A 284,986-nucleotide genomic window follows, 5' to 3' on the forward strand; every position below is an offset into this window, starting at 1 on the left:
GATAGTGATGTGAGGGGGATCTGGGTGCTGGGAGAGGAGAAGGACGGTAAGGAAGGAGCCCAGAGGAAGGGGCAGATGGATGGAAGGGCTGGACTGACCAAGACCAAGAGGAAGAAATATATATCAGAAAAAAAGGAAAAAAAAATAAAAGAGGATTGTCGTCACTGCCTTGCCGCCTCGCCCGTCCTCTGGGCCACCAAAACATTTCCTTCAGCCCCAAAATGAACCCCGGTTGCCTACAGCCATCGCTGGCCCCGGGCAGGGCAGCGGAGGGGCGCGGGGAGAGCACAGCTAATTAAAAATGCAAATGAACGAAGGGGCCGCACGGCTGCTGTCGCCTTCCGAAGGTGCAAATTACAGGAGAGGTTTATTGGCAGCTTCTTATTCGGAGGCTACTCCGAGTCCGAGTCCCCCCGCGCCCCCCTCGCAGGGCGGGCAGCCCCTGCCTGCACCGCTGCGGCAGGCTTGGTCTTTCCTCTGCTCGAAGGAACTCAGAGCAAAGAAGAGGTGACAGGACAAAAGATGAGAGAAAGTAAAGATTATTTATTAAAAAAAAAAAATAAAAGAAAGGAAAAAAAGACGGTCATCTAATTTTTGTTAGGTTTTTTTTTTTCCCCTCTTTGTTTTCTTTGTGGGAAAATGATTCTTCAGAATGAAAAAAGAGGCATAATCAGAAGCAAATACTCACTAAAACAAATTCCACAGGGACTGCCCCCTGCCAGTGGCACCACGAGATCACATCGCAAACACCTCGGTCCTGCTCTGTCCATCTCCACCCGGGCTGGTGGCACTGCCCCCAAATATTCTATATATACTTGGAAACACTGCAAACCCCCAGCTGCCATGCAGCCAGCATGAAGAACAAAGTCAGGAAGGTGGCTTTGGGGTGACCCACATGGGCTGTGTCCAGGCAAGACCCCAAGCAAAGCTGATCTCCCCCTGACCCTTCCAAAACTACACGGATTTTACCCAATTCTCCTGTTTTTTGGGGTGGTTTGGCAGTGGCGGGCAGCGATGGCAGGGACTGCACCAGCGATTCTCACACTCGCTGACTCAGCTCCAGCACAGCTCCCTTGTCCTGCTGCTAATTAGGCTCCAGCCTCTCATCTCGTTAATAAGCTTCCACTTCATTTGCATACAAAAAAAAAAAAAAAGGAAAAAGAAAAAAAAAAGAAAAAGAGTGAAAACAAGCAGCTCATTTTATCTTCAACATGTGGCTAATGCTTATTAAAATATTTAACCTTTTATTATGGCACAGAAACATCTGTTCCAGCAGATCCCAGAGCTTCTCCTGCCTGCCAGCCTCTCCCAGCCAGACCACTACGCTGTAAGGGCCACCCTGTGGAGGGTCCCCATCGGTGCCCACTGGCACACAGCTATTGCAAGCCCCTGGGGTGATGCAAAGTACGGGGAATTTCAGCTCCTGCGATCAGTGTCCATGGTTTCCAGCATTTCCAGAGCCTGGTTGGGGCATTAAGTGGGTAAATCCCGTCGAGCAGCCTCAAAACTCGTCTTTTGGGCCATGTGCAGTCTTTGCACAAAACGCCCTCCCCAGCTAAACAAAAAGGGCCATGCTAGTGAGACCCTGCTGCTGCCCAGACCCCTCTCCTATCGACACCCCTCTCTTATCAATAGACTCCCCTGTTGAGACCCTCCTCCTATTGAGATTCTCCTTCTATCAAGATCCTGTTTCCTCCTGAGACCCCCTCTCTTATCCAGAACTCCTCTCCTATTGAGTCCTCTCCTCTCCTATTGAGACTCCTCCTTTCCTTTTGAGACCCCCTCTCTTACAGAGACCTCCTCTCCTATCAAGACCCTTCTCTTATTGAGAGACCCCTCCTCTCCTATCTCCTATCATACTGAGAACCCCCCCTCCTATTGAGTCTCCTCCTTTCCTATCAAGAATCCCCTCTCCTATCAAGACCCCACACACTTACCAAGATCCCTTCCTTTCCTATCAAAACCCCCTCTCCTATTGAGACACCCCCTCTCCCAGTGAGATCCCCTCCTCTCCTAGCAAGACCCCCACTCTGGGGCTGCCTTTCGGAGTCCAGAACCGCAGGGACAAGCCAGGGTGAAGGTGAAGCTGCTGTCCCAGCTGTGGCCATGCAGGTTATTTGATGGCAATTAATTAACTCGGGACTAAGAGGTTTGTGAGGGAAGCAGGGAGTGCTGCCTGGGGCTGGCACAGGCACGGAGGGCTCCCAGCTGCCCTCTGCCAAGCGGGGGGCTCGGATAAATCGGCCCCGCTTCCAGCATGGCTGGGCTCATGGAAAAGTCTGCTGTGCTGAAGGGCTGGCAGCTGCACAGCTGTGACCTCTGTATGAAACAGAAGGCACAAATATAATCGCCTATATGGTGTATTTACATACACACATGTGTGTGGATTTGGGTAGAAGGGACCTGGACCTATGAACCCATAGGGTCTGTAACCCTGGTGAGGCCAAGCAGTGCGTTTCATGCTTGGAAAATCAGAAGGAAAAAAATTAGAGAAACTGCCACTATTAAGTTCCTCAGGGTGCTGAGCCCTCCTGCAGAAGAGGCTGAGTGTGGCCAGTGCTGTCAGTGCTGGAGTGCCAGCCCTCAAAGGCCAGGCTCCCTCCTGCACAGTGCATGTCACGACAGCGTCAGTGCTCTGCAGTGCTGCTGGCAATGCAGAATTGTGTGGAGGAGCACAGGGACAAGCCCTGCTGCAGCCTCCAGACAAGGGATTTGGTGGAGGGGACACAACAGACTTGGGAAGGCTGTGGCTGATCATTTTTGGTCATGCACTGGGAGGAGTTCAGAGGGACAGATACAATCTGCAGCCACTTCCACCTCAGTCTGGTTCCTCCATCCCCTTGATTACAGGCACTGAGAGGCAGTGGCCCTGTGTGTTCAGGGTATCACTCTGGATAGTCACAGTGCTTCTCTGACACTTCTGACAGAGCTTGGGCACCAAACCTGCTTTAACAGCCTCTCCCCACCAGCTAAGAGGTGTCAGACATTGTGGCTGGATGGATCACTCTGGGGCCACCCTCAGCTTGGTGGCACTTTCCTGCATGGGACAATCCAGCCATGCTATCCCTGCCCACCCTCCCACATTTGGATCCATGTCTCAAGACACATTTTCCTCCAGACTGGAGGAAAAGGCATTGAAGGGGCCACCCTGGCTCACTGAAAAATAAAGTTAATTAAGCTCTTTTTTTTTTGCTTATTAGTGGAGACAGCCTTATTAGAGATATTCGGTGCTAATGATATGCAAGTACTCTGCTCCCATGGAAAACTGGATTGAAATAAATGGATATACAGCTCAGTTGCTGCCATGTCTTTAACCAGCACTTCCTTCACATTATACAAATTTAATTGGCCCTAAAGTCCTGCTTGTTTTTTGCTTTTTGACATTTACTGACACCCCTCCCTCCCTCTTCATTTATCCCTGGCCACTTGCTTCTCTCCAGCTGTCCATGGGAAGATGAATGAGGGGATGCTGGGCCTTTCCCTGCTCTTGCTTACACCCCCTAACAGCCCCTCAAGGTGAATTTGGGCCAGTTTAAAGGCAGAGAGCAGAAGTCAAGCTAAGCAGTAATTTTTGCTTGTCTACAAGTGGTTTCTCACTATGGCATGAGAATTCCCTCAAGTACCTTTGCTCCTGGAGCAAGAGGCAGCACAAGAACAACACCCTTGAGTCTGGGTGTCCCAGAGCCACTGCTAAGGGTTAAGGGATAACTCTTATTCTTATTGATAGAATGTTTTAAACTGATACAGGGCAGGTTCAGTTTAGATACTAGGAAGAAACTCTTTACTGTGTGGGCTGTGAGGCCCTGGCACAGGCTGCCCAGAGAAGCTGCGGCTGCCCCATCCCTGGAAGTGCTCAAGGCCAGGTTGGATGGGGCTCTGAGCAACCTGGTGTAGTGGAAGGTGTCTCTGCCCATGGCAGGGGGTTGGAATCAGATCATCTTTAGGGTGATACAGGATACAGCACAAACCATTCCATGTTTCTGTGATACAGCCAGCAGATCCTGACCCATGGCTCTCAAGGTGAGAGTCCCAGCTCAACAACTCCCCACCCCAGGTCTTTGGTTCTGTCACCTTAGCCTTCACCCCTTGTTATTATAAGCATGTTCCTTGTCGAGCTCTGGCTGCCAGGCAGGGCCTGGAAAATGATGCAGGGAAGTGTCCAAACTCCAACCCTAGACTGGGTACTGGCACCTCGCAGCAGCTGAGCGCCGACAACAACATCGCCTTTGCCTCCTTTCAGAAACCTGAAAGCTTGACGTGTGCTGGAAGGATAAAAAAACCCGCCCAGGCCAGGGGCTGGTGAGAAGACTTTGAAGCTGATAGCGGTTGAAGGCTTGTGGGGAGCATCCCGGGAGGCTCCCGCTGCGCTGGGCCAGGTGGAGGGGCGCCTGCAGGCGTACCTGTCTGGGGCGATCAGGGCTCCGGCCTGTCTGCTGCGCGTCCGCTGAAGGTCACCCGGGCTGTCCCTGTCCTCGGGCTCTCTCCTGGCTGTGCAGACGCTGCCTTTTGTTGGGAGGTAATAGCTGGTGTGTGACTGCAGCAATAACTCTTCCTCCCTCGCCGCGTTTCTCAGTGGGATGGCTGCGGCCAGGGCTGCTTCTCCAGCAGGCTGATCTGTGTGCTCCGGCAGCCTGGCCGTTCTCACTTGGATTTCTCCATCACTCCTGCTGATGGAGGGCAGGGAGATGCTGCCCCATCCCACTGGAGCGGCAGCAGGGGGAGAGATGTTGCACCCAGCAGCAGAGCAGTGGGAAGCAGCTGGAAACTGAAGCACCAAGCCAAATGCAAACTAGGATCACAGTGGCACTGCTGCAAAGTAGAGGACCATTAGCTTGTGTCCTGCTGTGGCCCCTGGCATTTAAGAACATCAGGAAAAGGCACCTATATCGTGCCAGTCTCGGTGCAGCACAGTCAGCAAACGGGTGTGCCCCACCATGCCACTTGGTGACATGGGGTTCTCATCCAGGTCTTCCCTTCAGCTCTCAATAGGTGCCAATCAGCCCAGGCACAGCAGCATCCTGGCCAGGGCACAGGAGGGCACAGGCACCCAAAGGGACAGGTTGATGCCCCCATGACTGTGTATCCAAGATCCACCTTCACGTCCTGGTTTATTACAGCTGGGCTGCCTCCCTTTGTCGCGGGGTACAGCAGAGACCAGCTAACACTGGTCTGACGACACGGTCAACATGAGCCCTCCCAGTCTGTGCCAACATAAAGATTCAAAGCCAAAAGAAATCTTTTCCAGGGGTCCTGAGAGCACTCTCAGCTCAGGCACTGCCTGCACTGCCCCTGATGTGGCAGGATGATGTTCTGGCCACAAATCCCCAGGGATGCCTCCACCACCCCTACGCTGGGCACCTGCATCTGCAGCAGTGGCCCCAACCCTTGGCAGCAGAACGGCCGCTCTCCCTGCCCTTTGATCCTCCCCGCCACTGACAGCTTCCCCGAGGATGTTTTGTTGGTGGTGTCACCCTTGACCATTAGCTCTTCACGCATGACTATAACGTGACATCTCTGATGCGGTGCCGCCAGCAGCCCGCCACTTCAGGGAGCAATTAAAGCCGAATGAGTCACTGCGGGGAGAGCATCTTTGACCACACGTCTCTGTTCCCCCCCCCAGCCCCAGCCCCACACAGCCCCCTCTCCCCAAACTGCCCCAAAATACCTTTTCCCTACCTCTTGATTTGAGGTAGCCAGGGGGAAGGGCTGTAGGACTGGCAAGATGGATTCAGGAGCCAGGTCCAACACCAGTAGAAGGTGACCCATCCTTATGTATGGTTTTTCGGGGGCATCCCAGCTCCATCTTGTGGAGCATCCCATCCTGGTGGGCTTGATCAAGATATTCCCTGCTCCTGTGGCATTATTATTTTAAGACCAGGGAGGCCAAGACGCTGGGCTTTTTATGCGATTAGCTGCTGAGATGAAAGTTAATTAGTTTTCAATTTCCATAAAGTACCCCACTGACAGAAAGATTAGTTAAACCTGCTCACGACTGTGGAGGATCACTCAGAAATTGGGAAGGGGTGAAGGAGGGGAGAAGAGGGCAGATAGCAAGAGGGGGATTGAAAAGGGGTTTTAAACTGTGTCGCTGAGCTTTGCAGGGGTCAAAAAGACAGCTGGACTCTGCTGGTGGCCCATGAGAAAGAGGAGGGATAGAGGTATCTGATGAGAGAAGTGGAAAAATAAAATCCAGGGATATTTCTGGGAACAGACCCCACCAAAAAGGTGTGTTGCTCTGCCAGGTCTCTGCTGACCCCTTCCTTGTCCCCTGAGCTGAGAGGGGAGGCTGAATCACCTCACCTGGCAATAGCACCCATGGCAAACACAGCCCCCAAGCTCTGGAGACGGGGCAGTTGTATTCTGATGCCTCTGTGCATGTCCCCCACTCCTTCCCAAAACCCCCTCCAAAGTAACACCCCCTCTGTGTGAGCCGGTGCAAGCCGGGGGTGCTGCAGATCTGCCACGTGACAGCGATGGAAGTGAATTGCAAATGACACTTCATTAACGGCTTGAATAAAGCTGTTTTCCCTCTTTTCCACTATGCCCAAAAGCGACTGTAATCTTTAGCACAAAGTGCTCTTCAAACCCCAACTCAACCCAGTCGAGCTGGGAGGCTCTTCTGGGAGGGGGTTTACCCTCTGTGTCCTCTCCCCGTCGGTTCCCTGCTTCTGGGACAGAGCGATGCTCCTTGCAACAGGGCAGGAAAATAGTGGGTGAAAAGGTGTAGATGTCAAAGAAGGATTGTCTGTGCTCTGGAGCTGGGCAGAAGGATGCCCAAATGCTTTTGGGGCAGGTTTGGGCTTACAAAAGGGAGGGAGAGCATCCCGACGTGGGAAAAGGTGTTTAATATGTGGGTCAAGCCCAGCAAAGCACGGCCGAGGAGCAGCCACGTGCTACCAGGTCGCTCACCCGGGATGTTCAGCACGTGTTTGATGCCGAAGCCTGAGCACAGTGGAGTGGGGACAACGAGGCATCGGCAAACCCACCAGGAGGGCAGCATCCCTCTCCCTCCCTGCTGGAGAGGAGAGAGAGCTCGATGGGAAGCAGCAAGCGCCAGCCGTCCCCGGGCTGCGGGTCCCAGAGCTGCGTGGCCCTTCTGAGGGCCGTGCCCAGCTGCCGGGGGGTGGTGGGTGGTGGCAGGGAGGGCCGGGGCCGCGGTGCCCTTGGAGAGCGCGGCGCGCAGCTGGGCACGGCGCGGCATCCCCGCCACGGCCCCTTCCAAAGCCAGCTGAGACCCCGGGCGCCTGCTCGCACACCGCGGCGGGGGGAGAGCTCCCCCGGCCGGCATCCCACCGTGCCCACCCACAGCACCCCCCATACACCCGCAGCGGGGGTCCCTAAAGCCACCAGCGTGATTTTCCCCCCATGCGGCTGCGGGACCCCACTCCGTGACCCACGAGGCCAGGCGGGGCCGGGCCCCTGTCAGGGTGAGCGGCTCCCGTCCCCGCTCCCACCTTTGATGTTATTCGGCTGGACAGAGGGATGTCTCGGCGAATCATTTTCAACGCTCTTCCATATTCATAATGGGCTAAATATAGGGGAGCAAAGTGGGACCTGGCGGGCAAAGCCCTCCCCGTGGTCAGAGCCGATGACTTCTCCGCCGAGATGAAATGCTGGCGTCAGCCCCGCCGCGGCCCCAGGGGCACAGGGAACCGTACCCCGCCAGCCCCCCGACCACGGCGCAGTTGTTCGGGGTTTTTTTTTCTTTTAGCTCCCGGTGGCCAAATTCAAAATCACGTTTTCAGCCGGTCGAGGGAGTCAGCGGAGCAGCCCGGGAGGGGTCGGCCGGCCCCGGCACCCCCCGCCCTCCCCCCGGTCCTCTTCTTCATTAAGCGAGAAGGTTAATGATTTCAATTAGAGAGAAGGCAAGCAGCTAAATGAGTATAAATAAAGCTTTTTCTGAGCCGCGGCAGGGAATGGGCAGGAAGGGTGTGGGGGGAATGAGGCTCGTGGGACCAGTGTGGGGATCCCACAGGAAAATACCCACAGCAGGAGAAAGTGTCACCCATCCTGCTGTGCTGGGCCCTTTGCCAACCCCGGGCTGATGTGTTTACAGCAATACTAGCAAAGTTGTGACTTTTGCACCCACACCTCCCCTCCTGCCATTCCTCAAGGACTAAAGTCTCTGTCAGTGGGACACTGGCTTTCCTCCAGCCCTTGCAGAGCCCCACTTGCTCACTGTCCTCAGCAGTCCTGAGCTATGCCCGTAGCCAAAGCCATCCTCAGCCTGACTCACACCAAGAAAAAATACTGCATAAAGTTAAAACTAGCCCTCTGTTGTGGAAAGTTAAAACTTACCCCGTGTTCTGGAAAAAAGATACTGGCTCACTGCAGTTTCCCAAAGCAGCTGTAGCAAAACTGGTACTTACTGTAAGCAGGAAAGACCAGGAATAACATCAAGTTTGGCAAACAGTATTTGCAATATTATGGATATCTTCTGATAAGGTTTATTCCACAGTAAATCTGCTGGTCTCCCTCACCAAAGGGTGTTTGTGGTGAGGGGTGGAAAGGCAAGACCTGGCAGAGCACCTCTTGGAGCTCCTGGCAGGAACATGGGAGGCTGCCCCTCCTTGTCCCCCCTGTGTTGAGCACTGCCATCGATTTCCTGGTTCAGCAGCAACTCCCATGCTGGATTTTTACAGCAGGTGCCTACAGGCCTTTGAGATCCATTGGGTGTGGTGGCTCCTGGGGACAGAGGGAAGTCTAAGTCCTAGGTAAAGTCACGTTCAGGGGTATGACCACGGGAAGCAGGTTGAATTTCCTCCCCTGCTGTGAGTTTGCAATTCAGTGTGAGACAAGGCGAGAAAAGAAATGGAGGGGGGTTCTGTTCTGGGGGCTGAATTAACATATTTTGGGGCACCTGGTGTTCAAATAGCAAAACATGTCCCTTCCAGCACAAACAGGTCAGCTCCTGAACCGGGCTGGCTTAGCAGAAACTTGGAGCTTATGCTTAATATGAGCAGTTTCACTGAATGCAAAGCAGGAAAGGCACAGGAGACTGTATGTATGTGTGTGTGTGTATGTGTGTAGTGTGTGTGTGTCTCCTTCACGCCACAGCACAGAAACACAAGCACAAATGTCCAAATCTGCTAGAAACAGTCCATCAGCCCCTTGAGAGGTTTGCTGCAGGTGGGTCTGGTGGTGTCTCAGGGATCCCGGAGCATCTCCAACCCAACCAGCACTCACAGCAGTGGATGGCTGAAGGTTTAGAGAAGAAAACCAGGAGAAGAAACTACCTGCATTAGGGGTGGGAATGGTCTATCAGGCTGGCATTGTCCAGGACTGCAGGATGGCAGCAGCAGGAGGATGATGGTGCAGCTCAGCTGCTGTGATGACAAGTCACGCCCTTGGCATCCTCCAGGACATTTTCTCCTTGCAAGAAACTCAGCAATATCTTCTCCCTGGAAAAAAAAAGAAGTGTATTCTGTGACTCATTGAAAAGCCAAGATAAAGTACAGCCCCCACACTTGAATAGATATGTGGCTATTTTAATAGATGAGGCAATAAATAAAACCTGGTAGAGATTTTTCAAGTTTTCATTCATTTTTGATAGAGAGAAATTACTCCATTTCCTCCATAAATATGAAAAAAGTTCTCACTAGGGAGCTAGGAGCTCCCAGCACAATTTCCAAGTCCCCCCTAAGGCACCCAAAGTGCCTTTGAGGGCTTAGGTGTTAGAAATCAACCACGACAAAGATTCCAGCTATCTTGTGCAAGAGGAAAGAGGAAAGCCTCTAAACCCCAACCCTAGGGGGATGTTTTTAATTAAGTTGATTCATTTACAGCATGCAGTCTTTAAAAATAAGCATTTTAAGCCAATACCCTGGTTTCAGAGAGGCTGAGGTTGGGAGCAGGGGGTGGTCGTGTCTGTCTCCTCTTTTAGCTATCAGACACAGGGACATTTTGGGGGGCTCAGGGAAAGCAGCTCTTCTCTGCTGTGCTGCCAGCAAGAACCTTCTCTGCACAGGCTTGCAGCATGGCAGAGCCCCAAATCTCAGCCCTGGACCTCCAAAACGCCTTTGAGTTCACCTTTGAGACACATTTAGTAACTCGCCTTAATATTGATGCCCTCCCCACACATCGCTGCAGAAGGACTCTCGGCCTTGGCCGGCGTAATTATATGTTCAATATTAACAGTCCCCATCTGTCAAAGCTGGCTGGCACACACCCGTCCTCATCCCGCGGGGCTGGGTGAGCACTCCACCATCCCCAAACCCTCTGGAGAAGGCAGGGATGGTTTTGAGATCCCCTTCAAACGATGGTTTAGGGATTAGACTGAAACACTGAAAAGTGCCAGATTTCCAGCTCATTTTACTTGGCTCATTAGCCTCCTCCTGCCTGATGGATCAAGGAACCACCAAGCTGGCTGCTGGCTTTGGTCAGACCAAACGAGATTGACACTTGGTGGCCAGAATACACGACCAAAGAGGATGATGCAGCCAAAGACCTGCAGCTGTATCTGCCACAGTATCAGGAAAAGATCAGGAGACATTCTTGGTGTGGTGTGCTGCAGGCTTGGGGCACCTTGGACGAGCTGCAGATGGCCCCAGCCATGGAAGTGAAATTTATTCTTCTCCAAACCTTCAGCTCCATGAGATCTCACTTGTTAGGGCACACACTTGCCAAGTCCATGCAAGGACTGGGCAATGTGTGGGGCACAGAAAGGAGCCCAAGGGCTCTCCCTCCACCCCAGGTATGAACCCCCAGAGCTGTGCCAGTGACCTTGTCCAGGGAAGTCTCACCATCAGCAAATCATGGCCAGACTGGTGGCATGAGCTTTCCCTACTGCAGAGGGTCCAGGCAGGCTCAGGGAGGGAGCTGCAGGCCCTGGCACAGCAATTTCCATGGGGATGGCAAAGCAAGAAAAAGGGGCTTTTTCTAGTTGAGCCTTAACACTGTTAGAGCCTTTTCCTCTGGGTAAGCATGAAGTCTGGCTCTTTCCTGGCTGTTATTAAAAGTCAGGGCTAAAATCCCTTTGGGAGTGGGGAAGGAAGATAATCCTCACTCCTTCTGACCTTCTTTCCCTCCTCACTTTGCAAGCTTATTGCAACTCCTCAGGAGTAGCTGCTCTGTATGATACATCCTTTTTCTTAAAAAAAAAAAAAAAAAACCAAACAAAAAAACCCCAAAACAAAAACTCCAAACAAACAAAACAACAAAACCAAAACATAACCACAAAAAAAAACAACAACAACAACAAAAACCAAACCAAAAAAAGATACTTTCACCATGGATCAGCCAGAAGGGGCCCTTCAGCAGAAGCCAGCTGCCCCCCAAGCACCCTATGACCCACATGGGCTGGATGGCAATGCCTCACCCTCCATAAACAGAGTCAGCTGGCAATATATGTCTTAAACCTACTAGAAAGGCAAAAGAGGGGTGAAATATAAAGGAAAAAAAGAGCCTTCAGCCACTGATCTTTTCTCCTGTTCTTCCTCTGCAGAATAAACAGCTCAGAGCACTTTACTCTTCCCTTCTCCAGAGTCACAGACATCTGTCCTCTAGGCTGAGGAATCGCGTGATGAATTGCAGCAGCAGAGGGAGGGGGGTTGCCTCTGTTTTTTTTTTTTAAAAGCCCCCAAACTACGGGGTTTACACCAAGAAAGTGCTGACGCAGCTCTCGCGGTGCAGGGGATGAGGGATGCAGGTTGCAGGCATGGGAGAGGAGCCACGCCGGGAAGTGAGAGCTGCAGACCAAGAACCTCCTGCGCTGGGATATACGCCTTTAATGTCAGGCTAATCACTGCTATCGATGCTGATTTAGCGTTGGGAATGTGGAAATCCCAGGGCTGCTGGGAGGGTTGTGCGTGGCTCCAGCTACCTCTAGTGGAAAGCAGGAAGAAGCGGCACCACGGCCACGTCAGGGGCTTGATCCACCCCAAGGGGCTCCACATCCTCCTGCTTGGAAAACTGACCGCAATATTTAGCGGCGAGAAACGCTTCACCCCATCACTCTCAACCCAAACACGGGTGTATGTGACTAAGTCTAGCAATTGTCATGGGTTTGGGTGGCCTTTCTCTTCCAGAAAGGCCAGGACCTGCTTTTTCCATATGGCTGGGCTGGGTGCAGAAGCTCCACATTGTTTAAGACCTCAGTGAGCTTCTCCCAACAGCCCCTGCATCTTGGTCATCCTCTCACCAGAGTGGCCAGTGATTTTGCAAGACCACAAGCAGGATCAGAGACCCATTTTTTCCCAGAGTGACTTGTTTGTCAGGGCTCTGTGACCTCCCTGTAAGGACATGCAGCAAGGCTGGGGGCAGAAGGATGGGCACCTTTCTCCTGGACTGTTCTTTGCTGAGCCACTGAGACACGATCTTAATCAGCATTGCAACCTGGATATAAATTAGGAAAACCAGTGTTCAGTGGAGGAACCTTCACTATCATCATTGTAATAAGGTAACACTTGCTGCAAAGGTGAATGGTTGCAAGGAGCTGACAAAAACATTAGGGATGACCATGATGAGCTTTCCTCTGCTGGCAAAGTGCTTCCATGGCATATCTGTGCCCAGGAAAAGGCCCTTTCACTGGATTTTCTAGATGTAACCCCATGGAGATCCTTCAAGCCTCAAAACCTATTGTATTTTCCACAAGCACTAAAGTGATTTTACTTCAAAAAAGAAAGAAAAGTTACTTACTTATTCACATGAATCCAGGAGCTGATGGTTTCCAAAAGGTCCCCACACTGATTGCCCTTGACACCAGCAAAGCAGCAAGAGGAGGCAGCAGTTACAGTCCAAGCAGAGGCCCCCACTCCTTGGCTCCCCAACCCCACACAGTCCAGCACCCAGAAACAACTTCTGTACACATGGCCTTTAAAATTATATAAAAAAAATAAAATTATAAAGAAACAGAAATATTTTTCGGTACCTCCAGCCAACTCTGGCTTTGCAAACTTGGGTTTGCCTGGGAGAGACCTCTTCAAATCAACCTGGAGCAGGCAGATGGAAAGAGAGGCAGCTAGTGGCACCCAGAGCAGAAACCACTTTTTCATGCTCTTCTTTGCACTGTCACCTGAAGGTAAGGCAAGGAGGCCATGCCATCTCCCCCTAGTTCCAGAAGTCGCTGAAAACTGTTGCAAAAAATGGTTAACAAGCTTGAAGTGTCAGGGACAAGTGGGGCTGATGGGAAGGATTAGACATTAATGAGAGCCATCTTCCAAAGCATCCATCACTCTGCTTTCATGGGTTTCTTAATGTGGTGGGAACTCTGCCATGGCTGGATTCCTTTTATTTAAAGCAGAGATAAAAAGCTAGAGTGGTATTAATATTAATTAAGAGACAGACATTCGCAGAAACTTTCTTTACCCCACATCACACCCAGCTCTCAGTCCTGCTTCAAGGAACAACCAGATTTTTTCCAGAAAGAACTAAATCGTTCTGCAGAATTTATGAGTCTTTGTCACTTCTGCTGTGACTTTCATCCCACAAGGCAGGAAGAGAAGGCTGCACCAGATGAAAGCTGCTCACAACCCAATTCTCTGTCCTGGGGCATCTTGCAAATGTTTCCATTTTTCTTGACATTCCCTGTGGAATTTCTGAAATGGGGAATAAAATAAAAAAAATCCTGTGCTGATGCCAAAATAAGATCTTAATTTTTGAAAAGCAAGAAAATAAAGAAGTTGGAGAGAAATGCTGTCGGTTTGCATGATTGCCTGGGTAGATGAGGCAAGGGGGAGCTCCAGGCATGGGGTGGTGCTGCTGGATGGAGACCTGAGCCCTGCAGCAGTGGTGGGACCTCCACCCTGGGGTAGGGTATGGACTATGAGGACACACGCAAGAGGTTTCTCATCATAATGAGGTGCTTGGCCCATTGCAAGTCACCCCATGCTCCTCACTGGCCATGAGAAGGTTAATTCCCAATCCCCTCGGAACACCAGGTTTTAACTGATGGGTGTCAGAGTCTCTCAGCCCTGGTCAAAGGCTTCACTTTTAGCTGCTGTTTGTCTCTTGGGGTTTTTGTCAAACTTTGTCCTTGATCTGTGTAAAATGGCCCTCCCAGCCAGATGCTCTTTGGGGTAGCTATCTCTGGATGAGAGCAGGTAAATTGAGGAGCTGCAGCTGGGAAAAGTTTAAATGAAATGATGACCTGGAAACACCTGGGCAGACATGCCATACCTGCACCATTGATAACAGATGGGGGACAGCATGGACAGGAGATGCTCTTCTCCATGAAAGCACCACAAAGCCTCAACAACCCCTCCTGATTTTCCATATTGAACTTGAAAGCAGACGGAAAGCTGAAGGCAGTGGCTGAGGTTGGCACAGGCTCCACTCTCTCCAGGTGACCAGAGGCTGTGGGGTGTCCTCTACTTAACCAGGTTTGCCAAATCTGCAGGCAACCCATAAAAAATCCATCATAGGTGAGAATTAGGCTAGAAAGTGGGTAGCATCGTGGTCTCCTCACTCCTGCTTAGTGTGACTCCTCCTGAGAGCCACTGAGGCTGCAGGACCCCAAGGCCAGCATGAATCAGCACTGAGAGAGCCCTGCAGCATAGGTGGACAAGTAGAAATTAGTTGTCCTATAAAAGCTGCCCCATTGCACTAAAAAAGATAAAGAAAGGCCAGAGAGCTCATTAGTTATGTGAGCTGAGGATTTTAAATGACAAACCTGCTGGATGCTGTAAGGCAGAGCTGGTCTGTGTATTGATTAAAGGGGTTGGAATAAGGGCCAGGCTGGGAAAGAAGGAAAGGCAGAACAAGCTCATGTGAAATAGGAAACTGAGGCACACAGACAGGAATGCCTCAGCCCAGGCTCACCAGGGTTAGCATTCCACACCCTCCACGTTTAAGGGATGAGAGAGCAAGAATGCACATGTTACAAGAGACCAGGCTGGCAAACATGATGGGAAAATCCTGCCCAGGAACAGCCCCATTCCTAATGCCCCCAGCCAAGGGCCAGCAGAGTCTGAGATGCTGGGAACCCAGGGCTGGTGGAGGTCCCCTCTCTCCTCTTGTCCTCAGAGCCAGGGCCCAGCATCCTTAGAGCAGGATGTGAGGATGCATCACTGCCTAATTTTACCACCCTGCCTCTTCAGTTGCCTTGGATCTAGCTTCAGAAATAAAAATTAGGAGGAAAAAAATAATAAATAAGACTTGTAACCTTCTGGAAAGCGTTTGGCTGCTGAAATAATGCATGCACAGAAGAGATATAAATAAAAATAACCAGCTCGACTGGGGGGTATTCGAGGAATTTGCAGTGGGCGAAAGGTACTTCCATGCTCAATGAGGAAGAAGAGGGCTCTGGGTTGGTGGGCTCCCCCGCAGCCCTTCAGGCAAGGACACAGATTCAGGTCGTGGCCCTCCTGTCCCCCGTCTGTCGTTCTGGGCTCGGCCACGAGGTGGAGGCTTCTGCCCGCAGAGAGGAGCAGGGCAGACCTTCAAAGGCCCCAGAGAGGTCCCCAACCAGTTGTGGTGTCCTCAGCCACTGTCCCCATCTCCTGGGGACACACCGGGGCTGCCCAGGCACTGCGGTGCTTCGGGGATGGATTGGAAGCTGGCCCCCGGAGGGGGCAGGTGATCGCTGCATCCTCATCCTCCGTCCCTGGAGCCTGGTTACCACTGAGGTGTGCTGCAAAATATAGTAGTTCAAGTCAATGGAAAGCTGGAGCAAACAGATAGAAAGGGGCTTCTTCCCCCCTCTCCAGCACTGCTGTCCCCCTCGGGACAGACTATGTAGGCAAAGGGGGCTGAGGTGGCTCCTGGCTGGGGGAAAATTGTCAGCAATTTGAGGCAGATATTCCCAGCAAAAAAAAAAAAGTCACAAACAAACAAAAAAGAAAAACAAAACAGGTTTCAGCAATATTGTGACACTCTCCAGTTGGGATTTTTTTCCATCTGGCTAATGAAAAGACCACCAGTCTGGGTGAGTGCTTGAGGTCCTGTGCCTCTGGGGAGCTGAATTGGAGCAGCAATGCCTGGCTGTGCCAGAGCAAACAGGGCAACACCCCCAAAGTTCCATTTTTATCAACATTTTCCTGCAAAAGAGGTCATGCTCTCCGTATTATTTAGAATTTGCAGGTCTTACCAGTGGGAAGGGAATCCCCTTTCCTGCCTGCCCGAACCCCTTGCAGCTGCAAGCACAGACACTGTGTCTCCCTGTCCCCCAGGGTGCAGGTGAGGTGCCGGGGTCTCGTGGTGCCTGATTTCCCACGGGGGCTCAAGCCGGGGTGGTGCCAGGAGGGATCCCGCTGATTTAGAGGATACTTGTGTCCGTGTGAGGGGCGAGAACAAAGCGCCCGGCTTTTCCAACCTCTTCCTTGCAGTAGCCAAAACCCGACTGCATTAACCCTTGCTAGTGGAGTGACCCATCATCCCACAGACGGGACGATGCGGCTCAAAGGGGACAGACACCCAGCGCCACCCCGGCAGCGCCACCGCACCCTCCGCGCGGGGCAGGGGCTGTGGCGGAGGTGATTAATTAGCGGCGTGGCGGCGGTGAACATGTGTCGGCCTCCACATCTGCCCCTCGACAGCAGGGCGCCGTAAGCGAGGTGTCACCGCTTTCCCGCTCACCTCCCTCCCGACCGTAATCGGCTGCGACATCCGCGCCAGCTGCTCCGAGCGCCGAACACCCCGGCCGGTCCCTGCCCGGCATCCCGACCGCGGGCAGCTCCTGCCAAGGCGCTACGTGGGTGCCTGGAAGTAGGTCCCCGTGGTCAGCTGTGGGGTCAGGGGCAGCGAGCGGTGGCACCTGCGTGTCCCTCCCAGCGAGTCCCTTATGCTGAGGCGGGAGGGGAGCAGAGCCAGGTGAGCAGCAGCCATTCCCTACCCTGCCGTACAAACCTTTGGATATCGGAGGAGTCTAGTAACACACTGGCTTCTCATGCTGCATTAGTAATTAATATAATCGTTAATAGCGTGCTGGGGGTGATTGGCTCAGCAAAACCACTTGCAGCTGCTGTTAGATGGGGTGGGATGATGACAAGTGTTTGGAGCCTTTGAACCAGTGCTCTGCAGGCAGAGAGGGATGGCTGGCACACACCACACTGTCCTGGTAGCTGGCATACACACAGGCAGGGCTTTTTATCCTTAAGAAATTTTTAAGGAGTTGATGAGACAAGTCCTGTCTTTGTTATCCACATGTGAGTTCCTTTGTGGGATGCACCAGGATCTTACTGCTCCTGGGTATACTGTGTGAAATCCTATCCTTTCCCCAGCTGACCCAAAGTGGGAAACCCCGGGTTAAGCATCATTCCCTGATTTCCCAAGTCATGTCCCAGGAAGGGCTTCCCACAAACAAGGCAGCCACCGTTTCCTGGCTCAGCCTTTCCACCGCAGAAGCCTCATCACATCCTTCTCCTTTGCCTGTCTATTTTCACAAAACTTGCAGGAACTTAATTATCTTTGAGACTTCTCCCCCTGTCAAACCAGGCTGCAAAGGGCCAGCAACTTTCAAGAGATAATAACGGGGATGGACAGGCAGTGAGCACGGGAGCGCTGTCTCCTCTGCAAGCAAGGTCAAAACCATCCCTCCCTCCCATCGAAGCCCTGGGCCAAACGCAAGCACGAGGGCAGGGCAATCCCTTCCTCCCTGGCAGGGCGATCCCTTCCTCCCTGACTCACCGCTCCTGTAGCCACAAGTGGGAATTGGGAGGACGAGGAGGCGAGAGATGCTGGTGCCGGCCGCCAAGCAGCGGGCCAGTAATAACCTCATTATGAGGCTGGAGATGCCGGGGAGGTGGGGCAGATGCCGTCCTTCTGCCGCCCGCGCACCACCGGCAGCTTGCGGAGCCAGTAAGTTGTCAGCCCGTCTCCTGCCTCTCACCTTGCTTCTCATTAGCTCCCCGCCGCGCTGCTGCACGGGCAGATGGGGCAGGTCCCGCATCCGCCTGCCACCGCCAGGCCGGGGGGGTGCTGCGGGGCACCGGCTAATGCACAGCTCCCTGACACATCCTCGGTCTCCACCGCAGGGGAGAGATGCTCTCCCCAGGACTGGGTGTGGGTACGGCTGGTCGGCATCGGGCTTCCCAGGCTGTGGATGGGTGGCTGTGCTCACCAGCTGCCTGGCCGAGGTGGTTCCTGTGCATCCGGGTGTGTGATCTCTGTCAGGAGGGTGAGCTGGAAGCAGGAAAGCTGTTGTGGCTCGGTGCAGTGCAACAGCCTTGATCATCCTCGCAGGGCCAGGATGCTCCAAGCACCCAGGCAGCTTCACCCAGGGAGCCAGGCCCATGCCCTAGGACAAGGGGGCATCCCACAGCCTGGTGCTGTGCCTTGGGTGTCCGGGGTGTTGAGCTCAACAAGTCACCATAGCGTGCTCTTGAGCAGTCCAACCCCTATGAGAATGCATTCCCTGCCAAAGCAAGGAAGGCATCCTCCAGCAACAGCAGCCAGAGCTCTGGGATACTGCCTGGGGAGCTCCAAAAGCAAGAGAAGGACCAAGGGAAACATAAGCCCAAGCCAGGACTAACCAGCAAGTACCAAGCCAGAAAGGACAAGCACAAACAGAGGGAAAGGGATGTGAGGCTGGTTGGTCATTTCCTCATAGATCCATCTCCAGGAAAGGTGCTCTTACACACTACCCCGAAGTCCCACACATCTCCTATCTGTCCAGGGCAAGAGACACATCTCCTGGGAACATAAGTCTGTGCTTTCCACAAGAACAAAGCAAAGCATGAGTCCCTGCATTTGACCAGAATCAGCAATGCTTCCAGGCTGGATGGATATTCCCAGCCAGAGATATGTTACCCAAGAGTATTGCAAGACCTGACCCCACTACTGAGAGCAAGGGCTCCCCCACATTTATTACCTAAGCATCAAACTGCTTAAGCATCTCCAGCAGGCCAGATCCGGCAGGAGCATCACTGGTTGTGGTGGTGTCTGCTCCCCCTTCCTGCAGGGTCATTGTTCAAGGCCCCCAACACCATGACATGACTCATCACAGCTGTTCTGCCACACTGACTGTGTAAGATTTCCAGACCCACATGCCAAGGAAATGAGAACCTGGAGAAAGTATGGAGTTCTTCCCAAGCCTAAGCACCCCATGGTGCTTTTTCACCACCACTGAGGGCTTTCTCTGGTGATCTGAGCACTGCTCAGCCCCTGGGCAGCAGGGAGCTGCAGGGGGTGATGGTAGTGCCATGTCACCATGTGAAGATATGATCCCATGTATTGCTCTCATCCAAGTGTCCAAAGCCTGAGCAATTTTATCATGATCAGGATATTCAGCCACTTGGATACCATCTTCAGTCTTGGCTACCTGGCAACACCTGGTTCAGAGGCACCAAAGCATTGAATTAAGGGAGGATAGGGAGGGGACCATCCACAGCAGCCAGCCTTCCCACCTTCTCCTGTGCCCAGATTTTTCTGCCAGTCCTTACCAGAAAGATCCAGCTCTTTTTCTAACCACAATGATTTCTCCCTCTACTAGAGAGAATTCATGTGCTGCTCTCACTGCAGCCACCCACACGGCCCAGACCAGCTCCTCTGGGCTCCTGCAGCCCTCCTGGCCATGCTGGGGGGTGGCCTTGCTCTTGCTGCAACTGTGGTGGTGACCTGAGCACCAAGAGTCATGGCCCAAAACAGGCACCCTCAAGCTAATATTTGCCTAAAGCAGCATTCAAGATCACCATAGATGAGCCCTCTCAGTTGTTCTAAAACAAACTAGGACACCTCTGCACCAAAACCACAGCAGCCCTAACAGAAGTCATCTGCCAAGCTGTGCCTGTTCAAGTTAGGGGAGAACCTGGCCATGGAAATGGGATTTTTAATTTTTTTTTTTTTTTTTATGATATCATGCACTTGGACAAAGCTGCAGAGCCTTTTTAGGAGAAGCAGCACAAATGCCCCCTCAGTGCCCTCCAATTCCCCCACATCCAGGCCAAGAAGTTGGCTCAGCCCTGCTGGCCCCTCACCTCCCACAGGCCACCACAGGGATGCCTCAAGTACCTGCAGAGCTGAGAAAACACCTCTGCCCTGTAGCCACCACATTTATTGAGGTCCTAAACCCCACAGAGGGGACAGGGAATGGGGGGCAGCGAGTCCTGGTTCAGCCCAAGGGTCAGAGCCCCAAACGAGCAACATTTCTGCACTAACTGGGGCAGAACGAGGCTTTTTTCCTCCTTTTGTCCACGCCGGCTGCGACGTGAGGGAAGCAGCTTTAAAGGCATGCGGTACCTGTGCGAGGCGGAGGGGGTAGGGGTGTGTGTGCAAGCGTACAGAGCTATTAATTAAAATTGCTCAGTCAGATGCTATAGAGAGATTAGTTGTCACATTGTGTTAATGGCAAGCTTGGCAACGCCGCGAGAAGGGGCAGGACTGCCCGCCGTCCCCTCAGCTGTTCAAGTGCCACGTTTATACCCAGCCAGAATGACTAATTGGCAGGTTTTGTCGAACAGAAGCCCCCTTGTTATTGGGAAGAGATCAGTGCCTTAATGAAGGAGAGGGAGGAAGGGGACATGCGGGTGCTGGGAAGCTGCAGCCACCTCTGAGGCGGAGGTCCCACGGGGAGGGAGAGCTGGTGTCCTGTCCTCGTGGCACAGGGAGGCTGGAAAAGCCCAGGGCCATGGAATGGCACAGCACTAGGTTCTTCACCAGTGCACTAAACCCATCGTCAACCCCAGAGCTGGGTTCTTACAAAGAGGCGAAAATATCTCCCTGGAACACCCCCAGCTCAGAGGATGAGCACAGTGCAGGACCCCCCAGCTCTGCATTTCATCCTCCTTCACAGGTATCAGATTCTCTCTCCTTGTTTTTGTTCCTTGCCTCCTTTTTCTTGTTACAAAGAAGAAGAGAGCACAGAAAAAGGCTTGGGGAAGCTCCCAAATGGCAGCTCCAGGAGGGTATCGTAAGCCTTGGCTGCTGGAGGGTGCTCAGTGTAAGTTGGGCAAGCACAGAGCCCACCCTTCCTTGCATCAGGACATGGGGTAGGAGGCCCCCAGTGCCTGCTTCAGCTGTCATTTCTCCCTTTCTTCCCCACTGAGGTCCCATTCCAAATTTCTACATGCAAATTAACTCCTTTTTCACATGGAAAGAGCTCCTGATCTGGGCCCTCTGTCCCCTTCCCACCAGCTGGGACATAGATGTGCTGAGCTCTGTGCCTGGGCACAGTCCCTGGAGAACCTCTTGGTGAACACAGATGCTGGTGCAACAGAAAAGCACAGAGATGTTTGTTATTAGCCCTGCAGCCTTCAAAAGGCTCAGTGGCAGGGGGCAATGTTTCTGCCCTCTGATGGACGACTGTACCCCAAAGGAGGAGGAACCAGAGGAAAACACTGTTCTCCCCATTTTGCAGAGAACAGAAATTCAGATATGGAGCTACAAAGCTCTACGAGTGTCCAGCACTCTCAGAGCCTACATGATTTACGCACCTTGAGATCTTGTCCTGGTTGATTTGACAAGATGTCATTGGAAAAGTGTTGGGTGTAAACCTGAGGTGCAGCATGACCGTGCCACCCACTCCAGGGACTCACACAGACACTCCCATCTGGGTGTTTTCATGAGGTTTTCAAACTGGTGATCAGCCCGTTCAGCCTGACCAACACAGATCCCACAGGTCTGCTTCTGCCTTGAATAGTTGGTTCTCCTCCATTCCAAATTCAGCTTTATTTTATTTTTTAGCCCAAACTCAAACTGTGCTGCCATACCTGCTTATTGCTATCCAGCTAGGCTCTCCTGAAGTCAGCTCATCCACCCTGCAGCCATCAGCTGTGTTTCACAGCCACGACTTCAACCTGACCACCTCACCCAGCCTTTAACCTGCCTGTGGATGGAGATGAGGCAGAGGGGTCACCATCAACACCATTTGATCCCCGAGGCCAGATTTGGACAGTGATGTGATGGCTGCAGATGCAGAAATGCCCACAGCACTGGTGTCATTCACACCTTCAAACAGCCTGGCCCTAAACAGTTTTTTAGGAGGTCATTGCATAATACCTATAGGCAGTCCTGCAAGTCTCTCACTCGGCCCCAGGGTCTACTTGCAGATGATCAATCAACTTGGTGTGTCATTGCTTAACATTGCTCCAAGACAGTTCAGAACAGAATGCTCACCTTCTCCATGTATTTCCCCCTACTGCTAGTCTCCTGTTATTTCACTTTTTTCCTAACTTTACCATTTCACCAGTCCTTACTAAGCAAATTTCTGCAAGTTACTCATTGCCCATCAGCAGAGACAGTGAGGGATGTGTCCTGAAGACTTTGCTTCTTTTGCAACTCAGATTTCTGCAAACTTTATCTTTTTGTACTTGATCTCTTGTTCCCAAGAGGTCACACTGACCGGACTAGGCCCAAGCAAGGAAAGCATTGCATTGCACTAAAAAACCCAAATCCAACACAAACAGTGCTGGACCCAAGCTCTTCTTTTGCTCTCTGCCTTTGACCACTCCAAGTCATGCGCTGCCATCTCCCATGCAGCAGTTACCTGTCACAGAAGACACTTTGTTCATGTATTTGAGGCCAAGTTCTAATCACTGGATGTAATAGGGCAAGATGAGTGATAGATTGACACAATTAATTTCCATGTTCCCACTAGTAACATTGATTTTAGGGCATTCAGTCTTTACAAGTCACTGAATGCAAGGGAAAACTTGGCTCTGATCTTTTCAGTAAAGGTCAAAAGGGTGCTCAGATCTCTGTATGGAAGCTCACCTGCTCAAATGCCCTTCAGGGTTTTGACGTCTGCCCCAATCATGAATCTAGGAATTGCCTCTGACTGCATTTGCTGAGGAAGGACTCTCTGAGAAGGTTGTGTAGACACATCTGTAGTACTGCTTGAACAGTCAAAGCTTCCCTGAGCCTCTCCATCTACAGAGCACAAGTAGGGGTTGAGTTCCATTGGCAGGTGATCTTCTAAAGACTGGCTATAACACCCAATCCTTTTCCAACTTTCCTAACCAAGAGCTGATGTTGGCCAGCCCCATGATTTATTCCTGCTACAACTCTCACTAGCAGGATGTCTACCTACCCTTCCTATCCCAGCTCAACTGGAAGGCCACAGGTCCCATGAGAGCAGTCATGAACAAGCAGTCGGTGGATGCATGGGAGACAGGTCCCACTGGGCCTTTGCACTGCTGCAAGGTGCTCAGAAATGAACCAGCCAGGAGTCTATTCTAGCCCCACTTACGGCAACACTAGTTGTGTCCTGGCTTATGGTTTGGGGACTCCAGTCTGGGACCTGGCCTGATTTTTCTCAATGCAGAGTTGTCCACAGTCCCGTGATGTTCAGTGGGAGAGTGTTAAAGCAGCCTATGAAGACTGGTTTCATGGCTCATGCCAGGGGAAACCAGAATGCTTTAGACCCACAAGCAGGTTGAACCCAGTAACAAAAGAAGAAGGAGATTATTTTCACATCCAACCTGGACCCTTCCTTGGACCATCCAACTCTGGGCTCACCAATCCTCTGGCCAAGGATACTCCCTGACTCTGTATTCCCCACAGACCTTCCCCTGTCCCCAGGCTGCCCAGGGCTGCCCCATCCTCTCCTCTCTACCCACCCCCCCTACCCTCCCATGGAACAATGCCTGTCCTAAGAAAACCACCCCACGAGCAGGTGAGCGACCGCACAAAGCAGCCCTGCTATGCGCGGCATCCCCGCTCGCGAGCCAAGCCGGGAGATTCACCTGTGCGGCCCAGACAGTGAAGAATTGTTTGGAGCAAAACACTGTGCAATCAAGTGGAGATAGCAGAGGCAATGGGGTCAGGCAGGCTGCCTGGGGCATCTTTCATCTCCGACTTCGGGAGGTGGGGTGTAAAGTGCGTGCTGGCCGGGTCCAAGGCGGGCTCAAAGGCAGCCTTGTTCTGCCAGCTATCTGCCATCTCTCTGATGTCACACGTTTCATTTGGGCAGCTCACTTCAAAGGCCCCCTTCTCACGCTCACTCCCTCCCTTTCTCTCTTCTGGGTTGGATTTTGCTATTGGAGGGATAATAGCCCAGCTTTCCAAAAAAGCATTTTGCTGTACAATTTAAAAAAAAAAAAAATAAAAAAAAATCAAAGATACTTAAAGAGCAGCTGCCCAAGTTAACCCAGTTCAAGCCGGGCAGGGTTGGGACAGTCACCAGGAAACCAAGGCCTCTCACTATCCTTCAGGATGCTTATCCTCCAGGATAAGCAAATCTGGGCTTATCCTGTCTCCAAGGTACCCCAAATCTTCCTCAATTGACAAGAGGCTCCCCCTTGTATCTGCATCCCCCATAATTTGGTACAGGGACCTCTGTGTCCTGGCTCCTGCCGGCCACACATGCCCCAGTCAGAGGTCCAGTTTTGGACAGAGTTTCTAGCAATCCCCTCCTCGAGCCATAGCAAACACCACCTCAGCACACCCATGGCATCAGGACACACAGCATCCACCTCCACAGCACTTGCTGGGTGCCTTGAGGCACGTCCTGCAGGCAGGAGGCCAAAATACCAGCCGGAATACCAGCCATGATGTGTTGGCCATGCCAAGACAAGACATCTTGCTCAGCTGCAGCCTCTTGTTGAACAACTGTATCTCTGCCAAGCTACACAAACTTGTCCAACACAGCACAAGAGAAAGATGGCATTTCAAAGGGCTAATAAGACTCTGGATGCAAATTGCCTACTGGGAGAATGTGTATCCCAGTAAGCGAAACCTAAAGAGCAGAACACATTCAGATACAGTCAGCAAGACCCAAAATAAGTACTAGGGGACTTGTGGTTTTTGAGTTTAGGTAGTTTGGCAAAGGCAGTTTCAAGTTTTTTTCCACAACTGGAAGCTATCCAGTATAGCCAGTATCTTCCTGCACAGCCCTTGCTTCCAGAAGCCAGGGAATTAGAAGGTGGGGAAAAAATGCTGTGGTAGGAAAGGAGTGGGGGGTGTGCTGGTACCCGGCAGAGGCCCAAAGATCCTGGACAGAAGTTATTTAAGTTGCACCACCACCCACTGCCACGCACCACCCCTTCACGTGGCAGCCACTTCACCACATGGACATCTGGCAGCTGTTCCTTGGCTCACCTCTACTCTAAGGTTGTTTCAGTTTTGGCGACAGTAGTAGGAAAAGGTGCATCAAAATTCAAGTAAAAAGATTAAAAATTCAGCAGAAGGAAGAAAAATCACACTGACTCCAGATCCAACAGTCTGCTGACCTGTACTAGGGTGCCTGGGCCACAGGCCATGACTTCTCTAGATAAAGCCAAGCCTGACTGAAGGGCAGCTAGCAGCTTGTCTCAGCGATGCTCTGATCCTCAGCCACCAGACTGCAGCCCTTGAGGGTCCCCCCAAATCACCCTAACTTCTGCTCACACCCCAACACCCTCCCCTGGACAGGCAGGACCTGAGATGTGCTGCTGCCCCTCCTCTGCCCGGAGCCTGATGGGGGACCTCCGGCCCCCTCTGAGCATCCCATGAAGAGAGGGGATGCAGTTTGCAATGAAGAAGCTGTTTTGAGGCCTTGTGGAACGTAATGTCAGAAATCCCTAGAGGTCACTCCTTAATGCTGACAGCTGGGAGAGGGTCAGAGGTACCCTGAATACCAGCAGTGTAAGCAGCAGCCTTTGCTCCTCAACCCGAGCATCCACAGGAGGATTTAAGGGACTCACAGAACTTACTGGCAGGTATTAAAAGTTCACTGGGGCTGTAATAGCAATCTTTCAGCCTGCTGCTAATCCGTCTTGACAGAAACTTTATAAGAAGCTGAAGCGTGTTAAGTAGTCTGGGAGTTTAAGCAGAGCAAACGCAAGGAGGGTGATTTAAAGCAAAGGCTGTTTTCTGCGGACCTCTGACCAAAAGCCGGAGGGCCAGCTCAGGGTCTGACTCCCTAAATGGCTCCTCTCGAGGAGAAAAAGGAGAGACACCTTTAGAAAGCACCCACAGAGCACTGAGCAACACGCTGAGCACCTGACGGGCTGTCCCACGGGCAGCTGGCGCACAAGCAGCGGTGCACAATAGCGGCTCTGTGCGCTGGGGAGGCGGGGGACAGCACTCTGGAGGGGTGCTCACTGCGACCATCTGATGCACCTGCACTCACCTTCGAGTCAAGAATGCAAATAATTCACATCTGCAAATCCTGGGAAACCCATTAGAGCTGAAACTGGATCCGCTCGCCCCACGAGGGAAGTTCGCCCGAGCCAGCGCATCGCTGCGGTTTCGGGGATGGTTTTATCGGCTGGTTATGACAGAGCCCTCAGTCTGGGCTGAGTCATACAGGTGGTGAGTTGAGAGCAGTGTTTTATGTCCTCCAATCCATGCATGTTAACAGACAGGACAACCAGGTGCACCCTCCTGGAAAAAGCAGCTCGGAGGGCCTCTCCTAGGACAGCCAGCCCCGCTGCATGAGTGGCACACCAGCTACCAGCCAGTACGCACCACACCAAAAGCACAGCTCAGAATAACAGAATTGCAACCTGCCTGGAACTGAAGATCACTTCTCATTGCTCTCCAACATGAAGGTGAGGCTTCCAGGTGCATTGTAGATTTTATTAGGGACCAGCAGCTGAGATGCCACCTCCAGTGGGTTCCCGCACCAGCGGGACTGCGAACACATTGCTGGAGCAAGTTTGTGTGTGTTGGCACCGCTCTGAATATTCCCCACAGTAGGTTTGCTCTGGAGCAGATGGCAAAGTTTCATCACCATCTCTGTACTTCACTGCTCTATTTCCCATGGACCTCCTAAGATTTTTGCCTGTTAGCTAAAAGACCTGCTCTTTCATGAAGCATCCCGTGCCCCACCAGGAACTGTTATCATTAGGGTGACTCAAGACTTGCACAAAGGAAGAATCTTGCACACTGTTAAACTCCCAGTGAGAGCCTCCAGAGGTTTTTCAGCCTCATGTTCACTAGAACTTGCTGCTGAAAGAGGGGTGGAGAGCCAGACCTTTAGCTAGAAAAAAGAGTAAAGGATTTTATCACCCTGCCAAGACACTAGACACCTGGATCAGACACCAATAAATCCAATAAATAACAGCATGTTCAGAGCCAATAGAGAAGAATGAGCCAGTAGCAGCAATACATCTCCTCCACACTCCAGCACACCACATATAATCATGGGTCTCAGGTCAGCTGAGCAAAACTCATGGGGTTCCTCAGGCAGAGAAACAAGAAGGACTCAGTAGTAGCCCAACCACTGGGAAGCCTGGCCTCCCATGGCTTTGTGCATCCCTTTGGAGGGCAGCCATAACCCCTCCTCACACCTCAGCTGCAGGTGTGACACGATAACAGGGCTCGCCGATGGAATTCCTGAAGTTCAGCAAGGGATGTGCTCCCACCGAAGTCTCCCCATGGAGGGGGAGAGAACAAGAGGACAGATTTATAAATCTCTTCAGCATTTCTTTATGCGAGATCCACATAAACCTACTTTTTAAGACCCATCAAAATTGGCCGAAATGAAGGTAACATTCCCCAAAATTATTCTGGCAAGGAGGTGACAGGCCAGGCAATTGCATAAGTCTTGTCTGAGCAGAAAAGCAAGGGAAAAACATTTGCCAAGGAAAAGAAGAGCCACCACCAGTCCTGTTGGGAATGCAGAGTGGGACCCATAAGAGCAGCTAAAAAGGGAGTACATGTCCTGGGGACCACACCTGTGGTAAAGCACAAACTCAACACAGCATTACAGATGCCAGCAGGAGCAGGTAGATGCAGACCAGGTAATCCACTAAAAAGCCCTCGCACGCTCACTGACTTCTTCCTTAGGAAGCACCTTGAAACAATCCTGGAGGATTTCACAAACTGGCATTGTCATTTTTTTTTCCAAGCCCCGCTTCCCCTCAGCACGTTGTCATCGTCTTCCCCAGGAGCAGAGTTGCTCCCAAGTAACCAGATCCCCCCCAGCCACAAAGCTCCTACTGTACTCCCACGATGCTATCAGGAGGGGCTGGCCGGGTGCACGCGGTCAGGCAGCACCTAAGCTCGGGTGGCCCAGGGCTGTGGGATGAAACAAGACTCTTCCTCCTCCCCCAGCACACCACAGCTTTGAGGCCATCACGGGGAGGACTGAAAACGCAGCATCTCCTCTGCTTATTCATATTTCACGGGGAAGCTCCAGCCCTGGCTAACACACCCTCCACCAGGAGCTTCTGTCAATCCCTTCACAAAAGCCAGCACTGCTGCAAACATTTGTTAGCTCCTCACGAGCTCCTGGCTGGAGGTGAGCTGGTCATATCAACAGCTGATTTTTATTTCGAGGAAAGGAAAAAGTAAACGAGTCAGGGAAACAGCTGTTAGACTGCAGGAATAATCAATTAGGAGGCAATTTCATCATCTTGAATAAGCTTGCTTGCACTTAAGAGCTTTCTGAAGGAGGTGATTAGCCTCTAATTTATGGGAACTGTAAAGCCCGGGAAAGAGGCAGAGCAGCTCATTTTGTACAACCATTTCTGGGGCATGGCACAGGTCCCACCACTGCCGCCCCACTCATTGCAAAGCCTTTGAGGATGGCACCTGCCTTTGGGCTTCTTTATGGGTCTAACTCCTTGCCAAAGACTCACTGGTGTTTTTCTCTGGATTCAGTGTCCCTTCCCCATCTCACACTCCCAGGTAACCCATCCTGACATGGGAAAGCCACTGGACAAACACCAGCCATGCCGTTCCCCTTCCCTGCCACCATTTGCAGGTGCCTGGCCATGATCGGCCAGCCGGTGCTGATAATTGGCCCCATTTCTCATAGCTGAAATTTGAGGATCAAAACAGGCTTTCAGATGGTTCACAGTGCCTGTGTTCAGGCCTCCTGGTCACCCACAGTGAGGTTGCTCCGTTTGTTCTACGAGGAAGTGGCTGCCTCATCTTCCCCAACCACCCTGGTCCCAGCTAAATTACCCTTTTTAAGATAAGCTGCTCTGCCACATTTGCTACTGTCCTGTAACCACTGTGTCTTCCCTCAGCTTCCCATCATGTCTCCGGCTCTGACACCCCAGCCTTTGCTGAAGAGCTCCCTGAAAAAGCAGCCCTTGCCTCATGGGATGAGGCTTCATGTGCCCTGGCCCCCAGGTCTTCTGCTGGGATGTCACCACTCCTTCCTCACCCCTCCGCCTACTCCAGGAGGAGACAGAGCAGCCAACAGTCAGTTATAGCTTCTGGCAAGTTCCAGCTAATCCTTTTGGAAGAGTTTCACCAGTCTCCTCTTCCCAAACTCCTCAGAGGCTCTCTAGTTACTTCTCAAATACCTACACACACTCAGCTGCAGAGCCAAACCCTCCAACCCTGGGACACCAGTGTGAGGTTGTCAGGACAACATAACCAGCCACCCAAGGCACAGGTGTTACGCTGCATCTCTAGTTCCATGATCTCATGCTGTATTTTCCATACAGCCCCTGCCTCGTTGAGCAAATGGGTGGTTGCTCACTGTTTCCCATCTCCTCCTCGCTCTCTCATGCACAGCCTCAGGGCTCTCTGTGCTTGCATATTATTTTGATTTTGTGTTGAGCACAGACTTGTTTCCTCGCAGATGCTCTTGGGAATGGGTAGAAAAGCCTAAGGCTTCATGGATACCTCCCTCCACAGCCCCTCCTCTCAAAAGCAGATATTATTGCATCTGTACTGCAAGAAACAGAGAGGAGAGCCAGAGCTGCTGGGGGCCAGCCAGTTTGAGAGCACGGACCTGAGATGCCAAAGCTCAGCTCTCCAGAGCACTAATCCTGCCTGGGTTCTCTATGAGTCCTAAATAAGATTGGTCAGGAGCAGGTCATCAGCTCTTCACTCCACTTGAAGCCATCAAACTGATAGTACCCTTGGGCAGTGCCTGCTGGCGTTCACCACCAGCTCCCCATCTCTGTGCCACAGTGCTGGCCTGCCTCCTGCCATGGGATTTACTCTGCCCCAACACCGTGATTCAACCCACCAAGCATCCCTCTGAATGAGCCCCCTGTTCTCGGGGTCATCACAGGAGAAATCTGATCTCCCCTCTGAAGCAGAAGCTCAGAGGGCCCGAGGCGGTGGGAATCTGCTGTTCTTCACCGAAAGTGCTGTCGGTATTTGATCACTTGGAGTGTTTTGACATGGTTTGCAGTTGGATACGCTCGTCCTCAGCCTGTGAACTTATGCACGTCAATCAGGCAAGCACATGTCAGCCTCCACATCAGTGTCTAGGAGGTCTACAGCTGACAAGATAACCTTTTCATGACCAACACATTGCTACTTCAAGGAATGGAGACAAGAATTCGGTCTGATCTCCAACAAGATAGGAGGCTGTTACGCACCTTTTTACACCTGAAGAGCTTCTAACCCTTTTCTTGCCTTTCTATTGCAGATCTTCACCACTTTATAAAGAGGTTTTGGTTTGTTCGGGGTTTTTTTTGTTTGTTTTGTTTTGTTTTTTAAATGAACTTTCCACACAGATGACCAGCAGTGGAAGAAAAGACTTAGCAAACTCAAGTCACAGATTTGGACAGCTGGTGTGACCTGGGATCTTGCTCACAGACCTACCATAAAGCCAAGACACTCACCCTCAGTGGTTTGAGCTCTATCATGTGTCACAAGACAAGGGTTTTCTAATGATGGGTGATTTTTAGTGCCCAGAAAAGCATCAGTGTAGGTATCAAACATCTGGCAAATTATTTCACTCTGGAAAAGTGATAGGAGAAACCAAAGCTTTGGCATTTTCCCACCAACAAAACTACCCAGGATTTGTCACCTCCTGTGTCCGGTTCCAAGGAAAGAGCCTGCCTGTGGCTTCCTTGGGATGCCCTCTCCACCTTCTATGTGCAGAAAGATGACCCACTGATGTGGGCACACGAGAAACTCTGCTGCAGGTTCTCCTCACATAGGAGGGCCAGCCCACATTCCACCAGAAAGCAGCCCCCAAACACCCCATGCAGCAGAGACTGGGGAGATGGCCATGACCTGGGGGTCACACATGGGTCTCCTCACTGCCCCAGGACCTTTGCTAGGTTTGGAGATTCCTCATGCCCACACTGCAGCTGGCAGGAGCCAGCACAGCTCCACTGATTTCAGCTACATGCTGAGCCAGGCCATTCGGAGCAAGACAAGGATCCAACCCTTCATCTGGAGGTGGTTTTCTTGGACAGCAAGGTCACATCCTTCTAGGAAGGTCACTTGCTCCGGCTCCTATGTCTGTGCACTACAAGTCTCCAACAAATACCTGAAAATACCATTAAGATTCAAATACCCAGATGCAAACCCAGCCAGCGTTGCCCAGCACCATTTTGATTTTCACTCCAGACTGCATCTGCCACAAGCTCCTGTACAGACCATTCACAAAGAGCAAGTTAATTAACATAATATCACTCAGAGCTGGCTGCCTATCAGTATCATCTAATCAGTGTCCTCAACTGACAACTAATCTCTGACTTGATCTTTCCTTGGCCACTGAGCAATGCCTGAACAGAAGGAGCTTTGTTTTGAGTCACCAGAGACACAAAGGTCAGCTCCCAACCCGTTCCTGGCATTGCCCTTGCCTTGGAGAGCAAGGTAGAACCTGTTTTCATGTCAGACCTTGTTCTTTTCTTCCTGGCTTTGACAAGAAGGTATCATTTGTTCTAGGGAGTCACTCCTCGGGCTGAGAGTGGGCTCAGACATGGAGCACAGTAAGGCAAAGCAGCACCGTGAAAGGACAGCCCAGGGGGGCAAACCAAGGGACACCTGACAACCCACCCAGCCTAACAAAAGTCATCTGCCATGCAGTGACTCCACCACCTGCAGAAGATAAGGCCCGGCCAGGTTTGCTTTGGCAGGATCCATCCACACCGTGAAATAAGGCACAAGAGAATATGAAATCCAGATGACAGGAGGACCCACATCTGCTACTGCATGGCACAATTGTAAACTGGGCTCATGTTTGGGGTGTGTCAAGCACACAAGCCAACTTCCAAAAAGCGAACAGGTTTAAAAACATGAGTTCTGCTGCTTTTACTAGTCAAAGATCTGCCCTCATCCACAATACCGATCCTTTCCCAGAATTATATACTATATATAATAATTTTATACATATACACACACATTTACCTTGAGAAACTGCTATTACAGCGTGTCATTACATTTTCACGAGATTTTAAAAGCAGGCAGGCAGTCTGTAAGACATGGGTTTTGTGGGGGTTTTAATTTGGGGGAAGCAATTTGGTAAGTGTAAACTGGTAGTTAGGCTGATGGAAAGCCAGACTGACGTACTTAAGCATTTTTCAAACAGGAGATAGCTGTGGGTGGGGAAGACACACCTTTTATCTTTAAAAGATTTAAAAAAACCCCTCCAAAACCACACTGATTTAAACATCATGTTTTAAGAAGTATTCAAGTGAGGAGAATTTTTAAGGCAATTTTAACATCTACTTTTATATTGCAGGCCTGGGTGGTGTTTACCCAGCCATTGCCTACAGCTGGATCCCTATACTACACCTCTCCCAGATCTGCCCCTTTTCTTACACATCTGATGTGTGTAAGCACATCTCCACCTCCAGTCCCCAGTGACTATGAGCCTCATCAGATCCTCTCTGCTCCAATAGCACCAGCCAAGTATTTCTCTAATACCACCAAGTCCAGTGATAGAGAAGCCTCAAGCCTTAATTTCCCCAACCTGTCCACCACAAGTCCAACCCTTTTCCCTGCTGCTGTCCTGAAATAGAGCAAAACCCCAGATCAACCCGGGAAATCCAGGCTGCTCCTAGGCTGCTCTTTATTTTACAGCTTGTAAAATAAAAATCACAAGATGTCTTCATACAGTCACACCATTTTAGAATGTTTTTTTTCCCTGCATGTTGGACTTAGGAAACATAGCACAAGAGCAGCAAAGCAGTGACTGATGAAGGGCAGTAAGGAAAACACCTTGTTTTGAACATCTCAGAAAATGAGCTATGAATTCCCATCCCCATTTGGTGGCATCAGCACATATTTATGTAACCTATCCACGTCAGGGAGCTGTGATGAGAGCAACTTGCATTGGGAAACACCCACCCGTACCTTTTAGGCAGTCCTACCATGGAGCATGGAGTTGCTCACGGTACTGCCATGAAGGGCTGGGGTTCATAGTGATTCTCCCCCCATCAGGTGAAGGGGACACAGCACACAAGAAAACACAAGAAAAGACCAGGCTTTTTTTTTTTTTTTTACCAGAGATTTTTTTTATCTTTTTAATTTCAACTTGGTATGTGATTTCTGACAGTGTGTCAGCATCTCCCGCCGGGTCAGCCATCTCCAGACCCCGCTACATTCAGTGTCAGATCGTACAGGGGCGATGAGCCAGTGTTTTGAGCCTCACAGTCACTTGCATGTCTGTACGGGTCGTCACTTACATCGTTTGTGAACAGCAGCACAAAAGGACACAACGCATGAAAACGAGAGTGGGGATGAGGTGAGGGCCAGATGAAGGCTCGACCCCTAAGGAGAACTTTCCCCAGGTTCCCACAGCTCCAGCAGGGATGAACCTGAGCACGGGGTGGGAAAGGCAGGGCTCTCTCTCTTTTCTCCTTTGCTCAGGGGGGTGGTGATATGGGCTGCAGTGTTTTCCAGCGCCAGGACAGCAGCTCACACTGGTCTAGCACCCATATCTGGGAGCACAGGATGGGGTCGCTGGTGGAGGCAGGCTGGGCCCCGCTGTGGGTAGGAGGAGGTGATGTAGAGAAGCACGGCTGAGCCCCGATGGGCTGTGATGTCCACCAGCTCCAGCAGCGTTGTCCACCCCTCACTGACCTCCCAGGCACGTCCAGCAGTGGAGACAGGACCTGGCCACCACGTTGTCCCCATCAATCTGCTGGCGAAAGAGCAGGTTTCTGGAGCCAGCTCTGCTTTGTGTTTCAACTGCACCTCAAAAGCAGTGGGGCAACCTGAGAACACCAAAAATAACCAACCCCGAAACCCAAACCTATCTCCTGAAATGAACCGATGTTCCTTCCCTGCCACTGGGCGTTTGCAACCTAAACATAACGTTTATAAAAAGTAAATTATTTCCTCTTATAACTTAAGTGCATTGAGTCTTTCCTTAAATATGGTTCACGCTGAAAATAAAGTTACTTTTGCTGTACAGTAAATTTCTGATAGACTTAGAAATAAACTTTGTTGATACAATCTGGCAGGTGTGGCCGTGTAGCACAACACTCACAGCCACACGGCTCTGCACGCACGCATGTGCGTGCCCACACACACACACACACATACACACACACAGCCCCTTCCTCAGGGACGATGTTAGGGGTTTCTAGCTTTCTATATTCACATGGGAACATCTATCTTAAAAGTCCCTATGTTTAAGCAGCGAGCGCTCAAACCGGTTGAGGAAACACAGGGGAAAAAAAAAAAACCCTGCAGCAACATTTGCCCTCGTGTTTCCCCAAAGCACTGTCAGCTTTTCAAATTTCAAAGCCCAGCTGATCCTGCAGGCTCTCTCCATGAAGATCAGCAGCTTGCTCTTTCCGAAGGTGGTATGGAGGGGATACGGCACTGGGATGCTCCTGTGGGACACTCCCCCTCCCCCTGCCGAAACGAGAAATTTGTTTCCCCGTTTGAAATTTGAAAATCCACCAGCCAGCTGCAAAAACCACTCCTGTCCCTAATCCTAGGCTCCTAAGAGAAACATGAAACTATGCAACCCATAACTTAACTCGCTCCTTGGGAATCCCAAGCTACAACATAATTTGACAGCATCCCAGCAGTGTTGCTTCTCCCTCCCTCCCAACCCCGAGGGCTCTGTAGCCCCTTTTGGGGCAGCACAGCAGCGGCAACTGCCCCGTGCCAGGGACCACGCTGCACTCAGGAAGTGAAGTAGGAGTTCTGCATGGAGTAGAGGTGGTCGATGGGGTTTCCCACTCGTGCCTGGAGTGGCCCCGCGTCCGCCGTGGCGAGGAAGCAGTCACCCAGGTTGCTCAGTGAGGTATCATCGCTATCCAAGTCGTGGAAGAGGGGCTCGGCACCTTGGGAAGCAGGGAAGGAGCAGAAGGGCTTCAGAGCCTGCCTTCTCCTCCGGCACCTTGGCAGTGCCTGGTACCCCCAGCTTTTGTAGAGTAAGGTATTTTTAGGGGTGAGGGGACCACCAGAAATCGCTGCATCCCCCCATGCATGCCCCCATCACAGCTCAGCATCTCTCTGAGGCAGAGAAGGCAAAAGGCAAATCCTGGAGCCCTACCGTAGGGATGCATGTGGTCTCCAGGCATTTGAGGTGGGGTGAGCCCTTGCCGGAAAGGGTCGGAGCCGTAGACGCTTTGCTCCATGCCCAGCAGCTGCTGGGGCGGGGGCAGAGTGGTGTAAGGGTTCAGCATCCCCTCCAGTCCTGTGCTGCCGCCGCCGTTTGTCTGGCCTGGAAGACAAGATCGAGTCATCAGCACAGTCAGGCTACTGCTTTTTGGGTGGCCCAACAACACTGGGAAGCTTGGAGATGGCTGGGAAACAGGGAGACCCCAAGCGTGGGGAGAGCTTGGGGGGTACCTGAGCTCAGGCGCTGTGTGTTTTGCTGATCCTGCTGCTGCTGCTGCTGCCTCCTGGCGAGCTTCTTCATCTGGCCAGGAAGAAGGGGGAAAAAAGGGAATGAAGCCATCCCCTGGCCAAAGCCAGGAGGGAGGGAGCCCCATCAACAGCCACTGCTGGGGGTTTACTCCTTGTACCCACCTTTGCTCGCTGGTTCTGGAACCAGACCTGCACCACCCGGACGCTCAGCCCTGTCTCTGCTGCCAGCGTCTCCCGCACCTGGGAGAGGAGAACCACAGCAGTGCCTCAGCCCACTCAGCTTTTCAGAGGGACTTTAGGAGGTGGTAGAGCACTCAGGACAAGTCCTTGCCCAGCATCAAGGACATCCACGAGGGCTGGAGGCAGCTGGGCACGGGCCCTTCTCCCCATACCTTCCTGCAGGGCTTGGAGGAGACCTCAAAGGACGCCTTGAACGCCCTCCGCTGCTGCGTGGTCAGGATTGTCCGGGGCCGCTTGGGCCGTTTGTGATCCTTCCCATCCTCAGCGCCCTTCCCCGAGGCTTGGCCCAGTTTGCAGATGCTGTCCTCATCGTCACTTTTGCCTAAAGGGGGGGGGGAAAAGCAGGTCCTTAACAGACAATGGGCCACACACACCATTTCCAGTGTGTCCAAAATAATCTGGAAGATTTAAAACAAGCTGGTGGTGGTGGGGATCTTCTTGTGGATGTGTACAAGAAGCTGAGGTTTGAGGCTGGCTGCCCTATGGCAGCTCACAGAGGGGAGAGCTGCTGTCAGTTGTAGTTTGTGGTTGCTCAGCCAGCAGATGGGCTTGTGGGTTCTTCTTTTCCCCAACAGTCTGAGCATCTGCCATGTGAAACCCTGGGACAGCTGATTTTCCCTCCATCAGACCCAAACCCCTGACTGCTCCTCAGGAATTTCCAGCCAGGCCACAGCTGGGGACATATCTGGACAGAGACACAGAGGTCACATCCACGTGAGGGGACAGCAGACATCGAGGACCACTGTGCCCCTGGGGCTGTCCCCCAGCCCAGCTGGTGACAAACATCAGGTCCCACAGCCTGGGCAGCCCAGGCTGGGGAAGGTCAGGCTGCTGGGTGAGCAGGCATGCTCAGGGGGGGCAACATGTTAGACAAGATACCCTCACAGACTCCTCCTGCTTTGCTCTACCCTGGAGGACAACTACATTTAGAGCACAGACCTTTAATCACACTTCTAAAGGACACCTTCTGGCCTACATTTCCCCCTTTTTGTGGAGTTTTAAATCCTCCTAGACAGAAGCCCAGGGTCCTTCAGGCTTCACCCCTCAGGTACTTGCTGTGATGTGCTGCTCCACTGCATTCCCAGGCACTGAGGTGCTCTCCACCACTCAGGCACAAGGAGCCTTCAGGAAAGATCTGCTCCAGGAAAGTGGACAGTGCTGCCCTGCCTCTTCCCAGCCCTCCTCATTTACTGCATTGCCACTGTGCTGATGACCTCGCTTGTTCAGCCGCTGTGGGAGGGCTGTAACACAAGTTTGATAGCACAAGTCCTTTCCTCTCACTAGCTATAAATCACTTAGAGCCTTTTCCAGAAGGTTCCTGCACTATTCTTTTGGGAATCGATAATGGAGCTGAGGTGCTGGTTTGATACAGATACAGTCTGCAAGGTTGTTGCTTGGCCCAAGTCCATCCCGGGGCTGCCATGGCTCTGGGAATGCACCAGGGAATGTGAGCCTGGCTCAGAGTAATTCATGGTGAAAACAGGCCAGGTCAAACCCTATGGCAAGAGCTAACCACGGATCATACATCAGAAAACTGTAAATCCAACGGCAGCTCAGTTGGGAATGGGGAAAAATGGGAGAACATTTCCAGTGTGAGGGGTTGCAGTGACCCCAGTGGAGCAGCAAGGATGCTCTCAGGTACCAGTTCTTCTTCCCTCTTCACTAGTGGGTTCTCTCCTGGGCTCACCAGCCAATACAGAGACTTTCCCCATGGCGAGGGCTGGGAGGGCCGGGACAGGGAGTGCTCTTCATGCTGGCAGTCCCCAGACAGGACCTGGGTGCTGGCCCCTGCAAACCAGGGCCTTGCTGCTGCTCAAGTTCCCTGCTCACTCGTGACACACCCATGGCATGCCCACAGCAGTAGGAAAGACAAACTTCTGTTTTCTTGCATGTCCCAACACCAGGGATGTAGAACTGCAGCAGGTCTGAGAGCTCCAGCACTGGGGAGGCCCAGGGTGTGGAGTCTCTGATGGCTAATGGGGCTGAGCAGTGGCTGATCTCTGCTCCACTGGGCTGCCTGCCTTCCTGAAACCTGAAGGGGTTTAATTTTGACGGAAAGGTAGAGATTTTTACACATAATGTGAGGAGGAATGTCAACTGGTGCCTGAACCCATTGGCACCCTAGCACGAGGTGAGCACCCCACTCCCCTCCAGTCTGGGAGGGGCAGAACCCAGCATGGTAAAGCCACAGGCTCATGGACTCTATCAAGTCCATGATGCTCAAAACCCACTCCAAGGGGGAAAACATGCTCAGAGCAGCCCCTCTGAGCCCTCCCCCCGCCAACACCTGCTCCCCAAATCCCTCCAAGTGTCAAAGGGAAAGAAGGAAAAGTGAAGCCGGATTTGGCGGGGTATTACTTTTAATTAACTCTCCCTTTCAAGCCTTTCCCCACTGAGGAGGGGGGAGAAATTAATGAGTGTCTGGGGCTGCCCCTGACGTCACCTGGGAAGGGGCCGGGGCGACGGATATTGTGCGGCGTGCCCTCGGTCCGACCCGCCGAGCCCACATCCCGCCGCCGGGGCCAGGACATTCCTCGCTCAGGAGGATTTAGGGAGAGGAGAAACGTTAGGACGCTTTTAATTGGAAAGCAGGGTCCTCTTTCAGAGGGGCTTGTTTACTCAGGCTGGGCGGCGGAGGCTCGGGGGAGGCAGTAATTGAAGCGAGGGTTTGGGAGATTACAGACAACATATGGCTCGCTTTTTATCTGTGCTTTCTCATAAAGTGGCCCTTGGTGCGCGGCAGCCGCGGGGAGGGAGGGTGGGGGGCTTCAAAGCAGCGAGGGGGGGGGACAGGGAAGAGGCTGGACAAGCACATCACTGCTGGTGAAGGGCATCTGGGACTGGGGCCGGAGTGGGGACACCCCTCTGCATCCCCCCTTGGCATGGTAATGGGTTCTCCAGGGGAGGATGCAGCAGGAAAGGGAGAAGCCACACCACACTGACCATACACGTGGGATGTGTACCTGGGCTGTCCCCCCACTGTGCCACTGTCCCCAGAGCCACGTGGGACAAACTGCTGGTGCCCACCAAAAGCAGGCAGGGATGGTGGGGGGGCTAAGCTATGGGGTCTGCAGGGAGATGGGAAGGGCTGAGACCCCCCAGTCAGAGGCTGCCAGGGGACGTCAGGGGCTTCGGGTTGGGTTTCCAACCAGCCAAGGGGTTGCCATGCCCTTTTGACTCCCACACTGGCCCTTCGCATCCCTTAGGCCTCAGCTGGAGTTTCTACTGAAATAAGTATTTCCCCTGGAGGATTTTCCTAAGTCAAAGCTCTTGGTTTGGCCGGAGCCCCTGGCAGCAGGGCTGGACCACAGGCCAATGAGTCGCTGGGGAGGAACAGCTCCCAACCTTTCTCAAACTGCCCTTTTCCCCCACTAGGAACAAACCCAAACCATTGTGGCCAATTTACTTACTCTCGTGCATGACATCTCCTCATTGGTTCCTATTTTAACTGAAAGAGTTTGCGCATCCCACAGGAAAAAAAAAATAATTCTTCAATCAGTTAAGGACTTTCCCAGGGATAAGCATGCTGGATCCTCCTGCACTCCTGCCTCTCCAGCTCCTCCAGCACCGGACCATCACTCACCAGCTTTCCCCAGCCACCTCCTCCCATGGCCTCACTCTATTTTTTAAATATCATCATTGTTATTTGGGGGGAGGATTTTTTTTCTCCTGAGCCAGCGGGTTGCAGAGCTCGGACAGAACCCACACAGGCAGTGCTGCAAGGCAGCCAGGCTCTCACTGCAGAGGAGCACGATATTAAAGAGAAATATGGGCTTTGGGAAATTTTTTGCTCCAGATCTACCAAAACCATCCCTGTCCCTTCACACACCTTCTCCCAGCTACAGCACTCCAGTGCCTGGCAGAGAGCACCAGGCTCTATCGTGTCTATGCTTCACACCTTAACACCGCACTCCTAATCTTGATTTCTACTTTTTAAATTCCAGTGGTTTGCTTTAGCAGGGAAAAGACAGCCCCCTGCCAGTTGCTGGCAGCCCTTTCCAGAGCATGGCATTTTAAAGGTAAATCCTTTCCTCTGCAAAGCAGATTTTTCCCCAGTGAGGGTTTTTAAGAGGAGCTGAGAGAACCAGGCACGGGGCTTGCCACCCTGGCGAGGAGCAGTGCTCTGTGGGGACAGCATTAACACGAGCATTTCTGCTAGCAGATCATTTCCACCCCCCCTGGTCCCCAGTGCTGGGCTCTCTTACTAAATTTGTCTTCCTGGGAAACATTTGGATTTGATTTGCACTGACTGTGGATACATATTTTAATGTTGATCTGATGCTCTGGGCAACCTAAGCCGGCTGTGTCACCTTGGCTGGAGCAGGATGTCAGCCCCCTGCCCACCTCCAGCTGTGGTGCCACCTCTCCTGTAGTCCCCCTTGGCTCTGCAGTGTTCCCACAGTGTCACCATGCTGGCTCAGCAGGCTGGTTCTGGCCATCAGCTGCCTGGGAAGCTGCTGGGAACACAAGATTTGCAGTTTCCCTGCTGCCAGCTCACATTTTAGCTCTGCGCCTCAGTTTCCCCTTGTTATTAAAAAGGGCGAGTGCAGCAGAAGCAGCTCACTTCTTTCACTCAGCCTTTCCAGGGTCCCAGGCAAGGGCAGTGAGGCACAGGGGAGGTTTAGCCCAAGGTAGTCAGTGGAATGCTTGGAACTGTGATTTTTTTTAGGAAGAAATCTCTCAGTTAGAGTGTATTTTACCAGGGGCAGTTCTTCCATTTCCCCAGGTGAGAAGGTGTGACATGTCATTTCAACCAGTATGACTCTCCCTCCCACAACCAGGGAGGCTGTACACCCCTCAGGATGGGATACTGGTGCCCTGCACAGGCCAGGATCACAAACCCTCATAGAAATGGGCCTAATGAGATGAGATGGTCCACAGAGCATCCTTTATCCATGCAGTCCCTCTCCACTGCCACGGTCCCTGCTCAAGCTCTTGCCACTGATACGGGAGACTCTGGCTGGAGGACCCAACAGTGCTTATAGAGCTTTTCCCCTCAGACAAAAAGGCAGAAGTTCAGGGCAGTGAGCCCAAACCTCACCTCCAGACCCCACCGTGCTCGCAGGGGCCTCGGAGTGGGACCAGCCAGGGAGACGCCGGGCGCGGGCGGCCCCTTACCAGAATCCGACAGAGCCGGGCTCACCAAGCTCAGCAGCTCCCGCTCCTTCTCGTAGTCGCCCTTACAGAGCAGCTGCCCCTCCTTCAGCACAAACTCGTCGCCCTTCTGCAGGCGCCGCTCGCAGACGCAGCAGCAGAAGCAGCGCAGGTGGTAGACGCTCTTCTGGGCGCGCATCACCAGCTCGCTGGGCGCGATGGCCTCCAGGCACCCGGCACACTTCACTGCAAACAGCCTGCGGGAGCAAGAGGAGACCCCACTGTCACACCCAGCTGCACGTGGGGATGCTGGGGACAAGGGAGGGGCACCCATGGTAGGGAGATGGGCATCGGCGCAGGACCCCTGTGACACCCCTTCGGTGTTTGGATTGCACTGAGGGGCTGGGCACAACAGTGCTGGCACCCCTCAGTGACATGGCAACATGCTGCAAGTGCTGCACACTTGCCCTGCGCCGGTGGGGGATGCTGCCTTTGGGTCAACTTCAGCAGTTTTGGTTGACCTATTACCAGATGCTTACCATGAATGCAGTCAAATGATGACAACCCCAACATCCAGATGCTCAACATAAAAACCAAACAGGTGCCAAACCCAACAGCTACCTCCACGAGAAGACAGAACACAACACATCCACATGAGTTTTATCAAGCCAGCTCTACATGTCCACCTGCCTCCAGCTCATGCCTAGACCTAGGGAGATGCTGGAGGTGGCAATGGGGACAGTGAGCTCATTCGTGCCTCTCCACAAGCACCTGCAGGAAGCATCTGCACTGTCAGTCACCCACAAACTACCCCATCCCTCTGGCCTGGGTCACTGGAACAGCCCCCTTCCCGCTTGCAAACGCATCAGGAATGTCTAATATATCATAAAAATCTCCATGGCAGCAAGTTTGGGGTTAAGGCCAGTGACAGACTGAAGACTTGATGTGTCAAAAGGAAAAGAAAAAGCTCAGCTTGTTCTTTGACATTGATGTGACAGCGTTTGAGGCATCCCTAATTAAACTGTTCCCAGGTTTCAACACACTGACTTTAGACTTAAAAGCCAATAATAATAACAGCAGTAACACTTTAGATTGAAACAGAGCTTTTCTTTCTTCAGCTTTAAATGTCCTTACTGAGAAGGATCAACAATTTACAGTTGGGGAAACTGAGGCAAGAAACGGGAGGTGGCAGCACCAGTGTTGGACAGAGAAGACCTGGAGGCACCTGGAATTAACCCTGGGCTGGATATTTTAAGTGAATGGGATGTTTTACTCCATAGAGATGTTTGAAGGTATCAAACCAGAACCCCTTTGCCACCCCCAGATGCCTGAGTTCTTGGCTTGGACCCCATAAAATAAAAAAACACTGTTTACCCAGTCTTGTTCAAAATATCTGTGGGAACTGGACATTATTAGTCCCCTGTCTTGACCAACTTTGGCCCAGAAAGAGAAGTCAAAAGTCAGCACACATCCTGCAGAGGTTATCTCCGAGCATTGCCCGAGTCCCAGCCTGGGGATGCCCCAGGGACCCACACAGGGAGTGCTGCATCCAGGCTTCCACTGGCCCCAGATAGCTCCCGCTTCCATGTGTCCCCATCCCATGTGTCACCCCTGAGGGAGATGTGGAGGGGCTGGGGCTGGCTAGGGAGGGGATGGGCAGTCCTGCAGCCACCAGTGAGCTTTCAATCCTTTCTCTTTCTTTGGCTGATACAAAAAGCACACAGGAAACATGCTGGATCAGCCCCATTCCTACAAGAAGACGACCAAACGTAAGCAAAACCCTTGCAGGAAAACCATCAGAAAATGGGGATCATTTAGAGAAGTTTTGGTGATGAACAAAACAGGGAGATGAAAGCCGAGCAAGGCACATGCAAGTCTTTGTGTCCCAGAGGTGAAGGCACCCGTAACACCAGAGATGCTGAAGGCACCAGGGCACACTGACACCCACCAGCAGTGCCCAAAAGCTTTTAGGGCTGGGTGTCAAGGGTTAGGAATGGGGCCTGCAAATGTACCCCGTTTTATCATCATTTTCTCCTTCCCACATTCAGGTTCTCTCATGGACACTTCATGCCAGCACATGGGCTATGCCTGTTCCCTCCCAGGTCTCCCCCAAACAGTGTTGGCAAGCACAGGGATACGTGATGCATCATTCTCCCCGTGCCAACCAAATGCTGGGCATACTCAACAAATTGCAGCATGCCCAAAGAAGTGGGAAAGGGGTATTATAAAGCTTTTATAAAACACTACTGTCACCACAGAAAGTGGAAATCATCAAAGAAAATGTGGAGGTTAGGGAGTTTATAATTCTGGCTATTGCCATTAGTAGCTTTTATTTTTCTACATTCAGCTTTAATTTCCAAGGTTCACATACAGCTGCCTGTCTCTTAGATGTATGTATTTCCAACATCCTTATGACTGCCCTGGGAGGAGAGGGATGTATATTCCCTTGAAAGCATCCCTTACAAAGGGTCATTTTTTTTCTTGTTCCAGCTCCAAGAAACACTGGCTTGTGTTAATATTTCTGTAGTCACTTCATCTTTAATTATGTCTCTTTTATGTCAAAGTGGAGGCAATTTGTATTCGTCTGGTAACACATTCTCATCTTATTTAAATGATGTTTAAACCCTACCTGTTGGGATTACTAACTGTTCCCAGTAATAAAATATTGATAAGCTACTACATTACTGCTATCTAATCTTCATAAATGAATGTGCCCAAAATTTGTTTCCAAGGCACTTATTAGAGAGCCACAAACCTTTGCCAGTCAGGCACAGCAGCACCAGCGCAGTGATGGATGTTTCCAAGTCCAAAGCATGTTGCAAAGCAGGAAGGTGCGAGTTTTAGCTAAATGGCTGCCTAATATTAAATGCATAAAGGCATTTATTTCCCAACTGCTGAGTCCCCAACAGCTCTCTCTGAGGGGTGCCAGTCAGACCAGGCGTCTTTCACTGCAGGACTTCCCCATCCCTGGGCAATGTGAGATGCAGAGAAATCCCCATAAAACCTCTTCCACAGTAGGAAACCATAAAGAGCTCCTTATAAACACACAATAAACTGAGAGCTTAGGTGAAACACACAATAAATGGAGACCTTAGGTGCTAAAATGTCACAGGCAGAAAAAGCACAGCTTACCATGGGCAGTAATGGAGAGGGAGCACAGGGCCTCACTGCTGTCCCAGGTCTCCCGAGCCCTGGACAGTACCAGCTACTCTACAGGGACTGGGAAACAACAGCACACATGGTTAACTCCCTGCACAGATAACCCCACAAATGGAAAACCCTACAAATGGATAACCCCATGTGTAGATACTTCCATTGAGTAACAACCCCATACAGGATAACTCCAGCATGGATAACCTCTGCATGCATAACCCAGCTGAAACACTCTTGCTCAATCTGAGATGGGGCCGAAGGAAAATTTTCTTCCAGCACCATATCTAGCAATTAATTTAACGTTTTAGCCTGAGCAAGACACACCAGCCTGGATCCAGAGGTTTTCCTTCATCTCTGGGATCTTCAGCTCTGTGCCCAGCTCCCTCCTGCTGCAAGCAGGTCACAGAGCAAATGCCATCTCTTCTCCCCTCTCTTTGTGCCTCACTACATCTGTGGAAGGGACTTTGAGATTACATTTCCCTACAAGAGGCTGCGCAGAAGAGAAAGAGGACAGGCTGTGCCCAGGGACTTCAACTTTAAACCAAGGGCAAATTGCTACCCTCTGAATTGCAACGGGAGCACCTTCACTTCTGCCATCCTTGGGGTGCTGCCAGCTTTAGTTCTCAGTAGAGGGTTTTTTTCCCTCCCTAGGCTGGGGTTCCAAAGCTAAATCAGGCCTGGCTGGCAGCGGTGGGTTTGTTTAGCCAGGTGGGAAGCTGGCAGGCACAGGCCAGGGCAACAGGCAGGGAGATCTGCTCAGCACTGGGATGCTCAGTGGAGTCCCAGCCTGTTGCCGGCAGCTCAGTAAACGCCTCATCAAAGTGATGAAAAAAAACCCACTCAGCTTAGGACAAATTGGAATGAAAAAATGGTGATGTGAGCAATTTTTATCACAACACGCAGCCTTTTGTGTCTGATCTTAAAAATGTTCCTGTTCCTGTATTGATTAATCTGCCTTTCCCTCCCCCCCCCCCCCCCCCCCCCCCGTCGATGTTTAGGTCCCTTTTGAAATGACAATCTGCTGGTTTGAAACAGCAAGGTGCTGGTGGTGGCTTTCAAGAAAACCTTGAAGCAAAATATTTGGGCATTTCCAAAAGTGCAACATTTCTGATGGTGTTACGGATATCCCCCCTTCCCCAAGATGCAGTCCCGCTTCTCCACACCATTCCTCTTCCTCAAGACAGCACCTCAGTCCTCTCCTTTGGGGTCTCCCATCCACACAGCATCACTGAAAGCTAGAAATGTCGAGGTGTGGCCGAAGGCACCCCTGGGGTGGTGCATCCCTTCCCAACACGCCGGTGGAACGGGTGCGGTGCAGGCAGCCCCAGTTTCCCATCGGAGCCACCACCCCCTCTTTCTCCCTTTATTTTGAGGTGACAGGCTGAAAGGGGCTGTGATTGACGGGCGCTTCCCGGCTGCTGTCTGTCTGCGTGCGCCGCATACAAACAGCCCTGCGGAGCCTCCCCGGGGAGGGGCCGGCGGGTCAGGGACGCCGATATTAAATACTGATGGACAAACCTCAATCGCTGCGCCGAGGGTTGGCTCTGCCTGAGCGGGTAAGGTGAGGCAGCTCTGCTGAGGGGAGGGATGCTTTCCTCGCTGCCTGCAGCAGCCTGCCCAGGGATGTGATTAGAGGCATAGGGGCGGCCCCCGTGTGACCCCACAGGCTCCCGCTGGAACGGGCACTGTTGGCACCGGTCCCTACAAAGCAGCTGCCCTGCTCACCTCCCTGCCGGGACTGCCCACAGCAGATCCACAGGGATGCTGGGGTTTCCAATACTTCTGTGCAGAGACCTGACCAACTCATCTCCTGCTCTCACCGTGGCCCAGGAGAAGCCTGAGCAAACCCCGAACTTCAGGGCTCCGTGGGGAGTGAAAACACCGGATTGAGTTGTCTTGGCACTTGGTCGTCATCTCACTCACTGTCACTTGTTGGAAGGGGGGACAGCAGCACCGGGTCCTTGACAGGCTGGCAGTGGAAAAATGCCAGTCACTGTCAACCCCGCACCCATGGCCTGGGAAAGGGCTGCTGTCCTGCTGCTGCTGGGCTCACGTCACCCTGTCCCCGCTCTGGCCCCTGTGGGGCAAAAGTATGAGGCACAGGGAATGGACCGTGGCCAAGCAGGAAGGGGGATGGATGCACCCCATGTGTGGTGCCAGTGAGGGCATCCCCCAGCTGAAGCCACGGGGTGGACACTTGGCCCTGGCAGGAGGGGTGCTGAGGCCATGGGAGCAACCTGGAAAGGGCTGAGTCCATCTCAGTGCTGTGGAGAGCAGGCTGGCACGTCCTGGGGATTCAGAAGGCAACTCAGCACCAGTGATCCTGGGGACCTCCAGGGATCTGGGCTCCCAAGCCGAGAAAGGAAATCACCCACAGCCGCCCCTGCTTCCCTCACTGTGTACCCGAAGCCCTCGGAGAACTCTCCAGTGGGACGGAGGAGGGATGTTTTCCCCGGGGCTCTTCTCCTGACCCTTTCCCGTCTCCTGGCTCCCTCCCCCCCACCCCGAGGCGGACAAGTGTTCGCTTTACTGCCTGGCAACGGGGCCGGGGCTAAGCTCGCTAAAATATGAGTGTTTTTTGGCTGGAGTACCAGAAGGCTGCAGTCCTACAGAGAGAAAAAAATTGAGCACTCCATGCCATGGCTCCAGAAAGGGGGAGAATTAGGTTTCACACCGAGCAGGCTGGACCATGGCATTCTTTAGTTAATGCTTAACAAACGCCCAAACAAAAGCGGCCAACTTTGCTGCATGTTTGTAAAATGTATTCTCAGCAGATTCGGGTTTATTGGAGAATTCACTCACTTTGCAGCAAGTGGCGTTTTCCTTTTTTTTTTCTCCCCCTTTAATTTCCCTTCTCCTCCCTCCCCCCCCCCCCCCCCGGCTCAAGCCCTTCTCATTCCTGCTGCCTGAATGCGTCTTCCGACACTTTGAGGGGACATGGCAACCGGGCTGAAACGGGCTTATTTCATCCTGGGGCTGATGTGAGCTTGCCTCCCTGGCCCCAGGGTGCAAGTTCTCCCTAGGGTCCAGGGAGCCACTGCTGACAACTGGGAACAGGGAGTCCAAAAAGCCAAGCCTTGGCCTCTTGCAAATTCACCCCTGAGCAGCTCGCTGGTGGTTGCCTACTCTGAGAGGCCAGGAAAGTGAGGCAGGGAGGTGAAGCCTGAGAGTCCTGCTTTTCACCTTTCTTCACCTAACCCAGCTCTCTTGCAGTTCTACCCCATCCAGCATCCTATTCTGCCATGTATCCCAGCCCTGCACACCTCCTTGGAGAGCCCATCATGGCAGAGGATGCCAACAAGCACAGCTTACTTTCGAAGGCAGAGGCCATGTCAGGGATGGATGAGGTGTGGAGGAGGCAGACAGCCCCATACAGGGACCCCTGAGGCTTTAAAGGGGTTAAACTGGGGAGGTCCATGCATGGATATTCTGCAGGAGCATCCCTAAACAAGCTCCAGCCCTGATGGAAGTACCTAAGCAGCCCCCTCTGGAGCCTGGTGCCATGGCAGAGGACACTGGTGATGAGGGACACACTGGGGAGGTGGTAGCAGAGAGGAAAGGAGGGTATCAGAGAAGAGGGGGATTTTAACTCTCCTTCTGCTACACATGAACCATGCAAGTTTTCCCAGGAAAGGGCACCTTCATCCCTGCCTCCTGAACGAGGTCCAAAAGTGGTCACTTAACACCTCCCGGGCCCTCCAGAGACCATGCTGTGACACACAGGGGCACTGCTAGAATGGCAGGGTTAAGTAAACAGACAAACAAAGCCTTCCCAGCAAACTGCCGCTGCCAAAATACACCAGCAACCCTCAAGCCTTCTCCACATCGAAGTAAAAGGTTAAGCAAGCACACAGCTTCTAAGGTTGCTTTGAATTGCTCTATTTCTGATCAAGGACATACTAGTAAGACTTGCACCAACAAAGTCCTATAGCAGCTCACGGCTCTGTGTCCCCTCCAGAAACCCGATAAAAATCCTCTGCTGGTTGCAGGAGTGGCCAGAAAGTGATCTCCTGGGCAAGACCAGAAGAACAAGACCAAAGTGCTGATTTTCCTCCCTGTTTCCCTGATGGCTGCTTCTTTCTGTGCCCCCCCCCCCCCCCTCAATAACAGTGTGTAGCATCAGGCAGGGAGCTGGCCCCATCCCAACAACAATCGAGCACCTGGTTTTGGAGGCAAGAGGCGCACGGGTAGGAGGGGAAGAGGCACACACATCACCACACCCAAGCCCAAATGCCCTCCCAGTGAAGGCAACCCAAGGATCGATCCCATTCAGCCCCCAGCACAGCAGTTCTGCATCCAAGTGATGCATCTCCCACCAAGCTGAATTTTGAGCAGCGACCCCCCTCAGCCCCCCCGTGCCCCCAAGAAAACAAGGATAATTGAAAAACCACAATATCACTAGTCAAATTTAATATTGAGAGTGAGTGAGCGGGAGCCAGAGGTCAGAATTAATTACACCCCACCATATTTCAGCACGCTGCCGCAGCTCCGTGTCCTTTCCTTGGGGAGCAGTGCTTCCACAGAGAGGTCGACAGACATTATTAGAAAGGACTGATTTAAACGTACCCCCAGGAGCTTTTCAGCTTGTCTCTTCAGAGCCTTTGTTTGTACTGAGATTAATGGAGAGGCAAATGATGGAAAAGCAAAATCACCAGGAGCAAGAGGATGTGCCATTGCTGCCGCCACCACCCCGATTTGGCCAGCTTTGTAAGCGGGGCAGGAAAAACTAGGAGAGAAGGAAATGCTGTTCATGTCATTCATTTTGCAGATAAAAATGTGATGATCCTGAAAACTATTTTTTTTTTTGGTTTTCTAAGAAATTTATATCCTGGCTAAAACCTCCTGAGGGCTGATTTTCCTACCCTCTTGGGGATTTTACACACAAACTGTTTTTTTGATGTTTCCCACCGCCATGGGGGGAGCAGCTATTTTCACTCTGCTGCAGCTTAAGGTACTTTCTCTTGCAAGTCATTATATTTGTTTCTGATATCTTTTTAAACCTCCTGTAATGGAAAATTAGTATGGACACAAAACAAAATGAAACCTTTCTATTTTCCGTTCTTATTTTCAAAAGGAGGGTTACAAAAAAAAAGGGAAAGAGGAAGGGAAAGGGAAAGGAAAAGGTGTTTAGATCAAACAGAAAAATCTCCTTCCTCAGGTACAGCCAGCACTTGACTGGTGCCAGCCCTGAGCAACCTGATCCAGTATCCAAGTTAGCCCTACTACATGCAGAGGAAGGACTGGGGACTTCCAGTCCCTTCCAGCCCCGACTCCCCCACGATGCCATAAATTCACCTCCACCTTGTAGCAACAGGTTCAAAAAGGGAGCAGGCAAATCCAGGGGACTGAGTTCAACACCAGCTGGTCCCGCAAGTCCAACCTCACCCTTAGGACCCCCCATATCCCTACTGCTTGGGGCAGCACGGGCTCCTCTGCCCTTTGGGGGGATTTCCCGGAGCATCACCATCAAGAGCAGTGCGGGTGGACGTGCACTGCGTCCAGCAGTGCCACCGGCACTGGGGCTCCCGGCTGCTCTCAAGTCTCCTAGGCTACAATCAAGGCTTGTGTTTTCCTTTATTAAACAGAAAACCCATGTTCTCCCCCAAGGACTCTCCGAGCTCTCGGGGATGGGCCTGCAGGAGCTGCCGTTTCCCAGGCGTTTAAAATTCACGGGGTGTTCGTGCCGATGTGCCAACGCGGCGAATTCTCATTAGGAGGTGGCCAATATCCTGTCGAGCTTCCCGGCGCTCCAGCGGCTATAAAAATCACTCGGCTGTATAAAAGCTAAACAGAGTAAACTAAGTTGGACACAGAGACCAGCTGCTTCAGACCAGCTCGGCAAACAGAGATCCGCGGGAGCACACCGGGCGCTGCCGGCAGGGAGATAGCGTTCTCCCGGCTGGGTTATTTCTTGCCTTATCTTTTATTTCCCTGCGCTCCAGCTCACCCTCAAGCGGGGTTTTGCATAAATATCATCTGCGTGTGTTGTCAGGTTGTTGGGATGGGGTTGAGGTTTTTGGTTTGTTTTTTTTTTCAATAGCATTTCCACAATGGGAAGCAGCTGTTGTGGTTAACAGGCTCCTCCGGAGCAAAAGCTGCGCTGCACATCGAGATATCTCAGAAGAGGCATCCTTCATACATAGCTCTGTGCACTAGAGAGCACTATAACATGTGTTTCCATGAAGTTTGTTAACTACTCGGCTGAACAAGCGCACTGGAAATGCCAGAGGAATATGCTCTGGAATGAATGGAAATATTCATCTAAAAAGACATTAAATTTAAGCCATCTTTTTTTTCCCCCCTGCTCCACTGAGCTCACGTTGCTGCGCTCTTCTAGCGTGTGCTCTCGGGATGGGGTTTTGGGAGAAACAAATGCCTGGGGTGTATTTTCCAACCTTGTGGCACCTGAGACAGGGATGAGGTAACAGATGACGGCACACAGGGAGGTTTCTCATGCCATCAGTGGTCTGGGGACACGGCAGCAGAGACAGCCTGGCCGTGGGTAGCAGGTCATCAACCGTGATCCCTGCAAGTGACCTGCTCCCAAATGACATCTCGTGTGTGGGGAACCAGAGCTGCTCTGCCTTTTGTGGGCCTGAGCATCAGCATCCCAGAGGTACCGAGCATCTGTGGGGTTCAATAAGCCCCGATGGGCTCAGTCTTACAATAAACAGGAATAGAGCCTCAGGAAATTTTGATTATTAAGTGTTCGAAATTTGCTTGCTTCTCTAGAGCTTTTTCCTCTTCAGTCGGAGGACGTTTGGGAGGGAAGTTTACATTTTTAGCCAACACGCTTTTGAAAAATTCAGTAATACACCAGTGCAAATTCAAACCTCACTTTGATTTCTGTGTAGCAATTGTGTTTTAATGTGACTTCAGTAGCCATGAATGCCCCCCAAAAAAGGCTCTGTTGCAGTAAATGAGCAGCAGTCTCAGATCCTGACATAATCTGAGGGGTCAATATCTTCCATGGGGACAAGATGCTCAGAAGGCTCCAAAGTAGCCTAAAGGTGCTCAGCACTCGAGCTGGTTAAGAGTTTTCCCATAAAATCATTTCCCTTCATTCTGCTTGCTCTATTTTACACAAATACATATATATATATATACACACTCACACATATATATACATGTATTTAAGATTTTTTTTCTGAAAAATCTTAGCTTTCCACAGAGTTTTTTTAAATTCAGCCATGAGCCCAAAGGAACCTCTCTGGTTCAAGTCACTTGGGTACTGAAGGGCTATGCCCAGGGATGCTGAGCCACGTGGAAAAGAGAGACTTGTGTGCTTTGCTCCCGCTTGGTCAAAGCCTGGGCTGGATGCCATCTCACCACTTCCTACCCAAAACTTTTTTCTGGAGCTTTTTGATCTGAAAACATATATTTTCTTTTTTTTTTTTCCTTAACTATTTTGATTTTCACACCAAGGCATGCTGAGGCTGAGCACTGACATGCTGGAATGTCCTTCCAGGCAGGAACTATTGATGCTCTGCCCCACACACCTCTCACACCACACAGCACCCACAGCATTCCCCAGCGTGTTCCATTGCCAGGGCACCAGAGAAGGCTGAGCAGGGACATTGGAGCAAAGAGCAGAGACCCCTACAAGGGGAGACAAGGGTGCAGGGACAGCCCTGTCCCCTGTGCCACCACTGGGTTTATCCCACTGGGTGTGGGGATGGTGCCAGCTTGCCAGGCTACCTGAGACAGATCCCAGTGCTGCCAAGGCACCAGGATGAGCTTTTGATGGATTAGAGGGCAAAAGCAAACACACTTTCTCTAGGAGACAGGTTCCTGCCACTTGCCTGCTCAGGGTTATCACAGCGCCAGGGGCAGCAGCCCTTCCCAGCAGCCTCCGGTGGCCGTAGAGGCAGGATATTACTTTGTTGCTTATTCATTTTATTGCTTCTGCTTTCTAAATATTTGCTTGGCAGGGAAAGGATTCCCTTTACACCGTATCTGTTTTTACAGGTCAATTGAATTTCTGGCGCTCTCAATCCCTCTTTCCCTCCAATTGCATTTGCAAAACAAATATTGATTGTACCAATTAGCTGCGAACCCCTCGTGAAAGATATCTCAATGCCTTCAGCTGGGAGAAGGCTCTCCCAGCTACTGGATGTGCCAGTGGGATGGGAGTCCACAGAGCAGCAATGTCAGGATAGGGCTCTGCAAACCCCCAGCGGGACCCTCTGGAAGACAACGGCAAGAATGACATTGCTAATCCTTTTAGCTAGAAGGCAACACCTCTGAAGGGTATTAAATTGAAACTGGGGTGTCCCCTCACACCTGAGACAAGTGTAAACTACCCTGTGCCCACTGTTCACTCTGGAACCTAATGATTGAAACCAAGGGAGACCACTAACAGCACCAACAGCAACCACAAATATATCCAGGTAGGAAGTTAGATCTGCTGAACCACAAAGCCCCCCATTCCCAGCAGAAGCCTCATGTCTTTCACTGCAACACTAAACACACCAGCTCATTCATTAATGGCATGAAGCTCTGGCAAGGGAGGTTTAGGTTGGATATTAGGAAAGGATTTTTCACTCAGAGGGTGGTCGGGCTCGAACAGGTTCCCCAGGGAAGTGTCACAAGTCTGCCAGAGTTCAGCAAGCATTAGACAACACTCTCAGGCACATGGTGTGATTCTTGGGGGCATTCTGTGCAGGGTCAGGAGTCGGGCTTTGATGATCCTTGTGGGTCCCTTCCAACTCACGATTCCATGATTTGGGCAGAGATGGGATAAGAAAGACACCTCCCTCCCACTACTCAGGTGTTGGGAAGTCCCTTCTTTTTCTTCCCCCTTTTGTCTGGTCTGAGATAAGCAAGTGGCTTTGGGCAGCAGAATGAGCACAGTTCTCCTGCCTGCCCCAACATCATTTGCTCTGTGGAAAAGCTAGCAGATGCCTTTTTTTAAGAGATGGACTAGATCATAATGATAAAGGAGTGTATTCTGGGGTGCTTGGCTGCAGAGCAAAAGACCATGCTGACACCTTCTTGCCAAATCACATCCTTTAAATAAAAACATAAAAAGAGTTTTTCCCCAAGCACATCTTTAGGGCTTCCCTGTGCAGCGCTGGTCTTTTCTGAGCTGTCTCACAAAAAGCAACAGGCACGTTCAATCAAGCACCATGTCACACCTCATCACACTGATTTCATTAATCTGGGTTTTATCTATGGCTTCCTTCAAAGGTTTCATCAAAATCCCCAACTGCCAGGGGGAGAAGGGAAAGACACCTTGGCGGATAAACAGCCAGTGTTAAAAACTTGCTGTGTTTTGCTCTGACACAGTCTAAACAACTTAAAAAGGAATGAGATGACCGAATCGCAGGATGGTGCGAGGCACGGTGGGGATCCTTCATCCTCACATGCACCAGTCTTTGGTGACTCTCGTCTTCTGCTGGCTGTCTCTGGGACAAGGGTCTGGGATGGCAATGCCAGCCCTGGTGTCACTCCAGCAGGAGCTGTGACACAGCCCCACAGCTCACAACCCACTGATGGCCACTGGCAAAGCATTCAGAGCACACTGTTAAATGTGTCCTGCCTGTGTCAAAAGTCACAGCCCAAGGCAAAGGCACGGGCCAGGGGGTGGCAAGGGGGGGCTGATGGATTAGCCATCGAGGCAGGACATGGATTAGCCAGTCAGTCTGCAGCCTGCCAGGGTCAGCACATGGATTACCCTGCTGCAACAGTGCAGGAGAGATGCTGGGCACGGCCAGCCAGTGGTCCATCCCGGTGAGGACTCCCGGGCTGCCCAGCCTCAAAAAAGCCTCTTTTTCCAACTCTCACCCTCAAAACAATGCTGCAAATCCCAGAAAGCAGAGACAGTCTTCAGCCTCCTTGATAGCCCCTGCAGCCTAGGAAAGGCAGATTTCCCAGCCCAGGAGTGCAGGATAGGCCCTGGGAGAAATGCTTTTTCCCCCGAAACATGGGATGTTTTTTTCCCCCACATTTCTCTGAATCACAGTTGGTAGAATTCAGCGCTGGGGTGAATGAGACAAGAACATCCTCCCATAGCCACACCAAGGGCACAGAGTCTGGTACCCACAGGGTGGTCAGGTCCCCCCTTCAAGCTGAGTTACTGCCAGGACAGAGATGTGGATATATAAGATGCTGACATAAGTATATGAGCCAGTCCCTTCTGATGAGAGCATGCACACGTCCAGCGTCCCGGGGCGGAGGGTGGGAAGCAGATGCCTGGTTAGAGAAAGGAGGGACCAGCCATGAACCACTCACACTACTCTGCAGCTTGGACAAGTACAAGGCTGTTTGGCTCCACATTTTGGGCTCGGGCCCATCTCTCCAGTTTAAAGCAGCTGAACAGAGCCCAAAGGCTCATTAAGTCGGTCTGCCTAGAGCTGGTTCTGCCGCCAGGATATTTCATCCCAACATGACTCTGATGTTCCCCTTTGTGGCTACAAGGAATTTGGGGCAAGTAAGAGGAGGCAGCCCCCATGGCCAGGGCAGTGCTGCCAGCTCCCAGTGTTTCACCTAAAGTGCATGATAGTGGGTGCTGGAGGCCTTGTGCCCACAGCCTGGAATTGGGCGAGAAGCCCACCTTTTTACTTTTTCCCTATTACCTCCTCCCATTTTAAATCTCCCTGGGCTGCAGCGGGAACAGGAGCTCTCAGGACAGCAAGTCCCACGATCTTGGAAACAACCAAGCAAAGGCAAAGAGCCTGGTATTTATCCTCAATCCATGTCAAATGACATGATGGGAAAACTAAGGTCAGGAGCAGTTATTTGTTTTGCCAGCCTGTCTCCGGGACGCGCAGAGCAGAGGCAGCCTGAATCCCCCTCCCTCGCACCAAGCAACACATGCACCCATTCCCCCCCAGTGACATCCCTAAGAAGATGTCACTGTGCCACCTCCCGGTCTTGATGGACCCTCTAAAGGTCAGCACCGAAGGCATGTCCACCACATATGGTTATTAGTTCTCCGTGGGTCCATCCATCCCTCCACCACAGCTGGGTGAACAATTCACAGTGCATAAATTTATCTAGCAGATCTCAGCCCACGTGCTGTTTGCTAACAGTCTGTGGAGAGGCTATATTTTATCCCTTTGGGTTTCTTGGCCAGCATTCAAGCTCCTGACCCTGATTTATTCGCAATCGGTCAAGAGCCACATTTCATCTCCGTAGGCCACGTCTGCACGCAGCTATTCAGAGCACGTGGCTCGATGTCCCGCAGCAGCGCTGGGACATCTCGCCATAAGGCAGCCCTGGCTCTCTGCAGCACCTCCAAGAGGTAACTGGGGGGGGTGTGTGTTCAAAAATAGGCTCTGCGGGGGCAAACCTTGCCTGATGAGAGTAGCGTGGCCGGAACAAACCGCACCTCTTCTGCGCACGAAGGCGATGAGAGCTCCAGATGCCGGCCCAGGCTGGCTCACCGCCTGTCCTCACCCCATCTCACCATCTCTTTGCCTACCTCTCTGCCTATTTATAGTCATGGAAGACCTTTGCACAGTGCCCAAGCAGCCAGAGGGTTGAGTGTATAGGCGGGATGGCAAATGCCGCTCTTTAACTTTCCAAAGCCCTCTTCTTTTTGCCTCCCAAGGGGGCTGCCATGGAAAGCCAGGCATGACTTCGTCTTTGAGACAAAACCTTGGGACCAGCTAGAAAATGTCTCTCAGAGCTACACCCTGGCCCTAGGGGTTTATAAAGCACCCCATGCTGCATCTCAGCAAGTTTTTCCTAAGGGAGCAATCCCACCCCCCCACACGTGAGCATCCATCTGTGGAACACAATCAAGATGATGATGAGAGAGGTACAGAGTAATCTGCAGAATTCAGAGGAAAAGAACAATGTGAAGGATCAGGGTTAGTATTGTGAAGGAGCAGGTTTAGTATCAGCCCTGTCTGACATCTTCATTGGCAATTGCAATTAGGGACTAATTAGCATGTTAATAACATTAGTAGGAGATAATAAACTGGAGAGGATGGAATGGAGTAAAACAATTTGAAGAGGACCCTGGAGAGACTGAAAAAAAAAAAAAAAAAACAAAGGAAATTCAGCTTGGAAAAATGCAGCTTCTGCTGTTCAGGGGAAAAACATCCGGAGCAGATGCTGCGGCGGGAGGAGGAAGGAGGGAGCAGGGAAGCGGAAAGCAGCTCGGTGTGGGAGCCCAGGAAGGAGGCAGCCCACCAGCTCCCCTGCAAGCCAGGTCCCAGGACTTGCCCACAAGTGGCTCAGTGAGCAGGGCAGTCTGTGAGGCTTCACCACAAGAGAAGGACCAGCACCACATGCTGGTGGTCAACAGGGCATCCTGCTGGGGTGGACTGGCACTGTGTAGGGAAAAAAGTATCCCAAGCAGAACAACTACATGCAACTTGACTTCACCTGAAGCTGTTTCCCCCTGCCCGAGCTTGGAAAGCCCCACTGCATGAACATTTCCCCTCTGAACTGCAGCTCTGTGCCTGGCTCCCAGGGGGATCTACCCCGTCTGGGAAGGCAAAAGCTGGCAGAGAGCTGCCCCTCTGGCCATGCTGAAGCCCCCTGTGTCTCCTCCATCACATGAGCCCCCAGACCACTTGGTGAAAACTGCCTCATCACTGTTTTATGGGCCATGGGATGAGGGGTGGACCCTGAGGGTGGAACACCTCGGTGGTCCCAGTATCACTGGTATCACTGCTAGTCTACACTTAATAGTAAAATGGATAGAATTGTTTTCTTGTGTGAAAATACTAGAACTAAATGACCAAAATGGAGTAAGCCAAATGCCTTTCTTACAGAGATCCTCGTGGACCTGTGCCTCTTGGTGCAAGCCAGGTGGCTGCAAAACCAGGCAGGACACAAGTGTTCATGGAGGGGAGGATGGTGGGGCTGCAGCCACTCTCCCATTGCTCTGGGAGCCCGAAATGAGACAGACAAAATGGCACGAAGCACCCCTTCAGCAGTGATCCTAACCTCTCCATTCCAATGGCAGGAAGGACTTTGCCCATCCCTGAGATGTGCAGGGTGAAGAGGAGAGCTCAGACAGGCTCGCCTGATCTCTGCAGCTCTGCTGCACCAACAGCTCCTTCTGCCAAATAAAAAACAGCAGCTGACAGGATTGCACGGAAAGGGCTGGGCTCATTAAAACACCCTTCACCCTGACACACAGCTGCTCCTTCGCCTCTCAGCTAGAGTCCTACACCCCCAAACCCTGGTGCTCCCCAGCTGGCCATCCCTGGGATTCCCTGTCTTTTCTCCCAGTGCCTGATAATCCAAGCAGACCAAACAGGACCTGAGTCACTGTCACTTGCCCCCACCACCTGGGGACAAGGAAAGTCACACCAGCCATGTCACAGTGTCTCCTCCAAATGGCTGCGGTCACCTCTGATGTCTCAGAGCTCAAGCCCTTGCCTGGACCATTTGAAGGGTTTAAAAACAGAACCACTTCAAGGGAAACCCAGAATTCTAACCCACCAGAACCAGTCCTATAGCAAGCACAAGCTCTGGGCTGTGCAGCTGACCCACAGTGGGAAGGGGCAGGAGTTTTATTGTCCAAAGGGGGATTGAAGTGGTTCCTGATGCTCAAGGATCTGGAGGCAGGCAGGGAGGAGGGGAGATGCTTTCCCATGATTTGTGGGCTGTTCTTGGGCTGTCCTTACTGCCAGGTCTTGGGCAATTTGATGACTTTTGTTGCAAACTGGAAGAACAGGAGACATATGTGAAGGAGGAAACTTGCATTCCTCTCGCCTAAGAAATCCCTTCTCACTTTCCCCCAAATCACACATACACCCAATCTCAGCCTCTCCGGGCCGGCTTGGACACCAGCTCCCCTCCCACACCCAGATGACCTACTCGTCCAGAAATGGCCAGGGCCCGTGGCTGGGGCGTTATCCTCTCCTCCTTCCCTTCCTGTGTCCTGCCTGCACAGCCCTGCTGACAGCCAGGGCAGGCAGGGGAACCCTTCACCTTCTGCTGCTGAGCCAAGGGGTGAAAAACACCAGATAAAAACAGCCTCTCCCAGCAGCATCGGTGCAAAGGGGACCCCACGCCTCCAAGCTCACCCCAGCCCCTCTGCAAGCTGCATCCCAAGCACCTCCACACCATCTCTTCCAGAGACGTCCCCAGGGGCTTGCAAACATGGAAGTTGTATTTCTCTGTCCCTGTTTCCCAGAAAACAATCTACACCAGCCATTCTCTGCCTCTGGGAGTGGTGGCCCCCGAAGCCAGACATGGATGTGACCCAGTGGGTGGCTGGACACAGTAGGGAACGTGGCATACCAGGCCACCACACCTTAATTTCTGCAGCATCTCCCTTCCTCAGGTGGCTCCTCTGTCCCTGAAAATCCTCTGTGGGATGCAGAGGTGGGAAAGGATTCACACAAAGCTGAAACACAGCGGTAACATCGCCTCGGCCATGAGGCCGTGTATGCACGGGCAGAAAGCCAAAGCCAGCCCAAGTCCGCCGTGAAAGCCTGTGGGGAAGGTATGTACCAGGGGGAGAACCATCTGAGCAGAGTCCAAATGAAAGCAACACAGAGCCCTTGGCTAGGGAACCAACTGCCAAGGGATTCTCCCTGCTTATTTCCACAGCGTGTTACAACTGAAGCCTAAGGATGTCATCTGCTGAACACCTCCTGAGGTGGGGAGTGCAAAGAGTGACCTGCATGTCACCAGCATGGAAAGGTTCCTCCAAGCCACCTCCTGAGAGGGAGAAAGCAGGGGACTCATTCCAAAACAGCCTTGTGGTCACCACAAGATACTCCCACATCTAACTACATCTCACAGAAGGCATCCATAAGGCTGATTAAAACTCATCTCCAAAAGAAAACCCCATCCCCCAGGGCCAGCCATGCCACTCTGGGGAGCTTCTCACTGGTGAAGAGGTGAAGCTGAGACCTCACATGAAAACTGGGGGGAGAAGCCCAGCAAAGCTGGGTTAAGCAAGACCCTGCAATCTGGCCCTGGGTGCTCGCCTCTGCAATCTTGGCTTTGCAACAGGTTTGCAGGTCCATTTAACAAAGTGAGACAGAAAATTGGACACCAGTGCCTGCTCAGTGGAGGGAGAGCCACCCTGCTCCAGGCCCATCTCACTGAGGCCTCCTGAATTTCTTTTCCCCCCTTTCTAATGGAGAATAAAGACAAACCCCAAGCTCAGATCCAGACCAAACACCACCTCACATGTGTTCAAGAGGAAAGACCAGCACCAGAGGGGTAGGAGCGAAGCACAGTCCTCACACAGACCTTTCCACCCACATTTCCACACCCAGCTAGATACAGGGCTTCCCAGCTGGGGTGGGACCCTTCTGGGTAAGAGGAGAAAAGGCTTTGGGGTGGATCCTGCCATTTCCTATTCCAGGAAAGCCAGAGCCTCTTTGAACTCTGTCCTTCTGCTGGAGAGAGCGAAATCTGGAGACACAAAAACACACACCCCGGTGCTAATTTAGACTTACACCTTCCCCAGTGTCAAGCACTGGCATCCTGAAAACATCACCGACCTATGCTTGTGCCAGACAATTCCACAACAGACGGACAAGCAGGATGTGATCTGCTACGCCAACATTAACAGGCAGACGAATATCAGCCACTAGATTTGATCTTTCAAGCCCCAGTGCCTTGCCCCAGGCAGCCAGCAAGACTATTATTATGACTCAAGGCAGCCTGGCCTCTGACTGCTTTCCCTGCAAGCACTGCCCCATGGAAGGATGTGTAATTCCCACCACGGTGCCCCTCATTGCATAGATATTGGATTTGGGAAATACTTTTTTTGCTGCAGGCGAAACAGCTTCTTTCCCACACCTGCCCTTTCAAATGAGAGTGGTTTAACACTGTTTGCTGAGTGAAAAAAAGCCATCGGCATCCCCGAAGCTGGCCCAGCCCCACCTCTCTGGTGTGGGGGAGCTGAGGAAGAGCAAACCGGTGGAGGTAGCAAGCAAATGAAAGATGTTGCTGGAGGGGGGAGGCAGCAAACAGCCCCACGTGCCAGCATCTCCCTGTGAAATAGTTCAGCAGCCCCATCCGTGGGCTGGGGAGTTGGCAAGGAGGGGCTGGGGCCCCCCAGAAACCTGCAAACAGGTTTCTAACAGCTCACAGCAGGAGCAGAGAGACAGATTATACACCAGGGCAGACTGAAAGCGAGGTAGACACCATCTCCCTTGCTCTAGCAGCTAAATGTCCTCCTGAAATGTCTCCCTGAGCTGGGGTGAGCTCACAGAGGCACAGGACCCACACGAAAGACTGCAAGGTGCTGCAGTGCTGCTGCAATAGGTACTGGATGCAACAGGCATCCTCGACCCAGCACAAAACAGCGCCCTCCCGGGCTGCTCTTCCAGGAACCCCTGTGGCTTTACAATGCACATTTGGATGTAAGAGGACCCTGTTTGCTCCCTAGTGTCACGTGTAAAACAAACCCTCCGATAATCTCATTTTCCAGGTTGTAAACTCCCTCGTCGGTCGCTGAGGCGAGGACGCGCGGGGGCCTCCCCCCATCACCCTGTTCTGATGATCTCAAGATCCTCGAGGGGGAATCGTGCCCGGTTTCTGCAAACTATGACCTAACCTAATTCCCTCCATCCCATTACTTCAGGATTTACAACGCACAACCTCCCCTGAAATGGTTTCTGGTAAATTCTTTGAAAGCTCTTCTGGTCCTCACATCATCGTCAGGGTCAGCCACGCATTAATGGCAAAGCATTTACGTGCCAGGTAACTCGTTCCCCAGCAAATGAGTTTGCTTATGCTTTTTAAATTCAGGAAGCAATTAATAGTTGCCACAAAAGCAACGTGCTTGTCTTGGGTGAGGGCCATAAAGCCCTTGCTTGCCTTGGGGAATTCCGATGCCTCCGTCTCCACAGGCCCCTTCCACAAGTGTGGTGGTTGCAAGGTAAATTGTAATGCTGAACACCTGATGCTAGGAAATCTTCATGCACCCACTAACCTCAAAAGCTGTGACTCCAACTTCCTCAGCCAGCTTCAGGTGACTATTTCAGGAAACAGCATAGCCAGCATCAAAAAGTCAAACAAACACAAGACCTGAGCATCTTCCAGCTTTCCTTAGAGCCAGAAAGGCTGTCTGGCAGTGAAGATAGGGGAGGACTTCACTGAATCCCCTGACTCTTGGACTTACAGCTTTAAAAACCTAAAAGCCACAGATAATGAGGACGAAGCCAGGCTCCCAGCAGAATCTGTGGATCTGATGAGGCATCCTGTAGAAAGGTGGAAAACCCTGGTCCCTGGCGTTTAGCATCCTCTGCTCACACTGAAAACCCAGTCCCTGGAGTCCAACAACCTCCATTCACACTAAAAAAAAACCTGTTCTCCATAGCCCAGCATTCTTTGCTCAGACTGAAAACCCAGTCCCTGGAGCTATGCGTTCCCCACTCACCAAAAAACCCAATCCCTAGAGCACAGCATCCTCCACTCATGCTGAACAACTGGAGCATGCAGCACCTGGAAAGTGAAGGCAGAAGCATCCACCCCATGGTGCTTCCTCCTTCCTGACCAGCATAGATGACTCTCAGGGAAAGAGGATCCACTCTCTGCCTCCCACTAAAAACATCAGCCGGCTGCAGAGCTCCCCAGGTTTTAGGAGACAAGCTCCCTTTCCACGCTGGCCTCCTCTCAACCATCAGAAAGCAATGATTTCCAGGCTCGCCCCTCTGCACTAGACTTCAACCAGCTGCAGACAGGCCCAGGCATATCCTCTTCCTAATCCTTCATGCACAATCCCTAGACAGTCCCTGGCTTTTATTATTTTCTGGCAGGAGACAGCACCACGTTAACCCCCGTGTGCAGGCTGCAGCCTGAGCATCTCTCAGCACATCCCAACTTGGGTCCAAATTATAAATGAAACGTTCATGTAACAAGAGAACTGGTGAGGGCCAATTGCCCATTAATATTTTAAACATTTAATTCTTATTTAACGATCTGTCCAAACAGTCCCTTCTAATTGCTTGATAAAGTGATGGGTCTAAAACATTTATTTATTGATAGAGACCATGGGAGCCTCTTCCCTTGGGGATGGCCATGCTTTCCTGTGGGATGTTGAAAGCCAAGGGACAGAACAGGCAGCATCATCACTGGTTATCCATTGAGACAAGGACCCTGAGCAACTCACCTCTGCCAGTAGACCCTTCCCTACTCAGCAGTTCCCTTGGCTTAAGGGATACAAGATAAATTCCTTGCTGCAATACATTTTAAAGCATGGCGAGTGAAAAAATATTGTCTACGTGTTTGCTGAAAGGCCCTGTCCTTGGCATGATGTTGTAAAACTCTCAGGGGATAGAGCTGCACCTCCACCGGTTCTGGCTAAAGGCAGTGGTTTCCAGATGTGGAGACAGCGTGTCAGTGGCACACGAGACACGGGCAGGGTTTGCATCCCAGGAGCACACTCTGCAAGGGGAGGTCCTGAGATGGGGTCTGCAGCCTCACCAGATGGGAGCAAAACAGCCTCCATCTCCAAGCCTGAGTTCCTGAGGCACCGGAGGCTTTATCCTAGGAGGGAGGAGAGTCCAGTGAGAGGCCCAGCAGCCAGGAGAGGCTGCAGCCAGGAGCTGCCCCTCTGGCCCCAAGCTCAGCACTGACCTTGAAACGCAGGGCGGGCGGCTGCCATCATATGATCTGTTACAAAACACGACGGGCTCTACTTAGAGGTTACACGCCACAGGACAAATTTAACACCCGAGAGCGTTCCCGATCCCACTGCAAGAATTCCTGGCAGGGGCTCAGTAATCGCCCACTACTGTAAGTGGCCAAGTGCCATCACATTGGTTTGACTCCAGGACCTTGTTCCTTACTTCTGGTGGGAGAGACAGTTCAGCTGATGGATGACACCACACAAGATGATGAATGCCTCAGGGGCAGGTGGGCCCAGAGAGCCAAGGGAATCTGGAAAAGATGCTGTTCCCAAAAGCCTTCACTTGTCTGAGAAGGTACTTAAGGGCTGAAATTAAAAACTGGCATTGAAGGCAGCCCGACTGTGCCGCTCTCTCCATGAAGAAATCCTTGGTGACAATGATGGGAGCATCATCATTCAGAAAAACAAGCAAATGGAATTAAGGCATCCTTAAAGGATGCCCAGTCCATAGAGGCCAATGGCTGGGGACTTTCTGGCCCAGACATGAGAAATAAAATCTCAACACTAGGAGAAACTGTTCCTGCTGCCATCTTACCAGCTGTATACGAGCTCTTCCAGAGCCACGCTGGCTGTTTCCGGAGGTGGAGCAGGCGGATGCTACTCTGAAGCAGAGCTGTGGAACAGCACAGGGCAGGCAGGGTGGGAGAGCCTCTCCCAGCATCAGATCTGGTCACAGCTCAGCAGCGAGCCAGACCCTGCCGCTCCCTCCTCCTCCTCCTCTCCTTCCCTTTCCTTTCGACTGGCCCCATCCCTGCATTTCTGGAGCGGCAAGAGTCAGCTCTGCCGATGCTGCTGAAGGGCCCTGAGCCAAGTCCAGCTATAACCTCAGGATAAAAACATCAGCTCTGAAACACAGCAACGGGAAAAACAGACAGGCGGCCACGGGTGTGCACATGAGGACTCCTGTAATCAGGAGAGCTCCCACTTCAGCAGTGAGGTTTGCAGTAATGAGCAATTTGGATTCTGATTCTGGAGTAGAGGGGTCCTGGGTTTGGTGAGGGTGGGCTCACAGTGAGTGAGATGGATGGTGTTTCCTTCCAGCCCCCGTGAATACAAACCCAGGACCTGCTGCTCCTATTCCAATTTGCCCTCGAGCCCACACCACCATCCAGTGTGAGTGCTGTTGTGACAGGCAGGTGAGGATGCTCAGAGCAGGACCATGTTGGGTCAGGCCGTGGGTGCCCCCCAGCACCTCATGAGAAAAAAAGATCGGGTTGGGAGCAGCAGCATGGAGGTGATGGAGCCAGGTCAGACCAGTGACAAGACGACAGAAAACGTCGTCGGGTCAGCAGCTATTTTTATCTGCAAGGACCAACACTTAATACTCTCCTATCTCCCACAAAATGTCACTTGAGCTCTGGCAGAAAGTTTACACCGCTCGCAGACAAGGGCTGAAACCCGAGTACGTAATCCCTGCTCCAGTCAGAAGTTTTAGTGGGATTCGCAGCGTCTGGACAGGGGAAGCTGAGAAAAAAAAACCCTTTCCCCTGAGAAATGATGGCTGTGGCAGAGGAGAAACGGGATAGGCAGGTCCCCTCCTGGCACCATGTCCCTCTGCAGAGTCACCCACCACATCTGCAAGGCACAAGGGACTTTGTGAGCCTTGGAGCTACACTGTGGCCTCCTCACTAACTCAACCAGACTTTAGCTACCCTTAGAGGGTCTTCAGCAGAAGTGGGAATGGGGAAAGCAAGGCATTCAACACCCTGCTCGCTAAATGCTACAGCCCCCAGGGAGATGAAGGGCCAGAAGGAGAAGGGTGGGTTGGGCAAAACCCACAGGGGGATTTTGCAGAAGGTCGGGGGCAGGACACCTCATCAAGATATCACTGCCACCCCTCTTGGCAAGTCCCCTCTCTCCACCAAGCAGCTCTAATTACTTCAAACACTTCCCCCACTCCTCTCCCACCTCCATCCCCTCTCATACCGAAGCCCAGACCCAGATACGCCTGGGGTGCGAGGAAAGGAGGCTTTCCTCACTTAATAAAGCCAAGGTAGAGAAACGCCGTTATTAACAGCAGCCTGGCTCCCCTCCCTGCCGACGGCAGGAATATTGCACCGGCAATCCCGTGGGAGCACCTTGGCGCTGCCCTGACAGCAGATGCAATAACACAGCCCTGGAGCTGCCCTTTCATATTGGAGCGAGTGGAAACGCCAGGGGGGTCCTCTCCCAGGTCCCCCCTTACATCACAAACAGTGTTTAGTAGTAGGGATGGATGGATGCCCCCTCCCTGGTCAGGCTGGGAATAGTTGGGATTTGGGACAGCATCCTCCAGAGGGCTCCTCCCAGGAGGGCAAAAGAACAGGGAGCAAAGAGGTCCGGGCAGGGACTGCGGCAGGATAAAACATGTTGTGGCACAGATGTGTCCAGCATGCTCAGAAAATTAGGGTACCGTGCTAAGGGCTTCCACAGAAATTCACAGGAGGTGAATTTTAGAAGGGATAAAAGGCACGAGCTCACGTGTGCCTTGGAGCTGCCCCTCAGCTGCCCCCAGGAGGCTTTTTTCACATCACACTGTCTTTTTCTTTAGATTAAAAAGACTGTACAAAGCAGACAGGATGGAGATACAGGCAAGAGAGGAGCCAGCAGAGGACAGGGCTGGGTAAGCCCCCGTGGGCTCCGCAGCCCCCGGGAATGCTGTGGGATGCCGAGAAAAGGGATGGCCATGGCTTCCCAGCAGGACACAGAGCAACTCGGCACAAGCAAATAATAGATAGTGACAAGGAAAACCAGCTCCACTAGCCCCAGAAATCTTCTCTTACAGCAAGGAGTGGAGTAAAAACCTCAGGGAATATCCTGGAGAGGCAAAACTTGCATTCTTGAGATGGCCAAGAAGTGATCACATCTATCCCCCTCCATCTCCCATTTCTAAGAGCCATTTCTGAAGCACCACCGGCCAAGAAACTTTGGTTCATTGGACGTGGTTAAAGAGAAAAACGCACACAAAAAACCTTATAGCTGAAACTTAAATAGTCTCCACAAGCATCTTGCATATTTTTAAGGACACTAAGGAAATTCACTTTTTTTTCCCCCCTATTTTTTGGACTTAAAAAAATGCCTCAAGGGAAAAAGTTATTTAGAACTACTTAGGAAACACAAAGGATAAAAAGCCTGTAATTATTTCTCTGCCAAGGGCTTGTCAGTTTGAAAATCCCCGCTCTTGAACCACTAATCCTTATGGAAAAAAAAATGCAGCGCCGGCAAGATGCATCCATGGTCGACTTTTGCTGCACTTTTCCAGCACAAAGACGCTAAAGGGAAAGGCATACATTTTGGGTGTCATTTCATTAGCACCCTTCACCCACAATGTGCCTGAGACATGTCCTTGGCTGACTAGGGAGACCTGCAAAGCACCACCCCAAGGCTGCTCTGGCTGGGAATGGTGCTCTGCAGGCATCAGGGAGGGAAGGACCAAGGCTGACACTTGGAGGCAGAAGTGCCAAAACAGGCAAAAATAAATCAGTTCAAGGTGGGGGTATACTTACTTTAAAAGCCAAGGATCCAGGGAGTTCCTAGGATTTTTTTGTTATGTGGTTGGAAATAGCATAAAGACATTATTGGCAGAGAAACAGCACTTCCTCTGGAGAATGGGGATGGGCCATCCCAGCAGAGCTGGGTGGATTTGGGCCTCTAGTTTAGCAGCCAGATTCATCACTTCACATCCTCCTGCCTGGATAAGGATGGGTGGTATCAGTGCCTCTGAACCTGGTTGGCCACGGAGAAACAACACCACGGAGCTGATTGTGTCCCACCCCAGCAACCCTCTCCAGCCTGGAGCATCCCTGACAGGCACTGAGAGAAGCGAGTTACACCAGGCAGAGCGGGTGAGCCACTGGGATCCTGCTGTACCCCAGCACCCATCCATCAGCACTGCCTGGGCTTGGAGCTGCAGAGCAGAGGGCGTCTGGCACACAGGCATCTGGTATAGGAGGGGACAGAAAAGTTTGTCCCTGTCATGGGCAGCCTTCCCCCTGCCAAGCATAAATATCTCTCCTGGAACTACATTCCCCATGCAGGGCCCTTCATTCGTCTCTGATGTCTTCTTTCATTACTTTCTCCTAATCCATCTCCGTAACAGCACCTCCCATCAACGTGGGTTTTAATGTCCTTGAGGTAATGCATGCAGGAAGCCTCTCCTCCTTTCTGGTTAACCCTCCTTCCTGGGGCCAGAGCTGAAACAAGCTCGGACTCAAGAGCCCAACCTACAAGACTTCAAGCTTCATTAAACTTTTAAGTCGGTCCGCTGAGACTGCTCTCTCAGCCTTCCGTAAATATGGATGCAGAAGGAAGGGGCAGCATTCACCTGAGCAGGCATCAAGGAGATTCAAACACTTAATGGCTTTCCTAACCAAGCTCCCACATCCACATCACTGTTTAAAAGGATCTGCTCGATATCACTCTTGTGAGCTGCCGGGCAGCAGAGACGGTGAGATACATATAATTCAGAATTTCGGTTGTCCATCACCAACCCAGCCGGTCACACACTTGGCACAGGTAAGACTCAAGACACACGAGCCTGGGCTGCCCCACCACTCCAGACTCCACAGGCACCCAAGCCAAGAGGATGGCTGGGTTCATGGACACTGTTCAGGTGAGAAACATCTTGCTCTCCCTGCAGCCAAGACCTGGAGTTCAGCATCTCCACTGGGAAATTCAGACCTTCGCTTGGCTGAATCCTGTGCTACAGAGGAGTCTCTTCCTCCCCTTCAGCCTTTGCAGGAGCCTACAAAAAGTGGTCTGTAAGCAGAGAGGAGACAGTCATTCCCTTCTCAACACCCAGTGCAGGGCTGGGGTCCTGCACACCCAACATACACACAGCACAGCTGCCACTCCTTCCTCTCTTGTTGACTGGATGGTCTTCTCCAAGATCAGAAATGGAAAAGATGCCCTGGAAGTATGTTGCAGGGCAGTTCCAAATCAGAAGTCACTGGGCAAGGGTTTTGGGCTTGTGCCTTGACAAATACCACCTCCACTATCAGCACCCATGAAATTATTCATCAAAATCACTCCCGTGGAGGCAACTGCAAGCACGTGCCATTTCCCTCCTCCCGTTCAGATAAATCACTGCAGAGGTTAGCAACTTTTTGCCTAGCTAAGAAGTAGTTTTCCAGGAAGAAGGACTTAGCAGGGCCAGCAAATGTCAAGCAAAAATTTTGACAACAAAAGCATCCCTATGATTTTACAATGGCAGGGGTTGGAGAAAAGAAATGACAACACTGACTCTTCCAAATAAAAAAAGCTGCTGCGGCTGAGAACTGCCTTCAGGTCCCTTAACCTATTTCTCTCTCCTTTCCAAGTTTTTCGTGTCAAAAGCTTCCCTGAGCTTTCAACAGCAAAGAGAAAATCCCCACCTTGGGCGATGCTATACAGTGAAAAATCAACTTAAAACATGGCCCCGCTGGCCTCAGGCAGGGAAGAAGTCATCCTCAGTACACACAGTCTCCAGGTTCACCCAAGGAGCTCTGAAGCACAAAATCAGAGGAGAGGATGCACCTCCCAAAGAGATCAATCACATCCAAATTGTGATTCTCGGGGAATGGCTCTTGGCTCTTGCTGTGTTTTTAAGGCCCCCACTTTGCTCCCTTGCAGGGCAGAGAACCTTGCCCAGAGGGATTTCGGGGGCTCTCCACCCCACTGAGATGGTTGGTTGTCATTCCAGAGGAACAGACGTACCGGGGAGAGAGATTTTGCACGGTGCCGGCGGGGGCGGAGGACAATGGGCTGAGCAGCGATGGTCGTGTGAAAAGGGATTTGTTCCGCTGTCAAGGACAGCATTAGGAAATGAAGCCCACGAGGGAAGAAGAGGGGTAGGGAGCAGCAAGAGACAATGTATGGACAACGGTGACAGGGAGACAGCTGGGAAGGATCAATGCCGAGCCCTGATGGGATTGCAAGGCATGAGCACCAACCAAGAAAGCCTCGTCCAGCATCCTCTGCCCTTCCAGACATTTGCCCCAAGGAAGACAGGATGCCTCCATGCAGGGCGAACTTAAATCTGCAGCCATAGAGCCACAGTAACCCTCGGACAAGGATAAGCATCCCTGCCTCCTGGGATGTGCTGCGATACAGAGGAGAGAGGTTCTCCTACTGATTTGTGCCTTCTCCTATCGATCCGCACCTTAACCACGCAGATTCGTGCCTGGGAGAAGCTGGCATCTCGGCAACACAAGCTCTCAATCACCTTCGGTCAAAGGTAGCCCAAGGTGGAAAACACAAAGACAAGCATGACATAAAAATTAGGCATATCTGGAGAGAGAGCGAGAATTCATATCCAGCATTCAAACTTGCCCAGCAAGATGCTCAGAGCACTTATGATGATGAAAAAAGCCTTTTTAAGCTAGATTCATATTTCCAGCACCATTTCACGGGTAACGGAGCCAAGTCTCAGCATTTTCTCCCACATGCAACTATGGTCCATGGTACCCGGAGCAGGTACCAGCACAGGAGACCTGAACCCAAAACAGGATCATATTCATGGGTAGGGGAAATGCTCTACTGAAAACAGGTAGGGGCATGCAAGTACACAGTGCAATGGGAGAAAATAAATTGTTTGCATTGAACAAGACGTGATTTCACCCCTGTATTAAGAAACACACATCATCCTCCTGAAAGCTCCAAGCTTTGTGGGAGAAACCCCTATTTTCAGGTAGCCAGTCTACAAAACGTGACACTGAAGGATCCCTGACAAGCTGAAGAAATCGGTCTTTTGTTAATAAGACCCTGACAAGACACATAAGCAAGAAGACAGAGCCACCTGATAGAAAACACCCCAAATAAATGGAGCAGGGTGCCACCAGCCCAACACTGTGTCCCTGCTGCTCACACAGCCCCGGCAAAGCACCACTCAGTCTGCCCAACGCCTTTAGCAAAAGCTTCGACCTCTGGCTGTCCGTAAATATTTGGGGTGGGAAGCCAGGGATTACAGAACCCCTCTCCTGGGCAACCAAGGTTTCATGATCTTAAAAAAAACACCCACAAAAACAAACACCAAACCTCAAACAGAGCTGCAATGAGATGCCTGCCGGTTTCGCAGAGACACGCGAGACAACCCGGGTGCATCGTTTGTCCCTGAGGAGCAAGGAGAAGATAACCAGAGACCAGCTCCCTTCTTTCTGCCTAGGCAGTATTACTTCCAGGTTAAAAAGTGTTGAGGAACAAAACTGAAGTCCCAGGCCAGCGTCATGGTGGCCATAGGCTGTCACACGTCTGCTCAGGGTTTGCTACGTCAGGGAGCACCGCTAGAACCCCTCGCCTCTCCCCTTCTGAAATCTCAAACAAATATACAGAAATTCGAATTTCTCACAACACATTTATGAGAAAAAAACCAAAAAATTTTTGTCAACACCAGGATTTCACCCTAGCAAAATCCAAATATTTTCTCCCTGCTTTAAATACATTCTTTATTCCTGTTATAGAGGAGGTGCTTGATTAAATTGCAGGCAGAGGCACAGTTCTCCAGCCCAGGCCCCCTCTCCCTGCTTTCCATTTGCATCTGTAGAGGGCACGAGCCAGAGACAAAACAGAGCACAAAGGGACGAAGAGCATCTTGAGAAGAAAAATACCCAGGACACTCCTCTCATTCCCACCTCCCTCCATTTCAGCAGAAGCCTCTTTCTGCAGACATCCTCCAGCACTGAGGGGTGCAGAGAATCCCCCTGGCTGCACGTCATAGGATTCATTAGAAGTGGGGTACTGTGAATCCAGACCCAGATCTGATCCAAACCACTGGGTTTTCCCCCTCCTCAGCCAGAAGTAGGACTTGCACCCTTGTGAGTAGCAGAGACAAACTCTCACCCCATGAAGTCCCATTTTTCCCGCTCCAAGGCAGAGGGTGCTTTGGGGTCCCCCCAGCCACAGCTGGGGTGAGCGCGCAGGATCAGAATCAGAAACCGTAGGTTTGGGTATGTTGAGGCCACCCCACTGCTGCCAGTGGGGATGGGGGCAGCTGGTAGAGATCAGCACACGCAGCCACTGGCAAATCCCACCCGCACACTGAGCGGCCTTCAGCACAGCTCACACCCAAGACTACCATCCCCTCTGAAATCAGCTGGGAGTGACCACACCACCAGACTCAGAGCCTGCTGGAAAGCTCCCCGAGGAAGCACCGAGCAAGAAACCAAACTGTAGGCTCTCTGAAATCCCCGGCTCAGCAAATCCCTGCCTGCGCCTGGTGGCTGCGAGCAGGTGAAGAACCGGCGAGGCGAGGGCTGGCGAGCTGGGGCAGGAGAGGACCCCAGCTGTCTCTCCAGCTGGTGGAGACAAAATTCTCATCAAGATGAAACAAAACCCTCTTTCTTCCCCAGCCGATTTCTTTTTGGTGCCTTCCTCAGGACTGCAAAAATCTGAAGTTCCCCCAGCTCTAAGTGCCCTGTCAGCGCTTTTTCTTTCCCTGTGGGGTGGCGAAAGAAAGAAAAAAGGAAAAAGGGGGAAAAAAACCCCATAGTAGGTCCAAAATAAGATGACAGAAACCATGAAGAGTCCAAAGGATTCTCAGGTTGTGGCTCTGATGACACTGACCTGGCAGTGTCCAGGGTCACATTGCCAACAAGCAGGAGAAAGGGTGAGCCCAAAGCCACCCCTTGGTCCCCACCACGGAGGGACAGATGATGAGTATATTCAACTGCCTCACTACCAGTCTGCCAAACGTCACTCCCTTCCAGGCCTTTCTATGAAACATTAATTGTAAAATATTAATCTAGTTAAGGGCAAAGAGAAGGGACAAGACGCCAAATCACTTCTCCGCTCCCTTTGGAAAGGGGGAGCCCCATGAGCAGGAGGACAGGGGTTGGTGGAGACAGAGGCAAGGCGTATTTTGCTTGCCTGGCATTTCCAGCGTGGATCCCACAGCGGCCTCCGTAATGCCGCTCTCATCGCTGCATCCCGCTGCTTCCCTGCTTTTCCACCCCCCACTGGCACAACAGGGCAACTTAAAAAACAAAGGACCGGCGCCTGTCCCAGCCCAGCCGTACCAAACACGGTGGGGGCGAGGCCAGATTCAGCTGCCCCACAGCCACACTCATCCCAGCCCACAAAGAGTTGGTACACTTCCCCCAGGAGATGTGGGCGAGGACAGAGAGGTGCTTGCTACAGGAGATGAGGTGCTAGGTGGGGATGGAGAGCAGGCAAGAAGCAAGGAAAGCACTAGAAGAAAAGACAGGGATGGGAAAAGAAAGATCAGCAAGAGGAACCTTGTGCTACAGAGCTGGCATGTGCTCTGTTACCCCATCAAGACCAGCCTGACTGTTCCCAGTGCCTGGCCAGCTGGAGAAACCCAAGTTAGCATCATCTTCTCCACAGGCTGCCCTACAAGAAGGGAAAAGGACCTACTGTTGCACTCTAGCTGGGCTGACCAGTGGCTCCCTGGAGGGACAACTCTCTCCCATCAGTCACAAAAAGCACAAAAAGTCCCACTTCTCCAGGCGAGCGAAGGCAGAGGACTGCAAATCATCAGGACAAACCCATCAGACCACAGCAACTCTCCAGCTGGTGGGACTAGGTTGTGCTAAAGTGTTCAGCATCACCTTCTTCGTTCAATCCGTTTGGGATTATCCCCTCACAGCCCTTCCGGGCTGGGGAAGCAGCGCCAAGGTTTGCAGCTAATTGCGCAATTACATTCATTACCCACGTTAAGCAAGATAAACAGCCACCATGCTCCAAACCTCTTCCCCCTCTCTCCTCTACAGCAGCAGCTGCCAGAGGAGCCTCCAGCGGGTGAGAGGAGACTGCACTGCCCCAAGCCAGAGGATCCATCCACAGTCTGGCAGGACCACACTGCCAGGGATTCAGGCTCATTCCTTCATATGAAGATCTTGGATGTGATTTTAAAACCCAACACCGATGGGTTTCTCTGCATGTATGTTCTTTTGTGTTCACATTCAGAGGGTGGAAGGATTTATTATTTTTTTTTTTTCCTTTGCAACCGGATGAGACTTCTCATTTTATTTCACAAAAGAGGAGTGGAGGCACCCACGCAACCCCACGACTCTGGGAGCAGGGGATTTCGGAGCCAAGCAAGGGGAGCTTTGTGACGACGGCGCAGAATCTGGCAACAGCACAGAGCCATCAAGCCGTGCGAAGACAGGGCGAGCATCACACAACTGCCTCCCTCGGCCGGGGAGCCCGGCATGGCGGTGGCGGCTCAGGGGCTGCAGCCGCCCCTCCACTGCCGGCGCCCACATGCCAGGCCTGCTCCGAGATGTGCTGGCCATCTGCTCCTGCCAGCCGGGGCTGGGGCCGGGGCTCTGCGCCGTGGCTGGGGACGTGCCAAGCCGTCCCGCCGTCGCCACGCTCCCCAGCTGCGCCCCCCGTCACGACCGCACCGCTGTCAGCGCTCCCAGCCCCCAGGACCGGCCGGCGGGGTTCCCGCACACCACTGGCATCACCTGCAGTGGGGTTGCCCCTGTGGCTCCAGGTCGTCCCTATGGCTCTGGCTCTGTTTGGCCCATGCAAACCCACTGTGAAACACCTCTAGGCAGGCAGGGCTCAGCCATTCCTGTCCCCATGCAGATTTTAAGCTTCTGGAGCAGTCCAGCTCTTCCCGTTGCTTCCAGCACTCCTCCCCATTTATGGCCAGGTTTAATACTGCCCCCCAAACCTGCCACAACAAAAGCCCATTCCCCTGACCACCACCACAGGGGCCCCACGGCCGAGGCACGTCCCCAGGGCCACTTTGCAGTCAGGGAGCCGGCCAGGGCGAAGCCTGAACCTTGTCATAGTTGAGAGTTATCAGGTTTGGACAAGCGCCGGGGGCTGCCGCGGGATTCGGGATGTTCTGTAACGAACGTCCTCTGCCCCAAATAGACGCTGTCCCAGGGGCACAGGCTTGAGCCGTCCCTCTCCAGGAGTCCTCCCAACCAGCGCTGGGGAAACTGCTCCAAGAGTGACCCCCCAATTCCCCACATTCCTGGCCGGCATCGCTATCCGAACTGCCCATGGGTCCTGCGCTGCAGCACCCCAAAGCAATGCTAGCCTGGCATCCTCAGTCTTTAGTCCATCGCTCTCCAAGTCCTCTCCCAAGGTCTTCCTCTTTGTGTCAGACAAAGAAATGTAAAACATGTGTTTTAACAAATTATTCCTCAATTTCTAGAGTCCAGCAAGTCAGATGCTTGCTTAAACCCATCTGTAACACTTTCCATGGGTGTATTTGTAACTGAAGGCATAACTCTGCCGTCTTACACTCTGTCATTAATCCTCTGCAACCTTGTTACAAACTGAGCTCAAACAGGGAGTAAAGAAACATATTGGAAAATACCAAGCCGACTCATCTCGGGCAAAACACCCAGTCACCATCTGGAAGAGAAATCCCTTCTTTCAAATTAAAAAAAAAAAAAAAAAAAAAAAAGAAAAGAAAAAACACAACCCCAAAACACCAACACCACAACGCTGGCAGGCTGGATCCTGACCGCTGCCCCAACACCCTCAGTATTTCACACACAGACAACCCAGCCCTGCCACCCGGCGAGCTCCGCTGTGTCCATGGAGAGGCCTCGGGAGCCCGGCTCCGCCGCTGCCGCAGGGACCATCGGCCGCTTTTACACCACTGCGCTGCACAAGGAGTGTCAGTCACTTGCGGTAATTAACCAGCTATCGGCTCGAGATAATGAGCTCAGTCTGAGAGCAGCAGCTCTTGCTCTGTGTGTTTCACACTGAAACCCCATTATCGGCGTCGGCACCGCAGGCGGAGCAGGCACAGAGCTCCTGCACCCGGGAAAATGCTGAGGCCTAAGACAGGACAGGCAGTTTGGGCAAAGAAAGAATGTTTTTTGTTAAATACAGAGTAGTATGTAAAGCTTGGCAAAGCCCAAACAGTTCTTTGGGACTCTGCTCCACATCCTTGCCATCACCAGGTAAGGAGCTGGAGCACCGGCACAGCAGAGAACACTGACAGGGTGATGGAAGAAAAAGGGACACAGACCCGCAGCCCCATGCCAAAATAATGAAATAAAATTAAATTCAGGGGGGCAATAACATGATAGCAAGGGGCAGGCGGGTGCAGGAGGGGACAGGTCAGCGGCAGTTCAGGGCTAAAACCATCACACCTCAGGGAAACCGCCCGTCAGAGAGCCTGCTCCCCAGCTCGAGGAAAAGTCACCAACCCAAACACAACTGGGAAATAACCAGGATAAACGGTGCTACCACTGGAGCCCGGGATTAATTTGTGACATTTATTTTTCCTGCAATCATCCTTGTCCATCCCAACAGTGAGATGGGCACAGCAAGACACCAACTGCGGCACTGATTTCTTTCATGGCCAAGAGACATCAGCGGAGGGTTTCAGGTTGGAGCCGCTTCCAGAGCTCGGAAGCTGCAGTCAGGATTAAAATCTATACATGCTCCAAGCTGGAAAGGCATTTCTAGGTAATATTCACCCCAATTCCCCCTCGACGCTCCAAGCAGAAAATGAGAATTCGATTGCTTTGGAAACGTATGGGAGCCAGTAGCCAAATTTCTACGGACAAACAAGCAGCATGCCCAATTCCAACAAATTTTTGCTTACAAAAAACCCACCCCGTAACACAGCTCTGTCCTTCCCACTCTGGCGGCAGCTAATTCTTCCGCTCTTTCGTAAACATTTGAAAACAAGGTCACGCGCACAAATTCTGCTTTCAATTTGCCTTGTATCCATAGTGATTAAACTCAGACCCACAATACAGGACTTAAAGGAGGGAAAAAAACCAAAAAAAAAAACAAATTTAAAAAGGCCTGGAGTCAGGCTAGCCCCCGGCACACTCGCCAACTTGCTGAAGGCCAGGGACGAGAGCACTGCCGACGACTGTTTTCTCGTGTAACAGTGACATGGGAATTAAATCCTCCGGGTTCCAGCAGCCCTGCTATCACCATAGTGAGGGATCCAGCCCCCCACCTACAACCTCCTCAAGAAACAACCAGCCCCGAGGCAACAAAAATTTAACGGCTTCGAAACCCAGCCGGGGAGCGGGGTCCAGAAAGGACGGCAAGAGCGGGATGAGCAGGAAAAAACGAAAGCAGCTGCAGGAGAGGAAAGACTCCGCGGCCTTCTCCCCATTCCCACTGGAACGGGTTTTCTTTAAAAAAAGGACAAATAAATTTTCTCACTGTCTTTCCCCCCAGCCCCACACTTGCCAAAGGGGGAGAGTCGGGGCTGGAAGCTTTAACCACTTCCATCCAAATTTCCTCTCCATCGTAGACCCGGGCACAGGCAAGGGCCCTGTGTGACAGTCAACATTCTGAATTCAGCAGGGCCTTCCTTAGTTCCTGCCGAGTGCCTCAGTTTCCCCATCTGACCCAGGAGGGAACAACAGCATTTCCCTGCCTGTAAGGATATTAGGAAAATACCCTTGTCCAGGACTAGGTCAGGGAGGATATAACGTTCCTCCTCTAGACACTCAGCAGGAAAATAAAGCCAGAGGAGATAGGAAAACACTTGGCTCCATCCCTGGGTAGACCTGGGGTTTCCATGGCTCTCACAGGCTCCTGACAAAACATTCCTCAGCTCCCAAGGCACAACCCAAGCACAACAAAACACCTCCAAAGAGGGGAGAACCAGGGTGCACCAAAACTGCAGGGGAGAACCACAACTCGCTGTGCAGCACAGTAAGGGCTGACACCTCTTGGGACACACAGGGCAGGGGAAGTGGGGAGCAGCGATGGGACACCAGTCTCCCCACCCCGTCAGCAGGACACTGGGAGCAGAGAAAGGGGGGGCTCTCCAGGGGCGGAGGGACCCTTACTTCTCGTAGTCCAGCTTGCAGTAGAGCTTCTTGTCGCGGTAGAAGCAGGTGGTCTGCAGGGGCTCCTTGCAGGACGCGCACTGGACGCACTGCTCGTGCCACAGGCTGTCGTTCAGGCGCAGCAAGAACCGGTCCGAAATCACTCGCTGACACCCTTCACACACCGACTTGGGGGTCGCGGCTCTGCCTGTGGGGAAAGACCCGGGGGTTGGTATGGGTGGAAGGAAAGGCAGCCGGAGAAACGGGCTGGGCGAGGGACGGATGGGGGGGGTCCCGCGGCTTTCGCTTCCCCCGCCCAGGCTGGTGGGTCGCGGGGGGACAGGGGAGTGCGAGGAGCCGCTGCGGGATCCACGGGGGACCTGTGCCTTAGGGCAGCTCCGAGGGGGGCACGCCGCCCCCAATTTCGTTCCTCTCGGAAAAGCGGCAGCGGCGCCGCGGCTCAGAGAGACGGCGATTGTTTCAAACCGATATTAAAACGAAGATAAAAAGAAAAAGTAAATTATTTATTGTTAGATACGAAGGAAAGGCCTTCGCTACGTGGGGGTTAGGAGGGCACACAATTTAATGCCATCGCGGAACGAACCGGGCGCGGGGAAGGCGGGCGCCGGGCGCACTCCCCGGGAGAAGGTAGCGGCGCCGGGCAGGGCTGCGGGCAGGAACGAGCTGGTGAAAGCTGTCCCCGGGCCTCCCGGACCCCGGCGCCCATCGTTCGGGCCCGCTCGGCCGTGCCCCGCCCTAGGGGGGGTCCCCGGGAGCGCAAGTGTGGTACCCCGACTTACCCAGCAGAGAGGAGAAAGGGGCCGCGGGATCCAGGGCGCTCTGCAAACTCTCCTCCATCTTCAGCCCGTCCAGCATGGTGGGGAGACGGGCCGGGCGAGGGGCCGCGCCGCCCGCCTGCCAACACAGCCCGGACACACCGCGCTCAGCCCGGCCACCGGCCCCGCCGCCCCCGGTCGGGGCTTCGCGGCCGCCCGCCCGCTCCCCAGCGCCCCGCTCCCTCCTCCCTCCGAACGGGAGAACCCCCCGGGCCCCCGCTCCGGCTGCGCAGCCGCTGTCCCGGGCGGGGTCGCAGCGGCCCCCCAGCCCCGCGGCCCCGACGTGCGGGGCGACCGGAGCCGTGTCCCCCGCGGCCGCGGGACGGGAGGATACGGGGCTGCCGTCGGCGGGACTCGGCCGCTTACCTGGGGCGGCCCGGGCGGTGCCTTCCTACGGGGAGCTGGCGGGAGAGGAGTCCGCTCCTGGGGGGTCTTGTGGAGGGCCCTCCCTCCCTGGGCTGTCCCGTCCCCCCCCGCCTCCCCGCCGCCGGGGCTGCTCGGGCTGCGGAGCAAGGCGCGACGCCCTGGACGGCTCCGGAGCGGAGCTCACCAACCTGCGGGGAAGCGCCCGTCCGACTGCTGCCAAGGCACATTTCCTGGAGCTGATACCTCCCTGCTCGACCCCCACCCCCTGCCCTGCCCTGCCCTCCCCTCCCCACTCCACCCCACCCCACTCGGAATAAGTTTCCTCCCCGCTTTCCTACCTGGCTGCAGGCACTGGCCCTGCCACGCCTCGAGGGGCCGGCGGCGCTTCCCGGCTTCGGGGTGTACGGCCCAGCCGCCCCGGCCCCGCTTTACTCCCTGGCTTTTTTTCCTTCTTTTCCTTGAAAGCCAAAAAGACGAAAAGAAAAAAAATAAAAGGTAGAGGGTGGTGCCCCACCACAGCGTCTCTCCCGGTAATGAAAGCAGCTGGACTTAACTCCCCTTTCCAGGAGAAGCCCAGGCCGGGAGTTTTTGGGGAAAGCTGGTGCTCTGCCCGGGGCGGTCTCCGGTGAGGATGCGCTCCCCCGCGCCGCGCATCGCCCCGGGCGCCCCGCTCCCGCTGCTCCGGAGTGTTTAAGGAAAAGGAGTGTTGCGAGGAGGAAAAAAATAACAAAAAAACCCAAAGCCGGAGAGCTGCCCCGCAGGGCTCGTCGCCGGTGATCGCTGGCGCCGAGCAGGGCTCGGTCCGCTCCGGGCGCCGGTACCGCGGGGGGAGGCGGCCCCTGGGAAGCGGCGCTCCGGCTCCGCCAAACCGCATCGGTTTCGGGGAGGGGAAACCCGCGGAGGAAAGATCCCGCCCGGACGGGGAAGCTGGAACTTGCAGCCTTCCCGTAGTCCCGGCGCTTTCCCATCCTGCTCAGCTCTCCCCTTCTCTCCTGCCTGAGGGAATTCGCTGTTTTTCGGGGAGTTTCACGGCTCCGCAGCCCGGGGCCGCCCGCTGCGGGGCTGGGGCCGCGTACCTGCCGCTGCCAGAGCAGCCTGGGCAAGGGACAGCGGCTTCCCCGGCACGGAGGACGGCTGGGTCTCCCGTCTCCGGCTGGCGAGCGGGGACACGGCTGCAGAGCTGTGAGGGACCCGCTATAGGATAGTGGAGGATGGGAGGTTTTTAGGGGCCTCACCTCCTGTGTTTCCCGGTGACCTTGGTACCAGGGGCAGGAGCACTCCCAGCCCCTCCGTGGGGCATCCTCGTCACCAAGTGTTCCCCTCACACAGGTGACGTGGGTGATGTTGGGACCCAAGGTCATGTCATTTGGGAATTTGTTAGAAGGAGAGAGGCCACAAGTTAACACAGGTACCTCACCACCCTGCCAAAATCCCGTGGGAGTTGGAAACAGTCCTGAGGCTGTGTATCCCAGTATAACTACACTTGGGCAGGAGAGCATTGGTACCATCAGAGCTCATCCTGAAACAGCTCTGATCCCTCACACCCAGGAAGGCTGAGCTGCAGCTGGGAGGCACTGGGCTCTGACGCCTCCATCTTTGGCTCTCTGGAAGGTCTCTGAGCAGCTCCAGCCAAGTTTTTGGGTAGCCAGATCCATTGGACCCACCTTGCCAAGACACCAGCCCAGCAAGGACTGCAGCAGGAGCTCCAAGCACTGCATGCTGCTCATCCTGCCTGTGCAAACCAGCTGTGCAGGGCAGTAGATTTTCCTTACACAGCCAGAGGAGGTCAGCCCTGTGGGGTGGGAATACCATCCATCAGCACTGCTAAAAACTGTCTCTGTGCAGGACACCTTGCTTATAGCCTCATACCACCCACCCAATTTCCTCTGATCAGAGATGCAGGAGCAGCTGGGAGGGAAGTGGTTCCTTCCTAGATGTTACCACCCCATGGTGTTGTTCCTCTTCCTCCTTCTCCTCCATGTGAGGAGGGGTCTGGAGACTGCCTTACCTTGGAGCTCTCGTGCACAATTCCCAGCTCGGTCTGTGAAGGATCAGGTTTGACGACTGAGCCAACAGTGCAACACTGAGGAGGCTGCAGCAGAGTGTTGCTGCTCGTGATTTACACATCCACCAGTTTCCACACGTCACAGGTACTGGAGCCCTCCTGGCCTAGTGCAAAGGATGGTCACCAGGTGAGCCAGTAAAACACGCAAGAAGTACGATCCAAGTCCCCTCGCTCCCAAAGCACACCTTCACCACGGGCAACTGGCCTTACAAAAGATGGGAGGGTGTTTCAGGCAGCTCACTGCAGCCTCTGAGGACCAGGGTTTCTATGATTAGTTCACCAGGGGCTGAATTAGGTGCAGCAGCCCACAATAGCAGCTGAAGGGAATTAAGCCAGAGGAGAAGCAGGACTAGGCTTTCTCCTTCTAGCTGTAGGGTCTGCAGGCAGCCAGGTGTTGCAAAATCTGGGTGGTCTGGGAAAACTGCATTAGGCAGAAGCTGTCAACCAAATTAACAAGGCCACAGCACTGGTAGAGGGGCTGCACATCTTCCCCAGCCATCACCCCGCTGGGGCTGCCCAGCTGTCACGTTTTGTGCTGGTCCCCACTGTTCACTGCTGGAAGGAGATCAGCAGCACTCAGCTCCCAGGGCAGGTATCCACAGTCACAGCACCTGACACGGCTCCAGACAGCAGCAGCCAGATCCCTCCTCCAACATCACCTTAACTCTGCCCAGTGAAGCAGATGCAGAACCACACTGGGGCAGGGAGGGCTGAACCCAGAAGCAGGCACAAAGGAGACCAGGGAAGAAGGTGGCTCGGAGCCACCTCCCCTAGGACAGGAGTCAGTGGGCCAGCTAGCCAGCATCATGCAGGTGCCTTTAATGCCTGAAGCCAGCTTGACCCAGAAGACAAACACCTGTCCAGCACCAGAGATATCCCTCTACACCACTCATCCCTGAAAGGACCACACCTCCCTCTCCTTCTGCCGCCCTCACAGCCCTTTATAGGCATCAGCTGCTGCACACCCAGCTGGGCTGGCCAGCCTGGCAGAGAGGCAAGCCAGAAACCAGCCCACATCCACAATGCTGTCAAATAGGTGATAAAATCCTCTCCTTTCCCCACTGAAATCCCCCAAACTAAGCATGTCTCAGGTAGAGTTAATTGCACAGAGGGCATAAGGAGAGAGGTATGGAATAGCAGCTGTTGGCCTTGCTTAGTTATAGGTTGGTCCTTGTCCACTAATGCTGATAAATACCTGGGGGGTTATCAGGGCTTCCCTGTCATGCTTTCCACCCCGATGTACCTTGCCATGGAATAAAAGCCATCATCCCCCGAAAGAGGATACACACACTGCTTCCCATTGCCATCAGCAGCTCTGGGGAGCCCCATTCTCATCAGTTTAATTCGTCCTCTTCCTCTAACTCCTCGTGCCCTCTAGTGCTCCAGGAGGTACCAGGTCAGCACAGTCTCCCCAGCCTCCCAGCTGAGTCTTTGATGGAACAGCAGAGACAAAGGAGGGACAGAGAAGGCACGAGCAGAGAAACCAGGCAGCAAAGAGAGCATCTCAGGGGAGCTCAGGTGTGGTGGTGAAGGCAGGCCAGGGTCCAGTTCAGGCAAGAGGTCATGGAGGAAAGTCCAGTGGTGGTGCCCCTTGGTTCAGAGTCACAACATCAGTGTCTGAAAGTCGTGTCAGGTCTGTAGGATTGCCCTTGAATCACTAAAGTCAACAGGGAGCACAGAGCTGAACTGAACACAAACCAGCTCAAACTTTTATAGCTTGGGATTTATTTTTTTATTCCCAGTCCAGAAGTGCTGTTGTTGGACTTAAGCAGAAACTGAAGCAGCCACTACAGAACCCAAAACAGGGCAGGAAAACACACCAACTTGATTTCTGGGTGAGAAACAAATCCAGCTTAGCACAAACAATAGAGTTGAAGGGTTTTCCATTTCCCAAGGGCCTCATCATAAGTGGCTAAACCTACTATTTTTTGAAGCCCCCTCCACAGAGCACTGCAGAGCGAGCAGCTCAGAATTAATAAATGCTTTGGCATATTTGGCCTGTGTACCAAAACAAAGCTTGTCCATGGTGGGGGGGACCCGCTGCTAACTCAGGAAGCCCATGAGATGTAGAAAATGGTAGGAAAGAGAAGACAGCCTTGCACCAGTCATTCCCAGAGCCTGGTTTATTTATTAATCCCAGAGCAAGGAAAAAAATGTCCGAGCTGAATCTGACACTATGAGAGGTTTCATGGGGTAACCAATGACTGGCTATTCAGACAAAGTTGTGGCAAGACCCAGCAAGAAGAATCTGACAAGAAAAAAAATCGGGGGAGATAGGAGGAGCCAGGTTTCAGTAGGAAGGGCAGGTAACTGGACCCTGTTACACTTTGCTCATTACAGCTGAACAGTGGCTGATGCCTGGATTTTGAAGGCACCCTCATGGCATAGGTCTGCAAGGAAAAACAATCACATTAGAAGGGACCTAAACTTTGCTCTTTCTTGATTTTTCGAGTTCTTCAGTGCTATTTTTTTAATAATTTGTGCAGCTGTAACTCCAGACAAGCTAGGACTGAACATACATGCAAGGAGGGAAGTTTTTCTTGGCTTATTCCATTATGGTGATTTCTACTATTTTATGAAAATTAGGTTTTTGCAGGGCTGCAGATTGAGGAAGCTCCAGCCATGCTAAGCTACTGTTCTTCTGCAGCAACTCATCCTGAAGAAAAAACACAACAGTGAGTTTCTACTAACTGCTCAGGGATTAGTTGCTCAGGGTTTCCACAGGGACTCACCCCTATGCTTTGCAAGGCTTGGGGAAGCACAGCTCTTGGACAGCACTTTGACACCACCGTGCAGAGGCCCACACATGAATGAGGAATCGATGGTTAGGACCAAATCCAGGACATGACATCAAACCTCAGGTTCCCAATGACTGCAGATGGAGCTCAGCTGTTGGATGACTCGTTTCCTCTGCACAGGACGCTTGTCTGCTAGTGACACTTCCAGTGGTCTCTTATTCACAGAAGCCACACTCTGTGTCACGGTCTCTGCCTTGCCAGACACAGGGTGGGGGAGCATGTGGCGGGGTGTGTTAAGCAGATGATCAAGCCTACAATTTTTAAAAAAAAACCCCACACTAGTCATCTTTAGAAACAGCACGAAGCCATGCTCAAACTGCAACATGGAAACCTTGTGGCCCAGAGCCCATTTTTCCAGAGTCTCGAGCCAGACTGCTAAGAGTGAAGGTGTCTAGGAGCCACAAATGGTCACTTAGAGACTTCCTTCCCCAGCCTTGGTTATCATATCCCATCACTTCCAAATTCAAAAAAGTGACTGTTGATATTGTAGGCAGTGGGCTGAGATCAGCATCAAGATATGTGAGGGAATGGCTCATGAGGCTTAGCAAGCTCTCCTTGCACTCACTGCAGTGACATGTGCAGTGCCATCTGGGATATGTGCTGATCTCACTACTCTGTCCAGTTTATTTTTCGCTGTTTCTCATGCACTGAGCTGTTCTGCCAACGTGGAATATCAGGAACTCTAAATCCCTCATCACAGACTCAAATTAAGCCACCAGGAGGCATCACACTGTGTTAAACCTCCATCAGAGAGGGTTGAGCTTGGCCCAAAGCACTTACGGATGTTTTGGCCAAACTAAACTCCACCCTTGCAGCTCCATGTCAACACTTGTGATCACAGCCACAGTAACTGAGTGCTGAGAACAGCCTGTGAGCTCCTGAAAGAGGCAGCACTACTGGGGTGGAAGCATCCTGTCCTCTCCAGGGCCAAAGCACACCCTGAATTACCACTGAGAGCTGCAGGGCTCCAAAATAGCACTTGGACACCACCTTAGCAAGAGATCTGCTGCAGGCACGAAGACCCTCAGGTTTTCCTCCACATATTTCAAAAAAAACCCATGAATGCCACAGGGTTTGTCTCCAGACAGTGGCATCAGCTCCTGCAGCCCTTCTATCACTAAAGCCTGCTGATGTCAATCAACTTCCTTGATTTAAACCATCAAACCAGAGAGCAGGGAGGTCAGGAAAACCTCAGGGCTTTATAATCAGAAAAGAAACCCAACCCAGCCAGCTGGAGACCAGCTTTTAGAAGCTCACAGCTCTTAAAGGGGGAAGCCTGAGCAGCCCAGGCTGGAGGTGACCACTTGCTTTGTCTCACCAGCAGTGTGGTGTGGTACCGTCCCAGCACAGCCTCTGTGCAGCATCTCAAACTCTAGCAATAGTTTTACAAGGAGCAAGCTGAGTATTTGCTGTCTTTTAAATACCTCCCTGTTAATGGAAAATTATAATTTCAATTAAAAATAGCCCTTTGGCCAATGCTTTTCACTTCTTTCTAAATTCTCTCTGGATTTTTTTCAGTGTCACCAGGAAAAGAAAAAAATTAAAGAGTTTTCATAATTTTGGGGTTTTCCTCCTTTTTTTTTTTTTTTTCCCCCCCCTCCTGCTCTTTTAATCCTCTTTTCCCTCCTCGCAGTGAAATACCGGAGAATGAATCATATCCCCGCGGGGGGAGTTTTAACAAAATGTTTCATTTTTATCCTTCTTCCTTTCCTGTTGTCCCTCCTGCTCTCCCTGGAAGTTGCCCGAGTCGCCAGGCGGCAGCGCTGCAATCTGTCAGGCGGACAGACGAAGCGCGGCTGCATCTCACCGCTCTGTCTGCTGAGAGGGTCAGGAGGGGCAGATCACTTAACACTACACCTGTTTTATGAATAATAATACAGACAGTTTCGCTGGGTTCCTGGGAGGACATTTTCCCACCAGGATAAGCTCCGCATATTGAACAAATTAATGTCTTTAACTCGTTTGACTCGGGTTAGCTCGGCTGCAACGGGAAGCTCCAGTGGTGCCATTGGAGCAGGGGAAAGACCAGGGAGACCTGTGAGGATCGTTTGTTAGAGTGTGTTGTGCTTTCTTTCCCCACAGGTTTCAATTATGAAACTGTGAAATTATAAATTTGGGGTCGAGGAACCTGTTTCCAGTGCAAAAATATGGGGAAAAAAAAAAAAAAAGCCTGAGAATGGGGATCCACGAAGCTTCAGGAAAATGTAAGTTATCCATGAGCAAAAGGTTTGGTTCAACCCAAAATACTCCACCAGGACCAAAATGAAACACATCAGTTCTTTTGTCAGTGGCTGGATGAGCTCAGAAAACAAACAAACAACAACAAAAAACCACATTAAAAAACTACTTTTAAAATTACTTTAAAAATTCAAATAATTCAAAGAGTTTCTTCTTAAGATGGTGGAATGAAACATTTTCATTAAAAGCAGCAAGTTTCTCCAGGTCTTTCCTTAGTAGGAGTAAGAAGAATCAATACCTGTCCTCTCTTGGCCAGAGAGGACTGTGCCTATCAGCACAAGGAGTTATATCCCCAGTGACATTCCTGCCCTGATTTGGTCCCTCAGCCCCATCCCAACTGGACCTCTGACTGCAGCAAAAGAGGGCACTGCTCTGCCAGCTCACATTGTTTTATTTGTTTTGTTGACTTTTATTGAGAATGAAAAAATAATTTAAAGCAATTATCTGTACAGGGGGACAAGGGAATGGTTAGCTGGGCAGAAGACCTGTGACCCACCCCTGGACAGGCCAGAGAGGGTTAGAGGGGGTGATTTACAGCTGTACAAAACCACAACAATCCCACTGAGGAGGACAGGAGGGTGAAGGACATCTCTGGAGCTCTCGCAGGCTCAGAGAAGAAGGGCAGGAGGTTGTGCAGGGACAGGGGGGCCAAGGGCTGGCCAGAGAGGGGCCAGACCCTCAAGTGACTTGGAGGGGTGTCTCCAGCATCTCCATGAGAAAGGTGTCGATGGGGGTGTCCCCAATCAGCTTGAAGAAGAAGAGGTGCTCCAGGCACTTCAGTCCGATGGACCGCAGCGCCGGCAGACGCAGAAGGAGTTTGGCAAACCTGTAAGTGAACAGAGTCAGAGGCACGATGGAGGCACTGGCCACCCTCTCCCACCTATTTCCAGGCCTGAGCCAGCCCAAATTCTCCTCAAAAATGCTTTGGGGCGTTCCCAGTCTTAGACTCCCCTATGCTTTCAAGGTAAGCATTTGTTTCCATATGTGTGGAGGGAATATGCATCTTTCCAAAACAGAATAGCATTTTTAGAACTTAAAAAAAAAGGAAAAAAAAAGAAAAAGAAGATACATCCAGATTCTCCCTCCAAGACTTGAACATCTTAACATCTTGCAAGACTTACATCTCCATGGTGCCATTTAAATCTGTCTTCAAATACCCCCAGACTCCGAGAGGGAGCACAGCCCCTCAGCAGTGCCGCTGCCAGTCATTGCCTCCCATTTGGAAGCGCAGCTGGAAGGGGGTGCAGCTGGCAGCCCGTTCCCTCTCCCCACGGCTCACAGCGCTCTGTGGTGACAGCGAGAGCCAAAAATCGCAGAGGACGCTGCGGCTGCATCGTTGACTGGCAGCGGTGGGGACAGACCCAGCTGCCGGCGCTTCGAGAGCTCGGCCAGCAGAGGGTAGGATTGGATTGGAAAGCAAGAAAATTCCATCTCGCCAGCACCCTGAAGGCTCGAGATTAGGGCACTGTGGCTCAGGCAGAGCTAGCACAGACACGCTGCCTCAGCCTCCTCTTTCCAGGGTGGGTATGGTGCTGCCCTGCGCTGCCTGCCTTGCCCGGGGGCACTCACCGCCCTGGCTGCTCGGGGTACTTCTGCTTCGTGTAGGCTTCCAGCGTGGCATACACCTTCTCCCTCAGTGACTCCACTTCTGAGGGGCTGGATAAACCCTTGGCATCTGGGAGAAAGGGAGAAAATACAGGTGGGGAAGAAATCCCTGCAGAGAGGACCTTTCCACTGCCAGCAGAGTGATTGGGTGGATGGGTGGGAGAGGACTTGGCCTCTCTTTAATCATGTACCCAGGGACTGGGACAAATCCTGGTCTAGTGGAAGGTGTCCCTGCCTATGGAGGGGGTTGCAATGAGATGATCTTTAAGGTCCCTTCCAACCCACACCATTCTAGGATTCTATGAAATCCATCTGCAGTTCTGATGCTCACTGTCACAGCCCTCCTGCTTGTGACCTGCCATGGCCCAGAGGGAGTGCACATTACCTGGCACTGGCCTGGGCCTCAGACTTACCTGGGTTAAACAGGACAATGGCTCGCAGGCACCCCAGCTCCGACTTATCCATCTGCATGTCCTTCATTTTGGACACCAGCTCTGTCAAAACCCTGCATGTGGGGGACATGGGCGGGCACACGATCAGAGACGGGTACAGACAGCAAGGCTGGAGACTGAACAGCATCTGGGACAGGCACTGAGAATACTCCCCAATTCCTCTCTGCAGGAAGAGGCAGCTCTGAGGGACAGCCATGTCCCACTCTGCTGTTCTACATGTGCAGCAACAGCATCCAGGGACCTGAGTGTCAAATTCGCTCCTGTTCTCACTTTGCTCAGCATGTGGCCTCTGTGCTCTGTTTGGACTATGGAGAACAATTTGCACTCACTTGAGGAAAACCACATGGGTTTTCTCCACTTTTTACTGTGCAAAACGTGGGCACTATCCCTACATATGCTAGTTGTGTAAGAGTGGTAAGTTAGAGTCCTGCCAGACAGAGAGCAGGCATGGCACGGACAGTACACGTGCAGTTGTTACATGACCAAGTTGAGGTTTAAGGCTTTGCCACCAAAAGCTCTTGGTGATCAATTTTAGATCTAGATACAGCTACAGCAAAATCTTGAAAGAGGAGCATTCCTCCCCCTGCACACCCAACCAGAGATCTGCTTCTGCAGCTGCAAATCCCTTTCCAACGTGCCTTCACCTCGTTCTTGTTTTTTTCAGTCCGTGAAGCATCCCCTCCTCATTCTAAGCTACTTCTGCCCCAAATCACCCCAGTTTGCTCTAGTTCTCTTCACGGATGTTTCCCTTTCAGAGGGGAGGACAGAGCCAGCCTGGCCACCACTGCTAGGGGATGACAATACCTGTCGAAGATGGAGCCCACCCCAGCGCTGTGGGCACTGCTGCGGTGCACGTGCAAGCCTGTGGCCAGGAGGATGCCATCCTGCACCGACACGGAGCGATGGGAGAAAGAGGCAATGAGCAGCTCATTCCAGCCTAGAAGAGGAGGTGTGCAGGACACATGAGGCAGTTCAGCCAAAAATCATGATCCACGTGGAACAGGAGAGCTGGTTTCTCCCTGCTGGCTTCAGATTCACCTCACAGAGAGATGGAACCCCAGGTACCAACTGCACCCTTGCCAACACTGCAAGGGGTGGCAAACCCCTTGGAAGCATTTGGACAATGCTCTCGGGCACATGGTGGGATGTGGTCCTGTGTAGGGCAAGGAATAGGACTTTGATGATCCTTGTGGATCTCTTCCTACTCAGGATTTTCTAGGATTCTATGATCTGTACCAGCAGCAAGAAGATTCAGAAATAGGCTCAAAGGGAGGAAAAAATAAAACCAGAGAAGATCTTGGGTTTTCCTCCTAAAAATCTATTCCTAGCATCAGCAACCCCATTACATCATTTGGCACATTACACACTAACGTGCCTCACTCATAGTAAGTTCTGCAGTTACAAGAACTGCATCAACCAGACACATTTTTTTGCTCTCCCCCAGTGCTCCATGTCTGCATGAAGAGGGGAACAAGCAACAGCTTCCACTGCCCCATCCACAACCTCTGCCAACCACTCACTGTGGCTCGGGATGGGTTGCTTGCCCTGTGACGGCAGCAATGGATCAGCTCAGGATTTCACATTAGCCACCCAGCCTGGCTGGATGGCACAGAGCCCAGAGAAGGGACAGGGGTACTGGGAACAGCTCCATAGGCCACAGGTGGAGACACTACCTGCCCGGAGGAGAATGACTTGGTCTTCCAGCGTCAGGTCAGAGAAGTGGGGGATTCGCTTGGCCCACTCGACGAGTGTGAAGAGCTGCTTGTCAGCTGCGTGGCATATGTTTGTGACAGGGTCATTTGTCTAATTAAGAGCAACATCAAAAGGAAAAGAACAGAGGAAAAGAGGAGAATTTGTCAGTGAAAAATCTCTGCTAACCACTATCTGCACTGCACAGTGTATCAGATTGAGTTAACGATACTCAAAGCCACAAGTAGAAGGATCAAACTGCCAATAATCTCAGCTGTGTGCTGTTGGGAGGAGGAGATATTTGTTACTACTATCCCCTCTACAGCCAGCCAAATCAGCTGGTTGCCAGACTTTTCTGTTTGCTTGCTGCTCTTTGCAAAGCAAGTCCTGCATGGCGGGCTGCAGTCCTGCTCCCCAGGGCATATCTAAAAGCAATCAAGCAGCCTCTGAACAGGCATGAGCAGCAGCTTTATTGAAACCAGTAAAACCACAGCAGTAAACCTGCTGTGTCCAGCTCCATTCCACTCTTGGGCAAACAGTGTCCAGGGGCATGCAACTGTGGAAGCCAGCACAGGGCTCAGACTCTCCAACATCCAGCCATTGCCCTATCTACTCATTGAAATTAAAGGGAACTGGGAAAAAATGCTTGGAAAATAATGTATAGGCTGTTTTCTAGTTGTCATTCAGAGTAGATTCAAAAGAAAAATTGTTGGTGATTTTTAAGCGGCGTGAAGCAAAAACCCCTTGCAAAATGCTGGCTGTTCACATGGAGTTTGTCTGTTCAAATCACACCTCAGAGTCTCTCAACTCAAGCTGCAAGTGATGTTAGTGCCCCTTACCGAGCTCTCTGTGGTCATGTCATTGTATGCCTCTGTCTTGGGTTCCACTGCCAGCTCAGCTTCCAGGATCCTCTCCACAGGCATGTCCTCGCTGCCATTGCTCGTGGACTCGGCCTCATTCTCGCTCCGCTCCCTGCTCCTCTGCCTCTCCTCCTGCACAGCTGTGGGACAGAAACATGGCTCCACATCCACAGCAACACTTACCTGCCCACAGTGGGTCCACTTTCCTCTGGGAGAAGGGATGAGAAAAGCCCACAGGAGGGGGAGAACAGAAAATAAATGGATATTGCAGATGTACAACCAATAAAATGGCTGTTCCCGCACCAATAACTTTGAGGCTGCCTCCAGATTTGACAAAGGTCAAATCACAAAGGTTGTGATTTCCAAGGTATGAAGCTCCAGAAGAGAGAGGAGTTGATACCTCCAGGTGGCAGCCTGGACTCAGCTGTCAGTAGGTGCTGGAGGAAGCAGGAGGAACCCAGCACTTAAGCACAGGTTTGCTGTGCTCCCAGTGTGCTTCAAACAGTCCCACAGCAGTCAGAGCATCCAGCAGCAGGGCTAGACAGTCCCTCACCCCCAGCTAGATCCACACACACTGCTTGTTTTGTTCCTCAGTGAAATCCTACACAGCCTGGCCCAGCCCTGGTGTCACCTTTCCATCTACCACCTCTCCTACTAATGCTCCCCACTAGAAAGTTCCTAAGCACCTCAGTGCCCTAACACCTTCTCTCTCTCCTCCCACCTCCATACATTTTCCAAAATATCTGCTGACTGACGGCACAGAATCATGAAATTGTCTCCAGATCTCAGCTATTAACTCCCAGGGCTGTTGTGTGTGTGTAAGACAGGTCACTACAGGACATGTGTATGTTTTATGCTAAGTCTTGTGTGCAATAGAAGTCTTGGATGTACATTTTCATTGGAGGAATCTCAAAGGGAAATAAGAAAATCCTGCTTAAAAAAAAGAAGTGACCAGCAGGAATCATATTGGTTTAGCTCATTGCTGGGGGGAAACATCCCAAAACTGGTCCTGCTATCATCACTTGCCTGTGTGAGTAGGAGCCCAGAGTGCCTTGCATCAGCCTTGCCTTATCCTGGCTTATCATAGGGTGCTTTAAGGGAAGGGCCAAACCATGGGAGGTTCCTCAGCACTCATGACAGCTTTTCAATGCTCAGCACTTTCCTGTGTGTGTTCCAGCTGGGAGAATGCTTCCCAGCACTGCCCAGCTGCTGCGGTACTGGCAGCACCCAAGGAGATGGATCAGTGGGACATCCAGTTTGGTGCTTGTGAGGGAGGGCAACACAGGACACATGTATGTGCCAGCCAGCTGGGGGAAGCGTTTGTCCTCTTTAGGGTAATGGATATGAAGAAGCTATGGAAGTGCTTCTAAAGTCGCCAAATCTTAGTGGAAGAAAGAACATGGCAAGGAAATACCAGCCCCATCACTCAGCCTCTGAACTCAAACTGCAGTCTGTCCCCAGTTTCTGCAGCTCCCGAAAAGCCCCTGTGATTGCTACAGCCAAACTCCCATGGGATCCATCAAGATCCTGGGATTGAAATTTTCACTCTCTGCAAAGGGAAGTTGCATTGACACCCTGGTTCTCTGAACCATTTTGTACTCAGCTGGAAGGGAGAGCTATGCCTGGGATTAGGTTTTTGATTCCAGCTTGGCATTTCACAGTCCCCCACTTCCCTGAGTGCTTGAGGCAGCACAGCTTTGATGATACTACAGGGAACAGGATGAGGCTCAGTTCATGTCCAGTGTTACAGATACTTCCCCAGGCTCTGCCCTGCATAGTCGAAGCTCCTGCACAGGGAGCAGCTTGCATGTTCCACAGGGGGACACGTGGCCTCCAAAATGGACAGCCACACTGCCTGCTAACACTCAATCCTGGAGGCAGCACAGGAAAAAATGAGCTTAAGCACTGTGCTAGTTTTCACTACCTAACTTGGCATCTGTTGGTATAATTTGGGAGACAACCCAGACTAGCAGTCCCTGCTCCACCCAGAAGGGAGAGCTAGCTGCAGGGGACAGAGGTGGACAGCCATGCAGTTGGGATTGCCTTTCCCTGCAGCAGAGACTCACTTGGTGGCTTTTACAAAGATCTTCATACTCTCCAGAGCTGGGTGGGAGAGAGGCAGGGCTTACAGGACCCACCACAGACACATCACCCTCAGCAGCTCTTGGAGGCTTCCTTCAAGTCAGTACAAAGTCCAATTGCCTCTGGTCAGATCCTTGCTCCAAACTAAACCCTTTCGGTGATTTGGGCCAGAAACAGTTCTTTGGGAGTTGCAGTGAGTGTGTGGAATATGGAAGAGGCTCCATGAATTGCTTTCTATACAGCTCTCTCCTGCAGCACAAAAACACTGCACGATGTGAGCTGTTCCAGAGCTCATCTCCAAAGGTGAGGTTGAGTGGAAATGACAGAGAACTATAAAATAAGAGATAGAAATAAATCATTCACCCTTATCTTCTAGTACAAGAATTAGGCGGTGACATATGAAGTCAGCAAATCAAAAACAAAATAGAGGTCTGCTCTTCACACAGCAGGCTGTGTGAAGACAAGTAGGCTGCAGGACCCCCCACTGCCAGGTGCTGTCCACAGCAAAGGCTTAGAGGGGCCAAGGCAGCCAGCCCATTAAAGTCACTAACTAAAAGAAAACTTGGGTCAACATCAGTTAATAGGTTCAATAGTCACCAGTACGTGTGTTTAGGTAGAAAGAAAAATACAGTGTAATAGCTTTCCCATCAGTCTCTTCCCTTATTAGCCCCTCTTTCCTTATGAGGAAAAATTTCTTCACGGAAACAGATTGTCAAACACTGGAATAGGCTGCTGAGGGAAGTGGCTGAGCCACCATCTCTGGAGGTACTTAAAAGATGTTTAAATGTGCCACTTAGGGACATGGTTTAGTGGTGGACACTGCAGTGTTGGGTTAATGGTTGGACATGATCTTAAAAATCTTTTCCAACCTGATCAATTCTATGATTCTTATTTCCTTTATGTGACAAGGTCAATAACACCCTAAAGCTGTCAGTGTGGGTTTTTGGAATGCACTGGCCTTGGAGGGCCACCAAGAGCCAGATTTACCCTAATGAATGTAAGGAAAATTTCTCCAAGCCCATTCCTTGCACCAGCCCCCTCATACCTTCCCTCTTCATCCCCATGGCGAGGCACTTCTGATAGCGGCAGTACTGGCAGCGGTTGCGTTGGCGCTTGTCTATGAGACAGTCCTTGTTGTCCCGGCAAGTGTAGATCAGGTCCTTACGGATTGTCCTCTTGAAGAAGCCTTTGCAGCCCTCACAGCTGTACACCCCATAGTGCTTCCCTGGGGAAGGAAGGAGAGGCCATCAATAGGCAAGCAGGTATTTGCCTTTCCTTCCACGGTGGAGGAGCTCGAACCAACCCCAAAAGTGAAAAACACTGACTGCAGGGGATCACCTTAACAGGCCTGAATTGCCTTCAGTGGCTCCCAGGAGGAATAATGACCAGCAGCAGTCAAACTATAGGACCACTGCTTTCCTGTTGTAAGGAGGGACTGCATCCCAGTGTAATGACTTGCTGCAGTGCAAGTGCAGCATAGATGCAGCATAGTGCAGCAGAACAGCCATAGATAGCAAATGGGGTGCACTGGTATGGAGGGGCCTGCAATGCACACCAGGCTGCAGGTCACTGGGTAGGAGAGAAAGCCCAGACACAGCCAAAACCCAGCTAACACACAGCACAGGTAAATGAGAACACAGAGATTTGATACATTTACCTTTGATAAACAGGGGCAAAATGTAAAATGAGATTATACAGATAAGGGAGAAGAGCATGGCTTTTAGGTTTGCTCTCTTTTGGGCACAGTGGAACTATTCTGCAATACAGACAGCCTGGCCTTGGGTAAGCCAGACCCAGCTACAAATCCTGCAATGCCAGTTTGGCCCCAGAGAGCCTCCTCACTGTTCACTCCTGCACAAGCCTTGCTTCAGAGCATCAGGGGAGTTCTCACTGCACAAAGCCTTCTCCAAGAAAGAACACCTCCTACCTGAGGACCTGTCCCCACAGATGGCACAGATGTGTTTGGCTAAGGATCCTGGACTTGTAGATGGATAATTCATGTTCCCAATCCCTGGGAGACCCGGCAAGGGCTTGACATCCTCTGAGTTGCTGACATTGTTCAGGACATTGAGCTGCAGAAGCAGAAGGCACAAGACAGGTTAGAGGGTCGAGACACATATCTCAATGAAGCCATCCCCAAATGGAGCTGACCCCTCCCTTGCTGCTCCTACTGAGCTTGTCCCACAAGCTTATCCCCAGCAACTCCATGGGGCTGCCATGAGTAGACAGACATCCTCTGGTGAATCCAGATGGAGGGGTTTGAGCAGTTGCCTGGTAGCCGATATTGCCTCTCACCATGGCCTGATGCTGTAACCAAAGCCAGGACTAAGCAGAGCTGGAAAAGGGCAGGCAGCAGCCTCAGCTGCTCAGTTACAGCCTCCAAGCAACAAAGCTGGTGGGATCCTCCTGCCTGTTGCCTTAGAGGATGCTGATCACCGGCTGCTTGCAGATTCAAGCAGTAACAGCTTAGTAAGGAAGAGCTTTGCAGCCAGGCAGTTTGTTGCAATTAAACTTGCACTGATGCACAGCTAGGGAAAATGTAATGGTGTTTTAAAAAAAAGTAAAAAATTTAAGTTGGCTAGCTTCCCTGCCTCGTGATACACAAATCTGCATATATACATGAAAACATGGCTTTTTGGTCACTCCTTGGGACTTGGGTTCCCAAATGCTACCACAGGTTGCCAAACGGAGCAGATTTGGGGTTGCCAGATTAAAAAAGAAAAAAAAAAAAGAAAAAAGGAAAAAAAAAAAGGGGATTGGGCTGAGCATCTAAAAATCAGCTGCAGTGAGATGCAGGCAAAGGACCCAGAGCCCCCAGGCGAGATCCCCAGGAGCTGCTCGTGGCTGCTGAAGTTAAAGGTTACCAACCGACCTCGATTAGAGACCAAAGCCTGATGTTGCCCAGGGCTTTGTTTTATTGCTGTTTGCTTTGGAGCCACTGTCGGCAGGGCAGGGAGGATTAAGGGCCATTGAACACGTCTTGTCAAAAGCTGTCTGGGCAGAGCAATGTCTCTCCGAACCCATTATCAAATCATCTTTCCCATTGTCAAGCGTTGAGGGCTGGGGGTGGTTGTTTCATCACTGACTTTGTTTCTAACACTCATCCCAATTTATCAGCTAAAATTCTTCTTCCCAGCAAGAAGGCAGAAGCAGGGAGAGAAACGAGGCTTTGGATGAAGACCCAGCTACTGCCTTCATTACAGTCTCCATAATATCTAAACCACTAGATTTCATGCATATTGCTGCAAGTTCTCCATTTCCTCCAAGAAATTGTCCATTTCCCATGAAAAAGATAATAAATTCCACAGGAAATTTCAGTAAAGAACAAGAAGGGTTCGTACCACTGGGATTTTTTTTATCATTAGAAAAATAAAAAGGTGAAGCCTGCTTTCATTTTCCCTCACCACTGTCCCTTCATTCTCAAAGCTTCAAAGATCTGATAACATGGAAAATACAAATTAATCAGGAAAAATTAGGATCCAGGTTGTTTTGTTTCACTGGAAAATAAAAGTGCATTGGGAAAAATTGCCAAGAGGAACAGAGGTTCACTCTCCCCAGCAGAGACTCCAACCAGACACTGACAGCTGTAAATCCTTACACTTCAAAATCTGGTCCAATGAAAAGAGAAATAAACCCCTTTCCTCCCCACAGGTGTCCAGCCACCTTTTTTTACCCTGTAAACATCATTTTGGCAAGATGCTGAGCCAGGAGGAACTTTTTATGGTTTAAAATGTTGCTCAGAGCTCGGGTACCATCTTTTCTTTCTCTGTGTGTGCACTTTGAGATAATAAAAGAGAGAGAGGGTGTAGGAGGGGGACACACAGGGCAGTTTTAGCCATCAGTGTCCTCAGAGCTTGACTCCTGCAGGTTAAGTGCAATCATGTATGATATCTGGGACAACTGCTTGAACCCAAATCCATTAGCTGCCTCCCTGCTGAATCCCCAAGGCCCAGCTGTCTCCTTGCATTAGAGGCAACACAAATGAAACCCTCTCCTCGGATCTGGGAACCTGGCGTAGTGCCCAGACTGGGGAAACCACTTCCCAGAGCATCTCCAACCCCAAAGGAAAGGCTTCCAAACAGGCAATACTGCCACCATTTCCACAAGCACAAAGTGCCTGCCCTGGATGCTGTGGGCACGAATATTGTCAGGTCAATGGGTGGTGCCAGGGGAAGAAGGATGCCCAGCATGCCCACTGCAGATATCTCAGACCCACACAGGAGTTGAGGATGCTGGGGAAAGGTAAGTCAAACATGCCAAACTGTGCTTATACGCCCTCAGAGCTCTTCAGATCCTCCCCACACCATCCTCTCCCAGCCTTCCAGGTACTAGGAAGAGCTTCAGACAGACTGAGGAACAGCAGCAAATACGGGGCAGAGAGGGCTCAGGGACATCACCTTGCTGCTTCTTCAGCAGGAGCCATGAGGCTCTTGAGCACTTCCTACCTTCAGGTCCCACCAACAAAACACAAAGTCTTGTTGATAAGAGGCAGAATTTTCACTCAGATCTGGACTCCTAGAAAATTTCAGCACTCCATTAAAATTCCACACTGCCACCCTGATCCCAGCCATGCTGGAAGTAGTGCCAGGCTCTTGGAGAAGCACTTCTCTGCCCCATAGAGCCACCCTGTGAGGCTCCCAGCCCATCCATGGCTCTGGGGAAGCACCAGCCCTAACATCTGGTTCCCCTCCCCTCTGGAGGGGAAACCTCAGCACCCACGTGAGCACAGGCAGTAAGGGTGGGAGTGCTTCATTTTCCTTCAGGCCGAGTTTATATGCAACACAGAGTAGGTGGCTGGCATTTAGCATTAACATTTGTCTCTTTCTAAAAAATTTGTCTCCTTTCCAAATAATGAAATGAAGCAGATATCCTTTTGCAGGAAGAAGGGGAATGCTTCACATGCTGCAGCCCTTGGCTATCCTATTTCCACGTACAGTAATGACACATCCTGCAATAGATGCAGTGGAGGGGAGCTGGACTGCACCCACGGTGAGGACAGACCTGAAAATTAGCTTTCTCTCCTTATCATGTAATGTATTTTGACATATATACAGGTGTCTTCTCTGTCTCTGTGCCGGGGGATTTATGCAGAAAGATTCACATGCTGGAAATTGTTCTTTAGAGCTGATCTTCCTGAGTGGGCAAAACACACCAGACTCCCCACCAGCCAACCCACTCTCTCAGGTTTTGGAACTTTACCCGGTCTGAACACTGAACTGCAGGGAGTGTGCACATCCGCCTACCTGCGGACTGGCGTGTGTCACAAAGTTCATGCCCGGGGCCGAGGACAGAGCGACGGGGTGGGAGCCGATGGAGGACGCGATGACTCTGTAGGGGGAGCCCAGCGCGTTCACCGGGGACCCGATGGCGCTCATGGGCGACGGCAGCGCCCGGGCGGCGTTCGCGGGGGCCTCGAGGTAGTTGTGGTGCCCGTCCACTGAATTTCCCGTGGAAAGGCTCGATGACAGGCTCACAGACGTGGAGCTGGCATGCACAGGGGAATCTACAGGGAGAAGCAGAAAGATTAAATACACTACGAGTGTGGCTGACCAAACAGCGATCAGCTGCCCAGCTGTGGCTGTCTCAGCTTAGATGCTGGCCAAGGCTCAAAGCCATGCAAACATGCCTTATGCTATAAAGGGAAAAGAACAAAATGTTGGTTACAGCACGGGAAATAGAGTTACATACAGCAACAAAACATAATTTGTAGGCAGTGCTTAACAGCCAAATATTCCTTCACTGCTTCGGTGCCTCAGCAGACTTGGAAGAAGGCACCGCCTGCCTGCCTCAGGCTGGGTTTCTCTGAACTATTCTCTGAGGTCCCATTTCTTTTGTCCAAGCCAGCTCTAGAGACAGCACACATCTGAAACCATGAAATCCCCACCAACCAGGCTGGAAACTTCAAATGCTCCCCATGTCTTGAGGAGCACCTTTGCTCCCTGCAATGGCTCTGGCATTGCACTCAGCAGGCCCTTCCCATGGCTCAGCTCTTCCCCTTCCCACACACTTACATCACCACTGTGCTATTCCAAACGTTCCTCCCGCTCCCAAAGCTGGTTGTCAGCATCTCCAATCGGAGCTGGAGCAACACAGGACAGAAATTGCCCATGACACAGTAGAAATGCAGATTACAGGACAAGGCACCCACAAAATATTTTGTCCATTATCTTTCCTCGCTTATACAAGACAGAGCAGAGGCTGTGGCCACACAGACATGGGTGGGCAAACAGTCTCACAGCCACAAGGAGAGAGAGTTTCCTCCTTCCACACTAAAGAGCTGCAGTTCACATCACCAAGCTGAGCCTCATATGAGGTTCATGAGATCAATGTGCCCCTGAGCCCCTCTGAGGAAGAGGTGGCATAGAAAAGCAATATAACCTTGGTCATTGCCACTTCTCTCTGAGGCCAAACACCTCACCCAAGGCCTAAATACTGTCTTCTATAAGGTCAGTCTCAGATATTCAGAGGATATCTGGGCATCAAATGCCCACTAGTCCTGATGGGTTATGTATGTAGCTGCATTTTAAGGATTTACATGACCTTTTCTCCCTTCTCTAGAATTTACCAACCCCACTTAGCATTAGCTGTCATTAACATTTCCATGAACCATTATTTCTCTGATGGTTTTTCAACACAGGAGATAATTCCCTGGAGTAGCAAGGCAAAGATGTTGTGTGGGAAGGTCACACAGTTGGTTTTCCATGGCTGGCACAGAGGATGTTTGCTCCCATTGCATTTGCAAGTAAGGCAGCACTTTGGTGTTTTGTTTGTTTGTGTTTTTTCCTCCTTTTAACATTATTGCAAAGTTATTTACGTGACAGTGTTTGTTATTCTACCTGAAGTAACAATCAAATCTGATTCAAAGGGAAGATGCACAATAAAGACGGGAAAAGGTCAGCTTGCTGAATAACATTAAAGACATTTGTCAGAGTCAAAGAGGACTCGATCCACCGTTATCAACCCACTTCAGACTTAATTCTGCAGAGGGAGGGGGAGAAAAGGTCTTTGTCAATTCTTGCTTTGGCTTTTTGGATCAATTCTCCCAGTGGGAAAGCGATGTGCAGCAAGAGGAAGTCGGCTTAATGACAAAAGCAGAAGCCTTGGAGGCAGCAAGGCGATCTGGAGGCAGGGCCAGGGCTCCTGCCTGCTGCCACAGAGTCACCCCACATCCCCCTGCCACCATCATGGAGACACATGGCCTGTTTTCTGTTGGTAGACAGCAAAATCCCTACCTTGGAATGGCTTCCAAGCGCAAAAGCTTTTCACTCCAGAGACAGCTGCCAGGGTGCCTTTAGGAGTGGGCAGAAGATGTGCTGTTTGCCTGCCCCTCCCTTACCTAAACAAGCACTCAGCTCACAGAGGCACCTCGGATGTTTCCTGGGGCTTAAAAGGACCATCCTGAGTTGTGCCATTATCAGCTTCAGAGAAAAGTGAATGCATTTTTCATCACCTGTGAGTAGTCTGGTACCATAACACACAGTCCTCCCCAGCATCTGTAGCACAGGCTTAGAAAGAATTTGGTTTTATGCCTCTTTAAACAACTAGATAAACAACATTGCCTTTGAGGATTCTCCAGCTTGGAAAATAAGTCATTGAAGGGGAGATTGGGCAGAAATCTATCACCCCAGGACAGCTAAGGAGAAGAATGATTCTTCATCCTTTGCCATTAACACAGAAAAGGGCATATTTTGAAAGTATTATGCAGAAGATTTAAACCAATAAGAAAAGACTCCCAGGAGAATTATTCAACTGTTTGCATTTATGCCAGACTTTACAGAAATGCTGTCACTCCTAAGTTTCTCCATTAGAACAGCTTCAAGTCTCATAAGGACCAAGAGCAAGGCTTTCATCCAAGAACACTGCTGGCCAGGGCAAGCCCCATTTTGTGCTTGTGCCAGTGCCAAGGGGCAACTGTTCAAGGGCTATGTCCAGGGGAATCCCCTAGTCCCCAAGATGGGATCAAAGGTCAAAGTTAGGAAGCCTGGAGGGCTTGTCTACCTCCCTCACCCCAGCAATGACACCAAAGAGAAAGCATGAATGCATGAAGGAGTGTTTGCTGGTGAAGATGGACAGATAAATGAAAATATGAAAATATCTACTGGAGAGCAGAGAGGTGTAAAGCCAGGTTCTGCCAGGGCCTGATGACACAAACCAGAGTTAACATGTTTGGTTCCAGAGTGCCTCACCTCACTGTCCTGACAAGGCTCTGACAAACCCATTGGTCAAAGCCATCAGTGTTAACTTTCTGCTTACCAATGAACAACTTCATCCTTCTGTTATAAATTGTAATACAAACCCCAGTTAGAAAAGCAGAACGACAACAACAAAAAAACCCCACAAACAACAAAAAACGTTCACTTGTGGCCCCTTCCTGGGATAAGTTTGCCGAGTCAGTCCCCAGGGAAGCAAAAAATGCATTCTCCTGCACCTGGGGAAAACTGTCCTCTCAGCTTCTCATTTTCAGGCTGGAATGCTCCAAGAGGGATATAAGAAGTGACTGTTATGAGGCTATCAGCTTGTGAGAGGAACAATTTGCATGGCTGAAAGGAGGTGTGCAGGAAGAGCCTTGCCAAAGCATCCTGGGATTACTTATTCCTTGAGCTGAGTACCATCAAACTTGTTTCAGTTCAAAGAAGCCAGGGAGGCTTTGGACAATGCAGACAGCTGAGACTGCAAGTCTGATTCATTTTGAAAGAAAATAGTTCAACGAAACAATCTGCAGGAAAATATGATGGTCTGTGTTCCACATCTCCCAACAGAAAGCACCCAGAAAGGTCTTGGGTTCACCGAGATGGAATGGCTTTTCTCAAGGTATTTTCTCCCATCACTTGAGAGACAGACAGACAGCAGTAGAGCCAGGCCAGAGAGGAGCTGCCAGAGGGAAGCAGAGGGACAGAGCAGGGTGGACTGGGGAGACAGGACTCAGTCCTGCACACCAGCTACGGCCGGCTCTGCCTCTCCAGCAGCGTTCAGCACAGGTGACATTTACACAGGCCGGAGCGGCCGCAGCCCGTCCGTCAGGTAATGCGAGGTGACAAGCGGTGCCGGGCAGTCACGAGCTGCGGTGGGGACCCGCAGAGCACAGGGCAGCCAGCCCTGTGTCGGGGGGCCAGGGCTCCGTGGCTGTACAGCCCCTGCCCACGGGCACCAAATGCGGCTCCCAGACCAGCCAGGGCCCCCACGCCAGCTGGGCAAGGCCAGCTGAGACCCTGCACCAAGCATCGGGGATTGCTGCTGCTTTTTACCGCCTACTCCACATTCAAGATCAGCTTTTTTCTGGTCCACAAGTGGGGCTGTTTGTGTCTTTCTCCCCTGTTTTCCTCCTCCATATTAATGCTTGGACAGGTAGTTGAAGAGAGGTTCAGGGAAACCTGATACTGTGTTTACTTCTCTCCTGGAGGAGCAGGGGAAGAGAGGACAGGAGGATTGTGTGGATTCTCCGATGTGTCCGCTGCAAACATGCAGAGAGTCCAGAGAACCTGGTGCCTCAATCAACTGTCTGCAAGCTCTCTTGTACAGAGACACACACACACACTCCAGCCTTCTCCTTGGAGGAAGTAAAGCCTAAAAAGAAGGAACTTGCTTCTGGATGCTTCACTGTTTCAAACTGCCTCTGCAAACTACCGCATCATTTGTAGCAGAGAGCAGCTGGAAGTGTGCACACACACACACAACATCCATCCTGTTGCTTCAGTATCCAGAATAAGGATCATATCCAATGTCAGCATAGACAACTCCGCTGACATTAGAAAATATAATGAAGAAAGACCCCCAAGAATCAGTCAGTTCTCTGCATTTGAAAACAGTGCCCTTAAGGACATAAGCAGCAGCGTTACACTCACCCACCAGCCGCTGAAGAGGAGCAAGGACACAAAGATTTGACACTGCACTTCCAGCTGTGTTTCACCTAGACCTTAGCGAACTCTTAGTCCAGAGACTGTAATATGAATAGCCTCATAAACACCATCTACATCACAGCCAATGTGTAGGTGTCTGACAGATGCACCTGCAGAGCACAAAACTCCAGGTCCACCACATCAGTGCTAAATAGCCAGATCTGGGCTAACACAGCTAAACTGAACCGATGCTCAACAGCCTGATAAAGCCACCTCGGATACCTCTGTGCAGCAAGCTGGGGCAGGCATGGAAGCAGAGATTCCTCTTCTGCAAGAGTGCACAAGTCACCCCAAATACCTTGGCGAAGGAACTAGGAAGAGAAGCACCCAGGGTTCAATCAATAAAGCTGTCTTTACTTTCAAACAAATAATAGCAGGAACCCCCAGTCTCAGCAATGACATAGAATGTGGAATGACAATGCACTACACGGACTGTCTATTTAACCAACACAGGTAGTAAGTTTGTTCTGGTTAATGCCCCTTCAGCTCTTCAGCAAAGCCTTGACAGAAGAAATACCCATGTTAAACACTGGGGTCTCTCTTCAACTAAGGCCCAAAGCAATCCTTGGAGCTCCCTGGTAAGCCTAGAGATGTTGATGATATTTCAACATTCAGAGCTTTGTTTTTCATATCAGAGAGAATCAAAAGCTGGCAGTCTTCAAATAATGAAAAACACAGTTATGCTCCTGAGGCCTCAGATACACACAGAAAAGGTTCATTTCACCACCAGAAACATTTAAAGGTGTGAGTCGTCCTGCCTGACACATGACTTTGCAGATGCTTCTTCCTCCGCAGATCAGAAAGCACCAAGAAGTGGGAAGAGACATGCAGAGAAGGGCTGATTTCAGTAGAGGAACACGGGGGTGTGTGGGAGGTACAGCCTGGCAGGCATCTCGTCCTTGGGCATGACCTTCAAGGGGAAATACCTGTGAGAAGCACTCCTGAAATGATGTAGTTACGTAGCAGGGTACCCACGTTAACTGGAATCAAGTGAAGTGTTGCTGCTATGACTGCAGAAGTAGGTTTTGTTTAATACACAGAAGATAAACTGAAAAACTATTCCCTTTTGGTAACATTTTTAACTGTCCAAGCAGATTCCCACAGAGAGCACAGAGTGCCATGCTAATATCCTACAGAAAGGTTAGTGGTATTACCTTGCTTTTAAGGTCCAGTAACCTCTGCACTTCCATCTTCCTGCTCCACTCTAAATCAATAAATAATGCAGCCTATTCCAACATCAAGGACCAAAACTTTCTGGAGCTGTGCTGGCACGTATGTGAGCAAGGGCTTCTCCAACAGGGACCTGCACAGGGCAGCAGAAAGTTTCCTTGAGCTCTCTGGGTAGTGGGGAGAGATGCTCCCGCTCCTCTTTGGTAATGCTCCTGTGCTTCCCTTGCAAACAGGGACCATCCAAAACCCGGCCACAAGCAGCCCTGTGCCTAGTCCAAATGTCCTTGGACATATTAAGCTATTGACCCACTGTCCAATTTCAGTCAAATCAGGCCAAGACCTCAAAATAGCATCTGCTGCTGAGCCTGCACCAGGGCAAAGACTCCTTTAGCAACTGCACATCAGGTAATTAAAAAAGAACTGCAAGCCAGATTTACTCACCCTAAACAAGGTATCACATCCCCCTGGTGACCACAGTAACACATAAGAGTTAGATAAAGTTTCTCATCTCAAAAAAAAAAAAAAGAAAAGGTTGTTGAATTTAAGGCCTAGAGGGTTTTTCATTATTGTTTGGTAAGATTTCCCACTTGGCCAGCAGCCACAAGGAAAGAAAAATGCACAAATCCCTACAGTTGTCTTTAAACTCCTGGAGAGGCTATAGGTCCCCATTAGAAAGGACCCCACTGGCTGCAAGCTCTGTGGCTGCCCCAGGCAACTAAGACAAGTGTCTCCTGCTTTAAAAAAATAAAAAATTTAAAACAAATCTGCATTTTCCTAGCTGCAGGAGTTGCCCAGTCACTGGATTTTCTCACACCCTTTGCTGAGTCAAAGAGCCTTCTTCCATCTTGGCATCCAGAGTTATAGGAATAGACACAGCAAGCTATGACGTGCAGGAAAAAAGCATCCTGCAGGTCACAAAACCTGGGACCATCACAGGTGAAAAAGGTGCCAGCCAGCCAGGCAGCAGCCCCACTCCAGGCACAATCTGGGTTTTCCTCTCCCTATCCCCCAAACGACCTGGCCTAACCCCGCTTTGCTTGGGAGAGCTGACAAGATTGCAGCCGGAGGTGGTGTGGCCACAGGCCAAGTTACATGAGTACTAATAAAAGAGACTTTGTGGAGGAGCCAAGTTAGTTCTTGTCCCCAACCAACTGTGCCAGAGAGTGCTCCGAGAGAGAGGACAGCCAGCACAGCATCTTTCCTTGCCCTGGGAGCTGGGCTTTGGGTGAAATGCATCCTTCAGGAGAATAAAAACACATTTTGAAGCCCTTTTTTTGCTCCTATAGCTCAGCCCTAGAGCGCATCTCCTGCTTTAGATGTTTAAGGGTGACTCATCTGAACACTTTCCCTGGTATTCTACAAACTCAACTGTAACATCTTAGAGTCTGTTTGTCCTTTTCACATCACAAATCATGTGCTTATGACCAATTTGTATATGTGTTTCCTCAGACAAATTTGGTGGCATTACTCAGATAGCTACAATCAAAGTGTTATACACACGCCATTGAAAACATATACTTTATTTCTGACTTAAATGCAGATAAAATTAAGGTAAAGCATATGTAACAGCCACTTGAATGCAAAAAAAGGCAGCAAGTACATGTTGGGTTTTTTTACTTTTTTCTCCCATTATGCTCAAAATGAAGCCCAGAATTTCAGGTAGTCTGAAATGCAATAAGATCTAGACATGCCAAACAGCAGCAGTCACTTCACCTTAACTTTGCCCTCCAGCAACACAGTGCAAGAACAATGAATGTTACAAGCTGACAGCCCAGCATGGACACTATCCTCTTCTACCACCCTGATGTCCCACTTTACACAGGACCAGGAACAGTTTCATAGCTATTTTAAAGGAGGGAGTAGCAAGGATCACAAACATATTGCAGGCCTGATGCAGATGCAGGTTGCCTGCATGGGCTTTGTGGTGAGGATCCCAAGGCAGTGGGAAGTTGCCACACATTCCCTCCCTCCGTGGTCACCATGCTCTCTCCTGCTTCATCCCTCTCAAAGCCTGACTGCCCTCTCGCACAGCCCATGGGCCCTAAAAAATTATCTGGCCAGAGCAGCTATTGCTTTCTCAACCAGCCAAAAAATCCCTCTCTGCAGACCCAACAATCCAAGGAAAGGTGGCTCCCACACCATCAAGATGTCTCAGGGTCGTGGAAGCCCTCTGGCTTTGAGGGGAGCGCAGGTGTGAGTGGTAACCTGTATCCAGGGACCACAGGACAGCCTGGAGTGACTGCTTTAAAGCAGCCCTAACAAAACTTGGCCAATGCTTTTGCACCTCTGTCAGGTCACCTGCAGAAATCACCTCTGTTTCTAACGCCAAGTTACAAGTAGGGTAAAACACCAGTTAAACATACTTTTAGTGAAAGCTGAAGTCCCAATATGTTGAACTGCTGGTGGGCTGGAGAATAGCCCCTTCACCTTTATTGGTGGGACAGAAACCCCTCTGTTCCTACTATCATTTTCCTCTCCTAAAAATCTCCCAAAGGCTCTTCTGAGCACTGTGACCCCTGTCCCTACAGGGATCTGTGCCTGGTTTCTGTGCAGATCAGTTTGAATGTCACTTTTCTTTCAGTTCCTTGCAAATCTGTAATACTCAATAAATTAAACACAAATAACACTTTCATTGTTTCAGTCTTATTGCAGCAATAGGAGAGAGTTCAGCTTGTCTTTGCTTGTTCCTTAAAAACACCAGTGAGCAATAGATTCTTCCAACGAGTCATCTCTTTTCTGCAGAAACAGCCTAAAAAGGTATTTTGGAAAGTCAAGCGCTTGTGAAACTTGCAGATGACTTGATGCAATACCAGTGACTTTTCTGGAGTTGGAGAATTACCAGAGGTGAGTATCTGGTGCAAGAGGGAGGGGGAAAAAACATACACATAGTGGGAACATCCCATGTGCAATTCCATGTCTGCACGAACCTTTTCTGTAGCAGAGAAATAACAGGCTGATGTGCACAGCCTGGGGGCCTCCAGAGCAAGACTTGGAGGCATTTACCCACCTTCAAGGGCTGGGAACAACTTTTCCATAGTAAGACTTCCCACATCCATAAACAACAATGCATCTAAATTTCCTGGAGCAGCACCAGTACTTCTGTCAGCAGTCAATATATGGGTGCTCCCAACCCCTAAAAGCCAAGCACTCCAACCTGTCCACTCCCTGCCTTGGTTGGGGAGCACCCAGCAGATCTTCAACCTCTCTCCCACGTTAGGACAAGAGAAATAACTTCAGATAAAAATAATGAGCGAGCTCCAGTAATTCCAAAGTCCATTTCCCAAGAGCAGCTGTGGTTTCTGCAACCAGAACTCGCTCACACCAGTGTGCACGGGGATACCACAGCCTTGCAGCCCCAGCCCTTTGCTGTCTCCCTGGGCAGCCTCACTTGGCTAATCTGACACAGCTTCACACGATTATGGTGGTATCTGTGTCACAAGAGCAGGACACAGCCACCAGGCAAGGAAAGAGCCCACTTAAGATTTTCTTGGGGGGTGCTTTATGTTCTAAAAGTAATTTTTTCCTCTGACAACTTAATAAAAATGAAATCCAAAAGATGCTTACTGGGTTAAATCCTGCTCTTCAATGAATAGATTCAGTCCCTCACACGTGGACACATACATGCATCACCCAAATTATATACTAAACTTCAAAGCAGAGTGCAATGGTTTGACTCAAGCCTGCATAATTTCAGGCAGCCTGGTTTGGCTGTGCAGAAGTTCACAGCACCACAGGACAGCTTCGACCACAAGCACACAGGCACCGCAGGTTACAGCCACATACGAGCTAGGTTAAACACGTTTTTAAATTCCCTTTACCCCCCCTCACAGTCCTACTGTGGGATCAGTTCCTCCACCTAACCCAGAAGGCACAGATTGCAAACGCAAGTAAAATACTTACTGCCAAAGCCTGCAGGAAACTTAATGAAGTGAGGATAATTCCCATACATGTTTAATCTTCAGTTCATCGCTTGCCTTTCTAAACACAACTGCCTGCTCTAACTTCAAAGCTGCCCGGAGCGCAGCGCAGCCCGCCGGGGTCGGGACATGGCTCTGCAGGAGCAGGGGCTCTCGGAGGGTGCCAGGGCAGCTGCCTCCTCCCGTGGCCTCATCCTTGCTTCACGCCGGCAGCAGCTGCTCGCCGGGATGAGACATGCTCTTGTTCGCCGCCGCTCAGGGCTGGCTCCCGTGCTCAGCTGTCTCGGCTCCCTGCAAATTCACGGCGGACCGTCCAGGGAGCATAATCGCCCGGATAAGATGCCAATCAATGCATGACGGCTCCGGTATAGATCAGAAATTGGGAGGAGGGGGAGAGGTTAAGTCGTTTAGGGGAGGAGCATCGTGGGGAAGGAGGCGGCGGGGGGGCTTTGCTTTTCCACCAGTGGAGACTCCCTGCAGTTACACCAGCCCCAGCCATGTGGAGGGTTCTCTGGCCAGGCGAAGGACCAACCCTCACCCAGATGATGACGACGATGATGATGATGGGCTGGCCAACAGCTCATGTGCAACCAACCCAGTGCTTTGGGGCTAGGGCTGTGCAGGAACAGAGCTCCACACTCCCATCCCACACCAAACCATGCCTCAGCTTGCTCCCAACATCATGTCGTGGCCCTGTGGTGCTGGACTGCAGTCACCCCCAGGAAATGCAGCCCTGATGGGCTGAGGAGGACCAGGACCTTCTTGGGGCTAGTGGAGCTAGAAGTTCAATTCCCATTCCCTACTCCACCCAAAGGAGTCCAAAAAATACCCAAATCACACAAAAAAAGCATCATTAACCAGTTGCTAAAGCTGCATGGGATGAGAAGAGGTGGGACACAGGACAGAACCCTGGGGGCTCAATCTGTGCCACACAGTAAAGTGTTCACAGCCATGGCAGCAGAGTGCAGTACGCTTCACAGACAGTCCCATACTTACATCCATAACTTCAATTTAATGCCCACCCATCCTGACAATGAAGTTCTGCAGAAAAAGGGTAGAAATAAGCAAAAATAAGTAGCCAGTTGCCAGACTGGGGCAAAGCTACATGCAGTCTCCAGCATTGCCTCCTCCTGGTACTCTGAAGCAGGAGCAGTTCCCTGCCTCACAAGCCCCCTACCAAACCCATGCAATTCTGGGAAAAGGCAGGGATGCAGGCAACAGCACAGCCCTCTGTTTCTGGTTTCTGATCTGGGAGACTTCAAATGAAGTCGCCTCAAAGGAATGGAAGAGAGAAGAATTTTACTAAAGGTTATAAAGCAAACAGAGACCAAGACCACATGTGTGTTGGAAGAAAGGGTGGGTTGCAGCCCTATTGTTGGCACAAGCCACGTGGCAGAGAAAGGGGGCATAGGGCTAGCAAGGGACTTTGCCTTCCCAGGGAGAGCACAAACCATCCCCACACACAGGATGGAGAGCATGCCATGCAAAGAGCAAGACAAAATGAGGGAAAAGCAGATTAGGATGTTTGGCATCCTTCAAGGGCCTTCTGGCACTTGGCTCCCTTCCGGACACCCAAGGACCCATGCTGCCCTTTGGCACTAAACATGCTGGAAGAAAGGCATGGAATATGCCAGCCCAGCAGCAGCTCAGGCAGATGCTGACTGAGGTGCTGTCAACCCTGAGATACCACGTGTACAGAAGAAGGAAAGGTTACCCTTGTTAGCTCTGTTTCTTCCTTTGCTCTCAGACATTGCCATATCCATTTATCTCTAGCTAGAGTTTAAGCAAGGGAAAGGGCTTTTCCCTCCCTCATATTAACAACTTTTAAATTATTTTTAAAAGGTTATTTAGTTTCCTCCCATTTCTGCTCTGCACCTGTGTTTGATGACTTGGTTATGTGCAGTATCAGGAGGATACTGTGACATGGATGTACAGCTCTTTATGGGCACCAGTTACATCATATCAACTCCAGGATTTTTGAGTTTACCTGGGAATGGGAAGGTAACATTTGGGAGTGCATCTCCACGTAGCAGAACAAATGGATAACCTGCCTGCTGTCAAGAGTGAGGAGGTTTGCAGGCAGTAGTATCAGCATTCTGTATAGCCCATTAGCTCTAGCACAGGTTTACACACGCTGGCTTTTCTCACAGATTAAAAAAAAAAAAAAAGGAAATCAGTATTCAGAGTAGGTTCTACTGAGGCAAAAAACCCAAGCAACTGCAGTCTCACAGGGGGAATACAAACAGCAGAGATCACTCTTGTATCTCCTATCTGGCCACCTTTCACATCTCATTTGTTTTATTGCACAAACATTAATGGCACTGCAGAACTGTTTCAGGGGAGAACAGGCAGCCGAGCACCACGGTTACACATCTCAAGGTTTGAGTTCCAGGGAAGGGAGACCAGAGGGTTTGATAACCACCACAAGAGCATAACACAGCAGTGTCTAATTGTGGTGCTATGTCCTGTCCCACTCCCTGTTCAGCTGAGCTCGTGTCCTCCCCTGCCACAACTGCAATATACAACAAGGACATCCTCAGCAAACACCCTCAGCAAAGGCCAGTCATCCGGCCAGTGTTCACAACTTCATCCAGGTGCAGAAGACTTAGGCACAGCTCCTGTTTCAGTGGATGCTGCCCCACATTCCCCCCTGTCTAATCCCAGCAACATCAAACCCAGAAACCTCAGGATTTCTAACCTGTAGGAAAAGTTTGCTATTTCAGGATAACACTGGCTTTGCTTCTGGTGCTGTCCTTTAACAGACACACTGGGGATCCTTGTTGGGGCCAGGAGACAAGAGCCAGGCACAAGCCAGGGATGCCTCAGTGCCTCACAGGCAGAGACCCAGGGCACTGCTGAGGAACAGGCTGCAAGGTGGCTTGTTTCAATCTCCGGATAGAAAATTGGATTTCTCAGCAGAGCAAGTTTTTTTCCTCTGTGACAAGACTGAAAGAAACATTTTTCAATCAAAAACCCCAGCAAACAATCTGCTTCCAAAAGAAGTGATTTTCACACCCACACCCTCGATAAGATCCAAGATTTCCACATAAGAGAGGGACTTTGTGCAGCCCCACACAACAACCTGCCAGGGGGATGTTTCTCTGATCTGGTGTTACAGGAAAGCTCTGGCATGATGGGAAGCCTGCCTGTCCAGCACCCCCTCGGAAACCTTTCCTATCATCTGTCCATCACCCTGCAGAGATGCACCAGGGCCATCTATCCCCAGACCCCAAGTGCCCACCAGCACTCAGAACCGAGACACTGTTTTGAGACAAATCCGCTCTTGCACAACAGTTCTGCTTCCACCTGCTTGAGTCACACCTCCCTATCTTCCCAGGCTGGCTCATCCACTGCCCTCAGGCCAGGCAAGAGGGTTGTGCCCTCGCCAAGCAGCCGTGGGACGGAGCAGGGCAGAGCCAAGCTGCATGTTCAGTTCAGCCCCAGCAGCTCCGGGCACAGGGAGGTGTGAGCAGTGAAGCAGCTTTGCGTTCTAAGCACCAACCGTGCTGAGATTTACTAGTACCATTAATTCTTACCCACCACACGGGATCTCAGCAGCTTTAACTCCATGCTAATGAAGTTTTAGTAGGGAATTATTTTTATTGATCTGCCCAGAGCAAAGAGCCTGATTTTAGTCCAGCTCCGTCAGCACACCCTTCCCCATAGCTCTTTTCTTTCAGCTTAAAAGAAAGGGGAGAGGAAAGAAGACAAAATATCTCTGAGCTCCTTAAAAAGGTTGGCAGTCCCAAGCAGTAAGTGGATTACATTATTGATTTTTAGCAGATCTGGGTTAGTGAGTGCTTAGTGCTGCAGAACACATGCACACACTGAGCAACTTCAAGGAAAGCCCTCCAGGCCCTTTCCTCAGGCAAATCAAGCACCAGGCAATTAACTTAGGAGACCACCATGGATTTTTGAGTGTGGAGAAGCTCCAGCCCCTGTACCCAAATCAGTCTGTGACAGACAGACTCCAGGAGCCAGTCCAGTCTCTCTTAAGCAGTGCTGCAGGACCATACAGGAGGCAGCTCCCCATTTTCTACTAGAATATAACAATGCACTGCTTCAAGTTACTGAATGTTTTTATTCCACCACCTCCCCTTATGTAAAAGGAGAAGACATTATGACTGCCACTGTCAATTTAGGAAGAAAAACTATTGCTGTGCTGCACCCAGATGGGACTCAGTGCTGCTGATGGGCATCCAGCAGCCACACCTGGGAGCATCAGTCAGAGCAGGACTCCCAACAAAGCAGTGCTGCTCGAGCCAGCAGAGAAGCTAATGTCCTGTTGGGATCCCTAACTCACTCACCTCCCAGTCAGCTTTCCAAGGCCACTGTACTGCAGACAGTACTTCAGCAGTGTGTTGGAATAGCATCTCAAAGAGCTCCTGGTACTACTCCACCAAGCCTTTTAAGATGCTGGTCTCTGGTGCCAGACCCTAAACATGGAAGGCTTACCATTTATTCCACCCTGCCCCAGAACCAGGAAAGCTAAAAATTAAACATGGTCCCTTTTCCTTTTCCTTGAACCAGGAAAATGCCAGACATGACCAAGAATTCCATCAGGCCCCCATCCCATCTCTGTTTAAAGACAAAGGCATTCTATGTTTATGCTGATGTCACATGTAGGACTAAATAAAAAGATGGCAGCTCTCATAATCCTACAGCTGCACATGTATCTTCCTCCTGACACTGCTCCAGAATGAGAGACTCCCAGAGAAAACCCACTGCCCATGGGGTGTTGCTGTTAGAGCTGGGCCTCCCTTCACAGGGATAGTAAGTAGCAATAGGGGCTACCAGGTTGAGAGCCCCAGGAGCCAAAATGCCCATTTTCCTCCCTGCTGGCCTCGAAGGGCAGACACACAGACACCAAGTGACACGCTCAGAGCCAAACAGGGAGTCAGCAGCAGAGCAGGGACTTGAATATGGGTTTCTCCAGGCTAACCAGTGGGCTGAGCCAACCTTATTCATCTGTTGTACTGGTTGGCATTGGCCTGGCACAGGCAAAAGTCATCAAAAGGCAAGGTGCCTCCTGTGATTCCCTGGAGATGGAGAGGAAGGGGGCTGCTGCATCAGCCCTTCCCCACCTAGCCCTGCCCTTTCTCACCACTGTCTCATGTCCAGCAATAACCACAGACACCAAGCTAATGAAATTACCCCCAGAGCCCCACCAGGCTAATGCAATTACCAGCAGCAGCACATTCAAACAGCAGCACCACAACCACACCTGCAATAACACAGTCTGCCCTCTCCTTCTTCCCAGGCCTTCCCTATCTCTCCCCGAGCCGTACGATTGCCACCTAACATGTCCTCTCCCCAAGGTCTGGAGGGCAGGGGCCACCAATCCCAGTGCCAGGCTGCTCCAGGGAGGACACTGCCTACCTTGCAGGAAGCACCGTCCCACGCAGCCAAGCGCAGCCTCTGAGGGCAAATAATTCCCAGCGTGTTTAAACCTTGGGAGACCTTCAATTACCAGCACCGTAATGAGGCCCTGGACACTAATCAGCGGTGTCACCGAATCCTCTTATGCCTGCCTAAGCACCTCCAGCAGCTTTGCTGGTTGCAGAGCCCAGCTGCCCACTCCTGCAGGGAATTACCTCCCCAGACAGGCACCAGTGGTGGCACATGCACATTTTGACACAGGTGCAGGCAAGACACTTACAGACATCGGTGCCAGCGTGACAAGAGATACCTGAGCAAGGCCTCTGCCCACCTGGGACAAAGCCCGCACTGGAGATGCACTGGAGTAGATAAACATTACTAAACTGGTAGAGAAGATATTTTAATGCTACTGCTCCCTGTTTGAGATGCAAAGGGCAGATTTACATCTGTACCATCAAGCCCAGCTCCTTCCCTGAGACGCTCCAAGAGAGTTTTGAGCTCCTAACTGTGGATGGCAGGTGACCCCGTCTCGCTTCGCTCCTCTGCTCTGGCACTGGTTCACGGGGCGACAGGCAGCTCCCTCCGCACATCCGCTCTGACTCACGCTTTCTTCTCCAACAATACACTTTTTAATATCATGCGGGGAGCAAAAACAACAGGTCCACTATAACGCCGAGATATCCCGAGGCAGAAAATCCATTCGGAGCCCAGCTAGAGAGAGTCAAGTCAATTAGACACTTTCTGGGGCGTCAAGCTGCCAACAATCGCAGCCTTTGTACCAGCGAAGAATCACTGCCTATGTGCTTCCCAGAGACTCCCCCTTGACAGAGCAGAAAGGTCAGCAGTGGTAGCGTCATGGAAAAGCAGGCAACAAAGTATTCCTGGGAAGGTGGATCCCAAAAAGTAGCCATTTGGACCCTCTGAAAAATATTTTTTTGTCAAAAGCATCCATTGCCTTGGGTTGGGTTTGCAAGGGAATAAGCAAGCCCATAACTGATCAAGGGAAGCAAGTCATGTAATCTTTTTGGATTTCAGTAAAGATTTCGATACTGTCTCTCCCAGCATATTTCTGAACAAAATGCCCAGCCCACAGCTGGATAAACACATCAGGCAGTGGGTGAGCTATTGGTTCACAGAGTGTAACACTGAATGGGGTAACATCAGACTGGCCACTTGTCACTAGTGGGATTCCACAGGGCTCCATCTTGGGCTGAGTGCTCTTCAACATCTTTATAAATGACTTGGACGCAGGACTGAAAGGGATACTGAGCAAGTCTGCAGATGACAAAAAACTGGGAGGAGCTGTTGGCTCCCTCGAAGTCAGGGAGGCCCTGCAGAGAGACCCTGACAAATCAGAGGACTGGGCAGTCACCGACCAGAGGAAGTTCAACAAGGGGAAGTGCCAGATTCTGCACCTGGGATGGGCCAACCCTCAATGTACTGGGGAATGAGATGCTGGAAAGAAGTGCTGGGAAAGGGACCTGAGGGCCTTGGTCAATGGCCAGTTGGCCATGAGTCAGCAGTGCCCTGGCAGCCAGGAAGGCCAACCATGTCCTGGGGGGCATCAGGCAAAGCATCACCAGCCAGGCGAGGGAGGGGAGTGTCCTGCTCTGCTCTGCACTGGGGCGGCCTCACCTTGAATATTGTGGCAGTTTTGGACAGCACAATATAAGAAAGATATTAAGCCATTAGAGAGTGTCCAAAGGAAAGCAAAAAAGATGGTGAAGGCCCTTGAGGGGAAGCCATGTGAGGAGCAGCTGAGGCCACTTGTTCTGTTCAGTCTGGAGAAGAGGTTGCTGAGGGGAGACCTCATCTGCTGGACCTGGCACGTGCTGATGGCCACCAGAGCTCAACACAGGGCGGGAAAGGTCTTGTCACAGCATTGCCCTGCACAAGGCCACAAAGGGCTCCCACCTGCATCCCCCCAGCAGGTGCCACAGCTTGCTGTGCACCTGGGGGCTTTGCTTGCTACTCTCACGCTGTGCATCCCCACGTTCATGCTTTTACATTTCCTCCTGCTTCGGCAAGTGCAAAACTCCAGAGACGACCTGTCAATCTCCATCACATCCGGCTGCCTCAGATGGTCTATTTATACCAGACAGGCAAATGTGGCTGTCTTGGAGTTCAAGGTAACAAGGGTTATTCCTGCACTGAGTAGCTCCTTTCTCAGAGGAGGAAGGCTTGAAGGTATCCAAGAGGAACAGCTTCACCTCAAGGGCTAGCACCAATACCTTCACAGGTGAGGGCACAGCCATGGGTCCCAAGGTCCAAGCCAGGCCCCAAAAGCCCAGAAGGTTGATAATTGTCATAAAACACCTAATCCCAGGACCCTCTGTATCCTGCCATGGGAGGGGGGAGATCAGCATGTGCTTTTGGATTTTTAATCCAGGTCTTTCCAAGCCAGAAAGGCCACAGCTTCAAGCTTGCACACACTTTGTTTCACCACTGAGCACTGCCTGGATCAGGTGTGAACATCTGACTTCACACTGTCACATTAATGCCATAGTGAGGGCTCCAGCTTTCTCTGAATCACTCCTGTCTCTCCTTTTATGTCTCCCATACAGCCTGCTCTCTGGCAGCCAGCATATCTGATCCAGGATAAAGCCTGCCTTATCAAATTGGCCCATTACTGTCATTTGAAAAGATCTGTGGAAGGAGGCAGCACTACACCAGATTAGCACTGTGAGTCACACAGCCATAGAGCTTTTGATCTGGACTAAGGGCCCAAAAGCCACATTCACCATGTCACTAAGGTGCAGCTCCTGTCAGCACTTCTCAGCCACCTGCCTTTCAGTTTAGTCCTTCCTCCAGTCAAAGAGACATTTTAAATAAGCCACAGTGGGATGGTGGGGCTGCTGCCCCTCCTATAGGATGCTTGCAGCTCCTTGGGAACCAGGCAGCTTACTTGGATCCCATTTCCACTTCATTTCTGCAGATGCCACTGGTTCATTAATCCCTTTTTCAGTAGATTTCAGCCTGTCGATTGGGTCCCCTGAAAGCAAAGAAAGAAATCAAATATCACAAAAACCCAAGTGTGTCTGCATGAAAGAGGGAGAGGCAGGTCTCTCAAAGCTTTGCTGTCCTCTCTAATGCACAAAAATCACCAGCTTCTGTAATGACACAATCTTCCTGGGGATGGCTCTCCTGAGCTCCACTGAGTTTCAAGCAGTCTTGGAACAAGTTTTCATTGCTTCAAATACTCTGATACAGCAAACCTGGCCTAGCACTACCAGCACAGCAATTCTGCACACTGCAAGCTCCCAGCTCACACCTAAGATGCCTCTCAGTCACCAGGGGAAAAAAGCCCACCCCCAGCACATAATAAACCAAACCCCATCTCTGCCTAAAGACACACCCATGTCCATGCTCTGCTGCAAACATGCCTTTGCAGCCTATTCCCAAATACCAGATCCAGAGGCACGACAGTTGGAAGAAATGAAGCACAACCGAGTTTTGTTGCCCAAGCACATGAGGCATAAAATGCATTTAAGATGAGCTGAAGCCCAAAGAACTCCCTTCATTAACTGGCAGTAAAAAAAAAAGACAGGAGAGGGGGATATAAAGACCTCACCTTAGCCCTCACTGTCTCTGCCTCCGCTGGTGGCTCAAACCACTCCACTCTTGGTAGTTTGCATCTGACCCCTAAGCCATGCAGGCGTTTCCAATTCACAGAAAAGCAACGGGTTCATTTTGAGATCATCTCCTTTTAGGTACAACCAATTTCAGTTCAAGAATCTGCCAGCCCAGTCTGTTTGACATTCAGAGGACTGAGCCATCTCTTTGCCTTGCCCACACAGACACACATCTCTCATTGTTGTTCTAGCAGCTATCCTTCCCCAGGACTCGCCTTCCAGTGGCAGCAGAAGGGAGACAAACACAACATGAAACTCAGCTAAAATGTTCTCCCACAAGATCAGTTCCTCAATGTTTCCCTACAGAAAATGTTTAAAACCCTCCCTGTGCAACCGAGGGGTGGGTAAGGAGCCAGCTACAGTGAGCATCCCTCTCCTCGTCAATGTGTTCCACTGCCTTTCAAACATATTCTTCTCCCAAAAGCCACGTGTTCTCCTGCACCAAATGGAAAATCCACTGGTAGTTAAAGCCATGGGAACATGACAAAATTCCCTGTGCCTCAAAGAAAGGAACAGCTCTGGATCAAGACAAGGACAGACCACACCTCACAGAGCCAAGACAGCCCAGCAGTGAGGAGCAAGAACGTGAAGAATTTGCAGGGATGTGGAATGACATGCTGTCACTGTCAAATATCTGTTCTCTGCCCCTCAACCTCTTCCCAGCAGAAAGAGAGAGAAAAGAGCTCCAGCCACATGTTTTGGCCCTTTCCTTTCGAGCCTCTGAGCAGAAGGAGCAGCTTCTGCACAGCAGAAGCAGAGAAAGGACCTGGGATGATGTGGGCACAGCAAAACATGCTCAAGTACTGGCACTGCACTGATGTGCACTGGCTTAAGTCAGCTTATTGAAGCAACCCTGGAAGATCCCAGAGCAGCTTCTCCACAGAGCTGTCTCCTCTGCCAGCCAGACACATCCTAGTTGAAAAATCTGGAACCCAGTTCCTTATAAGGCCTTAAGCTTTCCAGACCAACAGCACAGCCCCAAAGTTTGGTTAATTCGCCAGTCCCAGAGTCTGTCCTGATAGTTGCAAAGATTGGCACTTCCCATCAGATAGTTCCCAAGCACAGTTTGTGAGTCAGTAAGGGATGTTCCCACAGGGAACTCTGGTCATTTAAGAGCCAAGCCATACCCACACATACCAGTCTCCATGGCTCATTTAATTAATGAGGCTTTTAAATCATACCTATCCACTAAATCTTTCAGCCCCAGAACCTAAAACCCAGGGCAACAAAGACCCAACATTTCAAGCATCCCAGAAATTGTGCAAGACACATCTCTCGGTGCCCCAAGTACTTCTCTGAAGTACTGGGCATTTGTGCCAGGTGGGAAGCTTTCCAGAAAAGCTGTTCCCCCAAAGACATAGGCTACTTCAAGATCCCACAAGCAAAGCAGACACAGGAAACATGTTTACATGCCATACTTTGGCACACAACCTCTAACCTAGGATGACCCAGTAGCAAGGGAAGATGGATATTGATGAACCCTTGGTCAGGTGAAATGGAAGAGCTAAAACAGTCGAGGGCCTCAGCTGACACCAACAGACACACCTCTCTGACAAACAAAGCTATCCCATTTGCAATACCCAAGAGCCGCCCCGGTGCCTCTTCCTGGCTGGAAACCAGGTGGTGTGGGCTGGGTCCCAGGACCCCAAGCAAGCAAACCCAAAAGCAGAATCTCTGTCAGTGCTCTCCACATCTCCTGGTCTTATAGAAAGATGCAATTTTCTGTGCATTCCTAAACTACCTCCAGGCAAGAATCTCCCAAAATCTCCCCCATCGTCTGTAACCATAGCTGGAGAAGAGCCTTGCTCGTGTTTGCTGAGCACCTTGCACAGCCACTCCCTTGGAGCAGGCACATTTCTGGCCCTTGTAACAAGTCAGCAATAAGAAAAGGTCATTTAGATCCATCACCATGTATGTGGCAGTGAATGGGGCCAGAGCTGCCAGAGAACAGCCAGGCAAGGGCCAGTCAGTGCTTGGCAGGGATGTCTGTGCAGATATCACTGTAGATTTTGGGGGCAGCCAGTCCTGGACCCACACAGTTATCAGTGATGGAAGCAGATGAACAGTTCAGGGCAGAGGCTGCTGGCACATACCTGATGGAGGAAAGACACTTGAGCACACTCTGCTCCTATCCTCTCTTGAAGCATCCATCATTTGCAAGATGGATGGACCTTTGGCCTGTCTGACTGCTTTTCACACGCACAAGATGCTCTCACCAGGCCCACACAGCTCCAACCTACCCCAAGTCCAAGTCCCAGCTACACACAGAGGGTAAATAAATAAACATCACAGGCCCAGATTCAAACCACAGCATCCCCCTTTCAGCCTGAAGAGGAGGGCAGTGAGGATGCAAGGACGCTTGATGCGAGATGAGATGTGACCACTCCCTGCCATCCCAGGCTCCAAAGGGCTCTTGTCTCCCTGGCCACCTGCCCCATCCCCTGCTGAGCAGGCACAGCCACCCCCAGGGCACCTGCAGCCCTGTGCGTGCAGCCAGCGAGGGACGGCTCCCCAGCCAGCACATCAGCCCTCCCCACGGGCTGACTCTCTGCACGAGATACCTGTCAGGGGCAGGGATCATCGCCTAGCACAGAAACAGGGCTGAGCTCTCCCCAGCTCCCCCCCACCATGGGTCAGCAGGGCTCAGACAGCTCCATGTGTGTGATGTGGAGGCAAGGCTGGCCAGCTCTGCTGAGTGGGATGGGCAGTTTTGCACCTCAAGTGCCCAAGGTGCTGGTGCAACTGGGGAGGAGCCCCTGCTGCCCAGGTGGTGGCCTGTCGGGGGACAGGTCTGCAAATGCACCCTCTTCTCCCTCAGCAGGACTCAGTGCCCTCTTTCACAACCCAGAGCATTTGGAGGGGAAGTATTCACCTGCTCCAGGGTCCCTCTTGACTTCTGTGGTCATATATCCCTAAGAAAACCCATCCTAGAGGATGTCTCAGGCCCAGCCTGATTGCAAGCTGCCATCCCCCAAACACAACCCCATTGCCTGGCCTGAAAACCTGCCCCAAGCGCCCTGGTGTCCCCTCCTCGCCTCGTGTATGCCTTTAACAGTTTGCTGGATTACCCATTGCAACTAAAATAACAAAGCTACAAAAGAAGAGGGCAAACAGACGTGATATTCTGCAGCAATTAGGGCTAAACAGGGGAACGGGGAGCAGGGAATGAATGGACAATGGGGAGGGCAGGGACATGGCAGCCCAGGCCCCGACAGGCTGGGCACGAACTGTCCTCAAGAGGCCGGGTCCAAGCCAGGGAGCAGCGAGCTGTACATAAGGAAACGCAGGGAGATGAAAAGGGTTATTTAAACAAGCACCGGGCAGTCCCCACAGGGCCTCCCCGTCCGCTTGGCTTCATCACAGAGTGTCCAGGGCAGAGCGGCTCCCGCTTTCCCCCCTCTCCGAATCCTTTCAGGTGGCGGGGGGACGCTGGCAAGCTGCGGTGGGGTCCGCTTAGAAAGGAAGGAATCCATTAATCTCTCTGGTAATTACTGCCACATATGGATTTGCACAATTACACTTCGTTAATTGGTTATTACGGGCAAGCCAGACTGATTGGGCAGAACGGCTGAGCTTTAACCCCTTCGCTGCCCCCAGGGCCAGCCAGACACCGAGGCAGCCTTCTTCCCAAAACACTGCTGTATCCTCCTGTAACCCTGCTGGATCCTATGCCAAGGACCAGCAAGCACAGCCCTCAGCACCCCATCCAGACATCTTTGCTCTCATGCCTTCCTTTCAGCTGGGTTCTCAAAGAGATGGACCCAAGTGGAGTGAGCCTCCACCTCAAAACAGCCAAACTCCCCAGGCAATTTCATCTGCTCTGAGTTTGCATCAGACACACCACCTACTCCCCAGGGTGCTGAGGGATGGCAAACTCAGAATTTGTTTGTTTTTAGAAGGAGACCAAGATTCCTTGTGCACTTCGACTTTGTGCCCTCAAGCCCAGCAGGGTTGCTGCCAACAGAAGAATCCACCCCCAAGTCTGTCTCAGTCTCTGAATGCAACTTCTTCAGCGGGATTTGCAGTGTAATGCTTTTCTTCCTCAAAACACTGAGAACAGAGGCTTTACTCTAGTAATAAACACATAAATAACCACAGTAATATAAGCTATACCAAAAAGTACAGATAAAACCCTTGTAAAACTCCAGACAGCATAGGACTTCTGCCAGTTGGGAGTGGAGGCTGCCTGGCCTCCCCACAATGCAGCTACCATGTCCACCACCTCTCACAGGTAGGTAACCATCCAAAACCTGGCCCCAAAATGTCTTGTTCAGGATCCAGCAATGTTTCTGGAAAAAAACTCAGAAGAAGCAGGCCAAGATGAGAGCAATTTCTGCCAGAACCATATCAAAGGCTTCCCATTAAAAGCTGTAACAAGAAAGAAGCAAATAAGAGCATTGCAGAAAACCCACAGGGCAGCAGGGCCCATCTGAGGAGAGAGCTTTTCTCAGCAGCCACCAACAGCAAGGACAGAGCAGGCATATTAGGACTTCAGAGCTACTGCACTGCTCCTTGGCCACAGGAGAGGCCACAGAGGAACCTCCTCTAGGCAGCTCATGTCTCTCCCTTTCCCAAGGGCAGCCCAACACCCCCCTCCAGTGAGGCAGTGCCTTCTGGGCAGTAGGACAGTGCTTAGTCCAAGCAAGGGACTTACAGGAGCAGCAGAGCCAGAGGGCACGCAAGGCACACGGTGAGGACTTTCAGCTCAGCTTCTGAATCACCCCAGCAAGCTACTGCAGCAGCAGCAGCAAGATCACAGCAAGAAAAATCTAACTCCAACCCACCCTCTCACTTCATCCTCCGGGTAAAAAAACCCTTAGGCCAGCCCATTTAGATTCTTCAGTTGAAGCAAATCAATAGGAGACTCAAAACATCTGCAACAAACACATACCCACCCTTTCCTCTACTGCTATCACTGCAACCATGCCTGCAGTGATATTATAATAACAATGATATTATAAAATCAGTGATATTATAATGCTACTCAACATTATACATATAACACAACAGTCTAGGTCTAGCCTAGGAGAAACCTCCTTCTCATCAGCTAATTAAAGGGCTTCTACTGTCCCCACTCTGCTGCAAGGAGTAGCCCAGTAATAAAACTGTTCTCCCTAGGAGGTCACTGGTGTTTCATGAAAGTTACAGTAGGATTTGTTCCTGTTGTCCAGTGACCTGTGATTTCCCAGCTCTCTGACTTCATACAGACATTTCTTTCTCCTGCAAAAGCCAGCTCTGAGCTCGCTGTCTGAAGGGGACCATCTGGTCCATTGTAAAGGCAGCATCTCCCAGCTCCCCATGAGTGTTCTCAGGTGTGCGTGAGCTGGTCTTCGAGGAAGGGAGAGGCAGGCCAGCCCTGCACTCATGAAAGGTTGCTGATCTGTCCCCTAAACCAACTGCCTCTGCAACGCTCAGAATGAATCTTCAGAGCTGTCAAAGGGAAGATCGGGCAGAACCCGCGACTGTGTTTAAAAAGGTCAGCTGGGCAAAGTCAGGATGGGAAGGATGTTCGCTTTATTGACAGATGCAGAGCAGAAGGGGCCAACCTGTGAGTACCTGCAAGCTGGTTTTGGCAGCACACGCTAGACTTCAACTCTGGGCTCTGGTGGCTGCAGCTGGTGACAAATCCTTTGTGGATCACTCCCAGATAACAGGGTCTGGGGACTAAGCCTGAAACTGAGATTGGGGCTGAGCATCAAGCAGGGATCTTGTGCAGTCTCCCTTTATGCTGAGGGGTGAGAGTAGGCTGGTGGGATGGATGCCTTCCTGGCTCTCGTGACAGTTTTTAAAGCTCAGAGACTAGAACATAATTTTCTCTCTGTCCTTTACTTACATGCACATCTGCCCAACACAGGTTAGTTTTGATTCCCAGAGTTCAGGATTGATGCAAAGGTTACTTTGCATCTGACCAGATCAATTCCAGCATTGTACAACTGGTTTACCTCATATACAGGAATCAGACAAATAGTGTACCTGCTGATGCTAAGTAAACTTAATATTGATATGGATATCTGACATATTTACTAGTAAAGCAGCAAGAGAAGTTGCTGGTTTAAATTTTATGTGACTTGGAAATATATAAAGGCAAGTAAATATTCTTTTTGGTCAGAATATTGTTACATGTATATTGCAAAGAGTTCATCTGCAGCAGAGTTAGCGAAACACATTGAGTCAGGTCAAAACCCAAACCAGGTTCAAAGGGATCTGAAATTAATTAGGCCATTAAGACTTTTTCCCAGTGGAATTCTCTCTCTCTGTGTACATACACACAAATATTTAATATATTTGACAAAATCAATATTTATCCAGGGAGAGCTTCATTTTTTAGAGAAGCATCACTTTGTTAAAAGTATTATCCTCATGGAAAATTCTTGACTAGCTTTACATGTAGCTTCCACCTCTTCTTTTTTAACCTGTATGAGCTGATCCCCAAAACTCCTTTAGCATAAGCCATCACAGCCCTCACCTGTAAATACCATATCCCCTTCCACACCTTGAACATTTTTCTTTCCCTCTATTGCAGGAGAAAAGCACAGACTCACAGGTCTGGAAGAGACACAGAGGAACACAAGCTCATCTCACCCATTTTCCTATCCCAAATCAGACCAGACATCTTTGGGGACAGAGCTGCCACCTCCTTCCCCAGCCCATCTGTCCCATCACACCTCCACCACTCCTGTTAAATTATATTTTCCCAATGTCTAAACTCCTTCAATGGAGAGTGCAGCTCAGTGCTACGAGGGTTTCTTCCCAAGACCTGCAGCCAAATTAAAGTCCCATAAAGGCTCTGTTCAGGTGGCTACAGGAGCAGCATGCCCAGGAGGCTGGGCAAACCCCACAGCTCTCAGTGGTGTCCTGCACAGCCTCCCAACCCAGAACTGAGCCCACATAGCTGATTTGCACAGGGTCAGGACAAGGACTTACAGAAGTGAGGGAAGGAGCCCATCTCCAGGGAATAAGGAACCTGTGTGCCCGGCTGCATTTCCAACCTGCGTCCCGTCTCTTCAGCAGACTCAACCATGAAGGGAGGTTTGGGATCAGCTCTCTCGGCTGCGCTGGGCCCTTGGAGAAAGAAAGGAGTGTTTACATATTACAGAGCAGCATCCTCACAGTCTGTCCTAAGTTACAAATTTACCTCCCAGACCTTGACCGGGCTGGGGTTTCCTGTGTTTGCTCCTGTCTCTTTGGAAAGCAGGAGATGTTGCAATGCCGGGGGGAGGGCTGGCTGCACAGGCTGCCTGGGGAAGGCCCTGCGGCGCAAAGGAGTCCGTCCGAAGTGGCTCTGCTGAGAAAGTGTCTCCTGGAAATGATTTCTTTTCTAATCCCAGCTCCTAAAGGAACAAAACCAAGCAAACAACTGCCATCCGGTCTGAGCATCAGCCTCAGTTCTGCTTTCCTGCTTCCCTCTGCCAGTTGTCTTTTTTTCTCTCTCATCTGCACCCACTCTATCTGGCAACAAGCTTTGCCAATGAGAGGGTGGCAGTGTTGGTCACAGCACCACTGGACTCCAGTGGAGACCAGGCATAACTGGCTTTTGCTTCACCGAAGCTGTCTGAGGATGGTGGGGGCAGGTGTGAAGGCAGCAATGTTTTGTACACATTCCTAGGCAGTGCCACTGGCTGCTTGCAGGTGACCTGGACAGACCCCTGTCTCCAGAAGGCTTTCAGAGGACCAGCCTGTGCTGTGACCGGTTTTTCTTGTGCTGAAGTTAAAGCCCCTGGCTTTGTTCCTGTGCTTGCTTTTCTCTGTTACATTCTCAAACCACGCATAGGCATCTGCCTGCATCCTCCCTCGTGTTTGGATTTTGCCAGTCTTGATGGAGAAGAGCTACAAGCAAACAACATTCCTCTCCCCCGTCTGCACTGATAATCTCAGGATCTCATCTCCTCTGCTCTCCCCTTCAGGCTGTGTCAACACTGCTGGGGTTGTGGAGGGCAGGACTGCTCTGCCTCCGCTGCCCCATCCTGTACACTGTGTGCTGCTCAGCCCAGAACAACCTCACACGGACTATTCCTCTGGGATGAGTCAGACCTAGCAGGAGGTTTCAACCATCTCCCTCTCCTAGATTTCTCCACATTTACAGCAACAAAACATTCAGGTCCCAAAGTGCAGAATGATCTCAAGACTTCGCCTTCCAGAGACTTTCAGGAATTGGAGCCTCTGCTCTGCTGAGATCAGCAGACAGAGCATTGCCAAAGCCAAGGTGGGACATGCAGCCCCCTCCTCATCAGTGCCAATTGCTGGGACATTTCCTGCAGGAGAAGCAGCCACAGGGAGTCCAGGCAGGCAGAGCTAGCAAGGCTGCCAAATTGCTGGTTTGATTTTGCTTGCACTTTTAGAAAATTCTTAATCTGAAACTGCAACAAATTCCTCAAATTCAAGTTCTCATGCAGCTGAAACCCTGCAGGGTAGTCTGGATTGAAGCCAGGAGGTGAGCAAAGAGAATCCTCTTTAGGAGACATAGAAATCCAGCGTGCTCTGTCTGCTGTCTCTTCTCTCCACAGGCATTGCCCCTGCTGTGGGTAAGATGGATCCAATCTCCTTTTTTTTCTTTTCTTTTATTTTTACCCAGGAAGGGCTGCCCAGCAGTCAGATCACTACTCAGGGACTCCAGACTCCCTGGAATCTGCCAGTGACCTTTCAGACACACTCAGGTTTGTCTTCCCAGTTCCCACAAACAGCAAGATCTCTGTGCCCTGAGCTGTGGTGCTTGGATCCCTCTTCCTATCCCTTTCCCTTTCTCAGACCTAACATATCTCAGCAGCTGCCAGAGCATGGAGCCACTCCAGAAATGAATCTCCAGTGTGACATGGCACAGCTTTAATTACACAACAGGAGCCAGAAGAAAGGCTGTGAAACACTGCTCTCTCAAAAACTTAAACCTCCACTTGAGGCACTTTGTGTGGCTGCGAGCAGAAGTAGCAGGACATGAGCTCTCCAAGCACATAAAAGAGCCGAATCAAATGCCCTGTTGATAGAGTCTAGCAAAATAAACTAATGATGGACAGCACTGCAGGTTTTCATATGTGAGGGAAGGATTTACAGTGATACCAAAGGAATTATTTCAGCCCCATGGTGACAATAGCCACCCGCTTCCTTATTATATTTTATTGATCTTGCCCTAAATACATGTGGCTGGAGGAAATGATGCATAAATTACTAACAAGTTAATTTCTTGCTCCGACACAGACTCACAACAGCCCTTTGAAGGGGAACCAGGAAAGACAATGTGTGAAAGGATAAAGGCGATGAGACAAGCTTGGATGTAATAATCCCATGTGAATGATTATTGCTGCAACTAATGTAATCTAATAATGAAGAATTTACGCCAGATGTCCCCCGGAATATGCCAGGCAGACTCAGGATTCAGCATTGGATCCATTTCTAAGGAAACCTTGTTAGGAGGGGAAAAAAATGCTGTTGTCTGTTCATCAAATGGGAGGCTGTAGACCTTTATAGTCAGAGTCTTAACAAAAGCCCGCCTTGCAAAGCTTCCTGGAAGAGTGTTCATCAGGCCTGACTGCCCATTTGTTTTCAGGAGAAGTTTAAGGTGCCCTGTAAAGCCTCTAACAGTCTAGGAGCAGCCCATTTCAGAAGCTGCCCCTTACTCCAAGCCAGAGCTGACACAAGGATCTCCCCTTTCTCTCCCTGGAGCACAGAGGGAGCTGCTGGGACATCAATCTCCAGGACAAGTGAATGAAGAGTGGAGAATTGCTTCTTTTTATTTATTTTGAACTTGCATCCCTTCCGCTCCCTTGAGTAAGTCCTTAAACCAGTGCTCCATCCCTGTCCTGGGGCTGCAGGATATGGGGACACCCCGTAGCAGTGAAAAGGAAAACAGAGAGCTCTGCACCAGAGGAGTATCATGGGTGTACCCAGGCTGCTGCAAAGTGAGATTGGCTTCACCTTGGTTCATGCCATTTAGAAGGCCATTTTGCAGCAGGCCTGGCAGAGTGCTGCTGACAATCCAGGTCTTCATGAAGACCTGAACTGGACCAAATTTGTTGCCCAAAACGCAGACCAGAGTTGGGATAATTTGTTATTTCAGATCCAGCCCCAACTGAATGCTCTTCTAGCCCAGGGCAGCGCTACCAACAGGCACTGATTTCCATGGTATGTTAGGCAATCAGCCAAAACAGAGACCCAACATCCACATTTCATTTGAAAACTACCACGAGCTAAGTGTAAAAACAGGCACAAACCACACTTTTTGCTTTCTCTCCTCACTTCTGTTTCTTATTCATCACCTCTTTGAAGGCATTTTGAACAGGATCTAAACACCTATTCTGGTTGCACTTTGGGGTTTGAACTGTTGTTCATAATTCCTCCTTAATTTAAGAAGCTCTATGGGAAGAAGGGGGAAGGGAAGCTTAAGCAGGATCCAGATCCACTAAAACACAAACCACTATGTTCAACTTGAAAGATTTGTTTAAGCCCCATTAACTTAATTGGGACTTAACATCTTGTTCATTCCTTGCTCTTGCAGAAGACCCAGAGATCTCCACAGTGAACATGTGTGACTCCAGCACTGAGTCATGGGGACTGTGTGATCGTGGTTGGATTCTGTCAAAATTGCAGCTGCCGTGCTTCTCCCAGGATCCTCCTTTCCCAGGTACTTGGAGAGTGTAGGCTGCTTGTCTGTTGAAATTTATTTCACCAAGGCTCTTTGATCTGAGCCTCTGTGCTGCTGGTCTGTTCTAGCAGGCACACAGCTGTTCTGAAGGACTTTCCAAACAATAATGCAAACATAGCTGCACTTAGGACTTGCAAACCCTGATTTTAGCCAGTTTGTATGTCAGACATCACTGTGCCTAGAAATGACTTGCAAACAGGACCAAAGATCAGGCCTAATTTTAGTAAGCCTTTGGGCTCTGCATCCCCTGACTGTGCTTGCTTTGATGAAACACGATCATAGGATGAAAGAAAGCAAAAACCCAGCTGGCACCTGCTGGGAGGGCAGGGAGAGAGAATCTGGCAGACAGGAGGTTCCTACAGAGATTGCCAACACTACTACATGTCTGTTTTGCTTTCTGGGCAGGATGGTGAATCCAAAGGTGATAAACATTTGGCTTGGCTGGCCAGACAAGATGTGCCCACATCAGACACTGCACACTCCCTCCTCTCTCACTGGCATCTCTGTGCCTCTCAAGGCAGCTCCTTCTGCTGTGCTTCACATCTCCAGCCCCTGAGCTTCAGAGAGATCGAGGCTCTGCTGGAGTGAAACACATCAGTGGGAATAACTGCTCCCTTGCAAAAAGAGCAGGCTGGCTGGGCTGCTCTGTACCAGACATCTGGACAACCGACTTCACATTTCACTTTGCAGCACAGCACAAGGATTGTTGTTAGAGGACATCTTTAAACCTCAGGAAACTTTGAGTTATCTGCAGTATTTTTAGGACAACAGCTTTATTTACAATTCAGTGCCATGAAAAGACAAATGTTTAACTAAACCGGGAGTGACTTTGTTCTCCAAATACTTCCAGTGAAGAAGAGTGACTCTGAAGTGAAAAAGGCTTGCTGTTGTCTGAGCATCAAAAGAGGTTAGTAAAGATTCTTGACTATCCTTTCTCTTGGTCTGAAGCCCTGAAGAAAGGACTACAGCCCAGTTGTGCTCTTTAACCAAGGAGCAGTTCGTGTTCTCTTTGCACCGGTTGGAACGCAATTCCTTTCTAAAAATATCCAGTGGTTTTCCTGTGCCATTGAACACACAGGTGAGCTGGCTCGATACTTTATCAGCCAACCACTGCAGTCTGAGTGACTCATTGCCCCTGGAGCAGCAATGAGCAGTAACCTCCTCTGACAGGACAGTCAGATAAGCCAAACCACTGGGCTGTAATAACCCTTTTTAGCTTTCCAAACCTATTCCTTGCCCCCACTCTCTCTCTCCAGAGAAGCCTACAGCACCTCTTTGGCGGGGTGAGCTGTACATCTGGGCAGAAAGACCTGCACTCTGGGCCCACCAGATGGATTTTATGAAGGTGGTCTGTCCTGCTGGGCCCCTTCTGGGAAGGAAGGAGCTGCTGATAGCATTACTGTGTCTGCTCTCTATCACAGGGCCTGGGGCTTGCCTGCACCGGAAACAACACTCTGGGATAACACACAGACCCTTGTGGAAGCTACAGCAATTAGGTTAATTAAGAGCTGGGGTGGGCCCATATGTTTTCTGATCTGTTGTTTTTTAGGTCCCCTATTGCACCTGTTCCCACAGCATCCCAGCACCCCTAGGGCTTAGATTTTCCCACTCCAGACATGAGAACAGAAGGACGTCTGTCCCAGATCAGAGCAAGGCCTGCTTGGCCTCATATCCAGCAGCAGATAGAGCAGTCAGAATGATAAGAATAGGACATGTCATTCCCCTGGTACAGGTCCTCTGTTCTCCTCAAGAAGGTCCCAAAGCTGTTCTCTAAAGAGTCCAGTATCATTTGGACACCATTCCTGGAGGTATTTACAAGATGTGTAGACGTGACACTTAGGGATATGGTTTAGTGGGACTTGACAGTGTTTGGTTTATGGTTGGACTCAATGACCACAAGGGTCTTTCCCAACCTAAAAGATGCTACAATTCTATGATTCGCTTTTAGACACGAGGTAGAGGCATGAATTGCACAGTGCATTTCTCTGAGGCAGAATCACTTTCTGGAGTTACACTTCAATGTTGACATGGAAGCTGAGTATCTGCTGTGTGCAGCCATCTCCATTTCTCCTGCTCATGCAGGAACACTAATAAAGTTCTTTTAAAGCCCATGGAATCTCCATCACCCATTACTATGACCAAAAGGCTGACTCGCAAGACTTTCTCCCACTTAGGAAACAAGGAGGGATGCTGTGAAGCATAATTCACCATTTAATGGGCTGAGAACCAAAATCTGCCCTGTGTGTGTACAAGGAAACAGGAAGAAAAAGTTACAAAAGCACTGACTGATCCATTGTGAGTGTGTGGGTGCACGTGTGTGTTATTAGCTTTGTCTGGCAGCACTTGAAACACGTTTGTCAGCACCTAAAGGAACCAATTCTGAATTTAATGCATCCAAACTGAATGAATTGCAGTCTGGAGAAAATGGGGATCTGTGTCTGACATCTTTTCAGCATGTATATGACTTTAGCGAGCTAGATGCTTGTTTATAAGTAATTAAAGTTACTTTACCAGAAACTTTTTATGTCCAGCATGTAATTAAGCAGACTTTAAACTCAGTTGTAGGAAAGGCATGGATTTTTTAACATTCTCAATGCTCTCCTCCTGGCGTGTCAGCTGGAGTTTTATAACAGAAGCAAAACCTTCTAGAGGCATGGCAAATTAAACAGGATGCTGAATATTCCTGAAGAAAGAGCTAATAGAGGGAAAGGGAAATGGAACAGATTGAACTGTACTGCCCTCAGCAGTAATATTCAGCTGTCCCAGTTCAAAAGAGCAGAGTGACAAATGCATTCAGGTGAATGGCTGGCCTGCCTTTAGTGCAAATAAACCAGCAGCCTGAGCAAACTCTGTGTGTCTGAGCAGTGCATGCAAAATTCACCATGGTTTTACCAATCACCCCCACAATGCAAACTGCCACTCTTCCCTCCAAGGTCCTGTGGCAAGGGTCTTTCACCCCTACCCCAATTGCTGTACCCACAAAAAAAGTCAGAGAGCAAAGCACAAGTGGCAAGTAAGAAGGGTCTTGCAAAACAGAGGAGGAGATGTTCTTCCCTGCAGGAAAGGAGGGAGAGCGGTGGGGAACACGGGCTGTCTATCTGCTCCCTCATGCAAGACTCCATGGCATTTCTGTCAAATGCTCCAGCCAAATCCCCTGCCTTTAGCTGCAGCAGGTTACTAACACAGGTGAGTTTTTCTCCACAAGTGCCTTTAACAGAATAAAAGAACCTCAGCCACACCTGGTTGTTTGCAGGGGTTGCATCGGTCAAATGTGATTTGCTGCGAAGTAGCAAAGATTTTCTTTCTCTGACAATGACCCAGCAGCTCCTAACTCATCTGCAGAGCTTTCTTCTGATGCCTTCAAGGGCCATTCAGATCAGACTCCAGTCTGGAAAGAGCCTGTGGCAAACAGCCTGCCATGCTTTCCACCCAGGGCCCAACTTGGGACCCTGTTACCAACGCGGGCAAGGGAGGAGGAGGAAATACAGTGAGGAACAGAGAGGACCCTTTCTCTCTATCTTAGCATAAGACTTTTCAGAACTATTCCTACTGTCTTTCTGCTCAAACTGTATCATTTCCCTGTGGGATGTCTTGGTTGTTCATGTGAGCTCAGCATTGCACCATGTGTTAAAAAATAATTTTTACATTTACATCCTGGAGCGTTTGCACTGACTCAGGATGAGGTAAAGTGGGGACATCACTGTTTCATAGTCTGTGGGCTGGGTTATACTTCCCTCTTGGTTTGGGCCAGGCTGAGCTTGATTTTCCAAGATCCCAAAGTGAATACATCCTGCCTGATTGCAGCCCTTCCTTTTCCAGAAATCATCTTATGGAATAAGCCCTGAACAAACTGTTTCCTATATCCCCTTTAACCCCTTTCCTTTCACCCAAGTGCTCTGTGACCCAAGGCCTGCTCCAGAAGGCACTAATTCAGTGCAATTCCCTCGTCCTACCCACTCAGAGACCATCAAAAGCCAAAAATGACAGCACTGGAGTGCCAGAAGCAAGCAAGTCACCTGCAATTTCACACCTGCCATCGCTGCTTTCATGGCAGCTGGCGAGGCGAGAAGCTGATGAAGGTCCCACTTGGCCCAGGCTGAAAGTCAAAGCAACTGTTGGGCTTTTCAGGGAATGTCCTTTCCTGAAGTAGGAAGGCAGGTAGAAAACCTGCTGGCAGCTGCCCGGGGGCATCTGCTGCCTGCCTGAGGAGGCATTTGTGCTTTTTGCACACTGTCCTGTTCTTGGCAGCAGGTTTCCTGAGCTGGAAAAAGCATTAGCCATCATCGGCTGCAGAAACACTTTCTGGACTGTGCATTTCTTTCTGTGGAGCCACAGCTGAACTGTGTTAGCCAAGTCTGCCCCCCTTCTAGGTGAGATTTAATAGAGCCAGGTGAGTTGCAAAAACCATCCAGCAGGTTTTGACTCCACTAGTCAAATCTAACCTGCAATTTGGATTGTTTCTCCCTACAGGTGTGCAGAAGTGAGGCCATAAACCAGGCTAGGGAACTCCATAGTACAACTCCGCAAATGTGGTGACAAGCTGGGCTCTGGTACCCGCTTTTCTGCCCTCCACTCAGCTCCTGCTGCCCACTACCAACAGGAGCCTGGTCTGCCTGTCCATGGGCAAGCCCAGGCTATATTTCTCATTTGATGTGAGTTATGGCTCCCAGGGAGCAGTGATCTTGTGGACTTTTCTGTCCCTGACCAAGAGCTCACAAAACCAATTTTCTCCTCTAAGTCTATGTACTGAAGACCCCTCACCAAACACCCACCACCAGCCACACATGAGCAGCATGCTCAAGCCAAGAGGAGGGAGCCAGCCCCCTGCAAGAACCAGAGGAATCCAAACAGGAGCAAGACTCAGGACAGAAACCAGACTCACAGAGGCTTGAGCACATTGCATTGCACAGACACAGTCTGGCCTCCTGGCCCTAATATCCTCTGACAGCTCCCAGAGCAGGAGCCGAGCAGGTTAGTGACTTGATCACGACACCAACTCCTGCGGGACCTGCTGTTCCAGAGTCCCCACTGCCAGGCCCCAGCAAGGCACGCAAGGAGCTGCAAGGATGGGCAGCCCCTGGGGCCTGGAGCAGTGACTTATCTTCTCGACAGAAGTGCTGGCCAAATGCTGGGTCCAGTCCAATCCTTGAAAACTGGAGTTTTGGAAGGCAGCTTCAGCCAGGCCCTGGTGAGTGACTGTTTGTTTGATGGCTAATTGCTTATGAAAACAGAAGGGACAAACTCAATCTGTGCAGGTCTTATATCACCAAAGCCCACAGAAACATCCACCTCAAGTCGAAAGCTACCTGTCTGAGAGACTTTTAGCAAAACTTCTAAGTTTCTAACTCCCCTTCTGTCACACTGCAGAAGCAAAAAGCTAAAGCCACCGTGTAGCTCAGTTCATCAGGAATGTGTTAAGTTATAACACAAAAACCATCCCTTTGCTGCCAAGCAGCAAACACACAGAGCTGTGAAAGGACATGCGTGCCTCCCAGTTAATGTCACCTTCACAGCTTCCATAGGTCACAGCACAAGCACACATCTGCTCCAAAATAAGATGCCAGGCAAAGCACGGATCCCATTCTGAACAATGCTGTGGGCCCAGGGAGAGATGAGGAATTTAAGGGAAGTGGAACAACATGAAATAAGGAAAGTCCCTCCAGCAAAGACCCTGTGGCCCATCGGTGGTCGCTCAGCACTGCACCACACAGAGGAGTGACACAATGGAGTGACTAAAGGACTGCCTGGCAGCCAGCATTCCCAGGGCCATTGTTGCCAGCACGGGAACTATGCAGAGAGCAAACAAGAGCTGTGTTCCCAGGCACTGCAACAGAGATGCATCCACTCCAATATAATGACTTCCTGAAGCTCCTGGACATACCAGGCCATCCTAACTGGTAAATCATATCCTGAAGCAGGAAAAACTGTGCCAGGAGGGTATAAAGAATCAAGCATTCTGGACAGGCACAGGCTGAGGATAGATGTAACCTGAAAGTCACTGCAAGGAAGGAGACCCCTTTCAGAGAGTCTTTGTCTGGCCTAGGGGATATATGGGAGAAGTAGAGGACTAATCCCACCCAGTTGTGGTCTCACTTATGTTGCCTCTAGAAGTCACAAGGGATGAAGGCTTGGAGAAAGAGAGGGGATAATTTTATGGTCTCTTTTCTGGCGATGAAGGCCCTGTAAATCCCAGGGAAAACTGCTAGAAGCACCAACTCTGGTCAGGAAAGGAGAAGCTGGACTGCTTTGGGCATCACTGTGGGAGCCATGCTGGCCTAAACAGCTCTCTCCAGAGGATGCTACATGCAATCAATGCATATAGAGGACAACAACAAGGACAGGCTGGGGGATCCATGTGGTGGTTTAGCTCTCAAAACAGCTCCTGCAGGGATTCAGAGCAGGGCGTTCCGGGCTAATCTCTGCGTCCCCTCAGGGAACCCGAGGATTACTGCCCTACATCTGCTCACAGGGTCGGGCCCCACCTTGTCAAGGCAGGGGAGGTGCTGACAGCCACTCTCAGTTCCATAATCCGTTTGAGATAAGCAGCAATGGGCCCTGTCCACTGTGGTGCAGCACCTCTCAACGAGTCCCTTGAGTCCCTTGTTCACAGGCCCAATGGCTTCTCTTGCCTAGGGCAGGAATGCACCTCATGGCTTGTCATCAAGGTTGGCTCCTGGCAGCAGCTACAGAGAGCCACAGTGCAGCTTCCTTGGCTACCTCACGCAGCAGTGTATGGCCATCACTGATACCTACTCAGCAATAGCTCATGGCAGAGTCTTTGGCTACAGCCCCAGCCAGGGTGGGAGTGCAGGTCACACTAATCCCCAGAGCTGTGCTTTCACCTCTCAGCCCACGACCCCCACACTCAGCCAACTTCCCAGCAGAAAGGGCTGCAAAAACCTGCATGGAGTGAGGGGTTGTACTGTTACCTACACGACATCACCTACTTGCTTCTCCTTCTGCTCTCCTCTGCCTCCTGAATACACCTCTCAGAGCTCACTGCTGGTCCAGACAACAGCTTCATGGGACACACTGCTGAGCCTTCTTCCTTTCAGGACTGAGGATGCTGGTTTGGGATCCAGCTCTGGCTGCGCTAGTTCCAAGCACTCAGCTCCATCTGCTGGCTGCTCTGTCCTTGACCGCTATGGAAACATGGAAAGCTCCATTAGGGACAGCCCCACGTTTAGCCAGTCTTCTCCCAGCCCTCACATTCTGCAGTTGAAGCCACAGTCACAGGGCTGACCCAAATCATTTAAATGATGCACGTTTCCAAAAAGGGAACATTACGTTGAAAATATTTTATTAAATAATGTTACAAACAGGACAATACATATCAGATTAAATCAGAGATTTTTAATTTATAATCATAACTTAAACATAATTTAAGAAAGACTTTCTAGACATACAAATCTCAGGCTCCCATTTTATTTGCAAATAGTATGCAGGCACAAAATCTATACAAACACCTCCAATTTATTTTAAAATTACTTGGGCCAAGATCAATGGCCACAGACCTACTCAAGAACAAGTATTTTACATTACAGTTAACAGCATAGAAACATCCTCAGTAACAGTTAAAAATTAAATACATATGTATATACATGCATTACAGTGCATAATCCCACAGGGATGAGATAATTCCAGATCTACCTGCTGCCTTCAGAAACCAGAGTACCTTGTATAAGCACTATGGTTCCTAGTGCTATTATTAGAAAAACCAAAAAAAACCAAACCAGTGGGTTTAAAGTCTCTAAGTTTTTTGGGGTATGCAGCAGAAACCCAAATAATTGCCAATATCTGCACAGGTACATTTATTGACTGGGACATCCTCTCAAACTGACTTCCAAAAACCAGGATCAGTGGTTTCAAAGCCATTCAACGAATACTTTTTCACACTGATTATTCTGTTTCTGCCAGCATAACCCATAGGACTCCAGAGAAGACACCTCCAGCAGTGTAGTAAGTGATGTGAAATAATGCATGTCTTCACTTCACCTCGGTACCTTTGAGTGGAGCAGAGGAGGAACCAGCCTCCTCTTTAGGCAGCAGCACACTCTTTGCTCACCATCTGGACAGGACATGGCAAGCTCCCAGTTATCATAACTACATGACTGAATGTAGACAGTATTTTGCCAGAAGGCCAGAGTTTTACTCTCTGCTTGTCTTCAGTGGAAATACCCGACAGCTTGAGCTCAAAATTTCTGAGTAAATACACAAGGTCTTTTGTATTGCAAGAGGTAAAAACATCTGGACAGCTGCTGATTTGCATGCAGCTTCATTTTCCAGAAATCTGAGACAAAGGTGGCTTCCATTCCTGCAGAGAGAATAAAATTCCTCCATAAATCAGAAAATTGGCATAGATTTGTATTTGCTCTCATTTCAGAGGAATTTTGTATGCAGCAGGTAGCAAAACTGCACAAAAATGTTACTAATACTATATGCAGCTGGACAGAACCCCAAGCACAATCATCCTTAAGGAGCTGAATAACTATTTCTAATGCAATAAATCCATCAGTCTTGTTAGGAATTTCCATGCAATGCCAAGATGCATATTAGGTACCCCAAAGCACATATTGCTGTTTCAGTAATGGTATAGCAATTAGCAGCTCTGATTGCTTGTGTGATAGAAAGGAAGAGAATTTGGGAGTGCAGCCTTCTCATGCACTTACCTGAAACACCTGAGCTAGACATCCTGGCCAGCACTTTGGAAAATACCTTCAGTGGCTGTTTCATGCTGGTTACTGTAAAATACAGAATGAAAAGTACTTTAATGACAACAGATTTATATCAAATGGATTTTAGCAAAGGGATGGGACTGTTTTTCATGTAGCTTTTTGAGACACAACTTACCTGAAGGGAATAAATTTCTTTGCTGCAAGAAGAATAAGAAAAGGTATTAGATTTCAAGACAAAAGCCCCCTCATGCAAACATTTTCTTCTATTAAAAAACTCTGAATATCTCAAAAAATGTCATTATCTATCAATAAATCTCACAGGCAGTTATTAATGTGTCATTAGCCCCATCTCAAATTCTCATTCACTTTCCCTGGAAGCAGTTACCAATAAATAAAGTGCTGCTTTTTTCATCTAATTCTTGTTTTCTACACATTTGTTTTTTACTATTTTTTCACTTTTTCAGATGTTCATCCAAAAGCCAGGCATGGCACGTGTGGGTCTTTGAAAACAAATTTGGAACTTGTCAAAGTACGGAATTAACACTTTTTCAAAAAGCAAGGTACAGGGCTTTGGAGTTTTTGGTTTTTTTGATTCCTTTTTCTCCACTGAAAACTTTACAGGAAGGTAAATAAAACCAGTGGCCCCGGATCAACTGCTCACCTTTTCTCCGGAAGCGTTTTGCAAGCCAAAGGAGGAACGATGCCGTGGACAGCAGGGAGGCAGATGTGGCTGCTATGCCCACAGTGACGTAGCTGACTAGCTCAGGAGCTGAAAGGATGAAAAGGTTTCAGTGAGATCAAGAGGCCTATGTGGTTTTTGAAGCCCTCTCTACTACTTCTTCCCTTTTCTTGTGCTCTTCAAGAGGAATCAGAATTGCAGCTTGTAACCCTTAAGTTTTCTCTTGATGAGACAGGACATATCCTGTACACAAGGTAAAAAGCTGCATACTAAAAATTAACCCACCCATTTGCAAAGCAATGGCAAGGCAACAAGCTCCTACAACAGGGTCTGTCTAACCTCCAGCTTCACATGGCAATTTGTGCTCATTTTATTTTTCATGTTTCAGTTCATATTTTAACTCCCTGTGTGCCATCTTCCTCTTTGACCAGTACTGTTGAGATAATGAAATTATTCAAGGATCTAAATTCTGCTCAAGCAAATGTAAGTGGAGTTGAGGTTTTAGGACCTCAGGCATTTCAGGCAGGCTCAGGGTGTTCTCACTGAGGACAGTGACAGAGCTCTTACTTCCTTGAATGAGAAGGCAAGGCTGAGCCTCCTTTCCTTTGAACCTGCAGCCTGACAGAAAAGCTCTGTGAGGTCTTTTGGCTGAGGAGTTCATCCAAGAAACTATCACATCAAATTAAAAAACCTATAAACTTTTCCACGGAGAAACAGATGAATGCAGAGTTTCCCACAAGGTTCCGTTTCTCTAGAAAAGCCTTTGTCTTTATTCATATGAAAAAAGCTCAACATGAGAAATATTTTAATGAAAAAACGAACAAAACAACCTGAAATTAGGTTGCAGCTTTTGGGTTTTGGATAAGAAATCAACATTTTTCATCAAGATCTTTTAGTATTTTTCCCCTTCTCTATTTTCTTCAATTCATGGACTTCACTAGATGTTCTAGCTCACTGGTTGGTATTACCACCACCACCCCTCCCCACCTCATCTTACTAGAAACCCAGTGCCACCTCTCTGTGGTTAGTCACGTGTAAAATACCTTCACATGTGGGCAGGCTGGCACTCCAGGCTCCTGAGTGACTGCACTCCAGAACATGAGAGCCATTGAGATTCCATCCCTCAAGACAGCTGAAGTGGCAGGAGGTGTTGTATGTGAACATCCCAGCACCATGTGAGCAATCCATAGAGCCTTTCTCAGGAGAGCTCAGTGGTTCACACTGTACAACTGAAACACAGAAAGAAGTGGTTAAGAGTCATTAAAGAATTTCCTGCCTTGGCACTATTGTTTGCATTGGCAGATGTACACTTTTTTCCAAAATTCTTTTGACTTTGGGATGGGAGCAGCTCACAGAACTGTGAGCAGGCATTTCTAAGGCAGGGCAACTCACAGCTGAAAACATGGGAGCATAATTTAGTCTGGAGCCAGGACCCCAAAGGAATATGGATTTCAGTGTGTTCCCCAGTGACCAGCAAACTGCCATTTGCCAACCCAGTAAGTCTCACCTTTGCATTTTGGCACTGGCTCTGACCACTGTCCCTGTGCCGTGCACTCAGTGCTGGATGGGCCATCCACAACGTAGCCCTCATTGCAGTGGAACTCACAGCGTGAGCCATAGGTGAGATCTGCACGATCACAGGTCACAGACCCTTCTTCTGGCCAGCTTACAGCCTCACACCTCACAGCTGCAACACAAGGAGATCAACAGAAATCAGCACAGAGGCCCCAGGAAAACCACATGCCAAAGCTGACAGCCCTGAGTGCTCAGGTGAGCAGGGGTAGGGAAAAGTACCTGCACAGGATGGCTGCTGCCTGTCCCAGGCTCCAGAAGACCCACACTGCAGGGTGGCTGGTCCTGTCAGGGTAAAGCCTTCCTCACAGGTGAACTCGCAGATGGTACCCCAGGTGAGCTCCAGAGAGGGATGGGAGCAGTTCACAGCACCGTGGGCAGGCATTTCCAAGGCAGGACAGGTCACAGCTGAAGAGAACAAGAGACAGCACAGAGCTTAGCTTGGAGTAGGTCAAGATAAACACTCCTGTGAGCTGACAAAAGAACATGCCCTGCTTGAAGCTGTCCCCTACAGAGCCACAGCACCTCCCTTCAGACCTAGTGGTGTCTCAGAAACAGTGATTTCAGCATCTTACACAGTGCAGCCAGAGCCCCCAGACATGCACACAAGCTATCCTGGGAATGGCTCCAGATTATACTCCACAGTGGACTGCACAAATGGACACTGGCTCCCACTTGGGGTTTAGGGAATAAAGAGCTCCTGTCAGAACACTCCACTCCAAAAGCCTGTTATTCTATGTACTGGGGACACCGTCCCCAAGTGTTGTTTGTCTCCCTGCACTGCTGTTTCCTCATTAATACAAGAGGTGAAATGACCTCACCTTGAGATCTGCTTATGAAAAGTGCTCTACTACATTGAATGAGGAGGTCTCTTCAGATTCCTTGATCTACTCTAAGCCTTATTTGATGGTTTCCAACCCAGTAAGTCTCACCTTTGCATTTTGGCACTGGCTCTGACCACTGTCCCTGTGCCATGCACTCAGTGCTGGATGGGCCATCCACAACGTAGCCCTCATTGCAGTGGAACTCACAGCGTGAGCCATAGGTGAGATCTGCAGGATCACAGGTCACAGACCCTTCTTCTGGCCAGCTTACAGCTTCACACCTCACAGCTGCAACACAAGGAGATCAACAGAAATTAGCACAGAGGCCTCAGGAAAACCACATGCCAAAGCTGACAGCCCTGAGTGCTCAGGTGAGCAGGGGTAGGGAAAGGTACCTGCACAGGATGGCTGCTGCCTGTCCCAGGCTCCAGAAGACCCACACTGCAGGGTGGCTGGTCCTGTCAGGGTAAAGCCTTCCTCACAGGTGAACTCGCAGATGGTACCCCAGGTGAGCTCCAGAGAGGGATGGGAGCAGTTCCCAGCACCGTGGGCAGGCATTTCCAAGGCAGGACAGGTCACAGCTGAAGAGCACAAGAGACAGCACAGAGCTTAGCTTGTAACAAATCAAATTTTTTTATTTTCTGAAACTTATCAACATACCCACTAAACGGGAGCAGCTTTAGAAAGGAGATTTACTATGCTGCCATTTCAGAAAACAGGCAGGAGAGGCAACATCTCAAAATGGAAAACTGAATCTTAAGGCAAGACTGTAAATTCATTCACAGCTCATAACAGCAACTTGATTTTGATTCCTGTTGGGTGATGTTTGATGCTTTTATTTGCTTCAAACTGTAGCTTATTCTAAGCCAAGAACCTCAAAAAATAATTCCTACAGTCAGGTGTAACTAGCCTGTTATGAGCAGTCTCACAGGTTGGTCATTTCCATTCCCCGTTCCCACCCAAGAGGTGGAAAAATCTTCCCCTACAAGCAGGGAAAGATGTTTTTGGCCAGGGCCAAAACATTCATCCTGCCCATTTCATCCCTTCAGGAACAGAGACCCGTGTAGTGAAACAAAATAGCACCCACACCGTGTAATTAGTTCCAAAGGAATTGGCAAGAGTTCAATTTTTATGTACTGACAGAGAAACAAGTTTACAGAGCTGTGTATAATGCAGAAAGCTCACGTTTGCACGCTGCAAGGGGGGCAGACCAGACCCCAGAGGAGGTGCAGTGTACAGATTCCAGTGCAGTCAGTTCATAGCCTTCCTCACACTGAACTGTGCAGGATGAGTTGTAGTTGAAGTTCCCCAATGGATGGTTGCACTCGAGGCTCCCGTGCTCAGGTTTCCTTAGTGGATCACAACTCTCAACTTCAGAGAAGCACAAGAAGGTACACAGTCAGGGGCATGAGCAGCTAAACCAACAAGCCAAAATGAACACCAGCCAGCATGGGCTGGTCAAAAAGCAGGATGAAATAATCTTACCAAACTCGCATTCAGGGCCATAGAACCCAGGGTTACAATGGCAGGTGTGACTGTTAATAGTCTCTATACATTCTCCACGGCCACTGCAGAGAGATGGGTTGCAAGAAGCTGAAAAAAATAATACAGCAAATTATAAAGGAATCAACGATGGCCACTAAGGAAACGTGGCTAGCAATTTGTTTATCTTTCTGACACTAAGCAAGCCCTTTGTATAGCAAAACAAAATCATAGGGTTTGGTACTTAAGATTATCCTGTAATTTCACAGAAAGGATTCTGAAATCCACACTTTTGACAGACTAGTTCACAGTGAAAGGATTCTACTGGCTGGAAACTCCCAAGACCACTTGTTCTCAGGTAGATATTAGCAATATTTAAAATGCAAAAGGAACAATAAAACTAAGTCTTAGAACAAGGACAACCTCTACCCTGAAAGCAAGCATAAGTGTACAAGTGCTTACAGGGTCAGGTAGGTAATATGTAAGACTAAACAACTCATCCCACCCACCATCTCACCTCCACAGGGACACACTAGAATGACCTTTATCACTCCATACCTGTGTAGCACAAGGCGACCTTCTTTTTCTCACACTGTTCATCATTCCATTTGCCATCATCCTTCCCTCTTTTGATGTAGATTTCCACGCAGTCCTCGTTGTTCCCTTTGCCATTTGGCTCCCCTGAAGCCCAGTTTCTCGCTTCTTCTGTCAGTTCTTTGTTAGTTCCAACCCAGGTCCACACATCATTAATTTTTCTGATTCCAATCCAGTAGTAACCCGGATTATAGGGTAAGAAGTTATTGAGATAGTTGATTTCCTCCTTATTCTGAATGGCAACCATGTTAGTATACCTCTTTTTGCACCACTCCTCTGCTTCCCTGTAGGTCATGTTTCTGTCTGAATAATGGTATGTCCAACCATTCGCCCCCTGCAGCACTGTAAGTCCTAGAATGAAAAGATGTCCAAAAGTTGGTGTCTGACTTTTCCCCTCCTCTCTCTCCAGAAAAGGATAAATAAAGCTCTATAAATATTGCAACCTTGTCAATATCTGAAACTGCATAAAAATCAATGGCAATTATTTTATAAATAATCAACTGGCAAGTTTCAAACCAGGCTTGTCAGATCCAAGTACAGGGACTTCAGCCTGTGAAACTATGTCTGGCCACAGAAAGCTTTGGGACTTCACAGCAGGCTATAGGAGCCAAGTATGGATTTGACAGGCAAGCAGGGAAACGTGCCATTGCAGCTAGAGGTGCTTCTGTGTGAACCCAGGCTCAGGTTAGTTAGGGCAGGTTCAAAAGTTCTTTTAATGCTGAGCTCAAACAGAACAGTCACATTAATATTACCATCCAAATACTTTTCTACATGGAGCAATACACACTTACCATAAGTAAGAAGAGATAGGAACCACAAGCAAACCATGTTTGAGTGTTTTCTCTTCTTTATCTTTTAAAGCAGGTGGCTCTGAGAGACCAAAGAAACACATTTGTAAAGAACAAACACTGACTTGTTACAATTCAATATAAAATACTGCCTATGCAATTTTTTTCTACATGCTTTGAAACAATTATTCTAAAAACTTAAATAAGCTTTCAATTTTTCTGGAAATTATTCATTTTAAAACAGTTCTTCGTATCAAGAAATCTTTTAAAAGTGAACAGCTTTAAAGGACACAGAACTGCAGCTGTCCAGCTCTCTTTTAGCTGAGCAGTTAAACAGAACAGCACAGTGCATTCCTACTCACAGGTCGCAGCTGCAGAGTCCCCGTGGCAGAAGTTCCTCTGCAATATTTCTCAGTGGCTCCTTTCCGTGGCTAAGTTGATGAACTCGGACTTGAAGATCAAGTTCAGCTCCAAGTGCCTCGACTCTGTAATCCCCTGCCTTTTATTCCCTCAACTAGCCACTCCTGCACGAGACAGGAAAGACGTTTGGAAAAAAATATCTTGGAAAATCCCGGGATCTGGCCCTCCCCTCACATTAAAACGGATGTCTTTTCTCCTGACAAATCAACCCTCCAGGAAAGACACACTGTGCTGACAAACTGCCAAGTGGCACACTTTACATGCTCTTACTGACAGAAACACACAATTCCAGGATATCAAGGAGGAGGAAGACAGTTCGAGTTGGCTGCATGAATAAGCAGATTCCAGTCTTTCACCTGGCACAGTGTTTTGCACCAAGGAGGTGCCAGTTCTTCAGGTATCTCAGTAGGAAAGGCACCAACACTCAAAGCTGGTTAACTAAGTTTGAGTAAAAGATGAACTGCAGCACTGGACAAGCCCTTCCCTGTGGACAGCACGGTGTGCAGAGCTCTCATCTGTGGGAAGGTTTGCCAGTCCCAGGATTGCTAATTCTCTTCTACAGTCCTGCTCACAATACAGGTTCATCAGTCACTTGTAGCAGTCAAGCTTGGAATGTGGATTTCACTTGGACTATATGCTCCAATATCCTGATCTCAATAGAGTTACAATTCCTGAACAGGTGCACATAATATTCCAGGTGGACAAGACAATACACTGAATTCATGCACATTTATTGTCTATACACTGATAAATTACACTACTGCATAAAACTTCACCATTATGGATGAGGTTTAATGAGGCTCAACACGCAAAGGACTCAACAAGGGTTGTCAGCTATAGGAGGGCACAGGGTAGCACCCACTTCATATCTGTAAAGCTATAGTTTATCTGTAAAGTTATAGTTTATACAGTGCATGTTGGAGCTCTTATTTTGGAGTCTCAGCCTTGTCTTACAAAAAAACCAACAGTGACTCCTGGATTCCAAGCTAACATTTCAATTGGGACCAATTCCCAATTTTTTCACAAAAAAAAAATTTGTCACCTAGCCACATCTTAATAGATCTCTGCCCATCAAAGGAATCCACCTCAAAAAAGAGCATAGAATAAAGAGTATATTCTAAAACAGCCTCAGTTATTAACAAAATATGGAAATTGCAAAAAAAAAGATCTAGAAAGCAAGTCAAAGTTAGTTACTGAAGAGTGTAAGGATTAAAACCACCATACTGCATATTTGTAGGGAGAGGAACACTTCCCAGCAGGTGTGAACCAGCAAAGCTAGAAACACAAACTGACCATCAGGAAACTCTGGAAAGCTGAGGTTAGCTCTTGGCTGGCCTGGGCCAGCTTTGCTTAGAAGAACCAGACTTCCAGAGGTTTCCAGGCAACATCAGGTCAGGACTGCTACATCTTTAGCCTCTGCTGTAAATTGGGAATGAAAACACTCCCAGTTTGCCAACCCTTCTCTATTAGGAAGGTTTACCACCTGAAGAAAACAGACAGGAGCTGGTGCTTTTAAAGCACCTGTACAGTACCTTGTGCAGCAGGACATAATTTCCCAGGGGTTCTGTAAACATTATTGTAACACAGACTAATGTTAATGGGTCTTGAGAGGGCAGGCTTTTTTTATTTTCTAAAACATTGATTAGCTGCTATAATTATAGATATTATAGAAAAAAAAATTACAGGCAACTCCAGAACAGTTTTTACCCTCTCAGGAGCCAGAAAACCCTACTTTTTTTTTTCCTGGATATTCCCTTTTCCAAATCATTTAATGAGCTTCCTACTGGTAAGTGCTCATCCTTGTCATGGCAGAAGCTCTGAAGCCAAGCGGGAAAACTTCAGCAGAATTGCTTTGTCAATGGAATCTCCGGAGGAAGGAAGAGAATATTTCAGAATTTACAATAGTCTTCCTTCACGTGGGCTGTCTGAGACCTCCTGTCTGCAGCAGATAAAGAACCCTCCCCAAAAAATAACAAAACAGCAAAGCCTAAAAGCAATATGCTTGTAAAAATTCCAGACTAAAAAAAGACTGACTCTTTTTGTTGGCAGTATTCCCTTATACACTGAGAGGGGGCTCTTTTTGGTTTTTCCCAGGGAATTCTGCCATTCACTGATTACATTTTTATTTCCTTGTAATATCATGGAAGATGAACACATGCAAAATTTTCGAAGGGGAAAAAAAAAAATCCTGAAAAGCATTTTCCAAAGCACAACAGAAGTTAGAACCTCTTTATTAAGTCAAAAGCACTTAAAATTTCAACCCTATTGCTCAGGAAGACTGGGATTCCTCCAAGCTAAAGCTCATACTGGAAATATGGCCTAAGTTATATAGGTATTTCAGGAAAAATACCTGTGATACAGTTACTCAGATTGAGCTGTAGATAATCAAGCTAGCAATGCCATGCAGCCTGCCCCTTAGCTGGTTTCCATGTTACTGGTTTGTTCTCTTCTCACAGTTATTTCACATTCATGCTTTTTTCCTCTTTTGCCACTTGATTTGGGAACATAAGAGCCTCCTTTCTGGTGCTGTACAGAGCTGGGAAGTTGTCCACTCTCCTCTTACACTACATGGGCACAGACATAGTTCCTTAAAATTAATACAATTCCTCTCTGCCAGAAAAATAGGAGACTCTAAACTTTAGGCAAACTTTTAGAGATGCTGAACACTTATTTTTCTTATACACTCCAGGCTTTCATTCCCACAAATGAAAGCCCAGCTTTTTACAAGCTTTTTTTACAAGTGAATGGGAATACTCCAGATCACCTCTTTTCCCTTACAAACAGAGGTGCCTAACAAGGATTATCTAATAGCAACTGATTTTCTAGTGGGAGGGTTTCCTTAGCAGGCCACTATGAGATAGAGAGGGTAAGAAAAGGCTATGTAAACATATTAGGAGTAAAAACAACAAACCCCAGTGGGGTCTGCTATTTAAAGGACAGGAATGGACAGAGGACATGTCAAATGGCATTTCTTTTATACAGAGAAAAGTTGATAGATACTCACTGCAAAAGTGTTATGCACCAGGAAAAGAGAACAGGTCAGAGTAGGAAAGACTGAAGACTCTTTATATTAGTTACAGGCAATCAAGCTACTGTTTAAGGATCCAAACCCCAGTAATTACCTTTGGGAGTATGGGAAAAGGTGTCAGAGGGCTGGCAAAAAGCAAATATTGCCTTTCTGTGTCTAGGAAAGGAAGATCAAGGTAATTAGAAGCCGGGCCTTCCACGTGAGCTCCTAGAAAAATACCAGAATAACACTGAAAAAATGTTAAAGAAAACAATTGAAAAATCAGCAGGCAGCTGCTAAGCTGTTCAGAACAGCTGACACTGATAGAATTGATCTCTTCCTGGCAGATCAATCAAGTTGGTGGTCTAGGTTGAGTCAGGAACAAAGAAACAATAGTGGACTATGGTTTGTTATAATTAAGACTTTTAATAATGTCCCATGAGACATTCTTATGAGGAAACAAGTGCAACAATGCTTAGTTGAAATCACCATAAAATGAGCATATAAGAGATGGAATCACTACTCAAAGGGCAGTTTTTCAAAGATCACTCTCTGTCCAAGAGAACTATTTTATTCCCACCCCACTGTACAAAAGGGTGATGGAGGAAAGAAATCTTTACCACCTTCTAAAACCTAAAAGTTATTCCAGAGTACTTAGGAGGCATGTGATCAACAATGTTTTATGTCCAGTTGGTGCATAACAAGTAGTGGTGGCTTGATTTGTAGTGACAAAGTTTCAAAGGAAAATTTTCCAAAGAAACCATGAAATGCTAAAACAGGAGTTTTGTAGAGTCTACCTTTCTGTTGGAAATTTCAAGTCTTGGTTTGAAAAACATTTTTCAGTATCTTTATCAGTAGCTTATGAAAACTCAATGCAATGCAAATTACTTTGCATTATCTAAAGTTCTCTGTTGAACTTGCAGAAATCACAAATCCAAGGTAAATACAGAACATGGTGGGATCTCAGGTAAGCAGAATATACAGTCATCTATTTGTACGTATAAAAAAAGGCAAAGATTCATTTTCCACGTCTTTAGAAAAGACTTTTTCTTCACCTACACGGTAAGATTACACCTGCATTTACGTATTTGTAAGTCTTCCTTTTTTAAAATGTTAATGATTCTGTTATGTCAACAGACAAAAAACCAGAGCATTAAGTACCTCTGAGTAATCCAGTTCCATCTCTCTCCTAGAAGGTATATTCCTCATTCCTAAATTAAAACACTTGATCACTACTTATGTCAAAATGTTTTGTATAACAGACATTTATTCCATGGCAAAGAGCTGTAGAGCCACTTGAAATTTTGAAGTAATGGAAAAGTGTCCACCTTCACCCACAGTGACGCTCACTAGAAGAGGAAAAATAAGAGCTTTAGCCAGCCTTGAGGGGAAAAGGAGTTCTGGTGCCAGTAGAGAAGGTGTTTCCTGTTTGGAGAGGAGCTTTAATGCTAATTCTTCAAAAATTCAGAGACAAAAGGTTTAAGGCACAAGTTTTCCCCGAGGTCTAGATGGGAAGCAAAGATAATTTCCAAACACATACTCATCCCTTCTTAGCCTCTGTGTCTCATTAAGTGTGAATAAGGTAGGCAGTGCAACTGCTACCAAGGCGCTGGAATTTTGCAAGGCTGCCTCAGACAGTCTCCACTCTGTCTGGAGTGGAACCCCAGGAGCCAGAAAATCTTATCTCTCCTTCTTATTTTGGGAACTCTGCTGTGACTCACAGTGCTCAATTTCCCCCAAACAGGCAAAAATACCCACTGAAGAATCCACCCCGAGGCCAGGGATCACTTGCACTGGGCCAGCTGGGATTCAGAGCACTGAAACATCAAAGAAAGCAAAGGAGCAGAGGAAACAATGACCCACACCTTGAGTTAAGATAAAAGCAGGGCAGGCCTTAACATCACACATTGGCAGTCCATGGGTGCAGGTGGAACTGATCCCATGCAGAACTATGAATTTTGTTTTGCAGATTCTTTGCATATCTTCTGCCTAGCTCTGTTCCCAGAAAACACTGCTTTGACTCAGAGAGTATGTGAACTATGGGCAGCACTGGAGTTCTGACATGACCTTCCATTCTCCATTTGCAGTATTATGAGGGAGAGACTACAAAAAAAGGATGAAGAGGCAGTAGCTTCCCTTCTTTACTAATACTCCTCACCATTTGTTTACAAATTCCAAGCTTCAGATCTGTTCTCTTCTGTGATTAAGTCAGTTCCAGGAACATCATTTTTACACATCAATGGACACAGAATTTAACGTGTTTGACTCCGTAACCAAATCAGTGTTCAATAACATATTTTAAAAATCATAAAATACAGCATCTTATCATTTCAATATTATGATTTCTTAAATTTCTCCATAAGTTTTCAGCCCAAATTGCCCATCTCAAGAGCTGTGCTGCTCTAGAAAGGAACATCTACTAAGCAAGCTTCAGTCAAGGACAGTCAGAGATGTTAGTCCTTAATTTTTTCATTGGGAAACAAGCAGTAAACAAACTCTCCAAATGCTACCTGCAGCAAATCACAAACCAGAGAGCCTCATTTTTTGAAGGACCTAGAAGTTTTGGATCATGTATCTGAAAAGTGTTTGGGTGATAGTGACCTCGGTATTTCAAGCCAAGCCCCAGAGATTATCATCACTGTCTGATGCCATCTATAAAACCAAGCAGCAGAAAGGCCCATCACCAAAACTACTGGAATTCTGTGGAGTGAGATCTTATCACTTGGTATCTGAAATCTTCAAGCCAGAAGACCAAAGTACAAGGAACAACTGCACAGGACTGAGAAGTAAAACCCCACTCAACAACAGCTGGCAGAGGCACATGATTCACACTACTCCTGATTTTTCTCAGTCAGACCACGAGAGAACAGAAGCTCTTGAATTAAATACTCTTTCAGGAGCACTTTTAGCCACTCCACCACAAGTTTGCCACAACCATGAATTATTCAAAGAAAGAAATTTATTTCTATCAGCTGGATATGTAATTACTTTTTAGGGCAGGCATGTTTAACACAAGGTTATTAGTGGAGAATACTTCAATTGCTGCATTATAGGAGTTATTTCAAGAACAAAGGAATCATCATTAACACTGAAAGCATTGGTATTAAATTGCTTAATATTATCATTTCCCAGAGAAAAAAAAACCATGGCACCACAAGGCTTTTTAAAGTTCCAGTTAACTGGTGTCAAGATAATTAGGACTTTCCTTATTTCCTGGGGCATGAAAACAATACTTTAACTTTCCCAGTGAACATTTTGCTCTTACAACACTTTTAGATTTCTTGACTCATCAGGAAGAATGAGTGTCACCTCCCCTGAAACTGCTGCACTTCCATATTTGAGCCTAAAAAGCAACCCACAAAGTCAATTTTCTCAGATGCTGAACATGTATCCCACCCCACAGACCCCATCAATAACCCTTCACCCTAAGGGTTGTCAAGCACTGGAACAGGCTGCCCAGGGAACTGGTGCAGTCACCATCCCTGGAGATATTTAGGTGCCTAGGGACATGGTTTAGTGGTGGACCTGGCAGTGTTAAGTTTATGGTTGGACTCTGATCCTAAGAGTTTTTTCCAAACTAAATGATTGATTCTATATTTATCCTTCCTGGTATAAATTAGTTGGGGTTTTTTCCCCTTTCATTTATCAATAGGCATTTACTCATCTTTTGTAGCAACACATAATCACAAACAATAGCAGAGCCTGATTATTTAGATGACAGAAGTAATAATAAAATAAGATAACTTTTATAATAGGCATTGGATCAGCAGGAAGGGAAGGAATTGCCATTTATCATTTATAAAATAATTCTGGGCCTGCATGCAACATTCTTATTTAAAGCAGTTAGGAGTTCAGTTTATTTGTACTTCTAAGCAACAAATAAATACAAATAAAATACAGAGGGGAAGCTGCCTTACTGCCAAAATAAAATGAAAGATCCAGATTTATGCTTACTTAAAGATAAGGAAATTAGCAGTGCAGTTGCTCTATACCTTCTAGAGTCAAAGACAGACAAAGGTTTATCTGAAGGTTAAGTCAAAGGACAAAAGTTCAGTTTATGTCCAGAATTCTGCAGGTAAGCCTTCATACTGTTACATTCCACATTCCTTCATTCTGATTTTTTTCCTAGGAAATGCAGTCCCAACACCATGACAAAGGAAGGACGTGGTTTCTCTCCAGGCTGAGTACCTCCAGCCCTAAACTCACCATTCAAAATAGCCTCATATCTCTAATCCATGAGTGCAAATGCGTGAGTTTACCTGGAAGAAGAGCAGCTGCAAGGCCCTTCTATTCAGGATGTCACATATCCCACACAAATGAACTCTGATCAATTAAACAACTCATTCACACTGTTTGTCTCTGCAGACCACAGGGTAACAGCTGGGACTCAGGAATCATCACCTGCACACCACTTCCATCATGCCCCCAACATATGGTGCCAGGCACGGACACGGAGAGCAGGGAAGGACAACCAAAGGACAGCAGAGCCCTGGAAACAAACCTAGCGGGCTGGTTTCACTGAACCAGGGGATTCAAGGCAGGAGCACTCATTCAGTACTTCAAAGACTAACAATCCTGTGACAGGCAGGTGATATTTATGGTTATTCAGAAGGAGAACCAGGAGAATGACACCCCCTGGTAGCAAACTCTAGGCTTTCCAAAGGGTGGAGATATTCCAAGAAGTGCCCTCTAGAGAAATGCCTTTCCAGGTGTCCATTAGAAATTAGTGTTTAAACCTAGGGAAGAGGGAGCAGCTAGGAAGGCTCAGAAAGGATGCAACAGGCTCAGAAAAGTAAATGAGTTTTCTGTATATAAAGGGATAAAGTCGGTACAAAAAACCCAGATGGATACAAACCACCTGTGAGTAAATATAGACCAAAAATTAGAGGGTGTTTTGTTTCTAACCAGCAGAGCAATGAGGTTATAAAACTGCCTTCTGTGAGGAGCAGAACAAAAGACTTGGTTTTCATCAGACCTCGTTCAGGTTCTGAGAGGGATCACAGGAGAACATTATTCATCAAAGCAAGGTATGAAAGGCCCAGAAGAGGCCCTTTATACTCCAGCATGCCAGAGGCTGGCTTGGATTCCTAACCTTCAGTGCACAAACCAAGCCTCTGGCTCCTGGACTGGCTATATACATACACAGATCCCAAAGATGTTAATGCTAAGACAGATAATGTCATTATCCTGAATTTGTTCCAGCTTCTTCACTAATCTGAGGAGCTGCTAATCAACAGCTGTTGAAGAAAAATCTTTATTCAAATCCTATTAAATTGTGTGAGCCAAGCAGCAAAGCAGACCTGTGGTGTTTTGATGTCCATGATAATTACAACTTACAACAGTGTGTTTCATTTGCACCAGTGTATTAGGCATTCTTCTGCTCAACTCCAGGCTGTATTCCCACTCTGGGATTAAAAAAAATTTGCAAAGTACAGCTGAACATTGACCCTCATTTTATTTTCTCTCTCCTGTGTTACATGTGATGGAAATCCCCTACTTCAAACTTCTTTCCTTAATATTTTCCTGTGATACAACCGGGAGCCAAATATATCCCTACACCTTGTGCTCTGCTGTCAAGGAGCTTAATAAAGGGAAAAATTTATACAGCTGGAGTTCAATGTGATTGCTTCCCTTTTCCTGACTCTGGGAACCTGGATTGGTCTAATGGCTTTAGAGAATCCCGTGTTAAACTTCACTGCAGCACAACAATGTTCCTTTTCTAGTCACTTGCCATTCAGAGGTTAAATATCAAAATAAATATCAGGATGTTTTGACACTAAGATACTCCTATTTGCCTATTCTCAAATGAAATGCTACATTTGATCTTGAACTGCAATCCATTTTGTTTCTTTTAAGATGTCCTACAAGTTCACTAGTGTAGTCTGGGCACCGAAAGCAAACAAGAAATGGCAGATCTGAGACCCACACAGTAAACTGATCCTGGATTTTGGCAGGATAAGCCTATCAGATCTGAACTCTGTTTCTGCAGCCAGGTGACTCCTGTGACCTGAACTTGCTCAATTACAATTGGCTTTGATATCTCCATATACAGTAACAGAACAGCCTCACCTTCTCTTCTCCATCCTTCATTTCAATCCACATTAATAAAATAAGTGACAGTTGGCAATAATCCACTATAATTTCTGAATAATTCCACTCAAGGCCAAATTAGCTTTTAACTACAAGTCAGAAAGTCTCATATGCCATCATAAGGGCTCTTCCATTCGGGCTTTCAACCCAGGCTTTTTCAGGGATCTTTTCTGTTACTAGGTTACTGAGAAGGGAAGTTACTGATGTTTTCTTTGTAACCATCAGCTACTGTATAATTAACTTTTCCCTAAAGGTGTTTCTATAAAGTTACTTTAAAAGAAATACAAACATCACAGCCTTAATGCCACCACAAAGCCCAGCAGAAATGCACTCAAGCACGACAAGAATGTCTTCGTCCCCATCAGCAGTTTCCATCACCCAAATATTTCACCCAATACACAGGAACACGTTCTCTCAGCAGGCACTCACAGTGCCTCAGTCCTCCACCTGTATGAATATGGTAACATCAACTGTTCTATCACAATCTCAAGCTGAGTTGACGTTTATTAACATTTCCAAGAGAAATCATCAAGCAGAAAAAGCATGGTCACCCTCTCATAAGGGGTACAATGGAGAACACAAGGCTGTAACCTGCTTTATCCCTCTCGAGATGCTCAGGAAGTACTTACAGTAGGTACCAGGATATCATGTTCCTTTACAAAAATGAACCAGAGTAGCTACAATAGTTACACCCAGTTATCAGACCATGCCACATGAACCACGGTTTTTGCTGCTTCTTTTTAATCTCTCTGATTCCCGGAATAAGTAGAGAAGTTTGACAAAGTTCAGATGCACCAGCTCAACCAGTATCTTGGCTGACACACACCAAATTCAGCCTAACAATGTGTTTTGTTACACCAACAGTTTAATCCACTGCAACACACATTGCAATACAGGCCAGTGTAAGGATAGGTGAATTTTCCAAGGCCATACGAATTAAAACAATCTGATAGGAAAGACACAAACAGAGCAATTTTAGTCATTTGGGTCAGTCCAAAACCTGCAAACCATAATACAAAACAAGCCCAATTTGTAACACAGAAGAAGTAAAAAGTTCTGGCAATGCTGACCCTTATGATTTGCCTACAACTACTCAAGAAAAATATCTACTATTTTATCTTAATTATCATCACATCAGTTCACTGTTACCCGACTTGTTTACAATACTTTTTCTCAGAACAATGGGTTTTAGGACACCACTGCGAAAAGACAAGATGACACTTGGCCAAATAAATAAAAAACCCCTTAATTTTTCAAAAAGTAGTGCCAAACTCACAGTTAGCTATGAGTAAGTCCATTACAAAAGGAAAGTCCCTCCATGGAGTTCTGTGGAAAACAGGCTGTCTCTGGTTTAAGACCCCTGTTGCCCCACGCCATCCTCTTTGTACCCTCGAGGCCCACAGTGACGCACCAACAATCCCCACCAACAGCAGGGAATTTTTGCCTTCGGCCTAAAAGCCAACAGGAAACTCCTATACCTCAGCATGGAGTAGGAAACTGCTTTTGGATAAGGTGGACACTTGGGAAGACAAAAGCATTAAGGAAAACAGGATAAAGCTCTGCTTTGACTATTAAGTCACAAACTTATTTACTCAAATTCATGTCAGATGAAGCCCAATGCCTGTTCTCCTTATTGAGGGCAAATTCCTTTCAAATTTAGCTTCTGTCTAAGGTATGTCACAAGTATTTCCTTTGCCATCCTTACCATTGTTGTTTGTTGCTAGCCCCTTCCATGCCTCATAACTGAAATGGGGCAATAAAGTTTTCCACAGTCACGCAAAAGACTTCTATGCTTGAGGAAGTGAAGCATTCTGTTCCAGTAAAAAATAAAGGGAGTGAGTTATTCAAACAAGCAGCCTCCCTAATGCTTTCTTAATGAAAGATAAATAGGAGCACGAGACATTAGGCAAGACTGGCAAACAAAATAATTAAGGAATAAACTGCGTACACAGAAACAGTCAAAACAAAAATAGACCTCTTAGGTTACTTGAAACAAATTTAAAGGACTAATTCTACAGGCTAATTTACTACTGGACAAAGCAAGCTTGAACAGCCACCTCAGCTCCATAAGACTCTCTAAGACATAGGATCCTAAAGGGGACCTCCTCAGGCACAGATTTTATCACTTTCCCTGACTAACTTGGAAATCCCAAACAGCTGAGACAGGAGGATTGATTTCTACTTAAAGCCCTTCACACCTCTTCCTCCCCTAAACCTCAGCAAACAAGGATTTAGCTCCCTGGGGCTCTGCTCATTTTCCTCACAGTGGTGCTGCTGCTCCGTGCATGGACAAGGTAACTAACAACAGTCTCTGAAACAACAAAATACTGGAAATTTTTATTAGGGATTGTTTTGGCCAATACAGTAGTTTAGGAAACAACTCTAGTTGTAAAGTAATAAGTCTCAAAATAAAGTCTAACCCCAAATTTGCATTTATCTTTGTAGTAGCTCTAAATGTGTATTAAGATGAGACATACTCTTCCTCTGTTTTACTGATGCTTTTAATGAATTACACCTTAATTTATATAGTATACTATCTGCATTCAAGTACTAGTTTTAGATTTTAAAACTGTTACAGGTGGAGAAATTCACGTCAACAATAACTTACTACTTGTATATATGAAAAGAATAAAATAGTTCAGTTAGAAGTGACCTACAACATAGTATTTTAAAAAGTAGTTATGTTGAAACTCATTTGTGGAGATATCCTGAAAGTTTTAAAGCAGCTCCTACTCTTTAAAACGTGAGAATTCATAATACAAGAGTGCCCGGCACTGCACAGAAGCAATTTTTTTTTTAATTCAGTGAATATTATTTTTAATTCAGTAAATATTATATTTTTTAATTCAGTAAATATTATATTTTTTAATTCAGTAAATATTATTTTTTTAATTCAGTAAATATTATTTTTTTAATTCAGTAAATATTATTTTTTAATTCAGTAAATATTATTTTTTTAATTCAGTAAATATTATTTTTTTAATTCAGTAAATATTATTTTTTTAATTCAGTAAATATTATTTTTTTAATTCAGTAAATTTTTTTTTTTAATTCAGTAAAAATAATTTATTTCAGTAAAAATTTACTCTCAGTGAACTGGTGACAAGGGGAACGGTTTTAAACTGAAAGAGGGCAGATTTAGATTAAATATGGGAAAGAAATTCTTCCCTGTGAGGGTGGTGAGGCCCTGGCACAGGTTGCCCAGAGAAGCTGTGGATGCCCCATCCCTGGAATGTTCAAGACCAGGTTGGATGGGGCTTGGAGCAACCTGGGATAGCGTAAAGTGTCTCTGCCCGTGGGGTGTTCAAAGTGGTTACTAAGGCAAGAGTGAACCGCAGGTGTGCTGCCCCACAGCTCACGCCGCTCATGTTTGATCGATGGCCGCCCTGAGCCCCTCACGCAGCCCCTCCCCGCCCGCAGCCCCGCCCGCCGCCATCGCGCCCGCCCCCAGCCCCGCCATGGCGGCCGTGCGGGACGTGGAGATCGACCCCGAGGGCACCTTCAAGTACATCCTGGTGCGCCTGCAGCGCCCGGGCGGCGGCGAGCAGCGGGACATCGTCCGCGGCACCGGGGCGGCCGAGTTCCACAGTGCGTGACAGCCCGCGGCCTGCGGGGCCGAGTTCCACAGTGCGTGACAGCCCGCGGCCTGCGGGGGCGAGCGGGCGGCGGGGCCCCGTCACCGTCCCCGGCGGGGCTGAGGGCAGCGGGAGCCGCCGTCCCGAGCAGCTCAAAAAGCCCGTTTTCCCCCTTCTATGTCCCTCGTGTGACATGAAAGCCGGGCCCGTCTCTCTGTCAGGTGCCATTCCCGAACCCGATTTAGGAGAACGAGATGGGCTAAGGAAAAAACTAAAATAATAAAACTTAACGTGCTTTTCTATACCCGTGAGGAGAAATATCCCCCTCTTGTAGGTGGAAAAAGCTGGAGGAAAATGACTGGAAAATAGAGTACTTGGTGCCTAGTGCGTATTCTAATGGCTCTCACCATTCTTCTCGTGCAGATCATATATTTGAAAAAGTGAATCCTGAGATGGAAAAGCTGGGATACGAGTGCAAGTGCCTTGGAGGAGGGAAAATTGATCACAATAGCAAAGACAAGAAAATCAGGGTATTTGGGCTCTCTACAGTAAGTGCATCTCATATTCATTTAAATCCTTTTGTCTCTGATGTTCTGTAGTATGGTGGCTTTTGGGCAATTTTCGTCACATTAACTGGAAAACCCGCCTGGCTCACTTGTGAGATAGATTAGCAAAACTAGTTTTAGGGTGGGAGACCAAAAAGATAAAGTTGGCTATTACTCAGCATTAGGTTAAGTTATAATCAAGAACAAAAATGAAAGTAGATATCTCTTGATCCAGTCTTTCCATCTTACTGCTAGAGCAGGAATGGCCCATTTGTAGCTACAGGGACTTGATCCAGTTGTTGCATGGTCTTTATTTGCCAACAAAAATGTTGTAAATCGTGTCTGTTACTCTGTATATGTTGGGTGAGAAGAGTAGACCCAGTTCAGGTGTGAATTTTTAGTAGGTGAAGATGTAGTAATGTGTTTTGTGGAATAAAAATAGCATTTTTGTTACTTCTTACGTTTCCATGTAAGTAACACTTACTTTAGGAAAGACTCAATAAGTGTTCAGGATTTCTCTAATGTAGGGAAATGCTGTAGTCTGGCCCTGGTGTTGCTCAGTGATGAAGCATAGCTGCTTCTGTAGTAATAACTGTGAGTGAAGATTCTAGGCTTTTAATTTAGACAGGAAGAAAATAGTTCTATTAAGTTCCTTTAATTTTCTATAGTAAGTGATGGTTACTTCAAATTTGCTTACCTTAGATGAGCGGTGAAGATTGGGCCTTGAATGTATCAAGTATTTGTTAGTGATGCTTTTGTTCCAAGATGACTCTTGGCACCTGGAATCATAAAAAAAAAAAAACCTCTTTAGGATTTCTGTGGGGTGGGAAGGCAGTGCTTCTTCTGTTAAATTCTTGTAATTTTAAGTCCTCACCACAACTGTGTTTTTAGGTGAGACTTCACACCTATGTTACTCAGCTGCCAAACTAGTGTTAATGGCAGTGGTCAACTCTTGCTTTTGTTGTCTGTGCAAAATACCTTGTTTCTCTGCTTCTGGTACCTTGATGCTTACACAGGAGCATGATGTAAAAGCAGAGTTTTATTGCCATGAGGGCTTGTCAGGCAGAGACCTGGAGGGCCAGATGACCTCAGTTGCAGGTCAGAAGTTAATATATTAATTACATTGGTTTAATGCTTCTCTTGACTTGGAAGTTTGTTGTCAGATTCTAAAACAGAACTAACCTGGTTCTTTATGGAAATCAGAGAAATAGTCAATGACTTCTTTTGAAGTAGATGTTGTGTTGCTATTTGCAAGGCTGGATGGGGTGTTTAAAGTGGTTACCAACGTAAGAGTGATCTGCAGCTCTTGCTTTACAACTGGCATAACTACATTATTTGGTATTTTTCAGAAGTGTGAATTTTATAACACATCAATTTTAATCTGTGCAGTTTAAATGCAGTTTATTTAAGCTGTTCCTCTTGGGGCTGAGTCAGTGATGAATAAGAGTACATGTTTTGTGTGATAATGCAGTCTTGAGCTATTTTTTTCTGTCTTCTAAGTTAAGTGTTGTTTGAAATATTACTGGAAAAAGAAAGCAGCCCGTAAATCACAGGTTTTTAATCAGCACACTGCACTGTTGTGCAGTAAAGGCTTTTTCACAGGGAAAAAAATTGCAGTTCTATTATAAGAAATCAAGATAACACACTCAGTCATGTAAGACAATAATGGAAAGGCAACTGGTTTAAATTTCAGTGAAAGTAACACTGAGCAGTGATTTAAATGAGGGTTAAAAATCACATGGGTCATCTGACCTTGCCTTAGTTTGGAGTTGCAGTGGCATAAGAGCACAGATACTTAAAACTAAGCAATTATGAGCTAAGGCAAGATTGCAGATAAATAAAACATGAAGACTGATTTCTTCAGTGGCTAGAAGAGTACTCAAATGTTTGCACATGTGGTGCCTTATTCCCTTTTCCTTCAGCTGAGCCAAATCAGATGTTTGTATGCCCATACATTAAAGTGGGTCAATGCAATCTCTGTGGTTTAAAAGAACATTCAGCAAATACAGTGGCTGAGGGGTTTGAAACACTTTAAAACAAGCTTTCTGATGGAGAAATTATGTGAAAAATGCATCCTCCCACTTGAGATTGCTTGACCCCATCTCATTTATTTTCTAGAACTTGAATTAGGGGAGGGGGAGGAGTTGGAGAGGACAACAGGAAAAATATGACATTCAAGAATAATTCTTTTAGAACTTGTATTTGATTTGTATGTGAACAACTTGAAGTATCAAATCACAACTGGATCATTTGTGTAGACAAGAACTGGATGGTTCTGAACACTTACTGTACATGTCCAATAAAAATTTGTTCTGTCTTGCAGGGCTATGGAAAAGCAGATCACTCTGTGACTGTAGAGATACTGAAGAAAGTGTATACAGACTATGAAATCACATGGTCAGATGACAAGAAATAAACTGTGAACACAATCAGCAGTTCAAAACTCGTAACTGTGAGCTGTACTTTGATTACAAATAAAAGTTCAATGTGTCTATGTATGTAGGCATAAATCTGGAGTAACTGGACTCTGCAGTAATTTATAATACTGTCATTAATCCCCAGAGCTGCCTCAGTTTTCATTCCTTTGTGCAGAATATGTAGTTCTAAGCCTTTTCCTCTCCTTTTGATGTGCTGTCTAATTAAACACTTCCACATTATCTGACCTCCAGTTTGTTTTCATCCAGTCCTGTCTCACTGATATATTTTAGGATACATCAGGATTTTGCCATCAGCTTAAAACACCACAGGACCAAACCTGTTCTCTCGTCTTTTGACCAGAGGTTTTTTTCAGTTTCCTTTATTTTTCTATCACTTTTTAGGCCTTTCATCTTATCCACATTAACAAAAATTGGTTTGGAAGGCGGGGTTGGCTGTTACAGTTCTTCACCAATGATCTAAATCTTTGATTTACTCCGTGGTTTTGAAAATCCAGCATTTGTGTTCCATAAAAGTAATGATCAATGTCTTTGGTGTTCCTGTAAGATCCTCCCCTGTAACAGACTGATAGCAATGTCAAATTCTGCCAATGCTCCTTTCCTTCTGATTCCCCTATATCACTTTTATTCCCTGTGAGAATAATCATGCTTCTTTTCCTTTCTCTTTTTTTCCAGCAATAATTGTTATAACCACCTCCTGGCAGACCCAGTACACCTAGACAGTGTGTGAATTAACTCACCTGCTTCCTGTTGTGGCAGGATGTTGCCCTTTATTTGTTGTGAAATGACGTGCTACAAATTTCACTTTTTTTGTTTCCTGCCAGTCTACCTTTAATTCACTTGTGGATTTCAAGGGAACACATTGTTGACTTGCAGTCTTCAAGAGGTATTTGTGTATAAATTCTAGTTCTTCCCTTTGCTGTGGCTCCTATTGCACTTATCCACCAGTATCTGGTGGTATAGAGTAGCTTTTTCTTTTCAATGTGCCTGTGACTCTCACAGTAAAAACTATGAAATTTGAGAGGCTTTATTCCAGTTTCTATCACAAATAAAAAAAATCCTGCTGTCACTGCCTTGTTACACTAGTTACCCATCTTATGTCACCCTTCTGTGGCTTTGTTTTGGTTGAGCAGAGAGGAATTTCCTGTTCTTATCCTCAAAACTTTCAGTCCATTCCTCATTAGCAGAGTTCAGGTATCTCCATCCCAATAATAACCTCAGAGCAGGATCTCTTGAACCTGGTGCTGCACCACTTCAAATGCCATAATGATTGCATTAAGATTTTGATTTCAGAGCATGATTAAATCTCTGTGTGCCCTGTAACCAAGAATAGCATACAGGTCAGTAATTTGCAAATTGGGCACTTCCCACTTCCATTCTCATGGGTTTTTTTTCCCCCCTAAGCTCTAGTAAAATAACTGTAATTGCCAGTATACAAACCTGGTTTTTAAATAGCCTCGTTTCCCAAAACTAGCAAATACTCTTTAAGGGGAAGTCATCAGTGAGGATAGTATCTGTTAAAATAAACAAGCTTTTTAATTTAGTTTCCTGAGGTATTTAATGAGTGATTTTAATCTTTCTCTCCACAACACTTACGGGAAAGACCTAATTTAGACCGGATTTCTTATTGTAATGGCTTGTTCAAAATGTGAGGGGATGGGATGAGGGGAGAAAAAGCAGGTATTTTATGTTGAAACACCAACAGAACAACCAGCCAACAGAACTAAGTCTTGAATCCTGCTTCTTCTCAGCATCTATCTACTGAATTTTAAGACCAGAACTCATTTGGAATTACGGAAATCCCAATGCTAATTTTGCTGATTTCACCTGAGAAAAACATCATTATTTCCCATCTGTAACTCTGAAAGGGGAATTTAATTATACTGTATGGGGTTACCTGTTTTGCAGGTGTGCAGCCACTGAGACTATGGCTCTAGCAGTCTTCTGCTGAAGTCCTAAAACATCTGATGCTGTATTTGCACAGAAACAGAGCTATGTTTGAGCAAGATACTCAGTAAAAGTGTAGTATTTAAACCTAAGACAGCAAGTTTGATCATGGGATATTATCTAGAAGAAATGTTATAGTAGAAGATTGTAAGTACCTTCTTCCTTTATTCATCAAAAAATACTTGATATTCTTGTTCTTAACCATATTCTTTGTCATAGTGGTCAGCATTTCTTATTGTTTCAGGTATGGTTCTCTGACACAGCACCAGACTCAGCAGGTGTAGAACAATCCGTGTCCAAGCCATGATTTGTCTTTGTCAAAAAGGTTTGAAAAATGGTAAATCAGTTTGTTTCCAGCTTCCCTGTTTCAACAGAAACTGTTAACAGTAATTTCTTGATCTGCCAAAGCTAAAACCTTTGTTCCTCAGTTTGTAGCCAGCAGTTATCTGTTGTCAATAAGTTTCAGAGTCAATGAGAAAAATTTCCAAAGCACAATGACAGTCGTGGTACAACTTACTGCGTTTTTCCTCCCTCTCCTATCCTATGAAAGGCCAGATTCAGTAGTTTCCAAAGGACCACTTTAAAATAGTCTGAAACAACAGTAGTTAAGGTTCTTCTGTAAAGTACAGGGAATCCTCTATGACTCTGTCTTAATAGCAATAGGGTCAAAATAGGAATCTTGAGGCTGATGTTCATAGTCTTCAGTGATGGGAACTTTTATGCAATAATTAAAGTGATTTAGGTTGCTGCTGTAATATGTTTTTCCATCCCCTCAAACTGTTGTCCCTTCTCCCCTACACTGAGTATCCCTGCATCCAGTTTACTGCACTGGTTGACTATCTCTCTTTTTTGTTTCTGTCTCTTTTTTTATATTTCTGCAAGGGCTCCCATCATCAGTGCATGATGAGAAGCAGTAGCCTTGATCTACATGTTAAAGCTGTGTAATGGCTTTCTGTCTCTTTTTCGTTAAGACAAAACATGCAGTGGACTTTTTTTTTAGTTCCTGGTGACACTGAGCACTCAGGACCAGGTTTTTTTATTTCTTTGGGTTTGTTTGCATTTTTGGTAAGGCAATTTCTTCAGCCTAGGAAACAGCAGTGCCTTGCACACAGGCTTTTCTGAATGCTTTCTGTCCTGCCAAACTGCTGAGGAGATGAAAGAGGTGTGGGTGCTCAGTAAAACCCCAGCAAGTTTTCGAAAATGGGGCAGTTAATTTCTGGAAAAAAACTTTAATAAAAGTGCAGCAATGTAGTTAAACTGTGCTATTACAGTGGTTTGTCTCCTTTCCCAGCTGTCACCTAAAGCTCAGTTCTGCCATCCTCCATTGTTGCACTCATAGGCTTATTGGTTGGTTGTTGTAAGGAGCTCCTCTTGTGTCAAGACTTTCAAGTCAGCTTCTGAAACAGAATTGTTTTATTCATTTCTAAACCAGCATCACTTTTCCCACTTACTTGCTGAATAGAGAGCGATATGTCAGAATCTGAATGTGAATATTCAGAGCCCACAGCAGTAGATATTCTCTGGTGCACTTTTTCAGAGGCTTGAGCAAGTCATGTGTGCATTACATAGGGAAACATTACCCGGATTTGTGAGATCGCTGGCAGCGTAGGACACAAGTGAAAAATACAATCACATCCCCCTCTGGTGGCAAAGCAGCAGAGCTCACTGGTGCGTGGTCTGTGCCCAAATCTGGCTGCAGTGAGACCATACTGAGGGAGGCCCAACCCTCGAGAAAAGCCTCTTGCACTAATTCAGGATGCTAAATTACCTCATTCAGCTACAGTATGTCACGTCATTCCTGGGTCATCCCACGTGACGTATGTCATGTAGGTCACAGCCGTTCCTGTGAGGTACAATTCTGGTGCTGACAAAGTCAAAGGGGAGGACTGAGGACTTCCTTAATTTTTAAATACATATCAATGGCAATTAATTAGCATAAACAGATGCTGCTTTAAGCAGAACTCCATTTTTCCATGCAAAATCAGTGTCAGAAAAGTCCTTTACTTCTAGTCAGACAGAATTTGTTAAACATTTCAATAACCACCATCCTTAACTTGTCAACCGGAATAACAGAGGAAAAAGCAAAGAGATAGGAGGATTAAAACATTTTTAAGTTATTTTTTAAGGACTAGTGGTTGAATTTTAACTGGAATCTTTAAAGGCCATTTCCATAATGCATCGCTGCAGTCCCTGATCAATGGTTTTAATTATGCTGGTTCTAAACACATTTCTTTCTTCAACGAATTTCTGAAAGAGGTAGATACCACCACCAACCCCAAAATAATGCACTTTGCTTGCCAAATACACATGGCCATTTTTATCCAAGAGCTGAGCCAGCGTATCATGCAAAGCACTGTAATAATCAGGATTATAGATGGTCTCAGATGTGAGAACTATATCATACTTTGAAAAGGGTTTGTTGCTGCTTAACAGGAGCTGGGTGACTTCAGACCACTCTCCAGAAAAAAATCTGCATGTGGTGAGCACATCAGGTGAGCCCTCTGCTTTCTTGGGCCTCTTGGCAGGAGGTTTGCTGGTTTTTCTGTCCTTTCCACTAATGCCTTCATTTACACAGTTGGCCACCACGTTGGGCAGGGTTATTTCCTCAATCACTGTGCTGTTGTAGTCCTGAAAATGGACTCTTTCAGCTTTACCTTTTAAGGCAACTATTCCCAGCAATCCAGCCCCGCAGCCAAGATCCAGTACAGTCTTGTTGGTAAACTGTATTTCAGCCTCAGAAAAGTAGTCCATGAGATCAAAGGTGCATTCCCAGATTTTCAGTCCTCCTTCATAGACTCCTGGGATGAGATCAGAGTGAGAAGAGACACTTTTGGACACGATGCCTTCGCTGTCGGCGTCACCCGAACACGTCATTTCCAGCACAGACACCTTTACGTGATACAGGTCCAACACTGTTTCCATTACTTTGTTTTCCAATATTTTGTTGAGATCTGCAGGTATAATGTGCTCCTTGGCAGCTTTCACACAGTGCTTTGTCTTTGGTGCCTCATCCTGGTGCTTTGCAGCACCTGGCCTTGGGATGGAGTCTGCTCCAGCATCGGCAGTTTTCCTGCTCTGTGCCACGGGTTCCTGCTTGTGTTTTGGACAGCCCAGCAGTAAGAAGTGAGTGTCTGCTTCACTGTCCTCATTTTCATCAATATCAAAATTAAATCGAAAATCCATTTTCAGGAATAACAGTTTAAAAATGCCAGCTTAATTTATTACAGCCAGAAACACTCATTTAAGAGCAAGGCTGATACAAAGGTGGTCTTTTTTTTTTTTCTTTCTGGCTTTTGTCTTTTTGTAGGGGATATTTTTATGTCTATACTGCTGTAGGAAAGAGTACTTTGTAGTTTGCAGGTAGTGTATCAGATGTTTTGCCAATAGCCAGGTGAATTACTGCTGGAAATAGAGTAAATAGTTTTACATATCATTAATATCAGCACAAACAGTCTAATTGTAGCATCCTGACTTTCATTAAAAGGCTGCCCAGGGAGGTAGTGGAGTCTCCCTCTCTGGAGACGCTCTCAGATCCCTGGACACGTTCCTGTGTCCCCTGCTCCAGGTGACCCTGCCTTGGCAGAGGGGTTGGACTGGATGATCTTTCTTCCAACTCCAATAATTCTGTGATTAAAAACCCCCACCCTCTAACCAGTTAAATTTTAGAAAACACAGCGTTACCGGGACCACATCTGTCACATAACAGAAATGCAGGCAAGGAAATCACTGAATCACAGAATGAGCACAGCCGGCAATTCCGGTAAAACCCACATTCCAGACCCAGCGTCTCCAGCAGCGCAAACTCCCCTGCCCTTCCCCGGAGCCCGGCTGAGGCAGCAGGCCGGCTATCCCCCCCCACCCCCGGTTTTCCCTTCCCGGTGCCGGTACCGACCCGCGGGTGCCGGGCGGGATCTCCCTCCGCTTCTCCCACGTGGAGCCGCTTCCGCTTCCTGACGCGCGGGGGCTCCTGGGATGGCGGGGCAACTTTCCCGCCCTGCCCGTCCCTGAGGGGAGCGCGGCCACCATGTCCCAGACGGACCCCGAGCTGCTCCTGCGGGAGCTGGGTGGCTGGGACTGGGAGCTGTGCCGCCGGGAGCTGCCCGCCGTCCTGCCCCGGCTCCTCATATCCTTCCCGGCGGGGGATGCGGGAACTCGCTCATCCTTCAGCCTTCGGGCGAGTAAACCTGGGGGGGGAGAGCGGTGGGACCTTGTGAGGGGCTGACACGGGATAGAAAAGCCGCGTGCCGGGTGTTTGGCTGCAAACAGCCCTTCCCTGAAATAAAAGATTAGAAAATAGCGTGTGGTTCATCTAGCGCTGTAGATTAACGAGTCCCTCTCTCCCCCTCCCCCCCAATAAAAAACCCCAAAACCCACAAACCACCAAAAAAAAAAACCCCAAAAAACCCTCAAGACTTACTCTAATACATTTTAGAAACACTTTTCTGGGGACTCGGCGATATCAGCCTGCGTTGGTTATGGAGCATCCCCTCCACATGAACATGAGGCTTCTGCAAGTGCTTTAAGGATAACCTTTATAGCAGAACAAGCTTGATTTTCTTTAACGATTTTACTCAATGTATCAAGAGTGTGAAGACTGGACCGAGCATATTCGTAAGTAGTGGCTAAGAAGTGCCTCTTCCTACAGATCGTTGTATTGCAATTGCCTTATAAACTCTGCACTGCTTAAAAACACTTAAGCTACAACCAGTGACTTTCAGAGTCTTCAGCAATCCTGCTGGACCTTGCATGTTCTACAAATTGCACGCCGAATAAGCTTTATAAAAGCCCATAAAGAAGCTCTGCGTGTAAGGCTGCTTTTTCCTTCCTGTTCTGATTTTTAAATATGCGAAAGAAGGGCGCATTTTATCTTGTGTTTATTGTCTTTTTGGCTGTTATCTTACAGGTGACAAAGCTCTTGTGATAGCTAATAGTGAAAAGAAAACTGGGCTCATTTGTAACTGTTTAAGAGTCTTGCTAAAATTCACGGTTACATTGTATATTAGTGCCAAACTTGGCAGTTTGGAATGTGGAAAGTACTCGATCCGTGGGCAAACAGTTGTGCTCAGCCTTCAACTAATCTGAGTCAGGTGTGATGCTCTTTTTGATGCTTTTGTGCACGTTGGAGCTGTGACTTGTTACTTGATTTTTCAGATGATGTATGTGGGTTTTCATGCATTTCAGATAAGGCAAATGTTATGTTGCCTCTCTCAAAATCAAGTACCTGATCTGTTTTTGCTTGATGCAGTTCTGTGTTTCCTCTGGTAGGTAGCTACGTAGTTCTGATAATCACACATTGTTTTTTTCTGTAATGTTTGAATGCTTTTCTTTGCAGGTGTTTTGAGGATCCTGACTGAAATGTTTTTGCCCCATATCAGCCTTGAAGATTTGGAACAAACCTTTTTCTCCAAAGTGTTGCCTAAGGTAGGACAGCTCCAGTTAACTGGGGAATTGTCAGTTGGTCCAGTGCTAAAAATCACTGCTTATAATGCAGTGATTCTTTCTTGAGATTGCACAATGTAGTTATTGTGTAGGATACAAACCTCAAAATTAAAATTTTACCCTTTAAGAGTTTTCACAGTTTTGTGTTGGATTGTTTCTGTGATTGTTCTCATTCTTTACAGTAGGGAGAGATTTAAATATACAATATTTCTATATTCAGCAAGAGATTTGGGGCTTATTTCTTTTTGAGAAGACTGGTCTTTTTATAAAATATTCAAGGTGGAGAATTTTTATGTGAGGTAGCTTCTCAGAACAAGTAAACTGAAGAACCCAACACTTGTGTATCATGAATAAATGTTGTGAAACTTGTGAATTAATATAGTGAATGTTAGACCATACTGGCCTAACATATGTTCTCTTTTTTGATGAAACAATGGAGATTTTTTGGATGTAAAATTCTTGAGTGCTTGCATTTTAAGTGAAGTAAAGCAGTGCCAAATTACTGATTTAAGTTTTAGGCCTCAGCTTGTCCATTTTAAGAAGCCAGTAAAAAATGGCCATTTGATTTCCATTTCTCTTGTTTTACGTCAAGTAACAAATTCTGGAGATTACAAGAAAAACGTGTCATAATAGGCATATCCTGTTTATCTTGTATGTGCCTGGAAGCACCTCACTGTCTTTGCAGTGAAAACACTAGCACCCATCAAATGTCCAAGGACCAAAACTAAAATACAAATTAATGTTGTTTGTAGATTGTTGACCTTTTTTTTAATGTATTCAAAATGTTAATGATCATTCTCAACAAATAAACAATTTTTCTGAGACAAAACGAAAATCCTTTTAAAATTATGGGGGTTTAACTGAGTTAAAAAAGCCTTTGGTAGAAAGAGGTATATATTAGCTGGGAGGTTTATTTCCTAACATACTTTAGAAAAAGTAACAGCTTATGTCTATAATTTGGGAAAACCATACAGGTTGTGCTTCTTGGTACATCGTGTTTTGTGACTGAAATGCTGGAAAGTGTTAAGTTCTCCTGGGAGTTCTCTCTGTAGCCTGTGCTTCCATACCAAGGAAGCAAGCAGATACAGAACAGTGTTGCTATTTGCATGTGTACCCTCATAAATGAAATGTTTAAGTTTTGTTTCCTTCTGACAGACTCTACAGCTCTTTGATAACTTGATGTATGAGTTATCCAGCGAGGCCAAGGGGTTAACCAGCCACAGCACAGAGTTATGCAGTACTGTAAGGAATCTGCTACAGGCAAGTCCTGTTCCTGTCCAAGGAATGTTTACATCATTCTTTCCTTTTACCTGAACTATTGAGGGGTTTTTAGAATATTTTTGCCACCTACTGGTGGTTAAAATGTAATTTAATCTTCCTTTGTAGCTGAAATTCAATTAACGTTTTATGAATGATTTGATTGCATCTATCATCTGATGCTAACCATAATTTTAAAAATCATCTCAAGTTCTGCTGAAGTTACTAACACAAATGGCACGTGATTCACCGTATTTAAAGAGCGAATCTGACACTTGTTTATACAGTCACTTAATTCTCAGTTTTAAAATTTTTGGAAGCTGAGAACAGTAGTCAAAAAGATACAAAGTTCTCACAGTACACACGGAATTGCTCAGTATTATTTTACGGCGCTTCATCCGTTTTTAACAAACTACTTACTTATGCAAATAGCGAACTTTAAACGCCGTATAAATCTAGGTGCAATTCAGCAGGGAAAAGATGCTTTGGAGGTTATTGCAGGAGCGAAAACCATTGACTGCTGTTGTTTATTCTTGCCTGAAGACTGTGGTGCAGCTGCTGGAGACCCTGACGGGCTGTGTGCGCTCCGTGTGCTCCGTGCGGGAGTGTGTGCCCCTGGGCAGCGTCCGCTCCCTCCCCGCCTCCGTGCTCTACGTCATAAAGAACTCCTTCACACACTGCAGGGTAGGTCTCTCTTGGAAGGAGAAACATCCCTATGCTCCTTGGGGTTTTAAATTAAATTTAGCTGTTAAATGGTTCGCTTACTGCGCAAGTACAGGGATGATTTTTCAGCTGTGTGCCCAGCAAATATGACCTGGTGGTGAGAGGCTCAGGCTGTGCCATTTCCATGTTTTGCATCAGTGTTCACTGAACATTTTGCTCATGAATGGAGTACTCTGTGAGATCTGTGCACTCCTAATGGCTGCAGGACTTTCAGAGCTATCAGTGGTTACCAGCAGGGTGTGACTTACCTTATTTCTGTGCAAGTTCCAGAGTGGATTGAAAATGGAGATTGGCATCTCTTTGTTGGTTACAAGTAACATCTGTCATTTTCAGATTTGGACTTTCAGATGCAACAGTAATTCTCTCTAAGCAGTAAAAATAAAACCAGCTTATCATAAGGACACGGGAACTTTTGGTTGCCTTTCATTTCCACTTTCATTCTGTCTTTCTTTTTTTACCTCAGTTTTCCATGTCAGGACTTAAACTCAAGTGCCACACCTTTATCTAACAATTTTGATTTGAAAGTATTGGGAAATACTTGGAATGCTGCTTACTTTGTTGCTAACATTGTATTGTATTGTCAGATACGATCTTAGGTTTACCCATGGACGTTTATCATATGATCTTAAGTTCACCTGTGGAGGCCTAATCTGGAACCCCCTAAATTCACTAGAGCCAGGCAGACCTCATTAGTTGTCAATGAGGCTGCAGGTGACTGACATTTTATATTTAGTGATCGGGGGGTGGGAGCAGAAACTGCAGCCCTGGTTGTATATTGAGTTAAAGTGGGTACATCTGTGCCTTGTTCTTTTTTTTCCAGGGGAATGTATGACAAAGCTCTTGGTGTTTTTAGCATGTGAAAAATCAGGCTGTGATTCCTGAACTTCTTTTTAAACCTCGTTTCCCATTTTCTGCAGGATAGTGAATCAGTGTACTGTGGGCACCTGCACTTGATTTCTGACCTCCTACAAGCTACGTTCAAGGAAACTTACTCCCTTCAGAAGCAGCTGATGGAACTAGTTGATATGATTTCCATGGGCTCTGCATCCACTGAAGATAACATCACAGATATAGTGTCAAGTATATGCAGATTTCACGCTTTTTCAGTCTCGCTTAGTCATTTTTTTTCTATAGAGTATGTTTGAATTCTTAAAACAGGTTTCTGAGCATGCTCAGTCCCTGCTGTCCTGACCAGCCTTTCAAAAAGCAGAATTTTGAAGCTTGAAATATTTCTGTTCTCCTGAAACTTCCTCTGTGGGATGGGGCATGCTGTGTAGATTTGTAGGATAGGGGCAGCACCTAAACACTGAGGCATTTTCTGGTATTCTCTTAGTGCTTGGGATTGCTGTGAACTCATAAATCTGATTTAACTCTTGTTGTTATTATTTCCTTAGTGATCCACACTGTGCTGGAGATATGCTCTGTCATTTCCAATATGGACCATGCTCTTCATGCCAACACGTGGAAGTTCATCATCAAGTATGTCACTGAACTGTAATTTTAAATAATGAAGGTTTCAATTGCTTTGTGTTCAGAGTTTCAAATAAAATCGAAATTAGAGAATTCACTTTAGCTGTTTGGTAAATAAATTTAGAAATTCAATTTAGAAATTTAGCTAGGAGTAGTACTCAAGCACTGCCAGTGGAAGTAGGTAGGAATGGGTGTGAAAAGTAATAGGAACTTGACTTTTTTTATTGCAGTGCAGAAGAAAATTTGCAGCACTGTTGTCTAAATAAATAATATTAAGAGGTCTTACCTGCAATTTTGTAGACATTTTTGGCTTGACTGACTGTCTTGTGCTTTCATCCTGCCTCTCCTCTGTTTCAGTCATGGCTCTGGAGAGGGTTGTTCTCTCTGAGTTTCTGTTTTCAGCCTACAGAGATATTGCACCAATCAGTGTTGTACTAAAGCCAAAATAAATTATTTGGATTTGTAAGAATTCATTGCATGGTCACTTCTGACCGTTAAATACCTGATTATGTTCCTACCTTGCAGGCAAAGCCTGAAGCATCACTCCCTGCTGCAGTGCCATCTGAAACACAGCGACATCCTGGGGGGCCTGTGCAAGGACACTCTTCTGTCTTTTGACTCCTGTTTGCAACTGGCTGAGCAAATGAAGGTGTCAGAGATACAGGTGAGTTAAAAAGCTCCCAAAGCTTACAGTGAACTTGGGGAGGATAAACTCTTTGTGCTGTGTTATTGCTTGGAGTAGTTTGGGTTTGGTTTTTTGGGGTTTTCTTTATTTCATGTGGTGGGCAGAATACCTTATTCTTTTGAAACCACATGAAAGTAAGGCCCATCACTTTATTTAGATTGAGGATGTTTTGTGAGACACTTAAGTTTTCACCATACTCTGTGAGAATTTATTTCCTGAACTGACAATATCCCAAGGTCAATTCAAATATAACCTTCCAATTCTGAATATTGCTCTAAAAATGTTGAGGCATAATAAATATTTTTAAAATTTTCCCCCCTTAGCTGCAGAGTCTGTAGAGAATCAAATGTGAAATAGGTTTTGAACATTGTTAGCAATCTAACTTCCTTTTTTATTGTGTTACTCTGTATATTAACTTTTAGAACTGCTTCTTTTGCACAGGAGGGCACTGACTTAAGGCTATTCCAGAAGACAGTCAAACTGTGCAGGTTCTTTGCTAATTCCCTTGTACACTACACCAAGGTAGGTTCTGTACTCCAAGTCTGTGTTAGGATTAAGTTCAAGCCCCTGGTCTGCAGATGGAATAACTTTGTACTGCACAATATCTTAACAATTTATGACTATCCCATATGGGCGGTATAATTAACATCCCTAATTAACATCCAGTAACCTGCTTGTAGTTCTTCCACCTTTATATTCTCCCACGCCTAAGCAGGCATTTCCCAGAAAAACAAGTACAATAAACTGCTTCATGCAATATCACCATGGAGTTGGTAGGAGATGTCCATCTTCATGGCCAGAGTGGCCGAGTTTCCAGAATTGTTGGTTGTTTGAGCCATTGAATTGGATGTGGCACTAAGAAGAAGAAATGGATACTGTTGTTTATTGTTGTTACTTTGTTTATTGTTTGCTTTGCTCTTGCTTTGTGCTGTGGATTCTTAGAACTTAAACAATTTTTGCAGTTTAGTACTTTACACACCAGTATAGGAGAACAAAAAGTGTGATTAATGATGTCTTTTATATTGAAAGTACCATTCAAAATTAATGGCTTTTGCAGGAATTCCTTGCTTACTTCTCTGACTGCTGTTCTCAGTTACATCAGCTCTTTCTTCAGATATACAGGTATGTGAAGTACAAATAATTGATCATTGATAGTATCTTAATAACATCTCTTTACTGCCTTCTTAAAGTATTCTGAGATATAGAAATACAGTTCTTGTTCCAAAGCTGTTGTCATCTTTTTTTCATGGATAGAAAACAAAAATATTTTTTAATGAATTAAGCATTTTTGTGTGATATAGTCACCTTAATCCCATTCTTGATCAGTGCTGTGCATGTCCCATGTTGACAAACCATTAACTTTGTTGAAAGTACTTATGTCAATGTCTTAACAAATTATGTGTAGAATATGAAGAAAGAAAAAAATCCAACACTAAATGCAGGTGTCAGTAGTGACATGTGACAGATCATTTCTACTTTAAGACAAAGTATGGAAACATTCATCCTGGAGAAAGAGGGGATCAGAAATAAAGTATCCTGAAATTTTTCTTAGCTTTACAGTGTGTTTATAGTCCTGTGAAATCTCACAAGAGGACTCTGGTTCTCCTAGAAGCAAACGCTCTTTTAATGTTTTGTTCATAGAACAAAGGTCTGCAAGTGGTTTATCACTGTGGTTTATCACTCTTCTTTCTGTTTGCTGCAGTGGTGGGCAAGAATAAGGGAACATGGGCTTTCTACTAATCATAGTTTACCCTCTGAAATCCGAGGGCTGATTTCAGCCCTTCTTTTGGAATTCAAGCCACGTTCTGTGGTGTGATGTGCACCCGAGTTCACTGCGTGTTTCACTGCAAGACTGGGGGGATATTTTTTTATGAGTTTCCTCTTTTAGCTTTACTTACCTTGCAGATCTTTCTCAAGTGAAAGGTTGTAAACTTTTATTCACTCAGGGAAACTGGACAGGATTTTTGAGTAGCAAGGCAGCATTTTTACCATCATTTTATAAGCCACAAGAGTGGAAGGTTTTCATTTCATGATCTCTTTTGTATTATTCTCCTCTTGGTTCTTTTTTTTTTTTTATTGCCCAAGGTTTTCTCTCCTCAAAGAAATTGTGGTACCCTTTTAGTGTCATATGTTAAGTCAGTGCTGTTACATTTATGACTGTCAAATTGTGTATACGGGTGTTTTGTTGGCTTTTCTTTTTTATTTGACTTTTGTGATTTGATATGTTTCTTCTGATAGATTTTATGTATTTTACATGCATTTTCTGTGAGCTTGTAAGGTTTTCTTTCAAGGTTTAGTAAAATATTGGATTGTGATGCTAAGTTTAAAAGCTGAATGTAGAGTTGTAGCTCTTGGACTATAACAGGTGTTCTAAAATGGGGAGCCTTTTATTTCACAGGAACAAGGAAATGATAAACTTACTTCTTCGTAGTTCTTTTGGAAAAAAGTAATATTACTGAAAATGCTACTGAGAATATTTAACTTTTTTTTTTTTTTTCCATTCCCTCTCAGCAAATTTCCTCCCACTCTCTATGCTCCAGAGATCTTGGAAGTTCATCAAGAGGAAATATCCCGGGTTTTTCTCGTGGCTCTGGATCCTCTTATCAACCAGCTTCTTCCCTTTAGTCCTTTCATGGAGCAAGTGTTAAGTGAAAAGTTAGGTAGGTTGAAAATACAGCTACCAGTGCTGTGGTACTATGTAAACATCTGCAAGGGATTGGGACTGATATTTTGACTTTCTGAACCACAAGAAATATTCTGTACCTGTTTGCTTGTCTGTAGTTCTTGTGTAAGTACTGTGATAGAAGCAGTTCCATGCTGAACTGGATGAATTTTGTAACACGTAGTTCATGTGGTTGCTGAATTCATCTTTTCCAAAAGACTCACAATAACTTCAGTATTAACGTGGTTAACAGACATCCTGTCAGTTCTCCTTTTTTGCATAATTTCAATCCACTTTTTGTCACAAACTTTCAAAGGAAGCTGAAATTTTTCTGCTGTGCTGTTCGTGGGGGAAGACAGCCATTTTTTCCTAAATTAAGTATTTGCTGTGGAAAGCAGAATGCCTTCAAACTGGAAAATTACCACCTTTTTGTTTTTGCACTCCCTCCTCCCTGATTTGTGCTCAGACCAACAAGTCATAATTCAGAGATGGCTGAGATAGTTCATCAATTTGCCTCTACACTTGCTTTATAAGCCACTTTAGACACATGAAGTATTTACCAGGGCAACTTGCATCACGTTTGAAAACAAACTTCTGCAGGTCTCCCTCCTGAGCAGCAGCTGCCCCAGTGTCTCCTGCTGGTTACCATCATGGACAAGCTGTCCTCTCAGCCTGAGGAAGTGCAAACTCTCTGGAACACAGGAAAAAGGTACTAATGAGGTTTTTGTTGTAGTTCTTCCCCACAGCAATCGTTCCATACAGGCAAACAGAGGGGCTCAGCTGCTGGAGTTCCCCATGCAACTGAGTAGTAAAATTTGTCAGACTCTATGGATTTACTTCCTTCTGCCAAGACAAACAGGATCTGATGTTCAGTGCATCAGGAGGGAAGCATACAGAATCAGAGATGTCGTTGTTTTTTCAGGGAAGGAATGGTATTTAGAGTACTTCCAGGATAAGAAGAGAGAGAAGTTTTTAATTTGTTGATGCTTCACTGAGTTAAAATCTCAAACTTTTATGCCTGAACCCTCAAGTAGCCACCTGGACTTGTAAAAGAGGAAGGTAGTCAGAAACAAAAATTTAGTGTAAAACCACTGAAGTTATTGCCATTGTTCCTTGTCAAAGATTTTTGTAGTACTAAGATTTTATAGTGCAGATGTTTCTTCGGGATTTTGGATTTACGTATCTGTAACCCAACTATTTCTCTTTTGTTTTTTTCTTTTCCCCTTGCAGCCTGTCTTTGTTTTCAGCTCTCTTCTTCAGTTTCCAGCAATGTCCTGGTGAGCTTTCTCTCCCTGTCTGTTTGCCAGAGGTGATCAGTACTGGGCAGCCAGCAGTCCCCATCACCCTCTATCACTATGTCTGTGCCCACCTGTGCTCCTTCATTGCTTCCACACTCCCATCACACTTCCCTCAGCTGGTAAGATTGGTTTTTGCTTATCATCTCTTCAGCTGTTTTTATATATAAAAATGGGTTATATATAAAAGAATGGGTTCTTTTTAACGACCTAGCCCTGAATTGATGCTTAGGTAAGAAGTGGTTCTGTAGAAAGCAGCTGTGACACAGTTACATGGCTGGAGTTGAGTTATCCAGCAAATGTCACTTGTGGGAAGGGGGGGAAATAAGGCTTCAAAGAGTTCCTGAGGACTTCAGTGGCATTGGAAATTTTTGTTCTCTTTCAGAGGGAGGGAGCTCAAATCATCATAAAAGTTCAGTGCTTTCTTTTATGCTGTATTCAAACTGTATTAACTTTACCTGTTTTTATTAGTCTATGCTAAGTTTAGAGTAGACTGTGTTGTTGTGATTCCAGCTAAAAACATATCATAAAATGGTAATGAGCAGCATTTTCTACTTCAGAGGAGTATTCTGGGCTTTAATTAATGCTACATAATGTTTTCAAAGTTTTTTACTTTTACTGCACACAGACAGAAGTACCCCCAGATAAATGTAAACCTTGATAAAGTTAAGAGCTGTCACAAAAAATTACAGCCCTAATTTAGCAGTTTGTTTGTTTGGTTTTTTCTGAATGCTGTCTTCCTCTTTCAGGTAAAATTTGTGTTTGTAAAAGAGGAAAAGTATTCATTTGGTTTTCAGTAGGTTGCCAATAAAGCTGGAAAGAAAATTGGCAATACATTGTTTTTTTTTTCACAAGAGTTGCCTTGCAAAGAAGGGATGCACATGATGAAATGTCTCCAAGTGAAGGATCCCCAGGCCATTGAGGTGGATGCACATGTGCATTCAAAGTGTGCAAATCTAAAGGTGTGGCTGCTCACTTGATGGTGTAGCTGAATATGGAGTACAAAAAAAGAGTTCTTCAAACATTTTAAATTGGATAAGCTTGAAACTCTTCCTGGGTTCTGTACCAATTAGTGAAGTAAAAGTAGTAGCAGGCCTGCAATCAGTTTCTGCATGAATGTACATCTGTATATTTTCTCCTCAGGAATGTGCCCTGCTGGATGCAGTGCTGGGTTCTAGCATGATCACATCTCTGCTGGCCATGGACTCATGGTGCTTCCTTGCCCGGTAAGATGCTCTTATTGCAGGTTTTCCACAGATCCAGTTCATTCTGTTGTTGTACATAATTCCTTGAGAGAATTTTTTTTAAGACAAAATTTTCCCAGAATTGGATTATTTTCAGATTTAGAGCACATTTTGAAAATTAGAAGCAGAAATGGCTTAGCCATTTTTTCATTCATGCAAGTAAAGGGAACATACTTTCTCTATTATTTGATAATTGTGTTTTGGAATGGTTATCTCAAGTAAATTGTGTCTGCAAATCAAGCTGAAACATGTTAGAGGAAATTTCTCAGGCCATTTCTCAGACAAGGTTTATAGTATATATTCTGTAAAAGAGTAGGAAGTACAGACTGACAAGCTTCTGTCTCTCATGTTCCAGGTATGGAACAGCTGAGCTGTGTGCTCACCACGTTCATGTGATTGCCCACTTGGTAAGAACCACGGTGTATTTGCAGCTTGGCACCAGTTTTAATCCAAGTTATACTGGCAAACTTTCTAAATGACCAAAGACAGGATTTTTTTATTTTTTTTTTTAAATCCAAATTGAGATTGTTTCAATTCTTCAAACTGGGTTAATAATTAGCAAAAGCAGTACAGTAAAAATATAAAACAATATGCCTGGTATTTCCAACATGATCCCACACAGCAACTCTTAGAACGTTCTGTATAGAATTTATTTGCTTAGTGGTGATTTTTTTTCCTTAATTTAACTGGATGCATTACCCTTTTATGCTAATGCAGCTAAAGGCTTGGCCCAGTGACTGTTACCAGGTCTCTGCCCTGGGTGTCCTGCTGAGGCGTCTGCTGTTCATGATGGCTCCGGACCACCAGGCAAGTACAGCACCAGCATCTTCTGTCACTACTAGAAGAGATTTGAACCAGTGGCCTGTGTTAAAATATCCTCTTTCAGCTCTTCAGAAGTGCCAAGATGAGTGCTCACCCACTGTCCTTGCTATTGTAGCTGTTATTACTGAGTCACAGTGGATCCCACTGTGTGCAGACTGCACACCTTTCTGAGTGTCTTGCTGGGCAGCAGTGGAGTCCTTTTTCTGACTAAGGATGAAAACAGCACACCTCCCAGATTTGCTGAAAACTGTGTGTCCTGGCATTGCATCTGTGACTGGTGTTCACGAGTGTTCTCATGACATCAGGTATCAAGGGCAGTGTCCTGTCCTGTCAGTGCCTCTCTTCGTACCTTGGAGAGGCCAAAGCCCTTTCTTCTACTCACTGGGGCCATTGCTTCAAGCAGCTGAAAGAATTAAGTCGTTAATCATTCTGATGTCCTATATGTGACACGGGAGGTGGCAGTTCTACAACTTTTTTATATAAAAAGTTGAATTTTATTAAAGTGAAAGGTTTTACACTTTTTTTTTTTTTTCCATGTAATATGTCTAAAGCAAACCAGCTTTCTGAGAGATTATCAAGTTGTCCTCTGGCCTACTTAGTTTCTGTTACCTTTTGTTTCCAGGTAGAATTTGCTCATAAGTTTCTTCCAGAAGAGGTGGAGAACTTGGCTGTGTGGCAGCACATATCCCTCAGGGCCCTGAATCCTGACCTCAGGAAGGGAGTGGCAGGTCAGCTGTGCGTGGCCGCGCTCACGCGGTGCCGGCAATGGCTCAGCAGCAGGCGCGCCCTGGGAGAGCTCCCACCCGTGGTAAAGGAGATGATTTGGTTCTCTTTGTAAAATCTGTGAGCTCTGGATTTCCAAACTATAAGGATTCTGTTGCTGTCACCTCAGTTTTTCAGTGTGTTTTTTCCATGCCTAACTGGCCTATGCATGAGCAAGAACTCTTTGTGTTAACGTTTTCTTCTCGCACACAGCACCTCAGGACCCTCTACTGTGACAGTGGAGGTCTTGTGGTTCCCAAGTTATTCTAGTTGTTTGCTCTCTGGGTGACCACATGTATTTTTGTTTAGAATTTCTGATTTATGCTATACCTCAGGATACAATTACTTTTAAGTTTTAAAGTCCTGGCTGGTTTTACGCAGCATCAAATCTGAAAGATGCTCACTGGTCTCCTTGGTGAGGGAGTGTGAGAAACCAGAGGCTTCCACATGAAGTGTCTGCTGCCAGATTCCTCCTGCCAGTGCAGCAAATGACTGGAGCACGTGTGAGCCTCGCAGGAGTAAGGGATGGTTTGGATGGTTTCCTTGCTTTGGAAGCTTTATTGGCTGGTGGGCTGCTGGATTAGCTGTGCTGTACAGCTGACACAGCACACTGGGCTTCCTGCCACCTTGTATCATTTTAGATGTTTAACATGAGCCTGGGGTTTTGGGTTGTTTTACATGTAGGTTTTTCTGGTCTGTCTTATACATTTTTTCCTCCTAGAACACTGCCCTTTCTGTCCTGCTGGCTGCCTGCACTTTTGCTGATGACACTCTGGAGGCAGAACTTAAGGCATCTGTCCTGGGAGTGCTCAGTCAGTTCTGGACTCTTCTCCAGGCTAAGCAGGTAAGAGAATTTGCTGTTCCAGTGCTGAAAACATGATGTCTTTGAAAGGCCGGTGCTATTTCTTCACATTGTTGTTACTAATTTGTTTTACTTGGATTGGACTGTTTCTGTAAAGCACAGTGTAACTGTGCTGCCCATCTGCTCTCAGCTGGTTTATGTTTTGGGCAGGCCCCTGCTCTGGGAAGCTGAGTTTGACTTTTCCTGAATGTTACATATGTGGCTCCTTGTGACTCCATCTATTCAGATTCAGACTCGCTCAAGGAGAAATCTGAAACTCATTCTGATTCACACCAGTTACGAATTTGGTCTGTTTTAAGTGTTCATTGGAATGTGAACAGAACTCACAGTGGTTTGACTAGTGCACAGCCTGGCACTTGGAAACCCACACCCTCCTTCCAAATTTGAGGGGGTCAGGCAATGCCCTTGCAACCGTGTTACCTCTTCATGGCTGCAGCTGCATAAAGAAAAGAAAAAAGGATTGCCATGGTTCATGCTTCTGATTAAAAAAGGAAGTTTGAGAGTGAGGGTGAAGAGGAACCAACAATGTGCCCCTTCAGAGGTCTCCCAACCTCAGCTCATGAGGACATTTGGCAACTGAGAAGTGAAAAGAAATAGTTCAGATAACCTTTAGCTGCTTATTTCAGTGAGCGGTGGAAGGAGACAAGGGCTAAGAAATATTGTTAATAAAAATCAAAGAAAAGGGTCTTGTAAAATATGACTATCTAGAAGTATTGATATGACTATTGTACTATTTTCTTCTGCTTACAATGCAGTGTTTTACGTGTGTGAAGTCAGACTAAGAATTTTGGAACACTACTATAACTTGAAACTCTTTCTTAAGTAGTTATTCCATAAGTTAAAATGCAATGTTGTGATCTCTTGAAGGTCTCAGATGAGCCATGTCTCCAGCAGACACTGTGTCTATTACTTCACCTTTTGGAATTTTTCATCCAAGCATTAGATGCCCAACTGATTGCTCAGGTAAACAAAATCCCTTCTTATGAGTAATTTACTTCACGAAAACCAAGTTCTCCATGATTTGCTGAAATCTTAAATGAGTTATTTCATGGTCTGGCCGCCTTTTAACACATGAAAGTTTTTAGTTTTATTTCTTGCTTAATTACTTTCCTGGGTTTTAAACCAAGCATATGGCATTTTCGTTAACACTGCTTTTGAAAATCTCCAGTTACTCTGTAAGATATTGAGATATGTGGGTATACTGTGTGGAGCCTGCTCATTTCTTTCTAAACTGCACACTGCAGCTTTACCTTACCCCATTTTATTTGAGGTGCAGCACCTACTTTTAGTTTAAGTCCAGTTTTCTCAGTGTCTTTGGATTTAAAAATGAGACAGCACCATTTTAACCTGCAGTCTGTTGATGGAGCCTCACTGCAGTTTGTTTTCCACAGGTATTTGCACTGCAGTCTTCCCTTTTCCAGCTGGATCCCCCGGATCATGTTCGTCTAGCGATGGTGGATTTTCTGTCCTCCATGGGAAAGGTGTTTATACCACAAGAAGCACAGGTAAATGTAATTGTGGTGTTAGTGAAATCATCTTCAGTCTTTTGATGAAAAGATACACCTTTTATTTAAATATACACTTCATTAAATCCATATAGGAGTGCCAGGACATAATCATCTTGGAGACTTATTAGTGGTCTATGGCAGGTTTATTTTTCATGAAGACATGCTGAGTGCATGGAAGATGCTTGGTTTATTCACTGTTTTTGCTTCTCACCAGACTGACATTTAAACCTCTAGGAAGAAAGAACATGTCACCTCCCTCACAGTGATTTGGGTTTTTTTTGCCAGACAGGGCAGTAGCACTCTTGCATTTCCCAAACCTGTCCCTTGACCTTAGAGCCGTTCTTCAGTAATAAATCACGATGGTAAGACACACACAACTAACTCTTTGGAACTGAGGGGTGTTTGTTCCTCTTGCAGAGGCAGGTTGTGCCCCAGCTGTCATGTCTGTTTGCCTCTCTGCTGGCTGACCAGACCTGGCTGATCCACCAGCACGCGCTGGAGGCGTTCACACATTTTGCAGAGGTGAGCAGAGCACAACTCTGGGTGCACGTGTTTGGCTCTCGTAACTTTTACTGCACAAAAATTCTCCTGTCTTAAATATTTGCTGCTCTTCATTATGCAGTTTGGGTCTTAGTGTTACAGGTGCTATTGCACACCAAAAGTAATGAGAGCTAGTGCAGTTGGAAGTGATTTCAGGAGCTGAAGTGAAGGAAGATTAAGCACTGGGTGCTTAGGTTGGTTGCAAGAGGGCAGGGACTGTCATAGGAAGATTTTTTTGCTTTGTCCATTCCCTTGTTAACATCAATGTAATGATCAACTACTAACATTTCTGACAGGAAACAAGCCATGAAGATGTTGTTCCTCAGTGCCTTAATTCTGAAGAAGCTAAGAACAAAGTTGTTAATTTTCTAGCTAAGGTATGTAAGCTGCTAAACCACTTTACTGCTTTCTCAGTTGATACTGTACACCCATTATGAGCAGTAAACAGCCTGTGTCTGCACCTGCATCATCTGCATGGTGATTAAAAATAAGTTTAAAACAAGTTGTTGTCACTGGGATCTAGTCGAACTTTTCTACTTACTTTAATTAGCAGAATTAAGAACTGCCATTTCTATGCACAGTGCTCTTTCAGTACTTCCCAACTTTGGTTTAAATGCTTTGCTTTTTCCTCCTTAAACAAAAAACTTATTAAATTGCACACAGGGATTTCATCATTTGGTTGGTATGCTATCCTTCCCCATTTATCTTGGATGAGTTTCTGAAATCTAAATGAACACGTATGAAACATCTTAGTCCTTTTTGCATATTAGAAGAAATCCTCTTAAGAGTAGGTGGCTTTTGCTGCAGAACACAGACACTGTGGAAGGGGGTGGATGTTGGCCTGTAACCTAAGGCAGGGCTCTCTGATGAGCAGCTTTTGACAAGCACATAATTTTCAATAGAACTGATAACTGCCAGTAATGCTAAACCAGAGTTGTAGGTAACTTTAATCTCCTGATCAGAAAAGTGTGTGAGAAATACTCTCTTTGAGCTGCACCTTAAACTGTCTGTCTCCCTCCCTCCCTTTTGTTCTGGCATGTAAATCGAGCCTATGAAGGTTGGTAATGCTGCCTTGGTTTAGTTACCTCTCCTGTGGTTTTCTCCCTAGAGAAGGCAGGTAGAAGAGACAAGAGCAGCACGAGTAGAACGCACGAAGCAAGAAAGGATTACCTGGAGTGCACAAGTTTTGCAAGGGGACGGAGAACTGGAGTCAACAGGAGAGGTACATGTGCTCCTTTAAACTATCTGGGCCCTACTGTCGATTTCTGTCCGTTCTGGGAAGTCTCTGAAGAGGTTCAAGATGGCCTTGCTGCCCTCCACAGTCTAAAAAAAAAAAGGTCACGAGCACTCCTGGCCCTTAATAAGGCCTGAATGGTCTGTAGTGCCTGCCAGGCAGCAAGAACTCTCACAGGACAAGGGCATCTTGCAGCTCTGTTCTATCTAAGGGTTTTCTTGCACTTGGGTGAGGGCTGATCACTTACACAGAGCACTAAAATGATGTTTCATTTTTACTGAAATCTGCAGCCGCTGGCCAAAAGAGCCTGTCACCCCCCCTCTGAGGAGCAGTACAAGTCAGCAGTGGGCTCGATGGAGGGGGCAGTGGAGGCTGTGAAGCTGCTGCTACAGAAAGGGCCCCCCCCAGCGTGGCTGGCAGTGAAGCTGGAGGCCCTGCACGCAGCCATAGCCACCCTCAGGGACAGCACAAGGTAAGGGCTCCTCAGGGCTGAGACAAGGAGCCAGCTCAGCTCCCTGCAGGGAGGGAAGAGGTGCCTTTGTACCACGAGTGCTGGAGAAGAAAACACTGTCTGCACTGTACCTGTGCCAAAATGGACTGAGGGGTGAGATGTCGGCCCATGTTTCACAGTAAGTGGCTGGAAGGAGTTGATGTATTTTAATGGGCACTACTGTGGATCTGAGCTGTCAGTTTGTATACTGCCAATTTTGTATATTTGTTTGTATATTGTTTGTTTTTCTACTGTGTGGAGATAAACATTCCATGATATTGTATTCTGAATACTAAGAGGTTTGAGTCTGTTGTCAAAGTAACAGTTACTTTGTTCCTGTCACCTACAGGTGACCAGGTAGTAGGTGTTTTTATCTTAATTTTAAAATACACTCAAGAATAACAATTTATAAGGCTCTACACTGTTCTGTGAACATACCTCTGCTGCTGGTTCCACTCCAGGCTAGGGTCATCTCTTAAAAATAATCTTTATTGGTCACAGTTAAGAGCAGAAAGAACACGGTGCTTTAGCAGTTCATGGTCATTCATTGCACGGTTCCTGGCACCACTCGTGCCATCCACTGACAGAACTACATAAACAGAAATAAATAAGTTGAGTAAACTGTACATTCATCTTAAAATCATCTCTTAGCTAAAAAGTTAAAAGGAGCCATTTCTAAGGGCTTTACTTTTCAGGGAGGGGGAGTGGGGAGAAAAAAACCAAAGGAAAAAGGCACATTAACCAAGGAACTCAGTGTGACTTTCATTTATTGTCAGCAGTTTTTTCAGGGCAGGGATGAGCTCTGGAACAATCACTTACACCACTCTTGGCCTCCAGCAGCACGCCAGCCCCATCCCACCCTTCACCACCATCCCGCCGTTCCTCTCTCCGGGAGCAGTGGCACGTACCACAGCTGGGCATATTGCTTGAGTGCAGGCCTCACCCCTGCAGGTTTTGGCACAGACTGGGAAGGAGCATCCATGGCAGGAGCTCAGGTCCCCCGGGCTCTCGCTGGCTGTGCAGCAAGTGCCTGCCTTCTGGCAAAAGCAGCACTGGGGTACTTATCCGTGGTACTGGGGAAGCAGCGACTCCTCGCACGGGGTCCAACACACCACAAATCGCCTTTGTCTCCTTCCATCCCGTTACCAGGTTGTATCATCTTCCCAGTTCAACTCCTCTTCTTCACCCCAGCCCGTAGCTTCAGCCTAGAATCACATAAAGTCATCAAACATTAAGGCATGTGGACTGTACTTGTGTGCTTAGCACAGCCCCAGGAGCGAGGCAGGAGCCCGTGTGGCTTGGGATGGCAGATCATTCATCCACAATGCCAAAAATAAAGTGCCAGTAGTTGCAGTTTTTGGTCTTAAAGAACTTTAAGGCACAACAGGAAACTCCTTAAAGACAAAAACAAACTTAAGGGGGAGAGTCTTACACTTCCTCCCTAAAATTAATGCAAGAACTGTTTGTACCAAAACCACTTTCCATTAAAAAAGAATGCTATAAATTAGATTATTTCTTTCCCCCCAGGAAACAGCCATTTTCCTGCTGTATTCTAACACTGACACAGCACTGACTGCACTAGTGAGTGACTTTCCTCCCTGCCCCACAATATGTGGTTGAGATCGTGACAGTGCTTCTGTCACAGGACACTGTGCCATTTTCAAATGTTGTAAACAACTTCAGTTTACATCCCAGGCCGCTCTCCTCCTGCTCCCTGCTACCCTTGGGTACCTCTCTTGAGGCTGAATGAGCAAAACAACTTAAGTCAACACCTACTCCCTAACAAAGGGTACACAGTCAGGTGGGAGTGTTGCCTCCCCTGCTAGGAAACAGCAGCAGTCTCTGGAGTATCCAGGAAGTGGCTACAGGGATTTACCCGATTTCTTAAAAAAAAAAAAAAAAAAAAATTATAACCCCCTTGATTCTCTGAAATAGAGAAATGTTTCAGCTATTCTTCCATGAAAATACAGCACCCAGAAAACTTTACTCTGTAATCCAGAGGTTCTGCTTTTCTGGTTTTTAATTGACAATGCTTTTAGGTTTTCCTAGAAGAACCAAGAGCAACAGTAAGTCCTGAGCACCCTCTGTGCTTGAAAGGCCCTTCTGCTGGTGCTGGGACCATGCCTATTCAGCAGCAGGATCCAGCCTTGTTAAGACTCTCCCTAATGAAGTGTAGGATTCCTGCATCCAGGATACAGCAACACAGAGTAAAAGCTGGAGTTAAAACTCCTTAGTCAGTACTTCTGGTAGTGTACAAGTTGAGTCCATTCCCTCACTCTTACTTAACACAGCCCTCTTGCTGCTGTATGAATGGCCCACTGAATTCCCTGGTGCCTGCTAAGGCAGAGCTCAGCATCCTGTAGTCACAGGGAAGGACTCATCTGCAGGGCCTGTGCCCCTGATCCCTGCTCAGGTGTCCACCACCCCACTAAGGGGCTGGCTGGTGCTACAGCTCTGTGTGGGCTTTGGGATCCTCTCAAGGGTGCAGTCACTGACACCCCCTGCCTGGAGCCTCTTACCTCAATCCCATCAGCTGCTGCAAATTTGGATGAAAACAGCACGTTCTGGGAGGCACCCGAGGGAGTGGGATCAACTGCTTCTGTTCTGGCCTCAGGTAAAATCAGGAGAGCAGAAGAAGGTTTAATGTCTGGGATCATGTCAGCAAACCAGTCCAGCTCAGGGTCTTGCACGGGTTTCCTCTTCACTTTGATCGTGAACTCTTCTCCCAGGCCGTTCTCTGATGAAGGCTTCAACCTTTCCTGAGAGGTTGGTTTTGGCAGCACAGTTTGTTCCAGTTGGTCCTGGTGGTCCCACTTGTCATTGCTCCAGCTGTTCCCAGGGCAGGACTTTGTGGGGGGACTCAGTCTGAGGCTTTTGAATTCCTTGCTCAGTTGATGGGTACCTGGCAGAGGCCTCGGCCTTCCGACTGCATCATCTTGTGTCACAGTGAGGCAGTTCCCTGAGGGCAATTTAGGACTGGGGCTCCTGGGCTCAAAGTCATCCCAGGGCTTCTCATCTACATCATGATCAGCAAAATAAGGTCCCACACTGCCCTGCAGCTCTCGGGGCTGAATTTGAATGTTCACAGTTTTCTCAGTGTCTGTCTCCTCTGGCTCGCTCCAGTCTGGCCACTCCTCTGCTGGCTTTTCAGAGGTAGTCAAAGAGCTCCTGCTATTCAGTGTAGTCATGCTTCCAGGAATTCCATTCAGGGAGGGCTGAGTGCCTTGCTCACCTGTGGAAGACAAAGATGTTACATACTCATTTCAAGAGAGCAAGTGCAGAAACAGAGTTGTCCCTAAAGCTCCTTGACATCATGGGCAGCACCTGGCATGGGAACCAGCCAGTAAGTGGTTGGAAAGAAAGCTCTCAGATGAGAAAGCCCTGACATCTTCCTGCTTGTAAAGGAGGGAATTCACCTCCAAGCCTTGGGGCAATACACTGCCAGCTGATGAGCAACAGGTGACTGAGAAAAGGCCATGGAAGGAACTAGAGTTGGCTTTGACTGTCAGAATGAGCTGACCTGTAAATCCAGGGTATCTGCTGTGAGGAGGTGAAAGCACATCACAGAACCCGCCCTAGGGAAACACAAACTCAAGGCCACACAGCCAGTTTGTGTGTCTCTGCTTCCCAGACAGCTATTCCCTAGGATGTCAAGAGTCACACTCTCCTTCCATCACTGTTGCCTTCTGTGGTTCACTGAATCTTTCAGATCAGTACATGGAGAAAACTAACATTTTTCAAGCAACACTTAATTTGTGGAACACCTGATTTCCAAGAAGGAAGCACTAGGACTAGGTTTTACCTGTCTTTAAAGCCAGGGGATTGTCTTGTCGCCCAGAAAGCTTCTTGACAGGTACATTTCCAGAGATGGGGAACAAGCTGGAATTGCTCTTCAAGGGCCGGGAGGTTTGATTTCTCTGATTGCTCACAACGTGACTGGGGGAATCTGCCAGGAGAAAAGAAAAGGAAGGACACAAGTCCACAAGGTGTGTTGTCAGTCTTAGATGAAACTGCCCCCAGCACTGGAATGTTCTTATTTACACTGAAGCCTGGCACAGCAATCCGACAGCTGCACCTCCTGATCCATGGATAACACAATACTCCTCTGTTCCTGCTGCCTACAACTCTTGCCAGTACAAAGTTATGGCAACTGTACATGGTCAGTCTTTGCTGAGATGTTCTTTCAAAAAATACACAATGAACAAAGTGATTATGATCAGAGCAGATGCTTTAAAAATGCTGTCTGCCAGCTGGCTGGATCCAAAATCCCAACTGCTGCACTCCATGGCATCACAAATCCCCCGGTACCTGCCTCTTACAAAAGCACTGCACTCAGTCACGACAACTCCAAGCACAAACAAACTCATGACTCTACACAAACCCTCCTCCCTGCCTGGGCACAGGCACAGCAGCTCCCAGGAATGAGAATCTCTACCCTGAAGGCTGCCCTCCTGTCACACCTGAGGTGAGGGGGGGTGGTGGGCAGTCAAGGCCACGCTCTGGAGCTGCCCAAGGCACGTGTTTGAGGGACAGCTTGGCAAGCATCCAGCTGCAGTTCATTCTGGGGAGCTGCAGGCTCTGCTCAGCAGGGGTGCTGAGTCACCTGGGCCCTGTGGGGCCCCGTTGCCACCACCTCAGAGTGGCACAGCTCAGGCCAGCACTGCACCTACTCCCCCAGGGCTCACCTGTGTTCCCAGCTGTGCCTGCCTAGGCTGGGCATTACCAGTGCCACCAGAGACACGAGGCCATGGCACTAGAAAGGACTGCAAGGAACAAACAGAACCCCCCCTCCCCACAGTGCCCTTGATAAAGGGCACATCCTTTGAGGGGCTTAAGCACACAGCTCGTTAAGCCTCGTGTTCAGCTTCTAGTGCTGCTTTTTGCAGGTTATCACTCACTGTTGAGGACAAAGGTGGGGTTTTTGTTGTTCATCAATAGTTAAATCTAATTTTAAATATATTCTGAAAAATAAACCTGGTTTCCACGTGCAATCCAAAGGGGTTTGTTTACTACAGTCTACTAAAATGATGTAAAGAAACTAATGCAATGAGCCATCCACAGATTTTAATAAAGGGTGGTAGCTGTCAGTACACACACAAACAGGAAGCAAACATTTATACTTAAATTGATCTGTCATGCATTTCATTTGGTCTCTGTATGTCTAAAGTAGCACAAGTGCTGATTCTTCCCTCCAGTTACAAACATCCTTATGTTTCAATATCCAGAAAAGCTTTCCCTTAGTACACTTGGTTCCAAGTTATCTAGCAGGTGCAGGGGCTACTGTCTTCACTTGGATTAGCTGAAAAGCCTCCAGAGAGCTGATAAAATAGGGAAGTTCGTATTCCTTTTCCAATCTATGAATAGAAATTGGGGGAAGAAGGTGAGATTTACTATTTTTAAAAACAGGAAGGACAAAGGGAATATTAAAACAACTGTCTGTATAAGTCCTTTAGAAGGGCTCTACAGTTTTTCCACCAAAGACAAACACACACTCAAACACTGTATCTCCTTTACTTACAGGGATTCTTAAGAGGAGATTTAAATTTTCCCCCATATATTTCCTATATTTAAAATACTTTTATGTAACCCTTCTTCTGATATCAATTCTGTATCTACAAATAGCACCTAACTTAAAACTGAATTTTGGCTGCAAATTAGCTTTTTCTGCAATTAACCTGTCACCAGCAATGGATTCATCATCCAAGAAATTCTGCCTACGCTGCTTGGACAGAATGGGCAAGAATCCCAAGGACACTCTGACCATGTCTTTTACCTTCTGGGGAGAGATCAGCAGTTTTCATGAAACTTGGCGCAGAGCTTTTGAAAATCTTGGTTCTTTCTCCACCTACAACCACTTCAGGGCCGAGCAGGGACACGAGCACTGCCAGGCTGTGCAGCGTTATCGCCACGATGGAGTCGCTGGTGTCTCGAAGGCCCAGCAACACCTGCAGCAACAACACAGTGATGTCACCAACAACAGGAATTCTGCTTTTTCACCGCCTTCCCCTTTAAATGTTACACATTCAAGGTAGCACACTTAATTTCTGACCCCCCTCCACAGCTCTCAGGAGATGGATGTAGCATAAAATCAGCCTTCAACTTCATGCCACAAGCTAAAGAGGGTGGCTGATCCCAGTGCCTGGATGGGGCTGGACCAGATGATTTTTAAGGTGCCTTCCAACCCAAACCATTCTGTGATTCTATGAAACCCCATACTCTAGGATATACCACCTATCAGCTTGCTGTTCCTAACCTGTGGCAGTATGATGTTTTTCAACTCCTCCCGGGAGAACAGCTCAGCGTAGGCGTGGATGTGGGACAGCAGCACCATCCGGACGTGCTCCTCGTGAACCTCAAACAGCTTCAGCAGCACAGGGATCACGTGTGCCTGGAACAAGGCTGGTGACAGGAGGCAGCTGGTCTGGCTCTCTCCAGTTTGCTCTAGGGAAGAAAGGTGGAGATGGGGAAAGGCTGCTTCAACAAGGAGAGACAGCTCATCCAAAAGCTCCTGACTGAGAAACCATCACAGGTGAGGGTGACAGTGTCGCTCCACTGCCAGGTCTGAGGCTGTGTCAGCTGCCAACACAGCTTACTTGTGTCAGAGATGGGAGGGAGGGGAGGAAACAGTGCCACTGTCCATTGCTCCATGGCCCTGACTCCAAACATGGAAGGTCAAACAGTCTTGAGAGAACTTTTGCTTGACTGAAACATCAGTAGCTATTTAAATAACTTTTAAGCAACTTTAAGAGAGGGCAGGCAAAGAGCAGGAACAGAGATAGCTGGGGACAAGACACAGTGAACACCTCTCACAGGGGAAAGGAGAGGAGACTGAGTGCCCTTAGAGGTGAACGAGTGCAGGGACAGAAGGAAAAAGGGCAGGCAGGGGAAAAGTGAGAAGAGGGATATGCAGTGAGACCCTGGGGTGGCAGGGTGGGGTGACACATAAACCTGGGAGAGAGCCCAGGCCTTTCCTAATTCTTCTCCCAGCATCAGCAGAACAGTGGCAAGTACTGCAAACAAGGAAGCACAGATAACTGTCCTTTCCAGTTCTGTATGTTACAGGATTTGGTCTGGTTAAAGAAACACCACTGTTCCCTTGATTCAATGAAACAACCACTCTGAATCCATTCCAAACTTGTCAGTAATAATTGTGACGACAAAGTATTTAAAGGTCACCTTTCTTTGGGCCCAGCAGATGAGGAAGAAAACTCTTGACAGCTACAGGTTCTGCAAACACGAGCTGATTGAGTAGAAGAGGCACCAGCCGTGATGCTATCAGCTCCTCTGACAAGCCAGCCACCCTGTCCAGCAGGAATCTGCATTCCAGGAGACAGCAATTAGTATCAAGGCAGCTTTCCATGCATTTATGCCTGATTCCCTTAATATCACTTTCCCCTTTTTGTGTCTGACTCATCTCCTAGAGACAGTGACCCAGGGCAGCCTCTCCCTGTGCCTGTGCTCTGACCTACACGGACAAGGCTCTGCTCCCGCCTGGGGCTTCAGGCAAAGATAACACAGACCAGGAGCCAGAGCCACATCCTGTCAAACCCCACACCCGGATCACAGGCTGGCACAAGCACATCCAACTGGCACAGGAAGCTGCTGGGGCATCAAACTGCCTCAGAGCTGGCATCTCCCATGAAGAGCTACAGCCAAAACTGCAGCAGGGAGCCTTCCTCTCACCCCACACCCTGGTGCACCACAAGAAGTTTCCTACTGCTTTGGGAAAGGCTGTTCTTCCCACCACCCAAGGGAAGTTTCCCTTGCACAAAGGAATCCCATTTTGAAAACACTTCCATCTGATGCATTTTAGAGGTGGCCAGAAGAGTGTGGAATGGGTTTATTTATTTATGCCACAGAATTTAATTCTATGCAACTGCTCCTGCTTGTAGGATTTTTGTTTTTAAAATATCATGAACAGTTACTGCTTTTCTCTAGGCCTGGAGGAGATGAAGGTGCACATGCTGTGAAGGCCTCTCTGCTGATAAAGTGGCAGCACTGCCCTAACTTGAAGCCAAGTGTTCATTCCCTCCCTCAGCAAACACTGCTGACACAGAGATAGTGGGAACCCTTCTGAATGCTCCTGCTGAGATCCCCTTTCTCCTCTTACTTCCTCCACTCAAGCCTCAAACTAGGGAAAAACAAGTGCTGGTGGCCACAGAAGTATAAAACAGGCAGGAAGATAGCTCTGTAACAACACCAGGGCTCTTTTACATGGAAAAAGAAGGAAAAACCCAGCTTCTCCCCCTTTCAGGCCCAGGTAATGCCATCATAACACAGAAGGTTCCCTTATAGAAAACTTCTTGGGGAACAGCTGGATTTCCTGCAAGATGCTCCACGACTGCAGCCAAGACACCCACTACAGCTTCAGCCAGGCAGGGCTGGCACCACAGGATTAATTCATCCAGCAAGTCTTATTGCAGACTCTCTCACTGGCAGGCACATTGCCCAGCAGGTACTCCTCCCAAACACCAAACCACTCACAAAGAACTGGGAAAGGAGGAGGCGAAGAGCTTCCTCTTTGATGCAATTGTTACTTTGCCTGGAGTACCCAAAATGGTACAGAGCAAACAATGTTCTGCCAAAGCAACCAAAATCTGCCAGCTGAGGAGGTACCTCTGGGCACAAGCCCTCCCAGGTCCTCCCCAGTCCATTTGGCAGAAGTATGTCTGAAATAAGAAGCTTCCAGATTACACTTCGTTCACTTACTTGAAAAACTCAGTTTTTTCCTCCTCAGACTTTAGTGTTAAGGTCTTCAGAAAATTCACAACTTCCAGAAAATCATTCCTAAACACAAAGACATAGGTTGGCAAGTGATGCTCAAACCATCCACAATGAAGTGACTGCAAATCCCCACCATTCATTCAGCAGAGGGAACTACACAGAGGGAACTACACAGAGGGATGCAAGTCTTGATCTGGTGGATCAAAAATGCCAGCGTGGAGGTGAGACCTGAAAGCTGCTGCTCAGCACCTCACTGGGAAGGCTGGTAACAATTTCTTAATTTAAGGAGTCTCTTTGTCAAAGATCCCTGTAAGAGACAGGGATTAAATCTGCACTTCCACACCTTCACCAAAATAACACTCTGCAAGACAGAAATAGGCAGTGTCAAGACCAAGAAAGGCCTCATACTCCTGTCCTTACCTGAAGAACTCGTGAGACAATAAGCTGGACAGTGGTGGACGACACTTTGGGTCTGGGTTTAGCAGTGTGCAGCGCAAGGTTTGCTGGAAGCTGGAGAGAATATCTCCTGAAACTGAAATCCAGAGCACCTACAGTTAGATTTCTCTCTCAGTGCTGAACTACATATATTTAGGAGTCCTCCACCCTCCCCAAAACTTATTTTTCACACTAATTTATAGCAAAATTGCAAAGGGACCATGTCCAAATGTAGGAAAAAGGGAACACAGGAGAAGCCAAGGCCTGCATTGAGCCCAGCAAACACAAAGAACAGCACTGGCCACTGAAGCCATGGCACTGCTGCCAGCTGCCACAGAAGGTGAATGGCTCGACACACACAAGGAATAAGCCACAGAGGCCTGTCCACAGCAAAATGAACAGGTGTCATTCCTCACCCTGGTCATTGAGGACAGTCAGGAGATTTTCAACTGTTGTTCCAAAGGCATAGGCATCCCTCGCGTGCCCGCAGCTGCTGGGCAGGATTTTGAAATCTGCAGACTGAAAATAAAACCAAAAAAATCAGCAAAGCAGGAACTTAATGAAGTACTTGGTAATTTCCAAGAGTGTCTATTCCCACCCCCTGCCATATACAGCCTCCAGTTCTTTTTATAGCACCAAAGCATACCCTGTAAGTAGAATATTATGCTAAAAAAAACTGCACTGGGGAATTTATAACCCAAAGGAGCAACTACATCACAATGGAACAACTCCTCAATGGATGCTGGCAGGCAACAGCTTTCAGCATTTCTATGGAAACAGGTGATAATTAGAGAGTGAAAGAGTGTTCCTTCAGCATAAGCAACTCCAAGGATTCTCAATGGGTAGGAAGTGACTAATGGGTGGAAAAAAGGCTGTTAGAAGAGCTCCACAGGCATGGGACTGCAGTGATCTGGGCAATCTCAGCAACTACTCTGTCATTTTTGCATGGCTTTGGTGACTTCGAAGCATTAAAGCTGCAACACAAAGTGTTGGAAAAATATTATTCCCTCTGCCTAACACCATTCCCAAACCAGGGATGGGACAGAAGAGGGGAAAAGGAAATGTCAGATATTATCCAAGAGTCACTTCCATGCCATTTAGGCATAAGGAAATAAAACACATGAATGCAAATATATATCCTGAACATCACACTTTTTTATTTGTTGCCAGCAGGACCTTCCTGGAGCAGGTGCTGTTACTCTGTTACTCACCATCTCCTCGCAGGGGATGCACGACTGGTCTCGTACGGACCTGACCTGACAGAGGAACTGGAAGGAGAAGAAGAGGGACATGAGCTGCCTCCCTCACTCACCTGTGCCAAGCAGCAGAGCAGGAGTGTCCCCACGGGCCAGGGGTGGAAGGAGCTCTGCCCCTGCCCCTTCCACTGGCACCCAGGGCAGGCTGTGCTTGGCCCTGCCCGAGGGGAGATTCCCATGGAGCAGGTGGGAAGCACCAAGCTGACAGGAAGCAGCTTCAGGGCCTCACAGCCAACTCGTTGTGAAGGGTTTGTAGATCCTCTGGTAGAAAAGGCAATGTGCATCTGTGACACAGTGCCAGGCTGCAGCAGGGATCTGCACAGCAGGCAGCAGGAATAAACCAGGAATTGTTCTGCTAATATGCAGATAAGATGCCAGCAGCAAAAGCTAAGGAGGCATTTAAATTATTTTCCTTATTGATTAATTTCAACCTGGATCTTCCAGCTTCACACTAAAGCTTTTATTTTTTTTTAATTTGTTTTTCAGTAAGTCCAGAGGAGCAGAGATTTCTCACTCTTCAGCCAGCAGTGTCCCTTAGAAAAGTATCTATTTTTGGTTAATGGGGAATTAATTTGTGTAGATATTGTAGTTTATAGTTATGGTGTCCTTAGAGGAAAGATTCAGGACAGAGCTGGAAGTGAACCAACACACTTAATAGTAAATCCAGCTAAGTGGAAGGACTTGGGCCTTCGTGTTCATAGATGGCCAGTTTCCAGAGGCCAGGAATCCTCTCCTGGGCATCCGAGGGTGCACTTGGCTTGGCTCTTACCTCTGGGGTGGCTTCACTGAAGTTACAAACTGTTTCCATTCCTCCCAGCTTCCAGTGCCCATCCTCACTCACAAACACGGATGATAAACAGACATTGTTATGTGTTAGGTTTCCCTAGAACACAGGAAAAAAAAGAATAACAGACTCGGGATAGATGGAGATGTAAAATCTTAACCAGTGCTAAGTAGGTGCTGTGAAGGGCTGAGGGAAAGCTGCCAAAAAGCACAGTTCCAAAAGTCCTCTGGGATTTGGTAGGTGACTAGCAGGTGCCAGGCAGGAGGACCAGGGTTTCAGAGCAGACAAAGACCTGATTGTCACAGCCCCTGCAACAAAACTGTAAATCCAGGGAAGTTCTCCAACTGTGAACACAAAGCCCCAGAGCTACAGTCTGAGCTGGGATTTAACTGCAGTCCTGGACAAACACACAGTGCTCAATGAGGAGAGCAGTGACACCAATCTCTGACACAGACTGACAGCTGTAAACAAATGCCAAGGCTGAGCAATCTCATCTCCCTAAAGCAAGCAGCACTGCAAGCAGATTCATGAACTGAGAACCACTTGCTTCCTTACTTCCAAACCCCACAGCACTTTCAACTACCCTTCCTCCCACAAAGCAGCCAATGATTTTAGCAGTTTCAGCCTAAAAGAACTGTGGGGCACGTGCCTGCTTTTTGGGAGGAATCAGAAATGACTCGCCCAGACAAGCCCAGGTGCTCTCCTGTCCCATTTCATCTGTCTCCCTCCAAAGCCTGCTGGCTGCTGCCAGGGGTACCTACCCTGTCATGGAGGAAGATGAGTGCCAGCAGCACATCGTAGATCCCTGCGCAGATTTCGGCAGAAGAAAGTGTCTCCAGGACCAGCTCCAGAGGCTTCACCCGCTCTGTAACCAGGTGGATCCCATTTGCTTCCACGGTACAAGAGAGGAAGCGCAGAAGGCAAGGATGGCGCAAGGTTTTCAGGTGCTTCCAGAAACAAAGGCATCTGTTAGATCTCACCCGGGGCAGCTCCTCTGGCTGCAGAGCTCAGTCCTGTACCCTTAGCCGTGTTTTCTCAGTGAATTTAGACAGCCCATCCCTGCTCCTCCCCAGGCACCCAGTGCACTCACTCACTGCAGAACTTGTTATAATACATTGAAACAGAGTCATAGAAAGGCTTGGGTTGGAAGGGACCTTAATAAAGATCATCTCATTCCACTCCCTTGCCATGGGCAGGGACACTTTCCACTAGACCAGGTTGCTCCAAGCTCTGTCCAACCCTGCCTTGAACACTTCCAGGGATGGGGAAGCCACAGCTTCTCTGGGCAACCTGTGCCAGGGCCTCACCACCCTCTCAGGAAGGAATTTCTTCCCGGTATCTAATCTAACCCTGCCCTCTGTCAGTTTAAAGCCATTCCCTTGTCCTGTCAATACAGGCTCTTGTAAATAGTTTCTCTTCATCTTTCTTGTCAGTTCCCTTCAGTTACTGGAAGGAAAAAGTCTTACACAGAATAAAAGAAAGTCTCAGTCATAATAAAAATGGTATTTTGGGTGGATCCACCCAAGAAAGACCCTCTGACTTCCATCTGCAGGAAGAGACCAGCCCTCTGCCAAGGCAGGCAGGTACTGCTGCGTGGCCATTCCTTCCCACGCTGCTGACATCGCACAGCACACGATGAGCTCTGCAGCTGCCAACCCCTCCTGCCCCCCTGCACTGCCACGGTCAGCTCCCACCTCTTCTCCTGCCCTCCCGCCCCAAGGTCTGACCCCTGCACACCAATTCCCACCCTCCCAACAAAAGGGAGGGACAGCTGTGACAAGTCTGTCCCAGGCAGGCTCCAGTACCTTGGCAGCTTTATTAACCTTATCCTCGTTCTCCCGCTTGTACACGAACACGGAGGCGCGTTTGCCATCCTGCAGCACGGCCGGGCAGACGGTGTGTCCCGTGGGCAGCGTGAACGGCGGCTCCTCCAGAGTGTAGCTCTTCAGAGCGCTGTTCTCCGAGCCCATCCCTTGCACAGGTTCCCTCCTGACCACCAACAGGCCTTTGGGGGAAGGAGGACCTTTTTCAGACAGATTCAGTTCCGGCGGGCGCTGTCCAGTTCACCTTCAGAGCATCTTCTGCAAAACATGAAACAGCCATGAAGGACCTCCTCCTCCTTCAGCTTAAAGGCAAGAATAAAATCACCAATGTTTATTTTGAAAAGGAAACCAAATGTCCACAGAAGGGTTCAGATGAGCAGGAGAGCAGCTCTCAGCTCTGGGGCTTGGACTGTGCTGGCACCTGTGCCAGCATCACCACCAGCTCTGACACACAATGCAGCATCCACAACTGATTCCTGACCTGGCTGCCAAGCTGAGAACCCACCAAAAGCAGGATCCACAACACTCACAGTCACAGACACCTACTGCAGGTGCTTAATTCAGATTAAGCACAGTCAGCAGTTAGGAACTGTGACTGCCACCACCTCGGGGCACAAGGAGCCCCTGGCCTTCTTAAAAACACCATTCTTCAATTCTCCAAGCCAGGGGGGATTCCAGAGAAGGAGGAAGGATTTCAGGAGGTTACCTATAGCCAGGTAACCTCCTCCAGCAGCACACTTTTCCCCCTGATTACCTTCTCTCCATCTGACAAATATTCCATCTGCCTGCCAACCCTTCCTTCCTCCCACAGCCTGTCAGGAAGAGGCTGACACAGATTTTTGTGCTGTTTCCTTGCATACAAAACCGGTAAAACAAACACGCTGATTGCAGAGGCTCTTTTGCAAAACACTGACCAAGCACATGCTCCGTCATCAGGCTTGTGATCACGGGCCACAGGCGAGACCCTGGAGCACACAGGAGTCAGCAAACCTTCATCGGGAATCAGGAGAGAGCAGCACCTGAGCTTTCAGGAAAAGTGGAGGGAAAACTGACCACTCCCAAGCATTTTGTCAGGGGTGGATCTGCACCTTTTCAGCACTAATTCCTTTAACACAATTTTTGTGAACTCCTTGGCACAAAAATATTCCTGCTGCCCCTGGACAGAAGGGTTTCCTCTCCGGTCAGAACCTGGAAGCCCTGCCCTGGCTCCCCCTGGTTAACCCTCCTCACCTGTGTGCATCACCACCAGCTGCTGCTCCTGGGCACAGTCCAGGGCATTTCTCTGCATTCTCTGCTCTTCCCAGCTGTGCCTCATTTGCTTGTTCTAGTTCAATGATTTCTCAGATTTCACCCAAGACACCTGAAAGTCCTTAAGTATCTGGTCTGACCTGGTGCCTCACGTTCTTCCAAATATATATGAACATATTTGACTTCAGAGACACCCGCAGAATGTGGGTTCTGTTCAGGAACAGAATCACAGAATGGTTTGGATTGGAAGGGACTTTGAAGATCATCTCGTTCCAACCACCCCTGCCATGGGCAGGGACACCTTCCACCAGTCCAGGTTGCTCCAAGCCCCATCCAACCTGGCCTTGGACACTTCCAGGGATGGGGCAGCCACAGCTTCTCTGGGCAACCTGTGCCAGGGCCTCACCACCATCACAGGGAAGAATTTCTTTCATATATCCAACCTAGATTTCCCCTCTTTCAATTTGTACCCATTTCCCCTTGTCCTGTCACTACAGTTTCTGACAAAGAGTCCCTCTCTGGCTTCCCTGTAGCTGCCTCAGACACTGGAAGGTGCTGTGAGGTCTCCACACAACCTTCTCTTCTCCAGGCTGAACAGCCCCAGCTTTCTCAGCCTGTCTCCATAGGGGAGGTGCTCCAGTCCCCTTATCAACTTCATGGCCCTTCTCTGGACTTGCTCAAACAGTTCCATATTCCTTCTTTACAATGAATATCATAACATCAGAGTTATTTCATAACTGATCTCCCTGAGTGCTGCTCTGTGACAGACAGCTCCAAACACACATCCCCCTCTCCAGACAACCTCCTCTCACGAGGAGCCCAGCTATTCTCAGGATCAAACACCGAGCACCTTCACACAGCCAAGTGACAACAGCAGCCCAGTGAACCACAACCCATGCTTTCCAGCTTTTCTTTTTAGCTACTGAAACTCCAGCAGGCAAAAGCATCTGCAAAGATCTATACCCAGGTGTGGCTAAAACTGGACTCTTTAATGCTGAAGTAAAACATCACTCACACAACCACACTGTGCAAGGACCCACATTTGCTGTATGAGTTAAGAGCACTGCCCACATTATAACCCTTTCACATCTTGTCTTCTATAAATTGTAAACAGGAGCATTAGATGTAGCACACAGCACACCCTGGAATGGAGATGAGCCCAGCAGGGAAAGCCAGAGGGACTGGGAGTTAAGGACAATGTGGGTTTCCTGCCATAAAGAAGTGGAATTGCAATTTACCTTATTCCTGGGTTGCTGACACCTGGGCACGGTATTCACCCGAAACACACGCGAGCCCTGGCACTCCAAAGCTCAGAGGGAGGCAGTTCCTGGTTTTCCACACGCCTTTTCCGCCACCTCCCAGGCTAGCAGAGCCTCCTGGAAGTGCTCTCGGAGGTGCTGGGGGCTTTGCTCCCAAAGGCAGGGGTTTCCCAAAGTGACACCTGCCAGTGTCCACCCGGACCCCGTACACGCAGGGCACGAACACCGGCAGGTGGGCGCTCAGCAGCCCGCGGGGAGGAATCCCGGCTTTACTGCGCCTCCCGAAGGACGCCTCTACCGTGGAACCGGGAAGAGCACGCGTTTGACACCCGGGCTGCCCGGGAACACGGGGTACCGCCGGCTGCGGGAACAGCCCGGCCAGCGCCGCCACCGCGGGATGTGCTCCCTGCCCAGCGCCGCGACCTTCAGCCCCGCCGCCCGCCCCGCCCGCGGCTCACACAGCGCGCTCCGGCCGGGCCCGGCGCGGCCCTGCCCACCCCACCCACCGCCCCCTGGCCGGCCAGACCCACGGCAGCCCCCGCCATGCCCCGCTCCCCGCACCTGCCGGGGCCGGCCCGCGGTGCCGGTGCCGCTGGGCCCGCGGCCGCCGCTCCGCCCGCCCGTCCGCTCCGTCCCGGCAGCGCCGCCCCGCGCGCGCCCCCTCACGGCCGGAGGGCGAAGCGCCGTCACCCCGCGCGGGGGCGCGGCCCGCGAAGCGGCGGCGGCCATTTTGGGTGAGGGCGAAGCTGCCCCGGGGCGCCTTCGGAATCATGGAGTCACAGAATCGTGGAGCCGCCAGGGTTGGAACAGACCTTTAGGATCGTCCAGTCCAGCCGTTCACCTGGCACTGCCACTGGAGCCCCTAAACCACATCGCCCAGCGCTAGATCCAGACACCTCTTAAACAGCTCCAGGGATGGTGACTCCACCACCCCTTGGGCTGCCCATTCCAATGTCTGGCCACCGAACAGTGAAAAAACTTTTTCTAGTATCTAATATGAATCTCATCTTAAGGCCATTTCATCTTGTTCTCTCACTGCAGGCCTGGTAGAAGAACCCGGCCCCCACCTCCCTCCACCCTCCTGCCAGGGAACTGTAGAGAGCACTGAGGTCCCCCTTGAGCCTCCTCAAGACTGAACACCCCCAGCTCCCTCAGACATTCCTTACCAGACGTATTTTCTAGAACTTTCAGGACACGCTGCAGCACCGCGATGTCCTTTTCAAAGGACAGTTCTAAATGTCCTTGTCGCCCCCGTGCCCTGCCGGCTCTGCCCGCAGCCCCAGTCCCTCCCGTCCGCCGGGCCGTGTCCTGGGCTCATTTCCTACCAAGCTCCAAGTGGCTGCCACAGGGCACCCAGTGCCACCCTCCCTTCCAGCCCAAGGACCAGGGCCGGCAGGGTGGGAGCGAGGCAGGTGGTCTGTCTGACACGGTCGGCAGTGCACCTCCTGTGCGAGGAGATCCATTTAATGCCATTAAAACTAATTGCTCTCCGCGCTGCAGCGTAAAGTGACTCCGGGGAGAGATTTCACGTGAGTGTTTTGGACAGCAGAGTGAAGGTTGAAAGGAATGACTCCAGAGTGGTGGGAGGTCTGGGCTTTTCACACGCTATTTTCGTATCGCCGGTGTTATTCCAGTTTCCTGCAGCGCCAGGACGTGAGGATGTGGTTTGCTCAGTCACTCTGAACCAGCAGCACAGCCCATACGCGTGGCCTCGTCTAGACGCAGATTTAATGGCCAGGGCAGCGTGTTTAACACAGGTGGTCTGGGCTGTGGGAACACCTCGGCTTTCTTTAGTAACTCAACTCCACGGGTTTAACCTGCACTAAGTTTTGTGCTGTCAAATCCAGCATGAACTTTCTAGACTGTATTCTTTAGCAGTACACTTTCCCCACTCCCCATTTCTAGTGAAGGCTTCCTGTCCATGGACAGCTTGGATGATCCCAGAGACGTGGGGCTGCTGCCCAGTGGCTCATCTATGCTGGAGTCGCTTCAGCAACAACAAAGCCACAGGACCTGCACAGGAAAAGGGATTCCCTCAGATCCACACCCAAACTGCACTCAGTTGAGCCTCACCATCTGTTCAGATGAGCAAGGAGAATGGATTTCTCCTACGCCTGTGCATGGGGAGGGCTATAAGCTGGCATGTCAAGGTTAACATGGGGACACTTCTCTGGAGTCCAGGAGGAGTCCACTTCTCTGGCACAGGCATATGCTGGCAGATGGATGATCTGGGTCTTTTTTAATAAAGCAGGAAGATGATGGGAGGAGGGTGGTGCAGGAAAGTAAAATGGGTCACATGTAGTATGATGTACACTATGTCACATGTTAAGGGGTAATATAATGTACACAAGAACAGAAACTACATAAAATTCAGGTACACCACCTCCCTCTTTAAAGGCAGGGAAGATCCAGTCTTTGGCCCAAATGGGACAGTCATGCCAAAAGACCCTGGCCCCGAAGTGAAAAATAAGGGAAACTCTGGACATTCCTCACCACAGTTTACTCAAGGTCTAAGTGAGGATATCCTCTCTGTGTGTGTTTGTGGCAGGGCAAAGGCAGAAGGTCAGAAGATCTGAACAACTTAAAGATAAAAAATTCTTAATAAGCAACATCTGATTTCTGCTCCCAGCACTTGGCTCTAGCCTCAGGCTATGGTGTGATTCATGTGGCTGTCAGGAAGAAAAGGCAAACTTTGGCTGCTCTGCATCATTTATGGTGTATTTCCTTTGCTGGACAGCCTCTGTGGAGAAGCATTCCTTGCCTTTACCTGCTTTTCCCATGCGAGTCTTTTGTTCCACATAGACTGAAGGCACCGAGGTGTGTGTCCTATTTAGGGCCCTGTTACAGCAGGTGATGCACAAACACCCCAGCTGGGCTTTGTCCACAAACTTCTATTGCCTTTCCTAAAAACAACCAATGGTGGGCTCCTCCAGAGAACCACCCAGGAGCTGAGGAACCCCCCTACCCTTGTCTTTCAGGGACAGAGGGAACCAGCAGGATTACAGAGCTTGTAGCAAGTACCTCATTAGGTTTGTAACTGGTTATTTAAGTTGATTGGACAAGAAAAGATTGGCATAGTGGAGAGACAGCCAGCCAGTGACTGTAGGAGAGGACAGGGCAAAAAGCACATCTATGGAATAGAGCCTTTAAGGTCTAAAGGGACATCTGGGGACCATTGTCATAGAATCCCAGAATGGTTTGGGTTGGAAGGGACCTTAAAGATCATCGTGTTCTAAACCCCCAGCCATGGGCAAAGACTGCTTTCACTAGAGTTGGTTGCTCAGAGCTCCATCCAGCCTGGCCTTGGACACTTCCAGGGACAGGACATCCACAGCTCCAGTCTGTCCAGCAGACTCTGGTGCAGTCGCTCTCTGTGCTGTAGAAATCTTCTCCAGCTCTTCCTCTTCCAGGTCATGTGGCCTTTGTGAAAGGCAGGGGAAAACAAGGCTGCAGTGGTGCTCCCAGCTGATACCTTTTCCAATGATGTCCTATTCCCACCTAGTCGTGTTAGTTCCAACTACAGCACAGTAGCTTATTGCTGCTAATATTTCTCAAGTACTCAACTGCTTAATAAACAGAAGTGGGTTTCTCTTTTTAGGGGGCAGGGACCCCAACATACTTTTTCCAGCTCCAGAAAAAGTCTGTATTTTTATTCAAGTGGGTGTCCAGACCGACTGGTTGCAAATGTCACCTTGTGCCTGTGAAGCACGTGCAGGGCAGCGCTGTCGCCCCACCATCTGTGCAGCTCCAGCACCTCTCCTAGTGCCTCAGAGCTCTCTCAGGAGAAAACCTCAAAACCTTAAGCTTGAGGAAAAACTGAGCACATCACAACAACTTCGGGGGCTGACAGCTGCCACGTGAGTTGCACCAGTAAGTCAGCTTCACTGTTTTCCTTGTTTTTTGAGCATGGTCACAGCAGGAATGGAGGCTGTCGCTGTTCTCAGCCTCCTGGCATGACAAGAGGACATCTGAGCTTACCAGTGCCCTTATTACAGGAACTCCACTAAAGAACCTGCCAGAGGGGCCTGAAATCTCTTGTATCTAAACAGAGCTTGTCCTGCTTATTCCAGAAGTAGATACATCTTGTTCCTGTTTCATTTAATCCAGAATGGATTAAACTAAACAGAATCATGGCAGTCTGATTTCAGAATGAAATGCACATGTTAAACTGTCAGCAGACAGCTCCACACCCCCTGGATATTTAAAAGACCTTGAATCAGGTCCTTCATGAGCTCTCAGGGATGAGGATATTTGTTTACTTTTGCTTTCCCCACCCTGTTGCCCTGGTAAGCTCCTAAATACTCGTGTAGTACAAGTAATAACTGAGCACACGATCCGAGGCGGCTGCTTTGAGCCCGTTGCTCACGGAAACGAGCCCGTACATCTGCACAAAGCCTCTGTAATCGCTACCAGACCTGTGAGCTTCTCAGCCCATGCTTGTTTCATTGTGCTATTAACTTTACAGCCTAATTATATCTAAAACACTTGCCTAACCAAACTCATTAATTAATTAGCAGCAGGCTGGGAAAGAGGATACTCCTGGGATGGTTCAGGATTGCTCCTGTAGGGAAAGAAAAGAAGAGCCTTACAAAGTCAGAGAGAGAAACCAGGAAAAAGAGGAAAGGACAAAAGTTGTAGAAGTTGCTAAAAGAAAGCAGATCCCTCCTCGCCCCATTTTATACAGGATACAGTACCCAGGGACTGAATCCATAAATACATATAATTAAACAGGTCAGACTCTCCAGGCTCCCTCCAACACCCACAGGAAATGTGATATAGATTGAACAGTCTGTGTGCTCCTATCTTTTTTTCTCCCTTTCTGGCTCAGGAACTGTAATTAAAGGGGAAAATCAGCCTCCCTCCTGCCTTAGAGTGCAGTGGCACAGCTGTTTTTCATCTTGGCTAGCAGGCTCTGTCCTCAGGCTACTAAGTGCTGAGTAATTTTTACCAAGCTCTGCTTGCAGATAAATGATGTTCTTCTCTTAGCTGCTGCCAGGCAAAGCTACAAATACTTGATCTTTTATTCTTTTCTCATAAACTCCTAACACTGAATACTAAAAATGCTGCCAGAGATTTTTCCACTGCCATTTATTCTCAGCATGGTCACAACTGTAATACAATTACAGACACCCACCCATTTGCTGGAGCTCCACTGCAGCTCCTCGTTAACCTGAAGCTTCCAATTAAAGGCTCCTTCAGTTTCATTGATAGTTTGCATATACTCCAAGGACCCACTTCATTTTGTTTTTCCCCCAAAACACATTCCATGAGAAGGGCAACTGCTTTAAATAACTTCACACTAATTTTCTGGAAAAGCCTGAGGAGCGAGTGCCAGTCTCAGAAGAAAAGCCCGAGTCTGAGTGTGCAGTTTGGGGAATTTCTCTCACAGCTATAACCATAAAAGTATCTGAAAGCTTTTGAGTAAACGTAGCACAACCGCTGGCCAAATCCAGTGTGGCCTCAGAACAAAGGAAAGCATCTAGAAAGGTACAGCACTGGAAACCCATTAGTTTAATTCCAGTTTTCTGCCATGTTTCTAGTGAGATCTTAATGCGTTCTAAGAAACTGCATAAAAATTAGTTTAAAATGGTATAGAAAATAATTTTAAAAATACTAGTTAGTCTTGGCAATGCTTTTCTTCCACCTACCTCAAGTGAGTGAAGCAATAAACAAGAAGCCAGCACAGGGAGGAGGCTGAAAACTGGTAAGAAATACCATGGCTAATTTTAGCCTTGTTTCCAGTCATGAAGCATGAAACACAGGGAGTAACGGTGCTTACAAAAGTACCTGCACACTTTTTAAAGGTAAAGCAAGGTTTCAAAACAATCTTGATTTCCAAGGTATTTTTGAAGTATAAGACTAATAGTCTGTCAGCTTCCTAAACAAGCTCATGCCTTTGAAGATCACCTTCCCAGCACAGACCCCAGGCTGATGGGATTATGGCAACATGTTTAGCAGGATCAGCCCCCAGTGCAAGCCAGCTTTCCATATAAGCCATAAATGAGGGAGAAAAGAGCGGAGGAACAATTCTGCAAATCAAAAGCCATTAATGAAAGAAAAAAAGATGAGGTAGAGGTAGCTTTTCTTTTAAAAAGTGAAAATTTGAACTGCCTTGATGGCTGCGGCAGAGAGGGCATTTCCCTCACTTTGTGTCTGTTAGCTGGGGGTGCACAGCTAAAGAACAGCTTCAGCCTAAACTCTGTTCGCACTCTGTTGCGTATTTCAAAACCTGGCTTTAAGCAATCCCTGCCCTGTGAGCCCAACGTGCAGGTGTCTTGACCTGTCTGTGCTGCTCAGTGATCCGTGCTTAGATCCAGCCTAAGCCCCGTCAACGAGCGGGACAGGATGGATTTGTATTTCCGGATGGGGAAGCTGGGAGAAAGGCTCTGCATCTGGATTCTGAACCAAGGTACAGTGTTTTTCTCTTGCTGGCCCTCAGGGTGTGGCTGTCTTCTCTCAGCCCACAGAGCTCTGCTTAAACGCTATGGTAAATGTATTCTGTTGTAGTGTAGTTTCTAATTTTAAGTGTTCTCAAGCACTTAAACCAGATTGTAAATATCTGAAGCTCCAGGGAGTGAATCTGTGCCATCTTTCCATCATTAAAGTGTTCAGACCCAGGGCTGGACTTCGGTCCAAACTATGTGTCGGGGCAGTGCCAGGAGATGCTGGGGCTTAACAGTGTTCCTGTGACTGAAGTGTGAGAGGGGAAACAGTCCATGTTAAACACACTGCACATGGAGCACTCGTCTTAAATGTCTTGTAAAACACATGAAACATTGGTTAGAAACATATTCACCACTGCTGACCACACAGGTTTTTATGTTTAATAGAAATTAAATTAGTAGCTTGATATACATAATGTGACACTTTCCAGTCCAGTAGTTTCCAATTCCTGCTTTCAAGTCACAGAGTGAATACTGTACAAAAATAATAACAAAGAGCAACCAAAGAATAAACACTGTCACTAACACACTGGACCCAGAAAGGCTACGCTTATCTGGAGCTACACATGCCAAAGGATACAGAGTGACGGCCCCATCGTGGTACAGTCATGCATTACCAAGGGACAGAGCTGTGCTGCAGGCACACCCGCTTCCTCCAGGGCTGGGGGCGCTCACCGTGCTCCATAGCCGTAGTAATACGGTTCATCCGGGCGGTATCCGTAGGCAGTCGCTGGGCGGCCCGGAACCCCTGGGGACTGACCGAATCCATCAACTCCAATGCTACAAAATAACAAGGAGAGAGAAACTGCAGGTTTTTGTATGGCAGAGAAGGTACACTAAGGCGGGTGTCTCCAACTCCTCCTGCCAGAGTTTTGTGAGGCAACTTTGCAAGCCATGTTCATGTTCCCTTTCTAGCCAGCATTCCTCTGTCTCCTCTTCCCCGGTGGGAAAAGAAATGCTGCAGAGAAATCAACACAACTCCTATTGAGGAAAGGCTTTCAGGTCCACAGGAGATCCCAGAAGAGACAGACCCCTTCTTTTCCATCCTTGTACGGACTTACTGGCCAAGAACTTCACTCCTGTAACTGCATTTCTCCCTCTGTATACTGAAGTTAACATGTCTTTCAGGAAAGGCTTCGTGCACGCTTCTGGCAAAGGCCACTGTAACCCTGCCCTACACAGCACCTCTGAACAGTCTCAGTCCCTGCCTTCAGTACATTTCTGAGGTGCCTGGGAAAACACCAGCTAGAAGGGAGAAAGTGAGAAGATGTGACACAGCAACATAGTTCAGTAAAGGATGGTGTTTCAGGTGGAATACAAGGTTGGCAGCCAAATAGCAGAAAGCATTCATCATATACTGAAAGGCTATGTACTAATGAGACAGAATAATTCATTTTTCATATAGAATAGCACCTACAGTCTCCCTTAAGAGAAATCCCTTACACCTAAAGAGTACCACAGCAATGAATTAGATATTAAAACGCAAGAACTGCATAGGGAAAAGTGGCACATTTTTCATGCTCCGCAGTAACTCTCATGGAGGAGGTAGAGGAAAAACGAATATTGCTTAAGACACTGGACTGCTGCCTATTCATAGTTATGTCACTTCTTAACTTCCACTTCAGTAGAGGGACAAATGAAAAAGGATCCTGATTTATTTTCTGACTAAAGATGCATTGAAAGGAGCTGAACTTCCCCTCTGAAGACTGTCAAAACACAAAGAACCAAAGTGCCTTTGGAGTGGGGAAAAGCTGAACCTCATTACTGCCAATTATCCATATGGAACATGGGTTATGCAACAGGCAAGGCTGGGAAAGAATGACCCCTCCAGAAGATGTACAATGGGTGGGCCCCAGGCCCTGGCTCAGCAAGAAGCTGGCACTGCTGAATCAGTTGGACTGAAAGGGCTCAGCTTGCAGTGGTGGGGGACCATGTCCATCACTCTGTCCTCACAAAGGCACTTTCCCCGGATTGTGTCTCAGTGAGGTCCTAGAAAAGGATCCTTGGTGCCTGGTTTCTCAGCAAACTAGTTCACTCATGGGATGTTCTAATAATCAGGTGAAGGTGGAAAGTCTGAGGCTGAGATTTGTCCTCTGAGAGGGAAGGGACACAATCAACAGCCAAGCTGCAGAGAAAATCATTCCAGTTTATCTGAAAATACCTTGAGAAATGCCATGTCCTGGAAGTGCTTTGCATTCCCATGTCTGCCTGTGTGTATTTGAATGGGCAATGCTCCTGTCCCCACCTCCTACACTGAGCCATCAGTCTGAGCAGAGCCTTCAGCACAGCAGAGAGCAGCAGAGTGGCTGTGGTGTATCCTGCAGTGGTGGAAAGCTCTGTGAACGCACTGCTCTGGCTCCACACCTGCCTCTGGCCACCGGTTCTTTCCTGTATCCACTCTGAAGTCCTGTTACTGTTTTTCAAGCTCATTAGGAAATGAGCTGGTGACCTCTGAGGCACCTTCCCCAGCTGCCTCCTTTGTACCTGGCAAACAACAGCTTTCTCATTATGAGGCTTGAAGCTTTGAAAGAGGGGATTAAGAGAAATCCTGTTACTTTGTGTTTCACTCTTATCTCCAGAAACCCCAAACCGTGAACTCACCTTAGCCAGAGAATGGTCCCTGCTCCTCCCTGTTCCTGATTTCCAGAATGCAAAGGACTGACAGACAGACCTTGCACGGGCTGCCCTTGGGGGCCCATGTCTCAACAGAGACCCCAGAGTTCTTCCAAGCAAGCCAACAAGGACAAGCAGAAAGATGAGTAGTATTTTCGGCAGTTCAAAAAACAAACCAACTGAAGAACTACCATAAAACATCAATTCTTTTGGAGTTTTTTTGGTACTGTCAGTGCTAGGAGTTAATAACATACTAAAAGAAGGTGTAGTGGGATTTGGAAGTGCAGGGTCGGGTTCTGTTGTGTTTCTACAAGTTCCCAGTTACATGTGTAACACTGCAGAGAAGCAGAACCCTTTAAGGCTACCTTCAAACTCAGGAATTCCATTGTTGTCTTCCAAACATCCTTAAAACATCTATATTTTATTTATAATGAAAAGCTGTTTAAACAGAAAATGCTTTTCTGGGTTTATCTTTCAATGTTGTTTTTTGTAAGTTGCTTTTATTACTAGTGTGGTAGAATAAGGGCTTTTTGCATTTCTGCTCCCTACTGAAAAGCTCATTCTGGAATGATGTTTAAGTGAGTGAGGAGAGGGAGGGTGCCTGAGGCTGCTGAGTGCAAGTCAAGCTTGTAGGGGACATGCCTTGGCCCACGGGAGAGACAGAAGGAGCCATCCTCGGGTTTACTGTGGCAGAGAGGCACACAACAAAGACAGGAGTTGGAGACCTGTCCTGAGCTTCTTTTAGTCCCTCTGTTATACACCCCAAACTAAAATACCACTGACTTCTTGGGGTGAGGTGTAATAACGCCCTGAGCCGCATGGTGGCAATGGGCCTCTATCGCTGGAGGCTGAGCTCTTCCAGCCACTTCCAGCTCAGTAATCCTTATTCAAAGAACTTCTAAATGTATTTAAATTGATAACAAGAGCAGGGAAAATATGGTTTCAATCACATTCTCAGCAAATCATTTTTTTAATATTTTTTTTTATAAACGTGTAAGTAATTAGGTAAAGATCCCTAGAGTTTAAACTTTGAGGAGTATCAGTTATTTCCAAATGGTTCAGACATATGTTAGTGTCCTGAAGAAAACTGGAAGAGATGGATCAGCTGATAACTGCTTTGGACAGCTAAAAAAAAAAAAAAAGGAACAGAAAATCACATTAAAACACCTTGATCAAATCACTACTCTCTCCTATCTAAATATTTCTCTTAAGTAAATGAACGCTTGACCATGCTTGAAAAAAACTGGCTTCATTTTTACACGTTAGTGCTCTTGAAGCACACCAGCTTTGCCTGTGGGACTGATTGCCCTGGCAGGCTGCAGCACAGAGCCTGTCATAGTTGAAGGGAAGGCTCCTTAGCCCAGGAGATAACGGAGGGGTAGGACAACCAAACAGCCAACATGTGCCTGGAGACTGAGTCCAGAGTCTGGCTCGCTCAGGAGGCTGGCAGGCCAAGGGCATAACCCACCAAGGTGGAGATGGGTTTAAAAACCAAGTCCCGATGAATCCTTGCCCCTTCTGCCAAGAACAGCAGAAGGGGAGAGCCAGGAGAGATGGTAGTTCTGCAGCTGTAAACACTGTTGGGTAACGACTGGCCTGAGATCATGATTTGTGCCATGTGTGCTCAAATTTATACCAGCAATCGAGTTCAAAACTTGCTCCTAGGAAAAATGTGTTGTTGGCCTTATGATACAGCATCTACCAGGAAACTCAGTGCTGAGCAGAGCAAGCACCAGCCTGTCTTCCTAAAAAGTTAAGGACATGTAATTATGCCATTTAGGGCAACAATATGCATCCCAGAATTAGTATTTTTTCCTCCCAATACTCCTCCCTATGCACTTTGGTACCTAGCAGAAGTGCATGCACCCCTGCAGTTGTAGACTGGATGTGGATCATACAACACCACAACAAACCCCTCAGATAAATGGCTTAAGCTGTTGCCTCACTGTGCAAGTGATTTCAGGCAGTTCTGTCTCCCGGCATCGCGCGCCTGCGCACAGAGATCCGCGCCTGCAACCCACGGGCACAGCACAGCCGTGTGCTTGTGCAAACCTCACCCCGCGCCTGGGGCTGATGGAGTTAAACAGTGAACAGCCCAGCTAATTACTACGTACTGCTAACCTCAGTTGCTCGTTCATTTTGAGACCCTTTAAAATATGAACTGTGTATTTTACCCCTATGCACTCTCTTAATGATTTGTTTTTTTTAGACTGAAATCACTTCCAGCCATCAGTTATACTCGAGGTCTCTACACATGCACTTCTCCAAGCACAAATATTTCTTTTTCCTATTGGTCTGCCAGCCCCTGTCAGAGCAAATTTCACTTTAAACTAAATGCTATGATACTTAAAACCTCTTGGATTACTCAGGCTGCTAGTGTGATCTATGACCTTCCCCAAATGACAGCTGAACTTTCCAATTTGCTTGTACTGCTGGGGAACTGAAGAACACATGCCGATGAGGAAAATGTTCCTGATGTGCATGAGTGAGGAGAGATTTCTTAACAGCTCTGCTTATTGATGCTTGCTCTGATTCATAACATCCAAATTAATATGCCCATGTAGGATCCTAGATGCTCTCACATAATTTAAGATGTAAAGAATGATTGTGTCCCCCACTCAACAGGAAATGCCAGCCAGTGTCCCACTGTACCCACAAAATACTTCCTTTCCTTAACTCCCTCCTGCCCCCAGAGCCCCAGAGACTAGACAGGCTTTGCGGAATGTCTGGAAGACTTGGCAGGCTCCCACAGAGAGCACTCCACCAGGAATCCTCTGCTGGGGTTTCCCTGCAGGTACCTGTGCTGCTCCCCAGGGCACGGGACCAGAGGAGAGGCTCTGAGCAGTCTCACTGGGTCATTAGCGCCGGGGTGCAGAGTGACCGCAGAGCTCTCCTGAGCCACAGACACCCGAGCCTGTCCACACCAGTGTTCACACTGGTGCCTGTGCTGGTGCTGACAGGGTGCTCTAAAACTGGATCCTAATTCCAAGGTACTAATTCCTCTGGCATAAGCAGGGCCTCAGAAAGGCAAGTCCAGCATCACTGAGGAAATTCTTGGTCATGAGTAACCCTTTAAAGTCCAACTGAACCCCCCCCCCCCCAGGAAGATCCATGGATCTTGGAGCGATCCCAGCAAAAAAACAGTTTGGGAAGCAGGCCTGTACAGTCAGAGGCATGAACAACTATGGCAATGATTGTACCAGAGTGTGCAGTGAAAGACTGGGACTGCCCGTGCAGGTGAAGGCAGCCCAGGAAAAGCCTTCAAGGGTAAAGTACCAATTTAGGAGCTCACACTTTAGGGACAAAGTTTCATCCTTTTCTGCCCCAAATTAAAGCACCCTGGAATCACTGCCCACTGAAAATGAACTTCAAGCTAAACACATACAGTGCTTCCACCAGAGTTAAGGTTTCAGCTACATTTCTTTTCATCCTAAACCTGTTATAAAATCCTGTCAATCCTCCCTCCTTACTCTGCATCAACAATAACTGACGCCTCAGAGGCTCTCAGCTACTTACCAGGGATATAAGCTTTATAATTTTATTAACAATAAAATCTATTTAAAATTAAAAAAAATCTGTAAATTTATACTTTCCTAGATCTTCTAACCTTGCTAAGACCAACCAAATATTACTTGCAGCTTTCACCTCATCAGCAACTCTACCAAGTCCAAATGAAGGAATCCCACCAAAAGTTCTGGTGCTCCAATGAGCTGCTGAGAGGGTTTATGTGCAGGTGTGAACAGGCAGCCCCTGCTGACACACATGGCACTCTTCCTCCTGCCACTGATCACACCTGCAGCTTTTCAAAACTCCTCCTGAGTATCAGAGAATGGGGGTTGAACCATCTCTGGTTTCTGAGCATCTTTCAGAAACCTGATATAAGTACAGTTCATAGCAAACTCTCTGTTTCCTCCCTACCTTCTCCCTCTATACACCAGGTATTATTGTTCCTAAAAAGCACTGTCTTCACTCTCAAGTCATCCCCCACCTCATCCCAGGCATTCAGAACTTCATGCAGTGCATCCTTGAAGTCTAAAGCTTCCCTTCTGTGAATCTACTCACGTGTGACAGCACTGTTGGTACCATACAGTTACCGTCCTGCATTCTCTTATAAACTCCCATGCCATAACCCCCCATATTCCACAATGCTGTCTCAAGCTTCCCTGTATAACAGACAAAAAGACATTACATAGAGATGAATACTGAAGGCTATATTTTTCCCTCAGGAGGTGCCTGAGCCATAGGAGTGGCACTCCAGTCTCTAATCTCCAGACAAGCACAGCATTATAATCTGTACAAATGAGATGCAGTTTATTGATTATACTTGTCAACAAGAGACACAGGAGTTTGCCAGCAGCAAAGTCCTTATTTTTTCTCTCATCTCAGTGGGTGGTTTTGTTTGCTTGTTTTTGAAGTGTTGATGAGAGGTGCTGGAGTGCAGGTCTGAGACAAGGACTGCAGCGCAGGGCAGTGTAATCACGTATGGGATGTGACAGAGTCCTGCCAGCCCAATGAGCTGGTTAGTAAAGGCTGCAGCTCCCTCCCTCCATCCACAGGTTTCCCCTGCACAGAGAGCAGGGTATGGAAAAGCAGGGGAGCTGGGGGCACCCAGGCCTCGACCCATCGGACAGTGAGGATTCAGGCACCACGTGCATCCAAGCACAGGAGGCAGGAAATGGGTTTTAATTCCACAGAACACACCCCCCCCTCCAGTTTCTAACGTTATCTTTAGGTAAGGAGATGGTATCCTGTGCAGGTACCAGTGAACCACCACACCTAAGCCAAGGCTCAGAGCCTGTGAAGCCCACAGACTCTGTGGCCTGTCTGCTGATATTCCCTGTCAGCTAAGCACTGGATGGGATCCCATTCTCCTACCACCCATCATGAAAGAGCAGAGGGCATCACAAAGGGGCACAAGGCCCATTGCTTTTTCCCTTCCTTAGAGTCTAGCAATCAAGAAGATAATCCTATTTACTCCTATGTGCCAGCTACCTCTGGTTTTCCTTCACTGACCATAAATTTTCTGTGCTTCAGAGTAAGAGCACAAACCATGGGTTATGGAGAAAGCATACAACTGAGGAAGCCTTAGGAAAAAACAATGTTTCTTTATATAACGTCCTGTAACTGTAGATTCTCCCACTACTGGTAATGACGTTAAACTATAAACCACAAGTCTCTTAAATTCTGCCTCTAATGGCCCCAACTTTTTCTTCCATATCTGTGAAGCCTTTTTTCCATGCTTTCTAGCCCTCAAGCAGGAGGGGAGTTTTGAGGCAGGGACAGTGACTGTGCACACTGCATCAAGTACCAAGTCCATCTCTACATTAGCACTGAATATTAATGTTCCTTAACCAGTAATGATGTATTTGCTCACAAGTGTCCAAGTTAACCTGTGCAATACTTTAGCTCCCTTGTGCATCATGATACAGCTTTGATCATGTCTCTCCTTCCATGTGATCCAGCTTTCTTCAGTGCACTTAATGACTTAAAGTTTCCAATTGCTTCTGGACTTGGTGCCCAGTTGTAGCTCAGTACAATACTGCTGTTTTTCCCATTTAATTATAAACAAACGCAAAGCTGACAATGGTGGAGGAACGAGCACTGTGTCTTCTGTGTCAGGCTCCAGCAATAACCATGCCAAAATCCACTGGGGGAGGGAAACATTTAAAATAAAAAAAATTTCCAAACTGAATAGTAAGAAGGCACCGAACCAAAGCCAAATGACCTTGCTCAGCCAAATTCAGTGGAGCCTTGCTTAGGAGCTGCAGCCCTTGCCATCCCTGCTCTGTGAATGCAGCCTGGGCCGTGGGCTGGGGTTCCTGCTCTGGCAGTTACCTGCTGTGTGATCCTGGACAAGCTGCACCTTTTCTCCAGGACCTCAGCTTCCCATTAGAGTATTGGAAGAGAAAACACCCCAGACATTAAAGACAGCCAAATGACAAACTACAGTAACAAGAAGGCTCTAATTAGACTGACACAGACAGAAAAGACTTTTGCTTATTCTGTAAAACTCCTTAGGAAAAAAAAAGGCTATTTCTGCCCTGTTAGAAAAGCAACCAATCCACAGTATAGCAAGGGGGCAAAACAGCAGCTCAAAGACTCCAGTTGTTTCGTAGAGCCATCTTGTCTCTTTGCAGGGCATCAGGATAGCTTCTGCAGCATTCCTTCAGCCAGGCTCACAGCCCTGCCACATGGACAGGGAGTTTATCAGCCATTCTCTACAGGATTTGTTAAAAGGTCAAGTGCACAGTCAGAGCTGGAACAGAAACCAAGGGCTCTGGCTTTCCATTATAAGCCTGACAGAAACATCTTCTGTGCTCTTGGCTCAACAACTGGCCAAACCCACTGATTAGATACATCCATTTCTTAAAAATTAATTAAGAACTCAAACAAATTAAAAAGTCCTGAGGAGCAGGCAATAAAAAGGAAGATGTCCTTGCCTCCCCCTCTCTCCTTGCACAGTCCAAAGTGTATCTGTCAACTCCATAAACTGCCTTAATCTAAACTAGCAATAGGTCTGGCTTGGAAAGGTTTGAAGCCTCCCCAGCAAGCTCAGTGTTAGATTGTGTACTAAGAAGCTTCAGGCAACAGTTTGAGCAGAATAGGATCCTGAAGGGGCCATTTCCTAAAGATGACTGGTGCCACTGGTGAGATCAGTCCGGGATCTGGTCCATGCCTTCCACTAGCCTTCCCATTTATTTCCACATGGGAAGTGTTTCTTGGTTTCTGTGCTACATTACAGAGCAGGTCACTGTGAAAATGTACTCTGGAAAAATCAGATGAAACAAAAATGCAACTGTTTTGTGCCCTGCAGTGAAGGGCTCATAGCTGGAGAATTAATCCCTTTATTTATATTTATACAAACTCCTCAAGCCCAAGCACTGCCACTCAGCTCTGGGCTTCGACACAAATGGGGACAAAAGTTCCCTCTGTGCACTAATGCCCGGAGAAGCCACAGCGACAGTCATGCTGCCTGTGAGGGACAGCACTAAGAACTGGGCAACTCAGTGGGGATGATAATCCAGATGCTGGAGGGAGGGAGGGAGGCAGAGTCAAAAAATCTGTTCTGCTCTGCCTTCCAGCTGCAGCCAATAAAAGCTTTCAAAGCCTTCTCTGAAAGTTACCATGGCTGGGGGATTTGCAGCGCTCGCTCGAGCGCACACGGCAAATGCAGTCAGAGCATTATTACTCATGAATAAACTTTAAATATTTTTTACCACCACGGATGATCATCCAGATTTCAACCACTTTTGTTTATCAACACAGGGCCCTAGTGAAATTTTGTCAAAATTTATCCCAAATCAGCAATGATTTTAGTGTAAACAAAGAAGGAAGTCTCATACTGGCTTTTTTTCTTAGGGATAACACTGGATAAACAAGGCAGATACAAATACAAACAAGGAACATTTTCTTGGGAGATCTATACCTTGGGGTAGCATTATTATGCAAAAAAAAAATCAATTTTAATTAAATGAATGGATAATGTTTCAAGACCATAAGGTTGGCCAGGGAGTCTTAAAAAAAAAAAAAAAACACAACAAAACAACAAACCTTACAAAGCTCAAAACCCATAAGGCAAATAAACTCTGTAAACTTATTTATTATTTTTTTAAATCTCATGGTTATAAAAACATCGTCTTGTTTTCCAGAGGGAAGAGAAAGGGCGGTTCAGTCACTGGAGTTGGATGGCTGAAACTGATAAATGCACAATCAGAATAAGATTTTAGAATCAAAACAATTTGAAGTATTTGGCAAAGAAATTAATTTGATATATTAATTTTTATGCTAGAGACTTGTTCACAGCACATGTTCAGTTCAGATAATAACCACAAGAAATATCCCACTGATATATGGGACTTTTTAAAACTCCTCATTGTAGGTTTAATTTTGAATCCTGTGACCATGCTTATACCCAGCATACAAAACACCCTTCACTTTATTGCAGTTTTAAATCTTTCTTCCAGATCTGGCCCTGCAACCACTTGTCTTGATAAAATAGGTCACTTGAAAAAGAAAAGCTCAATAAAATGAATTACAAAACCAACAAGATTAAACTGATTGTGCTGTTTTTGTACAGTGCAGCCGAATTCTGCAAATATGCTGCTGGCTGTGGTTTGGCATTTAACAGCATGCGATCAGTGAGAAGGAGGAAATTTTATTCTCATTAACTGTTGCAGATTTACTGCAGTGAAAAAGGGCTATGTAACCTGAGAAGTGACAGAATGGAAAGATCAAAGCAGCAGTCTGGAAACTAAATAAACCTTCTGGCTACTTCCTGCAAGGAAAATTCACTCTGGCAATGTAAAACAGAGTCCAGTTAAAAACTACTCTCAGTTTTATGAGCTGTCACAGCAGCTTGAGTGGTTTGGACCAGTCAAGTTTAGAACATTATATTTCCTTGTTTTTGTCTCAGATACTTCTGTAAGCAGTTTTATAGTTTCTTTTTCTTTTTTTTTTAAATTTTTTTAAAGAGAAAAATAAAATTCTTTTCTTTTAGTTGAAATCGAGAAGGTCACAGCTAAACTCATTAAAAACAAGCAGGTCTTCATTTGCACATTCCATTCCCCTTTACTGCATTTTAATATTTTACTTTGAGATTTATAAGCAATGTACATTTGCTTTAATAACTCTTCCGCATTCTGTTCACTTATTGTTTAATATAAGTGCAAATCAGTTTACAGAGCCCAGATGGCTTGTAACCAGGGAGCCAGTCTATTCCTAGTAGCACATCTGGAGGGACTAAGAGCAGCAGACAGAACGTGGGAATTAATTAATGTTACATTTCAGAAGAGACAGAGCCAGGTTTGGGGGATTTTTTGGTAAGACATTCCAAAGGACTTGAGCTAACTGCCACAGCATTTTGGTATTCTTTTAAAATTCTTAATAGTCACCTAAACCATGATGGTTAAATGAGGCCAACTGCAGGTGGAATACAGTAAAATAAAAAGCAACTAAAGAAATGTAAAAGAGGCAACTGCAAGTGAAAGAGGCCCAAGTATCCTGTATTCCAAAAGAGCTGAAGTGCATTAAAACCTCAGCACTAACTCTCTTCCCAAACGGCATCTGCAACTTGCTGAAAAAACTGCACCTTTAAAATACTCCCCAGCAAGCCATTTCATCTCTCAGCATACTGGTGCAATTGTTGGGAGCAATTAAACTGCTCTTACAGTAAATGAAACAAGTGCAACACGATCCTTCCCAACTCCAGACCACACACCTTGGCGAGGTGGTGTGGTCTGGTCACCGGGGCACTGAGGGAGCACTCGAGTGCCCTGCTCTGCTCTGGCACCTGACTTTCCCTTCTCCTCACCTTTGGTTCCCTGTCTGCCTTGACTATCAGCTCCCTGGGGCAAGGACTGTGTGCTGCACTGTGGGGGGCATACACAGAGAGCTGCTTGGGAGCTTCTCCTCACACTGGCTAAGAACAATGACAACAAATAAGCACCCAAGCACATTAAAAAGTTGCTGTAAATTGAACATTAGATATGAATAGTATGTTCCTGGTAGGGATATTCCCCAATTACAGGCAGTGCTGGGCCCTAATCCTTCACTGGTGCAGTATGCACAGAACTCCAAATTCTGGAAAAATCTCATTGATCAATATGGGCCACAGAGCAAAATCTTAGCCCGGTCTTCAAAAATGCTACAGTAACAGTCCACATAGGAACAGCCCAATTTGGTGAGATGCACATCAGTGACACCTAAACTGGATTACAGTATGGGCAGGTTGCAGTATTTCTATAAACAAGGCTTTGAGAAGACAGTGTGAAAAAGCTAATCAAGCAGCAGCTAGCAGGAATACGATCACTACCCCCCAAAAATGGGAAAAGGACAAAGAAAAACAAATTATTGTAAGACACAAAGAAATTCAAGCTCCCATTCAAAAGCTCTTACTGATGAAGCACTCCTGTTCTGGAAGCACTTCTCCCAAACTGAAGTATTGAAGGAGAACAACTACACAGTGAATTTTGTCTTAAGCCATGATCCAGGCAGGACCTGAAGCAATCAAGTGAAGGCTTTGAATAAGCTCATCCCAGACTGTGTCTGAAACGCTCCTAAAGGCAGCAGTTCCCACTTTCTTATTACTGTCTTCTAGTTGCAGGATCTCAATTCCAGCATATGTACCACCTGTAAAGGCACTGGGGCACAAAAGGAAACTTCCCTTCCTGTTTCCCAGGGTGCTTTATCTCAAGCCATATAAATCCTCACTATACAATTAGTGAAACTTTCCTGATCATGTTCAGTTTAACTTTTATAAAACTAAACATGGAGGCAGTTAAGACAACAGAGTATGATAAGAAAGGTGCTTTGTGGGATTAAAAAAAAAAAAAAGAAAAAAAAAGACACAAAACAACCAAAATAAACTCCCTTATTTGTGTCCAGGAACTTCATTGGTTCTGAGCTTTTCTTTAAGGCCTTTTTGAATTTGTTTCAGTGGGATTTACAATTTGCTAATACTGATGTGTGATAAACTAATAAAACCTGCCTACAAAGTTATAGGCCCAATTTACTAATAAAACCTAATTTGATTCTCCTGGGAAATGCAAATTAAATAGTGTCCAAATGGCAGAAGCTGAGTACAACTCTGCTGAACATATTGCAAAGGTGAACAAGTTGGGCATTGTTTTTAAAATAAAGTTTAATTATGGAAAAGAAAAAGCAATGCACAGAGCTGGTAGAAACATCACTGTGGTAAAATAGCTGAAAGTAGAATCATATTGTAACATTAATTTACACTCTATTCGCTTTTCTTTCCATTAAGATTTTATACTCACTACATGCCACCTCTAAGGAAAATACTACTGCCTCTGTTCAAATGAGGAGGACAGAGACATGTGGGTAGTCTCAATTCTACTGCAGCATAGACTCCACATGAGAACATCTACACTAATCTTTCTGGGGACCATGAAACAGTTTCTTCTGCCACTGATGGCTGTGAAGGGTGGCCTGAGGCAGTTCATTGCTACTCTCTGCTAATGGACTAGTTTTCACCTTCAGAGATAGCCTGCAAGATGGCACTTACATCCTGAAAGGCTGGGAAGGGAATGTTTCAACTTCTAAATAAACTCTGCTGAATGTTACTGAAAATACAAGATAGATGAGACACTCCCTAGCAGGCTCACCAACTCCTCCAGTCCTTTCCTTCAGCAAATGTAACTGAGGATGAGTTACATTTGAGTTACAATCTATACGGAATAGAGCTATAAATGTCATTGCAGGATCTAACTTACATGTCACACCACTTCAAAACATTCTGCTGATCATTCACAAAGTTCACATTTGCCAGCACCTGATGCAGTTCCTGGACCTGACCTGGACCTGAGCTGTTCAGCTGTGACTCATGACTGAGAGCTACCATCACACCACAGGAATCAACAGGAATGGAAGGCTACAGACCTCAGTTGTTCTTCCATGACAATTCCCATCTGATTTTCATCAGGGTATCCAAACAAAAAAAGCCTGTAGATATGACCATTCCCCCCATTCAGTGTGGACTTTTAGCACATGCAGACATTACATGTGGTTAGCTCAGCTAGAGACAAGCTAAGTCACAGTAACAGTCTTCCCTGGGCTCCCACCAGGACCTAAGGCCAGGTATTAAGTTACTGCATCCCACAACACTGTGGTTTCCATCAACTTAAGACACCACAGCTTGGCTGTGCATGTTGGCACTTGGCAACATCAGCCACAGCTCCACTGAAGCCAGTGCAGAGCAGCCTGCAAGGGCCTGGCTCCAGACACTGAGCTCACAAAGTATCACAATGACCTGCCATGGCAAAAAGAAAAAATGCAGTTAAAGTTTTGGGCTGTAAATCCAAGCAGAAGGAAAGATGTTCCACCAAGGAGAGAGACAGACAGTCACCCCATAAAACTGGTTGTGTTTGACATGCCAAACCTCACTGCTTCCTGGGAAGAAGCTCCAGTCACATGTCTGTTGAGAAGAGATGTGAGCACACACAGAAATACCTTGTCTCAGTGAAAACAGGGATTGTGCAATGGCAGCTCTGCTACATTTTATAACGAGGTTAAAGGATCCTGTACTGGAGAAAACTTCCTTGGGAAGAAAAAAAAGTTCTGGCTGGCTGTAGCATTCCTGACTATTAACCTTTTCAAAGCTATAGACTGAGAACATTTGAGAACTCTGATGAAGATATTAACCAAAAATTGATTTTTGCACTCAAAGTTTGTACCAGTTATAGCCGGGAAAGGTTAAAAAGTGGTCTCTTCCCCAAAGGGCAAGAAAAATACTGTGGCTATCTCTATTATGAGATATTTAGCCATCACTATTACGTTTGTGTCTTAAGAGAGTAATTAGTCTCCAGAAGGTGATTAAAATTTGATAAATGACCGTGGATTCTTGAAGACTTCTTTCAGCTGGTCTTTATCCCCTGCGGCTCAGACACTAAGCTGTCATCACATCAGCCAAAGGTGAGGGATTTTTTGTTTGCCACAATCATAAAACTTTCACTCAGTATTAAGAGTTATCAGAACCAGGAGCCTTGAATGCAGATTTTAATAACAGATGAAAATTTCAAATATATGCCTAATGCCCATCTGCTTCTGAGAGACAGTAAGATGATTCAAAGCTGGTAATCTAATCACAAAAGTCTTTTCCTAGCCAATGAAAAAAACCTGGATACAAGCTGTCAAAACAACCTCCTCAGCCACGTATTTTCTGCTGAATGGAAAACATACCTTACGATCTGTTTGCATTCTGCTCCAAACCTTTGAGGAAAACAAGAGACGCTGTTTATGGATTTTATCACCGCTTCTGTGTATGTTAGATCCTGAAATAATTCTATTTATAGGCATCATACATAACAGTACAACTCCAGTAAGAATATAGCTCAGAAATAAGAGCTGTAAACTAAAATTCTTCATAAAACACACAAGCTAAACTATCAGAAACAAAGCATTTCTATTTCTGACAGTGCCTTGGGTTGCTAAAATTAGGGCAGCAGTATTAAAAAAATGGCAACTTTCCAGGTCTTCACTTATGTGCTGCTTCTCCTTCACGATGACAAGTAACAGAAACAACAGTTATCAGGATGTGGACACGTCCAGAGTAGCAAGCATGCAAGCAAATCTACAAAATGAATTCAGGGCTAGATATTTTTACAATTCCCTTCAAAGTTGTTCTGTACTTCACAGTGCAGGAATTGATCCTGTGAGGTGGCTTTCCCAACTCCTGAGAGTAACTACTCCAGGTTTCAAAGTAAAGTCCAAGAAACCCTGTGAAGGGAAGGCAATGTCTTTGAAAAACAGCTTCTAAGGTAGTCCACCTAATTCCCCAGATCAACAGATGTTCTACTGTTACTTCATGTTTCCCTCTTAAGAAATTAGGAGGGAGAACAGCCCCAGTGTGGTACCCAGTGAGTGCAGATGCCTATACACAGTTTAACCTTTTTAAACTCCTGTTTTACTCAGCTTTAACAAAGCACTTTCCTATCTGCCTAAGACTGTGCAGCAGGTCTAGGTATGTAGGTCCAGTGTCTCCTGGAACAGGGACTCCACAGAGGAGGGTTGTGATATCCCTACTGGATTACAGGAGAGTCAACCACTTCAGCAACTGCACCTTTGGACAGAACCGCTGCTCCAATTCCCCCGAATTTTCCCAAATGTACCCTGGTGGAATTGCAGTGCAGAGGCTGCCCTGGAGCTGTGTCAGAACTAGCACCCCCAGCCAAGGAAGCCCGTGGTTGTCACTGGCTGCTCACTGCACAATAACAATACGATGGATGGCAGGTGGGGTGGGCTGAGCTCCTTGCTCAGTGTTACCAAACATCACTTACATCAAAAAATCTTCAGGACAACTGGAGTTTGGTTGTGGTCCTTGACAATCTCTTCTCATAGAACCATTTCTTTGGCTCCAAAAAGTGGAGTCAGTGATCAGAACACACGCACTTAAGCCTTGGTAATGCACTGGGGGCACCAGACCAACACTAACTCAGCTTCTCAGCATTAAAAAGGTGAGACTTTCTGGCTGACTTGTTCAGCAGTCTTGGAGGCAAGGGGAAGTCCTGATCCAGTCTGAGCACATTGCAAGGACAGGAAATAGCCTCAGAGAAATTAAAGAGGTAACATATCCTTGTTCTTCCTCATAGGAATGCAGAAAGGAGAAGAAAGGATTAGATTATTCAAGGCTGAGTAGAAAGAAATCAGCTCATGGTTGTTACCTACCTCAAAATTCACAGGATGGTCTTACATGACAAAGAGACTCCAGAACTTACCAAACAACTGTTTCTGTTACAGAATTAAAAAGCCTAATATAAAAGGCAAAGACCAGAAGACACAGGCACAACAAATAAATGTATAACAAATAAAAAAATTATAACAAATGAAAAGAACAAAAGTTGTATCTACTCATTATTAGGCCATCTCTGTTTGAACTCTCAAACACATAACTGTTAACTGACTTGCTAATTGTCTATGAAAATTGTAATTCAGTTTTCTTGACAAGTTTTGAAAACATATTCAAATATTAATAATAGAAAAATGAACCATTTTTATAACAAAAATCTTGATTTATTAAAAGCTGGAACTGGTTAAAAATAAATCCCTGACATAAGGTTCTTGTTAGCTTTAAACTGTAAGCATAAAAATACCCTAGAATTATGTTTTGGTATGGCTGAAATGTACACTATATAACACATAAAAAGCGCCTTGACTTGCTGCTATTATTTTTAATTAGGCTCTCCAGCACGTATGGTTTTACCTTCCAACACCAGTTCAAATTTGGGAAAAGGGAGGGTCTTACTCTCCAAACTCATGGGACTGGCAATTCCATGGCTCATGCCTTGGAGCACTAATGCATTTTACATTAGGTCTAAGCATCAGGAAATCCTGGCTTCTGGCGCCAAGCAGTTCAGAGAGATAATGACACACATCTGAAAACGAGGATTCGCCGTTCAACTGCCAGTATCTATTCTATCAAACAATTCACTCCTGCTTTGCTACAAATAGGACAGAACATTTGCAGCACTCCACACTGTTTCCAATTAGACTGTGTGTCTGGACTGCAGATAAATCCATGGAGCAATCATATTGAAAGAAGCCTTCCTAGAAAACAGAATTCTAGTGAGAAATCTGAGTATTTCCAGAGGCAACCATCAATGGGCAATTACTAAGTTTGCTGTGAGCCAAACTGCAGTTTTTCTGTTTCCTGGAGGTGAGCCTCCAAAATGCCTCAAAACACACAAGAAAATTCTACAAACAATTTAATTGGGTATACACCAGATGTATTTTGTTACTTATTTTAGTTGGAACACAATCCAATTAAAAAGCAGCTTGCTAACGTAGCTCCCTGATAAGGGACTGGAATTTGAGGCTGTGATGTACCTTAACTTTTAACGAAGGACACTTGAGATTTTTTTTGCCCCAGCTGAAAGCTTTCAGGCAAAACAAGAGTATCTTTGGGGTTTTATCTATGTTTACTGGAAACAGAGGAGTCTGCAAGCTCCACACCTCCAGAGGGGTGAAGACTGCTGGGAGCATGTACCCTACAGTGTTCTGGTTATAAAGAATTTGTCACCTCCTGATTTATGTGTCTATTCTGAAGGTGAATAGACTGAGACTGCAAGAGGAGCACATAGCTCACACTTCCCTCAGTTCCTCTGTCACCTGCATGTTCTGAAATGAAGGTTGTGTATTTGGAATCAATGAGTGCCAGCATCCCCTTTACAAACACAGGCTCCAAGCAAAGGGTTGCACACTAGTCTCAACTTTATGCTTACTGAATAGAAATACTTACTTTTTTTCTAGAGGATTCATCTCAAGTCCTGCTTTTTTTCCTGAGCATGTTATTTATTTTAATTTGTCCTTAAAAATGTTACCATTCCACCCTTGCTCAATGTTCAGCTTTCTGGTGCATCACAGATAGAATAAACCAACAAGAGTAACTGTCCATTGCCCTTGAACAATTACAAGAAACCAAAGTAAGGGAGAAAAATCTCTTTTGCTTTAGCTGTACATACTGTAAATTACTTACATTTTACAAATGGTGACTAACATTGTTAATGGTGAAAATAACATTCTTCCTTTGGAAAGGAACAATTTCAGCCACAGAGCTGGGTGTGTCCAGAGAGCATCCTGCTAAAGTGAATTCTGTACCTTGACTAACAAGTGTTTGAAATATTTGCTGCTAATGAATGCACATAATTCATGCTCTATAAAAGGCTTTTCCTAAACATTACAAGATCCACGAAGATTTCATTTTTGGAAATGAGTCTTTTCTATTTTGAACTCGTGTGAGAAGTCTACTCAGAAATTCAAACTGGAACAGCTTGCCTACATTCAGAGAAGGAGAGGTCATTGGCCGGGGGGGAATTCAGAGAAACATCTCCCAAAAGTCAAGCCAATGTCTTTTGCTCATCTAGCAAATCTTCCAAGTGCCCTCAGTAGGAGACTTAGGTTAAGGGAAAAACACCAAAAAAACCTAAGCCCACAGAAGTAGTTTTGGCAGCTGAGAAATTTATTTTAAATTTAAGATTATTGGAAACAAGCATCTTCTAGATAATCAGCATCTCAAGTCTTTCTTTAGACATTTCCCAACAACATCTGAAGAGCATCTGACTAATTGTCATAATGGGTCATTATGGCAGTTAGTTGTGTGTTCTACTGTTACTGCTCTATTTTACAGCTTTTGGAAAGCTATGATGCATTACAACACAGATGTTAATATGTTAAAATAAACATGTCATCCAGACAACAGAGTAGAACTGCTTTTTCAGTGTAAACCATTCCTTCTGCTATGGGGGCAAGAATCATTGACTACCCCAAATGAAGCCCTGTAAAGAAACTTGAACAGTGATTGTTGGATGATACACACTCTTTACAAAGAGCAACTTACTTGCCAGAGAAGGGATGCTGCCCAACCAGGTCTCCATTCTGGAGATGGTAATCCCCAAACACATCCGGACTCACCGCGCCATCGGGGGCTATCAGGCCATCTGTGAAAAGAGGAGAGATACAGTGACTGTGGGAAGGACCATGACTTCAGGGTAAGTGGGTGACACAACCTGTCCTGGTTTGTCTTAGGAATTCATTAGCAACTTAAAATATTTCTGTGAGGACCATCAATCAACAATAATATAGAAAACCAGCAGCTTCAAGCACCAGAAATCCCCAGAGGATTCCAAGGAGCTCAGCCTACTGCCCTGAAAAATGCTGTACCAAAGAAATAGTCTCTTAGCCCTTCTTCCTTAAGCCTGTAAAAGTTATTTCAAGACAGATCTTGTCTTTCCCATCATCAAAGTAAGCCCAGAGAAAAAGTAATTAAAAGGGCCAAACATTAATCTGGGCCACCAGCATAAAAGTAAAAAAGCAGCAGCAGTTCAAACTCTACCCTGCACCACTGCATCCCTTCAAACTCATTAAGAAAACCAAGAAAGCAACTTCCAACCTATTTCTTTTATCTCGCCCATCTTTTAATGTCTCAGAGCTCTTTCTTAAAAGGGCAGGCTTTTCATATATCCTCTCAAAACACAAGTTAGTTTTCTTGTGCTTCTTTTACAACACTGGCATATGAAGACACAGACACTTGTAAAGCCAGCAGTATTCCTTAAAGGCTTGAGTCTCTCCTTGCTTTATGAGGAAAAGAAGAAAATCAGGAGCTAACATTTTCCTTCTGTTACATCAGTGTAAATCCAGAGTGTCTTTGAAGTAAAGTCAGTGAACTGACCCCAGCTGAATAAGAACCCAGCTTAACTCTTTCCTGTTCCCATTCACAAAACACATTCCTTGTTAATATTAAGGGCACAGTTCTTACTTGGTAATTAGTATTAGGCTCTAATCAGATAAAAACCAAACTATTTGATTAAAACAGACCCTACATCAGTTTGTCTCCATTACTGTATGAAACTCCAGACCTGGATAGCAGAAAGCACCCCCATAAAAACAGGGCAGAAACAGGTACATTCAGACTGATACATCAATAGTTTAAGAAGAGGGAAGAGAGAGATTTCTAATGACTAGGAAGTTACAAATGCCATTCCACTTTAAAGAAAGAGAGATAAGATCCAGGGAGTCACAGGCCACTTAGCTTAACCTCTGTGGTTTCAAAACTCCTAAAACTGCCTGTGCAGGAAGCAGTGAAAAGTTACTTACAGACACAAGGGCTTAGAGATGACGACGCTGGCAATCAAACAAATCTCCCTGTGCTTTATGAATTCACCTGATGTTTTTTTGAAGATAATATAGTGACAAGTGATAAAAGGAATAGAATTGACACATCTAGATTTCTACCAGACATTTGATGAGGTGCTGCAGAGATTCATTTAGAAGATAATACCTCATGGGAAAGTGACTGAATACCACACAGCAGATCGCAAATGAAAACTGCCAGCCATGATCAGACCACATTTGAGCAGCATTAGATTGCTGTACATGGCTATGTTCTAATTGCACACATGTGTATACAGTATGGGAAGGAGTATTACTTGACAGGCCAGGGATCTGGCACAGATTGATATTGCTGCCTCTCAGCATGGTCAGTGAGACACTGGTGCTCTGTGGTATCATACAAATAGAACATGTCCAAACGAGAGAAAGGACAGTTGAAATGGCTTTTATTTACAGTCATACCAAGTTTGCCTATATCTCACCACCTGTTCTGTATTTTTTACTGAGAAATGGAGAGGAACATTATGGCTTTTATACCTGCAGCACTTCAGATCAAACCCAATCAATTCAAGTGACTATGCATTTTAAATAGTCAGGTTCAGTTAAAACTTATTTGAGAGCAGAGAGACTTAAAAATAACATCTGTCTTTACATTAGTAAAGCAAGCACTACGTTTTAACTCTGAGGCTAGAGCTACCACTACTTAAAGTGTCTTCAATCAAGAGTGTTAACAGTCAAACCATAACACTCAGAGTTATGGCTCACATGAATTTATAGGAAAACGAAAGCACATGGAGAGCATCAGCTGCATATAATGTGATTACACAGTTAAAGGACATCTGTTGTTATGTACATTTCAACATAAATTAGGTTATGTACTTTCAGAGCAAGAGAGACACTGAGCTCAAAGAAGGCAACTTCAGAGATTCTGCCACGTTTTCCCTGTAGGTTCAAATTACTGTGCAGGAGAGCGATCGGTCTCTCGTTGCAAACAGAACTAACTCATCTCGCCACGACTGAACTCCAGAACTACTTATGGCTGAAGTGGGACTGTTACTGAGTGTCAGCCATCAGTGCAGGTCAACTCTAAAATTATCAAATTGAAATACAGGTACTGAATTTCTTACTGTATGAAGATTTGTAGTTTTGTTGGGTTTTTTAACTAAGGAATGCTCTGTCCTTTGGAAACCCAAATAGCTGCTCCAGTTGGTAGAATAACCCGTAGCCTTTTCACAGGAATATTGTGTCCCTTTCAAGATGACACATCTCAAAAGTCTAAGTCCAGCAGATCTCAGAAGCACACCATTACTGACACTTGCTGGAATGAATTCAAGAAGTGAACCTGCATTTTGAATATAATCACCTACTCTTTAAAAGAGGGCAATCTTTAAAAACAAGGCACTTTTCAAACATCTGCAGAACATATCACTGGAAATCTGCCTCTCCTTTCCGGTCAAATATCGATTCCAACAAAAAAAAAAAAATAACATTAAGCCTGTAACAAATGATTAAAATCCAGGAAATTCAGTGTTGCTGGTGCCATTCCATTTCTAGCTCCCACTACTGGGAAAAGTCCCTATGAAATAAGCAATTAAGATTTGTAAAGGGGAGACTACAACAGGCAGGTTGGCACATCTTTACTTTAGGAAGCCCAGTGGAGACTTGATGTAAAAAAAGACCCTTAAAGGGTACAACACCTGGCTCCCACTGCTAAATTCTAACAGAGCAAGATAAAGCTACAGGATTCAAAGTACAAAAAAAATATGACACTAAAGAGGCAAGTTGCTATGCCTGACACATGTCATCAGAAGTAGAAGAGAAACTTTAAGTTCTGATATCCTTTGAGAACAATTTTTGAAATGCTACTGAAATCTTGCATAACTATTTTCTTGCAGCAACTACAAGTGAAGATTATGGGGTTTAGTGGTTTTGTTTTTCTAATTACTCTTCCTGCAAAATCCTACAGAGTCATAGAGCTTTGTGACTCATGATTCATGGCAAGGGACTGGACACTTCTGTGGAAAATGGAAAACAGAGTCTCAAACCCAGCAATTAAAAAAAAAAAATAAAAATCCATGCACACACAGTCATCCAGGAGTTTGAAAAGGATCTAAACCCACAAGTTCGAGAGGATAAGCCAACTCCTAGTTATGAAAAGTTATGAAGACATTTATCCAGTGAGCAAATTATTTCATGGTTGTCCCCTGCAAAGTTTTTCAAACCTTTCTCTGAAACAGCTGGCAACACTGGACGAGATAAATCAGTATCTTAATCCAGTGGGGCAATTTCCATTTTCTTAGTAACTACAAAATCTTCACAGGAGGAGAGAGACAGAGCAGATTCCACTTGAGATGCCCAGAACTGTGCCACTGAGTATTACTAATAGGATTAAGCCAAATGATGAGAAATGTCTTTGTCTTTTTCTTTTCTTTAGAAAACCTACTAGGGTTCATCTCAAATAAAAACATGACTCTTCCTAACAATAATTTGGGTATTTTTTAAAGCTTCTTTAAATTGTCAAATAATAGAAGTTTTTCATACAAGGAACTTAAAAAAATACCAAAACAACAGGTAGTTACAGAAGAGATTCACACCCTTCCCTAGATCCTAGACATACAAGAGCAAAAATCATACAGATCAAAGTCACAGAATGATGACATCTGCTAAGGAGTCTACAAGTCTGATGTGGCTCAACTGAAGTCTTTCATCAATACCTGAAATAAAAATTCCATTACAGAACTAACACATTAGGCAGAACAAAATTCAGCATAAATCCCATAGCTGTGAATTTAACAGGGATGAGAGAAGGTTTGCGTTTGCAGAGCAAACAAGCCACAAGAAATAGGTGTGAACAACAGGGCTGGGCCACCTTTACTCAAATCAATCATCATGGTCCATCAGCTCCCTGAGACAGGTCTACTCATATTTCTTAACATCATGGATATACAGTCCTCAATCCATCACTGACATCCTAACAAGGTCAAGCCCATCCCTGGCTGGCATCAGCGCTGCTCCCAGTGACACGGAAGGGAACTGTCCTGGTCTGAGCCCTTTGAGTCAGCCCCAGGTCAAGCTCCCACTCCAAACACAGAAGAGGCAATCCCAGTGCTGAATGCCAATAGCTGCTGCCTTACCTGCATTGTAATAGAGGTCAGGTCTTTCCAGAATATCCCCTTCATGGATGTAGGGCTCGATGGGATCATCACCGTACAGATACTGCTCACTGTCATCCATCTGCCGACTCTCCACCATCTCCAGCCACTGAGAGTTGTGCCATCGGAATTTCTCAGTCTGGATTTTTTTAGCCCATTCCTCATCATATTCCTGTCAGAAATCACCACATGGTATTTTAGGATGATTTAGGTATTAGGAATTCAATGTCAGCAAAAGATGTAGGTTCAGTGCCCGGTGACTTAAATCCTCTCTTCAGTTCCATGTCCTTTGAGCGAAGAAGGCATTTTGCAAGCACGGGGCATTATTCTGGTTTGTACCTGCAGCAGAACAATCTTCCTGCCATGGTTTGTAATTTTACACCATCCAGAAAAAAACTCCTGCTTTGAACAGAGCAGTTCCATCATCAGTCTCCTCATTTGGTTTAATTAAGAAGAGCCAATTACTGCCAATCTTCAGGGGGTTTTCAGCAATTAATTACTTACACTGGCCAAATACCCTGCACATCTTTATTAGATGAGCATTCACTAGGACAACTAGTTACTAAAAAACACAACAAAAAAGGCTGTGGTAAAAACCAATAAATTTTTATTTTATGAGCTCCAGTATGAATTTAATTTTCAGCTTCATGTCAAATGTTATGTTTAATATTGAACACCCACAAAAATGGTACACAACTAAAATCTGAGAGGAACTTCTCCAGAAAGCTGAGTAAAACAGGATGCAGGTTCCAGTCACTATGGAAAAAAATGTAGGCATGAAATTTCAGTCTGGATTACAGCCTGATTGTACTCAAGTGATGTGATATTTGATATAAAGGAGCATCAGAATGAAGTGACATAGCCTTTGGTCGCTGCAATCAGCTGTTCAGAGAAGGATCTTCTAAACAGACCAGACTATGTGGGCTGGTGATTACAACCAAGGGAACACCGACCTGTGGATGACACTCACTTTCTCAATCCCACTGGGAAGAGAGGGCACATCTAACGATAGGAAACTCATCAACATACGAAATCTGCAGATGGTATCAATTTGGGAATGTTCACAAATAATGCACCATAATTAGTACTTCTTTAAACCAAAATACTGTGAACAAGAGTAACATTCCTAACCAAAACGTTTCTGCTTGTGGGAAGAAATATCCTCTCCATTGTCTTCTAACCTAACTACAAAGGAGAGAAAAATTGAATATCATCTCCTAACTCTCACGGTGGTTAACATGTGATCTAGACAGACTTTCCCTGGAGATCTAGCTGGAGTAGTTTAAGGCTTTAAAAATCTGTTTTACTTAGCCCCATACAGGAAGAAGACACACAATTAGCGACAATGCCTTGGTTGTGGAAGTGGTAATTTCTTAAACTGTTCCTGCCAGACATGCCAAAAGAGATCTGCCCATAACCAGAGGCCAGAAACAAGCCAAGAAGGCAGAACAAGCTGGCTTAGTTAGCTCAGGTTAAGCTTCTGAAAGCCCTGTAGTCTGAACCTGAACTTTTAAATCAATTTTGTATTCAACCCAACCAACCTTTTCTTCTCTGCTATCATATGTGTTACACAGGTAACACTCCCTACCCTGTGCCTTTTCTGCCTTCTGACTGGTGGATAACTACTACTCTTAGAAATAACAGTGCAAAACAAGAGTTTCCCTGGAAAAAAGCAAGCTCATCACTGAGATTTATAAAATCACCGAAAAAAAAGAAAGACAGAGCATGACTTTCAATTATGACATCTGACCAGCATCTTGGAAACATCTCCTTTGCTGCATCTGCCAGAACAAAACCGTGGGCTATCTATTATGTCAGCCTCCAGCAGCTGGGAATTACTTACAAGCTTTAGAGGAACTCTTGTTACTGCCAGAAATCATACTGCAGGCTGAAAAAAACTGTTCCCAGAAATCATGATTGCAAAGAAGCAGGGGAAAATAAACAAATTTAACAAACAGCAAATTAGACTAATTTGTGGGAAAGCTGAATCCCTTTTACATTACCTTGCTTACCTTTAAAAGTTCTCAAAAGGCCAGCAGCTAAATCATCTAATTCACATTTACCATAACTGCACATTGAAAATGCCTGAATATTCCCAAAGTTCCAACCCTAAATGAATCCCACTTGCCCAGCATCACTGCTCCATTCCACACCACTGGCTGAACATGCTGAAGGTCTGTCAGAAACAGACATCAACTTCTTCCGTCCTTTTTAAAAAAATCAGTTAACATGACCCAGATCCTAACAGATTTTTCCTTTAGATGAAGACAGCAGAGCAGAATATTATTATCTATTGTACATTTCCCAACCTACATTAAGAGGCTTAAAATTCCCAGGTATTTTTCCTCAATTATTCATCTAAATTTTGGAAAATGGGATTAGCAATTGAATGGCAAATTAGCAGTTGTAAAATTGACCATATGTGCACATTATTAAAAAACCACAATTTATCTGTCCAAGTAATTTGGCAACTTTGTTCTGGTTGCTCCTTCCCAGTGAAACACAAGGTACAAACATTACAAAGAAGTGATCACACCAGAATTAGATCAATGATCAGTTTGTCAAGAGTTTCACTCTGGCAGCCATCCCAGAAAAGAATGATTTGCAATAATCTAGAACAATTTATATAACCTCAGCACAAAAAAGTTCATTTAAGTACTGCTAGATCAAGAATATGTCTGTAGATTTTCCATAGAAATGTGCAGAACCACCAACTGGGTAAATGATTAATGGAATAACATCAGAATGGAAGAAAAGCTGTAAATGCAGGACTACAGCCAAAAGGCACAAAGAAACCAAATTAAAGACATTTAGAGCAAAACAATTCCCTTAAACACTGCAAGTCTTCCAGTAATTATATTTTGAGCTATTAAAGCCTCTTTTTTTTTTTTTTAATCTTGTGTGGGGTATTTTTGTTTTGGTTGGGTTTTGGTTTTTAAACACATGAAGCACCCCTTCTTTACCAAGGAATTCCTGCAAAAATGAAGCCAGAAAACATCATGGAGATACAGCCATAGCTTTGAGTCCTCCAGCTCTTTCAAATGTTAGGCTACTGGGAAAGTGTCGGATGGGAGAAGGAGAAGAAAGTGAACAGAATGTGCCTATTCTCCAACACCCCTCCCTCAAATACTGCATGTTCAGAAACATAAAAGCAGGAATTCTGAAGGTTGATTTTATTCTCTTTGGAGCTCCCTGACATCACTGTTTTTAACATTCGGTTTCCATAAATCCCAAAGTGTCATAGAAGATGTATGGCTTGACTCTGTGAGGAATGTGCCATCCTTTTTGAAGTTCTACTTCCAACTTTGTTTACTACTGAACCATTGAAACATTATGAAGCGTTAACTGGCCCATTATCAGAGCGTGTCTGTTCCCTATCAGGGTCCCCTTTGTCACTGGCTTCCGTCACACCTTGTATCTGATTAACACACTATAGGATAACACAGAGCTACACAGATCTGCTTTGTGTTCTCTCACAGCTGATGAAAAACAGATTTTCCTTTTCGCTTTAATGTGGTTGCCCTTTAATTGGGTCTGTAATAGGGTTCATTTGATGTGATTCTCATACTGAACTGAAACCACTATACAGTAAGTAGATGCTCATTATGTTCAAGGCTCTACTTGATATGTTAAATTCTTCGTTACTGAACCATCCACAGAACACACATTTTAAGTGAAAGCCTAAATTAACCATTTATTAAGAAAGAAAAGATTTATCTTGCCTACCTATCCAAAAGTTAGGCATGTGATTTCAACTATGTGCCCCTACAAACCAAGGAGAGAAACAGATGTTATGGATCACCTTCTGCAGGTGTCTGCCACACCTACTTTAGGGCAAGTACCACCTGTGGGCAATTCCTTCACAGGAAAAAAAAAATCCTTCTACCACTTACACCTGTGCAACCCAGGGTCACTGCCTGCAATCCGGTTCATGGCTAAATATATTCTTACAGGAAGCTACAGAAACCTGTGAGATAAAGCTAATGGAAAGGCAAAGAAAAGAGTAACCATTCATGCCCTCCAAATTTAGATGCCTACATACAATGCACAGCATCCAAAAAGTTCCCATACTGGCAGTAGCAGATCTGAAAAACTTCTTTTCCCCTCTACTTTGGAGGAATGTAAGGAATCTCACTGGTAACCTGTTAATTAAGTAACAGATGGGTGGCTTAGCTCACCTTCCTAATCTTACAACTCCAAAGAGCAAGCACCAATGCTGGAAGGGAATGTGTCCCAGACAGGTTTATGTGAACACAACGACAATCAGGATGCTCCTGCCCTATCTGATGCTGCTGCAGTGTGGTTATTCTGCTACAGGCAGAGCCTTTCCTGCTGGGTAATGCTCTTTGCCACAAAAGGCTACCAGCACCAAAGCAGATTGATGGCACATTTACTAGTGAAGCTGAAGAGAGAAAACACTTCAGCAGCTCAACCTGCAGCCCCACTCCCTCACTGCCCTCTGCCCACCCCTCTGTACTTGGGTTTGCTACAGGATAATGGGGAACAAGAGGCACCACAGAAAGAGCATCTTGACAAGTGGAGAACCTTTTTTCCTGGAGTGACTACAGTACTCTTCATGGAGAGAGGACACCAAGATGGAGTCAAAGGTTATCTATTTTCAGAGCATGCTGCCTATTCAAATGAAGCCCACACCAAATCCCTGTGGTCTGCTCTTCTCTGATTCTAAGAGAGCTGGCCAACATCTCGCACAGCTGGCCCCAAATCCCAGAGCACCGAGGGTTCACAGCACATTCCTGCTTCTTATGTGAAATTCCAGCATCCCCAACATAGAGGACTTGCATCAGGGAGCTTAGCTAACAGGGAAAGAAGCAAGCTGTTCATTAACAATGCTTTCCATACAGGGCAAACATTATTTGGCATTTATTACAAATACGTGGTCAAAGAACAAAAGCTGGAAAAACAACTCAGGCATGAGGCCCTTCCTAAATCAATGCTGTAGCTATCTACAAGATATCTTACTTCTGCAGGAAGCATAATGATCCCCTCCTGATCATAAGAGAAACAAGATGGTACAGCAGGTCTGCATTCAGAGCTGTAAAGACACTGAATAGGGAAGTGGGGGGCAGACTAGAGTCCAAGGATCTGGTAATGGTTAATTAGATACCCTTTGAATAAATGAGGAAAATAATTTGACTGCAATAAAAGTGAGGTAGGAGCAGAAAAAGAATAAGAAACCTGAGAGATTAGTAACCTCCTTGGCTCTTTATAATATTGCCCAAGGTGAACAGAGTAAAACCATCTCAAATAAGCTGACATCTTTTTCCACAAGCTTGGAGTTGCAGGTGTCCAGGCTTCTGAGGCAAAGGAAAAGGGAACTTAATTTGCTTGAGACTCCTATACCAGCTGCTGATTCCAGGCTTTCAGCTAAGCTGTAAGACCTGTCCCACCTTAGGGGTACAAGTACACTAACCTACTTCCTTGGTGTCAAAACTCAGGACATGACACAGGACTGAAGCATTCCTAAATCATCAACACAGACCTGCTTTTTGACAAAAGAAGTCAGTCTCAGTGCAAAGTCTGGTGTGCAAGTCTCAGTGCATACTGTGCTAAAGCAGCACATCTGTTTCAGTTCATCAATGGCAGAGTCCAGCCAAGTTATATTAAACAAATCATCACTAGTGTAACATTTCCATAATTTCTGTGACAATTACTTTACTACATTTCTCCCCTAAGGCTTATAAGGCATCTCATTTTCTTCAGTGTTATTTCAATCACACTATATAGAGCTCACTGATGAGTGAAAGAAGCATTTGTCTCCCTGAGAAGAAATTATTTTCAAATCTATTCTCCAACATTTATTTTCTGATTTCCATCATCAGAGGACCTAATCCTGTCAGCATGTATGGAACAAGATGACTGAAAACTGAAGGTTTTCTTGGTGGGGATTAGCACAGGTAAGAAGTTCCACCATCTTGGAGACTATTTCTGTTCAGACACCTCAGCAGGCACTGGTTGTGTAAAACTGACACACAACCAAACACCTCTGTGTTTCCAGGCTGCTTTAACATTCCTCAGAGCTGAATGGCAAAACACCTATCAAGATCTGAGGTTCTGATAACCCACTCTCTCCTAGCACTGCTCATTGACTCAGAATTAGCATAAAGATTATCTCTTCTTAGGACAGGAAAAAAAGCCAAGTACATTTTACTCAGATGGTAATACTGGATATGAAACTATGTCTTTATAAGTTTATTCTTCTCGATCCTATAAAATACATTTTGCTTAATAATATTACTAACAATTTTTCAGTAACTAGATACCACTGTGCACCACATTGTAAAGCTTCCCCATGTGAACAAATCAACATGTGAGTCACTTGGAAGCTGCACTGGCCCCAAGGCAAAGCAAGTTCTGGATGCACTCAGATTGTCCAGCCTCACCCAGAAGACAAAAAAAGGCCTTCTACTGCTTCCACTGGAGATGTCCCTGAAAATAACTCCTCTTAATAAGCTGAACATAATGCCCATCATAAATAAGTACTAAGTGCAAATTCATCTGAGTTTAAATCTTGCCCCTAATGAATGTCATCAGTAACTCTGCCATTAAGTAGTGGAGCACGATTTTCATTCCATACCTCCACGAAGCAAAGACAGAGCCAGATAAAAAGAATTCCAGCACAGCAAATGTTACGTCATCTTACTATTTTTAGGGGGAATATTAAATTAGAAGACATTACTAATGAGTATAACAGAAAAAGGCAAACTAGACTATAGCATTGTGCAGTGTAAGTTCAGTCCCACACTACATTAAACTTTTCAGAGAACAAGCTGCAATATGTGTAATTCAGCTGGAGAAGAAACCATGTAGATGACTGGAAAAGCATTAAGGCAGTCAAAGACACCGCTGCTCTTGACTCAGTTAAGTTCTCTTTGGCTACAGGATTCCATTTCATGACAATTACTCTGTATCCAAAAGGATGTACAGTCAGTACAATCCTAAGACACCAGAGATGCTGAAATTCTTTTTGCCCATAGAAGTCAAGTCAATGAAACAGGTCAGGAGGCATTTTAACAATGTAATGCATCTTTTTAGTAGCATCAGTTTCACCATGTATTTACTTCAATGAAGAACACCCTAGAAAATATTAATGCTTCTGCAGGCAAGGATCCCCAGAAGCAGAGTACACACACTGCAAGAGCTCATAAAGCAACAGCACTTCGTAATTTAGTATTCTTTATTTCAAGCTAGCAGTTTATTACAACTGTCCCAGTTTATTGTGATCCATGGATGGCTGGACAAATTAAGTTATGTAACTAAAAGAAACCTATCCAAGAGCTGAAGACAGTATTAGAGTGACTGTACCCCCAGCAGGAAACAGCCAGCTTCAGGATCACAGCCATATTCTCCTTTTGAAACAAATACTGGCATCAGGCAATGTAGAGAAGCTGAATAGAAGCTGCTGGGGAACAAGAGCCATTTGTTTGGAGAACTAAGAAATAATGAAGGCTTGACACACTTACGTAATGTGATTAATTTATTTAAGTCTAAAAGCACTCTTTAGAAGTGTCTGTACTGCAAAGCTAACTGGTATGAATTTTCAGGTATATATGCACTTTTGGGAAGTTTGATATGCAGTCTAACGACTGTCATTGTGCCCTGCAAACTCACCTTTTACCTGTATGATTAGAAAGTTGCACATGACACATATTTTCAGTTTGCAAGTTATTGTTACTTAGTTACTTTAGAATTCTCACATAAAGAGGCTGTGGAAGGACAGAGGATAAAAAAAAAGTCAGACCTACCGCTATAATATCCAGAGTGTTGTCACAAACCTTGCGGATCTCAGCGTTTTTATCGTGCATCAGGTCTATAAGATATGCTGGGGCTTCTGGAAAGAAACTGTTAAGGATAAAAACAACTTTTTTTTTTCCTCCCACAACTCTGGGTTCTTCAAACTGCAAGTTTCACTAAGAACCAGAGTCAGGAATTTTTCATCACATGTAGAGTTCAGCAGCCTTCCCCAAACCACTTTTTTTTTCTTAAGTCCTATTCTAAGATACCCAAAGAGTCCTCAAAACTGCTGAAGAAAAATTACATGTCCCTTACAAAGAAAATGCATTCTGATCTGTTACAGGAAATCCATGCACTCAAGGTTTCAGTCCACAGGGCAGAGATTCTTTAGAGATTTTTGTAATTTTTAGGGAGTCTACTTGTTTCCAATGTATGTGTCTAAAAAATACTGAAGATAATCTATTGTGCATTAATACTTGCTCAATCTGAGCAATAAAACCATTGTCCAAATGCTGGTGCTTTATCATTACAGATATAGGAAGAGATGCAACTTTTTATTTTTATTTTCTTAAAGCCAGCAACCTAGGGGTCCAAACAGGAGACAAAGAACAACATCCTAAATGGTTTCTCAGATATTCCACTGAGCTTAAAGGAAAAAGAACATTAAGAAGTATTCCCTGTATTGTTAGCAAAGTAATCACTAGCTTGCTCTCCCTACCAGGGCTCAATTCAACCCACTCTGTTCTCTTCAACTGAATTTAACATCCAGTTAAGGCCCACAAACTTCAGACCATACACATATATGTATAAATGGTGCAATGCAAGAAGTTTGCCTACGCCCTATATAAGTTTTTCTATGGAGTGTGAATTTCACTACAATTTGCAAAACAAATTCATACAGTAAATCAGACTGGATTGCAACTAATAAGTCATCTGGTTCAGTGAGCCCCTCCTACGCCCCTCCCTGTTTCAAAGCAAACTAACTTTTAATCTTTACTATTAATCTTGCAGTCACTCTACAAGCCCAGGCTGCTTGGGTTTTTCATTCAGCTGAAATAAACCATTTACAAAGAAACCTCTGAGATCATGAGCTTAATGCAAGAGAAATGTGGGGCAAATAACCAGCAATGGCAAATTAAGTGCTGCAGTTCTAAATGTTTAACCATTAAAAAGATATGAGTTTCCTTGATAATGACATCTCTGGTGGCTTGGTGGAAGACCATCTGATAAAAGACATAGATGATCTGGCAGACAAACTCATCGTCTTCCTGCTGAGCTGCAAGGAGAAAAAACCCATCACAATTTCAAATCTCACAAAGAGAAACTCTTGATGCTTAGAGAGCCGTGGAGGTGTGGGAAAACCCAAACCTATCAGATCACTAATCAGTACCTATCAATAATGGAGTAATTGCTCCTCCTTCCACATACAAACACCTAACCCTGCCTTGCAAGACCACATGGATGGTGCACTCAGTTACAGCACAGCTACACCAACCACAGCTCTTGCTTTTCAGAGAAGTCAAGTCAAACACAGCAAGGTACCATTGAGAAGCTCAATGAGTGCAGGGATGATTCCAGATTTAGCCAGAAGAGCAGCGCAGGAGTCGTCCATGGAAACAGTCCCGATCATTATCACCACCTCCAAAACAAGGTCATCTTCCGCAGAACCTGCTGAGTCAGAAGGCAGGAGGTGTTACCTCTCAGGAATTCTTAATCTCCTGGCAGTTGTATATTTATCTGTAGACATGATTCTGTTCTTCAGTGTTATGTTTTCCTCAGCAATCACAAATTATAAAGGTAAACAGATTTGACTCTGAGCACTCTAAATATTCTTCAAGAGACTCTGCTTTGAAAGACAAACCAGACTTTGTACAGACCTGGTTTTAGTTTATCCTTGAGGTATGGGACCAGTTTGTACTCTTTCAGCACAAGTTCCCAGTCCAGATCAGGTAAGGTCAAATTTGCAAGTGTTCCCAGGCATTCAATCACAAATTCCTCTTCCTCATCATTTGATACTTGAGCTGCTAAATCACCAACATAATCCTAAAAAAAATACAGCAACAACCATTACAGGTGGATAATCTGGGGTTCTGAAGAACTCACCTCAGTCAAACTAAAGCTAGTTCTCAAAAGAACACTAAGGAGACTTTGCTCCTGAAATGGAGACTAATAAGGCAGTTTCAATTTCAGCTGATGACTAATCCAAGAAAACATTTCACCTTTCTTTCTCTCCATCCTTTCACTTTCAAGAGATGTAGATCATTTGTTCAAATGATCCAAAAGTAGTTACTACACACACAGTTTAAAGAGTTGTTAGAAAATAAGGAAAGAAGTTAGTGAACACCATACTGCATTAGTGGCAGTAATGGAGTCCTCTTCCTAAAGATTTTAATAAATAACTACAAGATTTTCAGAGGGCATAAACAGGGGAATAATGGATTCTACTTACTAATTCCATACAATGTGATTTTCAATCCTCATTACCACTATGATTAGAATGTTGATTTTCCTTCTTTCTTTTGAAAGGGTGGCTTTACATGCTTAATATTTAAATAGTTAGTATATAAAATTTTAAAATACCTATATACAAAACACAGTGGAAAAAAAAAGCATTTTATTTTGCTCTCTAGGTCTAAAAGCAGAAATTTAGGACAACTTAATTGTTATGGTGTTCACCCCAGCAGCTGGGGTTTTGTTTTGTTTGTTTGCTTGTGTTTGTTTTGTAACTTACTTAAGATCTGTTTTCCCCATGGGGGCATCTAAACCCTGATCTACCAACTGAGATAGCCTTATAAAACAAAACATAAATCAACCCATGACAGACAAGAAAACAAACTGGACACCCTGCAAAGACAAACCACAGCAGCTCTCCAAAGCCAGTCTTTTCCAGTAGGAAAAAATCAGAGATCACATTAGGTAATACATAGTACTTACAATAAACTGGCTTTTAGTTGGCCCATCATGTTGGGAAATATTTCTGATCATCTTCATTAACAATGGGTCCTTAAATTTCAAAGCCCGCTTCATTAGCATTTTCAAACCATTTCCTGAAAAGAAACAAATACTTAGGAAATCCTCCAAATAAAAAAAAAAATCAGGAAAGTATTGGCTGGTCAAAAATCGACATGCACACCTACACAAAAAAAAACAACTTCAGAAGTTTAAAAGGAAAAAGTGAAAAATCTAGAGAGGATAAAATCCTGTTGTCCACACAGCCACAGCTTTTCAGAGAGATGTCATCAGTCTGTTTTTCAGATCTACATGGATATATAAGAGATGTGCTGGCCATGCGTTGCTGCTCAGTGTCACTCCTGTCACCAAGACCAACTCTGAGGAGCAGATGGCCATTTGCTCACAATCATTACCCAATCAGATTTATTTTCTTCTTAAAAATACACATTTCTAACTCACTCAAATATACCTCAGTTCACTTACCCTCACAGATAAGCTGCACATTTCTTTTGTTAGCAGCAAGGTTAATACAGAAAGAAATAAGTTCCAGGTCAACTCGCTCATCAGGACATTCAAAAAGCATCTTCATTAACTGCCAAGAAACACAAGCACACTTAAGTCATTAGTCTTTCCAAAGCATTAGAAAAGCAATGTTATGATACCAACTACAGTACCTTTTTTGAAATTAATACTCAGCATTTCTACAGGAACAGTAAAAATTACAAAGGTCCAAGGCATAAGATGTATAGTTCCATTATTTAGGGATAACAATGCTTGAAAAGTGCCAAAAATGGCAGTCACTCATCACCTTAAATTAACTTGGCTTAAGTTACATTTTATTGCTACCACTGAAATTTTTATTTTTACTGGTTTTTTATAGTTGTGATAAATCGGATATATTTGTTTTGAAAGCTTAGGTAGACTTAATATAGGAAAAAAACCCCACAATGTAGTTCCACAGAACCAGGTTGTTTAATAAAAATATGACTCTAAACAGATACTTAATTGCAGATTAATTCCACTATTATTTTACTACATTGATAGGTAAATTAGCTGTATCTGCAGCAATGTGCTTGATCTTTGCAGCTTCCATTCCTGGAGCTGATCACTGCCACATACTAAAGACTTCCCAGCAGTAATCCTATTTTTTTGGTAATGTTAACATAAGAAGACAATCACCTATAATCCTGTTCCAACTGTTTAGCAAGTTCCAGGGTGAATTCCCAGGTGATTCCTTAGTCTAATAACCTATGGACTGGACTGCCATCACTTTATACACCTGGCACTGGGCTGGCTATCTGGCTTGTTTGGTTCAACATGAACCTTTGCTGAAATGGCATTCTGAATATACCACCATGACTCAAATACATCCATTTCTTTTTCCTCTGTTTCCAATCCTGGCAGACAAGTTGTACAGCTTCAGGGCTGCAGGACATCACCCTGTTTGCTCCTCAAATCCACTCAGGTCATAAGACACGTTTAGATTATAATGTAAAGTAGTGGGATGACAAGACCAAGATTACTGGAAGAAGAAACTAAACCTTAACATAAGTGGGACACAAGGTACAAAAAACGTAGCTCAGCTTGTGTCAGAAAGGGGTGGGAAGAGAAGAAAGCAATTAAATTGAATGATTAACTAATCATTAAATATTTGCATGCTTGCCCCCTGGTGGAAAGACAAGTTTTTAATGCACTAAAAACTAGAGAGTGGGTGAATAACACATTTAGAGGGGAAAATAAGAACAATAGGATTGCAGGAATTTCACTCCAAAGCATTTTACTCTGACCGTTCTGCATGTTAATCTATTGCCAGATAGAAGGCTGTCATTCCAAATGAACCCAAGTAAAATAAAATACCAAACTATGTTACAACATAGCTATTTCTCTTTTTTTCTAGGACTTCCACAGACTGATTTTAAAAATATCATTGATTTCTTCCTCCCTTTCTTAAAAAGGTTGAATCAGATTTCTCTAAGTTGTTTTAAGAACTTATAAAATCCCTAGGTTATTAAATCCATAAGCCTGACAGTCACAGAAGAGTGAATTAACAGAGAAGAAAGTTGCCACTTAACAAGTAGAACATGAGCATTCAGAAATCACCCCCTGCAACTCTTCTGTTACAAAACCTTTAAAAACAGATTTTTAAAACTCTTCAAATAATTTGAAGGGAAACAGTCTCATTACTTACACAATACAAAATCTGTGGAAATTAGATGTTTAACAAGATGGGATTACACTGTTAATTACTGAACTACTTCTCTATAAAAAGAAAAAAATATATCCAGTTTCAATTAAAGTCGTTCAAATTTTAAAATAATAGTTTCATACTAGTTCCATGTTTCCCATTATGTCTTCATTTAATGTGATTGCTTCTTGTGCCACTTCAAAAGGAAGAGTAATTGCTGCCAAATAGGAAATATTAAAATTAAATTTGTTCTGCTTTTACTATGTCCATTGTCATCTTTTACTGATTTAGCAGGAAGGCAGTAAAAAGACTGCAGCATGTGCAATGAAGAGGCAGTAGTGTTCAATCAGACAAGTCCCATATTGAGTATCAGATACCACAGACCAGGACTGAAATCACTGTGTCTAGACTCTCTGGCACCTGCCTTCACTTATTTACCAGTGACCAGAGGCCAACCCCCACAGCTCTCTGTTCACATACACCTCTGTCCAACCCCCTCCCCAAGCCCAGCTCCAACATCTTTGAATGATTATGCCAGAACTGCATGCCTCAGGAATCTCTCCTGACCGGCTACTCCCCAACTCCGCCGTTTGAAGTGATGCTCTGGTTTCTGAACTTCAGCAGATAATGGCGGACAGGAGCAAAGGGTGCTGTCAAGAGAGGACGTTTACCAGCATTAAGCTGAAAAGAAGCTTAGAGATCAAAGAGGGGCCAAACAGGACAACCGTGGTGGAAAACATGTGGGGAGCTGCGGAGAACCTCGCACACCGCTCCGCGGTGAAATATTAAATATCCCCATGACATCACTGCCCAACCATGCCCTTTGATTGGCCACGTTATTACCAATAAAGGCTTTTATAAGCATCTGGATGGCATTTGCACCTATTTAAACAAAACACGCATTGCTGAGGTCTAAACAAGAATGAACTGTTAATACTCACTTTTAACTGTTACTAGAATAGCACCCACTAACTCCTGCCATCCGCGAGGATGTGGACCTGGGACAGCACGCGCGAGCCTCGGCCGGCACTTCACGCCCTCCAAATTACAACGGGGCCCTGATTTTTCCAAGCACTTTCTACAACAGCTAAACGTTCATTATTGAGTATCTGCCAGCTTAGACGAACGCCTCAAAAAGAAACAAACCCAAAGAAGGGCACATACTACTACTGAAAAGAGGTTTTGGTGTTCCAGGGTAGAATCAGAGAGCAGAGAGTCTCTTGAAAACCGTAATTTTCTTTTCCTGACGCCTTATCCACTTCCCTATGCTTTCTGCTACCTCTGTCTTCCTTAATAACCATCTTAATTTTGAACATTCAATAATGAAACTTAAGCTCTGGCTGTCCAGCTTCTTTTTGAACAGTTGGTAGGAGTGATTCGTGAGGCATTAACAGCCATAGGTGCCCTTCCATCTTGTTGTTTAGGCAAAGTACAGTGAAGGCAGCACACTCGTGTCCTGCACCACTAGTCTGTAGACACCCGGTGTTCACAGAGCTGTATCCAAGAGTCATGCCAAGATTCCCTGAAGGCACATCACAAGCGAGCCATGACACACAGTGCAGGAATTCTAGCTTGGCTGATAACTGCTCAGAACAAAGCAGGTCCCTTGTACCACGAAAATGCCTTAATATAGAGTTGCTTCTTGCAGTAGAAAAGAAAGCAAGATGTTTACAAGACCACTTTGTAACATATACTAGTGATTCCCAGCAGTTCTCCCCTCTCTATTATCCAAAATCCTCCTGTATGTGGAAAAGCTTCACCAACTTTGTCATGAGATAATGACCAGAAAAATTCTGAAACCTTCCATGACAACTTCCCATTCTGGATGTATTTGATGTTAAAAACACACTTGGCAGGAAAGAAGATACCGTGGTGCAATTCTGAAAAAGCTACCAGAGAGCTTTTACACTTATGCAACACAGGCTTTCTCAACTCCAGCCTCATCAGGTCTGCGAAAAAGATCAGTAAAACAGGATCTGACACTTTAGAAAGACAAAAAAAACCCAAAACAAAAACCAGCAGGAAGCAACAAAACATGCATACACAAAAACACAAACACACACAGAAAAACCAAAACCCCATGATACTGTGTCTGTGCTTGGATCAACGAGTTATGTAACAAACTGTAGTCTGAAAGATCAGTGAAGAGCCTTCCACAGTCTTCCAAGTCTCCCTTGTTGTACATGTCTACAGTAAGAACAGGAATTGTCATGTAGCACCATAACCCTGCTTGGCTGGTTTCCAGTTCATATCCTGTAATACTGGAGACGTTGAAATTTTGATACCCAATGGGATCAGAAAAGAATGCCTTCTAAAACTGTAAAGGAAATACTTTCCACAAGGTTCCCTAAGGACCTGCTGTGCTGCACAAGCTTTAATCTGCTTCAAGCATTCCCGATCTTCTGCAGAAATCCATCAGGTCACCTGTGTTTGCAGCACTGACAGGGAATGTGTCACCTCTCCTCTTTCTGGGACCATGAAAAGCCAGGAGGAACAGTTCCTGCCTGATGAGTAGGTCGTTCACCGCGAGCAGCACCGTGGCTGTTCCCCCCGTCACCTGCGGGGGTCAGTGCGAGCTCTGCCATGAGCAAGGCACGGACTGCACAGGGAAGGAGGGATTTTATCACCTCATCACGTACAAAAGCACATACCTGCGGGATACAGTCTGTGTATGCAAACATGGATTTGAAGCAATCGTCCATGCTTATGTGGTACAGAATACAGATCGCTACTTTTTTGTTGTTTTCATTTCCTACAAGGAGAGGAAAAAAAAAACATATTAATGGAAGTATTTTTAGCTAAACACTTAAAAAGAGAAAACAAAAAGCAGAAAAATGCTGGCTGATAGAGGGAACATTTAAATCAGAAATGACACGTTAATGAAAGGGTCTTGCCTGGCCTGTGCAAATGAACCACACATTTGTGCAAAAAGGGAACAAGGGCAATTGGTAACTATTCCCTTCTCTTCCCAGCATCTCAAAACACTTCCTTATCCCCACTTTGCAAGGAATACATTTTGTGAAGGAATGTTTAATAATGATAGTCCATGCAGAGAAAGCCTTCCTCAGTTTCCAGGTAGAAAATTAAGATTTAGCTATGGATATTCCTAAGCAAATAACAAGCTTGTCTCAAATTGAAATTATAAAGAATGTACCAATGCCAGGGAGAAAAATAAGAACTACCACTAAAAAGTGTTGTGGAAGGAATTCACTGCCTTTCAAGCAAGTCACATACTGATTGTTTTACTATTCTAAATGATATTATCCCATGGGTGCCTTTTGTGTTTCATACATTTCAAAAATGACATTAGTACATTTTCACATTCACACTTAGCAAAGAGAAAAACACTCTCAAGAAAAATTGGAGCAGTTAATGTGAGTAGGCCGTGAAGTATTTAACTGAAAGGTTCTATAAAATCATCTTAGACAAACACAGAAATGCTTAAGAACAACACAGGTGAATTTGACTGTGACTCACTGCTGAAATCCAGACTGAGCACGCTCTGGAGTTCTCCTCTAGCCCTGCATTAGCAGGATCCTGACTGTATATGGGATAAAACATTTATCTAAATGTTTACATTAGTTAGACCAACTCCAAATTCATTCACAGTTCTTACACAACTGATCAGCAATATCCTACCTCCCACCTCTATTCAAGCCAAGTTAGAACAACATCCGTTCAACACGTTGGCAAAGCATCAAAACCTCAAACAACAACCAACACAGTCAAATATTTCTTCTGCATACATCACTGGGAGCTGGAATTTCCTCTAAGCAGCCAAGGATATGATGCCTTTTTCCTGACAATGAGCATTCGTGCCTTTTTTCAAAGCTGAATTATCAAAGGAGACCCACGAAACCCTTCTGGCAGCTGCCATACAGACTGAAGTATTCTCAGCCATGTCAAACCTAAAATCATAGCTGACCTTTCAGATCCTTCTGGATTCTTACCTGCTTGAAAAAAACATAACTGGTATCACAACCTTCCATACATTTAACAGCTGGAGAAAGGACACTGCCCAAATGTGAAAGCTACTCTGGCTATTATTAAACTAAAAGCACAGACTGTACTATAGTTGCTAAAGTATAAACAGAGTCTGTTTTAAGCAAACAAACTGAAGTGTTTGTTATCTTTTGTGCTTCTCTTGTGCCTGGTCATCTTACCTACCTATCTGCTTCTATTAACATTGTGAAAACAACAATTACATGAAAAAAACTTCCTACACATACAGCTAAAGGGTTCTCCTATACAAATATAAAAGCTTACAGAGTAAATTGTTCCTTCAAGTTCCATGGGTCCAGGGGAAAAAAAAAATCTGTTTACACTGCTCTTAACACTTCACTCCATGCCTCTGTTTTAAAGACTTGAACATCAAGACTCAAATTACAAATACACTTAGCTGGATAATGCAAGAAACACTTTGTGAAGGTAAAAGGTAAGTCAGTACAAAAGGAGAAAAGCTCCCTAGAATGGCAACAAGGAAAACAAACTGGAATGAAGCTGGACCAAACCCTCAGCACATATGAACTGGCAGACTACCAGCAGGAATGATGCTAAATTTTACCTGTTTAACTTCTGTCCTTCATGGGTTTTTTCCCCTCCTCATTTTTGCAAGTTTCATTTGTGCTAAGATCAAGCATCAGCTAAGACACAGTCTCACAAATCTGACAGCAATAGCAGCTTCCTGCTATTTGGCAATACTGGTGGCTTACTTTCAAATATAACAGCCTGCTCTAGCAGTAAAGGTCTTTCATTTTTTTTATAAAAAAAACCTCTTTGCATAATTTTCTCTCCCCTTTTTCCAAAGGCTCAGCCTGTCACAATAATCTTTCTGATGGCTGGACAACACCTTGAGTATCAGTGAATGACATCACTGCTTCAGTTTCTAAACAACCAAAAGTAATCAAAACCACCCAGATAATCGACCTCAAGAATATCTAGAATTCCAACATTTATTTTATCTGAATGAACTCTTAAAGAGTTGATTTTTAATATCTGGCACTTAAATCGTTCTCTCAAAGTATGTTCCATAAAGCAGAATTCATGACACACAAAAGGCAAAGACAGCTGTAGTTTCCAAGAGAAGAGCTGAATTTAAATTCCTTCTTGCTGTGCAGTCATCTGACTCATTTTCCCTGAATTCCCCTGTCCTACTGTCAATATAGGACATAGAGAAGGGTTTAAAGTATTTTAAGTCACAGACACTTATTACACACACTCAGCAAGGAAGTATTTCTCAGTTGTGAGTAAACAGGAAAAAACACAACTGAATTGTACTGACTTGATGAAAAAAAGCTACAGAACTAAAGCTAAAAGACAACAGTGTGCAATTAAACTAAACTAAACTAATGATGTTTGCATCTTAAGTTTCATTTCAATTTCCCAGAAAGGAAAGAACTTCAGGCTAATGTCTGGAAGCTTCACTGTTCTACTTTCCCTATGGAAGCACTTTAGTGGAGGAAAAGCAGAACCTCCTGACTTTTTCCAATTCTCATGTAAAACAGCAGCAACTCATGATCCAAAGAATCAAACACTCCAGGAAAATCAAGAGGAGGTGGCTGTTTCTAAGCACAGCCAGCATGATTTAACACAATTGTGGATCTTGTGCTCCATTAGAAAGCACACAGCCTGTTGGAAAGCTGACTGGAAACCGTGCAGAACGAGTTTGTTGAAGATTAGGAAGGGAACAGATTCAACAGCTAAAGAGTTTTAAACACTAAGCATCACCCTGCAGGCTGAAGAACAGACAAAAGGGTAAAAAGTGACAGACTCTGAAAAATCTACCAAGCCAACTGTCATCCTTTTCCATAGGTACTTCACTCCCCAAAATAAAAACTGGCAGCTACTGACTATTAAGTGAATGTGCCAGTACCAAGCTTACTTTTTCTAATTATTTTATACTCATCTGAATGCTAACGAATAAACCCCTGAGTCAAGCATTTCACAGAGACTTGGCTGTAAAAATTTCAAACCCTGCCCAGTATCTGGCTGGAGAACAGCTTTCCAAAGCATGGAAGTGATACCTTTTTTGCTATTTTTGACCACTACTTAAGGCCACACATGAAAAAGCAGACACTGCAGGGAAGACTTCCTTATGACTTGGTACAGTAGGCATCAATTATTCCCCTAAACCAGAAAAAGCAAGAGGAAGAAAAACCAGATTTCTGCCAAACGTGTTCATAAAAATCACCAAAGATCTGGTGTGGTGCCAGAAAATTGTGGCTACAAATGCTGGTAGTTTTGAGCATCAAGCTTTTTACGACTGAAGCTGGAATAGCCAAATGGCCTAAAGCAGAAAGGGCAGCCCTGGAAAATAATGGCCTAGTCATTATGGATTCTTCTGGTATTTAAGGCAATAAAACATGAATCATAATGAACTCATTGGATATTAAATGTGAGCGTCACGAGCACTTTGATAGGATTTCCACAAGAATTTACCATTAATTAACCAAATAATTATTTGAAAGTGTTACTGAATTAGCCTTAGTCCTTATACAGCCATTCCAGAGAAATTGGTCATTCCCAGCTGAGTGCAGTTAATGCCTTAACAAACCAGTCATTAACTGCAGTTACTGATTTTGTGGGAATTATTGTGTTATAAAATACACTCAACAGTTTATAGAAACAATACTTAAGATTTTTTTTGCAGCTGTAGTTCAGCTGGAGCAGCTGGGATGGAAAAATATCAGGTCCCTCGGGCTGTTTTCACAACTAGTTTTCTGCAAATTAGAGAGGGAAATAAATACATGATGGGTTCTGAGTTCAAAATGGCTTCAGATTTTTAGCCTTTGAACATTAATAAGAAGCCATGTGCCAGTTCTGGGGGCCCACGCCTGAATCCCGTGTTTAGTTCTTACTAAGGTTAAAGATCTAAATGGTATTAATAGCAGAAGCTATAGAAAAATGATTTCTTGATCACGAGATTGGGTCCTACATTTTGGTTGACTCTGTGAGCTTAAAATAAAAAATCCTCCATTAGCTCCATGACAACAAAAACGAAACCCTAAAGCTGTAAAAACGAAATGCCAGTCTGAGTTGTAGCAGCAGCATTCAGCTTTCAAATGCTAAAGTAAAAATGAGAATATAAAGCATGGACCAAATTATTTAAATGTAACGCTGTCAGTTAATCAAGTAGCCGTCATTTCTAATGGAATCATCAATGTCTCCATATTAGATATGAAATATGCCCTATCCCACTCATGTGCAAAACATTAACAACAGCAAATCAAAACCAGAACACAAATGAAGGTAAATAACCTATTCAAATGGCCAAGTGAATCTTCAGTTTCAAACTCCAATACTCTAAAGTCAAATCTGCTGCAGAATTAGACAAGTAAGAAATCTAGATGGATAAGACTGTCACAAACTGAGTATCAGGTCTCCAGAACAGCTTAATCAAGAGTTTATTCACATGTATCGTAATTCGTAACAGTGATCTTCAGAAAAAAGGGACAGAAAGGCATCTCTGTTTACCTCTATCTGTATCCTTCCTCACAAGCAGCTCTGAAACAGTTGGACTAAGTTAATCCATGTGTGCTTTACACACATATTGGTTTGATTTACATATGTAAATATAAATTGTATTGGATGTATCAGTTTATTTTATCAAGAGAACCTGAAAGAGTTTTCAAATCTGCTCATACTCAACAAGACTAGACATTGTAAATAAAACATTATGATATTAATTACATACTAATTACCCCTCTTGTGCCACCTTTATGTTACTTGAAGCTGGCTTCATATCATAGGCCTAACTTTAAACCTTGATATTGCCATGTTTGGAGTCAAGTTTTTGGGTTTTTTCCCTTCATTTAAAAAACTAAGTATATGCTTCATTTAAACATGGATACAATTTTTTTTTAGGATACAACAAAAGAATTATAATGATGAATCTTAAGTAAAAGGATTAATAACTGACTAATTTAGGTTGAGTTATCTAATGTTACAGCACAAGACAAAAATGAAGCTGCACATCTGGAGCCTCAGGCTCTGTTTCTTTGCCTGGAACTTTAAGCAAGACAGACTGAAAAACAGAAAGTAAACACCTGACTGTAGCATGGCTGCCTATAAAAGACAGCAAAGCACAGCCATTGGGTAATCAACACACTCCTAAATTTAGGCATGTCCTTTTCTGAGGCTATATAGCAAAATATACCGCATTTTTGTTCCTTAGGATATGCTACAACCAGTCATACTTGGACTCATGTGACTTCACACAGAAACTGGAAGCTGATGAGTTGCAATATCCCATATACTGCCCAAAGCAGAGATAAATCAATGAGAAGTTCAGATTAGAGAGAAATCAGGAGGCAACAGGATTATCCCTGAAGGAAGAAAGTGAAGCTACTTCTCTTTTCTCCACAAAAGAATTATGGTTTGGGTCAGGCTGACCAGGGAAGAAAGCAAGCAGTAGAAAAAAGAATTAACTACAAGAAACTAGAAATTAGAAGAGGCTCTTAGTTTGATTTAACTTCAAAAACACATGCTTCCAAAGTAGGTGGAAAAGATTCCAAGCAAAGCTCTTGCTCCAGAAGTCTCCACCAAGCTACATAAACTAAAAGGACACAAATAATTTTTGCCATATCTGCACTATATCTCATTAAACTACAACAATTGCTCCAATTACAATTACTAGAAAATATTCAGACTTTTCTGATCGAAACACACCCCTCTGATCTTCTTGTTTGGAATTCAGTGGGAAAAGAAACAGGTGGAGGTTTTTCCCTGCTCCTGGCCGTGCAGGTACCCAGCTCCACAGCAGAGCACCTCAGTTCTGAGTGGATGGTGCAGCTGTATTCCAACACGCTCCTGCCTGAAGGAGAACAAACTCAGTGCTGGATGCAACCTTGAGAAAGGGATGACTCACCACATGGAAACACAAAAACTGGTTTTACCCATGTGTTGAAGATGCTGAAGTACAAAGCTGAGGTTCAAATTTACTAAGCCCAAAAAGTGGAGTTAAATATCAGCTGAGCTCTTGAGTCTCCCAGATCGCAAGAATTAAGCTCCATATTATTCGAGAGACGCTGTTCCTGTTCATGAGCTCAAAGGGTCTGAGGGCAATATTATCAAATTGTTCCAGGAGATCCTTTGAGGTCATCCCTCTGCCTGCAGCCTTCACAAGGGCTCTGGAAATGGTGCTCCTCTCTCTTTGACCCTGGCCCTCACAGAGGCTTTATGAAGATGTTACCACAGATCAGGAAGATTAGCAGAAGAGCTCGCTCCTTCTTTATGGAGATTTTCCAAGATACTAGAACTAATTGTTTCTGTTCTGTCATGCTTTAGGCATCCAAGCTGTGCTTTGTAAAGCTTTCAGATGTCAACAGTTCGTGTACAAGACTAGATTTACTTTTTACTGTTAAGTATTAATTTGCCCTTGCAATATGCAAAGAAACAATTAAAAGCACTGAATTAATCAGTCACATATTGTAAGCTCCACAGTCGAAATACTGGCTCAGGGGATCCTTCCCATTCATCAGTTTAGCAAATTCCAACAACTTGGTTCCCTCATCTTTAAACTCCTGTCCTTGCTGCTGCCACAAGCATTTTGATTTTCAGTCAACACGCATGAAGTTAGTTTCTTTTGTTACACCAAAGTTATCCTCTTCCTTAAAAAGGCTAATAACACAGCTAAACACACACATGCACTTGTGACCAGCACACCACAGCAATGAGCTTTCACTCACCTGAACAGTCAGAGCCTGAGTGTTCAGATTAGCAAGGCTCCACCTGTAAGAGCTACAAAATGAAAAAACACTGTTTCCAATTTTGGACAGTGTTAAAGGAATCAGAAAAACTCAGATAGCAGATTTCAAAAACTTGTAAGTTTATACAAAAGTATGTCGTAAGTTTCAGTTCTTCTTTCTGGATAATTCACTACAACTTACCAGGAGCAGAAAGTCATATAGTGAAGGCTTTTACCTGAAGGTTAGTTGGGGTTGTATTTCTGCTTCCAACACAGTATTAGCAATACTGATGTGTCTCTACTTTGAGTTCTATAGTTCTCAAAATAAGAAATCAATTTTTCTTTAAAGTTTGCTGTCTAATCCACAGTGAAGGTAACTAAGTAAGTGCTGGGTTTTAAGACACATTGTGTACCCAATACTCTCCTTAAGCCACTCAGACATGCCAGGTCCATCTGCACATCTAATAAGGATTTAGAAGTTGAATGTTAAAAGATGTTTTTGGTTTGTGTTTCTTTTGGTGTCAGGGTTTTCTGTTTGTTTGTTTTTGAGGGTTTTTCTAAGCCTTGGCCATACTCACCACAAATGATAAAAAAACTACCATTAAAATAAATCCCTTAATAATTACTGCTTTCCAACAGACTGGTCCCTGGAGTTGAGCTGTTACTTAATGTGCTTCAGCCAGCCTCTACTATAAAGGAATGGAGACACCCCAGGCAATATTCACACAAGTAGTATTGGAACCAGCTGCTGCAGAGCCACCTTAGGAAAAAAAAGTTTCTCAATTTAATTGGGAAAACAGGAGGAAGCATAAATTTTACTGCCATTAATAACTTCAAGCAATCCCGATATGACTTTACCTCACCCTGATGGCTGGACATGTGCTTTTTGTTAGGGTCTTTGCCACATCTGACCCTTATTGTTTGCTCACTTGATCAGGTAAGAAAATGTATGTTTCTTTATAGGATAAACGAGGCCTATTAAAGTCAGAAAAAACACTGCAGTAGCCTATAAGAAGCTCCATTTTTCAACAGATGTGTGAAGCTCCATAATAAGTTCATTACAAAAAGGCCAAGTGAACTCATAAAGAGAACACATCTACTTTAAGCCTTCTTAAAAGAAACTTTCATAAAAGGAATAGAACATAAAAAACACACAGCACTCCGTTAATTAGAGAGCAAAGTACTACTTGGCTTTTTAAACAGCAGTCAACATATAATCCAGCTTGGCTGCACACCATATCAAGAGGTGGCTGTTAAGAAGCCCAACATACAACTGTTTGGCAATTCTTTGATTGCTCATTAAACCTAACTTGTAAAGAATGGAAAAATATCAGAGGAATTTCAGCAGTTCTCAGAAAAGATTCTATCAATGAACCCAGTAAAGACAGACTCCTCAGTGAGGACTAACTCAGACTGTCAAAGTTACCCTCTGCTCTGGCCATCTCCAGCTTAATTAATGAACTGAGAGAAGTCTGACCTACTTTGGAGTTTGCAAACTATTGCACAGCCCTTGGATTTCTGTGTAAGATCAGGCAGCTACTGCTTCTTAGTGCGCTGGTATTAAATCCTGGAACACCAAGAAATTAAAGACCACCAGGCCAGGGTGCTCTCATGAATAAAGCACATAGGCTGGGTATGTGCTGAGACTGGCAAAACTATGCTGTTGCTACCTGGGACTGACCACTCTGTATTTCAGTGTTGTATAACAAACATTCATCTACTTGGCTAAACACAAACCCACAAAGCCAATTTTTTTTTCAGCCACTGTACTCTGTACTGGAAAACACCACCCGAGGTGTTCCTCATCACCTAAAATCTTTTTGAGGTTGACCACCTTGGCCCTGTGTGGCACTTTCACAGCCAGATGCACAGCCCTTCTGCACTTGGGCACGATTCACAACTGGTACTGCTCTGTGACCCACCAACTTTTCAGCTCACCAGTATCTGTGTTCACTCAGCCTTTCATTCTTAAAAGCAGCTGGTAATTTCAAGCAACCCAAAAGAGACACTCAAGTCAAACTTCCAAACATAATGGGGTTTCAATCTTTCAGCATGGCTTGCACTGGAAGTGAATGAAAAGAAAATGGCATTTCAAGACAATATGCATTCAGTACACCTAAGAACTGTCCAGCAGCTCAGAGAGATGAACACACACATTAGAGAAATGATGGAACCAAACCTACTCCTTTTAGACTTTGAGCAGCAGCACAGTACCACAGTAAGAGCTTTTGCAACATTCCCTATCACTTCCATCTGTTTGTGAGGGATAACTGACTGATGAGTGGACACAGAAACACGGGTACTGCCCACCACACACGTGCTGCCAGGAGCTGCCTCTGAACTGGGGTCCACCAGGAAGAGTTTGCAGCCTGCCATGACACACACAGCAGCACTCAGCTGGTTCTGCTGGACAAACTGCCTGCTGTTCTCATGGAGAATGGGCAACTATTTGTCTCACTTCACAAAGGCTAAGAAACCATTCAGACACAGCACAAAATAGCACCCTTATTAGAAGAATGTGGATCACAAGCTGTGCATATATTTAAGAGAGCAGTACTAAAAAAATTTGTATTTGGTTTGGCCACTTAACTGAAAAACTAAGTGGATTTGGTCCAAACAAGAAGTGAGGGCTTTTTATTCTTCCTTGCAGACAATGTTTTCTTCTGTTTGCTGCCAGGGCATTTACTTTAGAAACCAATCACACATCCAGGGGAAGAATAATGAAAAAGGGTAACATTTCCCTTGTGTCCAACAGTGGAAGAACATTTCCAGGGATTAAGAAAACAGATTCACATCTTTCTTTTAAGTTCAGTTCTATGTTTCCCTCTTTCAGTGAGAATATTTTTAACAAGCAGATACACTAACCACCAAACTCTATCATATTTGGAGCAAGTCACTCCTCTACACCACTTCACTTGAATCAGGCTATGCAAAGCAAAATGAGAGTACTGTGAAAGTGAAGCAAATCTCCACTGAAGAGTCCATAACGTGCTGCTGTGGTCTCTCCTTCCCAGGTGACGACTGGAGGGCACTGAATCTGTGTTTTCCACAGTTCAGGCAAATGTCTAGTTTAAACCACTTGGTGAATTCACATGAATTCTCTCACCTTAGTCCACTAAAGCTGTGCTTCACATATACTGGCACATAAAGCATTCACATGGAGTATGTATAAAAAGGAAAGATCATTCTGTAAATATAATTTCGAAGTATTAAAGCCATAGTACAAAAACCATTCTCTGCAAGGCCATGGTGATTCAACACTACAAGGTTTTCTCAAAGAACAGAAATCACACAAATCAACAAAATCTCTTTTCATACCTCCTCAAGCAGCTTACATATGGAAGAACCTGAATACAGCAGATTGTATCTCATAGGCCTCCAAAGCACTGCTCCAGCTTCTGATCCTAAGTCTGAAGCCAAATTTCCCTCAGCTGCACAAAGCTCTTTGAGATTTAGGGCATAACAAAGATCAGCTGTAGTTGATTAATTTGGGTGCCTGGAGGGCTCAAGAGGAGTCTTGTCACATACAATACTTCAGACTTGTGAAGAGAAGCCACGAAAACTAGCAAGTGGTGTTGACTGGCAAAGCTACATGGGGAAGCAGGCATTGGCACTATTAAAAAGAAAAAGCTAATTAAAACAGAAACCAAGACTAAGCAGAATTTCTCATGTCCATCCTTTCAACAGCAGCCTCAACACTTTGGAGTGCAATGGAAAGAAGATGGTCCTTTTCCATTATATCCATGGCATACTTACTCCATTGCTAATAGCTCAGCAGAAGCCAGTCCATCCCCTCTGCCTCAGACTCCACCTACATTTAGGGCCTTCCTGCTCTTTTAAGAGCATTTAAGTGTCCCTTGGGAAAGCAGCACATCTTCCAGAACTGCAGCCACCTCAGTGCTGAGCCCTAAACCATTGCCTGACAAATCCTGACCTTTCATCTTTGCCATCTCAGTTCTCCCCTTAAACACCCACTACACTTAATTTACACTCATCTCAGACCCCAGTGCTAAAGACTCAAAGGCAAAGCTTGCACAAATGCTGAATTTCAGTAGGCTGAGTCACCAAACTTGACCTCTTGGTATTAGGAGCTCTATGGTGACTTGTCAGCAGCTGTTGTGCACTTCGAGATGACCTGCAAATGCGAGCCAAAGGTACTGACTTAAACTTTCTTGTTTAAGACCCAAGAAATCTGTATAAATGGGGCATCTGGCACATGATTTTCTTAGTATTAAGGCTGCAGACCTCCCTCAGACAGGACACCAAAGTGATGCATTTGCGAATTGCTTGAATCACTGTATCAAGAAAAGTTTCACAAATCACACAGATGCCTTACAGAAACAAGTAATAGACAATATTTCTACCTACACTTTCTCAGCACACCACAAAATTAGTATCAAGCAATTCTACAGGGAGAAGCTGGGGCAAACAGCACATGTCTCTGTGCAAGAAAAAAAAAAAAGGATGAAAGACTTCCAAGTCAAGGAAAGAAAAAAAAGCAGGAAGTGCACCTTGTGGAAGCACCAGTAGAACTTGCTGTAGACTGCCCCAAGGGCCACTTCAGGAATAGATACAGTTTTGGCAGCTGGTTCTTCTGAGCTGAACAGCCTTCCACAAAGGCCTACTTACAGCTCCAGGAGAATGGCATTTGAAAAGCAATTCTCTCCCCATTAGAAACAAATCCTAGGAAGCAGATATTTAACTGATGAATTCAGACTGACTCTAATATTAAATGGGGAATGCTTGTTGGAAGCAGGAACTTCAGTGATTTGTGTCCTGTCATTCCTGGGGTGACAAGCACCCAGAAGCCCCAGCCTTGGACCACAGCACTAGCTGCCATAGGTAAAAAAGAAAGGGACAAATTCCTGCTCCAAGAACTTTACAACCCATGGTGAACCAAACCACCCAGTCAGATCCTCTCTTAAATGAGAGAAAATATATTTCCTCATCAGCTTCCAATTCTCAGTTCACTTACTACCAAATAACATTTTCTTGAGGATAAAAACCATTAAGAAGAGAGATTCCAAATGTCAATTTTCAACCTCCTAGCTCAGCCCAGAGGGGGATATCAAGTGCAAAGATGGTTGTGGGGCAGAAAGCATAAAAAGATGTGAGGCATTTCAGGATGTATCAGGTAGGTGTTGTATTAATCACCAACAGAAGTAAGGTTTCCAAAGCAGTGTAAGCTTTCATGGTATTCACTGAACAGCAATAAGGCCACGTTGAGGCTGAAGGTAGAACTGAGGAGGCAAACCATTTTAAAAGACTATACAAAGCTAGGGGAGAAAGCTCATCATAGATTCACTGTCGCATTCCCCTTGTTCCAAACAATACCTGGATACACCATCTGCACATGCCAAGCCCAACATATTTCAGAAAATGTCTTAGCAATGTCTTACACCAGTGTTTCACACACTTAGGGCTCCAGAAAACAAGATCCTCTATTCCTACTCAGCAATCCTTAGAGCCAAATCCTGCTAAAAATTTAGTGTATCTACCAGAGTGGCCTCTAGGTAGTATCAGCCAAAGAACACACAAGGAGCAATAAAAACTCCCTCCCTAGAACTCCAGCATACAACAATGATCAAACTGGACTACCCTCTGCTCCTTCCAAACTCCTTATTGTCTCCATGGCTTTCCCCTACAGACAACAGAAAGTTTCCCTTGTAACCAGTGTACTCACGTGATCTTAACACAAGTTACAGACTGCCAAGCTGTAAGTCTAAAAATCAGTACTGCTCAGAGGTGGAGCTGATAAGGCTGGGAAAGTTCTGATTTGTTCAGACAATTAAAGTTACAAGTATCAAGCTTCATTTAAAAAAATATATATATACATATACATGTATCTCCATCAGCTAAGCTCTGTGAAGGTGCTGCCTATTTTTCCTGGGGGCTCCTTCAAAATTACAAACATCACACAGTTTTCAGGGAGCTATTGAAGTTTTTTTTAAAGACCAGAAGACTCATTCAACATTTTAAGAGAACCTAGGAATAAATCCACTGGAAATCACATTATTTTAAATTTCCCTTTAATCCTGCATCTGACAAGATGATGAGAATGCTAAAAAGTTGGGATTAGTGAGGAAGTGCCTTGGCAGACAAATGTGATGTAGCAACTTTTAGGCACAGCACATCATGATGTAAACAGCTTCACTGCCCCTGCTGGAATGTCTGTGTTAGATCAAAAGAAAACATACCTAGAAGTGCAGTGAGTTTGGGAAGCAAACCAACATGTACCATTTTACTTCTCAGGCCTGTGTCAAAGGAGAGGTTTAATAAGAGTCGAAGAGTGATATTCAGCAGGTCTTCATGTTCACAAGGTACCATTTTCACAAGTTTTTCAATAATATCCATTTCAACCTGTGTATCAAGAAAAAAAATCCATAATCCACCCAAACTTTGTCTTCAATATAAAAGCCCTCTCAGCATGTTCTATATTCACAAGCATGTGTATGCAAACACAAATCCAATTTGTAGCCATAATAGTGACTGTCAATGCATTTCCATCTGAAGTAGTTTTGCTTATGCCTTTGTGGTTGAAGTCTTCTAGATTGGGTTACTGGGAAATGTTGATTAAAAACATTTTTTCAACCAAGCAGTTCAGATGTCTTGGAAATATTCCTCACAGTTGGAATACTGCAAGAATGTGGTGAAGACATCACTTGCAAAACTAGATTGGGGTGGGAGAACTCATTTAAATTTAAACACAAGCAACCCTGGAGCAACTGCCATTAGAGTCAAAGAGAGACCCAACTAAGAAAGACAGAAAATTGGCATCCAAAGAGAATCTGAGACTTTTCATTATGAATTTCAAATGAACCCCTAGACAGAAGTTTGCATGTGCTCTCAGAAGAGGCATGTTGCCCTGTGTGTTAATTTAATAAAAGCATGAAAGTCATCTTGAAACATGTATCACTCTCAAATTAAAAAGTGGAATCCAGGAACTGAGAAGTGGTATCAGTTCCTGAGATCATGTTCACTTTACCAGCCAGAAAAGACATCTGAGCATTGACTGGCAAGGCTTCAGAAAGTTTTTATCGTGTTCTAAGCAACATTTCTCTGCTTTTTTTTTGACATAATCTTTTAATGCATTCATTTTTTGTTTCCCAGATCCTTCTTTGGCCAGAAGGAAGCACATAAAATTACTTTGCTTTCTTCAGACTTCTGCACGTATGTAACTGGTCTTCCAGTTATAAATACACACAGAATAACACCAAGAAAAGAAACTCAGCTCTCCCCACACAGCATAGTGCAATAACCAAACAACTGACTGGATGGCTTTGATCAAAGACAATCAGATAGCAACAACTCCTACCTCACTGCTTTGACTTTCATATGGCACTTGAATACCACAGGAAAGAATGTGCTATAAATACACATGGATTATTCAGTTTTACTCAGAATCAGGTGCTGCACAACTAATCTGTGTTCATTTGGCCTTTGACATCTTTGTACTACTGTCCAATATAAATATCAGAACACCTTCTCCTTCATTGGTAGCTTTCCTTAATAATACTGTGGAGAAAAATGTATCATCTTTATTATCAGTAAGGAATGCTCACACACCTGACCTGGAACATACAAACCTTTCCAAAACTATTAAAACTCTCTGCAACAAAATAAATTCAATGGAATGTAGAGAGTGGGCCAGCAAATCAGAGGGCTGCAGAGCTAATTCTTATTTTCCTAATACAGTCCCATATATAAATAAGGGAGATACCCCTTGTCTGCAGTGTTCAGCACACATGCATGCACAGGACAGTTCCAGTAACAAAGATGCAATTAATTCACTATTCCTTTTAAACAGATCTTTTCATCTCACAATCCACATGTACCATTAATCTCAGATACAGAAAATTTATCATTTTCATGTAATGCCATTGGCATAAAGGCACAGAAGTGAAATCGTGTATCTATTAAAAGATCAGTAAAGGAGACACTTGGCTAGAGCTTAAAGTCACAAAAAAAATCATGCCAGAGTTTCAGAAGTGTAAGACTTCTCTAAAAAAAAAAGCTTATGAAGAATACCACTGCCTCTGTTCTCAGAAATTACTGGTAGTATGAAGGAACAGTTGTGAGGGTGCCTTTGAAGACCAAACTGACCTAGGAAACAAGTGAACTCATCCAGCAAGCTCCATAAGGACAACCACCTCTCTTTCCAAAACAACACATGGCAGAGACAATAATATGTTGTCAAAAGAGCATAATTTGGGGGCAAGATCATTGGTGTCACCACAAGTGGGGGTATTAGAAGACTATGGGGTGTTGGCTTCAAAATTTGGAATTTCATGTATCATGTTCTGTGTTTGGGATGACAGTTCTTCAAAAATGTTTGCAGTATGACACGATTGGATGTTGTGCTGGTTTTGTTTTACTCATTTTACTTGTTACAAAATCGGATAAACAGTGTTAGAGAGATTTAGGGTGAAGACAGAGATGTCTCCCTCTTCCCTCCACCCAGACAAAGCTTTCAGAACCCCAGCCTTTCCAGCATTGCAGCAGAGTGCCACAAGCCTTACCATGTCATTTTTGTTCTCCATAAAAATGCTGAGTTTCTTCAGGAAAGTTACAACGAGGATCAGCAGCTCAAAATTATCACGATCCAGTGCTTTCACCAGCATATGGACAATGTTCTTGTTTCTCATCTTCAGCTCAATGCGAGTGTCCTCAGCAAGGTTTAGGAGCAGGTAAATGGCAACTAACAAAGGTCAATATAAATCATACCAAGAGATCAAAGACAACAGAAATAAACAAGTCTCTGTATACAAAGTAAGTGCTGAAAACAAGACCTTCAGCAGCATTCTGCTCCCTTCCCAACGTATTCTGAAGGAAACTACCATGAATGCCTTTTATTCCTGTTTAGAAAGCATTAGTTCTAATAGTGGCTTTGAAAAAAATGAAAATTAGGATCACTAGAAGCTATTTTTTTTTTATTACCATTCTGATAGGAATCATTAAAAAGCCCTTCTCAGGAAAGGTTTGCCACTCAGATAATTTCAGTCTAATATTAAGTGTATTTTAGTACAAAAACTGGGAATGAAATCCATTCAACTTGAGTCAGATACAGGCTAAGTTAGGCAAAGTCAAAAAACCCCAAATCAAACGTACAGAACCAAAATACTCAACTCCTGCCAAACTAACATCACGAGCAAAGAACAGCTGAGTGGATCACTTTTGCTACTCTTCCTCTAAGGCTGACAAACCACTTCTAAAATTGTTAGCATAGTGTCAAACAATCTGATTTAGTACTCATCTTCTCCCTGTTCTTTGGAACTGCTCTTCTCACATTCATCCCCACCTTCAGTATGTTTAAGGTATCCTGATTATAAACAAGAATCCAATAGAATCCCTTAGCCATGTTTACCAACAAAAAAATAATTTGCTATTTGGATTTGGTACCTCTGAGGAGCTGTTCCTGCTTGACAACCAGCCCTTTGTATTTCTTATAAGTTTTCTCATAGTCCTTTTTCAGGGTTTGATTTTCAGGATCTTCATCAAGTGAATTGCAGAAGTTAAGGAGTTTAAAGAAAAGTTACACAGTCCAGACGATTAATGTCCTCTGAAGTGTTACTGAATCAAGTAAAAAGCAAGAGATGTATGCAATAGCCAGTGTCAAGACACTACCTCAGCAACAGCCTGCTACACCTGTAATCTAGGGCATGATTTTTCTTTCCTTCTAGCCCTGGATGTATTACATCTTAATAGGCAGCACAAATGTTCCTAAGACATACTGTTGATAAAATAAAACATTATTTTTCTTGTGTTGCTTTAGTAACTTCAACTTAACCTCTTCAGCATGCCAAACTCCTCACTCGTGGTCTCTTTTGTATCTGCATTTATATTTTGCACTTTCTAGTAAATTCTACTGCAACAGAAGTTGCAGTATACTCATCTCATATAATCCAATACCAGTAATCAAGACAAATTAGAAGCCATCAAGCTACCCAAGAACATCAAAAGGATATCAGCTTTCTTCTTTTTAGCAAGTTCTTCCTGCCAAAGTTCATGTCTCTTCAGTTCATGGTCTATGATGTTCATACACAGAGCTCCAATTTTGTAGTGTGTGATAATTCCATGAAATTGAGAAAAGCTACATTGAAGAAATAATACTTGTGAGGAATAAATGCAAACAACCCCATTCCCGTTTTGACATCTATGGTAGCAACGACCCAACACTGCAGCACATGAAATATTAAAAAAGGCATTTACTGTTTACCCCATTATAATACTTTTCTATTGGAAAATTTTTTTAAAATAAGAACAATTCCTGAAAACACCAATATTTTTTCAGACTTGTAGAAGGGCAAGGAACGGTTTGTTGTTCCAAGTCCAAATAAAAATGCATTCCAGTTTTCATGCGTAAAGGAAAATGTTTTCCAATCAGCCCTGCTTTCCACACTGTAAGTGCTTCAGAACACCCTCTACCCACCAGATCCACAGCAGAGATCTAAAATCAAGTTGCAATGCAAATTCCATTGGAATTATTTCTAGGCAGGGTATGCTGAAACACTGGCATAGCTAACCAGGAGCAAGCACTCACTTTGGTTTTGAATACCATTTCTGCCCTGTAGGAATGCTGATGGAAATCAGAGGTGGCAGCTCAGCCACCTTTTATTTCTGACAGGAAACTATGGATCAGAATCCTTATTAGTTTCTTCCCAGCTCCCTCACACCCTGCCTGACCATGAGGGTTCTTTTTGCTGGAAGTGATAAAATTGAGGCACAAGTGTGTTTTTGACTCAGCAAATTTTTTTCCCTGTTTCAGTGAAGTTTTGCAGCACAGAAAACAAATGAAAAGCCACTAAGCAGAGCTAAGTTCCTTATGTCCCTATATACAGGGACTCTGCACTCACCTTGAAAAGCAGAAGAAAATATAAATTATATTGGTAGCCAGTTCGATGCTTTGTTTCCAGTCTTCTCTCAGCACTCTGGCCAATGCACCCAGGGCAGTTTCTGAAGTGAAACAAGATTTAGATGAGCATCAGCATTTCAGCTCCCTCCTTTTGTCTTGTGAGCCTCAGAATTTGAATACACCTTATTCTACACCTATCAGTTTTCTAATGGAGGATTTTCACAGGTATCTCACTTTACCATGTACCACTGCTCACAAATTCTGTTTGGAGACAATACGAAAATAGGGAGTTCCCTGGCTGGTCATCCTGTCACAAACCCTGAGAGATGGCAACAGGCAAGGAAACTGCAACCAAACACTGAAGTCATCTGAGATACCACCAGCCTTCAGATCTTGTGGCCTCTGCCAGCTGTCTGTTCCATACTACATTGTATCCCCTGTCTGAAACACAATTTTCACTTTCAAATCCTCTTTACATTCTACCTTGACAGACAGTATTTCTTATCCACTTTTCTATTTATTTTTCCCCTTGAATCAACTTCATATTATGTAACAATTCAGTTTATATTTCTTCTTGTCTTATTTCATCTCACTTTTCCATTCACCTTCCCCATCTAGTCCCTCTTCACACACACCACATTACATGATCAGAATGAGAAAAGCAGCAACTGGGAACATTAGGCACAAATATTTGCAACAGCTCAATGGGGATAAGCCATTATTTGATGGCTCACCATTCCCCTCCCATTCCATCTTGCTTGCTGACATTGCAGGATGGGCATGTACTGAAGTCATCATTTACTTGAGGAATGTGAGGGTATAAGGGCTCAGCAAAAGAGACAAAAGGGGCAAGGAAAAAAAAACTACAAAATTAACTTATGTCAGCAAGCAAATCCCCTTTTCAAAGCAAGTTTTCTGATCTACAGGATACAACAATACAGCCTCATCTCTAGCAGTAATGCCAGCTGAAGTTAATTTAGCATCAAAATAACTAAGATGAGAAAAAACAGCTGAAGTTTATTGAGGGCAGGAAGACTTCAGTGTTAGGCCCATCTAAGAACAATCTGAGCAGCACCCATTTGTAGAGATCCAACTGGGCTTTCACATGTATGGAGAAACAGAGCTTTTCAAACTAGAGAAAACCCAAACTAAAGGTGAACTACTTCTCCCTTGAAAAAAAAGCACCACAAAATTAACAGCACAGTATTAAGAGACGTTACCACTGGGTTTTAAAATTACCATTTATAAGCAGCTCTTCCAAATTATCAGGATTCCTGGCCAGCTGCAGGATGAGGGCAGAGCCACGCACCTTGTCAGGAATGTCCTCATACAGTAGCTCAATGTACTCATCCATGTCATTGATATTGGCAACTTCATCAATCTGAAAGCAGTCACAAGCAAGGGTTTCACAGAGAGAGATGGCAATTCAACACCATCAATCACAGCCTTACTCAATCACGAGACAAAAGAGCACACAGCTTGGAGTTAAGATCTTAGGAAAAAATAAAATACAAGTTTAAAAAAACTCAACACATCCAGAATCACTGCCAATGAACACCAGGAAATCTGAGAAGATTTAATTACTAAAAACAAAGGATGCTCAGACACGACTCCCTGAGTCCTGTCCGATGTTCCAGACCCCGCTCGCTGTCCCGCTGAGTGCTATACTTGGAGGGGCCAGTGTGCAAGTCAAATATTTTACCCTTTATGGAGATAATTTTTTTCCATTGTGCATTATTTCCAAACCAAGCTCTTTGTTTAAAAAAAAAGAAGCAAAAAAACCCAAGAATTCAGCATTTCCTCTCCCCTTTTATAACTGCTTACTGACGCAGCACATGGGGTTTGCATTCCTCTTTTAACACCAATATTTACCTCCGTTCCTTCAAATGGGGGTGGATCTTTTGGCTTACTGGACTTCTCTTTCTTTTCTATAAAGAAAAAGACATGGATGCAGTTACATTACAACATTCACAGATGAAAAACATACCCAGTGTTCTGGTTAAATCATCTGGTTAAGCATCCTGGTTAAATCAAGTTGACCTGTCAGACTAACACAGGTATGTCAGGTTTCTGAAGCTGAACAGCCCACAGGGAGCAAAGGAGACCCTCAGATGAGTTTTGGCAACTCAGACTAAAGGAGCACTTACAGCCCCCTCAGCTGGGGGGGACCAAGGGTAATAAACCTCAGTGCAAGCCCAGAGTGACAACACTCACTTCCACACCAAGATACCTTGGCAGCTTTGATTCTGCCTGTACCCAAGATATGTAGATATCTTGTATTTTGTATGTGATACACCAAGATATGTAGACAGAATAAAAGAGGGTAAACCACCCAAAGGAGTTACAATCGAAGCATACATAAAACATTAATTTTTCTTTTAAACTTGTCTCATAAAGATAAGAACTTGAGAACAAAGCTCACCATTGCATGGTTGCAAGAAACCATAGTTTGTAAGATAACCATAAGGTTGCACAGGATCTGATGTTAAATATGAAACTGTCCCCTGAGCAGAAAGTTTAAGGTATAAATAGGACCACCAAGATGTCAGGAACTTAAGATGACAAGATGAGAGAAATACCCCAAGCTGTCTGCTACACTGTACCAAAGCTTTTCAGGCTCTGAAACTCTTCTCTCCAGCTTTACAGAGATTGTAAATTCAGCCCAGGAATCCTATCTACCCTTGCAATAGATGCTGACAGAGTTCTTCTAGGAAGATCCTCAAATAGTCTTTTGATGTCACTGTGAGTGCAGATTCAATATGAAGAAGCTGCACCAAATAGCAGAACCTGCACCTCTCAAGTCCTGCTAAAGCTGAAGGCAGCCTGTAAGAACCATCAATACTAAGTTTAACCAAAACAGTAAACTTTCATTGTTGAAAAGATCATTTCCTCAAACCTCATTCCAAGATGGTAATTTTTCCAAGTGTGATAAAACCATACATCTTCCTCACTGTCATTGTCTCCAGAGAACTCGAACATCAAGCAAGTCAGGATCTCAGCCAGAAAAACCCCACCCAGTAATTGTTCAAGGCTAAAGCATCCCAGCCCCAAGCTACTTTGTGCCTGTGTTATTTACCTTTTCCTGCTGAGGCATCTCTGCGGTTCTGCAGGTAGTACAGGAGCTGTTCTACCTCCCCCAGTTTGGAGGGGTGAATGAGCTTGCACTCTTCAACCACCTTTCGAGCCAGGGAACCAATGTCTGTATTTGCATTAAGACTCTTCAGCCGAATGCTGCAACACAGACAAAAAAAATCAAAAACTGAAAAGAGACTTATCTTCATTTCTTTGATTATGTTTACACAGTCATGAATTTCTCGAAGCAGAAAGGATCCTGATACACCTGATGCCTGTGCCTGTCTAAGTGGTGGCTCTCTGAACTCCAAATGGTAACTACCTGTCAAACAGATTTGACAGAGCATAACTGTCCATCAGCCTTCAAGCTGCAACATTAAATGCAGCTGTCTGAACAGATCCCTTACAACCATCTCTAAACAGACACTAAAGACAGTAACTGATTTGCAATATACCCCAAAACAGTGCACAGGACCACAAAGGAGTACTGCACACAAAAACAAGTCCAAAATGAGAAACAGTTCTGAGTGTTGACTGCACAGGAAAGTTCCTTTGCAGTGCCTGGAACCTCCCATAGCTCTGGCAGAGCTGCACCCAGGTCCACAAGCAATGAGCAGTAAGAAATCTCTGTGGGCACTAACAATAGGATGGATCAAAAATGGAATTCCACCACATCACAGATGCAAGTTATGCTGATCCCTCTGAAAACAGATCAACACTTCCAGTATCTTTAAAAATTTGAGACAACTTAAGGATTCTCTTTTTTTCTTCAATTATTCTTCTTCTGTGCACTCACACAAGGTCTTGTCCAACCTTAATGATTCCATGATTCTAGAAAAAGTCCAAACTTGCAGCTTGGAAACAAATATGATAATTCTCTGGGCTTTTTGCATGGTAAATGTTTTACTGCTCTTAAAAGAAAACACCAGGCAAAAATAAAATGCAGCTACTGTAGTGAATTCATTAGTGGGGAGGCAGATCAAAACAACAGGAGAGCAAACAGCTGCAGCATAAGGCTGGCAGGAAGTTCAACAATATTACTTGCTCCAACAGGAACTATCATTTGAGCAGGAACCAATCACCTCACTTTTCTCTATCTCAAGTGCCGATCACGTAAAATGGGAGTAATCCCTTTTCTTTACAAAACACCTTAAAATACATGGATGAAGACTAGTGTACAACATGTGTTTCAGATGTTAACCTTCCCAGGCACATGTTACTTTCTGGCTCTGAAACCCAGCACTAAGTTTTATAAAGATTAAAACCTACTTTTTCTTAGAGGCAGTTGATAGTTTTGAGTTATTGAATCCACGACTGTGAAAGCCAGAAAAAACCATCAGATCTTGCTATGAGCTTACATTTTCTGGCATTCCTTGCGTTCCCCCAGCATGGGGTCTCCCAACTCTCCCAGAATTGTTGCTTCCACTTCATAGTGGACAATGAGGGCTTTCTCAGATGGGTGCACATCTATGTTGCCTCCTTTTACCTTCCTGCCATAAAGAAAAAGAGAGGATTAGTTTAAATGAAAAGCTCAGAAAACACACCAGAAATCAGTAACAATGACCTGTCTCCTGTTCTATTCAGACACTAAACTCAAGCCCTGCTCTCCTTCCACTGTATTTCCTTTCACACCGCAGTACCAAAGCCTAGTGCCAGGGGCACACTGCCTCTAGTGCATACAGACACATCCAAGTCACTGGTCAAGCCTCAGTCACAGAAATGAAGTTAAGAAAAGAAATCAAAGGTTTAACCTGTTCCACGTTGCTCAGCTCTGTTAAGGAACTACAGTGAGGAAAAAAAAATGCATTTCATCGAGGAGGTGAATTTCCCAGTGGATTGCCCATTGCCTTGTCAGTATTGACAAATCTTTGTCTAATGGCATTGATTTAGTGCAGTCATTTCAAAACAGATTTTTTTGTCACTCTCTTGGCTAACTCTTAACAGTTTAAAATCTACCAAGATTGAATTACAAACAATTCAAATTTCAAATTAACTGTTCTCTCCTGAAGCACAAACCTTTTTGCTCCTGTTCTTCACCTCCTTGTGTCTTTGCCAGGCTTGAATACAAGATCAACAGCTGCCATCAACCAGTATAAATCAAGCACATCTACCTGCCTTTCTCTAGCTACAGACATCTTGAAAAAGTATTCTCCAGGACATGGATGGGTATGTCAGTGCCAAAAGGGCCTGTCCTGCTCTCTCCTCCTTTATGCCAGCAACTCTTTATGCCAGCCACACAGAGACAGAAGAGCCCTGAGGACAGGGCATGGACAATAGGCCATAAAGATACACATGGTTTCAGCAATGGCAGAACCACATCCAGAGAATACAGTTACAAATCTCTTCTCTGGTGGTAACACTGATACTTGTCCCTTTTCCACTTGGTATTGCCAATCCCGTCTGTTCAGTCACCCCATAAACCAGGCTGCTAAAACACTGCAGATTAAAAACACCTCTAAAATGCAGGTTTGGGTTTTGGAGTGGTGGGCGGGGGTGTTTGTTTGCTTTGGGGTTTTGGGTGTTTTAGACAGAGCATGTCAATAAACAGAATTACAGGTGGCTTCACCGGCAGTTTTATCAGCATCCATGGGACAGCAGTGGGCTATGGCACAAATGAGACAGCAGCTAACTGTGGAATTGGGTCAATTAGATCAGGGAAAACTACTTCAACCTCAAAGAGCTGGAAATGTTAGCAAATCCAAATGCAGCCTGCAGGGTAACCACTCTCATCAGAAAATGTTTGAAATGTGTCTCCATCTACCCAGCTACTAAGGAGGCCACTTTCCCTTGTGCAGAAGACAACTGCAAAAAAATACCTTTGTCTTAAGATACAGCTGCCCAAAAACCTCACAAACCACAGAAAGGTCTGCTGTGGGAAATGTCCAGTTCAACTTCAAGGACTGCAACTACAGGGCAAACAAATATATCTCACTGCTAAAGAGCAGCATCTTCCACGAGATTGCGGCAGAACTCCATTATGACCTGAGATATTTTGAAGAACTGATTTTTTTCCCTTTGACAGCACCTTGAAGCAGATGCTTCATTACAGTATGCTCTCTGTTTTCATGAGGTCCAAACTTGCATGGCAGAAAACTTACAGCAAATTCATTTCAAAAGAATCCAGCTCTCACTCCACACTCCCAAATATATTTCCCACACATTCAGATCTACCAGGAGATCACAACTGCAACCACTCCTGACAGTCAAACCTCTGGTAAGTGACAGCTTAGCAATATTTACAGATATAAAGGAAAGGATGGGTAGAGAATAAGTGGGCCTGAAGGAGCCTGGTAGAGTTTTACAAGAAATAAGCTGAGCTAACAGCTCATCATTCCCAAAAGGATTAGATCTTCCCATGATTCCCCTGCTCCTGAGAGTCACCTTGGGGTTCAGCATAAAGGCTTGTCAAACCTTTTCAGACAATTCCAGCAATCCAACAGGAAACTCTTCATGTTTTGGGCAGAAGTTTTTCAATGTCTGACAGTGCTTTACAGAAAAGGAATAATATTTCTTATCTGTGATAAGGGATAAAGAGGAAGGAGTGAAACCTTCTCTTTTTGGCACCAGCAAACCACTGATGAGCTTAGCAAGGAGCAGAGCCTTAGCCTAAGACTGCTTAAACGGTTTTAGCATTTCCCATATTTAATTTTTTCCTTAAGAGGGACAGATGGATAAGCTGAAGAACTTACAGCTGCAGAGATTTTCTGCCCTCTCCCACTGACAAACACCCTGGCTGCTCGAGCTATTTCTGAGCTAATGAAGTCACAAATCAATATACACTCAAGTTCCCTCTCCAAAAAATCTTACCTTGTGAAATGCTTGAGGACCTACACTAAAATATACTACCCAGCCACTGAAGTTGTTTTTCATTTGGAAAACACCCCATTCAGACTGTCAGCATCACAAAAAAATATCTTTATTTATAGAAACAACCCCTCCTCCACCCTCAAATCAACAAACATTTACTTTACTGATTTTTTTGCACATCCTAAGTCCGTAAGTCGCTTCATAAAACATTTAAAAATGCAGACATTACTATAACTGGTAAAAGCAGCACTGCACCAGGGAGCTCTCATGCATATCAGCCCATCCTTTCACTTCACTGCTTGCTTTGTCAACAAGAACCCAGTTCTGTTCAAGGTTTAAAAGAGAAGGGCCTTTTCTACAGACAAAAGCTGCGTTAGCTGAGCTCACAGAATCAAAGATCAAGGGTTAATATCCTTTATTAACTAATTCCTTCAGAGGGAAAAAGTAATCCCAAACTACCTGAATTAAAGTGGGACAAATTGCACACGTGGGTAACGCTGAAAATGCAGTAACAAATCCCAGCAAGTCAGACTTGGTGGGAGGGGGAGTGCTCATGGAGGATGACAAAGGGAAATAGGGATCAGAGGAGCACCAGACTTGCACACCAGCCCAGTCACAGCAGATATTTTTTGGTTTGTGCTCCCAGAAAAGAGAGAAAACTACACTTGTTGCAGGGATGACTACAAAACAAAGATTCCTCCAAAATCACAAAAGATGGCACAAACTGAACATGCAAGGCTAAAAACAGGCACTACTCTAAAGTTACATCTTAATTAAAGGTGATCATTTGATTTTTCCTCATTACGGCAAACAAATGACAGAACTAATGTTCAAAGATTATCAAGAGGTTTTTCCCCCCCCACCGTTTCTAATTATGTATCTTAATATGTGCCTTATAAGGGGGGAAAAAAGCAAACCTTAGACAGCTTAAACAGCAACTTCTGCAAATACTAAGAACTGGAAAGGAAGTGTAAAAAAAAAGAGAAGGCCAGGAACTCCACAGGATTCAAGATGTGATGAAAATCACCTGCATGACCACAGGAAGTGACACTGTTCACATATCACATCTGAACAGAGGCCTACATGGTCTGGCATCTTCTGGGATTTATTCACTTTTGCTCTGATACAACTGACAGAGATCTAACAGTTGCCAGCTCAGGCCCTGTTATTTAGGCTGACTGGTCTCACTGCCAAATAGACAGATAAAGGCACCATTCATTCATCACATCTTTAGCATCAAACCCAGATCATACACTTTATATACCATAGCTATCTCTCAGTTTCATCCTAATTCCCAAACTATTCTGTTCATCCCATCCTACTACCTCTCCCTCCCAATCTGCCACGGCATGCTCTAACATCTCCTCCAAACCAGTTAATCTCTCCCAGCTGCTCCCTGAACCTGGCCTTACTGCCTGTTATCCCACCCCTGACCCCCCAATCAGCCACCTGCCCCATCCCAACCCTTAATACCCACAAACCCTCCCCACTCATCTCCTAATAGCATCTATTCTCCTCCCGACTTGCTGCCACCTCAGTACACCCCAAACGTACAGCATAAAATGCCACCACAGCCTTCCTCAAACCAGAGCATCCCTTCAAACTACCACCTTCCCCGAACCAGGACCCATCTCACCACTCCTCCTACACTCACTTTATAAATTCACTCATCCCTAACCCAACCTCCCAGTCCTCACCCAAGTCTCCTGCCCACCACTCTGGGGCAGGCTAAGGGAGAGCTGTCTAAACAAATCTATCTCCCATTCCCAAACCGAACACCTTACGCCTCACACCAGAACCTCCAGCCAGTTTCTAAACCAGCCACTCTTCACCCCCAGTACCCTCCACCCACCTCATGACCTCCCCTCTCAAAACACACTCCGTACTCACCTCCTCACCCATAACCTCCCATCCATTCTCCAAGCCAGACCCCAGTACCGTCAGCAACACCTCTGCCACACGCCCCATCACCTGCCCGCAGCCCAACCCCTCACTCTGCCCCCACCAAAAAGCCTCAGCCCCACACGCCATCACCCCCCCCACAGCCCCTTCTTGCCCCCCAACTCACCACGCCCCACTCACCCCCCGGCAGAGGCTAAATCACCTTCAGTCCCACGCCCTCGGCTCCCTTGTACTCCCCCAACCACAAGCTCCCATCCACCCCCTCGCAACACCCCGCAGCACCTGCGTCTCCCACCCCGTACCCGCACCATGCACCGCCCCCTCCCAGCACCACCCGAGCCCCACGACCCCCTTCCCACCCCCCTCCCCAGCACGACGGGCCGCACGCCGCGCCCGCCCTCCGCGGTTACCTCTTGAGGTAGCGGGCGTCCTCGCCCTGCATGGCGGCGGTGCGGGGCCCTCAGGGGCCGTGGGGGGGCGGCCCGGGCAGGGCGCGGCCCCGCGCGCGGTGCTCGTTACCAGGGAGAGCGCGAGCCCCGCCCCGCCCCGCCCCGCCCCGCCCCAGCCCGGCGCGCGCGCGCGCCCTCTGAGCACGCGCCGCCGGCCCCGCGCGCACGCGCGCCGCTCCCCCTGCCCTCCTCTCCTCCCACGTTAGCGCCCCCTGCAGGCGCGGGGGAGGCACAGCCCCCCTCCCCTCACGGGCTCTGCTCCTTGCGGGCGGCGCGAGGTGAACGGAAGGGGCTGTTTTCCCCCAAAATATGCACAGGAGTTAAGTTTCTAAACTCGAGACGTTGAATTTCTGAGCATCAATATGATGTCAGCTGTCGTTCAAGCTGGTAGAGACCTGGCCGAGAGTAGGAACTGCCCCGAGCTCGAGTTACACGGAGGCAGGTGCGTCGGTGACCTTCTCCCGGATGAGCCGCTTCCCCTCACAGATGTAACCTCGAGGCTGTTGCCATTGTTTTGTTCTTAAATTATATATATGCAGTTTATGAGCCGGTTTTCGTACTGGGTGAGGGCACGTGGTCTTGGAGCATTTTAAGTTTTCCAGGATTTGGGGTTTATCGCTGCTGGTGAAAGGCGGCACAGAATCACAGAATATGCTGGATTGGAAGGGACCCCACAGGGATCATCCAGCTCCAAATCCTGGCCCTGCACGGCGCTTTCATAACAGCCCTCCTTCATTCGGTTTTCTTATTTATTTATTTATTTATTTAATGTTTATTATTTTGAAATTGACGTGCATCACTGGCTTTTCCTGACAAGTTATGAAATGGGCTTTCAATTAATCAGTGTGTTGTTTTTGTTGTGAGGGATCCTTCCTCATTGTCTCTGTGTTGTTTTCTTGGCACATATGTCTTCCTTCACTGATACATATTTATATTAATTAGTATTAAATTAATATTATAGAAATATTAAAATTTATAAAATTATAGAAAACCAAGAATTGTGACAAAGTATTAAGAATCAGTACTTAATATCTACTGATCCTCTGGAAGACTAAAAACTTTATATTTCATAATCTGTAACCAAGCAGAATAAAATATTTTGCGGTATCCAGAGCGTGCCCTGCCTTTGTTTGAACAGAAAATGGAAAAAGATAGTTCCCTGTGAAATATAAAGTGCTACCTCAGAGCAGTGCATTTACAAAACATTCCTAGAATGTAACACCTCTGTTACTGTCCTTATTCTACTTTTTATCACAGTAATATTTTCTAGTAATGACTGTCATAAAGAAAAAAAGAAAATATATATAACTACCTGATCAGAGCGATAATTCTTCAGTAGTTTCAGCAGGTCTCCAGATAAGCATAAGCCAAACATTAAACTTTGAAGCTTTATAAATAGTCTGATATTTCCTGAGTACTGGGTACCTGACAATCTCCATTTCTTTCACTGAGAATTTATCTTAATTATCTGCTCACATGTGCCTGCGAATGGAAATAGTTTTAGACACCTGTGGAACGCAGGTCAAAAATGACAAGATGAGAAGGATACAAAAGAATGTGAGACCTGAAAAATATGAGAAAATGAACATTTCTTGCAGTGAGGTGTGCCACGATGTTTTGGGCTAAAATTGGCAGTTTTTCAGGGCCTGGAAGGACGGCAGAGCCTGTCTCAGCCTGACAGGGTCCAAGTGAAACACTTCAGTGACTGAGCCACCAGCACTGCCAAGAGCAGATCATTCTGTCAGTCGGTGACAACCCGTTGATGCTGGGTTTAGAAAACCACATGATATAAACACCAAAACCCATGTACTGCATGGTGGGTTCTTTTAAAATTAAATTGTAGGACAAGTGCTGCCTCAGGTCTTGTTCTACAGCCTCGCCCTGAGCTGTTGATGCTGCTTTGCACGATTTCTTACATCCCTTTCCTTATAGTGGGATGAGGTTTATGGGATGGGACACTGGAGATCCCCTCACCTGCATGTTAGAAGTATATGTGAGGAGAAAAAAGAGAGAGTGGTATATGAGGCAGAAGGTGATTTGAGTTGCAAAGAGAAGCTGGAATGTGCAGGATTTCTGTTTTAGTTTTGTTTGGGTGTTTCAGGGGTGGGTTTTTTTTTTCTTAGGGCAGTTGTAAGACATACTGTTCTGGAGTCAGGTAAAAGAAAATATTTTATTTTAGTGAATGAATTTAAAGAAAGGTGGAAAAGAATGGGAGTTGCAGAGAAGAGCAGAATAGGAAGAGAACAGTAGAGGAAGTTGGGTGAGAGGAGTGGAGCAGGTGAGTAAAAGCAGGAGGAAAGACAACTGTGGAGTATTCTCAATTTAAATATACAGTAGAGTAAGTGTAGATGAAAATACTAACAACATTTCTATTCTTCATTTTCATTAAAAAGGTGAAGACCCTTTTTAATGTCAATGACAAAGCACCCTTTTATGCAAAAAATTGAGATTTATTTTTCTTTTTGGTTGAGGTGCAGACAGATGTTCTTAACCAGATGGACAGAATACGCTGTGACACCAAAACAACACCCACCACTACTGTCTCATGGTAACTTGGTTTCATTTCTTCCCATTTGTTCTCTTATGACTGAAAAGTACTGATGCTAAGGCTGATTTTGAAGTTTTCATTGTCTTCAATGAGCCTTTGATGTATAACAAGACTGCATGTTGAAAATGCATTGGGTCTGATTGCTTTTACTGTGATCACAGTGAAAACAAAATTCCAACAAAATAGCCCAACACTGGTTTTCTGTAGCAAATGGAATTGTTAAAGTGTGATAGACTAATCTCTGTCTTGTGGAATTAAGAAATCAAAGCAACCCTGAGATTTGTAATCTCTCCATCCTGGCTCTCAGGAAAAAAGAATTGGGTGGTTTTGAAGGGAAAAACAGTGAACGTGGGATACTTTTCTAAACCTCGTAAAATGAACTCGGCATAAAACTCCTTAAGGCCCTTTATTAGCTAAAATAAAGTACAGCAATCTGAGAGGATGACTTTCAGGGAAACATGTTACTTGATTAGACTGTGCTGCTCAGGGGGGGATGGAAATGCTGTTGTTCTGATGTGCTGTCACACAGTAAGTGATTGAGGGATGGAGGTAATAAACCCTGGGCTTAAAAGTTTATGTTGGAAGGAAGGACTGAGACGAGGCAGAGCAGAATCTGATTTGCAAAGGGGAAAGCCTGACTTAACTCTTCTGGATGAAATTAATCTTGGAGCACAGACCAAGGTGGTTCTTGAATGGCTTTTTGATCAGCAGTGACAGGGACTCGTGCACAAGAGAAGAGCGTTTTCAGTCCGACGTGTGATCGCGCTGGGAAATCCCGGGTGTGGTTTTTATCCTTGGACACGAGACTTCACCAAAATTAAAACAGGAATCTCTATGGGGAGCACGGCGGGAATACAGTCCCCAAACTCAGCTGCAGCTGGGGATGTGGCAAACAAACCATCTGCACAGACTTTCAGTGCCTGACTTGAGGCTTGAGGGTTGCAATTTACATGAAAAATACCAGTTTACTCGTGTCCCAAGCAAGGCTGCTCTAAGAAATATGGGAAAATATAAAATATACCCTAATGGTGCTACAATTACCTTTTTTTCCCTTAAAGGATCAAACCTATGAGAGAGAATTTTACTGGGAGGAACACAGAACAACATGTTGTATATTTTCATAGAATCACAGAATCATTTAGGTTGGAAAAGACCTTTAAGATCATCAAGTCCAACAGCAAACCTAACACTGCAAAGTCCACCTCTTAAATGCCACATACAGCCATCAGCATGTTCTGCATGTGTATGTTCAGTATGTATGGTACACCAGAATCTGCATATTTCATTTCTGCTCATTTTCTGGCAAGAACAACCCGAAAAGATTAAATATAAAAGTGTCCATACAAGAGCGAGCAGATGGGCTCTCTCTGCTCATTGTGACCCCCAGTGACAATGCTGGAGAGTTCTTGTGCAAAATCCTGATTCTGCTGAAGGCAATCAGAGTTTTACCATTGACCCCAGTAGGGACAGAATTTCACCTCTTAATGTTTATTAGATGCAGCAGGCAGAAACCAGACTTGTAGCTATAAAGGCTATGACATTTTATGGTTCTGACTCTGCAACCACTCAAGCACATGCCTAATTTTGCCACAGTAATAAAGTTAAGCACCAGCTTAAGTGTTTTCAAGGAGGGGTCTCCTTTACACTTGAACAAGTCTATATTTGATCATAAATCAGGAATTCCTCCCCTTCCTCATCTCTCCCCTTCAAAAGAAAAGGATTCTGCATGTGATCTTCAAATTCTTTCTGCTTTGCACAAAAATAATTGCCTTTTTTTCAGTTTTTGTCAAAAAAAAGCCAAGGGAGAGTTAGAAATGAGTACTTCAGCTGAAGTGGTGTCACTGAGGTGACATTTGACTTACAACAAGTTAGTAATTTCAAACAGATTAAAAAGGGGAATTTTTGTTTCTCAACAATTTATTCTAAATATTCTAGATAGTGGCTGTTTCCTTTAAAAAAAAAAAAAAAGAAGATTTTGCACAACATTTTGTGAGCAAAATAGTTTTCATTACATTTTTGAACTATCCTGAACAATGCTAGCCTTGTTCTTCATATCAGTGCAAATCCTGCTCCTCTTGCAGGCTGCAGCATTTGTGTCTTTGTTTCCACTTACTTTTAACCAAAGCACACAAGAAATGCAGCAGAGTGAGAAACAAGGAGAGGCATTTAAGCTGGATGAAATCAAGCATAAAATTTTAGTGGGATAGCACTTAACACGTGGAATAACCTTAGGATTTACGAGTTGATGCTTCTCCATTATTACCAGTCTTTACATCAGGAGTTTAAGAAAGAGAATGTAGATGAATGTACAGTAAATTCTTTCACAGGTTCTGTTCTAATGCTAATTTGCTTTATTTACATTGTGGAAGGGGGGATGATAAGTCGGTTTTAGACTCATTGGGAACCCAAGCAGAGGCTGTACTTCTGTTTGATTTGGTGCAGTTACCCCTTCACCCTGCTTGGTCTTCCCAGAGCTATCTGAGGCAACATGTCTGGGGTGGAAACTGGAAAAATGTGCATAACAGAGAAAATGTGACTTATGTGCCAGTCAGCTGGGAGCAGATGACAAGATGGATGCAGGGAGTGAGGGCTCATCATGGGGGCAGTGGATTTCCCTCACAGTGAGCAAAACTTTAAGGCTGTGCTTCCTTGCTGCCTGCACCCCACCTCCTACTCCACCTAGGCCATCCGTTCTGGGTGGAATATCAGGCAAGATACCTTTTCCTGAGGAGCTTTCCAAGTTATCCCTGATAAGACTGGATGTGACCTGCAGACAGCCTGACTCTGGAGCAGTGTGTTCCAGGTGTTGTCCTGGTGTCCCAGCACAGGAACAGGCAGAGGGATTGCTGGCTGTGAAACCCAGTGAAGGAATGGCAGGAGAGTGTATGGGGCATGGGGAAGAGACTGTGTCTGAAGGGGATGGGGATATTGTTCAAAATCAGGTGTATGGGGCAGGAGACCTGAGAGGTGGAAGGGGACCTTTCTTCACCCTCCCAGCTGTACTTTCCAGGAGTCTGGAAGGCACTGGGGGAAGGAAGACTTGGAGGCTGATCTAGCTGGCCCATGGGTAGGAAAATACGAGGGCCCAGGAGTTCAGCTCTGGTAATTACTAGTTCTCAGGAGCTTCTGGGTTACAATAATGGAAGTTTTACAGTGCTGTTGAGCTGCGTGTTGCAAAAACAATCCTTCAGCTTTCAACTAATTTAGTTACCATCTGTAAGCAGTTTAAGCAATTCCCCTTTTTTCGCTTTCCCCATTTAATTTTGCTGTGTATGCTTTTTCTTCATTACACCTCCTACGTGTGCATCTGTACAGACACACAGGTATGGAACTCAGGATTTTCCATAGGACTGGAAAACACCCTAGTCACTGTTGTGCTTTGTGGGCAGAACAGGGTAATGCTACATTACATCCACAGATTGGAGGCATTTTACTGGGAGGACCTGTGGTCTCTTCCTACACCAGTGTATTTACAAAGACCCAGAAAGAGTGGAATGTATAAATAAAACGTGCTTTGTCTTGTGAAACTCTGACATTGGCATTTGTGTAGATGTCTGAGTTTTATCTTGCACAAAACTCGATTTGCTACTGGATTTCAGATTTCAAAGTTAACATAATAAAGTTGTCCTTAGTTCACCCAGCTCTGGCTAAGTACTGCTTCTCATATGGTTCATAAGATTTCCCTGGAACCCAGGGGCATATCAGTTGTCGTGGCAAGAGGTGAGTTAATTAGTAGCATTCCAACATATCCTGGGCTTTATTGGCTAGTAGTGAAGAATCCCAGAAGAAGGAAAGCACTATAATTGTGCCAGATCCATCCTGTGTTTCCTATAGTTTCATTCTTGAATTTTTTTCATATATATTGTCTCAGTGCCAGTGCTCATGGTCTCTGAAATTAAAAGCATTTCTCATAAAGGGGATTATGAGATTAAAAATATTGCTCATAAAGAACACGTTGATCCTCACTGGGAGGATGACAAACATAAAACCATCAAATTACTGATGTCACCAAATAAAACTAATTTAGGAGATAACAGTGCATTTTTAAATAAATAGTGGGGATGAAGTAGATTTACAAACTGTAAGAGCTTTCCTTCCCAGTATGCTCATTCTTCATTTATCATAATAAGAAAACCCCTTAAACTTAAAGTTAGTCTCATACAAATGTCACTTGCTAGCTTTCTTGCTAATCCAGAGGAAATATTATCCTAGTGGTCCCTGAGGTCCAATGTCTAGGTGTTGGATACATGATAAACTTACTTGAAGCTTTCTTAGTGAGATATAGTCCTCTAGAGACAGCTGTGGATTTAATTTTTCAAGCCTTAGTACAAACCTAACCTCTTAAAAATAAGATTTAAGTTTCCCTTGTCAGGTCACTTAAGAGTTTCTTCCTTTATTTTACTTTTTTTTTTTTTTATTTCCCTCCTCTGCTACTTGCCCAGACTCCTAATCCCCAGCCTCTGGAGAAAACACTTAACCATCTCGAACTTTTCATGTCTTGATTATTTTTTTGGTTCCAAAAGACAACACACATACATTTGGCTTTTGAATGGTTCTAGTCTGAGAGCTCAGATAGAAAATGTTAATAAAAAGAAGCAAATAGTTTCCAGTCTTGATCATTCCAGTTCTGCTTCGGTTCTGAACAAAGGTGGGTTTTGCAAATTTGGAGCCACTCCTCTCAGTAAGAGCAGTATTTCACAAGAAGTGTTTATAGTCTCTGCAATCCAAGTTCCTGTGTGTTTATGCTGTCCAGGAGTTGGGTTTATCTCATTTCCTTGCCCCTTGATACTTATTACTTATTTTTTCAGACGCTTGAGTTTCGTGTTCCAGGGCGTGCACAGGACTGAACTGCTGAGCTCCTGATCCTGTGAAGCTCCACACAGCTCAGACACAGGTTAAGGACAGAGGCTGACCAAGCCAGCAGTGTCACACTGTATCTGGAACGCAGGGGGTATTAGTCTCCTGATACTTTTACTGATCCACAAAAAATGCTGTTTACAGCTCCTGAACCTCTCTCATTTCCCTGGTGTGCACACACCACACCCAGGTTCTGCCAGACCCTTCCTTCTCGGGAGCTAAAGGTGCAAGAGGTCTTTCAAGGTCACTTGTCATTTGTTCCCTACAGTCAACTTTTCTTTTTTCCTTTCAGCTCATTTTGCTTTGGCTTCCTCGGGAAATTAGTTTTATCTTGCCTTACCTATCCATGCATTCATCAGGTCTCTTCTCCCTCTCTCTGATAACTTCATGACATGTTGGCCAAGTGCAGTCACCACTGAAAGATGTGCAGAGTCTGAAAGTTAATTAAGTTTCTAGAGGCTTGTGTGCTCTGGCTGCCAGGTAGATGAGAGAGAGAGACCTGTGTTAGGGACTGCACTGAGGGAGAGTTAAGCAGAGTTCAGCTCTTTGGCAGCAGTGAGGGGTCAGTCCCTCTGTGCACACTCACCAGACAGACAGACAGACAGCACAGATGAACAGGCTGGCCAGGCTGGCCCAGAGCAGCTCCAGACTGGCTGCAGCACAGGCAGTTTCTTGTCCAGTGTGGATCTTCCAGGATAGATGGCAAGTGAGAGGAGGCATGGGGCTTGTTTTAGGTAGAAGCAGTAAGGCACAAATCTGAAAGAAAAGTCATGTGTGGCTCAAAGAACAGCACATTTTCCAGTTCAGTTTGAACTGTCCTAACAAAAAGGATGTTCACCACCAGTGCTGTGTGTGAAATGTGCTGCTGTTCCAGATCAGGCAAATGCCAGTCTGAGCCAACAGCAGGGAGGGATCCACAGAGCTCCAGATCTGAAAGTCTGGATTTTAACATCTCAGCCTCTCTAAAAGGACAGACGTATTGCAGAAGGTGAAATGATCTCTCCAGTGCCCACAGCCCTTCTTTCTACAGATCTGTTGTTATTCCTTTCACTCTCTTCTTGTCCAGGTTGGAGTTTCTCTTTTGTCATGATGTTCACAGTCTGCAGAAAGGCTGTTCACTCCTGGCATCACCACTGCCATGTCACATCACTGGGGTGTGCCCTGGTATTCCCAGGATGGGAGGCTTCATGCCTGTACCTTCTAAGAGCTCAGGAAAATACCTGATCTGGCTCTGTGCAGGAGCAGCATGGAAGTGCTAAGAGCCAGCCAAAGTACATTTCCCAGCCTGGATTTAGGCTGTTCCCTAGGCACTGCTGCCAGTGGCTGTCAGACACAGGATAACTGGCCAGTAGCTCTTTGGTCTGAGCAGATGGGTCAGTCATGTGCCTTAGGTAGGAAGGATCCAGCTGAGAGGAAGTGGAAAAGCATGTTTTTTCTGGCAGCGTTGTGTGCTGAAGGAGCTTTGATGGTGTGGGCTGCCATCTTTCTTTTGCTTTGGAATTGAAATTAAAGCCTTGAGAGACCTTTCACCAAAGCACTTCTGGCATTTGCATGCCAGAGCTGAAAGACATTAATGGTAACTTATCTCCCACTTGCCCAGTTCTCCCATAGGCTTTACTGTATTGCTTTTTGTGCTGTTTCCTGAGTGTGCAACATCTTCCTTATCCCAGCTCACCAAACCACTATCCCCTCCAGTCACTCCTTAAAACTCTCATGTGCAGTCCACAATGGCTGAGACAGCCAGTTTCCAGTCCCCCTTCCTCCTTGGTTAGGGCTGTGCCTGCATTTGAAACAGAGCTGTGAAGGGATGTGAACTATGCACACACTCACACACAAGGCTACAGCTGACTTGATCCTCCATTTCCCAAAACCCACAAGCCCTGCCAGTCAGCCAGAAGGAGATTTTTGTTAGCTTTATCCTGTGCTTGAGCCAACAGAGGGCAATAGACTCAAAATTCAATATTGAGAAGAAATGCTTTTAAAAGATGCCTCTGAGCAGCCCAGCCCTTACTGTATGTGGAGTCACATATCACAGCGAAAGGCGACATTCCACGCTGGACCTAAAACCTTCTCAGGCTCCATCAATTAAACCACCACATATGGGGTGGAAGAGACTCAGCAAGGAACTCTCACTAGGGTTCAATGAAAACCAGATGTTGTGGGCACAGCTGTCATGCTTCTTATCAGGAACAAGAGAGCAGCTCCTGCTGCAGTTTCATCAGGAACCCTGCCCTTCCTTCCCTTCAGCCCCAGCAGTACTGAGAGTCCCTAACCAGAACCAAACAAAGTGCTCGTGGCCAGAGCGTGCAGGAGTCCTCCCCAAATATTGCTATTTACCTTGGCATACTGTTTGTGGATCTCCAGATCAGGGTCCTGCTGTGACTGTGGCTGTGACTGGGACATGAGGAGACAGGCTCCCTCTCCTACCTAAGAGGGGCTTCTCTCACTCCCTTTAAAAAGTAAGTTAGTGTTGGCACCAGAGCTAGAAGGATTGGAGGAAAAGAAGTGTGTATTCCCTCCATAGGGACAGAGCTCTGGCCAATTTCATTTACATGAATTATAATGTATTTGCCCATAGGGCTCACATGCTGTCTTTAGTTGCTTTAGATGGAATTCCAGATTGCTAAATTCCAATTGTGTAAATGATAACAGATTGCTGCTGTGACTGCACCCGTGAAAGTGCCTGGGAATTGTGCAGGATATGCCCTGAAGGGTGTGAGTCATCCTGACCTACAGGCAGTGAACTCTGCTTTGGAAATCTGGTTCAAAGAAAGGGTTTCTCCTGAAACATCAGCAGTCTATCCCAAGGTTGGGTCTTTGCCTAAGGACCTGTTTTGCTCTGCATTTCCTTGGGTCATTTTTCACAGAGTGATTTTGCAAGACTGATCAGTCTGCTGGTGACAACAACATTGTTCTTGTTTGCCCTTGTAAATGAAAGGCGGAAACTAAATTTACCTAAATTTGATTACAAACAAACAAATAAAAATTTGAAGAAGGGAAATAGCTCTGCAAACAAACAAAACATTTTGTTTGGCCTGAAACAGAAATTTTTTTTCCGGGTGAGAAAAGGGAAATATTTCAGTTTCTCATCAACCCAAACCACTATTTTTTCTCAATTCTACAGTCAACTCAAAACCAAATTACTTTCACAGTAATACTTTTGAAAACTGGTGAGTCTAATTGGACCCATGAGCGGAGTTTAGGTGGGTGAGGATTGTGACTAAGAAAGTCAGACAATTAATGCATCCATTGTCATATTAGTATTTTCCAGCCTGACACCCAGACATGGGCGTTCACTGTTGCTCTGAATAAGCCCCCGAAGCTGCAGCAGAACAATCCAGGCAGCAGCAGTCAGTTGTAAAGGTTCCCACCTGCCACCCAACCTGCAGCTGTTCTTCTCTGCCCTCACAACTGCACGTGTGCTCTCTGCCTGTGCCTCTTCTGTCAACATCATCCTGTGGTTCTCAGGAACTTTTAAAGTCTTGTTGTCAAAGATAAAACAAAAATTACTTGCTTTAACCACATCTATTCCTGACAGCATATGCCAGGCATGAGTGTGAGGGAGAAGAATTAATAGAGGCCTTTTTAAGGTAAGGAGACATCTTACAGCAATTCTGATGGTTTGTCCATGTGGAAATTGGATTGCATACCAGGTGTTTTGTAAGCAGAACACAGTAATTTAAAGGCAAAATTGACCCTTGGTGATCTGTGTGATATGTTGAGCTGGTGCACATGGTTTTGTTTTTCATTGCTGTGCAGCTGATGTGTTTCAGAAGTGGTGTGTACAGCTCAGCTCTGCACAGACAGGTGGTTACCTACTAATGCAAAGGCCAGTACAACTTCTCTTTAAATACCCTGATGCTCCAACAACCAGATCCACCTTGGATCTTGCACGACTCATCATAAGCCATCTGATGCCTTATTTTAAACCTGCTGCTCTCAGGCAGAGATCAGCTGAAGGTCTTTTAACGAGAAGCTGCTCTAGCTGATCCTTTATTTTAATCCATGCTAAACCCTCCCTAGAACTGCCTGATCTCACGGGGAGGAAGAGGAAGACACACAGAGGAAACTATTTTATTACCCACATAAATACAAGCACATTCTTATTTTAGACTAAGAGCTGTTGAAGCCAAGGACTGTTATGCATTATGGATGTGTAGACTGTTGTTTTAGTGTAGGGCTTCAGTTTGTCCAGAGGTCCAAATTCTCCACTGTCCCTCCTACCAAGAGGAAGGCTGGCTAGCTGGCTTCAACTTCAGGAAAAGCTAAAGAGCTGTTTTAGAAAGGTAACTAAACTTTTCAGTAGTGATCCTACAAGTAGCATGGGTGCCATCATGCCCATACTCAAGCCCCACAGTTCTTGTTAATGTAAATGTGGGGCATGTTGTAGTTCTGGCATTGTTCACAGTTTCTGTGAACTAATCCTATTTTTTTCAGAACTGTTTTTTTTGACACATTTGTGTTGGGTGGCTGAGAATGGTACCATGGAAAGACAAGTGTGGATGTGCCCAACCATCCTTATGGGTTTTATAGTGTCTCATAAGAGCAAGGCTCACCTAGCTGAGTGACATGAGATGAGACCTGTCTCTCTACCTTATCTACAGTTTTGATGCAATCTTTGAAATAGTTCTGGGGTCTGTTTGAGATAGAGAGGTTTAAATGTTGATTGGTGGTGGGGTAGTAAAAGTCAGCGACAGAGACACACATAACATGATTGTTATGCTGTTTTCCTAAGGAAAGTGGACTAGGAAGAGTATGTTATGAGAAGATCACTAGCAGGGCATTAAAATGATAGAGAATGCACTTTTTTGCCTTCATGCTTCACATCCCCCTGGCACACCTAAAAGCCGAGGCCCGTGTGGACTTCCTGACTGTCAGAGCTATGGGGATTCCTGGGGCTGTGGTCCCAGAACCCTCCATAGTCCTATCCCACCATTTGACTCCACTAGGACACGTCAGGGCTTAGGCTTCATGCTTGGAGTCACTGCTGTCTCTAAGTAGAGGGGTCACTTTGCTACACAATGGGCATTGCCAAAACTGCAGCCATGACAGATGTGAAGCACGGTGTCAAATGCTGAACAGGTGGGTCCTGACACTTCTAGGGGTGTCTTTTGTCAGCTTGCTTTCCAAAGCATTAACGTGCTGCCTTGACACATCCGTTCCTGGCACGCTGACTGGTGAGTGGCTGAAAATAGATAAGCAAAGAGAAAGGGTCAGATCTGTGAGAAAACCAAGACATGCACCAGGATTGTGTTTGGGCCCAGATACTTTAGAATTAGTTGGAGAGAGCCTGGTTTCTCTGATAGATACATAACTGGGAGGAATTTTGAGACTGAGTTATGTCAAGGGAATTTCTAAGGCTGTGTGAACATCACCCTCTGTTCAAGGAAGGGCTCAGACTCTGGTGCAGTGGCACTAGAGCTGATGTAACCACCCCCATGATCCCACTCTCTCCATCCCATCCTCAGCTGCACATTTCTGCCTTCCTCTTGCATTTCCCTGGCAGTTGTAAACTCTGCACTGAGCTTGTTCATAGTGCTAACCAGACAAAAAAAGCCTGGAACGTCTCAGCAGACACCTCAACAAGGGAATATGCAAGCAGGAAGGAGTGGAAAGGTAGAAACATATCTTCCATTACTTAAATCACCTTTGGCTGTTGTGGAACCCCCTTGGGCACACCTCTCTGACAGGATGAAGCAGGGAGAGCTGCATTATTGATAAGGCCACTGTGTATTGTTGTTGGATGGCTCCCTCCTCCACATTGCCATCCCAGGTGGCTGCTCCAGCCCCCGCAGTGCAGCACATGACAAATTCCCTTGTGTCAGCTGTGGGCTGGATTGGGGAACTGATCCCACTTGAAAGAAAAATAAGTATATTTTTCTAAATAAGATTTATTCATTGATCTGTTCACCAACACATTTGCACAATCACGTAGACTGGAGCAGCTGGGGGAGCACGTGCCAGTGCAGTTAGGTGAGAATGAGTAGTACAGGATGGTAGTTTAAGGAAACAAAAAAGGCCAGGGATGGTTTCACCCCTAAATACTTTGAATAAGTAATATCAAAGCAGAGAAACAGAGATTGATTGCTCCAAGAGGAAAATTATGTTGAAAAATAGGCTTTAATTGATGCATTGCTAAAGCATCACCTGTAGCCAAATTACTAGTGATTTTCCTTGGTAAAGGCTGGGTCATCCTTGTGCTGCTCTTAGAAGCTTGACCAGATATTTGTCAGGAGGTTGCAGTACTGCTCAGGACATATGGCAGCCCTTTTGTGTTGGAAACATCCAACTTCCCGACTCTGTGTTGCTGCATCATAGTTTGCTTACACTGCAGACAGCTGGAATAAACAGCCTGAAAAAAAGCAGCACTCCTGGGCACACTGTGTGGAGGTCAGTGCAGGCAGTACAAAGTCCCTATCCCCTTGCCAGGTACCTTTGAGTCTTGAGGCTGTACCACACCAAGAGCCTGAACTGCCAAGGGACAAACAGGGTTTTGAAGCAGTACTTGTCTCTCCTTGTCCCTTGAGGGCCTGAGCCTCCTGGGGGATGGGACATACTTGTGGTATGCAGCCCCCTTTATGTAGTGGCCTGAACCTGCTCTTTCCCAGACAAGAAATTTGTCCACGTTTGTCAACAGGAAGTTTATCTCCTTTTGTTCTTCTGTGTATTTTGTTAACTAAAGCAAAAGCTCTTATCCTTCCCTGACTTTACCATTCCTGTATAGCCAGAAAGCAATTCCTTACAGCTAGTCCCTGCTGATGAGGTAGTCTATATGATTTAACCAGATTAAATGAGCCCAGGCAAACTGTAGAAAGTAGCTTGCCCTGTCACACACAGTGACAAAGCCTGAAGCTGAATCTGTTGCTTTCTCTTTGCTTGCTGTTATCACAGTTTATTAGGACACAGTTTGTGTAGAGGCACGTCCGTGTTCTGTCTTCTGGCCTTCCTGTTGACTGAAGAGCTAATAGTGAGGGAGACACACAGAAACAAAACCACCCTGTGAGATATAAAAGAGGGAGATCCTGGATAATATCTGAGTTCCTTTGAAGTGAAGGATGAATAGATTAGGAGAAGTGTAATTGAATTAAAGCTACTCTTTCTTGGAGTAGATATACTTTTACCCTGGCTAAGCAATTTCCTGGGTGATTTTTTTCCCCACTTTCCAGCACCTGCTTGTCTCAGAGGGCGACACTCCCCAGCTTGCTGGGAGCCGGTGCCAAGAGCCAGCATTTCTCACTCCCCTCGCCCGCCTCCGCCCCCTGCGCCGCTCGGCACACACCCCGATATAGAATGACAGCACATTGCCACAATTTAAATGACACTGCCTCTGCCTCTTCAGCAGGACAGGTCCTGCAGAGAGCACCAGCCACAGCAGCTGTCCACCCTCACAAAACATCTTCATCATGGCGTATAAAGCAGCACATTTGGCCTTCAAGTCGCGCTGGCACAAGACCGACGAAGAGCTCTGTCGCCACAGTATGTCCTTTGTCTTGCACAAGGCCATCCAAAATGACTTCTTTAAGTGTTACCTTTATCTGCTGGAGAAGCTTCCCCTGGGTGAGTAGCCAGTGGGCAGGAGTGTCTGTGTGTGTGTGACCATGCTCTGGGAAGGTGTATCGTGTTTTATGGTAGAGGGCAGACACATTAATGGCAGTGAGTGTAGTAGTTTAGAGAAGCCTGGAGTCGTTTGGCACCCTCTCTCTCTCAGCTCCCTCTAATTTAGTACCCTGTTGTTTTACCTTAGTACTCCAGGAATTGTTAGAAGAGGGCAAGGGAAAGACCAGAGTGAAAGAAAGGTTTGGTGTCTGGCAGACAGTTCCTTTTTTTGTCACCGTTTGAGTAAAACACGGTTTGACCTGTTTGGAACTTGGAAGGACAAATGCAAAACTAGCAGAGCTGACAGGCCTTACTTTCTGTTGCCTGATACATGTTTTGTTGTCATTCTGGGTGTCCTTAGCCCTGTTGTTTGTATTGTTTTGGACAAGTACTTGGAAGGTAATGATTTAAATTTTTTTTCAAGAGTCTTCTTTACCCTGATCTCTGCAGCAGGCTGTCTAGCCTACAGTTTGTTCTCTGAGAGGAAAATGCTTCTAAAACATTTGTTTATAGACAAATTCCAGTAACAGCCTCTGGTACAGAATACCCAAGACATCTTTTTTTTTTTTTTTAAGATGCAGAAAATGTATGTTCACTTTTTATGAAAATTTGACCCTGAACAAGAAAGAAAATTTCCATAGGATAATATAGCTAAAAAGTAGATTTGACTTGAGTCTGTATTACATTAGCAAGTCATTCTGTTTCAAGCAGAATTATTCAGCCTACACTCAATGTCAGAACTGTAAGAATTTAAAGATGGAAAGGATGAGTCTCTGCAATCTGTTAAACTGCTCTTCACAGTGAACTCTTGAGAGCTCCTTCCTAACTGACTGATCCGTTTAGGTGAGAGGATTATCTTACCTGGTTGTGTGAATGATACAGATCCCAGTGAGAACTCTGCTCAGGAGGGTAGAACTCACGAGTCCTGTAAAGAGAAAAAGCAATTGTGTTTGTTATCTTAGTATTTTGATGGGGCTTTTTTAATGCAGCAATATCTGCAGCTATTTGAAATGAAACGTGGAAGATAAATAGTTCTAGACTTAGTGGTAGGTAGCTGTGAATGATGGACAGGAAGGAAAGATGTAAAGGAAGAGAAGTCAATTACAGGTCCATGAAGTCTCATGAAGTCTATGAAAATGTTATTCTTTCATTGTTTTGAAAATAAACACAACATATTAGAAACTGAGCAGGATTTTCTATATTGTTAACTGTTAGTGTAAGTACCAATAGATCATTTTAAGGTTAGAAAATACCATTATGACCATCTAGCTTAGTATTTCGTGTAAAAGTTCTGCATTCAGCTTGTAACTTATGTCTGGGTAACAGTATGTATCTATGAAAACAAAAATATCCTGGTTTAAGGGCTTCAAATAGCTGAGAATCCATCAGTCACCATTAAGCTGTTTCCAGGCCTAATTTCTTCACTCTTGTAAAACTATATTTTATTTCTTGTCTGAATTTTATTTGAGTTTCCATTCCCAGCCAAGAAGCTGTGTGAAATGTTCCTATCAGACTAGAGATCCCCTCTGCCAGGCTTTGCATGACCTGACTCATTGAAACTTCACTAAAGAGCTTACCAGCCTGTTGCCAGCTTATCCAAATTGCTTTGACTCCATGGAAAATGGACTGTGAGCCCAGGCTTCCTGTGAACGTGCCATATGTGTCACTCCATGGTTATTGTCCCGAGGGAAAAGTGGGCATGAGGACAGGTACTGTCAGGTAGCTCATGCACTGGGAATACACATCCAGGGAACTTCACAACATGTCAGGACTGCCATGCAGAAGCACCTACATAGGCTGGAGGAAGGAGACAGTGGGAAACTGGTACCATTCAAATTCACTCAAATTCAAAGCCAAATGCCAGGTCATGTACCTGGAAAGAAAAATGGCAACACCACAGGCTGGGCAGGGACTGGCTGGGGAGCAGCCCCACTGGTTGGGTTTTGCTGGGCAGCAACTGAACATGAAGCAGCAGCGTGTCCTGGCAGCAGAGGCAGCCAACAGTATCCCAGGATGTTATAACAAAGGCATGGCTGGGAGATCAAGGGAAGTGATCATCCCCTTTTCTGCAGCAGTCATTGGACCACATTTGTGGAGTGTTGAACTCCTGATGCAGGAAATGACCTGGAGCGAGCTGGATGGACCTCCAGGGTGGGGGGGGAACTGGAGCTCATGCCCTGTGGAGACAGACTAAGGGAATGGGGAATGTTCAGCCAGAGG

At 46.5% G+C, this 284,986-nt stretch overlaps 9 protein-coding genes across 26 annotated transcripts in view; 3 read left to right on the plus strand and 6 right to left on the minus strand.

Moving 5' to 3' along the window:
* Positions 1-32,956: 32,956 nt before the first annotated feature.
* Positions 32,957-76,956, minus strand: LMX1A (LIM homeobox transcription factor 1 alpha). Its single transcript, XM_064664286.1, has 8 exons — positions 76,809-76,956; positions 76,030-76,216; positions 40,630-40,862; positions 35,664-35,833; positions 35,434-35,511; positions 35,254-35,323; positions 34,955-35,125; positions 32,957-34,742 (listed from the first exon to the last, which is right to left on the minus strand). The coding sequence occupies exons 1-8, from the start codon at positions 76,882-76,884 to the stop codon at positions 34,582-34,584; spliced, it is 1,146 nt and encodes a 381-aa protein (XP_064520356.1). The 5' UTR covers positions 76,885-76,956; the 3' UTR covers positions 32,957-34,581.
* Positions 76,957-84,686: 7,730 nt separating this feature from the next.
* On the minus strand, positions 84,687-132,690 carry RXRG (retinoid X receptor gamma). Of its 2 annotated transcripts, XM_064664303.1 has the most exons (11): positions 132,574-132,690; positions 121,918-122,055; positions 96,243-96,502; positions 92,927-93,071; positions 92,045-92,224; positions 88,897-89,057; positions 88,042-88,171; positions 87,173-87,305; positions 86,330-86,421; positions 85,881-85,986; positions 84,687-85,137 (listed from the first exon to the last, which is right to left on the minus strand). In XM_064664303.1, the coding sequence occupies exons 2-11, from the start codon at positions 122,012-122,014 to the stop codon at positions 84,990-84,992; spliced, it is 1,452 nt and encodes a 483-aa protein (XP_064520373.1). In that variant the 5' UTR covers positions 122,015-122,055; positions 132,574-132,690; the 3' UTR covers positions 84,687-84,989. The 2 variants fall into 2 exon arrangements, with proteins under 2 accessions (XP_064520373.1, XP_064520374.1); XM_064664304.1 differs by lacking the exons at positions 121,918-122,055; positions 132,574-132,690 and adding an exon at positions 105,966-106,473.
* LOC135418726 (E-selectin-like) lies at positions 132,666-158,503 on the minus strand. Of its 8 annotated transcripts, none has more exons than XM_064664298.1 (16): positions 158,415-158,503; positions 154,575-154,656; positions 140,603-140,764; positions 140,244-140,322; positions 139,417-139,803; positions 138,862-138,969; positions 138,562-138,747; positions 137,772-137,957; positions 137,485-137,664; positions 136,775-136,960; positions 136,488-136,667; positions 136,024-136,209; positions 134,963-135,070; positions 134,477-134,498; positions 134,296-134,367; positions 132,910-133,940 (listed from the first exon to the last, which is right to left on the minus strand). In XM_064664298.1, the coding sequence occupies exons 4-15, from the start codon at positions 140,278-140,280 to the stop codon at positions 134,310-134,312; spliced, it is 1,824 nt and encodes a 607-aa protein (XP_064520368.1). In that variant the 5' UTR covers positions 140,281-140,322; positions 140,603-140,764; positions 154,575-154,656; positions 158,415-158,503; the 3' UTR covers positions 132,910-133,940; positions 134,296-134,309. The 8 variants fall into 8 exon arrangements, with proteins under 8 accessions (XP_064520366.1, XP_064520368.1, XP_064520367.1 ...); XM_064664297.1 differs by lacking the exon at positions 158,415-158,503 and adding an exon at positions 158,210-158,299; XM_064664295.1 differs by lacking the exon at positions 158,415-158,503 and adding an exon at positions 157,753-158,299.
* LOC135418730 (14 kDa phosphohistidine phosphatase-like) lies at positions 153,131-156,393 on the plus strand. The gene is made up of 3 exons (XM_064664307.1): positions 153,131-153,345; positions 153,756-153,880; positions 156,201-156,393. Exons 1-3 carry the CDS (start codon positions 153,135-153,137, stop codon positions 156,291-156,293), a joined length of 429 nt encoding a protein of 142 aa, XP_064520377.1. The 5' UTR covers positions 153,131-153,134; the 3' UTR covers positions 156,294-156,393.
* On the minus strand, positions 158,405-162,284 carry METTL18 (methyltransferase 18, RPL3 N3(tau)-histidine). The gene is made up of 2 exons (XM_064664306.1): positions 162,152-162,284; positions 158,405-161,661 (listed from the first exon to the last, which is right to left on the minus strand). The coding sequence occupies exon 2, from the start codon at positions 161,440-161,442 to the stop codon at positions 160,402-160,404; it is 1,041 nt and encodes a 346-aa protein (XP_064520376.1). The 5' UTR covers positions 161,443-161,661; positions 162,152-162,284; the 3' UTR covers positions 158,405-160,401.
* FIRRM (FIGNL1 interacting regulator of recombination and mitosis) lies at positions 162,284-179,664 on the plus strand. The gene is made up of 24 exons (XM_064664292.1): positions 162,284-162,381; positions 162,830-162,870; positions 163,592-163,680; positions 164,854-164,958; positions 165,499-165,639; positions 166,596-166,758; positions 167,073-167,157; positions 167,674-167,812; positions 168,275-168,355; positions 168,891-168,955; positions 170,345-170,493; positions 171,096-171,204; positions 171,726-171,912; positions 172,934-173,016; positions 173,390-173,441; positions 173,752-173,845; positions 174,483-174,664; positions 175,340-175,462; positions 176,348-176,443; positions 176,872-176,985; positions 177,406-177,510; positions 177,825-177,905; positions 178,637-178,750; positions 179,053-179,664. The coding sequence occupies exons 1-24, from the start codon at positions 162,284-162,286 to the stop codon at positions 179,236-179,238; spliced, it is 2,682 nt and encodes an 893-aa protein (XP_064520362.1). The 3' UTR covers positions 179,239-179,664.
* Positions 179,665-180,002: 338 nt separating this feature from the next.
* SCYL3 (SCY1 like pseudokinase 3) lies at positions 180,003-195,445 on the minus strand. 2 transcript variants are annotated; one of them, XM_064664293.1, is made up of 14 exons: positions 195,343-195,445; positions 192,257-192,532; positions 191,213-191,398; positions 190,437-190,550; positions 189,623-189,679; positions 188,828-188,930; positions 188,397-188,508; positions 187,962-188,039; positions 186,429-186,568; positions 185,506-185,693; positions 185,026-185,197; positions 183,055-183,198; positions 181,772-182,484; positions 180,003-180,457 (listed from the first exon to the last, which is right to left on the minus strand). In XM_064664293.1, exons 2-14 carry the CDS (start codon positions 192,419-192,421, stop codon positions 180,395-180,397), a joined length of 2,235 nt encoding a protein of 744 aa, XP_064520363.1. In that variant the 5' UTR covers positions 192,422-192,532; positions 195,343-195,445; the 3' UTR covers positions 180,003-180,394. The 2 variants fall into 2 exon arrangements, with proteins under 2 accessions (XP_064520363.1, XP_064520364.1); XM_064664294.1 differs by lacking the exon at positions 195,343-195,445 and adding an exon at positions 194,761-195,174.
* Positions 195,446-201,583: 6,138 nt separating this feature from the next.
* On the minus strand, positions 201,584-267,877 carry KIFAP3 (kinesin associated protein 3). 5 transcript variants are annotated; one of them, XR_010432634.1, is made up of 21 exons: positions 267,727-267,877; positions 262,966-263,097; positions 261,612-261,766; positions 260,408-260,463; positions 259,775-259,916; positions 258,537-258,636; positions 257,649-257,773; positions 257,083-257,181; positions 256,203-256,381; positions 253,881-254,043; positions 240,650-240,750; positions 236,297-236,405; positions 235,796-235,908; positions 234,739-234,904; positions 234,404-234,532; positions 234,038-234,137; positions 232,873-232,957; positions 225,092-225,281; positions 220,687-220,786; positions 207,900-208,000; positions 204,789-204,962 (listed from the first exon to the last, which is right to left on the minus strand). XR_010432634.1 is itself a non-coding variant. In XM_064664288.1 (20 exons), the coding sequence occupies exons 1-20, from the start codon at positions 267,756-267,758 to the stop codon at positions 201,896-201,898; spliced, it is 2,382 nt and encodes a 793-aa protein (XP_064520358.1). In that variant the 5' UTR covers positions 267,759-267,877; the 3' UTR covers positions 201,584-201,895. The 5 variants fall into 5 exon arrangements, 4 of the variants coding, with proteins under 4 accessions (XP_064520358.1, XP_064520357.1, XP_064520359.1 ...); XM_064664288.1 differs by lacking the exons at positions 204,789-204,962; positions 207,900-208,000 and adding an exon at positions 201,584-202,004 and having other exon boundaries at positions 234,404-234,529; XM_064664287.1 differs by lacking the exons at positions 204,789-204,962; positions 207,900-208,000 and adding an exon at positions 201,584-202,004.
* Positions 267,878-267,996: 119 nt separating this feature from the next.
* Positions 267,997-284,986, plus strand: part of NTMT2 (N-terminal Xaa-Pro-Lys N-methyltransferase 2) — a 31,060-nt gene continuing 14,070 nt past the window's right edge. Inside the window, exons 1-3 of one of the 5 annotated variants that reach the window (XM_064664310.1) lie at positions 268,005-268,207; positions 270,243-270,313; positions 282,510-282,727. In XM_064664310.1, the coding sequence (XP_064520380.1) occupies positions 270,261-270,313; positions 282,510-282,727 (271 nt within the window). In that variant the 5' untranslated portion in view covers positions 268,005-268,207; positions 270,243-270,260. Of the gene's footprint in view, positions 268,208-270,236; positions 270,314-282,509; positions 282,728-284,986 lie in introns of those variants that run through there. The other 4 variants (XM_064664309.1, XM_064664312.1, XM_064664313.1 and 1 more) reach the window with 4 other exon arrangements.

The sequence above is a fragment of the Pseudopipra pipra genome, chromosome 9 (genome assembly GCF_036250125.1).
Source record: "Pseudopipra pipra isolate bDixPip1 chromosome 9, bDixPip1.hap1, whole genome shotgun sequence".
Taxonomy (NCBI): domain Eukaryota; kingdom Metazoa; phylum Chordata; class Aves; order Passeriformes; family Pipridae; genus Pseudopipra; species Pseudopipra pipra.

Bases quoted from the DNA above. Each gene is read 5' to 3' on its own strand.
- LMX1A (XM_064664286.1), bottom strand. From the start codon at position 76,884: ATGCTGGACGGGCTGAAGATGGAGGAGAGTTTGCAGAGCGCCCTGGAT. The intron at 35,834-40,629 runs GTAAGGGGCCGC...CCCCCCCTTTAG, and splicing joins CCCGGCTCTGTCGGATTCTG to GCAAAAGTGACGATGAGGAC. The intron at 35,324-35,433 runs GTGGGTACAAGG...CTTCCTGGCCAG, and splicing joins TCCAGAACCAGCGAGCAAAG to ATGAAGAAGCTCGCCAGGAG.
- RXRG (XM_064664303.1), bottom strand. From the start codon at position 122,014: ATGGTTGAGTCTGCTGAAGAGACGGGACGCAGGTTGGAAATGCAGCCG. The intron at 96,503-121,917 runs GTAAGTCCTTGT...TTCTCCCTGTAG, and splicing joins GGGCTCCTTCCCTCACTTCT to ATTCCCCTGTGCATGCCAGC. The intron at 92,225-92,926 runs GTAGGAGGTGTT...TTCCTTCCCCAG, and splicing joins CTGTGGGGACAGGTCCTCAG to GGAAGCACTATGGGGTGTAC.
- LOC135418726 (XM_064664296.1), bottom strand. From the start codon at position 140,280: ATGGTTTGCTTGTGGTTCCTATCTCTTCTTACTTATG. The intron at 138,748-138,861 runs GTAAGATTATTT...GCTTCTCTGAAG, and splicing joins TGGCCCTGAATGCGAGTTTG to TTGAGAGTTGTGATCCACTA. The intron at 135,071-136,023 runs GTATTTTACACG...TCATCCTTTCAG, and splicing joins CAGCCTGCCCACATGTGAAG to CTCCTGAGCTAGTCAGCTAC.
- LOC135418730 (XM_064664307.1), top strand. From the start codon at position 153,135: ATGGCCGCCCTGAGCCCCTCACGCAGCCCCTCCCCGCCCGCAGCCCCG. The intron at 153,346-153,755 runs GTGCGTGACAGC...CTTCTCGTGCAG, and splicing joins CGGGGCGGCCGAGTTCCACA to ATCATATATTTGAAAAAGTG. The intron at 153,881-156,200 runs GTAAGTGCATCT...TCTGTCTTGCAG, and splicing joins GGGTATTTGGGCTCTCTACA to GGCTATGGAAAAGCAGATCA.
- METTL18 (XM_064664306.1), bottom strand. From the start codon at position 161,442: ATGGATTTTCGATTTAATTTTGATATTGATGAAAATGAGGACAGTGAA.
- FIRRM (XM_064664292.1), top strand. From the start codon at position 162,284: ATGTCCCAGACGGACCCCGAGCTGCTCCTGCGGGAGCTGGGTGGCTGG. The intron at 164,959-165,498 runs GCAAGTCCTGTT...TCTTGCCTGAAG, and splicing joins CTGTAAGGAATCTGCTACAG to ACTGTGGTGCAGCTGCTGGA. The intron at 166,759-167,072 runs GTATATGCAGAT...TTATTTCCTTAG, and splicing joins CATCACAGATATAGTGTCAA to TGATCCACACTGTGCTGGAG.
- SCYL3 (XM_064664293.1), bottom strand. From the start codon at position 192,421: ATGGGCTCGGAGAACAGCGCTCTGAAGAGCTACACTCTGGAGGAGCCG. The intron at 185,198-185,505 runs GTTAGGAACAGC...TTGTTGCTGCAG, and splicing joins AAAACATCATACTGCCACAG to GTGTTGCTGGGCCTTCGAGA. The intron at 183,199-185,025 runs GTAAAAGACATG...TTCTCCTGGCAG, and splicing joins TGCTGATCTCTCCCCAGAAG to ATTCCCCCAGTCACGTTGTG.
- KIFAP3 (XM_064664287.1), bottom strand. From the start codon at position 267,758: ATGCAGGGCGAGGACGCCCGCTACCTCAAGAG. The intron at 260,464-261,611 runs GTAAATAACACA...TTTTCTTTATAG, and splicing joins AGATGCCTCAGCAGGAAAAG to AAAAGAAAGAGAAGTCCAGT. The intron at 202,005-220,686 runs GTAAGTTGCTCT...GTTATTTTGTAG, and splicing joins CAGCATCCCTTCTCTGGCAA to CATTGGAGTTGATGGATTCG.